At 46.4% G+C, this 234,701-nt stretch overlaps 7 protein-coding genes and 1 long non-coding RNA gene across 15 annotated transcripts; 4 read left to right on the plus strand and 4 right to left on the minus strand.

The window, feature by feature from the left end:
- Positions 1-15,248: 15,248 nt before the first annotated feature.
- On the plus strand, positions 15,249-18,416 carry APOBEC4 (apolipoprotein B mRNA editing enzyme catalytic polypeptide like 4). The gene is made up of 2 exons (XM_032118233.1): positions 15,249-16,190; positions 18,299-18,416. The coding sequence occupies exons 1-2, from the start codon at positions 15,256-15,258 to the stop codon at positions 18,414-18,416; spliced, it is 1,053 nt and encodes a 350-aa protein (XP_031974124.1). The 5' UTR covers positions 15,249-15,255.
- A 12,522-nt stretch (positions 18,417-30,938) lies between these two features.
- Positions 30,939-35,905, plus strand: ARPC5 (actin related protein 2/3 complex subunit 5). Its single transcript, XM_032117841.1, has 4 exons — positions 30,939-31,133; positions 31,915-31,987; positions 33,686-33,862; positions 34,677-35,905. Exons 1-4 carry the CDS (start codon positions 30,991-30,993, stop codon positions 34,737-34,739), a joined length of 456 nt encoding a protein of 151 aa, XP_031973732.1. The 5' UTR covers positions 30,939-30,990; the 3' UTR covers positions 34,740-35,905.
- Positions 35,906-38,619: 2,714 nt separating this feature from the next.
- On the plus strand, positions 38,620-47,990 carry NCF2 (neutrophil cytosolic factor 2). Of its 4 annotated transcripts, none has more exons than XM_032117831.1 (16): positions 38,620-38,930; positions 39,127-39,258; positions 39,337-39,419; positions 39,727-39,835; positions 40,045-40,182; positions 40,483-40,590; positions 41,518-41,577; positions 42,418-42,461; positions 42,664-42,805; positions 43,099-43,161; positions 43,460-43,538; positions 45,313-45,356; positions 45,859-46,010; positions 46,085-46,196; positions 46,404-46,566; positions 47,753-47,990. In XM_032117831.1, the coding sequence occupies exons 1-16, from the start codon at positions 38,757-38,759 to the stop codon at positions 47,848-47,850; spliced, it is 1,701 nt and encodes a 566-aa protein (XP_031973722.1). In that variant the 5' UTR covers positions 38,620-38,756; the 3' UTR covers positions 47,851-47,990. The 4 variants fall into 4 exon arrangements, with proteins under 4 accessions (XP_031973722.1, XP_031973723.1, XP_031973724.1 ...); XM_032117832.1 differs by having other exon boundaries at positions 40,048-40,182; XM_032117833.1 differs by lacking the exon at positions 39,127-39,258 and having other exon boundaries at positions 40,048-40,182.
- A 796-nt stretch (positions 47,991-48,786) lies between these two features.
- On the minus strand, positions 48,787-102,009 carry SMG7 (SMG7 nonsense mediated mRNA decay factor). Of its 4 annotated transcripts, XM_032117807.1 has the most exons (24): positions 101,677-102,009; positions 79,887-79,918; positions 78,512-78,629; positions 77,366-77,498; positions 74,437-74,608; positions 73,534-73,605; positions 72,348-72,498; positions 71,878-72,013; positions 69,656-69,818; positions 68,414-68,570; positions 66,075-66,145; positions 65,700-65,760; positions 65,183-65,302; positions 64,514-64,949; positions 60,776-60,920; positions 59,410-59,550; positions 59,162-59,292; positions 58,046-58,411; positions 56,431-56,580; positions 53,940-54,020; positions 53,213-53,372; positions 51,776-51,946; positions 51,512-51,663; positions 48,787-51,010 (listed from the first exon to the last, which is right to left on the minus strand). In XM_032117807.1, exons 1-24 carry the CDS (start codon positions 101,703-101,705, stop codon positions 50,897-50,899), a joined length of 3,462 nt encoding a protein of 1,153 aa, XP_031973698.1. In that variant the 5' UTR covers positions 101,706-102,009; the 3' UTR covers positions 48,787-50,896. The 4 variants fall into 4 exon arrangements, with proteins under 4 accessions (XP_031973698.1, XP_031973697.1, XP_031973696.1 ...); XM_032117806.1 differs by having other exon boundaries at positions 59,162-59,550; positions 68,417-68,570; XM_032117805.1 differs by having other exon boundaries at positions 59,162-59,550.
- Positions 102,010-105,370: 3,361 nt separating this feature from the next.
- On the minus strand, positions 105,371-113,655 carry LOC116447979. Its single transcript, XR_004241770.1, has 3 exons — positions 113,502-113,655; positions 113,237-113,387; positions 105,371-109,292 (listed from the first exon to the last, which is right to left on the minus strand). It is a non-coding gene; the product is annotated as an uncharacterized LOC116447979 (long non-coding RNA).
- Positions 112,770-144,326, plus strand: NMNAT2 (nicotinamide nucleotide adenylyltransferase 2). Its single transcript, XM_032117836.1, is given in 12 exon segments — positions 112,770-112,945; positions 135,069-135,157; positions 135,847-135,914; positions 136,618-136,696; positions 137,714-137,843; positions 138,484-138,564; positions 138,676-138,720; positions 139,520-139,548; positions 139,550-139,597; positions 140,865-140,966; positions 141,198-141,265; positions 141,395-144,326. Coding segments are annotated over 12 exon segments (927 nt in total). The 5' UTR covers positions 112,770-112,860; the 3' UTR covers positions 141,498-144,326.
- A 140-nt stretch (positions 144,327-144,466) lies between these two features.
- Positions 144,467-161,058, minus strand: LAMC2 (laminin subunit gamma 2). 2 transcript variants are annotated; one of them, XM_032117809.1, is made up of 23 exons: positions 160,647-161,058; positions 156,590-156,778; positions 156,265-156,394; positions 155,318-155,416; positions 154,717-154,853; positions 154,159-154,281; positions 153,879-154,068; positions 153,412-153,524; positions 152,903-153,121; positions 151,928-152,107; positions 151,257-151,490; positions 150,909-151,045; positions 150,466-150,619; positions 150,138-150,343; positions 149,788-149,867; positions 149,188-149,322; positions 148,289-148,433; positions 147,927-148,076; positions 147,364-147,478; positions 147,077-147,276; positions 146,382-146,540; positions 146,194-146,293; positions 144,467-145,985 (listed from the first exon to the last, which is right to left on the minus strand). In XM_032117809.1, exons 1-23 carry the CDS (start codon positions 160,726-160,728, stop codon positions 145,735-145,737), a joined length of 3,528 nt encoding a protein of 1,175 aa, XP_031973700.1. In that variant the 5' UTR covers positions 160,729-161,058; the 3' UTR covers positions 144,467-145,734. The 2 variants fall into 2 exon arrangements, with proteins under 2 accessions (XP_031973700.1, XP_031973701.1); XM_032117810.1 differs by lacking the exon at positions 152,903-153,121.
- Positions 161,059-165,548: 4,490 nt separating this feature from the next.
- Positions 165,549-231,274, minus strand: LAMC1 (laminin subunit gamma 1). Its single transcript, XM_032117790.1, has 28 exons — positions 230,797-231,274; positions 189,712-190,016; positions 187,623-187,753; positions 186,037-186,203; positions 184,906-185,094; positions 182,802-182,919; positions 182,604-182,702; positions 182,362-182,498; positions 181,395-181,517; positions 181,118-181,307; positions 180,812-180,924; positions 179,299-179,520; positions 179,030-179,218; positions 177,439-177,684; positions 176,995-177,148; positions 176,414-176,556; positions 175,529-175,707; positions 175,218-175,374; positions 172,725-172,930; positions 172,260-172,339; positions 171,768-171,905; positions 171,436-171,580; positions 170,948-171,097; positions 170,432-170,546; positions 169,883-170,082; positions 169,503-169,661; positions 168,912-169,011; positions 165,549-168,518 (listed from the first exon to the last, which is right to left on the minus strand). The coding sequence occupies exons 1-28, from the start codon at positions 231,185-231,187 to the stop codon at positions 168,262-168,264; spliced, it is 4,803 nt and encodes a 1,600-aa protein (XP_031973681.1). The 5' UTR covers positions 231,188-231,274; the 3' UTR covers positions 165,549-168,261.
- Between the last annotated feature and the right edge of the window lie 3,427 nt (positions 231,275-234,701).

Raw genomic sequence — 234,701 nt, forward strand, 5'->3', positions numbered from 1 at the left:
GCAATGCCACTTCAAGGGCATTACCTAACTGTTAATTGAAAAAGAGGATTCCAGGAGACACTCTGTTCATTCCATAAGAAATACAAGAATCCATCATATAGAATAAAGCCTGTCCAAAGAAACACCCCTTCAATGGATGATGCCTTTGAAGTCAGTGCCTACAAAAGAAAATAAATAAATAAATGTTTCTATTAAGACTATCTCATTAATTGTTATTCATCTGGTTTCTTTAAACCATACTTAGTTCTTGCTTTCTGTTTATGGCACATGCCCTCAATTTGATAACTAACAGGTGCCATGGGCTACAGTTCTGGAGATTGAAACTAAAAAAAAAAATCACATGCAGGTGAGCCACAAAAGCTACATAATGGAGACACTATAGAAATCCAAACACAAATCAGTTTTATACTGTGTTTCTTTGACAGCCCACTCTGACACATAGCTTGGCTGCAGAGAGCTCTTCACCATAGACACCACAGGAGATTCACCTGGGAGTGTTCCTTTACATTGTGCACACCTGAGTTCCAGCTTCCCACTCCATTACACAGTTAGTTTGTCATGGGCTGTTTTAGAGCTTCTTAATATTCAATGCACTGCAATCTCCTGAAGGTCCTTTATGCCACAAAGCACCTCACAGGCTCATATTTCCATCAGCACGGGCAATGCTCTGCACATGCTGTGAGCTAATGTAGAAGGGAGCAGAGGTGAGCCAGGTCTTCCATCTGCCTCATCTGGGATTAATTAACTTGGTTATATACATTCTTTAAATGACTGAGATGTATTATCATTACACATCAGCCACTAAGAAAAGTTGTTGGAATCAAACATTAAATTTCAATTACAAACTACTAACTAATCAAAGCAAACAAAATGCTACATTACACACTGTGTGTCTGCTTTTCGACTGTCTGCAACCTTTGCAAGCCTCACTCCTGTGCAAAAGGGTAAACACTGCTCCCCCCTCACTCTGAAAGATGTGACAATGCAGTTACAGCTCAGTAAAGAACCAGACACACAAGTCCATCATAATCTGTCTTTCTGGACACCAGAACTAAACAGAAGCCTTCAAGTAATTGCAAATATTAACCAGCTTCATTGTAAAATGCCAGAGGAAATGTACCAGAGCTCCCATACATAAAACTAAATTAATGATTCATAAGGCTGCATAATTAACTATACTAAGTCAAAAAATTATGTAGTTAAGGAAGCACATCCAGCCGTCCCTGGCCCTCTGATTTCACATGTGATTGCAATTAGATAGCCATGCACTGTTTCACAGGCTGTGCTGTCCAAAGGGACATCATCTCGGATCTGGGAGGCATATCTCCTTCAGGAACAGCGAGTCCCTGGACTCCCATTGGGAAAGCCTTCAAAGCAATCCTGTGTGTAAAACCAGGGGCACGTTGCTGGGAAAGTGCACCCCTGCTATGTCATGGGGAGAAACAACAGTGGATTGTACTCCCTGAGCCTCTGCCTCCAGAGGTGTGCAAGTAGTGCCTGTGTGCCTCAGAGTCTTAGCCCTACCCCTAGTCACCCACACCTTATCCCTACTCACTCTCGTGTGGTCCTTGGAAATGACCTACAGGAGCAGAGACTGCAGGTCCTAGAACTCGAGTTTCAGTTTCACAGATCACAAAACACCCAGAAACTTCTCTTAAACCGTAAGTGCTTTGAGAGGTCTCCTGTTCCTGTTCCATGCCCACATGTCCCTGCAGCTTCAGAGCAATATCTTTCTCTAATTTCGTGCTGCAGAGCTCCTCAGTTGCTCACAGTAAATCCTCTCTGCTGCACATTTCAGCAGCTTTGAAGGAAGAAACAACACCCTGGAGTGCATGCTGAGAATATGGTTTTCAGAGGCTCACAACTCAGTCAAATCAAAGCCAAAACTAAGGCACTTCACAGTTATGGCTATTTCAATGCCAAATTTTAGCCCACAGGCCTCAGCTACTCACACTGCAGAGCTGTTCAAAAGAAGACAGCAAAAACTCTTTATGGAGGGGAAAAATAGTTTTCCACTCTCCTCATATTCACACATGGATGAAATGTTTTTGCTCAAACTTTCCAAAAAATTCACCTTTGAGCAGAGGCCAAGGGCCTTATTTGAACAATTTAAAAACTCTCTGCAAAGAATAAATACTTTAATCATCTAAAAAGGCACTGCTCAATTACAAATTTGACTGTGGGTAACTCTCCTGACATCAATTCCATTGTCATGGGACCAGAATCAACCTCAGTGCTTATGCAGAACTAATAAAAATTATCCCTGCCTTCTCCAACAAAAAGTTATGGAAGACTGAGAACAGAAAGCTAATATATCCAGTAAGCATTTTATCTCTACAGGAAGACAACAGTGCCATAACAGAAAACACCAAAATGCCTAAGCCAAAATCTTCATGTCACATATAAAATAAATCAAATGGCTCTCATATTGTTACCCAAAAGATTGTCTTCACTGTGTTTCAGATCTCTTTTTCTGCACCTAAGTTAGGTTTAATAATTAAATTGGCCATGGCACAAACATGTATTGGGTTGATTTAGCACAGTGCTGATTTTCCCTAATTGCTCTCTTGTCTCCATACACAGGCTGATTCTCCATAGGAAGTTTCTTACTTTCAATAAATTTACAAATTTATCATTTATATTATTGGCTAGTTAGTACTCGATCCTCCCCCTCATTCCCAAATTACTTGCCATGGTTCTTTTCGAGCAAGCTTCAGTTTCCAGAATAATTTAACTATTTGATTAAATGAGTTCTCAAAACTTCCCATTTACAAAAATAACTTGCTTTTTCCCTTCTGCCTTGTTTCATTTTGCTTTGGTTACAGATATACTGCACATATGCCTTTTATGGCCCTGTTACAGTATGCTGAAACAGGATAAATCTCTGTTGGCTATAAGGGTTTTCATCTCCTAATTCTGGCACAGAGTCTTTTTCATTTTTCTTCTTAAAAAATAAATATTTCCTCCCCTAGAAGCCTGTATCACTCCAGTATCCTTTAGTCCAAGCACTCCCCAGAGAACTCTGGGCTTAATAATTATATTAGAGCGTCTGTTATTTAGGATACTGGGCGTACTTTCCCTTCTGTCTGGGGCCTGCTGTCCCTCTGAGTAGACCTTTGCCAGTGAGCTCTGTATTTATATCTAACTAGTTCAAAGCCCAAGGACTTTGTCCCTCCCACCCATTGGGTTATAATCAGATGGCAGCATGTCTTAGGTTTGACTCATTCCCTTCACACACACACTTAGTTTCCACAATGGGTAAATGAAGAGTTTGAATTTATGTGCTGTTCCTACAACAAATCCTAGTGCTCATGTTTTCTTCACCTCTAAGGTTAAAATAACAGGGATAAATTAATCATAAATCTTTGTATTCTTATCATAGTTTATGTTATTTGCTTTTTTAGTCTAAATGATCCATATTAAACTTAAAAACTCTGTCCCCCCTTTACTGTGGGACATGTTTCAGGATACTCAGAAGTTCCTAGACCCTGATTTAAGAAGCCTGCTGAATGTCATATCAGAGAGATCTTCTGGATGCTTGAGACTGGTGCACACCATGGACAGTTTTCTCAGCCAGATTTAAAACAAAGTCTTGCAAGGTTTCTACTGACCCAGGTTTTTTCCCAGCACTCAGGCAACAGTAAGCCAGAGCTGTCATCATTTTTTCTCTTCTTCATTGGGCTAAAAGGGAAATAATTGAGGGGAAGCAACAATTCATCTTATCTGCAGGTCTCTTGGTTTTTTTAATGCTACATTCATTCTATCTGACTTCACCAAATCCTACAAAAATTTTATAACCCTTCTGCAGAGCCCAGGAGGCCCTATTAAATCAGACTACTCCTATTAAATCAAAAAGTTTCTCCACAGATTTCTTTTGAGCAGGGAGGAGCCACAAACAAGAGAATTGTAAACAAATATGTAACAGATAACTCTAGAAATAGATATAGTGGACCCTCTGCAACCACATAATGTTTTTTCATCATGCATATTCCTCAAACAATTAAAATTTTGGGGCTTTACTAACTACCGTGGCCTTGAACACAGGAATCTCTAAATTATAAATTATATCTTCTGAGTGCAGTGCAATAAAATCCAGGTTTGGGGAGACTGGGGTTTGGGGGTTTTGAGTTATTTTTCCTTTGATTGTTTTTACCTCCTCCATCTCTAAAATATCCTACAGTCACATACAACAGTCTGTACAACTGTGACTTGCCTTCTTCAGCTTCCATGAATCTTACTCAGGGGAGTTGCTCTTTCATCATCTAAAAACTCTCCAGCAAGTTCCACCCTTGGAGAAGAAATTCTGTAACTGCTGGAAAACGAGACAAAAGCAGTTTGGAATGGCGGACAGCAACACATTTGCTTTTAATGTCCATTATGTTCTCTCTCTCATGAAATACAACAATTGAGTAAAGTCACGACACAGATAAGGAAGAGGCTCAGTCATGTCCATCAGATGCAGTGCCAGCTACACACACAGTGGCATCATTATATCCACTCTGATTTAACAAATGAGTGCTAAACATGTTTCTTGAAGTGGCCTATTTTGCTTGGGGAGGCAAAAATGCTTTTATCAGCATAAGTCAACTCCAACTTTTTCCCTTTCTGCTGCTGTGACTCTTGTCTTCCACTTACTGCAGACTCTGAGCTTTCCAAAGCCCACATTCCTACCCACCAAATCAGTAAAAATGCAGCATTAAGACTTTCTTTTCCATTCAGTTATTTAATACTCACTTTTAAGACTCCTCAAAACTCAATCTCACTTTTTGACTCTCCTTAGTTTCATTTTAGAAGCTTTTCATCTCTACTGGTGCTTCTTCTCACAGATCAATGGCTACCAGAAGCTCCCCAAGGATAAAGGTCTTGTCTTTAATATACTTCCACTATACCCTTGGTAACCCATTTCAAAATGATACACCCAGCTTTGAGATGCACCTTTATCCTGATGCCAGAAATGCATCTGTAGTTCATAACAATGGGACAGAAGCAATATTTCCTTGACTAACAGATGCTAAAAAATGCACAGCCCTTTTTGAGGCGTAACCCTAGTGAGCTATAAATACTTGCTTTTGTTGGTATTTACCTTCATACTTTGCCCTACATCCTTCCCCTTGTTTGTTCTCCCTCTGTTCTGCCCGTTGATTTTCATGCTGTGCTCTGAGACAGACTCCTGCCCACTTGCAGATGTCCTAGGACAGGGCATAAACCCTTGCTATGACCTTTACGCACTGTTACAGTGCAAGGACAGATTTTAGGATGGATTCCTTGAGTCCAACATCCAACACTCCTGGCACTGGTGCCACTGGGATGTAGAGTAATAGAGCACAACTCACTTGAACAAATTATCAACACCTATTAAAAATGCTGTGAATTTTTGGGAGCAGCACACTCCAGCTAAAAAGAAATCTCCCTTGCTACTTGGCTGCTGCTGTCATCCATCTGTCACTTCCTTGAAGTGCTGCTGGTGACTTCAGCAGATTCACTTGCAAGGGAAAGGTGACAGGATTAGATCCACAGGCTGTAAACACTTCACTCCCCTCTGGGATGACCTGGCTTTATTGTTATTGGCACATTGTGCTCAGACAGCAAAGACATTCATTTAAGGATACTAGTTTCTATTTCCAGCTCTATTACATCTAATTTTGTTTGAACTTATTTAAAGACAACATTATCAACCCAGGAACAAAAGGCAGGAAGGAGATGGAAGCCCACAATGCTCTAGACAATGACAGGAAACAACCTGTGTTTTGACAGTTCCCCCAGTTCTCTTCCAGATGATCTTTACCAAAGAATTAGATAAAGTCCAAAAAGCAAAATAAAAGCCAAAGCCCTGTGAAGAGGAAATCCTCTTGTATAGGTGCTAAAAGAGCGGAAAATTTTAGAGAAAATTCAGGTCTAGCATCTAGCCTACTGACAACTTACTTAGCAGACTCAAACCCCATCCATTGTATTGGGATGACATACTAAAATGTATTTTCAAGGTTTTACAGAAAGACTTCCTCAACACCACCCAAGACCTTCGAAATTGGCCAAAGTTGAACACTGTTATGCAAAATTGTAACAAAAGTTGGCACAGAAGCCACTGTTTTATTCTGCGGAGATCAGCTGGAAACACGGTAATAAACAGGATGGAAGAGCCTCTTTTCAGGGGCATATTATAAACAGTAAATTAATTGTGCAATGTGTTACTATGCTCAGGGAGATGAGCTAGATTGGAAATGAGAACCTAGAGTAGATAATTATAAAATATGCAGTTGTATTAAAAACCATTACACCACACACCAAAAAGTAAAAGGAGTATTAAATTCTTTCCTTTGCATTATAAGATGAACACTGAGAGATCCATGGAGGAAAAGTTACTCCATACTTGTCCACAACTGAATTGTCAGGACATATATATGCACTAGATAGGCAATTTTTCAATCCTTGTATTGCCACATCTGCCTTCTGCATTACAAGGATTTTGCAACATCCTCAAAAATAATGAGCTTAAACATACAATCCTTCATCCACAAATCAGTTCTGATCTGAAGCCACCTTGCTAGAGAGGCCTATTCAAACTGCAAGGCAAATCTTTGGTAATACTGTCAGCAAGAACACCAGAAATAGTCAAATATTACAAAATAATACAAAAATACAAATAAAGTGGTCACCAGTGCACTGAGGAATGCAATAAACTACCCAATGCATTCCTCATCCAGCACCAGACAGCATCAGGTCCCTGTATGCTTCAGTTTTTACAGATTTATCCTGGATTAAACCCTCAACAAGAAATGAAATGGCTCCGTATCTTCCTCTTCCCCCAAATACATGTCAATTATTCTTTATGGATTGTTTTCTAAACTTTTCCTTTGCAAAGCAAAAAGAAAGCAAAGAAGCCACAACCTTTTTTTAAGAAAAAAATGGAGAATTTAAGCGCCAGCCATGCAAGCAGCCAGCCGTGCATTCATCAACACAACGTGGCATGATGTGTCACTTGAGAATTTGGCACCCACTTAAGAAAAGGAATTCTGCTTATTTTTTGTTCCACTGGCTAGTCCAAAACCAAGTGCAAAGTTGCATAATCCCTCCAATTCTGTTGGAGAAATAACAGTCAGAACCAAGATCCACGGAAGAGGGAAGGGAAAAAAAATCCCAGCCCTCTTTTCTGGATAAGGTGTTATAAATTAAGAAACAAGAGTTCTGTAGAGAAAGCACTGCTCTTACTCTCCCAGACAGGCTTCTTGCTCTTCCAAGTGGACTCCAGACTTCATGTATTTCTTTTCCTCCCTCCCTCCCTTCCTCCCCCAACCCTTGATGACAGTATTTGGCAGGAACTTCTAATTTAAAAAAAAAAATCCAGACTGCCTTTGTGCTACTCCAGCAAACCTCTCTGGGGAAAGGATGTTCTTTGCTCAGCAATTCCTGTTTGGCACAGAATGCCAGCATGAGGAAAGCAGCTGGAGTGACTTCCTACTCTCCATTCAAGCCTGGCAGCCTCGGAACAAAGCCTTACAAAAAGAAAGAGTGGCTGAAACCAACAGAGAATCACTGACAAAGAAGTGCACAAGGACTCTGGTAAGATGTTATTTCCAGCACTCTCACAACACAGGACTCAGTAAAAACCTGAGCCACCAGAGGCCTGGAAAAGCCAGTAGATGGTTGTGGATGGTTGTGGATAATTCTGTGGCTGCAATCCCAACAGTTGCCATGAAGATACATAAGGATATTGTCCAGTTTAATCCGAATACCAAGAGATTTACTGCAAATGCCTTTCCACAAGCAATTCTAACAGTGCAGCTATCACCGTATCTCCCCAGCCTTCAAGATTATTTTGATGGACATTACATTTTTTCCTGAGAAGCACAATGTCTATTTACAAGTGCAAGGAAAGCTGAAGTTTAATCCAAGGATTACAGCCATGAGGTCCTCCTAATCTCAATCAGACTGCTCCTAGATCTTTAATTTTAAAATCCATATATTACTTGTTAATTTCCTTATAATTAAATGCCAAAATCCAAAGCATCTGAGATCATACCTGAGTTCTGGAAGAGACCCAAGACTTAAATCTCCAGGGAAGTCAGGCAAGGCTGATAATTGGGTTCAGACAGGGATATACATTTGGGTTTTTAAGACAGTGATGCTGGATAACACTCCAGCCTTGCATTTTCCCCTCTTTTTCGGATTTACTCATTTCTTCCTTCTAAGGAAAGGTGACCTTTTTACTTGCCTCTCATCACCAATCACATCTAGATAACACTAAGTCTTTACAATAGCCTGGCTACTGAACGTTTAGTGAGGGGGGGGAAGGACAAGATGAAGGAACAGCGTTGCCCCTCCAAGGCAATTTAACTCCAATTTGAAGGTCTGGCCTTTTCCTGAAGCTGCATCACCACAACACTCACACCGATTGTATCCCCATAACAGGATGGGTCTCCTTCCTCCTCTCCCACCTCCTTTTCTTTAATTGCCATGGATTTCCTTCCTTGTAACCTTGTTGCCAGCTCTCAGCCTACTCAGGGGACAAATGACAAATTCCTCTGGTTCAGTCTGCAGTTGAGGGACGAGGAAAGCAGTTCCTCCAACAGTATTTAGACAAGAAGAATGGAAAAGAAATATTCCAAAGGAATATTCAACTTTATGTTGATTAACATAAAAATACATTAAAGGAATGCCCTGCACATAACATACAGGACATTAATGAACTTGTTCCTACATGTTTAATCAAAAATCTTAAGAAAATATGTGTATCACGTCCATGTTATGACTAGTTCCAGCATCAGCCCTCTCCCTGTACAATCCTATGGCAGCAAATCCTCTGCCTGTGCTAACTTGTCCTCCCTAATCTTTGTTGGTCTCTGCTCATACAAGAACAGAATACACCCTGGAGTATGGAACCCCTTCTCAGGACATTATTGTGCTTATTGTGCTGCTGGAGATGTATCTTATCTAGGTCACTGTTTTGCCTTTTCCCACTCAAGTATTTGAGGAATTGCTTTACAGTCTCCTTTGATGTAGGTATTCAGGCCAGCAACAGTGCAGAGAGGGGAGAAGGGTATCTTCAAAAATGTTTAATGAAGACCAAAAGGGATTTTTTCCAGTTTATCATGTTTCCACCGCAAACAAAGGTGCCATTACAGCTGAGAGAGGGCCTACACAATGACAGCTCAAAAAGGCCATTATGGCTCTCCAATAATGGATTATGAACATACTTTTGTTTTAATCCTCCATATTTCAGCCATAAACCCAGAGCAGTAAGCCCATGGCAGGCAGTTGGAACTACATGACTTTTAAAGGTCCCTTCCAACCCAAACCATTCTGTGACTCCCTGACAGTCTATTTACCTCCTGCAATTAATTTGTCACCCTTAAGCCAATTTCCAGAAGAAAAATGCCAGCAATCCCCAAGCTACAACCACAGTTACAGCTGGACTGCAGCTTCCCAAGCTGAGACAACTTTGGTGGAACACGTGACATATCATAAATTCCTCCTCTGTCAAGAAGGTGGTCCTGCAGGTAGGGCTGATACAGGAATAAATTTCCCCACCAGCTGTTTTCTTCATAATAAGGGGAGAGAGGTGGGGGGGTGGTGGGTGTAATATATATACATATTTGTGTGTGTGTATTTTTTTTCCAGGGCTGTTGTTTTCTATTAAGAAGAACCTCACAAAGATGTGTCATTTCCTAATTAATAATAGGATAATTATTATCTACACAGTCCAAGCGTAACTTTAAAAAAATTATACTTTCGAGCAGTGTTTTCACTCTGTGATTCAATATCATTGTTAATATACAAAAGGTCATGTAGAATGGGGCAAGTGAAGTATAGAACATTGTTGCCCAGCAAACAGGGGTTCTTTCATGGAATCATGAAATGGGTTGGAAGGGACATTAAAGATCATCTCATTCCACCCCTGCAGGGACACCTTCCACTATCCCAGGTTGCTCCAAGCCCCATCCAACCTGGCCTTGGACAATTCCAGGGATGAAAGGGATGCAGGAAGGGGATATAATCACTGAGAGTCACTTGGAAAGGGGAATGTGTGCAGCAAAGAAATACCTGCAAAGCATTGGCCTGTTATTTGGTACGTAAGCAGCAAGGCAAAATGAAAACCCCAAAATATTCAAATTTACTAAACTGTCTGAAGAAACACTTTCATTAAATCAAACACACAGCAAGTACAACATATATATAGGAAAAGAAATACATCTTGCCTTCACCTGTGCCGTCTGACTCCATTTAGAGACAAAGCTGCCAGAAGCAGCTTAAACCCAAATTCCATATTGATGTAAATAAGGATCATACCTGCATCACCCATAGAACAGCCAGAGAGGCTACGAGACCCTCAGCTCCTGGGCAGGACTTGCCCACCATGGGTGCTGCATAACTCAGGCAGGTCTGGGAGTCTCCAAATGCCTGAAAATGGGCACATAGAGTTGCCCTACACATATCACAGGAGTTGGAGTGAATTCCCCTCCTCCATACTGGATACATCACTGCATTCAACCGTGACATAAAAAAAAAGTTGGCTTTCCTTCCTCTTAAAAAGGGAAATAGCAATACTCTGAAATCACATGGCTTCCAGGCAGGTTCCCAAGCATACTTTTTTCGTTGACTAAAGTAATGCCCAACAATGGCAATTGAAAGCAGGTTTTCCTACACTATAAAAAGTCTTATTCTATTAGAAAATAGCAGGTCTTAAATTGTGTTATTTAGCCAACACTCATCCCTGCATAGTGAAAGAATATGGGGTATCCAGATAGAGAAGTATGAGTTGTTTGGGATGCCCAGGCTCACAGCCTATGGTTAAAGCATCCCCAGCAACTCTGGGTGTTCCCAAAGAACACCCAACTCTGTCTTCTCTTTTTCCCTGACATACAGCCAGTGTTTTTCAGTTTGATAGGAATTGCCAGGCAGCTGCTTTGGAAGGAGGAGATGGTAGGTGTAATCACTGCCCTGGTAATCAGGATTTGCATGGTTTACTCTGTGAACAGAGTCACAACTCCAGTGGGTTTTCTGCCAGCACAGCTCCCCTCATTCCTAGGGAAGGGCCCGAAAGGAGACAGGTGGAAATGAGATCAGATTTGGACTGAACATTGGTGCAATATTCTACATGTACAAGGCTCATATATCCTACCAAAATTAAGATGACCATTACTGTCTGTCTCATAGCCACCACTTTCCCTGGTCCTGTGCTTCTGGAAACCATCTGAGCTCCACTGATCAACATGGAAGCAAATCTGTGTGCACAGATCATTTAATCGTTTGACCTCAAATCTTAAATTATGTTCTGAACTGGTATTTTCTAAGAATGAAATATGCTTTTTGAGTCCCAAGAATCATCTTCATTTTAAAAGGAAAGAAGATGAAGCAGATTATATATATATAACATATATATATATGTGTGTGTGTTATAAATATATATATGTGTGTGTGTGAAATACATAATATATGTTATGTGCAATACATGAAAGGTCTCTTCTCCATCCATCGCTAAACTTTAATTTTGTTCCTCTATATTTTCTATCTGTAAACACAGGCCCTTGGCAAGTTCCCTGGCTCTTTCATAGGGCAAGAGGAAATCTGTCCAATTGTTTGACAAACAAAGCATCCCGATAACAGTTTATAATTAATATAGAAGAATTTCTCCACCTATAATCTCTGGTGTGGCCACACTCAGTATTTTTTTAAAATAATAAAAATCCTGGGTTATTTCCTGTAATTTTTCCTTATGATCTTTGCTGTCCTAAAATTTAACCTGGTTACCCTGTCTGTGGCATGTAAATGTCCTTATTTGTCATTCCCCTTACAGACTGCTTGCTGCTCTGTAGGTTTCAATTCTACTCTTAATAGACAGAAAAGGGGAAAATAATTATTTTTAGGCATAGAGAAAGGGAAAGAACCAAGATAATGAAGCCCTGGAAAAATCTCTGGAAGTGAGGTGATAATTCCAATCACTTTGAGACTAAACAAGCCAGATGAGGCAGATTTGGTGGAATAGTTTTGTGAAGGTCAGACTTTCAGATGAACCCATGCAGGAAATATTCCCAGCTCAGGACCTAAATCCTGGCTAATCTTTATGGCCCCTTGGCAGAGTGCAGAGCACCAGGGCTCCACTCTGGAGCCAGGAGCAGCGCTCCTGTGGCACGAGATATCCCACAGTCTCATGTTCAATGAGCTGGAGACTGGGCAGTGTGGAGGCAGGTTATGCCACCACAGCATGGGTTCAAATTGTCTGGATGTGGTTATGAGCAACTGTGGACGGATCTTGCTTCTTCCCTCATATGCTTTGTTTCTTATTTTTAAAACCTTAGGGCTGCACAGGAACGTCGAGTCTCCAGCTGATTATGGTACCATGTGACTGCTCTGGACTTTGAATTCAGATAAACTCCCTACTGAATGAAGATGTGTAAAATGCTTTCAGCAGAGATTATTTTGCACCAGGCTGTACTAAGAAATGCAACAGAATTTCAACACTTGCATTTCAGAGGCACAAAAGAGAGGAACCATCCTTGTCCTGAGTGTAGCGTTTCAGGGGAAGCTCCAGAGCCCTTTCCCCATACACACAGCAACATTTATACCAGCCTATGGAAGCAGACCATGGTTTAGTTTGGGGAATTAAACATCCTGATTCCATGTAATGATGCATCAGTTTCTGTCTAATCAATGCACACAACTTTGCTTCCAAAAGACATCTTCAGAAATCCCAAAATCACATATTTAAATCAGTAAGATCAGGTCCAAACTGGCCACGCTGGGATGGATCAGAATTTCTGCATGCTTTTTAGCCTAAAGAGATATCAGGATTTGTCTAATATTTGGATACAGAAAATCCCAGCCCTGATCATTAGGGTGTTTTTCCATAGGTGCAGAACATATGGCTTGGACCCTGGCTCACTTCCAGATGGAGTCATTAGGGACTGTTTTCCCTGTGGTTTTCACTGGATAAAGCATTCCTCTCCACTTCCTCCTGTGAACATTTGTATCTTGTTGTGGGGCACTAATCAGTACCTCCTGCCTGCTGCCCCAGAGAGGCATTTTAGCAAGAAGTGAAATATTTCTTAAAGTTATAATTATATCCCTGTCCCCTCCAAATATAGTTGGGAGGGGCAAAGATAGAATTATAATTTTAAATATCATTTGAGAGAGATAGAGATAGAGACAGAGATATACACGGATATGTTAACATCATTTTGGGTTCCTAGGGATCTATCAGACACTATCTCCTGTATCAGAATGGTGGCTCATGGAGAGGGACAGCACTGGCAAAGGAGCCAAAGGCCAATGTTGCACGTCCAGAAATGCGCTTGGGTAGTGGGAACACTCTTCCAATTAATCCATCCAATAGGGTAGTTTGGGATTTGACTCCCATCCTCTAAGGATGTAATGCTGTTGACTGAGGAGATTGAAAATTTGATGGGTTTTGATCAGGGAGAAGCACCAACCAAAGGAAAAGTGCCAAGTTTCAGGGGGAGATGTAAAATTTCCAGTGCCTCTGGTGGAAAACCTCTAGAGACACTTAAACGGAGCTCGAGAAGCAATCGTCTCCATCCAGCAGAAAACGACACACATCCCTGAGGTACGACATTGCCATCATGTGGCCATCACAACTCTGCAGGAGCATCAGCAGGGACGGGAGGAATCGGAACTTTAAAAAAAAAAAGATTAGCAGCTTTTTCAATAGTCTTTAGCACTGACAGCCTACAGGAGAAGTGGCGAGGGAGTGACACCCTCTCCTGACATCCCTCTCCAAAGAAAAACACTCGTTTCTTCAGACCTCCCCTCCTTTATGCCGGGGAGCAGAGGCATCTTCCACTTCCTGAGGCACAGCACTGCCAGGGTGATGTTGCACTGCACAGAATAGAGCACAACTGACCACTCAAAATGTACAGAAACACCAGAAATGACAAATGGAACATTCCTGATGTCAGGAAGCCAATCTTTAGGAGATATCTGAATGAGAACAGCACAATGGCCTGGATCACGAAGGAACTACAGCACATAAATATGTGAAAATATATGAGGAAAATATACAGAAGTTAGTGTAGAGTCAGGAGTGGAAAGCAAAGCAAATTAATGAAATGAGGAATTTAAGGGAAAAATTAAATACTAACAGAGGGAATGCAGAAGTGAGCTGTAATAAAATATGCAGATGGCAAAGTTTTACAGTGGAGCAGCAACAGAATTAAACAGGATCCAGGAATGATGAGGGGCAATGAGAGCAGCAGTGAAGACAACTTCCTGCTTGAGCCAAAAGCTGTTCAACCCCGCAAAATTTGTGTTTGCCCTCCTCTGGCACCCTGGCACAAAGCATGATTGAGCTTACTCATAGAATGGCCCACTGCTCCCTGGAATTATAGCCTCAGGGAGGGGGGCACAAACTTCCTAAGAAAGGGAAAGCCTTGGTGCAGAAGTACAATATGAGTTTTCTGTTCAGCTGGCACATCAGGCAGATAAACACACAAATCATTTGAAAAGAAACTCAGTTGGACATTGCTTAGAACACCCAGATTTCATCTATAACAATCTTGTAGCAAAACTTCACTACTAAAAAAGGGCAATAGTATCACTTGAGAAATGAAAAAAAAAATTATTGACAGGCACAGAACAGTAGCTCAACTCCCACAGTTTGCAAAGGTAAATTCTGTTTGTGTTCCTGTCTCCCAGCACCTGGCACCTGGAAACACCTGCTGTCACCATCTCAACCGGGGCCAAGCCCCTGCACTGGGAAAGATCCTTCTGCACTGAACTGCCCAGACCAGGGAGGAACCTTCTTCTGCATCACAGAAGAAAGATTGCAAGAGCCCTAAAGTGGAAACTTAAAAACCCACTGAAGGAAATCAGATAAATATTTGCTATTACCCTGAGCTGGACCTGCTGACATGGTAATTACACCATTTTAATTTCTTTATTTGTTGGTGTTTGCATGTTTGTTTTGCCAGATTGAATCATGGAATCACCTGTAACAATCTTGAAAAGGGTGGCAGTTTCTATTGTGCAGTTTCTCCTCTCTAGGGTAAAAGAGAAATTTTTACTCTTTTTTAAGCAAAACCGCTGATTTGTGAATAATACCCCCAGGCTCCAAGACTTTTTTTCCTCTGTGTCATCAAGTTACCATATGCTGCTACAAGTTCCAGTAGCTTTATGAAGAGACTGTACACTATTATTTATGTAGTTTAACTGCAAAACAAATTGAAGGTTTGAATTAAAATATTACTTTTTCATTTAGGACTGTGAGCTCTATAGCACATAAACTGGGAGGTTTTTCGATACAACATGAATACAGGAGAGAAAACAGTTTTCCAAGAATTTCTGACACACCAGGGCACTGTGGTAAAGACCTGCTGCTGGCCGAGGCAGACCCATGTGTGTGCCAAGTGTCCCTACCACATACGGACAGGGGAAGAAGCCAGAGTCCTATACAAAGAATTCCACAGGGTCTTTGGCTTCCCGCACAGACCCCCAGTGACTCCCCAAAACAGGCACCTTCTCTTCTATGAGCTGAGGAGCTTCTCGGGCAGAGTCCTCCAAAAAGGCCACGCCACAAACTGCAGTGCCCAAGGCAAGCACCCTGAGGCTGTGTTGTTCGAGGCTGGCGCTTACCTGGATGCAGTCACAGCTGCCTGTGCAAGCATCAGCTGCATCACCCTCTACTCCAATTTCTCACCCTGCAACGAGGCTCAGCACTGCTGCGTGAAGAAAATGTTCAGCTTCCTGCTGAGGCACCCCCACATTTTGCTCTGCATCTACTTCTCTCAGCCCTATCCCTGCAGGGACAGTCTTCCCGGGGCTCTGCGGGACCTCTGCAGCCTCTGGCCCCGGGTGACCCTGCAGAGGCTTCCAGGAGGGGCATGGCCATACCTGCTCTACCACTTTGTATGTGGCATCACGGGGGCAACCCCTTGTCACCCAGCTCTGCCAGCAGGTGCACAAAACCCACATCAAATTAACCTGACAGCAACTAAAACATATTTTAGGACAGCTTTTCCCCAGGGAATGCAGGGGAACCCAGCTGGACAGCAGAATTTAAAGGCCTTTTCCCCTCTCAGACTGGCCTCCCAGCAGCCTTTCCCAGCCATGAAAGGCAGTCTGTTTCCTCTGATGTCTCCAAGCCAAGGAGGGCTTTTCCCAGGTGTATTTCTGCCCTCTCAGAGGGAACAGCTATACCCCAGACCCAGAAATGTTGTAAGGCATTTAAAAATGCCAAAGGAGTGTGAAAAACGAGGTTCACTCTCCTGTTAGAATTTAAAGAGTTTAATATAAAGACAATAAGAGACACATAAAATAAAGCAAAGGGATAACGGCCGGGTGCCTTGGCGCTCTGCCAAGAGCACACTTGATGCTTGAGGTGAGTCCTTTTTATACCATTTTTACTGTCTGTTCTCTATTCATATTAAAACTTTTCCAGGAACTGTTCTGCATGGCCACTCCTTGGGTCCGCCTTTTTAGAGCATGCGTAGTCTTCGGCCTTGTGGTTTTATTTCTTTTGATTCTTGGGGTTGGGCCCGCTAGGTAAGAGTCGATGGTAGGGTGGATCTCTTAATTCTCCAGACAGTCAGGGCTGATTGCAGCTTTGGGCCTCTTTGCCCCCCGGGCAGAGCGGTGATAAGGGCTCTCGGACCCTCCTGGCCGCCCGTTCTCCCGGCAGAGTAGCCTTTGGGCCCTTTTGTTCTCTGGACAAAGTGTTGATTAGCAGCTTCTCGGGCCTCATCCTCTGCTCGCTTGGAGGTTATCTTACTTGCTCACACTTGCTAACATTCTTGCTAAAACGAGAGAAAACTACATCCACACAGCAAAAAGCATTTCTAACATTATATAATATCTACTTTAATACTTTGCGAGAAGCCAATACTATAATATATGTTTATAACAGGAGTAATTCAGTGGAAGTCCTCATTCTGAAGTGTTTCCCCATGGCACACACCTGCTCTGAGTATAGCACAGATCCATCCACTTTTTGGTGTGAAACTGAGATCACAGATAGCAAAAAACACCAATAAAGTCCCCTCCTGCCAAATCTAACCCATGGAATAACTCTGGGTTTCAAATAACTGATTAGGAACATATTTTTGTTTTAATCCTCTACCTTAAAAGCCAGAGCAGTAAGCCCCAAACCCCAAGTGCTCCCTGCCCATGGCAGGCAGTTGGAACTACATGACCTTTAAAGGTCCCTTCCTACCCAAACCATTCTGTGACTCCCTGACAGTCTATTTACCTCCTGCAATTAATTTGTCACCCTTAAGCCAATTTCCAGAAGAAAAATGCCAGCAATCCCCAAGCTACAACCACAGTTACAGCTGGACTGCAGCTTCCCAAGCTGAGACAACTTTGGTGGAACACGTGACATATCATAAATTCCTCCTCTGTCAAGAAGGTGGTCCTGCAGGTAGGGCTGATACAGGAATAAATTTCCCCACCAGCTGTTTTCTTCATAATAAGGGGGGAGAGGTGGGGGGGTGGTGGGTGTAATATATGCATATATATGAAAGGAATGAGAAGGAGGTGTCTTTACAAACAAACTGTGGGCCTGCTGGTAGATAAAGCCAGATACTGAAAGGTGAAAGAAGAAATGGGAGGAACCATAAATTCCATAGGAATTCCACTAATTGACACAGTCGGTTACTCACTCAAGGCCTTGCAAAATCCCTGGACTTGTAGAAAAAGAACAGAGACACAAAGAAGAAGAAAAGGGGGGCGGGGGGAGGGGTACACATTAGGAGGGGGTCTGTATTAGGCGATTTGGGAAGTCTGTACCTCTCAAGTACTTCAGCCAGTGGGGAAAGAGAGTGTCATGGTTTGATGCTGGCCAAAGACCAGGCACCTACAAAAGCTGTTTGCTCACTTTCTCTTTCTCTCAGCTTGGTAGAGGAGAGGGGAAAAAAATTAACAAAAGGCTCATGAGTTGAGATGAGGATTGGGAGAAAACACTCTAAGGGCAAAACAGATTCCAATTTAAAGGTATAAAGTAAATTTATTATTAACAGAGTCAGAGGAGGACAATGAGAAGTAAAATAAGCTTTAAAACACCTTTTCCCCCCCAGCCCCTCCCTCCTTCCCACCGACAGTGCAGGGAGACAGGGCACGGAGGTTTGGTCAGTTCGTTACTTGGGATCTTCTGTTCGCTCAGGGAGAGGACTCTTTCCTCTGCTATGCCATAGGGTCTCTCCCATGAGCAGTCTTCCCAAAACTGCTGTGGTGTGGGTCACTCATCCACAGTGTGCAGTCTTTTAAGGAAAGACTGCTCTAGTTTGGAAGCAGGGGCTTTCTCTCTCTCTTCGGGTCTCCCACTGGATCACCCTCTGGTATCCATCTGCTCCAGCGTGAGCACTTCTCCCACGGGCTGCAAGTGGATCTCTGCATCCCCCGTGGACTTCCTGGATTACAGGGGGACAGTTTGTTTCACCATCATCCTCACCATGGCTTGCAGAGGAATTTAGATTCTGATGTTTGGAGCACCTCTTTCCCCTCTTTTCACTGACCTTGGTGCCACCATGTTGTTCTCCTTCACATGTCCTCACTTCCTTCTCTTTCTCTGACTAGAAGAAAAATTTCTGCTTGTAGGTATCACTGTCAACAAGTTTCACTAATTCAAAGATTCTTGCAGCATCTCGCAGTGCCAAGAGGTTGATCTCATCTAGGTTCTGCGTCGGGGAACCGCTTGCCGTGTTTCTGCTGCTGGCCACGTGGCCCCACTGCCACCGCACAGACAGTGGCGGCCGCTGCAGTGCTGGTGCTGTTTAACGCCTCTCTTCATGTGGGGCGCTGGGAAGGAGAAGACGCCAATGCCGCCCCTGCCTTTCTGCCCGCAGCACAGCTGGCTAGGGACGGCCAGACAGGCAAGGCTCTCTGTGGGCCATGCTGAGATGGAGGTGGCCACGGTGGTGCATCACACCACACTGCCTGGGATGGGCCCAACAGCAGCATCTTGCCACCCCTGGAAAAAACTGCATGTGCACTCTTTTGATTTTCTTCTTGAATATGTCATCTCAGAGGCATTATCAACCTCTCTAACTGGACCAGCAGCAAGTCCATCTTCAGAGCCATCAGAGATTGTCTCTGTCGGACATGGTGGAAGCTTCCAGCAGCTTCTCACAGAAGCCACCTCTGTGGCCCTCCCCCGCTACCAAAAAATCAGGCCATGCCAAATCAACACAGAGAGAGGGAAATGTGGCCGGGAAATTAGGATAAAAAGGAGGCTGCCTCTTCCAACAACTTGAGAGACCCCATGGGAAATGCCCCATGGCCTCTCCTTTATTCAAATAAAGTTATAGTGCTCCTCTGTCTCCTCTTTGCACATAAACCTCTGGTGTTTGTGGATTAGTTTTCCTAACAAATATGGGTGCTTTTGTCCGGGATCCTTCCACCATTCAGGGCAGAAGGCAGTGAGCGGAGCTGAAGGTGCCCCTCACCCAGTTTCAGTGATCAGCTCCCCTTGGTGGCAGCTGGCATGGGGTGATTGATTGGGTTCCTGAGACTGTCTGGGAGACAGATGAGTGGTGGAGCAGGGGGGTCCATGAAGAGTCCACAGGGAAGGACCACTGAAAATCTCACCAGTGAGTACAATGGGATCTTCAGAGAGTAAACCTGAGAGGGCACTCATGGAGGTTAGCACAGGTAAACCTGAGAGAGCACCCATGGAGGGTAGCACAGGTAAACCTGAGATGGCACCCATGGAGGGTAGCAAAGGTAAAGCTCGGAAGGGGCCCTGGCAAAAGAGGTGATGATCCCAAAATATCTCCAAAGAATCCCTTGGAAGAATGTTGAGTTGGTTTACACATTCTTCCACAGGTAATTAAGGACATGGATGCCCAAAGGGGGCAATAAGGGAAAGTTGAGAAAGGGTCTCGACAATCCATGCCCAGGGGGGCAATAAGGGGAGTTGAGGAAGGGTCTTGACAACAGGGGATGGACGGATGGTGTTGGTATGTTGGGAAGGGATTGGTTGAAGGCTAGTGTGGAGAAATATGGTTGAGGCAAGGAGTGGCAGGACTCGGTGCAGAGGTATGAGACTGGGAGCACAGGCTGGGGGCCTGTGGGGAGGTGCGGGGTTGGGCCAGGGCTGTGGGGCAGCCAGGGCTCAGTGCTGGGTGGTTCCTGACCCTGCTGCCCCCCCCCAGGCAGGGCCAGCAGTGGCCCCTGGCCTCCATGAGGCTGTGGGACACCCCAGCCACCAGTGGTGCTGCCGGCCATGCCCGTTGGTTGTGCCGGGGGGGTGGCAGGACAGGGACTGGCTTTAGTATACAGTGTATGGTGAGGAGGGTGAGCACAAGGAGGAGGAGGAGGAAGCAGTATCTGGGAAATGCAAATTGTACGTGGAAGGATTTTCTTTTAAAGATTTTGTTTGGTTCACTGGAGAAATGAATGATTTTGAGCTGTGGAGAATAAGCACCCACAGGCAGTAGCAGGGGGGACTACAGGAAGGGCAGAATAAACCCCTAGATTAACTGGTTAGAAAGATACAGCAAGTGTATGTAAGAAGGGATGAGGAAAAGGTGAAGGCAAAGGCAAAGGCAAAGGTGATGGCAGAGTTTTTACAGCCCCAGAGGGATAAACTGCAGGGCCCAAGGGGTCCCCCAGGACAGAAGGGATGGAGTCGGCCACAAGTGACTGGCAGAAGCATTCTCTCCTCATCAGAGGAGAGCCAACCCAAACAGTGGTTGGGAAGGAATCAGTGTGCTATCTGCAGGGCAGAGGGACATTGGAAGCAGCAATGTCCATAGAGAGCTGGATCCTCATGAGGAAGAAGCCCAGAGATTAATGGAGATTAATTGCTAGGGGTGTTAGGGGCTCCCATTATACCAGGGACCCACCACACTGGAGGCCTCGATAACTTTTAAGGTGGGTCCGGACTGAGAGGAGCCTGGTAGATACAGGGGCCTCTCGATCCACTTTGAATTTTATCCCTAAGGGGGGAGAATTGTCAAAAAGATCTTTGATTATTCAAGGGGTGAGTGGAAAGGATAAGCAGATGCATTTAATTCAACTATTAGTAGATGTGAGGAATAGGTTTGAAATGCAGGAATTTCTGTTTGTTCCTCATTGTGATTGTAATTTACTGGGAAGAGATTTGATGGCTAAAGTAGGAATGCAAATTAATATTGTGAAAAATGATACAGAAGCTAACGCTGTGGTAACTTTGTGTAAAATGTCTGAGAAGGCTTGTGCTGAAATACACCCAGAAGTGTGGGCAGTCGCAGGGAAATATGGAAAATTAGATATAGAGCCTCTCCAAATTCCTTTGAAGCAACCAGGACAAGTGGTGTCTAAAAGCAGTACCCTCTTTCAAGGTAGGGAAGGAAGGGGTTACATCCTGTCATTGAGTCCCCCTGCTAAAGGCAGGGCTTTTGGAGCCAGGTATATTTCCCTATAACACTCCTATATCCTGCCAGTTAAGAAACCAGATGGAACCTTGTCTTGGTTTGAAAGACAGGTGTCTGCTAAGGGAGGCAGAAGCCTCCCTTGGAACGGCAGATGTAACCCCTTTCCCTCCGAGTTATTATAATTTTGAAATCAAGGGGCTTTTAGGCAAAGATGTGGGAAATAGGAATAACAGTTCTTTACTATTATATATCTGTATGTGTATAAACAGTCAAACAAGCAACAATAACTATGGCAGTAACAGCAAACAATCACAAACCCAGTGCCAGCCTTCTCGGCTGTCAGGCCCTTTCCCCTCGGGTGCAGTTCCGCTCGCAGCCGGCAGGGGCGCTGGCGGCTCCCGGTGAGCAGGGCAGGTGCGATGGTTCCCCCGCGGCTGCAGGGGGCGCTCCGGAGCGAGCTCGGGGAGCACGCGGCAGTGGTGGCCTGGGATCCCGGGAAGGGATGGAACAAAAAAGCTTCACAAACTCCTGGGCAGCCGATCCCGGTGTCCAGCCGGACCCTCGGGAACAGCAGGCTGGAGCGGCAGGGACAAGCACAAATCCCGGGTGGCAGACGCGATGTATCCAAGCGGGGAACCCCCCGGAGGTCTGGTCAGGCAGGGCGAGCAGGGCTACAACACAGCGAAGGCTCAAAGCAGCGGCGGGGCAGGGCGGCCACAGCCCGGCTCCTGGCGGGGCAGGGAAGGTGGCTTTGGGATCCCGGTGTTGTTTCCAGCAGAAGGAAAAGCGGCCGAAAAGAACCAGCAGCTCCTCTCTCTCCGAATGCCAAGACCGAACTGACCCCACACCCAGGTGAAACAAAAGAGTAGCCAGGCACACCCCACCTCCAGTGGGTAGCTCTTTGTTTTCTTAAGTAACCAGCAATTTGTTGTCTTAGTAACAGTATGGGGGAAAATTCCTTTAACAGAAAAAAAACCTAGAACTCCTAAAAAACCCCAACAAACCTACAGAATGGTGCAGGATTTAAGAATAATAAATGAAATTGTCAGACCAAGGCATCTCACAGTTCCAGATCCCTACACCATCCTGAATCAAATCCCTTCTTCACATGAGTATTATTCAGTACTGAACTTGAAGGATGCTTTCTGGGGGTGTCTGATTACAGAGGACAGTAAACAGTATTTTGCCTTTGAGTGGGAACAGGAGGAAGGAGGGAAAATGATAAAACAACAATTGACATGGACAGTCCTACTGCAGGGATATAGAGAGTCACCAGTTTTGTTTGGGCAAGCCTTGCAGAAAATATTAAGAGAGTTTACTCCACCCTCGGGAGTTAGGCTGTTGCAGTGGGTGGATGATTTGCTTTTATCAGGGGAACAGGAAAAGGTGGTTGAAGAAGCTACTGTGAAGCTGCTTAATTTTCTTGCTAAAAAGGATCTTAGAGTGTTTGAAAAGAAAGTGCAATTGGTAGAAAAACAAATGTTTGGGGCACATTTTGACTGCAGGTCTACAGTGTATTGATCCAGAACGAATACAAGGAATTTTACAAGTACCATTACCCTCGACTAAAAAAAGAGTTATGGCAGTTTTTCAGGGTTGGTAGAGTACTGCAGAGCATGAATTGAGGATTTTTCTGTTTTAGCCAGACCTTTATATGACTTTTAAACCCAAAACAGTCCTAATGTTGTGGCATGGACACTCGAAGGAGAGAAAGCTTTAGAAAATTGAAAGACAAATTGATTAATTCCCCAGTCTTATCTCTTCCAGACTCAGAAAAGGAATTTGAGTTATATGCGGATGTTAAACAGGGCCATGCTAAAGGAATTTTGGTACAAGAGCACGGGGGAACACGGCAGCCTGTTGGTTTTTTTTCTAGGTTGTTAGACCCAGTGACCAGAGGCTGGCCTCATTATCTGCAGAATTGTGCATCCACAACTTTAATGGTAACTGAGGCCCAAAAACTGACAATAGGAGGATATCTGATTGTTAAAGTTTCACATCAAGTTAAAGCTTTGTTAACCGAAAGTGGATGACCAGCGCTCAGTTATTACAGTATGAATCTTGTTTAATGGAACAAGAGGACTTATAACTGGGAAGCAGTGAAGGGTTTAACCCAGTCTCCTGTCTGAACTGCCCTGAAGAGGGGAGCCAAGAAAAAACCCATGACTGCATTCAAGTGATAGATCTCCAGACCCAGACTACGGAAGACTTAGAAGACACTCCATGGCCTGAGGGAGAAAATGTGTTTATTGATGGGCCTTCAAGAGTGATAGAAAGAAAGTGAGTTACAGGATACACTATCATTAAGGGAAGGGAGTTAGAGGAAGGGAAGAGATTATCCCCACGTGGTCAGCTCAGACAGCGGAGCTGTGTGCGCCTGTAAGAGCCTGTGAATTATATCAGGACAAGATAGTGAATATTTTTACTGATTCTAAATATGCATATGGGGTGATACATGCATATAGGAAATCATAAGAAAAAATAGGTTTATTAACCTGCAGGGAAAAAACATTAGCTCGTGAGAGCTTAATTTCTCACCTATTGGAGGTGATGAATTTATCAAAAGGCGTAGCAATAATGTACATTAGGGGACACCAGGCAGCATGCTCAGAGGAGGCAATAGGTAACCAGCCTGCTGATGAAGAGGCTCAGAAAGCTGCAATGTTGCCAGAAATCTCTAAGATCCTCCCCTCACTCCCAGTAGCCCCGTCGCTGCCAGAGGAACTGTCTTTTCCACCAGAGGAACTTGAGGTAATTAAAAAGAGTGGGGCAGAGGAAAGAGGGGATAATTGGTTTACAAGGGGTGGTAAGCAGTGCATTCCAAAAGCTCTGGTCTTACAAGTATTAAAATAACTCCATGAAGGGAGTCATTGGGGCTCCTGAGGACTGGCAGAAGCCTTCCTCAAAATGTATGCTACTGTGGGTTTTTTTACTCTGGCAAAGCAAGCTATTGAAAGTTGCTTGATTTGTGCTAAAACCAATAACAGGGTGTCATAGGTTAGCAAGCATAGTCCCGGAAGGGACGTCCTTGCTAAGGGGTGCTTACAGTTTCCTCTGGGAACTGATAGAACCTATCAGCTGGCCAGTTTGAATATGGACGATTCTCTAAGCCACTTAAAGTTGTGACCACCTCTGTGATCCACATTTAAGAATAGGCAAACTCCCCCTCCAAGCTCTCTCTCGTTTCCGGCGCTGGGACAGGTGGCTGCGGGGCCCGTGTGGGGGCCAGCGGGCCCGGCCAGGCCCTGCTTGGGCCAGGCCGGGCCGGGCCACGGCCGTCCTGAAGCCATGGACCTGTTCCAGCCATGGAACCCCCCCCACTGCCTTGCCGTGGGCAGCCGGAGCGGCTCGGCTCTCCCCCCTCTCCACTGCGATAAGAAAAATTCAACATTCCAGCTGCAAAGCTGCAAGGCCGAGGTGAGAGTAACCCTTTTATTGCTGTGAAGAGCTGAAAACCTGAGGGAAGAGAGAGAGGAGATGCTTAAAGCTGAAATTCTGTTGTGAAGCTATGATATATCAGAGTATCCTGTTGTAATTTCATGAAGATATGGGGGGTGGAGTGTTCAACTCGTAAGCAAAAGCACCTGCGCTGAGATAGGCAGATGCTGACGCAGCTGTAATTTCATGAGAAGTTTGGACAGGGAGAGATGAACCAGATGAGGACTTTTGCTCCAAACGGGAAAGGAGAAAACCTCAGTCCGTAGAGATGAACCAGATGAGGACTTTTGCTCCAGATGGGAAAGGAGAAAACCTCAGTTCCTAGAGATGCTCCCAGAGATAGTCCTAAAGATGAAGATGATGAAGACCCTTTGCTCCCAGGGAAGGAGAAGGGCCTCTGTTTTTGTTTCTGAACGGCTCAACCTTAAAATTGTACCCCAAAAAACTTCAAGAGTGGACCCTCGAAAGCAGTTGCGGGAAAAGCTGCAAGTCGGGGGGAAAGGACTCACACGCAGGCAGAGAGACTCCTCTTCCTAAATGGACTGAACAATATTTGGAAGTGGGCGGCTGTCTTGTTGTGATAATGTTTTCATAGCATGAGCAAGAAGAGACTTCTCTTTCTAAATGGACTGAACAAGGTTATTATGGAAGTGGTAAACAGACTGAACATCTTAAGGGTTGTCTTTTCACATTGTCAGTGGGAGAAGGGAGGAAGGTGGGGGGAGGAGGAGAGTTCTGAAGGTGGTATAATTTTTTTCCCCTCTTTTAGGTCTGTTAATAAACTTCTTTATATTCTTTCAAGTTTGGTGCCTGTTTTGCATTTCTCCTAATTCTTATCTCACAGCAGATAAACAGTAATGAGTATTTTGGACCAAACCACTACACAGGGTTACAAAGAAAACTGCCAGGGGAGGGAGGCCTTGGGCTGTACGTCCCTTCCAGAGATGCCAGGTGGATTTTACTGAAATGCCCCGAGTGGGAAGGTTTAAATATCTTCCGATAATAGTATATCAGCTAACAGGCTGGCCAGAAGCATTTCCAACTGCTTCAGCAACTACAAGATCAGTTATTAAAGTATTTTTGGAACAAATATTTCCAACATATGGGATTGTAGAAACAATAGACTCAAACAGGGGAACTCATTTTACAGGGAAAATTCTTCAAGGGGCTATGACTGCTTTAGGAATACAATGGGACCTCCAAAGCCCCTGGTATCCAGAGCTTGGGCTAGGTAGAAAGAAGAATGGAGAAATAAAGAAACACCTTTTGAAGCTGGTCATAGAAACTAAGATGCCACGGGTACAGCTTTTGCCACTGGCTTTAGCAAGAATAACAGCCAGACCCAGAGGAGATATTCAATGATCTCCCTTGGAATTGATGTTTGGAATTAGTTACTGTTGTAATTCTCAGTCTAGTGGGGCAGTGAAGATAAGTGATGTATATTTAAAACAATATGTGGTCAGGATACTGTCTCTTGTGAAATCTCTGCAATAGGAAGCTCGGCTGGCACAGACCCTGCCTTTGGACTTTGCTGTTTGTAAGATCCAACCAGGACACTGGGTCCTAGTTAATGAGTAGAAAGAAGCACCACTGGTGGTGAAGTGCCATGGCCCATTCCAAGTGTCACGGAACACAGACACGGCCATCGAGACAGCTGAACACAGGTAGACCAATCACACTCGAGTCAAGGTCTCTGAAGCCCCGGAGACCTGGACATCTCAGCTGGAGGAGAAGGATGGGAGTCTGTGATTGACACTCTGCAGGAGTGGGTCAGAGCAGTAGCCAGTGTGTCCACATTGGGGGAAGCCGTGTGTGCCTACCCACAGACCATCTGCTGAAAGCGTCTGTATGGGCATCCCTCCTTTTGGATCTCCAGCCATTGGGGGGCTAATACTTGCTGTCATTGTTTTCTTTATGTTAAGCTGTTTCTGTGCCTTCACTCACCAGAGGTGGTGCAGACAACAACGTGAGAATTAGATTAGGAGATTAGATTACACCATTAGAATGTTTTTCTTAATAATCTTACTTTTTTATTGTCAGTTAGGTTTGGGCCAGAGGTGGGAGAATTGTTTTTTAGTCCTAGGAGAAGAAGTAGCAAAAACCTTTAACCTTAGCCATTGTTGGGTCTGTGGAGGGCCAGGAGGATCTGAAGATTGGCCATGGGTGGCCAGCCCAGTCGAACCTAAATGGTGAGTCAGCTCCCTGAGTGAGGTCCATAACGGAACAGGATTCTGGGATGAAGAAGGAAGTCCATGGTGACTTCATTCCTCTGAAGGAAGCATCTATTGTCGAAATAGAACAGGACGCATATACGTGGGAAAAAGTGTCTGTGACTGGACTTTATCTTTGAGTTTAGATTGTTGGACCCCTGACTGCCCTCTTCATGATTGTTCCAAATATCGAGGCAGATGGAATCAAGTGCACATTAAGCTCACTAATGGTAGCTGAGTAAAGTGTTCCTACCATAATTACTTGTCAGGATTTCTGGGGTTGTCCTGGGATTTGAGTAACAGTGAGATGTCACTGAGATGATTTATTGCTCAATCAGTCTCATATGTATTGAAGGGTGAGACAGAAGAGGTTGCGAACAGCATCTCTCATATCAGAGGCAGTAGTTACAGTAACAATAGCAGAAGTGGTAGGTCTGGCAGCTGCGGCAGGTACAGGCGCCAGATAGCAGGAACTCAGTGAGGTAGCAGCAGCTTGCTGGAATAGCAGCAGCTACAGTCTTTTTCTACAAGGCCTTATATACTTTTTTAAGCCAATAAGCAAATGCCACAAAAATTGCTAACACATTGGTACCAATCAATACTGTATGATTTTGCCACAATGCATACTTTCTTATCCAATGAACATATTGCTATTATGGTCTATTGCACAGGCTTATGTTAATACATCTTAACTTTCCAAGAAGCTCTATTATAAAGTTTACTGTTAAACTCTAAATTCTTTACTCTTTTACTTATCACTATTATTTCTTGCATAAAATATGTTTTTACTTGTTAAAATACATTTCTACTCTTATAAAGCACATTTATTTCAAAACTACAAAACTGCGTTTGCTTTAAATTTGCAAAAGCTCATTACTCTGTCAGGCAGTCTTTGCCAAGGCCACAAATCAAAACATGTATCCATTTCTATCTGTTCAAGCACAATGTCCTTTATGTATTCTGTCAGCACCTGTGGATTCTCTGTGAGTTCTCTGTAACTTCATTTCCCACAATTACCAAAGGGATTTTGAAGGCTGTCAAGCAGTGGGGAGGGACAGGTTTTTTGACCACTTATTTTTAAGCTGCCCACAAGATAATCCCACAAGTAGGACACATGTTGTCCGTGACTACCAGTGGAAATGGCAACAGTGGAACAGAACTCAAATCTTTTTTAATAAGTTCTGGTCCAGATCTAACAAAAAAGATCTGGGATGTAACTGTAGGTGGAAATCTCATGTGGGAGCTTAGAAATGCAAATATTGTGATTTTTATGGTGGGGCAACTATTGTTGGAGGACCATTAGGCCCAGAAAGCAAGCTCTATTTTGACCCACCAATTGATGATGAAAATTGGGAAGACCCCTTTGCTAACAGAACATGGGCTTTTAAAGGACATTATTGGATTTGTGGCCAACATTCTTATCTTAGGTTACCTCCAAACTGGTCAGGGTTATGTTATGGGGCGTATATTAGACGGTTGTTCTTTTTGCTACCACAAGTTCAGGGAAATCAGTTAGGAATCAAGGTATACAATGATCTAATTAGAGAAAAGCAGTCAATTGATGCATTCCTGGCTGGAGAAGGGGAAAAATGGGGGAAAGATGAATGGCCACCTGAGCAAATCATACAACACTATGGACCAGCCACTTGGAATCCAAATGAATTAATCTCAGGTGCCAGAGAGCCCATTTATAATTTGAATCGGATAATTAGGTTACAAGCTGTCTTTGAAATAATAACCAACCAGACGGCTACAGCTCTTGACCTTCTTGCCGACCAATCCACTCAGATGAGGAATGCGATAATTCAACATCGGACGGTATTAGATTATCTATTAGCAGAAGAAGGGGGAGTGTGTGGAAAATTAAATGACTCAAACTGCTGTTTGCAAATGGATGACAATGGAAAAGTGGTGAAACAAGTAACAAAGGGAATAACAAAGTTAGCACATGTACAGGTCCAAACATGGAAAGGATGGGAATGGGACATATTTTCGTGGTTACCTGGTGGACTATGGGTTAAATGAATGCTTTCTTCCTCTTATGTGCTATAGCAACTCTCATCTTTTTACCATACATGACGCCTTGCTGAGCGCAGTTCATTCAGCAATTCAGTGATCAACGGGATGCAGGCAGAAGCCATGTCTACTGATCCAGAGATGGCTACAAAAGGACAGAAAATGATGTCACTGCAAATAATCGCAAAACCAAAAAAAAACCCGGGAACAGAAAATTAAGTCAATGGTAACTAAAGTTTGTAAAGACAACTATTGAGAAAATAAGAAGAGGAAGGATTGAAAGGAATTAGAAAGAGGTATCTTTACAAACAAACTGTGGGCCTGCTGGTAGATAAAGCCAGATACTGAGAGGTGAAAGAAGCAATGGGAGGAACCATAAATTCCATAGAAATTCCATAGGAATTCCACTAATTGACACAGACGGTTACTCACTCAAGGCCATGCTAAATCTCTGGACTTCTAGAAAAAGAACAGAGACACAAAGGAGAAGAAAAGGGGGGAGGGGATATACATTAGAAGGGGTTCTATATTAAGCAATTCGGGAAGTCTGTACCTCTCAAGTACCTCAGCCAATGGGGAAAGAGAGAGGGAAATGCGGTCGGGAAATTAGAATAAAAACGAGGCTTCGTCCTCCAACAACTTGAGAGACACCATGGGAAATGCCCATGGCCTCTCCCTTTATTTGAATAAAGTTACAGGACTCCTCTGTCTCCTTTTTGGACATAAACATCTGGTGTTTGTGGATTAATTTTCCTGACATATTTGTGTGTGTCTATTTTTTTTTTCCAGGGCTGCTGTTTTCTATTAAGAGGAACCTCGCAAAGCTGTGCCATTTCCTAATTATTAATAGGATAAATATTATCTACACAGTCCAAGTGTAACTTAAAAAAATACTAATCAGGCTGTGGCTATTTTTTAACTCTCAGGGTCACCAGGTACTGTTGGAGTAGGGGCTGTCCAAGCAGGGCAGCTCTGGACTCACTTGGACCTCACAGGGTCCTGCGCAGCCTGGAGCTGTCCTGGGGGTGGACAGAGGGACCCAGACAAGCTCGGGAAGTGGCTCATGGGAATCTTAAAAGATTTAACAAGACCAAGTGATGGTGCTGCACCTGGGTCAGGGCAGCCCCTGGGGTCAATCCAGGCTGGGGATGAGCAGATGGAGCAGCCTTGGGAGAAGGACTTGAAGGTGCTGGTGGGTGAGAGCTGGACCTGCCCCATGCCAGAACCCCCTGTGGCCTGGGCTGAGCCCCCAGCGTGGGCAGCAGGTAAGGGATGGGGATTCTGCCCTGCTCAGGTGAGACCTCACCTGCAGAGCTGCCCCAGCCCTGGGGCCCAGCACAGGAAGGACCTGGAGCTGCTGGAAAGAGTCCAGAGGAGGCACCAGGATGATCATAGGGATGGAGCAGCTCTGCTGGGAGGAAAGGCTGGGAGAGCTGGGGATGTTCAGCCTGGGCAAAGGAAGCTTTGGGGTGACCTCATTGTGGCCTTGCAATACGTGAAGGAGCTGATGGGAAACATGGGGACACAGTATTTACAAGGGCCTGGAATGACAGGACAAGCATGAATGGCTTCAAAGTCAGTCAGAGCATGGTGACAATAACACCGAGGTTGTGACTTCAATCCTGGTATGGGCCATTTACTTAAGAATTGGACTCGACGATCCTTGTGGGTGCCTTCCAACTCAGAATATACTGTGAATCTGTGAAACTACAAATTGAAAGAGCGTAGGTTTAGATGGGATATTGGGAAGAAGTTGTTCCCTGTGAGGGAAGGCCCTGGCACAGGTTGTCCAGAGAAGCTGTGGCTGCCCCATCCCTGGAAGTGTCCGACAGGCTGGATGAGGCTTGAAGCAACCTGGGATAGTGGAAGGTGTCCCTGCCTGTGGCAAGGGTGGGATGAGACGGGCTCTAAGGTCCCTTCCAGCGCACGCTGTTCCAGGATGCACTGACAGCGCTCCCGCTGCGCCGGCGCCGCTTGGGGCGGGGCTGGGCCCGGGCCGGCGGCGGCTGCGCGGGGTGGGCACGGCCATGGCGAAGCACACGGTATCCTCGGCGCGGTTTCGCCGGGTGGACGTGGACGAGTACGACGAGAACAAGTTCGTGGATGAGGAGGACGGGGGTGACGGGCAAGCGGGGCCCGATGAAGGCGAGGTGGACTCGTGCCTGCGGCAATATCCTGAAGGGAGCGGTGGGGGCGGAGCGGGCGCGACCGCCGCCGGGGCGGCCTCATAGGGGAACATCCGAGAGCGGGCACCGCGGCGGAGGGGAAGCGCTGGAAGGGGTTGGAGGGGAAGGGATTGGCGGGGGAAGGGGCTGGTAGGACAAGGGAAGAGGCTGAAGGGGGAAGGGGCTGGCAGCAGAAAGGGGCTGAAGGGGGAAGGGGCTGGCAGCAGGAAGAGGCTGAAGGGGGAAGGGGCTGGCAGCAGGAAGGCGACCCAGCTTCCTCCCCTGCCTGCAGCAGCAGCAGTCCCCCAGGGCTGCGCTCAGGGAGGTGTCCCGGGGGGATGCAGACAGGGGGTTTCCTGTGCCCAGAGAGCTCCCCGTGTCCGCTTCCAGGGCTGCCTCGCCCAGCTGGCCCTTGGTCACTCTTCCCAAGGGCTGCTGCCGGGCTGCTGTCCCGGTGGCTGCTGGGGCTGGATGTGCCAAGCTGAGGCCTGTTCTCAAGGGCTGCAGATTACAGAAATGATGGAGAATGGTTTCTTTTACTTGCATCCTTATTCAAGGAAAGGCCTAGGAAGTATTCTCCAGTCCTGGAACTATACAGCTGCTTGTTGATGCTGCTCCTGCCTCAAATGGCCTGAAAATTGCAGCCTTAGGTTGTAATCTCTTTTTAGCTGGTGAGGGAATCATTGCATCAGAGTGTTTTCAGTCATGCACAAGCCAGCTACAAGTATGGCTGTCCTGGTACGTGATGTTCATGTACTTGGTGTCTGGTCCTTAACCATCTGGCACAGGGAACATGATGGCTGCACTGCAGGCGGCTCTGAAGAACCCTCCCATCAACACAAAGAACCAGGCAGTGAAGGTGAAATAGCACCTGACTCTCTTATGGGTTACTCCCTAAAAATTCTTTCCTGTCTGTTACCTCTGTGCCATCAGTTGTACCTTGAGGAGGCCAGAGAAGCAGGGTTTAGGGTATTCCCTGATGTTGAAACATCTGTGACCACAAGTGTTTTAATCTTATTCAAAATACTGTAGCTCAGATGTTGCCTGTCCAGGTACCTTTACCTTGATGCTGGATCATGTGTGGTTCTCCCACCACTGCTGGTTGTGTTTTATGTGCCCAGGTGTCACCAGGTGCGCATGTCTGACTCAGACCATATGTGGCAGCTCAGAGATGTAATTGTTGTGTGCTCAGGGAACCAGGGTTGCAGTTGTCACCTCTGACTAATGAAACCACCAGCAGTGAGCCTACAAAAAAGGAAGAATTGGTTTTTATCACATCCAATCAAAATGAAGCTGTTAAAACCTCAGGAAAAGCAAGCCCTCCCCGTGTGACAGAGTGTGGGAGTCTGCTGGGTGCATGCATTTCTGAATCTCCCCAGGATGAGTCCTGAATGGCTCATGATTGCAGTGGTGGGAGGAACAGGCTGATAAGATGTGGCACTGCCCAGCTGGTGAGTGCCTGCAGTCATTTCTCCCTGCCCAAGGAGAGGCCCAGGGGCACGGTTCCCTGCTGCTCCCATGGCAGAGCTGTTCCTGCAGCCCCAGCCCTTTCCCGAAGGGTTTCACAGGGCTCTGAGAACTAGCTGTTATAAATAGGGCTATATAGCTTTGTCCTCACATTAATGACTTGTTTCCATTAGCCCTCTGTTGAGGGATTTAAGAATACGCTTGGTGGTGGAATTGAAGAGAGCAGAATGACTGAACGTTAATATCTGCCTTAATTTTTAGTTATCTTTGGAACTTTTATATTTTTACTTACAGTCATGTGAGAAGTCTTGCTAAGCCAAGTGATTATGGGATATTGAATTGGGCAGGAAAACTGACATCCGCAGTTTCTGTAGGGGGAAGCTGCCTGAAGTGTTTGTGTGATGAAATTATTCAAAAGTCCAGCAACCCTGAGACTTTTTTTCTCATCCCGCCTCAGTTAGTGATGGATGAACAGGAAGAGCTGCTCTTTGCTGATTACATGGATAATTGCTGCTATAAGCACGCCACACACATTCCCAGGTCTGAAATGACATCCAGATCAATGGTTATTAATGCACAATATTAATACTGCCAGTCTGCATCCAGTGTGTCTGGGACAGCAGTTGACTGCTTGGAAAACACATGGCTTCCAGCAGTCACCTCTTCCAGGCTGCCAGTGGCATTTACCTAGATTATAATGGTTGTGTCACATTAAACACTACGGGAAAAGGCGCTGGTGGGAAGGGGGGCCAGACAAGCACTTGATTGTTATAATTATTTTGGAACTTGATAGATCTTGAGCTTCCATAGGAACATTTACTATTTAGCCATAACTTAATTTAAGGGGTAGAGAATTGCAAACACTAACAGAGGCAGAAAAATTAAAGCAGGGCAAATGTGTTAAACTCTTTTACATTGTTTATCCTTGGGAGGATGTGTCTGTTGTATCTTACTATGACAAGCTCTTCACACATGTCCTCTTCAGCGTTGTTAAAGAGAAAAATGCTCTAATTCAGTTTGTTTGAGAGGGGAGGAGTGTTTGGCTGCACCTCACACAAGGACGGCTGTGTCTGTGCTTGCCTGTTGACAGGACCGTGCTGAGAGCATCGTGCTGAAGGTGCTCATCTCCTTCAAAGCCAATGACATTGAGAAGGCAGTGCAGTCCCTGGACAAGAACGGGGTGGACCTGCTCATGAAGTACATCTACAAGGGCTTTGAGAGCCCCTCCGACAACAGCAGTGCTGTGCTGCTGCAGTGGCACGAGAAGGTGCGTGCATGGGGACAGCTCCTGCCAGAGCGCCCAGGCCCTGAGCCTGGCAAGAGCCCCCTTCCTGTCTGGTGAGGCTCAAGTGCCAGATTCAGGCTGTGACGAGAGTATGGCTCAGAGCTCACAGCTGAGCTAAATCTCCTGCCCACTGCTGCTTCCTTGGGTAAACACCCAACAGTTAAAATTTGGGTTTCCCTTAGACTGAGGCAAACAAAATGGTTTCATTCTGTGATTCAAGTAGGCAGGAGAATTTCCTTCCTGGAGGGAAGCAAAATTTGTAGCTTGGTTATGCAGGGCAATGAAAGCTTAATTAAAGTTAAATAGCTTTCTTGAAATTGAGTGTGATTATCATACCCTGGCACCCTGACTACTGGTGTTTTGTGGAGGGCAGGCAGATGCTCATTTGCAATATAAATGTGATCCAGGTAATTTCATAGACTCCCAGAATGGTTTGGGTTGAAAGGGACCTTAGAGCTCATCCCATCCCACTCCTGCCATGGGCAGGGACACCTTCCACTAGCCCAGCTTGCTCCAAGCCCCATCCAACCTGGCCTTGGACACTTCCAGGGATGGGACAACCACAAGTTCTCTGGACAACCTGTGCCAGGGCCTCACCACCCTCACAGAGAAGAATTTCTTCCTGATACCTAACCCTACACCCTGTCAGTTTGAAGCCCTTCCCCCTTGTCCTGTCACTACAGGCCATGTCCAAAGTCCCACTCCATCATTCTTGTCGGCCTGTTCAGGTCCTGGAAGGGAGCTCCAGGCTGTAGCTGCCCTGGCCTGGTGTTCATTGCCATGTTTCCCTTCCCAGGCGCTGGCTGCCGGAGGAGTTGGGTCCATTGTGCGCGTTCTGACTGCCAGGAAGACAGTGTAACTCCAGCAGGGAGTGACGGTGTAAATCCAGCAGGGTGCTGCTGGTACAACCCCTGATCCCCTCCCGGCAGGGCCGCCCCTGGGCAGCCCTGTCCCCAAGCTTTGCCTTCGCCCTGCTGCTTCTGTCGTACCCCACCAATGATGCGCATTGTGATCTCTTCTATGGTTAAATTCTGGAAAATTAGGAAGGTGGAATTTTACTTCTAACAGGAATATTTGGTACTCGGCAGCCTTTCAGTGATATGTTCAGTGATGTAAACAATTCGGTGTTTAGGGTGATTTGCATTTGTGTGTAATCATGGCAGATTTGGACCTGACTCTGAGCAAATGCTGAGGGACACAGGACAATGTCTTAATTTTTTTTGATAGCAAAGCAGTGTTTTGAGAAGTGGGGCAGCTATTATTAACACAGGTAACTGGACTGTGTTGCCTTTGGTCAACCTCTGACCCTACACCCATGAGTAGGAGAGAAAAAAAAGCTCTTTTCCAACTCTAATTATCATTCCAGAGAACTGAGTATTTTCCTTAACCTGCTCAGGTTCCTTGCAATCAGTCTGATGCTGAGTCCACAGCAGGAAGGTCACAGTGGGATGGAGTTGTCCATCATGCAGTTTGGAAAGTGGAATTTAAAAGGTTAATGGTCCATCTACACTGGAGCCCAGCCTAGTGAACTATTCTTATTTTGATCCTGAGGAGAAGAAGAAAAAGCAGCTTTTACACACCAAATCACTTTTCAGCAACTGGAAAGTGATTTGGTTTTGTCAAGCACAACTAAATGGCTGCCTGGGGTCGTCTGAGAAATGTATCCTGGTATCCATCCTTGCAGAGCTCCCCTGTTTTGTTTTCTGGTTGTGTAGGGTCTGTAAGGATACCAGACAGCTCACATTGCTGTTGCATTGTGCCTCATCATGTTAACTAGTGGGCCAGTCAGGTTCCCAAATAAACAGGAGTATTTTAAAGAATTAGGAAAGCCCAGGGCATCCCAGACGACGGATCACCATAGAAGGTTTAGAGCCAGGACTGAAATACATGTGTTTTAATTTCACTATTTTACTACAGTTCAGTAGTGTAAAACTGTTGGGGACCTTGTGAAATCTTTGCTGTTTTTTGATACCTGCTTTGTTTTTGTAATAATAATAAAGACAATAAATCATCACTGAATATTTACTCAGTGTCTGACATGCCTCAATGCAGACAGAAACCAGCATGGTTACCCGTAAACCATACAGTGCCTCCCTAATTCTCTTCATAGGATGCTTCTCCTTGGTCACCTCCTCCAGAAGAAAACAGGCACAACCACAGGAAGCACTGAGATCGCCAAGTGGGAGACCCAGCCTTGCTACAGAAGGCACAGAAAGCATTCAGGTTTCACCCGTAGATCTGTACAGAAATTCTCCTGGATGTGCAGCAAGGGTTCCATCTTTACAGCTCTGCCAGGGACTGTGATTGGCTTCTCTGGTTCTTTCCACTTGCCCAGATTTGGGTTAAGACACCAATGAACCTCATTTAAAATAATATAAACTGTAATCCCAGAGAAGTGGAAAGTATTTTCCAAAGCAATTGATGCCAAAACAATCACCTGCCTCTAGACTGCATTAGATAAATGAAGTGAATAAAAAGAGTGGTCTTAAGGTTCTGCAGATCCCCTTGGGTGAGGCAATGATGGATTTAGGAACATTTACAGAGCACATACATCTGTGTTTCTGTTCAGGGATGTGCTAAAACACGCATTGATGTGGGGATAGGGCGGGATTTGCAGGGGCAGCTCTGCTGGTAATGAGTGACAGGAAGGGAAAAAGTTTTAAAAAACAACCTATTTCCTCCAAATTCTGCCTGACTTGTATTGGTGGATCGTATGGATACCACCACAGGGGGTCAGATTCCTGTTAGGAGAAGGAAGCCTTCAATGGAGAACCACATGCAGGTCAGACTGGGAAGGGTGACAGGGTTTGCAGAGCTCTGCTGCTTCAGCTTTGGCTGGAGTGTGTGGTAATGGCACCTTATCAGTCACATCCTGCTTTTGTGCCAGCTGAGAGCCACTGCTGTCCTCACTTCCACCTCACTGTCTGCCACCATTTGGGAAAAGAGCCAAAACCTCTGGGTCCTGTGCAGAGCTCCGACCTGCCTTCTGGGAATGAGGTGGACATGGTCCTCTGCTCCTCCTGCTCAATAAAACTCCTCACAAAAAGGTCTTCCCTTGGGCATAATGGGGTTTTTTTTCTGCCTGAATCAGTCTTTTCTTGACTCTCCAGAAATTAAAAACTTGTACATATTGTCACTATACAAACTCAAAACACATGCACTGCACCCCAGCTGGATTTTGGACATTCCTTTGTATTTCTGACCCATCTATTGGCAATCTGGGTTTGCTGGATTCCAAGGGTCTTTCACAGGAAATGTCACCATCTCTGTTACTCACTTCCTGTTGGATGTTATCGTAGAAGAAACGAGTTTACCTACTGAGTAATCTTTGGGCAGAGAAAGCGGAACGAAAGACTCACTCTTGCTGAAAGGACTGTGTTTATCACAGCTCTGAAATCTCACTGTTACATTACAAATACTCAGGCGGAAGGAGAGCTCCTGTGAGCATTCCAATGGGGATGATCTCTCATACTCATCCAGCTCCCCTTGTACTGGTTTTGGGATAAACCTGACCCAGCAGTGCACCAATTCAGATAATTAAATGAGCAGAAAATTATGCCTCCAATAAGGTGAACCCTTTGCTGCTCCATGGGGTCTCCCATTCCTCTCAGGAATCAGAAGAGGCACCTACAGGGGTGTTTTCACACTCACCATGTTGTTACTCCTACCCTTTTACCTGAGCATCACTTCAGCTGGCTGCATCTCCCTCTGCCTTCCTGGAGGTCAGAGAGTCTTCCATGCTCCCGTGGGAAGCCCATAGGAGCCAGCTGAGATGCTAAGGGCAGACATACAGCTGGAGAACCAGAGAGCCCCAGGCTCAGGGTTGTGTTTGGTCCTACTTTGGATCAAAACCCCAGCCTTTGCTGCTCAGGAGCTCAGGTTCCTCCATCAGCAGGACTCAGAAGTCTCCTCCCCAGCCTCCCTCCCACTGCTGGAGTTACGTAATTTGCTGGGGAAGTCTTAGTAAAGGCACAAGGGCTTAGTCTTGCTGACATATTTTAAGGTCTTACAAAATACACATCACGTTGGTAGATGGGGCAGAGGCAAAGTACTTCCAAAAATGCTTAAAAACCATGTGTGGAGCAGCCATCTCTAAACCTGTGAGTCAGCAGCAGGTCAGAGTCCTGCTGTCACCGTGTGCCCCATGCTCATCTTGGCCCTGTGCTCCCACCAGTGCTCCAGAGCCAGTTATGCTTCGTTGGCCCTAAAATGCCTGGACAGAAGTGATGTTACACTGAGCCCTCGGGATATGGTGCAGCATGGCCACTGCCCCAGGAACCCCATCCATGGGCAGCTCCACATGCCCTTAGCAGTGGAACTCCACACTGGGACAACACGGTGGGGTCGGGAAGGACCAAGGGTTTCCCAGGCAGTGCCTTGGGCCTTACTTCACCTCCCCACTTGGGCAGACAGGGAAGCCCCAGCCCAGCTGTACCTGCCAGAAATTGTCTGCAGGAATCGCTTAGCAACGATGGGACTGCGCTTTGCAGGGCACCCAAGGGCTCAGCCCAGCACTCATCCTGGGGTTCTGCAACTTGAAATTTGACCAGATGAACCACCCAGCTGACAAAATCCATGGCCTTTAATGTAAAAAACGGAGGAGCAAAACCCGAGTAGGCAAGGGGTGGCTGCCCGAGAGGAGCAGGGATGCAACCCATGGAAACCCGCTGTGTCAGAGGCAGCCTCTGCCGCACTTCCCCATCCGGAGGCTGATGCGAGTGAGGCCACTTCCTGCCAGGTTTGTGACGGGGGTGGGGGGAAGGCAGAAGGACCGGCAGAAGGGAGCCAGAGAGGCCGAGCTGCGCCTCAAGGAAGGAGAGGGAGAGGGGCGAGACCCACGAGACAGGGGGATCCCACATCCCACTCCCACCACGCCATGTCCCTGGTGGAGACGATCCGGCTGTGGCAAGAAGGGGTGTGTGCAGCGGACAGGAAGGAGTGGAGTGCTGCCCTGGATGCCTTCACGGCCGTCCAGAATCCCCCTGCCAAAATCTGCTTTAACATCGGCTGCATCCACCTTGTCCTGGGGAAGCTGGTGGAGGCAGAGGAGGTAAGGTACAGCCCCTAGGGCCGCTCATCCTCTCACCTCTGGGGGCTGCCCAGATAGGTGGACATGGTGGGGAAGGAAGGAATTAAGGATCATGGTCTAAGGGATGGATTCAGGGCCTTTTAAAGCTCTGAGGAAGGGGGACAGCACTGGGCTGCCAAATGATGCACAGCCCACTGTTCACCCTCCCTCTCTCCAGGAGGTGCCCATGCTGGCAGATGGCTCCAGCTCAGAAAAACCCAGGAGCCTGGTACAGGCTCTCCCCACCCAGTGCTGCAGGGAGACACAGCCTGCAGAGCCCAGCTCACGCCACTTGGCTAAAGCAGGACAGGTACAACTGCTCTACACCCTCAGGTTTTTAAAGGTGTCCCCTTTTTACCCCCTTTTTGCCCCTCTCCTACCTCTGCAGGCATTCACCCGGAGCATCAGCTGTGACAAGCACCTGGCAGTGGCTTATTTCCAGCGGGGGACCGTGTTTTACCAGAGGCAGAAGTGAGTGGAAGGGTTTCGAGTTTCATTTTTGCTGATTACAGAGATGTCAGCCTTCAGATGAGGATGGCCCCAGGCAGGTTGGTGCCCCAGAGCCCAAACAGAAACCCCTCGAGGTTAAACAGGCTCCTACTCTTCAGCACTGCAGTCCTGGGATTAACATGAGCCTCAGAACCTCTCTCCTCCCGTGGGGTGTCTGAAACACTGCAAGGATAGAGGGGAGACCCGACTGAACTAAGTCTGAATACAAGCTTAGAGGCAAGGAGGTTGCCACCATGAACTGGTGACACCTTCATCCTCTGCTCCACAGCCATGGAAAGGCCATTGAGGATTTCAAAGAGGCGCTGGCCCAGCTGCGAGGCAACCAACTCATTGACTACAAGATCCTGGGGCTGCGCTACCGGCTCTTTGCCTGCGAGGTGAGACACACCTGGCCACCAGTCTTGATCCCAAAGGTCTGTTCTCCAGCATGAGAAATCTAAAGAGGAGACAGCCAGCCTCTCTTTGTACCTTGCAAAAACCAAGCAAGCGGGTGCAGCGCGACTGCCCCACTGCCCTTTCCTTTCCTGCCCTCCTGGCAGCGGTCTGGCTGCTCCAAGAACTTGTTCCTTTGCTCCCATTCCTCCAGCAGATTCTCTACAACATTGCACTGGTGTATGCCACAACAGAGAACTGGGAGAAGGCTGAGGAGCACCTGACCCTGGCAATGAGCATGAAGAGTGAGCCCCAGCATAACAAGATCGACAGGGCAATGGAAGCCATCCTGGTACGGAGGAGCAGGTCTCACAGCCCCACAGGGAGAGGGAGGGAAATCCCACTGACAGCACATCCACCTTTTAGCAGGATTAAAATGCAGTGGCAATGGATATTGTAGTGGGACACAAGTCCATGGGAAGAGCTTTGGGTCACTGGGGAGGCAGGGATGGGAAGACAGGACCAGGGCTGGGATTGGGCTGTCATGGTGGTGGTTTGGCTTTATGGAGCAGACCCCAAGCCCAGAGCAGAAAGGACATTCATCAGTCCCTGCTCTCACCTCCAAAAGCTCCATGACTTCTCTGTGCTACAGAAGCAGAAGCTCTGTGAGCTGGTGGCCATTCCTGCAGGGAAGCTGTTCAGGCCAAATGAGAAGCAAGTGGCTCAGCTGGAGAAGAAGGACTACCTGGGAAAGGCAATGGTAAGAAGGCTCTATATTATTAATTCAGGCCAAGCCTGTGGACTGAGAAGAGCTGTTGACTGCCTTCTCATCACCCCTCTGAGCTGCTGCCTGGTAGGCAGCCAGAGACAGGGAGCTGGTCAGGGATCCTCCAGACATGGAGAGAGGGATGGCACACAGGGATCTTGCGGGGAACAGGGAGTCTGCAAGAATACAGGAGCTAAAAGCATGTTTCTGCTAAGCATGGCCTATTTCTAGTTTGTCTCCTTAGTGAGACATGAGGGACATGAGCTGGAAAGAGCTTCAGCTCGTGCCAAGACATTTTCAGGGGTGGGGGAAAGGAGCTATATAACATTTGACACCCACAAACAACCTCCAGTTCTTCCACCACTCTGTTTGAAAAGGGCTTTTCAGCTCAGATAAGCAAGCAAGCTTCTCTCCTGTGAATGTGCAAAATTCAGTCACTGGGATACCACCCTTGGGCTCAGGTCCTGGGAGGCAGCACTCCTCCAGAAAAGGAACCAGGCACTGGGGAGTCAGACAGCCAAGAGCCAGGCAGTTCCTTGAGTGCCAGAAACATGCAAAAACATATATCAACTTTCTAAATTACGTTTAAGGTCACCTGTAGGAAGTATGGGCTTGAGCTGGACACTTTGGCTCCCTTCAACATTTGTGATTAAAACAGAAAGGGAAACTTCTAGGTTATAATGCTTCAAGCCACAGAAACAGCCAGGCTAAGAGCAGAAAATTTACCACAGCTGAGAGGGAAGCTTTGGTGCCAGAGGCACTCAGTCTGTAGTCTAAGATGCTTAGCCTAAAATCACAGCCCCTCCTGAGCTTGAAGCATCCTGAGGAGCTTGGCTTGGCCAACAGCAAAGGAGGAGGGTGGACATCAGAGGTCTGAGAGAGGTCTACAGGCACCAAGTCACTATCTGTCTTTGGCTGTAGGTGGTGGCATCTGTGGTGGACAAGGACAATTTTTCAGGATTCGCTCCCCTACAGCCACAGGTGAGATTCTGTGAGTGACCAGCATGCTCAGTGCAGGATGACATAGGGTGGCTGTCATCCCACACCTTGCTGAGGGCTCTGACCTGCAGTAGGGACAAAACAGCACCCTTACCATCCTGAATTCTGTGCCACCTGCTGTGGGGAGGAGGCAGGCACTGCTTCCACGGATCAGCTGCTACTTCCAGCACCAGGAAGTTCATTCCAAACCTACCCACAGCTGTGGCTGAGGTTAAGCTGGTTTCCTGTATGGGGAAGTAGTGGGTGGGGTGATGGCTCTGTGCAGGGGGCTGCCTCTGACCCTCCACAAAGGATTCATTAGGGATCATCTGCCTAACCCTGAGTGGAGAAACAATGACAGTTCTGTTCTCACTTTGCATCCTCTTGTCTATTCCTGAACTCCTTTGCATTTCCCATGCCATTTTCCAGATGACATAGTGGCATCTTCCCATTCCTAAAGGTGGCAAGAGTTTTTCCAGGAGCTTTTTGGGAGGCTATGGGAAAGCACAGCACAGCACCACACCATTGCACAAGATAAATTACACCCGTCTCAATGCAGACAGGTGTTGACAATCTCAATCCCTCTGTGAACTGAAACTAAAATCAGGAGTGAAAAGAGGTTTTTGCCTCTGAAAACCAACTGTATGTTGAAGAATTTGGAAACTGTTCCTTAGAAGGAGCAAAGCCAGTGATATTCCTCATGGCACTTAAGGCACCTGCATGTGGAGGAAGGAACAGTGTTGGGGTGAGGGTAGGCATGGTAAAAGGCTTCAGGACATTTCTGCAAAGCAAACAAAATCCTCTGGATTACTGGTATTTTCCTTTTTGTCTTCCTTTTGGCAGGCCTCTGGTCCTCCACCCAGGCCCAAGACCCCAGAAATCCTCAGGTAAGTTGGATGAAGGATGGATAACCCACGCAACCATGCACAACCCCATCCTGCACTCTGGCAGCCGAGCATCCAGTTGGCCCCCAGAACTCAGGGGGAATGGGGAAGGTAGAAACAAGGAGGCAGAGGTCTGGATTCTCCCTATGATGTAAAACAAAAGCATTGCCAACCTTCCTGACCTGTGCACTGCTCCCACACCCAGGGCCCTCAGAGGGCAACCACACCGTGTCATGTACGAGTTCATTCCTGAGACCGCCGAGGAGCTGCAGGTCCTGCCCGGAAACATTGTCTTTGTCCTGAAGAAAGAGAAGGACAATTGGGCTACAGTGATGTTCAATGGAAAGGTATACCAGGAGTGTGCTGGACAGGAGGGGTAGACAGCAGATTGTAGTTGAGGTTCTGCAGAGGCAGAGCTTTGCCAACAGTAATTAAATAAGTTTCTGACTGAAGTCTCTTATGCCCACCCTAGGTTAGGCCACAGGGTTCAGTGAAATCCACCCAACTTGCAGAAACTAAAATTCAAGCCTCAGGAACCCTCCTGGATGCAGGGGAGGGTGAGGACACATCCAGTTGTGTCCTCCGGTAGTGGGTTGCCTTCTTGCCAAGTAATCACTACTCATCTCTCCTTCCCCTGCAGAAAGGGATCGTCCCCTGCAACTTCCTTGAGCCTGTGGAGCTCCAGAATAAGCTGCATATCCAGGTGAGGAGGCCCACGCCCACCTGCCAGTAGGACCCATGTGTGACTCCCTCCCCCTCATGATGCTGGGGTTGGTTCTTCTGGCTTATGGTCACCTTATCTGCAAAATCTGTGTTGGTGGCACCCTGGTGGGGGTTGGCAATGCTGGGGAGATAATGGATAGCGAAGTCACCCCTCGCCAGTTCAAAACCCCAAACAGACTGGGAAAATAACAGGTTGGAGGGGGGCTGCACAAGGCAGCAGCACCCCGGCCCCTCATGAAGGGTGGGATTGACAGCACTGCCTTCTTCCCATGGCACAGGAGGAAACACTTGTAGAAGATGAGATTTCTGAGTCACCCACCTTCACTGTGCTGGACAAGCCACGGCGGCCGGCGCCAGGTCAGTGTGGGGAGCTGAAGGGATGGGGGCACAGGGTGATCCCACCAGCAGCAGGTTGAGATGCCGTATTCTCACTCTTTGAGACCAGGACTAGGGTTCATCTCCATCTCATTCCTGGCCCCATTTGCAGTCAAGGACTGGGAGATATTAGAGCAGGAGGCAGAGACAGCAACTGCAATGCTGAGGATGGAGTATAATAGTGTCTGTGGGGTCCCTGAGGAAAGCAAGTCCCTCTGTGCTCTTAATTAGCACAGCAACTAATGAGAAAAAGGGCCTGGAGGTAGGAATGGGGCAAGAACCAGCTTGGAGTAAAAGATTCCTTACAGACTTCTCCTTCCAGCAGGGCATCCGTGATAGTTTCAGTGCTGCTGTCAGCTGGGCTAGGCTTGAAGGAGCTGTATAAAGGGGATTCCTGGCTGGTGCTACCCAGTGTCCCACATCCCAGGCCTGGGGCAGAGATGGTGACACCAGGGCCACCACACTACCCCCAGCACAGATGGTTCAGGATGCTGGGAAGCTGAAACAGGGCTCTGCCAATGGTATCCACGCTGCTGCAGAAAAAACCTTTTGGGGTAGAAAATACCACTGTGCAGAGACAGTACTGCCCAGGTGTTGATGTGCTGCAGTCTAGTCTGGCTATCAATGACCAACGTGCAAAAAAAAAGGAGTATGTGGAAAAGACATGGCTGAGAGGGGCCCTCATCCCTGTCTGTCCCTGTCTGCAGGGAAGGCTCAGAACAAGGACCAGGCTCTGCTCCCTGGGGCCCAGCAATGGGACAAGAGACCATGGGCAGAAATGGATGCCCAGGAAGTTCTACCTGAACATGACAAAGAATTTCTTTCCTGTGCAGTGACCAAGCACTGGAACAGACACCAGAGAGGGTGTGGAGTCTCTCTCACTGGGGATACTCCAGACCCATCTGGACACAGTCCTGTGCCTTGTGCTCTCTGATGACCTTGCTTGAGCAGGGAGGTGGGACCCGATGACCCACTGTGGTCCCTTCTAACCTGATCTGTTGTGTGAGAACCAATTGCCTACCCCCACTCTGGGGAGGGCCTGAGCCAGGTGGTGGGGAAAGGCGGACCAAAAGATGATGAACAGCAGGACAGGGAGGGCTCGTGTCCCTGTCAGGGCAGCCTCATATGCGTCCAGGGGTAGAGCTGGCTCTGGCTTATGGAATTAAGGACAAACACCTTATGGACACAGCAACCCCAGTGACCATCTTTATAGCATCAAAAGCCATCTTGGATCTATTAGTGGGACCATGTTCAACACTGTAGCTCGGGATCTTCCTGGAATGAGCACAGTTGTGCCAAAGCACTGCCAAAATGTAAATCAGATTCTCATGAAAAGGCTTCCACAAACCTGTGTGAAATCACCCTGCCTGAAAGCCTGAGTTTAGCTTTACAGCCCCATTGAAGGACAGGGATTGCCTTTGGTTTTCAGGTGGATGTAGGGAGATCAGAAGAGCAAAGACACTAAAACCAGCAGCTACATGTTTATCTTTCTTGAATCTACCCACGAAAGACATCCCACCCCTCATGTTCCCATCCCTGCAAGAGGGAAGGCACAGAGTGAAAACCTCTGCTCAGTGGTTGTATATAGATCTTACAGATGAACCTCTGGCAGATGCTGTATCCATTCGAGGGACCACCGCTGGCCCCAGGGTTGGTTGGTGTTGCTGGAGATCATGATGGACTGCAGGAGGTCTGGCTATATGTTTAGATGTTTACCCCATCCCACCTGCTAAGCCACCTTTTTCCTCCTCCCCAGACTACATTCCTGCTACCGTGGCGCAGCCAAGAGACACAGCAAAGGTAATGTCCTGCGAGCGCAGACCTTGAGGTCCTACAAATCTGCATTTACCAGGTGACTTAAGGCTGCTTTTTGGGAGTTCTCCTCCAGGCCCCAGATGGACCCAGGGCAGTGACCAGAGCCACTGTATGACTCTCAGTCAACCTGAGGCACTTGAGAAGGGAGAGAGCTTGGCTGGAATGCACATGCTCCTGGGAATGGTCAGCGTGTCAGAAGGTCGCACTGAGAAGAGAGATGGGAAAATACAGCAATTCCAACTCAAAAAAAAAAAAGAATGAGGGGCTTGGAGGGTGGACACAGCTCTAATTCGATCACCCTAAAGCCACAATTTGGTGCAAAGTCCCTAACCTATTACTGGGCTCTCTCCTGGGATAGGCCTGGGGCTGCCGACCAGCCAATGTCCAAGCACAGCTTGGGAGGCACAATCTAACTCAAGCAACCACAGTTTCCACATCCCTGTGCTTGCCAAGCCACACACGGCGACATCCCGTTTCCTACCCACAGGAGGCTGAACCAACTGTCTCCAGCCCCGACATCGTCAAGGTGCATTACAAATTCACAGTTGCCCTGAGAGTCGATCGAGGCCTCTCCTACAGGGAACTCCTGGAGCTGGTTTGCAAGAAGCTGGAGCTGCAGCCTGAGCACACGGAGCTGAGGTGAGGCACTGCCGGCCCCAGCAAGCCAGGGCCATGTTCCAGGGCTCCTCACCTGCATCCCCTGCACACACCAGGTACAAGCCTGTGGAGGGCCAGGAGCTGGTGACTCTGAGTGCAGAGAATGTGGAGGCAGCCTGGAGCCAGAGCAAGGACAACTGCCTGACAGTCTGGTGCAATGGCACAGAGGTCAGTGACAGCTACAGGGGGCAGCCACCTTCTCTTCCCTCCTGCCTTTGCTCTCCTTGCCACAAGCACAGATTTGTGGCCAGCGACCTCATGAAAGGATGGGAGCAAAGAGTGGGTGGAGAGGAGAAGCAGAGCTCGTCTCTCTTGCCCTAGTACAGAGAAGGAAGCCAAGAGGTCATGCCCTCACCAGCTTGTTTCCTGCCCTAGGGAGAGGGGTTTGTACCAGACAGCAAACCAGAGGAGTCACTGCAGGAGGCAATGCCAGGGGAGACAGGACCAACCCATGTTGTAGCTCAGTACAGTTATGAAGCCACCCAACCTGAAGACCTGGAGTTTCAGGCAGGAGACATGATCCTTGTTTTATCCAAAGGTAATTGTGCTCCTCCTGGGACAGGAGAGGGGAGGGGAGGGACCCCTCAGCTCTGGTGAGAGGGAGGGTGGTGTGGCAGCAGCAGAGCCCCTCCAGCTCTGCCACGGGATTCCCATCCACATGTCCCTGTTACACACACTTCTTCCAACATGTTTTCATCACTCCCACTTCCACCGCACCCCACCCAAACATTTAAGACAGGAGTTACACTAGGGCTGTGTTTAAGCTTACTGATCACAGTGGATTCTTCCAAGGAGACACCTCATTTTAGCTGCCATCCCCACAATGGGAGCACGCTCTCTCTCCCATTCCTTTCACCTGGAACCTTTTTTCATCTATTTTGTTGTTAATGGTACAATCTTCCATTAGTCATCAATATTAGTCCTTAGTGTTTCTGTGGGAATTGAGGCTTAAATACAGACTAAATCTCAGGAAGATCAATGAGGAACTATATACACAGGGCACGTTCCCCTCCTCATTTGAGCCTCTGAGTGAAATCAAGACATCAGGAATAGGTTTTAAAGGCAAAAACCCCCTTATATTTTGCTATCTGTAGTTCTGTCACTAATCTGTGGTGGCTGGCAGGCTTTAGTAGCAGTACACCATCGGTCCCCCCCCCTAACGTTTGACTGGTTAGTTTTTGCACCATGCAATACTGATGGCCCCCTCCACCCCAAAATCCTACCTTCCCCTTCATTGCTAAGTATTTCCCAATTCAAAGCTGGTTCTTGCCTCATTTGGTTCCCCCACAGCAAAACTGTCAGAGCTCGTAGGCTTTACTTAACCCAAGGTACTAGAGGTTTTAGCAGTTTGTTTTAGGGTTTTTAGATGAACATGGGAAACAGGTGACAGTATACTTCAGATGTATCCTGAAGAGGACAGACCAAGGTCTCAGATGATTTCGTCGCTCTCTACACTCACTTTGTTTCCACTCAAGGCAGTTTCCAAGCCCCCTGGTCTCTATTTTGATCCAATTTCCCACCCCCATTTGACATTCCTTCTTACCTTACCACTTTCCTCTCTTCCTCATTCCTCCCTTTCCTCCACATTCCACTCCCTGCTGGGTCTAGCACTGCTCAAAGGGTTATCAGCAGACACACCTTAAAATGGTGATCTCAGGCCTGTCTGCAGCACATGATGCTCCTGTGCATCCCTAGGGTCACAAGAACTGTGTTTTCCCTTCCAGTGAATGAAGACTGGTTCGAAGGCCAGTGCAAGGGGAGGACTGGCATCTTCCCATCTGCATTCATTCAACAGCCCAACACTGAACACCCAGAAAAGTGATTTCGGAAGAGCTTGAAGTTGTGGAGAGAAATTAAGAATTCAACTGTTGCCATTATGTAGTCTGCATATTAATCCCTGCATCTGAAATGAAATTTAAATGTTATTGCTACTTGTATTAAAAACTTTATATTTTACCTTTTGCATTGTTCTCTAAAACAGGAACTTGTTAAGAAGTTGCTAATTCCTGTTAGGAATACATTCATTCCTAAATCCTGTGCTTGCCAAGAGACTTGCCCTGTTCCCCTATCCTTAAAAAAGCTTTTATACAGATATGCCAGCAGCTGGGAACACCCACAAGAGGGTGGTGCAACCTGCATTTACAGCCCTGCCGGCAGATCCCGAAGGGGAAGTGAGTTCAGGAAGCTACAGACCAGGAAAGCATTTGCTTCCTCAAAGCATTACTGCCAACCCCAAGATCTTAAGAGCAACCACACAGCCTCACCCTGCTCCAACTCACAATTCAAATTCGCAGGGACTTTAAAATTCCCACCAATAAAAGCAGACACATTTTACATTTTCTTCAGCGTTGGGAGCCGTACTTCAAAGCTGTTCCTGATCAGTCAGAATTCTAAGACAGTACCTTAGAAAGACACAGCCTGGAATCCCAGAGCTTTGCTCCAAAGGTGCTAAGGACATTTATTTTTAAAGGAACTTATTCTGGAGACAATAAACACCTGTCATTTCAAAACCAGAACATCTCTGGAGTGTTCTGTGACAAACCTGGAAGCATGGAAACAGTGAACATCCTCATCTGCAGGCAGGTCATTGGCAGAAGGCTCTCTGTCCTCCTCCCCCTGCACATGCTGGACCAGGATGATTCTGCAACTAGGGAGGAGCTTTTCAAGCTGCCCCATCCTACATTTTTAGTTCAGTATGTAAAACACACTACACAGGCAGCACAAAACCACAACTGAATTATCCATACCAAGCCCAAGCCAGAACCACTGTGATTTATTTAGGTCTCTTCCAAATTTAAAAAAAAAAAAAAAAAAGGGAAAAAAAACCAACTTCAAACCTTTTTCTGGCTTCTACAGAAAAGTAATGCATTTTTAACTGCATGAAGCCAAGTCACACAGGAAATAAATGCTACACACAGACACGGATGGAGAGAACATGGTTTAATTAAAGGCAAAGCTGATTTCAGCAGCTGCAGTTCTTGCACGGACAGACAGAAAACACAAAAAAAGCTTACAACACAAACCAGTTTCTGTTGGGGGCCCCTTCCCCTGCTCCCCCCAGGTGCTGGAGGGCAGGTGGGGTCAGATGCATTCCCGAGGCCGGGCGCTCATGCACAAGTGGAACGGTGCAGCTGGGACCTGGCACAGCCGGGAGTGAGATGGTGTTCCTGGTTAGCTCGTCGGGGGTGCAAGAGTCAGTGACGGCGCAAACACGGGAATGTCGCAGCTGCCTGGGCGCACAGCTTGGACACACACCAGGAGGGCTGGAGGGGACACACAGGGTGGGCTGGATTACCATCAGATGAGAACTTCACTTTTTGGACTTGTTAAAGGAAATACAGCTTTGAAATGCAACACAGAACAGTGATGTTGCTAAGGTGGAGCTTGTGGGGAGCTGCTCGTACCCCTGAGGGTACTGGGTGTCCTCCACCTTCCCTTTTTGTATTCTCTGGGTCTGCCCAGACTCCAGTGTCACTTCGGCTCCTGCATGTGCTTTGCTCTGCAGCTGAATTCCAGCCCAGAGATCCTGAATCATCACACAAACCCCTACTGCTAAAAACAGCAAATGGACATTGAGACTGCTTCTGTAACTTCCCTGGGAAACCTAACAAAAACGCTGTCCTTTTCTTTAACAAAGCTTCCAGTCTTCAATCCCCCTAATAAATAGCAAATAAAACGTTTTTTCCTTTTCCCTTCTGCACCTTTTCATCTATAAACAGCACTGTGCTGTTTCTGTGTGTCCATGGGTGCCTTAGATTTGTTTCTGGCACTGAAAGCCTGGGGCTGCAGCTGGGACAGGTTTCTGCAGAGCTGACCTGTGCCTCACTGGGCATGCGGATGCCCCACGCTGTCCAGGCTGGCTGTCGGATTCACCCAGCCCTGCTGGACCCCTGATTATTTTCTGCCATGGTAATGAAACTACGAGCGTTCAGCGAAGATGGGAAGATGGAAAGAAAACCAAAAGCAAAACAAAAAAAATAACCCCATTGAAAGCTTTCTACCTACCTATTAAAATGAGTCAGGCTGTGAATGCACAGACTAGCCTGCCCTTTGTGGGGCTAGCCACTATGCTACAGTAAAATGTACAGGAATCACACGTTAATTTAAAACCCCATAGCAGTTAACTTGCTTTTCAGCAGTGCTGCGATGCCCCATATCACCCCTTACAGCTCAAACACCTACGGAGAGAAGGGCATTTCATGCTGGAGTCTCTAGTCCACCCTCTGGGTGAAGTGGTGCTAAGTGCCAGACTCTCTTTCATGAAACTCCTTTGCTAGTCCAGGACACAAGAGCCCCACCTCGCCACCACCCACTGTGACTAGAGCAGCAACTGGGGCTCTCATTGCTACACACTGACTATGAAGCACATCTGTGTATGGAAGAATTCAGTGTGATCTTACTACTGAGACAGTAATAAAGATGTTTAGGAGTAATTTCAACTACATTCTCAGTCAGCGAAGCAATCATTAATGGATTCCTATTGTATCTCCCCCAAAGAGAGGAAAAGGATTGAGAAGTTCTCATTGGCTTCTCCCATCTGCCCTTTGCTCTCAGCTTTTACTTCCCATGTGGCTGGGGACATGCACGATGGAGAAGGTGAGAGGCGGTGATATCGGGTTACTGAGTGAGCCAAACAGCAGTTCCTCTCTCCCTCCAAAGGGCCCGGGGATGGGAGAGTTCCTGATGTTGTTTGCTTGCACTGCAGACGTTTTGTGCACACTCAGTGGGTTGGTGGAGCTCTTACGCCCTCCTGACAGCAAGGAACAGAAAAGAGGGCTGCCACCTGCACAGGACTGTGTGTGCCAGTCCCGCAGACCCAACATGCCATGGTTTATGGAGCCTTCGTAGTAAGGGTTGCTTCCTCTGTCTCAATGCGGCGGGTTCATGGTGCCTTGTCCGCGCTGCTGCTTCTGCTTCTGCTGCATCAACAGCTGCTCCAGGGCCGAGGGGCCAGGGTGCATCATAGAACTGGACCAGATGGACTAAAAACAAACAGCCAACATTAGCACCTCTTTGCATTACACAGCCCCTCTGCCAGATGGGAAAGCGACACCATGTTCTAATATTCTCCCTCTTTATCACTCATACCTGGCTTATCACAAAAGTTAACCAGGCTTCAAAGAAGACCTTCTAAAAAGAGACTCCCTGGAAGAAACTTATCCTCCTCCAGAACCTTCATTACTACAAAAATTCATACCACATTAACTATTACTAATTTTAGACTAGTCAAAGCTAATGCTAGAATTTCTTCCAGTTCTGCCAGCCTGGGCTTGTTCCACAAAATACTCAAAACCAGCAAGAACTGGAAATTTGTGACATCTTCCTGCACTGGTGACACCTCCCACACTGCCTGTGTAAGTGAATCTGCAGGAAAAACTTCGGGCTTCTGGCACTGAACTCTGACACTTCCAACAAGCTAACACCCATCAGTTGATCATCCAGCCTGCAGACTCGTCCCTGAGCACAGCCCCAGCCAAACCCACCTTCAGGCTCTCCATAAGCACAGCTGAGGAGTCCTCCATGGCAGGAGGGCCTTGGGCTGTCCAGGTACCACTAGGAGCGCTGGACTGGTGCCAGCTGCTCTCTGAAGAGGACGACGTTGCTGGGAGATAGTCCAGACCAAACCCTCCCATTGCTAAAATGGCAGAAAGACAAGTTCAAAGCAACATGGCAAAACCAGTGCAAAACAAACATCATCAGATGATGGTGTCTGACACCTCCGTGCTAACCTGGAGCCCAGCACTTGCCTGGCTTATCTGTTTTCCAGCGGTCTGTGACTCTCCGGTCTCTGCTGTCTGGAGTCCCAATGGGTCCAAAGTTGGAGAAAGGAACAGAATTGTGGTTATGGGTTGGAGGGGAGCTTGGCAAGCTGCTGGGGTTGGAGGAGTGAGGAGACTGGCTGGCTGGTGTTGAATGATCTAGGGATTATAAGGCAAGAGGGAAAAAAGGTCAGCAGAGACAGCAGGAGCCTCCCAGTTTTGAATTTCTTAGTGCTGCTGTGAATTCTGCCATCACCCAGTTTGCTACAATGCTGAAGGTCAGTTTTTATTCCCTCCATTACATGACTGTAATGTGAATGCCTAAATTCTGAGCGAAAAATTTACAAGAACAGAATGACTGTGTTTAATGCTTACCAGAAAAACAAAAACCAGGAAACCTCATGAGGGCTGGCTAGGCAAAGCCAGTTTTCCCCATGTCTCTTGAAGAACTTGTCTCAAACTAAATGAGTAATCATCTCGAAGCTTGACAAACCAATTGAAAAACTAGATTAGACCTTGAGGAGTTTGCAAGTTTACAACTTCAATTCCCAAGTCTGGGAATGTTTCACACTTATGTGAGTCTTAAAGCAATTCAGACCAGAACCCAAGAGTGAGCAAAAGAGGAGAGGGAGCATGAAGCAGCCTGTCCACAGGTAGGACGAAACAAATGATGAGGTGAAGGGAGAGGAAATTGAAGCCATGTGAGCCAAAAATCCTGCTAGAATAAAAGCACTTTGCAACTCCCTCCATTTCACCCACAACAGCTTTTCCTGGCTGGTTGCAGAAGTTCTACCAAACATCTCATCCAGCCCAGATATTACTTCAAATCCACTCATTTCTCAACTAATTCCTCTCTCATACTCTTCTGGATTTTTAGTGAAATTAAAATCATGACATAACAATTATGGTTTATGCCTTTAAGATAATTACTAACGAAGAAGCTGGTTTGCCTTATGGGCTGCTTAACAGTAAAAAACCAAACCCAACAAAACCCACTACTGTTGTATTTTCCTCCACTCTTCACTCACACAGTTTCTTTTTCAAATATTTACATTATGAAGTCCAGCTCCTCCTGCTTTTTCCAAAAAAAGCAACACACAAAGTATACGGACATCTGAGTTAAAGCACTACTCCCAAATGGCTGTCCAGGAAACCGAGTTAAAGAGATTTCAGGATTTAACACCTCTTACAATATTTATCCTGCTCAACTACTTAAATTAAAATCCAGGTTCTTACAATATATTAATTACAGAATCCCCTCGTATTTCTGAGGATATATAAAGTAAAACAGAAACCTTCAGAGACCTTGTCAAGCAAGTTTGGGGGTTTTATTTAATTTCCAGTTACATACAACTTGCAGTTGGTTTAGAATTAACTCAAATCCTCTTACATCACTAGATACAAGAAATGCCATACCAGGATTACCTGAGCTGGCTGGAAGGGATGGAGACCACGGAGTCCCTTCAAAGAGAGAATAGAGTGAAGTCTCCTGATGGGCAGCTGAAGGGGTGACTTCTGTTTTTGTGCTGGTATTCATGTTTTTTCCATATACCTCATTGAACATGCTGTTGTTCGGGTATCTTTCCTGAAAGAAACCAAACAATATAAGAGCTTAGGTGTTAGATTTATTTCAAACACTGAGACTGTACAAAGGAAACAACTGTAGTTCAAAATATTTTCTTATTCCTTTTTCACTTCCCAGCCCCATCTTTTCTGACCATTTAACATTAAGTCCATCACATTCTGAATCAGGACAGATTTCTCCCGGCTGGACTGCAAAGTTTTCACAAAATCTTCAGATTCACAGTACTCAGAAAAGTTGTATAAAGACCCTGCTCAATTCTCTGGAAGAGAACAGGTAATTCATTGCTCTGGAAATAAAAACCTACACACCACAGTACCCTGAGATGCACCTTTTCAGTCAATTCCATGAATTCACTGAGAGCAAAGGGCCCGTGAATGCAGCAAGACTCAAGAGTACATCTGTAGTGATACAGCCAAGATTAATTTGGGAAGAAAATTGATAAAGGCAAAGATTAAGGTTGATACAGACTGAAATTATGCATCCATGTGGATTTCTTTCAGGTTTTCTGCTGGCTTAACCACAACAAGCTGAAACAGCAAAAGGTATTGGACTCTGGTTCTCACTTACCTGATTTAGAGAAAAGCCACTGAGGGACAGGAAAGATGATGACTGAGACATCAATTCTGATGGTTTTTCCAGCAGGGACTTCTTCAGAAACCAAAAAGGGGAAAAGAGCAATTAGTGCTCAGTGTAGGGACCATGAGGAAAAGTATGTTAACAGAAACTGCCAAAGAGGTTTTGGTCACATTTACAACTTGTCTTGCATTTTAGCTCCAGCATCTTGGAGGACAGGAGAGGCAAGCTAACAAGTGCAAAAAATCAGTAGTTTTCCTACTACCTGTAATTAATAACCTATAAATCAGCAAACATGACAGCTGAGAGTCTCGAGACAAACCCCACTGCCAGAACAGGTTTTCAAATGCAAAGTCTAATATTCTGATACATCTAAAGGGGAGACTCCTGCCAAAAATACCTTATGGTTGTGTAAAACCTCGTACAAGTGAGAAAAGCTTGTACAAGTGAGACAGGATCCCTCCCAGTGACCAGAAGACTCCTTCAGACAAGGTTAGACTCTTGTATGTGGCTTCTGACAGAATATTTTTTCAGTTCTGAGAGCATCCCTGCTGTAGAGATGCTCTTAGACAGCAAGAGCAGCTAAGTGCTTTTTAAATTAGGTGTAATAGTCCAAGCGTCATTTAGCACTCTCTCACTTCCATTATAAATTACGTGTAGAGAGGAAGGAAAAAAACCCCAACCCAAACGCTTAAAAGAAAGCTTTCAAAACTCCCCATGACTTTTTACTTCCATGTAAAGATATTATGGACCATGACCTTTTTTCCATCACCTATGCCACCTCCCTCTCACACAGCTGTTATTTCCAGCATGAAATATTTCTTGTCTTTCTGTTCGGTTCTTACTATGATTAAGGAGTGAAAAACTCTCTCTGAAACGAGCCTTTTCAGAGAAGAAATAGCTAACACTGACACAGAAACCAAAGAAAAAATATCAAGCTTGGCTGGTAGACAATGACCATCACCAAATTTAGGATGTGGATCACCAAGCCATAGAATTAGTAAAACCATAAGTAAAAACGTGTGTGAACCAAAATAAAAGCTGTAGTCTTGTTACAAATAAACCCCTTCTTGCACTCTCACCAGCTCAGCATGTCAGGTGTTTTAAAATTTATTTTTCAAACAAGAAAAACCTGAACTAGCATCCCTCTGTTTTTAACACAGTCACATTATGTGGAGTATCTCTGCTTTCATCCTGTAAACTTAAGACAAACAGCCTTATTTTCTTGGCAAGTGGTCCCTAGCTTGTTAGATTTTCAAAGTGACAGCTCATTACTTTGAAAGCATGTTTTAAAACACAGACAAAATTCCCACTCTGCATATTTACACGGCTCGCACAGCAAAGGATCTCCTTCCATTTGTCAGCAGACACAACAGTAGGAGCTTCAAAGGAAGCTGCTGAAGCAGCAATTAATTTCTTAGCAAAGTTATCTAATGAGAGAGAAATGAGTGTCTATTTTGCAACTGGCTCCTTGGAATGGCAGGTAAAATAACTGAGGAAGAGACTTAATCAGAGATTTTGAGTAGTCACAAATAATTCTTTGTTACGGCTACTAATCTGAATGAGTATGATTTAATGACTGTGTTTGTAGCCATAATAGAAAGGCACGCTGCACTTTCAGAGGCAATTTAAAAACTCAACAGCTCTGAGACCCCCCCCAGCTAGTGAACTAGGACAGTTTTAATATAAAAAATATAGGAAAAAAAAAAAACCCTGTCAAAAATGACTATATTTCTGTATGAGTTACTGTGTATTTATCCAGTTAATTGCTATTTTCTTCCAAAGCCATCTTTCTCTTTTTTCAATCTCTTCTACATTGAATAGGGGAGCATCCCCCTGCCTCTATGGAATTTTTATATGCAGATTATAATCACAGAATCATGTCACAGAACTGTGGAATAGCCTAGGTTGGAAGGGATATTAAAACTCATCTCATTCCACCCCACTGCCCACGGACACCTTCCACTATCCCAGGTTGCTCCAAGCTCGATTCAACCTGGCCTTGGACACTTCCCAGGGATGGGGCAGCCACAGTTTCTCACCATCCTCACAGGGAAGAATTTCTTCCTAGTATCTCATCTAAACCTATTCTCTGTCAGTTTGAAGCCATTCCCCCTTGTCCTGTCACTACACCCTTGTTTTGATGACCCCCACAGCCCAATCAGTGCACCCTCTGCCCTTTAGTACTAAGCCCATAAAACTGCAGAAGAGCTAGTGCATTAAAATGATGCATCATGATGCATCAACACCTCTCCTGTGGACTGTACTTACAAAAATCCCAGTTCTTCTGATTCCTGAACAAATTAGCAGGCTTGGATGAGGCAAGTCATATCATAGGCCTCAGTGAAAACTAGCTCAAAGGTGAGGCAGGGAAGTGGACAGGAGGGATGGGGGAGAGAAAGGAATTTCACATTTCTTATAATTTCACAGAAGAAAGAGATGCCAGTTAAGAGTGAGAAGCAGCAGTATTACATCAAATACATACAAAGAGGCTTCGTCCAGGAAGAGAGGCGAGAGGCCCCAGCAGAGCTGGGTAAAGATCAGGAGGATTAGAGAAAATCAGCTCTTCCTCCTCCTCCAAGGCAGCCAGACTCTTTAACAGGTCCGGAGGAAGCAGAGGGGAGCTCTTGGGGTCCTAGTGACAGAAATGAGCACAGTGAGACAACAGAAGGCAGAAAGAACAGCCAGAGACAGTGAGGCTAAGCCAGAGCAGGAGAGAGAACAGCAAGAGGAAGGCAGAAGGCAGCATGCAGAGGGTGAGGTGAGAATGGTGCTGAGACACACAGAGAGAACTCTGAGCAGAAACGACCACCAGCCATATGGCCAAATGCGCACAGGGAGAGCAGCACGCATCAAAGTGACAGCAGAGAGCTTTAATAAGTGGAGCGTATGCTTCCCCTTGCATCCATGCTACATACTGAACCTGTTTCCACGTGCAAGAACAGCAAACAATCATTCTTCTACAGCTGATCTCTGAGTAATTTAGGTTTCAAGTAGAATTATGTTTGCATCTTCTTCTTTTTCCTACTTGTGGAGTTTCAATCCCATGAGACTTATTTCCACTGGTGATGGCTGCTATGCCAATGCACAGCTTACCAGCCCCCTGGGCCAGTAAAATCTGCAAAGTGCTTGTCAGACTGGGCATCTTGACTTACGTGAGGGATGCTTAAAGCACAAGCATCACAGGGCACAGCTTCTCTCTGTAGCTCAATGTGCTGGCACTTCGGCAAGGTTTCCATTTTAGGAATGAGGATGAGGCTTTGACCCTGTCTCCATCTAAAAACCACAACCTGACATCAGGGTAGGGGCAGACTCCTGTACATTGCCTGGCTTTTCTCTCGGAAGGATGAGCCAAGTGACCTCAGCTGACCATCACCATGTCCTGAGTGCATTTACAGAGGCACACCCCACCAAAGGTTTAAAAGGCCTCTGTTTAAGCCTCCTTATAAACATCACCGAAAGCACTCACAGACAACTCCAGGGCTGTTAATAAATAGCAGATGTTGGTGGGTTTATAAACAGCAACATGAAGCACGACCGCATGAATAGAAGTAAAGTATTCCATTACTGCAACTGGGAGCTCCGTCAGCGTCATGGGATTTTCAGGAAGAACAAACAAACAAAAAATCCAAGACAAGACTGCTGCTACCATCCTTGATTGCTCAACCTATTGCAGCCTCAGCCATTGAATTCACTATAGCAGTGTTAGGAGTTCACCTAAAGCGTAATAATTCAACTGCAATTATTTGGGTGGCTTTTATGGTTTTCATCAGTTGCCAGACAAGAATTTTCTCCAAAACTATCAGCTGCCACGTTTCTTGACCTGGCAGACACAGTGCAGAGATGGATGTCACATCCACACTGAACAAGACGTACATCTACTTGAAACCAAATCTTCGAGACTGATCCCACACACAGCCTACTGAAATGGGGGATTCATCCCTTTGTGCTGGAACCCCAGGCACTGACACTCAGGTCTCTTCTAAACAAGCTCACATTGACCTACTTGGGACCACAGGGCATTCTTGAAACAGGGAAACACCAAGAGTTGCCGGCAATACCAGAGCTTTGGTTTTCCCCACTTGCAGCACAGATCTTACCTCAAAGGTCATCCTGGAGACAGCATCCTGCTCAGAGCAGAAGACTCCCTGCCGCTTCCCCCTGCGGTCCATGTTTGACTGCTGGGTCATCACCCTGTTGTCAGTCATGCCGTAGGAAGAGTCCCAGTAATATTCTGGCACCTTGACTTCTGAGGGGTTCTGGTTATATGGCTCCATTGGGAAAGGCTTCATTTTTTTCTCCAGCGGTTGCTGTTGCATCACAGGAGGCTGTAATGACTGTTCAAAGAGCTTGAGAGGGTCCTGGGCCTGCAGGTAATAGGGCTGCTTTACAGGCATGATCTTCCCCAGGGAGCCTTGGACTTGAGGGGGGTTCCAGAGCTGCTTCGATGAGTCTGTCTGTGGATACTGAGGCAGAGACACAGGACTTCACCAGTGGGGAGGAACAATTCATGTTACCTGAATGCCTAACTCCATCCAAGCTGTCAGCCTGGCTCATGGGTGACAGCAAATCTGAATGTTTGTGGAATGTCTGTGTTAGTGACAAAAGCAATTTCCATAGGCATCTAATACTCTTTAGTCAAGCTTTAAACCAACAGCCAAGTATAATCCTTACTCTAATCCAGTACCTTACAACCCAAAAGCCTACAAACTAAACCTTTAGTAAGGTACTGAGCCAGCATTTTGCTGCCCAGAACACCAGGAAGGTCTCACTATTGGGTCCAGATTTGCCAGAAGGGAGATTTTCTCCAGCACAAGGTGATCAAAGAACTAAGAGACGTAAGGGAACTGACACTGCAACCAGTTAGCCAAAAGGAGAGTGCAGGTGGAGGTTCACACTCAGTCCTCATCACTCACACAAGAAAACTGGAAAGGCCTGAGACAGACATACCAACTCCATACCTTGTCTGTATCAGAAACACACAGCAAACAGATGACAGAAAAGACATTCCATTCCAGTACATACCTTCCTTTCAGTTACAGCATCATATGTTCACACCCACCAAACTTCAGCTCATTTTCAAATTTGCCCAGAAGTTCACAATCAAAAAATAAAGTCTTTAACGACAATTTTGAAAGGTAATCCAGGAAGACAGTCTTGAATGTTGGCCATTTATTTTTAAATAAAGCCCAGCATGTAGCACAGGCCAAGTTTACCTGCTGGAATCCGGAGTGGTGTGGCGGGCTCTTCCCCAGGCCTTGCACAGCTTTCGTGGGGGACTGGTGCTGCTGCTGCTGGGCCAGAGCTTGGACCTGTAACTGGCTTGTGGACTGTGCTGTTGCCTGAGCTGGTAAAGATGAGAGGGGTTGCTGGGAAGGAGGTGGTGTTTGCTGAGGTCCCTGGGTCATTGGCCCTGGTCCAGAGGGCCGCTGCTGGCTGTAAGGAATGTGGGACTGTTTCCCACCTTGCACCTGGTTTCCTGCAGGCGAATGAGCTGTGGGCTGGAGGAAGGTTCCTGGGACAGAAACACCACCCGGGAAGGTATACCCCGTGCTCATGGAGAAAGCCACAGGAGGGGGGACAACATAGGTTGGAGGAGGAAATCCTGGAAAAGATAAAAAATTCACCTTTAATCACAGTTTGGCAGAGCAGATAGCTCCCTCCAGAAAACTTACAGTGGGGTTTCTCTTCCTATGCTGTTCATTTAGAAAGGAGGCACCAGTTTGCACACATGCACCATAATGTCCTTCCTCACCTTGGCATGTGCATGGCTGTGATCACACAGGGATTCAGAGTTTGTTCTGAATCTGGAGTTTTCTTGCAATATTCCAGGCACTGATAGTGGTTAGCCATGGCAGTATCTGAGGGTCATATGTTTCCACGTCCCTGTGTCCCCTGTCCCCCAATCTCCCTGCTTTTTTTGACCCTCACTACCTTTTTCCTTCCTTGCTCTGGGGTTTTTGATGCTTTACCCCCAAAGTTTCCTCCCCTTCAAACACATTTTCAGGGACTGAACTTCTGCAAGAACAAACAGAAGCAATCAATACAGTAAGTGTACTGCCTCCTCCCAGAGGACCACCAGTCTCTGGATCAATTTAGAGAGAGACAGATGGTAACCAAACAAATCCTCATATCCGTAAGATCAATTCCTTCCCTGTAATTCACACCGACAAGCCAGGTTTGGAAGGCAAGCTTTAATTCTGTGTCTCACAGGCCAGATTTTATGCTGACTTTGAGACAGGGAAGATGCCCCTCTGTCTTATATTGAGAGTTCCATGTAACAGGTGCAGGGAAGATACCAGCTTCCAGTTATTCCATGAGCAAACATGGATAGCAAGGTATGACAGGCAGACTCCACAGCAAAATGGGACATGCAGTGCAGCAACAGAAGCAAGTAAGACCACACAAATTACAGCTTCAAACATGAGCACCACTACAAAAAGTGAGTTTTAAAGCAAGCATTGTGATTGATCTTTTGCAATGGAGTCTGAAGCACCGGGAATGCTTCAGAAGCAGTGCTAGCAGAAAGCTTTGTTATGTTCAGACTACCTACAGGAAGAGCCTAGTGTGAAGTTCCTTGATCTCACAACCACTAAACCAGAAGGCAGGTGGCAGATTTCATGACAGACCTCAATTCCAAAGCATAAGGAATCTTACTTATCTCGTTTCACTTCTGCTATGTCCCTTCTTTACTACTTGATAATATGTTCAACAGGAAAATCCATGTTCATTAACGGAGCCCCTGCCTTCAGAGGCTGCACCAACCACTATTACAGGATTTTCTTCACAGTCAACAATAAATGACACTTCAAATGAACGATGCAAATTACCTGGCCGGCTAGGAAGGGGAGGGAAAGCTCCTGGGTGATGAATAGGGATGAACTGGGAACTGCTGGCCTGACTTGGAGTCTGAGTTACAGGTGTTTTCCTGGCTTCTGACACCGGAGTCTTCCTCATCTCCGTCTGGGATTTCACCTGATGCAAAAGAAAGTATGAAGAAATTAAATAACTTTTCCTAAATTTCCACATTAACCATATCATGTCTCAAGCCAAAAATTAAGCTCTCAGATTGTCTGAGTGGTTATTTTCTTTTCCCTAAGTAACTGGGAGAAGTTTGGAACACAGGAACCCTCCTCAGTGACCTCAGGCAGGTTACCCTGCATGTCCTCAGGCACGTCTCGCCTCACAAAAGCACTCAAGGATATTTACTCAGAGATGCAAGAAGCTCCTTCTCTAGCATGAGAGTGAGAAGCAGACATAGTATCTCACCATTCAAGGAACTTACCATGCCGCTCACCTGCAGTGTTTAAAAACGGAAAGTGCAGATGCTACTATGCTTCTCCTAGGGCACTGCTTCAACCTAAGTCATGCTACTTACCTGCACCACCTTAAAATCAAACACTGCCACATTCTTCCTGGGGAGTTCTCTCAGCCTAATCCATATGGTGATGTATATGCACAAACTCCTCCACACTAGGGAATTCTTTTGACCCAGAGCATATAAGACAAACAGCAGAAGTGCTTCACCTCATTCAGTTTACTGTGTAACTGCGAGGTGTTCTGTTAAAAGAGCTGCACCAGTTAAAGGCAGAGAGAAGAATGTAATGTAATGTTTACCTGATTCTGAGTCTGCCGCGGTCTGGGTCTTCCTGGGGAGGAAGACAGAGGGGAAGACTACTTTCCCTTTCTGTTCAGCTCGGCAGAACTGCCTGGAATGCAAGATGGAGCAGGCAGGAAAAAGACAGCAAGCAAGGAACCTGGGCAATACAGAAAGGGCCTAGGAGCAGACCTGACACCAAGCCTCAAAGGTGAGTGAAAGAAAGGGTTGTATTAGGGACCAAATTAAAAAAAAATCCAAACCAAACAAACCAAAACAGTGGGGGGTTTATTTAGACATTTAGTGCTGCTGAGTTGAAAGGAGTTACAGTTGTTTTCTGCCAAATTACAATAGTAAAGGGATAGATGCATTCAAATCCTTTCTTAAGTTCTTTTTCAAATTTAATTTCCCCATATAGAAATTATGGGACGGTAGGGTTCTTTCTGCATTTGTAAACTGGGAGGTTTGGGCGGATTTTTCATTTCCCACTAGAAAAAGTCTGGAGGGAACTCCACCTTAAGGTTCTGGCTGATGCTAAACACCACGAATAATGCGGGCCCTTGCTCATGCCACATCTTTTTGCCCTCCATCACATTCAGCATATTTAACTTACATTGTGCTGTCCCTTTTTCCTCCACAATAAGCCAAACATTTTTATAACCCATATCAAGAACTGTGCATTCTTTTACAGAAATTCTGGAGGATTGAAAGACACTCTTCCTGCCACGGTATTTTAAAACTCGAGCTCTGTTCATCAAAAACTCAAGGATGCTATAACACATTTCCAGAGGACGGCTTCCAAAGGCACCCTGCATGTTTTACAGTTAACTTTGTAAAAACCTAAATCACTGAAACTGATTAATCAAGACAAATTTCAGTTTCTTCCTTGCTTCTACTTGATATCACCTCAGAAGTGTCAATGCTACCAAATATTTACCTCCACAACAGCCCTAAGTGTTCCTACACACTACTTGAGAGAGGCACCATTTTATCACAGGGACCTTGTAAGAGTATGCTACACTTTGAATGAGTCTTCATTGAACTTCCTTGGCACCTAACATTATCTTCCCTGGAGAGCAGAGCTTCAACCCAGATCACATCCTGCCTGAGCATGCAAGTTTCCCATGCAAAGCAGGACTTATCACTTCTTTACCACATTCTTCACATTTTTGTCAAGTAGGAACTACAGTATTTAAGCTTTTGAAGGCAACGAACTATGTAGGAGATAAAGCCTGAAACTGCCAGGAGTGCCAAAGCAGAACACAGTCCACCAACTTCTATGAAACCTACACTGGTTTCTCAGTGTGGGGGGAAGCAAGCACTCCCTCTATTCTGGAGCAGGTCTGGATAAGCAAGTCCACCAAATTATACAAAACAAAAGGCATTTCACTGGACTTGTTGCCATAAATACAGCTGATAGAGTTAAAAAGTCAAAATTAATTTCTATTCAAGAAGAGACAAACAATGACCAACATCATCAGAGAAGATTCCGCTACAGCTGGGTTTGTTGCATCTTAAGACTAAGTCAAGCAAATTTCTGATAAATAAGCTATCGTCCCTATTCAAAAAGCTACACACAATACTGAGATCTGCTAGGTTTTTATCCACCTGAAGTCCTTATTTTGCAAGACAGGGGCACAAAGATCAAATGCTCAGTTATGCTCAGACCCGCAACCGCATTCCAGATGTATTTGATAAATAAATAAAACTTACTATTCTAACACACCTATGCTGGTTTTCAGATACCAGAATCGTGTTCTACAACTCAGAAATGATTGTCCCCTGGTTTCTGTAGCCTTTACAGAAACCCTTTGTATCTCATGGTATGGCTCCCCTGCAAAACCAACTGAATAATGCTGCCAGTTCAGACATTCCATTTCATAACCATGATGTTTAACAACAAGTCATCAGGAAGAAAACAAGGAGAATAATCCAAGGCTCCTAAATAACACAAGCTGGAAAGACTGAAAGAGATAGTTAGTCTAGCCTAAGGAAAGGACCTCAATTGCACAGGCCTTTGGAACAGCTGCAAAGAGGAAGAGTTATTCTGCAGATCTGTCCTGGGCAGCAGTAATGGGCTTATACAGAGGCAAGGGACACAGAGTGTATTAGGAAATAATTTCCACTTGCAAGACCAGTGAAGAACTAACACACTTTCTCTAGGGAAATAATAGAAATCTCCATCACTATCATTGAACGGTTCCAGTCATCATCAGGGAAGAACTGAGATTGTCTAGGTACAGATCAGATCAGCCCTGAAACTCTACCCCTCATTTACTATGACTCAGTGGAAGTCAGACCAGCAAATTCATTGTTTACTTGATATATTTTGTACATAATGCTCAAAGAAATAGATAAAAAAGCATGCCCCTAAAAAATAAAACCAGTAAAAGAGAAGCTGATGTGAAAACAAACCATTTTGAGCAAGTGCCTGAACACATATCAACGATTTAAGAGCAGAGTGGCTTTCCTTCCTTTACAAAGAGACGCCTGACTGCACCCACAGTACAGAGGATCCTACTCCACATATATACAATCTGATACTTTTGTGACATGTTCAGTTTGTTGAATGTGCACGAGTCAACTGAACTGAAAATGCAGAGTTCTTTCACAACAGACCCCAGAATGGAGAGAGCATGACTACGACCTGGCCACATGAACTGCCTTGGTGGCCTGAATAATTTGTGAAATTGGTAGAGATCTGTTTTTTAAGACAGTTACAGCAAAATCACCTTTCATTACACTCTCTTTTCCCCCTCCCTCTCTTTTTGGGATAGCATCAAGGAAAAGCAAAGAGATCCAAAGATCACCATCGCCTGGTCTTTGAGGTAGAATTGTTTTATATTTTTGAGCATTAGCTGTAGGGTCCACAGTGAGACCTCAGCTCTGCCACACTCTACACAAGCAGTGACTGCCCTGACACAACATGGCACAGTCTCAGACAGAGTGTCCCTCTGAGCTAAAGGCTTACCTGAACTGCCACATTCTGCTTTCCTGCTTCCTGCATCTTATCCAAGCCACATTTCTTAGTCTCATTCTTTCTTTTATTGTTTTCTTTCTTCCCATCATTCTTATTTGCTACTATTCCTTTGCTAAAGTCCCGTCTCTCCCTCGCTAAGTCCTTTGGGGGGTAGATGCGCCCTTGTTCTCTGTTCATCTCCCGGGGCTTGATGTTCTCTTTGAAGGTGACCATCGGTTTTTCTCCTGCATCACAGCTGTTGTTCAGACTTCTGCCAGAGGACAGCACTGATTTGAGTCCAGGGCTCCCATCAGCACACAGCGGCTCTGCCATGGATGTCTCCTGTAAGGCGAGACTCTCTTTGGCTTCACTAGGGTCCTCCAGTAGGAGCTCCGGGATTTCCGTCACAAACAACAGCTTTCCTACCTCATTCTCACATTGAATCAACCTGAAAAAGACAGGAAAGAATTGAAAAACAAGTACATAAACTACATTACTTATAATCAGTCTGTGAAGGAATGGCTTGCTGACCCACAGAACATGTTATTAGTGCTGTCAGCATCTTGTGCTCACATTACAGCTAATTGCTGTGTTGAACAGAGAGAAAAATAACATTCCACACTGGCACCTGTGTCACCTCAGCTTCCAGCAGCATGGGATACACAAAGTACCTGCAATTACCTTGGCTGGTTATCAGCAATCCATTTGCCTGTGAAGATCAGGCGCTGCTGCCGTATCCGACGTTGCTGCCCTTCTTTATCCCCTGTAATTGCCTGGTGGCCTTTGGAAAAATCCAAGTTCCTAGTATTGACACAGAAGAGCGAGTATTAATTACACAATTACCCTCTGCAATATCCTATTTCTCTAGCAATACAACGTGTCAGCATTGCTCTACTAAAACCTGTGAACTTTCACCAGATATTATTCAAAACGTGGCTCTTAAGAGATATCTGATTTACAGATGTAATTCTCATCTGGTAAGATGCACCTACATTAAAGAGGTTCAGTGGGGTCATGAGTAGTATTATAACCTCAAGAATTTCTTAGGGCTACACTGTCCATTGCAGTTGTTTTGAAGAGACCAACATCAATCTATACAGCAGTAAATATTCATAAATAAGATATTGTAGGGAACGGGCCAATGTCTGTCAAAGTCGTGACGTCAGCAAGGGTGCAAGATCCTTCAGCTGTCACCCACCTGAACGAGGGCCTCAGAGCCAGGAATCCTTGCAACTCAAATTCTTCTGGAAGGGGGGTTGCTGACAAACAGACAGTAAAAAGCATAAGGAAAGCATGAAAGCACTGAGCACAGTATCACAGCAGATACCTAAGCATGGTCTCTACACATACTAAAGCCTTCTATTAACTGGTCCACCCCGCAATCTGAGGAATTCAGGAATGATAGAGCAAAGTCTGCTCAGCACAAGAAAGCAACATTTGCAAAGTACTCACATGAACTAATACAAGAAGACAACTTGCTTCCTTATTTGCTCTTCAACTGTATTTCCCCACATCAGCAGGAAAAACATTGTTTTTCCCAGTTCTTTACAGCACAGACTACAAGTGTCCTTACCATTATTACTGGATAGATCTTCTTCATGAGGCTGGAAACTATTTAGAAGAGAGATCAGCCAGGGCCATATGCTACAAATTAGAAAACAGGCAAACCCTAAGTGAAAACTGCAAAACATGGGATGCGTTTGCTTTACCAAAAAACCACTGAATGCTGTTACCATCACAGTTTACATTAATCCTCTGATTCCCAAGAAAAGTTTCTCGCAAAGTGTCAGTGAAAAGACCACTTTCTTGAAAAAATAACTATTACTAAAAAGCCAACCTAAAGTTCCCAAGGAACCCAGGCTCTCGCAGCACAGTGTTCATTATCCAGCAGGCCAGAGAGCTCACTGTGAATTTAACCAGATAAACCTACAGCATGAGCAAGTGCTGTGAGCACCTGTCTGCAACTCATGCTTTCCAGTCCACAGGTGATGGCTCCCAAGGCACAGTCAATGAATCAGTTTAGACAGCAAAGTAATTTGTCAAGACAGCTGTGCAGAAGTACTTCTGCTCTGTGAACAAGAACACTGTACTGTAGTGCTGGAGCATTCACCACCAAGGGAAGAGACTCTAAGTAAGGGTTACACCAAGTAAGACCATTAAACTAGAGGTGAACTTGCAGTCCCCTGCCTTGCCCTCACAATACCAGTACAAGAAATGACTGGCAATTCTTTCCAAAGGTCCTGGAGCAAATAATTTTAAAACCACACTGATCACTGCAGAGGTGGTTAACACGTAACTGCTACCACCAGGCTGCTTCCTCCTGTTTGTTAAAAGCTCCCACTTAAAAGTCCAAAAATCCTTCTTCTTTACTGATGGGTACCACGGAATCAAGAGAAAACTATTTCAGGATGCCCACTGTGCTCAGCGTTGGAGAAATGAATGTGTCCTCCTCAGCAAGGCTTTCAGCCATCATCCAGTGTGTGGCCTGGAGAATGCACCATGTCCCCAACAGCACTGTACACCCTCAGCTGCTTTCCTGCACAGCTGCGGGCACTGGCAGCATGATCTTCATAATTATTCTCTACACGATACTAAGCAACAGCTCCATCCCATGACTGACAAGGGACAAAAGAAGGAAAAAACACCCCAGAGGTCTTCAATGAGGCAAGTAAAGTCAGTAATATGTTGTCCAGAAAATGCGTTCCTTCAGAGAATCCCAGAATGGTTTGGGCTGGAAGGGACATTCCACACTCTGTGCCATGGGCAGGGACACCTTCCACTACCCCAGGTTGCTCCAAGCTCTGTCCAATCTGGCATTGGACACTTTTAGGGATGGGGCAGCCACATCTTCTCTGGGCAGCCTGTGCCAGGGCCTCCCACCCTCACAGCGAAGGATTTCTTTCTAGCATCCAATCTAAATATGCCCTTTTCAGCCTAAAGCCATTTACTCCATGAATTACTACCTGGATGTCCTCTCTGCAGGGACTACTTGCTATCAATTAGGTATCTTGCCTATTAAAATACAGGCATAAGTCTTCCTTTAGGATGTGCACAGGGCAATAGTTACCACCATCTTAAAACCATTTCTGAGCCCTTTTCCTTAATCTTGTCTTTAGGAATTCTGTGGTTTAAGCTCCCAAAACTCCGAGGGGTTTTTTGGGATTTTTTATGTTTTCCTCAACAAACCGAAGTTATAGGCCCCCTGTTCCCCACACATCACACTGCTTTCCCTGGAGTGCCCATCTTGGGAACAATACTCATCCACCTGCGTCAGTAACAGTCACTCTGATCCTAAGAATCACCTTACAGAAACACTTTATTGAATCGTGGTAATTCATGAAAAGTTAACAGACTATTAAAAAAATTGCTGAGTTTTGAAAAATTTAAGTCTTAATTTATGAGATTAGTGGCAGAAGTGAAAAATCAGAGCAACAGTGCAGAAGTTATGCATGCACTGACATTTAAAGAGCCCCTTTACTAAATTGAATTTAATTCCTGGGTGACTACCAGCACTGCCCAAGTGATGGTTTAGTGCACGAAATTAAGGCAAGTATTCTCCTGCCATTTCCTCAGTAATCTGAGAAATTGTTATACTAGATTAGGCTACGGGAACACTCACTAGTTATGCTCAAACTGGACATTATAAAATAGATCCCCCGATCTTAAAAAAGTGACAACAAACCTAAAGCAAAAGTGACAACAAACCTAAAGCAAATTAAATGAGTCAATTTGCTCATGTAACCAACAAGTCTCATGTTTTGCTTTATGAACTTTTTAGCACATACACCTTCTATCATTTCGGTATCTGTAATGATGAGTTATATGATCACTTTTCACATGACTAATTTGTGGATCAACAGTAATTAGGACCTTCATGCAACAAAATGTATCAAGAGAAAGATTAACACTCACTACCGTCTTTCGTCAACCACTGCCTCCTGGAAAACACTGGGCCTAAGTTTCAGCCAGTCCATCGAAACCTTCACAGCTGGAAGAGGATATGCAGCCCCAGAGTCCTCCTGGTAGTCGTTTTGTAAAGGACACTTGCACAGAACTCCAAGAAACGACACTAGAAACAGAGTAAGAGGAAAAAGTAAAAGAAAAACACTCCATGATGTGGGAATGACACTTCAAAGTTGACCAAATAACCTAATCAAACATATCCCCGCCCCATAAACCCCTATTCTAAGAGCTAGTTCTTTAGAATAAGGCAGCCCAACTACCTCATATTAAACAATCCACCAACAGATCACAACATAGGGCTTTTTAATAGCTTTGTACTATGCAGCAGAATCTTGGCATCTTATATCCCTTCAACTGTCATGGCAAGTCATTTTGGTAAGTTAAAAAAAACAGATGAGACAAGCCCGGTGCAGAAATATTCACTCACCTATTTATTAGAAATTATCAACTCAACTACCTACCTGCACTTTATTCACTTCAATCAGCAGGCACACAAATGCACTGGAACTCTGCAGGCAGGCACCCAGCCCAGACCCTTTAGGGCACACAAGCTGAGAAAGAGTAACCACACCAGTGTGACCATGCTGCCTTCAGAATCAACTCCAGGCTGGAATTTGGAGAAATCCAGCTATTCAGAAATTTAGGTGTTGACTAACAAGGCCAAGCTGACAACAGGCTCAATCACGTTAAGCAAATCAGCATTATGTGGCTAGAGTCTACAATGCTCTGCACTCCCAGTTATCTCCTGGTTGATATTACCAAAGGCACAGAAGTAGCTGAGGTCCTAGTTGACTCAACTTCAGTCCTGTTGAATCAGAACCAGTTTCATTCAAAGCAACTCCAACTGTATGCAGCCAACTGGGGAGCAGCCCCCCAAGAGGGGTACTACTCACCACCAAGTTGGATCCCGTTTTGCACCCAAGTTAAAATGTTCTTTCAGAACCAGGAAAATGATGCAGAGTTCTGTAAAGCTTCAAACAGAGTAAGTCCGGACACAGAAATCTAGTGTTAAGTCAGCACTGCTGACATAAATGATCCTGTGTGACCATCATCTCTTTCAACTTTCTCCCTAATGTCTATTCTTGGCACTTACCTCACACAGCCATTAAGCTAGACCCTGAGAGGAAATTACTAATGGATTCCACGTTAAAATCAAGAGAACTACAAAAACCAATTAGCTCCCACACTTACTGAAGAGAGCCAGGAGCTGTGTCCAGCAGAGCTGCTCATCCTGGCTGTAGTTGTGCTGCTCCGTTTCATTGCTGAAGTCTCGCAGGTGGTGCAGTTGGAACAGGTTGATCACAGTAATATGGACTAACTGCTGAGAGTTGAAGGCCTTCTGGAACAACAACCTCTGCAACAAAGACACAGGGTATATGCATTTTTAGATGGCAAAGCACGTGCTTGAAAGGATTGTAGTTGCTCCTTCACTGCTCGACTAATGCTTCTGCCCTTAGGCAACATTCATTCTGGATTTATTTTCAGGTCATCCCTCCCAGCACAGCACTGGGCTTCCCAGGAGGACTTGGGCAGGTGCCCACTGTTAAGCACAAGGTTTTTGCTTGTACACCAGCTCAGACACACAACAAATCAACATCCCCTTTGCATATGGTTCCCTTCCAGAGCAAGTGCAATTTTGAATGCATAGTAACAGCACTGCAAAGGCCCATAGACCCACTGGGTTTGTCTGCCTGTCAAAGAACCAGTATGGAGAAGGTGACATTTTAAAAAAACACCCCAGGAAAATTTAACTACTGCATGGTTATGCATTAAAGACTAATTCCACACCTGACTTCATGGGTCACGGAATGCCTTGGCAGACTAAAACAGCGAGAGCTATTTACAGATGCCTTTCAGTAACTATGCTGGAAAATACACCTTTCTCAGGACAGGAAAAGAGACTTCAAGGCTTTTTGTGGGGAAAAAAAAGGAGGTATCCTAAATCTCAGCCAACGTCTCTTCAGACACAACAATCAGGGAAGCAGGTAGATTAACTAGTGTTAAAGGTTTAAGCTCCACATTCACCCTTGACTCTCTCAACTAGGGCATGAAGAAGCACCGTACAGCTGACAACTGAGATTGGCAGACCTGCCAGCAGCAGCACCCAGGGCCTGACTGAACACTCCCAACCCTGCAACTGCTCTCCTCAGAGTTAAGATCAGCCACAAAGTTAAACTGATTCACTACCATACAGCCAACTTCACATCCACATTCAACTCGTTGAGGCCAAAAGAGTTGCGCTCTCATAAATTAGGCCTTATGTTGCATAATATAAACCAAGAAAGGTAATCTAAGCAACAAATCTGGGCTCAATTAGCTGCTTTAACACCCTGTATCAGTTCAGAAAATGAAGAATGTTCCACATGCCTGAGCAATGCTCATAATTATTGATTATAAGCACAGTGGGAAAAGCAGTACTTGCTCAACAGCCAGCAACACACACAGAGAGATACAATTACTACATTTTGAAACAACATTACCTGCCAGGGTGGGAGTAGCCCACATTGCAAGTTAATTCACAGCAAATTCTGTGGTTTTATAAATTTATTTTAAAGACAGTGTGAACGTGGCTGTAGCAGCACAATTCAAGACAAAAATATGGAAAAGGACACTGTAAAGAATATTTGTGATATTTTTATATTGCTCAGACCATGTTCCCCTTTCCTATTTTTGAAAAGCATCCACTCTTCTGCTGAACATATCCATCCTCCCTGCTTCTTTTCCACAAATTAGGAAGTTGAGGCAGATCAGTTTCCAAAAGGCATTTACCAGTTAACACAATGTCCTCTCTGAAATGCTACTACTTTGCATAAATACCTTCCAAAATTCTTTTGTTTCAATCATTGCTGTATTGTCCAACATAATGAGCTGAGTATGTAATCAATGGGACTCCTGGATTTTCCATGGGAAACGTGTTCCACATAGTTCTAGTCTGCACACACTAAGGTTGTATGGGACACTTTTTAAGGGCAAATTGCTAACAGGAGAGGCAAGTTTTCTGAGGCAGATTAAAAGCAGCCTTAATAACCACTGGGAGTGAATGAAAGCCATCCAAAAAATGAAGCTCTCAAAATTCCTCAGGCCACCAAGCCAAGACTTTACAGATGAATCAAGAGCTTTTCACAGGTATCCAAGAATCATCCAGGTTAAAGAGCAGAGAATCAAGAGTGGTCACTGATTTCTCCTGTATCTCCACCAACAATGGACCACGTGCAAAATGGGAAAAAGCCCTAATCTTGGCAGAAGTTACTAGAACTATCCAGTGTTAGCTGCAATGCAAACCTTCCCTAACTAGATACTTGAGTTTCCTGTATTTTACCATGTGAAAGAATTATTACTGGACTGTAATTTCAGAACTCAGCTGCTAAAAATATTTTCCTCAATATACTAATTAATATGTTGTTAGAACTAACCTTGAACTGTTCTTCCAGCTTTTCTCGAAGAGGGTTCAGCTTCTCCAAGCTCTTACTCAGGTACACATGGCCATGAAATTTAATAAATGCCTTGATGAAGTCAGACACACTCCATCGAGTCTTCACCTCATCACGACTGCATTTAGAATAGAAATACCTGATTCAGTCTTTGGAATTACACACAGCTGCACATAACATTACAGAATTATTCCAAAATGAAGGAGGAATGTCCATGCAAAGCTATTTTTCATGTTGGCACAATATGCTTATTTCCTGTATTCACTAATCACAGTCAGGAGCCTCACAAACTATTCTTTGTTGCATACACCTGTGAGGATGCTCTGACTGGCCAACGGTTGAGGGATTTCTGTTTCCACTGTCAAATATGAATAACTTCTGGCAAGGCAGGTACTTTTAGAAGAAGTCTCTTCCAGCTTATCTGAGTGGCAATAATTTACTCTTAGTCTCACCTTTCCAGTGCTTTAGAAAGTGCTTTTTGTAGGTTAGTGGAGGCAGCTGGGAAAGGAAATTTCACAGCAATGCTTCTGCAGTAGTAGAAAATTGTGGTCAAGTGGTCTCCTTTGGAAGAAGCTAGGATAGCCAACTGATTATAAGGCTGACCTAAGGGAGAAAAAGACAAGTTGTCCTGGAGGGAAATATGCTAGATTTCAGAGTCCATGTGGTCACTTGGAAAGGGAGCATAAAGTTCTCAGTTCTTCAACAGACAAGGCTCAGATCCATCTGCTGACCCTTTTGCCCCAGCCTCAGATCTGTACCACTTCAGTCAAAAAGCTTCTGAGCTTCTGAATTTGTGGTGCAGCAGCTGTTTGGATTTTCTTTTTTGTTTTGTTTTTTGGGTTTTTGGGGTTTTTTTTACTTTGTATGGGGAAGGATTGGGTATGGGGGTTTCTGTTTGGTTTTATTTGCTTGTTCGTTTCTAGGGTTTGAGTTTTTGTTTGGTTGTATTTTGTCTAAATAATAAAATACTGTCAGAACCAAGCTTTCATCACCAATGATTTATCTTCGTCTATTGGACAAAAGCTAGCCCAATTTTACTTCCTTTTCAACATTTCATATTTTTTTGCCTAGGGAGTTTAAAATACAGAGAATTCTGCAGTTAGAATGCAACTGGTTAAAAAAATTGAATTACTGGTTTCAGCAGCCTAGCTCAAAAGCAATTTACCCTTCTCTCACTATCCCTACATTTTGGGCCACTGGAAGACAATAGCTAAAAAGCTAGATCCCTGAACCAACTCACATCAGCAACTTGAAAAATACAATTTTAGCTACTAAACTTTATAAATTGACATGGGCATAAATAATAAAAGAAAAAAACATTGGTGGTGTAAAGCAAGTTTTCATTAATTGTACTTTATAACGTATGAATGTAACAGAGTACAGTAGTAGCGAAGCCTTGGAGTAAAGCTGTGAATTACCTTCCTTGTTTCTACATCTGCACAAAAAGGAAGCAACACAGATCATGCAAATAACCATTATCTAAATGATTTACTGATGGGTCAGGCTTTGTTGTATGGTTGGTTGGAGAATTTGGGGAGGGGTATTTATGTAAAAGCCCAGGTTTTTGACTGCCACAGAAGAAAACAATATCCCAAATCTTCCTTTGGAATATGAACTGAAAAGTTATCCCAGACTCACCATTAGAAGGGACAAGCTGAGCTGCATGTCTATAGTAAGACTCTGCCTGGCTGGTCTGATTCCTATAGCGAGCTAAGAAAACAGCAAAAAAACCCAAGTTGAGGCACAAAATTCCACTCCCCTGCAGTTACTTTCACAAAATGCAACTTACCCGAAGAGTATTTCATTAGTATTTCAGAAATACGCATCAGAAGAATGTACAGTTACACCAAACAGCACCCAGATTTGACACAATCAATTCTGCGGTGGCTGTTTTGTCTCGGACCTAAGACTGTCTTAGGGACAACAGTGCCAAGAACACCGCATACAGAGAACTAAAAATATTTTTCATCCCTCTTTGCATGATCACCAACTAGATCTATTTTTAGGTTGCTCCAAAAGCAACTGCAGATTCTTGTGAAAAGAGAACTTTCTACAACACAAAGTTTTACTCAGATCAAGAAAGAAATAAACCTGTGAACTTAATGTAAAAAAGAAACCCCATTTATGAAAGGCTGGATTTCTAACTGGTGCCCTTGTACACTGGATGTTAAGTGTTCTGGGATGGAGAAGTGTGCTAGCCCGCTGCAAAAAGCTTTTGTAATAGTTACCAGTTTCAGCATTTCCCTGTGCCTACCAGCTAGAACATGATTAGAATGCTACAAGACAAGACTCTAGCAGATCACTAGAAAGCCAGTGATTAACTGTCTCCATGTTTTAACGTGTAACATACACTAGAAAAGTCTGAACAGCATTTCTTCCCAGATCTTTCCCCCTGCAGCAACCACCAAAGGCACAATCAGCAACTAGCAACTAAAGTGGAGCACACTTGCTCCAGCAGTTGCCACGGTGTGTGCAGATCCCTCTCTGGAAGCCAAACACAGACAGAACTCCATGTCCCAGCCTTTTCCTTCTGAAACTCACCGATATCTCCCAGGTGGACAAGGCAGTGCTGGCAGATGTAGGAGCAGGAGCTGGACTGTGGCTTCACAATAGTGCTGGTGTGCGTCTGTTTATTGCTAATGATCCCCAGCTGGGAAGACTTCACACGGCACGGCAGGTCTACGTTAAAAACTGTGCACAGTTCCTGTAATAGCTGCAAAAACAGGGCTGGGTCAGTAGCAGCTCAAGACAAGCATTGGAAAGGCATCAAAACAAGTCACAAAACTAACAGAGCACCACTCGGAGGTGAGCTCACCACAGATGACCCAAATATATTTGAGGTGAACAAGCTCAAGTTATTGAAAATGAGACTTTAAAATACATTCTCCATATGGAATTCACTGAGTTCCATTGTGTCCACTGTGTTCATCTGCCCAGTAAGAAAAAGCTCTGCATCCCAAACCAGTAAGCAACTCAATCCTCATGATATTTAAATCACCAAGGATTTATCAGTGGAGATTGACTATGGGAAGTCTACAGATATTGTTGGGTTTTATGGTTTTGCTTTCTCTTTTTGTTTTGTTTTTTCAGTGGGACACTGAAGAGGAACACAGTGGGTTTTATACCTTGAAGTGACACTGTTCTCTGAAAATAATAGAAAGGAATATCCCTCTCCCTCCAAAGCAGCTTGTTCCAACTTCCAACTGCACTATCCCAACTTAAACTTTAGAAAGAAGCTGAAACATAACCAAGTTTGTAAGCAACGCAAGGCAGTACAAATGTTCAGTGGTTGAGCTGTCAATAAATATTTGTGCTAAGCCAACAGGGAGACTCTTTCAAGGAACAAGGCATCAGCTACTTGATCAAATATTTCAAAAGCTGATTGAAGGAAAACCTCAACTCTGTCATTCTACTCAGTGCTTTTGAAGTTTTTCCTAACAGACTCCAACAGACTCCTAACAGACTCTGCAAAGTAACAGTAACCAGAGTGAAGAGTGTTTGTTGGACAGAGTTAAAGGGTTAAAAATGCAGGTAAGAAATGACAGACTTTCTCCCACCTGGAAACATGCTCAGTCTCCAAATAAAACAGACCTGCAGCAGGGTTGCACTTCCACATAAAGGCACAGAGAAACCCCACGGCTGACAGAGACACACAGTCTGTCAACAGCTAAACATGTGACGCGATGCTTTTGTTTGCTGCAGAAAGAGGTTTGTGTTACATCTCCCTCCCCTCTGGCTCTGTCTTTATACAGTAAACAAAAATCCCCAAATAAGAGGATCTCACAGATGAAATCTGGATAAAAGAGACCAACTTGACATCTTCAAAGACACCAAATTAAGAAAATTCATACTCTCTTTCAAAGATGTCACTTGTGGAGGCCTCACAGCTGGAGAACAGGTACCCTGGCTCAGCGAAGGCTTTAGACTGAAAATGTGATTAACATCAGTGTCAAACTCAGAAAAACTCCCTGATCCACTGTAGGAAAGAACAAGGCTTTTGCAAGACAAACAATGTAGATGGTAGAAAGCCCTTGGCAACCATGACAGCCTGTCAAACTGGCTGCTTCCAATAAGCAGCTTTCCAAAAAGCAATGCTGAAGTGGAAAAAAGGATAGCCACATGGGCAGCCTGGGGCTGGCCTTGCAGATGTCTGCAATCCAACTAGGAATTGATACAGCACAAATATACTACTCAGTACAACTGTGAGTACTGTAAGATGAAGACACTGTAAATTAGTCATGACGAAGTTTACTCTGAACACTGCGAGAGGATTCAGCAACCACAATGCTGTTGAAGCAGACACCAAATGAGGGCAAAAAAGGAAAGAAAGGCAAGTTTTCTTTGTTAAGGGCATTATCATACACTGAGTCTTATTCTCCATAATTTAAAGCTGAAATCTAATGAAAGCTAACATAGGAAAGAGTGTGGGCAAAAATATGTCAGTAAGAAATAAGTATATGAATACATATCACACTCCTTTGGCAACTAACTGAAAACCTTGCAAAAGATTCTTAGCCCAAGAGCAGTCAACAATATAGTTTTACTTTAGGGGAAGAAAAGTTCCTAGAAGTGAATTAATTGTTCTAATTGTTGTTGAAAATAAAGACTTACGCTTCAGTGCTTATCATCAGTGTTAGGAGTCACAAGGAAGGGGCAAAGAACAAAACATTACGCCATCGCACGCATCCTGTGCATCTGCGTTTTCTGCACATATTTCTGTTCCTGAGTAACTTAATCCAAGAACAAACTGACTATCCTTGCTTATCCTTCCCTATACAGCGAATGAAAAGGAATTAAGGCAATGGTCCACAAACACATACACTGGAATGAGAAGCCAAATGGGAATTATTACAGAAATGGCAGAAAAAAAGAACCAAGAGTACAATGAAATCATCAACTAACTCATCTGCTGGGCTCGAGGTTTTTTGTGTCATCATTTCTGTAAGACATTACAATTAAAAGACACCACAGGTCACTGTGGAGACAGAGTAAAGGACTTTAAGAGGGGACTGGAGAGCCAGTAAACACTAGACCTAATAGTTAGAGGATTCACACAGGAAGTAGTTCAAGAAGGCAACAGATGCACAGCCATAAAGCAAGAAACAGCACAAAGAAGTATCATTCTACCCTTTCTTGCTGCTTTGTAATTGCTCTGAGCAGTCACAGCAGAACACAGTAAGAAATGGACATTTGACCCAAAACAGTGGGGTTTAGACTTTAAAGCAGATTCTATTAGATAGGAACTTAAATTGCACCAAAACAACAACCAGATGCACAGAAGTTTCAGCTCAAGACTGATCAAAAGAAAACCCATCACCAGCTCTGCAGGTGTCTCCTGCTTAGAGCACCAGGGTTAGCAAGGTGCACTGCTCAATCCAATACAGCAGCAGTTTCCTAAGCTAAGGGCAAAGAACAGATTTTACCCACTTAAAACTGATCCTCCACCCATCCTCTACTTTGTGCAACTCACCTGTGTGTAGAAGCCACTAGCTGCCTCTAAAAAGAGAGAAAGGTTTGCCTGAACTTCGCTCCGATTCGGATTTGCTCTGTTTTTTGCCTGACCCTGGAGCGTCGTGATCTGATTTTTAAAGGCATGATTCCAACTGAAAATAAAAGAAGCATTTACCTTTTTACTTTGGAAGTGTCTTATGCAGATGCATAAGTAACAGGAAAGAACTGTTTAATTACATAGCATCAGACATGAAGAATATTCAAATTCAGGCGACATTCAGATGAGAACAAATGTTACACATGGAATAACCACCTTTCCTCACCTCTCGTATCTAGGGAAACAGATCCTGATATATATAGCTAACATATACATGTATATATATGTATATGACTAACACTAACATCATTAATATTTGCTTGCAATTATTCTTTTTTAGGCAGCATAGAAGTCCCTCCCTAAAACAAGATGTCTGGTACAGAAATGAGGGTTAAAAACCATTCAGTAACTGGAAGCATGGACAGGACAACTCAGCCAGCCTACTCATCTGGCTTTCCTCAGTGCTGAAAGAACCGCATGCTTCTGTTAACTAAACTTATTACAACCCATGTCTGCACCTTAAATAACAGGGAATGGATTCAGGGCATGGAGAAAACCCAGCTGGATCTTCCCCTGATTCTTAAGGTGTCATTAGCAACCCATGAAGTTCTCCCCTGATTATTCCCCTCCCTCTGCCCAGCTCTACCTCACAGGGCTTAAAAGGTGGCTCTTCAGCAACTACTCAGCTCCTGTTAGACTTTGCTCAAAGCTCCAAGTGATTACATCAGGCAAATTTCCTCCTTTCTGGAAAATGCAGACTTCAGCCCTTCCCTGACAGCAGAGCAGACTGGTGCTCCTTAGCTTCTCCACGTCCATCTGGCCCTCCAAAACCCAATCCTGTATGACATGGCTGCTTCTGAATTGCCAGAGGTAAAACACTAACCACCTACTGAATACTCTGCATCAGCTCTGCAGTGTATTCTCATGCTTCACCCACAGCACAGTTCCTATTTTAAAGGAAGTAAGACAACCATTCCATAGGATACAATTGCTTTTCTGGAAGTCTCAACGTTTCCTGCTCCCCAACCCAGATTACATACATACACACAAATTCAGTGAGGTACTTACAGGTCCTGCTCCACTTTTTTATCTAAAGCATATTCCAAATCAGTCACTAGCATTTTTTGATATAAGTCCTGTAGAGCCTGTCTGGATGTCCAGACTTCTGCTGGACCCAGCTTCGAATCTGAACAAGAAAGAAAAAAAACCAAAGACACAACGGTTTTTGTAACACACAAATTTATGGAGTTACTCTGATTTTTCACTCATTTACCAAATGAAAGAATAGAGCTCAGTGTAAGATACACACCACCAAACACCTGCTTTTATCAATTTCCTCAGAGTAGTGAAATACAAGAACTACAAATGGGTTGAAGGTTGAGTGCTCACTGATTACAACTGATTACTCCTACAACATTAGAACTAGATGTGAACAAAGTTAGCAGCTGGCAAGTTAAAAAGCAAAACCAATAGGAGGACGTGGTTCTCCGTAAGTTATTAAACTGCAGAATTTCTTGCTACTGGATGAATTTAGAAAAATTTCCAGTGCAGCCTGAAAATAATTAGCAGACAATAAATCCATGGAGGGATGCTAAATACAACAGTGCACGGACACACGCTGTTGGTATTTACAGAACACCGTGGGCAAGTACTGCTGCATGCTTGCCATTTTCTAATTCTTCAGTAGCCATCTGTTCTCCATTCCAGACGGTGAGTGCAAACACTGCTCCCTGCTATTGAGTTACACAGTCCAATTTCCCATGGCTTCTACAATCACCTTTGGGCCTCACCCCAGGGAAACAATCCTGATGCTGATGGTGGAGCCACTCCTGCTGGCTTAGGTGGATCCAGGTGGTTTTAATATTCCTATGGGGACTACAGCAGCCTGCTACTTTCACTACAACAAGGTGGCAAGCACAGCTGAACAAAGGTTCATGAGGGAAGCTAGTACTGCAGGGCTGGATGCATTAATATAAACCATTCCCTTTTCCCACTAATACGTACAGCTTAAATCACAGCTCATAGCATTTCACTGCATCCAGGGCTGCACTTTCACATCACATGGTAGTGCTCAGATCAGCATTTCCATCACCTCCGTCCTTGAAACCACCCAGTTTTTTTTCCTGGCTAATCCAAAGTACAGCAGTTTCTGTGCTAGTCTGGGCAGGAGTCTCCGAGAGAAGCAGAGATACGACCTTCATCTCCAAATGCTTAGAACATCCAAAGTCAACTTCAAAAATATGTATTAGGTACAGGCAAAAGGGGCACAGTAGTTAAAATACTATTTATTAATTTATATACAGAGGACAAGCCTTTAACATAAGGTCACACACTTTCCAGAAAATTCTTAGGAATGATAAGCAAAAGGACCACAAAAGGAAAACAAAACCAGGAATCAAATATTATTAATAAGCTAGATCAACTGTATAATAAAGGCAATTACCTGTCATGTCAGCCTTCAGGACTTCTGCCTGCCTGTAAGAAATCAGTAAGACAAATTAGAAACAGATCAAAATAATTGAATTATGCCAAAGCACATTCATGAAATGGTGAATCTGCTTACAACTCACTCTGCTCTAGTTCATCCCATGCAGGATTTGAATTACTGTTGTTCAACAGCATGACTGCTTTTAGCTCATCCCATAACAGCGGTCAACTGTTCACTTTTCCCTGCTTATGCCTCTTTCTGAACAATTACAAACTAAAAACGCTTGCATTATGGTTTACATTTTAAGCTTTACGTGCCTGCAGTGTCCTGCCAACATTAGTGATACCGCTTACCTGGGAATTTGGTATCAACTCTTAGTTGTCACACGTGAAATGCAGGAGCCAACAGTCAGAGCAACACAAACTCCTGTCAGTGTCTGTCAGCACACTGGCACAGCCCTCCTGCCCCCCATGCTGCACAAGTTTTCGTTGGGAGAAGGGATAAAGACTTCCCCAATTACCTCTCTTCCTCGAACTGCTTCCCTGAAGTAATGCTTTGATCAGGTTTTCAAGGAAAAAAACCACACAGTACACACAGAAAGAATGACAGTGACTATCTGCAACTCCTGCACTGAGCATCCACTGCAAATCCCCACTGCTGGTGGAGGTTGGCAAATAGCTTCCCAAAAAGAGGAACACTGGGGCAGCCTTCAATAAATAAATATTTCTGAATGGTCAGTGTCCGGCAGGAGCAGGAAACGGAGGTACTACAGTTAAATACTGTCAGCAGTACATAAAGCTTCAAGGAGCAGCACTGCTGGCCTGACGGACACAACCCAGGGCTGGCAAAGGGAAGACAAGACTGCCTGGTTTGGCTGGGTTTGGGTGGGACATTTCCCTCTGCTCTCGCTACACTCAAGTGGTGACACAGATTTGGATCATGCAAGCTTTCCACACCAGACATGGAATCCTCCCAGCATATGAAATGCTCCCTTCACCTGCCTCAGCAAAAAAAACCAAACCAAACCAAAAAAAAAAAAGATGGAAGACATGCTGTGCCTAACATGAATATCAGATGCCAGCTTGGAAAAGAATGGAGAGCCAGCAGAAAGCACCACCTAATCCCTACAGAGGCTGCAGAAACCAGCATATACTTTCTCTTGGCAATGTGAAGTTGTAATGACTGTAAACAGTTTTTCAGTTTGTTCTGGGATCTACCTATGGGCCACAAATTATAGGGAAGGTTTTGAGGTCCACATGAGAATTAAAAAGGTATCAGAATAGGATATACATCACTAGGAAGATGTATATTGGTAAGTCCCCTCACAAAATTTATTTATTAAATGCAAGCATTATCTATAGCAGCTCACCATAGCCACCACAGTGTACCATCCAAGAAGCAATGGGATGCCCTAAGAGCTTTAATTGTCAAGAACAAAAGTCAAAGACAAAAGGCAAGAACATCTAACTGGTATCAAAAGTGAATCTGTATGTTCCTCACCTGATCCAAATTTAATGCCTTTAAGACAACTTCTTTCAGTTTACTTATTTCAAGAAGGTGTGAATATGGTTTTTTAACTCCGAAAAGCAGGGAACACTGGAAGAAGAGATACCGGAGACAAGCAATGCAAATTTCAGCTATTGTGTCAGGAGAAAGCTGATAGCCTAAGAAACATTTCTTCCTCATCCACACAGAGGTAGCAAACGGCACCTAAGTGGTGGCTCTCTGTGGCTGCAGCAAGCAGGATGGGAATGAGCAGATCCTGTCCCCCACGGAACCAAGAAGAGCCGAGGAGGGACAGGAATCTCCTCTGCATGCTGTGCCTTGGCAGCCCGTGCGCTGCTCACCTGCAAATCCAGTCAGGCACAGAGGTGAGCCAAATCCCTGGTGCTGGGACTTGGCAGCCAGCAATGCCACTGCTCCCAAGGAAAAGCTGACTTGCTCAGGTGCTGGAATCTCACTTTTTTTGAACAGCCACCAAGTTCCTACAGTCTGGCTTATGCTTCAAACATCTTCCAGTGCTGTGAACTCTGAGCTGAGAACATGATCTGTGCTGCCAAAGCCAAGAATGCTGAGAGGTTCAGCCCCAGCAGGACACACAGCACTGCGCCCACAAACACAAGCCCAGAATTCTCCTCCAGGCACAAAGAAAGCCTCTTCCCTTTAAAAGCCAAGAACTACTCCTCTGGAAATTACTTGTACAGAACTACCTTTCACTAAGTATAATCTTTAAAAGGGGAAATATAAAGGTGCTTTTTTCCCCCCAAAAGCTTGCCCTCACTGTTGCCTAGAGAATTCAGATGAAGAGAGCCTCAGTCTCTACATCAGTGTGACTGCTGACAGATTCTCTGTAAATGCACAGACCTAATAATATGGCTAGACCTGTGCTTCTACCAAAAAAGACTTATTTAAAACACTTTTTTTTGGACGAGAAGATTCATGGGCTGACAGAACAAGAGACTTTAGCACCAAGCCCTTCACCAGCCATAACACAGACTGCCTTTTATATTTTATAAAACTGCAGCAAGCTACACTGAAGGGATTGTTGCTGTAATTTTTAATAAAATTAATTTAATAAAATGTATAGAAATTATTTCAATACTTCCTAGAGGCCAAAGGAATTAGGAGAGTAGGTCTAACATTAGCATGCTGCTTCTCATTTCCACCTAGAAACAATTTATTTCAAATAGCTGCATTCTAAGCCAGGATAAGAGGGGGCAGCCTCTGCTGAGAGGGGTACAAAATTTGTTCTGCATCAGTGGCAAAATAATAGCATCGAGAGAGAGAAGATGCACTGCCCTTTACTTAAACAAGCTTCACAATGAGCCCTTGCTGGTGCTCAGGGACTCCTAGTGGGCACCGAATGGAGTTCACAGGTAACGACTGATAAAGAGTTTCTCACAGTGCCAATGGCACCTTCTAGCACCCATTTTTAACAAGCTTTTTTTGGCCATAAATTTTATTGTGCCACCTCATACTGAATTTACATTAGACTGACTCATTCTGGGGCAAAAAAGGTTGCCTGCTAGAAAACCTGGTAGGGCTTGTTTACACACTGTATCATTTCAAGAATATTCTCAAGTACCTCCTTGCCCAGCTGGACTCAGCAGTTCAGTCAAGTCAAGCTTCCCTAAGTTTTTTTTGCTCCAAAACCAAATAAGGACAAACCATAATTCAAAAATTATATTTCAATTATTTCCACATACTGCCTTGATATTGATATATCATAATAGCTACTCTTCATAATTTCCTAACCAAATATGTAGATTCATCTCTGTGCTTTAGCCAAACTTTAAACTGAAATAAAACAGTGTCCCATCCAATTCAGTAAAAAAGTTTAATAGCTAAAGGAATTTTCATTTTATTCGTAAAATTGAAAAGCTTCAAAACTTTAAAACACAGTAGTCAGGACCATCTCTTGAGGCTCTACAGGTATAAGATATATAAAAATTTAGGTCCCCACAGAAGACAAAATAAACTTTCCTTCTCTTAAGAACCTGAGAGTATATAAAATTCTGTTTTGCTGGAACTCAGAGGCTACATTTAGTCTGGAATGAACCATTGGACTTAGCAAAGGAAGACAAGAAAGACACATTTCATTTTCCCTCTTTCAAGTTTTTACCATTCTTGATCAATTAAGTTTTCCCAAAGCAGAAAAAGAAAACAAGTTGTTTCCCTTAAGCAGTTAAACACTACAGAAAGAAAATCCCACAAATATTGGGATGTCTCTCCCATACATATTTTGAAGTGCTTAACCCATCGCACCGACAGGTACATCAAAGATCATGTAGTCCACTTACTCTTTAACACTAGAGCAAGTTTGCTTAAATTAATGTTAAATTCATAAGAATAAATCATACAACTTCTTCGGTTAACTATTCTATTCAAGTTTTCCTCTTGTTGCCATCTGACTTCCAACTCCATTTGTGTATCATTAAACAAATGGATCTATCTTGCCATTGTCCCCACTGGAACCCATTTCTGTTCCAACATCAATCTTCAGTTCTGCTATAATTCAAAGCACTCAATCACAAATTTTCAGTTCTGCGTACACCACCCCGCATCTCTAATAGGGCTATATTCATTCCACAGAAGCAGGGGTTTGCTAACAAGCTTCATTATCAAGCACAGGTAAGCAAATAAAATCAAGTCCAAGTTCTCAAAGCAGCAGTTTTGTGTTATCCAGCTACCATCCTCTATTTCTGAAAGTCCAAGAGGGCAAAGTCAAGCCTCACACCACACCTCTCTCATTTTCACAGTGAGGATGCACCAGGCATGATCTGCTATGGCATGACAAGTTCTACAAAAACCATGGAAAACCCCAGACCTCACAAAGCCAACATGGAACACAACACTTTGCTTTCACCCTGCCTGAAGGGGAACTCCACACGGTTTTCCCCTGGCAGCCCTAAGCATCAGCAGCTGTATCAGTTCCCTCATCAAATCTCAGTAACACAACCCCCCCCCCCCCCCCCCCCGAATAAGTAATTGAGGATTTACAGGACTAAAATGGGCAATGAATCCAGGCAACTGGGCTTATAAAAGCCATCAGAATCCAATCATATGTTCTGTGATTCTACATACTAAAAAACATTAAATGGTCAGGAGTTTCACTCCAAGCAGGAATTCATACTCATGCAGTTCTCTTTCCTGGAGGTGTGTGCATAAACTGTACCACAATGAAAAGCACCTGAAGCCTAATGTGCCTTAGCAGGAGGTGACTGATCCCAAGGCTCATTCAGGGCACTGCCAGAAAGTTTTCATTCTTCTGAAAGGGAATAGAAAAATACAGAGAATATACAGAATAAATGTGGGAAATATTACATTTTGGATAGAAAAGGTAAATTTTCTACGCTAGCATATTAAAAGTCAAGCACACTTAAATTAATATTTTAATTTCATAATTTCAATATTTGGCAAGTCTCAGACCCAGACAGAGCTTCAACGCAACACCCTGCAACTATATTAGATTCTCCTCAAAGTAACAGTTATCTTCAACAAAAATTTATAATGGTTTTAATACTCTGTGGGTTTTTTCCTTTATTTGCCTGTATTTAAGCATACCCATGCTGATTCAGGGCACCTGGAAGCAGTTGGAAACACTAACAGCATGGACACTGAATATTCCACAGCATTTTTAGGGGAAATTGGCTGTTTAGGGAGTTTAGAGACTCTCTGGCTACTAATCCTTTACAGCTAAAGGTTGGGTTCTGAAAGATAACTCTGACTTCCCTGAACTGTTTTGTAGACCATAACTGTATCTCTATGACCTGTCAAAGGGAAATATTTTTATAGCAATCTTACGATTGTGCATAAACCCAGATGGTTATGCCTGAATAACAGTAGTAGGGAATTTGTGTATAAACTTCATCTTTGATTTTTCCTTCACCCATTAATTCAACATCACCTGAATACAACAGGCTTCAGACAACAGCTCCAGTTAACAGCCTCACACACCTTTTCCTGAAAGGACAAATGGATGGAATCAGGATTTTGCAGGGGTGTATCGCATCCAATGAAGATTTTACTTACTAATTAGTGTATAGACTCTACCTACTCATGCATCAGACATGTACTGTTTAACAACTTTAACAGCTTTACCTCTATAGAACAAGTTCTTAATTTTCCAAAATTTCAAGTGTTGCCACCTAATTTAAATGACTATAGTTTGCACAAAATTTTGGAATTGCTTGCATTGGGTACCGGCAGTCATCGGGTGATGTCAACTCTTACCAAGGTAGCAAGAGATCTTCAGGCTGTGGGTCATGGAATTAAATGTTCCATGTGCCTTGAAAGGACACTCCTCACACATGCCAATGAAAAACACCTTTAACAGAACCATCTTATTGTCAATTTTATGTGCTAATTTAAATCTTATTATTCCTCTCACAGGCAGCTGAAGTCAAGCTAATTTCCTTGACCTGCAGTTTAATCAGATTACAGCTGTAGATCAAAGCCATAGAAACAAGTATTTCATCACCAGTAAAAAAAAAAAACCTAACCAAACTACACTTCTGCAAGTAGGTATTAAAGCAAAGCAGTCACCACCTGAATATGAATGCCCTCCACAAGGAATCCTGCTCTATTCCTTTTCTGTTCTCACCTTAGCCAAGAAGGATGTTGAGAAATGGGGACACAGAACAGAGTTCTTATTAATCCCATCTTCCCTCCTTCTCCTCTATTAGAAGCAAGTCATAATAATCATCCTCAAAATGTAACTACCAAAAGCAACTCTTTCCAAGTTTGATCAGAGCTGACAATCCTCCTCCTTGGATAAGGGTAGAAGTACCCTTGCAGTCAGCTTCATTCAAACTCATTTTCTTCCTCCAGTTTCATGGAGGTCAGTTTCTTTGTCCCAAAATTTTGAAACTATGTGCCCCAAAGGTAAAAGCTCTCCTAAGGGAAGTTTTTATGTTCTTATGTTCTTAATGTCTGATTTAATCTACAGAGAGGGAAGTACAAATCTCCTACACTGCTCAGGCTTCCGGCATTCCACTGCCTCCACCAGTCTCCACTCTCCCTCTCCTTAACAACCTGGAGTCAGAACATGAGCTAAATGCCTCAGAAATGGGGTCCAGTCGTTCAGGATCAGCAATATGCCTGGATCTGTGCCATAGAACTCCAAAATTTAAGCCAGGAGAGTAACCTGAAAACTATGTACCCAACAACCTATATTTTCCAATTCAAGCAAGAATAGCTGGCAATAAATACACAGCATTGGGACAAGCTCAGGAAAGCTCAGCTGTGTTTTCCATAGTCATTTTTTAAAAATACTGACTGTGCTGTTCTTTAACTCGTCATCTTGACCTACTAGTTATCTGGAATTTTACTAAAGACAACAGACTAAATGGATGCTGCCCAACAAAGAAAAGCACAAAAACTCCAGTCATCTTTACCTTGTTTACCTTACAGGAGCTGACAATGCAGCTCCATAGATAACCCTGACACTATTTTCAGTATAAAAAAATCTGGTTTAGTAATAGTAATAAGTATTAGCTATAAAAAAGGCATGCTAAGGAAATAATAAATGGATACTTAATATGTGTGGCGTTTCAAGATTCAATAACAAACAGTAAAAAAAGTAGTACTTCTATGGAACACCCTGGCACATCCATACAGTACCGCATTTACTGCGCTGGCTGACAATATGTCAGCTTTGCAGCTGACCTGAGAACAAGTGAAAGGGAAAAACATTTAAGATCAAATGCATCATCCACCTGTGTATCTCCTCCAATCTTTATACCATCCCTCGGACAAGCAGATTTTTCAAAACTAAGGCAATCTTAAAGGTACAAGTGCACAAAAACTCCAAGATTGCCCTCCAATCCTCTCAGCCACTGACAGCCCTCTCCCTTAAAGAAAGACACCAAAACATAGAGCTCTGCTCCCTCACTACCCACAAAAAGGAACTTTGGGGAAGCACACAGAAGGGTTACCAGTTCTTAGGACTATGGCCCTAAGAAGGATGTGACAGGTTTGCAACTGAACTTGCCACAGTTATTCCCACAACGTTCTGAGACTGAGCAAGGAGAAGCAACAGAATTATTTTCTGAACAACAACAAAACCCCCCTGAACTATGCCCTTTTTTCTCTTTCAAATCCACCCTGATGAGAGTGCACACTATCAGGTCTCAGTGGTGATAAATGTATAGTAACACCAGCAGTAATTTGCTATATTACAGTTCCTGACTTGGTAAAACCTTCACTTGTGTTAAGGGGCTGGAAACTGAAGACAATACATGTTAAAATAAGTGAACATTATTTTACTTAACAGCTTTTGCACTATGAAAACCATTTCCAGAATTATGGAAAACGCAAAAATCTAAGCATTGAGATCAGCTTCAGATGGGTATCATCAAATCAGTTTCAGAAAGTTCTGCTCTTCAAGCCAGCCCTGCAGAAGCCCGATCAGGTCAGGCAGCAGATACCAGCCCTCCCTGGATGCTGCATGGGATCTCCCAGACAAGCGTAGAAAATCCAATTCAAAGGAAGGAAATTACAATCAGTCCAGTGCCACACTTGCAATGCATATAAAATGTGCCCTCTTGCCTGCCCGCAGAGCAGGAGAACAGTGACACACATTTCCCTCTGGAAAGGCCACTCCACTTTGCATCAAGAGGGCAACAACTGCGGCATCTAAACTCTGACTTTCAGCTCTACAAGTTTCCTGCTGTCTCCAACCTTCACTAATATATGGGATATAAAACTCAGATATTTTGCTCATTTTTGGTGTTCCCTACAGAACCCCTTCCTCTCAATCCCTGCCTCAAACTACCCCTTACACAGTGGCAAATGCTGAGCTTTATGCTCAGTAAGGGTGGAATGACTGACACAGAGGAAATGATCATTAAAGAAGAGTCAGTTACTGGGATTTTGAGATACCATCTTCATTGCTAAGCAGCAGCTGGATAAAGAGCAAATCCATTAGATGGTACGGTACCATCAGAGGTGGCAGAAATAAAGCACAAGTAATCCCTCATACCGTTTTTGTAGCAAGTTATGACAGATACAGTGGAGTTTAGCATTTTCAACATGTGCTCTCCAAGTCCTAATACTAAGATCTATGCCCAGACAGCCAAGGCCTTCCAAAACATAAGCCTTAAAGCAAAATTATCGATATTTAAATTATTGTGGTCATTCAGTAATTGTAAACTGGTTTTTGCCAATCCCATTCGTTTTATAAACTCCCAATGATGTCAACATCACACACACATCTATGCACAAACATGACATACCCAAAAGTTTTAAACAGCTTTTCATAATGTTGGGGTTTTAGGAGTTCTCCTGGGTTTTTTTTCTGTTAAAGGAATTTTCCCCATACATGTTGCCAGGGGGACAAATTGCTGGTTAGTTAAGAAAAACAAAGACCTAGCCACTAGGGGAGGGATGCATCTGGCTACCCTTTTGTTTCACCTGGGTGTGTGGGCAGTCGTTCTCCTGCATTTGGACAGAGAGGGAGGCTGCTTCTTCGGCTGTTTTTCCTTCTGCCAGAGAAATCCCGGGATCCCAAAGCCCGCCTTCCCTGCCCCGCCAGGAGCCGGGCTGTGGCTGCCCTGCCTCGCCATTGCTTCGAGCCTTCACTATGTTGTAGCCCTGCTAGCCCTGCCTGACCAGACCTCCGGGGGGTTCCCACTGCAGCTCCGCAGTTTGGATACATCGCGTCTGCCACCCGGGATTTGTGCTCATCCCTGCTGTTCCAGCCTGCCGTTCCCGAGGGTCCGGCCGGACACCAGGATCAGCTGCCCAGGGGTTTGTGGAGCTTTTTTGTTCCATCCCTTCCCGGGATCCCAGGCCACCACTGCCGCGTGCTCCCCGAGCTCGCTCCGGAGCGCCCCCTGCAGCCGCGGGGGAACCATCGCACCTGCCCTGCTCACCGGGAGCCGCCAGCGCCCCTGCCGGCTGCGAGCGGAACTGCACCCGAGGGGAAAGGGCCTGACAGCCGAGAAGGCTGGGACTGAGTTTGTGATTGTTTGCTGTTACTGCCATAGTTATTGTTGCTTGTTTGACTGTTTATACACATACAGATATATAATAGTAAAGAACTGTTACTCCTGTTTCCCACATCTTTGCCTAAAAGTCCCTTGATTTCAAAATTATAATAACTCGGAGGGAAAGGGGTTGCATCTGCCATTCCAAGGGAGCCTCTGCCTTCCTTAGCAGACACCTGTCTTTCAAACCAAGACAGATAATTAAGAGGTTTGAAAGGACACCACATGGTACAGACAAGCTTTGATAAAAACACTCAGATTACAGCTGGGTATGATCCTAATTGCAAGCTGCATCTTAGAAATTATTTTCAATTCTCCATCTTGAAATTAAATGCAAACCACACACTGAAAGCACAGTATCAGCAGAAGGCTGAATACCAGTCAGGGAGAATTATATCCTCAATTTATGATAATTAAATGGGTACTCAGTGCATCACTGCCAATCGTTTACAGAAGTCTTATTAGCTGCTCCCCATTCTCTATCAGAAACACACAGGCAATGCCATTCTGAGATAAACTTACTTTTCAACTAGAGAATATTCTAATAATTTCTGGCTTAGCAACACACGACTCTCCTGCAGTCCTCTGCTGTTGGTTCTCCTCAGTTCAGGAGTGGCTCATCCAGATGGGCTGTTAGCTACAATACCTGAGTCCACCACCAAAACACATGGTACTCCTGGAATATGGGAAGTTACTCTGTTCTGTGTTCAGGGGAAGGAGAAACCTATGACCAATCCAACCAGCCCAGATCTAGAAAATGTTATTAGTACAGAAGAAGGGAAGCAGATGGATACACTGCTGCAGAAACTGTCCTCTCTGGGAAAGGTACAGCTTGAAGCTTTTGAGCCCCGTCGAACACCAACGGTTTTGGAGGAAATCCAGCCTGGCTGAAGAGATGCAGCTTCCTGGCCCAAGTCCAGCTGACCTGTGTAGCTCTGTTCCAGCAGGCCCAAACTGCCTCTGAACAGATCCAGTGCCACCATTGTCCCACTGAGCACTCCCAGGTACTCCCAGTTAACCAGTAACCTCCCTTCCCGTTTTAAAAAATAATAGATTGGTTAGGAGGAAGCATCTGAGCAAATTTGTAACTTCCAAGGTTAAATCTGCTTGTGAGGCCTAAATATTTTTATAAAAACAAAAAACCAATTTGATTTCAAATTTCAATCTCAGTATCTAAAGACAGAGTCCTTTCTAGTTCTGTGTCAGAAAAGTACACGATGTTCAGCTGACTACAAATCAGTGTCTGCTTGAATCATATATGGAAAAATTTGGGGATTTAGCAGACCTTTACTAAACATAAACTGTAGAAAAGAATAATGTGAATGCAGTTTTCTAGACCGCAGTCTCCCTTTCAGCAGTCAGACCAGACCTCATTACACCCTCACTACCTTCTGGAATGGCTGAGGACAAGGTTCCGTAGCAACAGATTAACACATCCCACCTGAAGATCAAATCGTAAGGCTAGAAAGGACCTCAAAAGGTTATGTAGCCCATTCCATCAGCCTGATGTTATTGCTGACAAACATTTAGTTGCTTGTTTTTGAAGTCCGACCAAGTCACCTTGATGCCTTGGGGTGGCCAAGGCATCAAGGCATCTAAAAATAGAGGCTAGACAAAAAAAAAGAGAATAAAAGGAGGTATTTATTTGAAGGACCTTCAAAGGTATGCTCCGGGCAGTCAAAAGGCTACACCCAAGATGGACACTGGGTCACGGGTTCTTCATACTTTTTTAAGTTTGGTCCATTCGCACATCAGGGTTAATTCTCCAATTATAATTTCAGTTAATTATGTAATTACCCCAAGTTTGCCCCCCCCCCCTTCCCCCCCCCCACTTTAGTTTACACAAGGTGTCCTTGAAAAGCAAACCTAGAGAGGCTTTGTTCTGTCTAACCAGCATGAGAGAACAGTAGTTAACAGGCCACATGAAACTTCAGTTACACATTAGGCAATACAGGATTTGAAAAATATAAAAGTTAAAACCTAAGGCATCAACCTCCATAGCCCAAAGCAACATCCCAGACACTCTGCTAAACCATTCCCACATGGCATTATGTCTTGCCTTTGGGAATTGCCATGTGCCTTGGGTTCACCCAATCCAGCTCCTTCTTCCTACCAAATCCCGCAGCAAACATCAGCAGCCTTGCTCAACTCACTGCTTCTTTTGGAAGGTGGGGAAGGGTAGGGACTGTCCTCACTCAGAGAAGACATTTTCTGAATCTTTGAGGCATATTATGCAAGAAGAGACAATGCCATCAAAAGATATGCCATGTGACTACATAGTTACCAGTTATTAACTCAACACTTGTGTGTTACTCAGGCTGCACAAGCCAACACAGCCCCGGCATTCCACTTTGCAACCACTATAGATTGGACTTCATCGTCACTTGTTTCGTGTAGTATACCAGCGTGTCCCAAAGAAGTTTGAAAATAGAATAATTTTGGCACTGTGCTTCAGCATTTGACAATAAAGCAGGGAAACCAGGTGAATCATGCTGCTTTAATACCGAAATCTGAAATCCGTATGTTCAACGGCATTTCCAATTAGACACAAAAAGTTTCCTGCAGCTGAGTCCCTAAAGGCCCAAAGATCTTCTTATCTTTTGGATCTGTCCTTCCTGAAGACAAAACACTCTTGACCCACATCACCTAATGCTCCAGCATAGCAGTTCTCAAAGAATTATTACCAGAATCTGTTATACAGGACAGAAGATACATTTTTGTAACCATCTTCAATCAAAAAGTACAGAATTTTAACTGATCTTGAATAAGTATCCCCAAATTCTGACCACGCAATGCAATGTTACAGGCAGACCCAGCACTTTTTTTAGTACTGACTTCTGACTGGCCACCTATGATGGAAGCTACCAAAATTGTCTGTAGTTGCACAAGCAGCATCACCAAGCACTTGATATCTTCATTAGAAACACACTGGAAATATTTTTCTTGGTACTTTCAAGAGTTAGAGATTATTTTAGTCTTTGATATCAAAACCAGAAAACGAGCACTTCAGCTGAAGTCAGAGCAAGCCTCAACCCCTACAGCTGTCTTTGCCCCGAGCCCCATTTATCTCCTACCGTTTACCTCAAAACAAAATAAATCTCTAAATTAAATAATCAGGGTGTGTTCAAGCTGGGTGGAAAACCTGCCAGATGTTCATGCCTTGGCATAATCCATGTGATATGCTCCTAAATTAAGGCCTGCTGCAATAATTCAAATGCATGTTGACAACGCATATTAAGGATTTTATCACTTTTTTTCTAGTTAAAGATTTCACATATATGTTCAACATTACACCTATCTGTATTAAGACAAACTGAAACACAATCTAGATTTTTATTGCAAGTTTACTCTGCATATTTTAATAATTTAATTTACAATCATTAATTTAGAAATCTCACCTTTTTCTTAAAATTGAAATAATATTTCCTTTCTTTTACTAGTAGCTGAAGCAGCATGTTTGAGCTCTAAAGAGCTGCTACAGTTTTCACGGTTTTATACACTTTTGGTGGGTCTGGATCTTTCTTTAATACTTATAAATGTGGCTTAAATCCTTTGGACACTATTCTTACCAATAGATTGGCTTTTTCCTAGGAATATCTGGCTCGATCAAGTCTCTCTGCTCAGAAGTTTGGTCATGGCATTGTCATCGACAAGTATTTGCACTACTTCAAGACAGACAACTTCAACAGCCAGAAGTCTCGTCCCATCCTTCCTTCTCTCCCTCTCCATAGGTACAGAGGATTACGATTTCCACTTTCAGTCATTATTAGGCTAGTTTGGAAAATCTGCCCTAAAGACCCCTCGTAACAGCTCAAGTGTACCTTGAATTAAGAGCACAAATACCTAAAGGCCCTGCCAAAACCAGTATTGCCAGGAACCAAAGCTGTCAAAGGTTGTTTGGGCTAAAAAAAGATTATCACAGTCACAGCTGTTTGACACACAGCAATATCCACATGCTTTCTTCACATCATGGCGAGACCAACACAGGATACGGCAAATCAAATACCAGAATTTCACGGCAACAGACAGTAGCACAATTTACAGGACTATCATAAAACAAAGGGAGAAAATGGTCTTCCCAACAGATTTATCAAAAATTCATTTATTCTTCATGTGTAGAGAAGTTAAGATGTGGTAAATAACACAGCACAGACTATCAGGGGGTCCAGGAGGCCCAGAACAGGCTGGCTCCAACAAACTGTCCTTTGCTGTAGCCTGATCAAATACAAACTACTCTCAAGGCCTCATTAAATCAAGGCATCATGAAACACCGCAGTCTGAAATAAAGACGTTTGATGTCCAAAAGGTCTGTTTTACAGTTTTACAAACAAAAAGTCTAATCCCTGCCGGAGGTTCCTTTACGTAGTTCAAGAAATATTCCCCACACTACTTTGGCAGAATCAGTCTTAAAGGTTCCACACTCAGAATTAATTTCTCATTTTCTAACAGATAGAGAGTAGCTCTGAGATAATTCAGCTGTACCACAAGCAGGGCCCACAGACTCAAAACAGATAATGCTTCAGAGGAGAGGACAGGAGGAAATAAAATAAAAATCAGCTTTATGCATACCACCATTAGACGAAGCAGAGAACTGTTCAATCAGGCTGAGCACTAGAGGACACTTTCAGCACCAAAACCAATGAAATTAAAAGATGAGAAATAGACTGCTGATGTATTATGGACATCATAAGTACTGTTAGAAACACTATCTTCCTTTTCCCTGAAGGTGGAAGAGAATATTAACTCTAGCAGGACTCCTAAGTACCTCAAGGGTATCTCTGATTTGAGTCCCATCAGCGACATTCAGCTCTGTAACAATCCCAAGAGATTCAGAGACTCCTCAGCCTTCTGGTTCCTTATGATAATCCCTTGAGTGTAGATGACAATGTGAATAATCCAAGAAAAGTCCTACTGGAATACAGGAAGGAGAGAAAGAAGGCCTAATGTTACTCAAAAAAGTTTATTCCACCCCAACTGACAACATTACATTGATCTGAACAAGTGCTGATTTAACTCAGAGGACTTTAAATACTCAGCTTCAGAACACTGTTTAAGCCATTTCTCCCTCATTTGGTCACCTGGGAAGTCCTCAAGTTTACAATCAAAAATTCGTCTTACATTCAAATGGGAAGAGCAGCAGTGGGCAGACAAGTCTAGAAACATGGCCCAAAGGCAGGACTCAGAGCAGGGCTGCACAAGTGGCAGCTGGTGATGACTCCAGTACAGCTGTAATGCTTCCTGCAATACCTTGTCCAGTGTAACAACACAAGTGCTCAGCAGGCACACACAAACAAAGCCACCAGTCCTCCATCTTGTATGGAATCACAAGAAATGATGGCCCAGAGTCCTCATGTCACTTCACAACAAACAATTCGTTATTCCTCTATTCGGTCCACAGCAGTAAGATGGAACAATAAGATACCATATCCCTCCCTGAGCACAGGAAAACCTATGTTTTCCCAAACACCACTGAAATCTATGACCTCCCTCTTAATACATTAAAAAGTACAGGACCAAAGTATGCATCTCTGCTAATGATATCAAGAAAAAAATCTGTGCGTTTATTCCCCTCCTGCCTGACAGCAGCTGTGCAGTTTTTCCAGTAAGATGAGGACAATCCTCAAGTTCAAAGTAATGAAAGCAACAACTAATGTCCTCCCACATATGCTCCTTACAAATTATAGCTGCACTCTTTAACTGCTCTTCTACCAGCCCGTTCCTCCGAGTGCATCTCTGCTGCTGTTGTGAAGATCTAACAGCAGTGATGAAGAGCCCTTAAACCTCTACAACCCCCAGCAGCTCTTCATCCAACAAAATCAAATGCTACAGCAAATTATCCTCTCTTCCGTCCCCAGCCACCATGCACTTGAACTGCAATTACTCCTCTTCTATACTCATTTTTCCTGGTTGAGCAGGGCAGGGAAGATGCCAAGGCATGTATCCATCAAGTCACTGTCTTCTCCCATCAACCCAACCTTTCTTTCTCCAGTAGGAAGCACCAAGATATCTTAAAATGCCCACAACAGTCAGTGTGGCAAACTAAAAAGCAGGGCAGCTTCAGTTTCCATATAGATTGATTTAAACAGAGCTTTAAATTGCTTAAGTTAAAAGTTTGTGATAGAATTCACTGCCCAGATCAGTTTATTTAGAGACAAAAATCATCTCACTGGATCAAGCTATGGTTACGTGTTAGGACTTCCTAGGACAGAAGAAACAGATTTTACAAGTAGCCAGGATATCACAGTATACTTAACACTGAATACTTAAATAAAAGGACCTAATTCACCAAGAAAATGTACCTTCATACCATGCACTAAAATGAAGAAACTGAGGACAAAAAACCCTCCAACCCCCTATACTCAGGGATGGGGGCAGCCTTCTCAAAATGCTTTGGTGCACTCCCTCAACAACACTTCAGACAAGCATCATCTGGTTTTACTGCCACAACAGAACTTTCTCTTTTCCGATAAAGATCAAACTACATAGGAATATGCAGGTTAGAACAAAAACTAATTGCTACAGGAATCATCCCTGCCATCAAAAATAAATAAATAAATAAATAAATAAATAAATAAATACAGCTGTAACTTTACTTACACTAACCTGCACTTCTAGGTCACTGGAACACTGTTGTGCAAGTAACCTCATACCAGAGCACAAAGAAAGTGCAGTAACAGCATCCACAATAAGCTGTGTTCTGCAGCAAGGTGAGACTCTCAGGCAGACTGGAAAGAGGGGTACAGTTTGTTGACAGTGATACCAGGTACATTCTATGAGGATGATATTCTACATATAGCTACAGCCATATTCTAGGAAACAGGACACTATTTACTAGGGCTCTGGGTCAGTGAGCACTTTAATGATAACGAGCACTATCACTCCAAGCAGCAGTCCCACCCTGCTCTTAACCATTAGCACTCCAATTCTGTTGCACACCACTTCACCCTTTTTGTCAGCACATCTGTAGTAACACGATGAATGGGATCAAGAAACCAACTCGGACCAAACCCCGTGGGTAGAAAACAAAACTAAAGCAGTTTTAACTTAGTGTGGTTCCCCAGTTCAGCTTACTTTACACTTGGTTATAAACTTATGCCATCAAATCAGAGCTGAGGGTGAGGGAGAGTGAGAAACTTCCATCAAGACCTGTTCAAGTTTAAAACCCACCCTTGGTCTGTATGGCCAAGCTTTTGCCAAGTGCTAAGCAAGCCAGGTTCTCTGGTTACTGCAGCCCTCTTCTCTCTGGCACACATTCACCTTCCCTCCAGCAGGAAAACATGCCCAGCACCTGCTAACCTGCACAGGCACTCCCATCCCTGCTGTTACCTCCCTACAGAGGAGCACGCTCAAACCCCAGCACAGAAACAAGCACACCACAGCTGAGGGAAAGTTCTGGAAGTGCTGCTTTACCCCAGCAGGGCACTGCCTGCTTCTCTTGCAACAGGCACACTCATTTGGATCACCCAAACATGATCACCATACCAGCTAACTTTCACGAAGTTATAATGGCATCAACCAACTTCAGCACATTTGAACAAGCCTTGTTTCCTTAAGAATTTAGGTTTGAAAAACAAAAAATTATCACAGGTACACCCAGACTTCAGCACAGATTGACCCCGGGTGGCAGGAGGATGCTCAATAATTCGGATGCCCATGATAGGAAAAAGGGAGCAAGTAATAGCTGCCCAGATACCTTAGGAGTATGGTGTATGTCTTGGGGCTCTCAGCAAGAATGATCTCCTTCAGCAGAAAGCTCAGTGGGGAATTGCTTGACACTTTTTTTATTGTGAGTCTTTTTACTTCATAGGTCATCACAAAAAGCTGGTTGATCCTAAGTAAATAGCAGCCATCATCAATCTTTGCCTTTTTAAATCATTACCCTCACCCTCAAAGAAGAATAAGAAGTGTTGCTCATATCAAATATTGGCAGAAATTCTAGTTATCAAGTGAGACATCTTGTATAGAGAAAACAAGAGACAAAACTACACAGGAGACTTTATGTTCCCCCAAAGAAAATATCATGTTACGAGGTTCCAAAGGTTCCCCCAAAGAAAACATCGTGTTATGAGGTGCCAAAGCTGGCCCCACTACACCTCCCCTGTCTAAAATTCGGGAATAAACAGTGTATGAAAGTAGCATTAATCATTTCAGAAAACAAAAAAGCTGGAGGGAATACTTTCCAAGACTGACTGGTTTTGTTTGGATACCAAGACAAATCAAGAAAGCTGTGGAACAGCTGGAGCAAGGCTTCCAGGGCAGTCAGGGCTGGAGCACTTGCATTTGGGACTGGAGGAGAGGCTGTGGGAGCCAGGTTTGGTCAGCCTGAGGTAGGGAAGGCTCCAGGGCACCCACAGCTACCACATACCTCCAGGGAGGGGATTGAGAAGATGAATCCAGGCTCTTCGTGTGGTGGGAGGACAAGAGAATGGGCAAAAGTTAAAAAAGGAGAGGTTCAGACTGGATGTACAGAAAATCTTTTCCACCACGAGAACATTCAAGCAGTAGCATGGGCTGCCCCAAAAGGCTAAGATGTCTCCATCCCTGGAGGTTTTCAAGCTCTGGGCACTTGGTCTGACCCCAGAGCTGTCCCTGCTGTGAGCAGGAGGCTGGACAGGGACCTCCTGAGGTCTCCTCCAGCCCAAGTCACCTTGTGATCCTGCCAACTTCAGGAAGCCCGTTGCAGGGACACAGGGTTCTCTATTAAGAGGTTAAATTTACTAATTTTTTCCTTCATATACTCTCAAGATAATTAAATAACTGGCTTCGTCTTGCTGAGACTCATTCAAACAGTATTCTGGTTGGTGCCTTTCCAGGACAGACAAGCATCACCTCTACATCATCCTGACCAGGAATCAGTACCAGAACATGCTCACACAAAGACTGCAATTACCTCTGCTCTACCCTCCTCCTTCAACAGTGAAGAAACACTGCAAGAGGTGCATCTTGGGTCAGCAGACAGCAAAGGAGCAACCATGAAGACACACAACAGATGCAGAAGTTAATGGAGCTACTGATGAGTCTTTGAAAAGAGACCCACAATTTGAATTATTAAACCAGTAAAACCTTTAATGAAGTTGGTTATAGCCTCATCATAAGGCTACAGGAAAACTACCTACTGGTTCATCAGCACTGGAATTTCTAAGCAGTGTTCAAGCCCTGTAATTCAAGCACTTTTTATTCTACATTTGTGCTTGTGCTAAAAGCCACAATTTACCAGGGCAATGCCAAATTTAACTGGTAACTGAGCTCACATCTTTTTAAAATGCAATTGAGACAGTCATCTATCAAACTGCTAAACTTCTGAATCCTAGCTAACCCCATTTTGAACATTAACATATAAAATTGGCATTGAAGATCATTTCTCTAAAGTGAACAAACACGGACTAAAGCTCAACACTGGCTTATAAAATGGATGTGCTCGGAAGTTTCTGTGCTATTGTGTCAGAAATCCTATCAGTGATGTTTTGCTTAAAAGTGACTTATTTTACATCTAGCAGGATACATGAAACATTTACTGTAAGACAAGTGCCGCATGAGATTAATTTGATTTATGGGGAGTACTTGTAGATTCCCCAAGCAGCACAAATAGCATGGATACAAATTTTCAGTCAGATGAGATGAACAAGTTCACCTGAACAGGGAGACTTGAACTGTGCACGCTTCCTAAAATATCTTTTAGGTTCTTATCTCCTAAAAGAACCCTCTGAAAGGTCTACTCACCTTACCAGATGCAATGCAAATCTTTGTGAAGCAAGTCAAAGAATGACTCCAGAGAAGTATGTAGGAAACTAGATGGGAGAGAACACACTCCAATATTCTTGACAGGTGACCTTGAAAAGGATAAGACTGGGAAAGCAAAAATCCCAAAAATCTGTTGCAACATAGGAAGATGACTTAAAAACAGACTCTCCTGCAACTTTTCAAAAGACTCAGTACATGTAACCTTATTTGCTTTTCCTGGAAGACTTCTGTAGGAGGCTCATGTGTTCCTCAGTTCTCACAGGTTGACTGAAGGGGCACAATCCCTTCAAGAACAGCATTTTAAAGGACAGCTGATTCACACACATGCAGAAAGCAAGAAACTAGAAGTGGAAGAGTTAAGGTAATCCAGCTAAAAGTCCCTTTCTTCCCTGCTCATCTTTTCAGCAGCTCGATTCTTGCAGAGTCATTAGTTCACTAGTTATTCAACCATTATATTTTCACCTTAGAAATCTGGCTCACTTCTGTCTAAAATTCAAATACACAGAAGAATGATTTCTAACAGAAATTTTTCTGTCCCTCCTTAGTGTTAAGACAACGAAGACAGCAGAGACTAATTGCTCCATGTCTTCATTTGGCACAATGATTTGTTAAGCTGCCCTCTCCCATTGTTACACTTTGGTCTATTCCTTCTTCATTACAGTTGGACTGAGCCTGTCCTGCCACAGTAAAAAGGAGGATGTCCTCCTCTTTAAGACAGGGGACTAACAGACCTGGCTCCGAGTGTCTGAGGCTCTATTCCCAGTTCCCTTTATGAGCTTGGGCTGCAGTAATCTGCAGCTGCATTTCTGCCCTATGCAAATCAAACAATTTAAATGTACACTCTGTGGATGTAAGAAGCATTTCACAGCTTTTGAAGGAAACCTCCCCAAGCATACCTTCTACACAGAGAACAAACCCCAGTGGTCTTTAGAGGCAGAAGGAAGGTGATGGACTACAGAGTGCTTGAAAAGTTTGGAAGGGGGACTGTCCTGTTGTTTTAGGAAGAGATAAGATTCTTGATGACAGAGTCACTGCCTGTAACACATTAGTGCCCACATGCTTCAGTGCTGTTGCTTTGGCACAATACAAACAAAGCAGTCAGGAAAAAGCAAGAACAACCCAGGATGAGCTGAAGTGTGGGAGGAACAAAGAGAGGAGAAACAGGTGATTCCTGCCCACAGCTTGCAGGTAGGATCTCCAGCTTGGCGCAGCAGAACGCTAAGGAAGAGCCTGGTGGTTCAGGAAGGCGACAGGGGCAGGGACATGTGTGACTTCAGTGGTAGGGCCTCCCAAAACACAAAGCAGCCAAAGGACACGTGCAGTCACAGGAAGGAACAGGGAGCCAGAGGTTACAATACTATTAAGACACATCTTACAATAAAAAAGCAAGACTTTTACTGGTAGAAGATTGCTAATAATAAGGCATTTAAGAGCATTTTCATAATGTAAGAGGAAAGAAAGAATGAAGAAGTTTTGTGACAGCATAGGTGTACTCACCTGGAAGAAAAAAAGGTTCATAAACTCACTATTAGATAAAAAGATTACGTTTTTTTTCTTTTTTGAATAAATAAATTTGAGGTAGGATCTGGACTAACAGAAGGAAGCAGAGATAAAAGACAAGATGAGGAGGAAGGGAAGGATTTTGAGAACCAGCAAGGAGAGGCCGCTGAAGTGTTCCAGAACTTTGGATAGAAAATGCTTTCAAAATGTAAAATCCTCATCGAATTCACTCCTTCTAAATCCTTCCCAAGCCCTCAACTCCTCAGAAGGAATGTGCATGCCCTTTTGGCATACCTGCTCCTTTTCCGTGAGGTGTTCTGGAAAGGTCAGGGGTGACACAACACGATCAACCTGGACATTTAGTACTTTACAGCTACTGAAAAGCCATTTGTAGCACACGACGCTGCTTTCCAAAACCACTAGAGAACGAGGATCTGAGCATAAGTTCACCCCAAAGCCTATCAAAGTTCAATGAAGAGTGAACGTATCAACGTGAGGTATCTCGTGCTGTCGACTTGAGGGACTCGGGAACGGTTCTGTTTCAAAGCACAGCCCTGGCAGCCTCACTCCTCTCCCAACCGCTCAGCTGACCGTCCCCAGCACCGACCGGCTGTGTCAGCCGTGACGGAGAGCTTCCAGCCGATGGCGAGGGCTGAGACACTACTCCTGCTACTCCCGTTCTCCCAGAGCACCTCCCAGGGCTGCGAGCACTGGTCCCGCTCCACCGCCGGGGTCAAACTTCGCGGTCGCTCCGTAACGGCGGGTTACCCCGCCACCTCCTTGGGAAGCGATAGAGAATTGCGGCAGGGAAGCCGGTGGACTCTCCTACCCTACCCGCGGCTCTAAGGCACCGGCGTGACCTTGCTGAGGAGCCCCTAGGCCATGCGGCAACCAAGCCCGCCCGCGCGCGGGGCTCGGGAGAGCGGCGACTGGGTCCGCCGCACCGCCCCGGGCACGTCCCGCTCACCGCCCAGCGCCTCTGCGAGGCCTGAGGGCTCCACGTCCGCTCGCTCCCCGCTGTCCCCGGGCCGCCCGGCCGCGGCCTCGTCTCCCCGCCGTGCTCCGGAGATACTCACCGGAGATACTGCGCACACAGCAGGCTCATCCTCCGCCGCTCGCCGCCCGTCCCACCGCGGCTCTCACAGCCCGGGCCGGCCCGCCGCCCCCGCGCCGCCGCCGCCGCCGCCTCCCGCCGCCGCCATCTTCCCGTGCAGGGCCCGCGGGGAGGAAGGGGCGGGGTATCCCCGCTCTGCACTCCAGTCAGGCAGGACTGCTCACGCCCCGCCGGCCCCGCCGCTCCGGCCCCTCGGCGGCCCGGGTAGCCCCGGCTTCGCCGCTCCGACACCGGCAGCGTCTGCTCGCCACCCGTCTACCCCGCTGAGGCGCCGCGGCCCTCCCGCCGCGCAGACTGCGCTTCCGAGCCAGACCCCGCCCCCGCCGGCACTTCCGGCGGCGCCATCGGCAAACTCTTCCCCCGCCCGCTGCCTTGGCAACCGAGGGGGTGGCGGGGCGTCGCCATGGCAACCGCAGCGCATCCCGAGGCCTGCATCTGCGGCCTAGCCCGAGCAGCGACAGCCGGCTTTGTCACATCTCCCCTCTCGTCCCTCGGAGGGGTGGCTTGCCGAGAGGCCCATGGCGCTGGCGGGAGCCGCAATCGCAGAATCATAGAAACAGAGAACGGGGCAGGTTGGAAGAGACCACAGGGGGTCATCCGGTCCCACCTCCCTGCTCAAGTAAGGTCATCGGAGAGCACAAGGCACAGGACTGTGTCCAGACAGGTCTGGAATATCCCCAGTGAGGGAGACTCCACACCCTCTCTGGTGTCTGTTCCAGTGCTTGGTCACTGCACAGGAAAGAAATTCTTCCTTGTGTTCAGGTGGAACTTCCTGGACATCCATTTCTACCCGTGGTCTCTTGTCCCATTGCTGGGTCCCAGGACGCAGAGTCTGATCCTTGTTCTGAGCCTTCCCTGCAGACAGGGACAGACAGGGATGAGGTCCCCTCTCAGCTGGGTCTCCTCAAGGCTGAACAGCCCCAGGTCCCTCAGCCTGTCCTTGTGAGAGAGCTGCTCCATGCCCTTCCTCATCTCTGCAGCCTCCGCGGGACCTGCTCCAGGAGCTCCAGGTCTCTCCTGTCCTGAGGAGCCCAGACCTGGACACAGCACTCCAGATGTGCCTCACTAGGGCTGAGCAGAGGGGTAGGATCACCTCCTTGACCACTGGGAATGCTCTTCCTGATGCATCCCAGGGTTGTGTTGGCCTTCTTGGCCACAAGGGAACACTGCTCGCTCAGACCCTCAGCACAAAGGTGGTAGTGGCCTTACACTTTTGTGACAAGAAAAGTTTCAGCGGGAACAGCACATGTAGGCTTGGACTTCCCACAGAGAATCGTAGCTCTATCAGTCTTGGAAGAGACCTTTAAGGTCATCAAGTCCAGCCATCAACATTGTTGCTGAAGCACACACCAAATGAAGGGGAAAAAGGAAACTTATTTTTATTGAGGCCATTATCACTCACTGACTCTTATTCTTCATAATTTACAAGCTGAAGTTAACATTGGAAAGAGACTGGGGGCAAAAATATGTCAGTAAGGAATAAAATGCACGAATAGGAATCACACCCATTTTGCAATTATAGAATAGAATTGTGAAGGTTGGAAGAGACCTTTAGGATCATCAAGTCCAACCATCAACCCAGCACTGCCATACTGCCATGGTAACTCCTAAACCACTAAACACGTCACCCAGTGCCACATCCAGATGCCTCTTGAACACCTCCAGAGATGGTGCCTCCATCACCTCCCTGGGCAAGATAGGAAGATAAGAGGGAGTCACAAACCAGACCTCCTGTTCCCTGCCTACTTGCCACACGGGGGATTTCCAGGGTTTGGCAGCTTGGATGTCTGGCCCGAAGGATCACTCCAAAATGTCCCAAATGTGACTCATCTAAATTACCCAAAGCCCCTGATGCTACCAGCCCCACTGCCTGGGAGGCAGCAAGGTCAGGCATGGGATGGGTTCCGCACCAGGGCTATGGCCCAGGGATATGGCCCATGGCTGAGGAGTTGGCACATAGAATCCCAGCATGGTTTGGGTGGGAACAGACATTGAAGATCACTTCATTCTAACCCTCCTGACATGGGCAGGGACACCTGCCACTTAACCAGGTTGCTCTGAGCCCTGTGCAACCTGGCCTGGAATACCTCCAAGGATGGGGCAGCCACAGCTGCTCTGGGCAACCTGTGCCAGGGCCTCACCACCTCACAGGGAGGAATTTCTGCTCAACATCCCATCCAACCCTGCCCTCTGGCAGTGGGAAACCATTCTCCCTTGTCCTGTCACTCCATCCCTTTTAAACTGTCTCTCTCCATCTTTGCTGTAGGCTTCCCTCAGGTACTGCAAAGCCACAGTTAGGTCACATTGAAGCTTCTTTTCTCCAGGCTGAATGACCCCAATTCTCTCAGCCTTTCCTCTTAACAAAGCTGCTCCATCCTTCTGATCATCTTGGTAGCCTTGTCTGGACTCTCTCCAACAGCTCCATGTCCTTCCTGTGCTGGGGACTCTGGAGCTGGACATAGTGCTCCAGAGGGTCATCTCAGCACAGAGCCGGGACATGAGCACATCAGGCAGTAACCTTGCACCTGGGTACAACATTCTGTCACAGTTCAATTTTTACAATTTTCCTACTATTTATACCATATGGTCCCACCTCCCATGCTGACTTGGTGATTTGTTTTGTGCTCCAACTTGTCTTTTTATGGCAGGAAAAATCCCACTGAGTTCAGTGTCCATTTGAGCACATGGGCCAGCCTGAAGAAGTGAAGCAGAGGACAATTTGGGATCAGATGAGCACAAGGTGGCTGGCTAATGCAAGCTGTGTTATTTGAGTCTGTAAGTGACCCTGAGGACAAAATGAAAGATCAGGTTTCTAAAATAAATCCCCCACATTTTTTCAGGTTGGAAAAAGAACTTTTTTAAGGAAATGATTTTCAGGGCCCCACATGTTCAAAGAGGACCCTTGCAAGGCTGCAGAATGGTTTTCCTGGTTTCAGTGTAACCAGGGCTGGGTGAGCTGTGGCCAAACCTCCCATGGAATCCTGTGCAGCACCTCAGGCAGGCACTGCAGCAGGGCCTGGGGCTTGGCTCCATCCCTCCAACCTCTCGACTGCAGAGCAGGAGCAAACTGGTTCAGCGCTGGGCAAACTGGGGCTGCTCCTGCCTGCCTGGAGCCTGTCCTGTGATAAACCAGGCTGAGTTTGTACTCTGAGATTTTATCTCCTGGATCAATGCACAAATGCAGCTCTTAGAAGCTGCATCTCTCAGGGCACATTGTCCAGGACTCTCCCTGGACCCTTCACACTGTCTACATGATTGGGAGCCTTATCCTTCTACTCCTGAGGCAGCATGCTCAGGGCATCCTGCACCTGATTGTGGCCTTCCAGTACCTGAAGGGGCCAACAAGAAAGATGGAGAGGGGCTTTGGACAAGGGCCTGGAGTGACAGGACAAAGGGGAATGGCTTCAATCTGCTAGAGCTCACCTCATTCCACCCCCTCTGCCATGGGCAGGGAGACCTTCCACTATCCCAGGTTGCTCTAAGCCCCATCCAGTGTGGCCTGGAACACTTCCAGGGATGGGGCAGCCACAGCTTCTCTGGGCCAGGGCCTCACCACCCTCACAGGAAAGAATTTCTTCCCAATATCCCATCTAACCCTGCCCTCTGTCAGTATAAATAAAGGCATCCCCTCTTGTCCTGTCACTCCAGGCCCCTGTCCAAAGTCTCTCTCCATCTTTCCAGTCCGTTCCCTTCAGGTACTGGGAGGTCACAATTAGAACACCCCTAAACCTTCTCTTCTCCAGGTGAACAATCCCAGTTCCTGTATCCTTTCTTGATGAGCACAGTTCTCATCCAGGAGACCACAAAGTGCTCCCTGGAGGCATCACACTTGCACTGCATCAGACACAAGGAGAGGCAGCATCAACTCAGAGACTGTCTTGTTTAGTCTTGTCTGAGTACAAACCACTTCCAGAGCCATCCTGAAAGACCAGAGAGGTTCCCATGGGGCAGAACTGACTTCTAAGTCTTGGGCAGTAAGGAATAGGCAGCCCTGGGTATTTTCAAGAGAATCTGTTGGGTGTCCCTGGCAGTTTTATTTAACCTGCTTAATACCAATATAAATTGCCAAGCAGAGCCACACCTAAGGGCAGCTGCATGAGGAAACCTGTGGTCCATCAGAAAAACCTGCCCCATCACAAGGTCTCCGTTCTCCTTTTCTCGCTCCTCTTTAATATCTACCAGTCGAAGACGCAAAAAAAGTCACAATCTTTGCAGGCTTTTCCTTGATTTTCAGGGCTTTTCCTCTGAATTGGGAGATCTTTTTCTTCCCTCTGAATTTCGAGATCTTTTTCTTCCCTCTGAATTTCTGCACTGTTGAAATAGATCTGTCCATTAGGACAGCCCATACAAGAGTTTCTCTCCCACACCTTCTCTTCTTGACTCTCAGAAGGCTCTTTCACAACTCCAGATTTGTCATCAGATTGTCCCACATAACATTTTTGAGGGCTTGACATTGCTGCTGATTGCTTTGCTCTATTTCTTACGAAATTCTAATGCAAACCTTTTGTTGCACACAGCAACGGGGTAATTTCCTTCTATTTAAGGGGGACCCCCTAGTCAATCTCCCCTTAGTTTTGTTCCAAGAGATTTGTGATAAAATAAGCAGATTTCTCATAGAGGTCAACTTGTATTATCTTCTTTGCTTTTTATGGGTCAATAACTAGCCTACCATTTTATTAATATCACAGCATGGGAAAGGATTTGGTCCCCAGCGAAGGAGGGTAGACCAGAGACCCTGTGAACCCATTGAATAACCCCAGCCCTCAGCCACAATGCAGCCAAAATACCCAGGAGTGAAGCTGCTCTGCTCTCCAGAGGGAAAGTCGTGTAATCCCAGATGTGAATCCATTTTACATCCTTCGACTGCATCTGTCACCATACGAGCTCAGCATTTCACAGACCTTGTATGTGGTTATTCTCAAACCACTGATTTAGCACATCCAAGAGGAAAGCAAGGACCATCCCCCCTTAACAGATAGTCAGGGGAACAGAAGAGATTTCTTCAAGGTCATTTAAGACAACAATGGAGAGGTGGACCACGTGGAGCCTGCTTCCATCTTTCTTCATTAACGCTAACATCTTTAATTGTCCAGGGATATCCTGTGAGGCTTACTGAATCCAAGGTCTTCCCTTTGTGTGTGGATATTCTGCCCCTGTTTTCACGCACAGATGTCACACTGGACAGCCCTCTGTCTCTGAGCCAAACATTGGCTTTTATGTCTTTGAGACATCACATTCTCCTGCTGCTCGGGATGAAAATCTGGGACCAAGGAAAGATGAGTGTACAGCTCAACAGCTGAATAATGAAACATCAAATTCTTTGCAGGTTTGGTGATTGTTTCAATCTAAATGTTGTGAATGTGGGAAATTAGCACTCGACAGCATCTGAAGGAAGAAACAAAGCATGAAGATACCTAAACAACCCTAATTTTGTCCTCTCTTCTTCCTGATCAGTAATTATCTTACCATGATTAAAATGTATTTGCTATCATCCCAGATTATCCTACTTAGATCTTGAATTGTTAGTCACAAAAGCCTCATCTTACCCTAATAATAACCTCTTTTCCCCAAATATAGTCTGTATGCAAAACTTCAGGAATTTCAGCTGTGTAGAGATTTGTTAAGCCTTCATTATTCCCTTGCACAGATCACCCAGAAGAGAGAAAAAATTTTAAAATAGGCCGTAGTTCTTAGAGAAATTCCTTCCAATCCTTATAATTCGTAAAGTAACAGATTTCCTTTTAATTTTTCAAGAATAAGTGCTGCACGTTCTGGGCAGAAGTACCCTTTCACACTAACTAAAAGCTAACTCACATTTGGAAGGGAGAGAGCAAGCAGCCATACCCAGGCATCCATGCTGAGTGCCTTGGCCTCACTCCCCATCCCAGGAACCCAGCTCCGATCCCACCTGTGCAGATTGATCCAAGCTGTAACCTCAGAAACAGAGACATTAAAAGGACTGCCAAGCTAATTGCATCTGTGGCCAGTGTTCAGCTGGTGTTGCTGAATGTGGGCAAGAGGGAAATCAGTTCCCAGGCTGACCTTCCCCAGGAGATACCCTCAAATGTCAGTCCAGCATCCCAGAAACACTGCACAGCACTTGGAGTCAGTTTGCAGAGGCCACAACCAGGGTGTTAGGTCCTCAACCTCGATAGATCTCTGGAAGCTTTATCTCATGGCACCTTTTGGCATTTTCTTCCAGTGTATGATGAACCAAGCCCTGAGAAGAGCTCCCCGTGCTACTCATAAATTTTCAGACCTCAGTTTTAAGTCATGTCTTTCACTGACTGCTCTTCAGCCTTGCTTACTCCTTCCTTGTTTGAATGTCTACTTCTACCATGGGTCTTCCAAAATGGAAGGTTTTACCCTTTGGGCCAGGCTGTCCCATCACATGTGGCCTCAGACCTGGTCACCATGGGTTTGGCAGCTCCCTTCATCTCAACCAGGCTCCCACCATAGCAGCTACCCCCGAGTGCTTTGATTTACTGTCCTGTGCCAATGTTCCGTGAGCCACTGGTTCAGCTTGGCCTGTCCAGCCTGGCCATATCTGCCAGTTCAGTCTCGCTTCCTTATATTTGCAAATCCTTTCCCTCCCATGGGCTGGGTTTGCAAGCCTGAGTTTTGGGTAGATACATTCAGATTATATCTCAAAAGTGGGTGTAAATTAAAAACCTTTTGTGGGAACCAGGGGTTTTATTCCAACTGGGCCACCAAGTGAGCAACTCCCTTATTCAAGATCTTTTGCTCCTTAATTCTCAATGAAAAGCCTTTTTCTTTTTTTTTTTTTCTTTTTTTTTTTTTCTTTTGAAGTGCATTGTTGCATCACAAAAAATTCTTCAAGTCACAGGGCTGGCATGTGGGGAGCAGAACTGAATCTGCTTCTTAGCCCTGGTCAGAAAAGGCTCCAAAATGCCTTTGGATGTGTGCCAGGATGTGCCAGGATGGGTTCACAGATGGTTTAAGCCCCTCTAATTGTCCTTTTCTCTGATATATTTGGGTTCTTTTGAAGAGTTTGCAGACTGTCAGTTTAAAAGCCCTAAACTGGAAGGTTTCCCTCCCTCCCCCCGAGTCCAAGACAAGGGACAAGGTACTGTGAGAACTGAGGGGTCCCCATCCCACACCCCAGTGAACACAGCCATGATCTTCCTGCCTTCTGCATGGCCCTCTGATCTTGGGGCCTGGCTGTGCAGACAGTGAAGGGCTGGACAAATCCATGTACAGAATACCCTTGGTGTGAGCCACAGGCCATGTTTCAGGTGTGCTTAACAGGTCTCAAGTCCCACAGGCAATGATTTTGCAGCGCTGATATGAGCTCCCCATGTAGGCAGGTCCCTGTGGTTCTCCATGCTGTTTTCTTCCCCAGAGAGTAAACCCCAGCTAATCATCCTTCTGCCCTCTCTGTTCCTGCTGTACCAGCTCTGCAGATGGCAGATGGCCGCTTGCCACCGTGGGCTGGGTTGGAGTCCAAATCCGCTGGGGGTCTCGGGGTGCTCTAGCGCTGCACTACAATCACAGGGAGGGCTGGCAGGGAACATCTGGCTCCTGCGGCAGGGGCTGTTGTCTTCAGCCGTGGGAAATCTGTACCCACGTGTTCAGGGAAAGCAGCAAGAAAAAGAAAATACATGCTGGGTTGGAAAACATTGAGGGGGGAAAAAGGTGAAATAACCACTGCACTGCCTTGCAGGCGTCGCTCCCCCACCAAAATCTGCCGCTGCTCCCCAGCCGGCAGCGTTGCTAAGTGACAGCTGATTTACTACATCACTCACCACCCGGCAGGCAGCAGGAAAGCAGAAGAGCTACCAACAGGGCTGCCCAGACCTCATCCTCACCATGGCCAGGTGGTGCTGGCCAGACCTTGTCCCCACCATGGCCAGGCAGTGCATAACCCACGTGTGGGCAGGTGATCTTGACCTTTCAGTGGTGTTTAAGGTCAAACCCCCATGTGAAATGGAAGCAGGCAGAGAGATTCAGATGCATGGCAGGAGCTGTCAGGACCAGTGGGATGTGTTTGGCATCACCAGGCAGTGGGAGAACTTGGCCACAGGCAGTTTTGTCCATTTTTGCCTTCTGCAACAGCAGCATTTTATGCTCCTACAGCTGCAGATTGTATAAGCTACAGAAGGGAAAACATGCTCCCCTGCAAAATTTCCTATGCAAAATTAGCAGGGAATGGAGTTAGGATTAACAAAAAATGCAACTGTCTCACTTCAGTTTCAGCCTCTTCTATATAAAAGGAATCAGTGAAGAAACTTCTCATAAAGGGCACCCCCCCAATATTTCATATCAGTGCAGTTGTACTATCCCCAAGGGAAGGGGGTAGGACACCATCCTTGCTCGGTATATGCAGGAGAGGAGCACTCTTTTCCCGGCTGACAAGACCTGTGGTTTTAAAGGCAGAGTTATGCTGAGTGCACCACCAGTGGTAAACTGCAGAGACACTTCTTTTCCTAAGGTCACGAGTCTCTCCTTTTCAGGGTAAGCTTGGAGGAGCAGCACCGGAAAAATCCCAACACAACCCCAAAATCTAATCCCGTTGAATGGAATTATATGTCCATACAGATCTAGTCAGAAGGTGGAACACTGTCCCCTTACTGACTTGATGGGTTTTCTTCATTTATTTATTACCCTTTCCCCATGCAGCCAATGAAAGGGATGAATGTGCCTCCCATGGCCTTTCTTGCAGCTGAGCCCAACAAGCAAAGGTGACACTGATGCTTTTAGGACACCTCATCCCCCCATCTTCCAGCAGTTCTGCCACATCTGTGCCACCTACTAGCCCACTGTCATGGGAGTTGAGAGCAAAACTCTAAGAACCTAAGAATTTTCTGTTTGCAGCAGCAAGCTCCCCACCTGACCTTCTGCTGGTAAGAAAACAAGATTCCTTGAAGGATTTTTGCCTGTAGACAGACATTTACACCCTTAACAACATTTGTTTTCTCCTACTTGAGAATATTTTCCTAGTATTTTTATTGTTATTTCTTTTCCTATGAGAACCTCTGGCCAATCTTGTAAATTGCTTTCTCCATTCCACACTGCATGTGCTATATGTGTGGAGTTTTTAATGGCTTGTTTAAATTCTGGCATCTCTGTCTGCTTCCTTACTTATCCCCAACCTGCAAAGCTTATTCAAAGGGAGCTATCAGCTCTCAAACTCTCCCTGGAAGTGTCCAAGGCCAGGTTGGATGGGGCTTGGAGCAAAGGTGTCCCTGTCCATGACACAGGGTTGGAATGAGATGATCTTTCAGGTCTCTTCCAATCCAAACCATTTGATGATTCCATGATTCTGTGAAACACCAGTGGGTTTTGAGCCAGCTTGATCCCAAAAAAGATCACCCTGTTAATATATCCCACATCTCCCTGGGGATCAGGATGAAGTCGAAGTGGAAAAACAGGGAACAAGAGGCAGAACACACCAGCTGTCTCAGCATCTCTCTCCCTCAACACCAGCTTAGTCTGAATTAAAAATCAGGATAAAAATATAACCCCAGAGGTGTTACCACACCCCTGTGCAGTGAGAAACCCCCCCTTGTTATCAATGTATGCTTCTGAGAGTGTGAGTGCAGCCAGGGCCTCCACAACAAAGATTTAACAAACAGATTCAGCATCATCTTGGGTTCATTCCCTTGTGGTCGTGCTCCTTCATATCGTTCAGGGTGATGAGTATCCCAGTACCTGGTTGAGCTGGGAGGGAAAAAGTTTCCAAGCAAAGGACTGGGAATAATTATTCTTAACAGGACAAGGAGAAGCACAGCCCACTGCTGTGCATAGGGCTAGAAGCCTCTGCGATGAGAAGGCAGAAATGAGTGTCTGGGGAGTGTCTTCTTAAGGAGGAGGAAGACAGATGAAGGTAGAAAGGGAGACCTGTTGGTGGCAAATAACTCACTGCTGAGAGGAAAATCTGTGTGTAGGAGCCAGAGATAAGGCCAGGACAGCCTTCGGGAAGCGGCTGAAGGCAGCTGCCTGCAGCTCTCCTTCAGTGGCTGTAAGCAGAGAGAGCTCTGCTGACCCTTGCTCAGGGCAAGGAGCTTCTTTAGTGGAGAACAGCAATGCTGCAGTCCTAAAAATGACAATTTTAGAGAATTAGACTGTTGGATAGTCTAGGACTAGTTTACCTTGCCGTAAAGACTGTTTTTTGGTGAATGCATAGCATCTATTTGATGTTGGTCTCTTTCGGGCAATGAAATGCATGTGTTGGGTGAGGCTGAAGCCCCCCAAGTTGTTTTCCCCATAGAAGCCCAGAAAAGGGTGCTGCAGCAATGTTGTGCTGGGACTGAAGCAGCTGGGAGGCCTATGCAGGTCCCAGGCTGGGAAGACCTGAGCAGGACAGGGGGAACACACATAGCTGCTCATGAGCCCCGAGTTGTGCAGATCACAGAATCAGTTAGGCTGGAAAAGACCTCTGAGGTCATCAAGTTCAATCTATGACTGATAACCACCTCATCAACTACGTTATGGCACTAAGCGCCACGTCCAGTCTTTCGTTAAACACCTCCTGTGGTACTGTGACTCCACTGCCTCTCTGGGCAGCCCATTCCAATGTCTGATCACCCTTTCTGTGAAGAAATTCCTCCTGATGTCTGTCAGCCTAAGACTTTGTCTCCTTGTCTTGTTGCTGGTTGCCTGGGAGAAAATACTGACCCCCAACACACCTGCTTTCACCCTCCTTTCAGGGAGTTGTAGGGTGTGATAAGGTCACCTTTCAGCCTCCTCATCTGCAAGCTAAACCTCTTATTACATCTCCTCAGTCCTGGAGATGCCAGTGTGTCCCTGCTGCACCTCTGTGTGTATGTGTGTGTGTGTGTGTGTATAGAGCGGATGCGGATGTGTGCCCATCTGTGTGTGTGTGCGTGGGCACATCTGCGCCGGGGCGTGTGCCCATCTGTGCCGGGGCGTGTGCCCCTCTCCCTGCCGCGGGGATGGATGTGTGCCCATGGGGTGTGCACATGAGTGTACACGCACACAAGCGCGTGTACGACCCCGCGGGGGGCACGCCCCGGGCCGTGCTGACGAGGGGCGGCCCCGGCCCCGCTCCCGCAGCCGTGGCGCCGCCCCCGCTCCCTCCCGCCCCCGCTCCATCCCTCCGCCCTCCTCCCTCCCGCAGCCGCACCGAGCAACAGACCGCGGCGGGGCCGGGCTAGGCCGCATCATGACCGAGACCACCAAGACCCACGTCATCCTGCTGGCCTGCGGCAGCTTCAACCCCATCACCAAGGGGCACATCCAGATGTTCGGTCAGTGCCCGCGGCGGCGGGGCGGGCCGGGAGGGGGAGGAGGTGCCTGGGGGCTGCACCCCGGAGTGGGAATGGGGGCGCTGGGGGGAGGTGGTCGGGGCGCGTTTTGGGGCGCAGCTCCGCTCCAGGGGACCGCGGCGGGGCCGGGCGCTGTCCGCGGCTGGTGGTGCTGAAGGCGCCGCGGGCGGGAACCGCCCGGGCCTCCCGAACCTGCCATCCATCCCTGGCAGCTGTCCCCAGACCCTTGGGGCTGTTCCTCTCGGATGGCCGGGTTCCCCGCTCTGCACTCACCTTTTCACTGTCCCTCCCCCGCAGCCCCCGGCGTCGGTCCTGGCGCTGTTTGTCCGCTGCTACTCGCCCTCGGGTCTGCGAGTCTGCAGCCGCTGCAGCACTTCCATTTCCTCTGACCAAGGAGGAGATAGAGCCAAGCAGCCACAGCCAGCTACAAAAGTCAACAAAAATGCAGGCACTTAATGGAGATACTGGAGTACCCAACCATTAGATTGATACTAGGTCGAAGGAACAGGAAATGTTCGTGTGAGATAATGGATATTACCGAGCATCCTTTTGATGATACAAATGATGGGGATGCTAGAATTACTGCTACAGCCTGCTTAGGCAAGACAAGAGGGAGGGAAGGAGGAAGAGAAGGAGGGAGGGAGAAAGGGCAGTCTCCATCAAAGGCAGTCTGACATGCCATAAATACTGATGGTTTGGTTAAAGCTCAAAATCCCTATGCAAACAGCAGCTCACTGGGCTGGGGAGGAGTCCTGTGAGAGTGAAGTGTCCACTGCAGACCACTGAAAAAATGGGAGTACAAAGATCAGCTCTTCTAATATCCCTTCTTGGAGTGCAGAGACAGGATTCGTCCTCTATGTCTGATAGGAGATTAAGGCTTGGAAGCAGATACAGAAGGTCTTGTGCTACCAGTGGAGAAGCATTCCTGGGGTTTCTAAAAGCTGTATATAAGTTTCTAAGTATATAAACTACAAAAAAATAACTGAAATCAGCTTGGGGTATTTCTGCATCAGACCTTGTTTTTCTAGAACATAATGAGTTGGGCATCAGGTTAGAAAATGATGGTTTTCTAGATGCAAAGGATCACATTGTTACTCCATTTCATAAGTGCCAGCAAAATTGGGCACCAATATGCTTGAAATTTAAAAAAAAATCCTGTTCCCTAAGCAAAAAGAAATTGCCAACAAGGATCAAGAGGAACTATTTAAAAACAAAAACAATATTAAATCAAATTACAGGGAGTAGGTTGATGGAAACAACCATTGATGAAAAAGATTTCTGTAATTCACATTTAGTCTTATTTTGATTAAGTAATACTAAAGATATCTGTGTGGCCCTTATTCAGTGGACTAACAACAAGTAACAAAATGTATTTTAGAAAATAAGGATCAGTGACATTTTAGTATGCACTGTGTGTTCTTATAGGCTCGCAATGAGATTTTCTTTTTGCTCAGTACTGTTCAATATCTTTACCAAAGAGGTGAAAGAAAATATATAATCCCTGATAGTAAAAAGTGGCCATGACCCCAAAGTGGACAGAATAGCAATTCCTGCTGGTAATGAGTCAGTTGTGCTGCCTGACTCAGGTTGTCTGATAAAAAGGGCTTGTTCAACAGTGAAGTCAAAGGCAAAGTCATATGTCCAATGAGGAAGAATGCACGTCAAATATAAACAATAGGCAAATGTCTTCTGCCAAACAGTGGCAGTGTCAAGGACTGAGGGGGGATTGTGCACAACCTGCTGAATGCAAACTCTGTGTGGTGCTGTAAATAAAGCAGCAAATGTGATCCTTGTAGATATGAGCAGTGGAATATCAAGCAGAAGAAGAAAGGTTGCATCCTTTTCATGTACAGCATTAGCAAAACCCTTCTTTGTGGAACAGTGACAAGAATTACATTAGTTTCGGAAGCCAGGCTTTGTGGCGGGAGACTAGGGAGGCTCAGTCTAAGCTCATCCTTAAAGATGTTAAGGAGTGTCTTGATCTGCTTGGGGGACGAATATGTGATATGTGATGAAAGTGGGCAACTTTATTCAGAAGAATAAGGACTGGTGAGATGCTAAGAGTGGATCCCACACCACTTCAAACTACAAATATGTTGTGTGGGTTCAAGTGAAGGTAATCAAGTAATAGGAGAAAGTGCCTGGTTACCTGATGGATTCTCTGTCACATGAAGGCAGTAAATGAACACTCAGACATCTTTCAGGAAGACAGGTTTTAGCTCAGAAAGGGTGGCTTGATGTGGAAATTTTCTATGCATGCATCCTGTAGAGCTCCTGTAATACAATACTTGAGATAGGGACATTGAGATACTGATAGTGACAAATGAAACTTCCATGAGGAAAGGACACAGAATTTAGCTTCTAAATCCCTGATCATTTTTGTTTGAGGAACACTTCTCCCCAAGTCTGAAAGTATAATCCTGTGAATCCATAGGAATCTCAACCAAAATCTATGTTACTCTTCTAGCTCTGCGCTATAGAGTCCAACCAAAACAGTGCTCTACCCTGTAAATGATGTATTTCAAACAGCTGAATTCGTGCAAAAATATTGTCTTCATCATTCAGACAAATATTTGTGCTTTGAGAACCTAATAGCAGGATTTTTTGCTTAACATAGAGAGAGACAATTTATCTCTTTAACAAATGGCACTAATTAAGCCAAAAGGAAGTACAATATTTGCATGGATATGTCACTGTAGACACACCACTGTATGTCAACCATCATTTTTCCCAGTGTGGATTTTACCATGTTTTATTCAGACCAAAAGCCAACCTTTTCCCATAGGATTTTTGCCTGAATAGGAGATTAGTTAATTATGTGGAAGTGTCTTCTAGTGGGGGAAAGATTCCCATTGGGTTATTCTTTCCATCAGTCATATGGATTTAAGACTCAACATTATCCTTGGGATTCCAGAAAGCTGGGATTCTTCTTACAACCCCAAATCTGCAACTGCATCCCACCGCTGAACCTTGTGAGGAGCTGCACTTACCGCAACAGAGCTCCCTGCTTCATCTGCCAGTAAAAATCCTGGATCACTGGGGCTCCCCAAGTGAGGCTGAATTGTGTCTGTGTATCCAAATTTAATATCATACATATAAATTAATACTTTGCCCAAGATATATAACATTTAACAAAAAAGTAGGTGAGACACAGTGATGTACAGCCATCCCAACCAAGGGGTTGAGACAAACACCCACATAGTCCTGAAAACACTCAGAGTTATTTGTAATATCAGCTGCACTTTGAGAGGTGCTCTGAGTCACAAATTTAAGTTGTATTTTCTAGCTTTATGTGGCTATGAAAAAAAGTTTGGGATGGTACTGTGGAGGGGAGGAAAGACAGAAGAATAGAGAGGGCAGAGGTTGTTTCTAAAGTTTGACACAAACACTGGTGGCCTTTAACCCAAAATGAAACTCCATTTATATCCTAAGGAGGTATGGAGGAGAAAAAACAGGGCCCATGCAAAAAATCTTAATAATTGAATAAAGATAAGACTCAGAACAAAGTCCTGCATCAAAGCCACATGAAATCCCCACCGCTGTTCAATGCAGAGAACCCACTTGCTCACCTTGGCAAGCACACCAAACTCCAACCAGCCCACTTTCATTTCCCACTGCCACTAAGAGGAGCACTGAGCATGGGCCACTGTTTAACCCTCCTGCCCTGCAGCCAGCTCAGGAGGGGAACCTCTGAGACATCCCCGCACTGGCTTTGGACGTCAGTGCGAAGTGCTGGGACACACTGAGCAGCATGGACACCCAGCAGTGGGATCTGCTGCTTAAAGTGCATCTCTTCCATCTTGGCCTCCTCACAGTTTCCCTCCTCCTTCCTTCCCATGCAAGCGATGCCACCCAAAGGACAAGAGCCAAGGCACCAATGTCAAAAACAAAACCTAATCCATGCAGCTTTGCTAACACGCCAAAGCCCATGCTGGCACTCTACCAGACAATGAGCTTTTACTTGCTTTGACTATTAAATCACTTCCCCGTGTGGCCCCAGCTCAGGGAGCCCTAATACAACTGTGTCCAGAGCTTGCAAACCAAAAGGCAGCTCTGTAGAGCAAGGTAGAAAGCAATTTTTTTCAATCAAAAAAATACAGTTCATTTTGAAGATGGTCTTGGATAAAATACTGGGATTAAAGGTATCACCAGACAAGGTCAGAGGCTCCAGGTTCTCTGTCATGGTGTTTCAGAGTTGGAGACGGAGCCAACAAATATCTGGATTTGAAAGGAAGGTGCTGAGATTCGCTTCTTTGTAGGTTCTACAGAGGAAATGGCTTGTACTGTCCTGTGGATATGTGAGAATTAGAGGATTGTTCTGATGATTTCTTCAAACTGAAATGAGGGGTTTGGTGGGGTAAAATGGTATCTGGTTGATTAATGTGCTGTATTTTGATACTGATTTTTTTTTTCTCTATTTTCTTTTATTAATTTTTCTTCAATTGTAGAAGAAAAGACCCCTCTGGAATTGCCCACATCCCCTATTTTGGCACTTTAGACACTTTTTTTCCTGCCTTTTTAAGGTTCTGAATTTCTCCACAATCCATTCTTTTCATGTGCAAACTTCTATCTTCAATCACAAAGCCTTGCTCATCAGCCACAGTTTTATTTCTGCCCAGCTCTACAAACAGCTTCATCTCCAGGGTTGGATGACCCCTCAATTCCCCTTTCACCCTCTGCTTATCAGCCTGCAAGTAGCAGAGCTTCATTGGGGCCTTCCTGCTCTTGCAGAAGAAGATTTCAGCCTTCCTTCCCCCTTCTGGATGCACGGTGCCCAAAAGGTCCAGCAATGTGGAGTCTGGGGTCCATGGGGATGTTCAGAGTGGGGCTCAGAGGCAGCAAGTTGGGTAACCGCCCCCCCCCCATCCCCAAACACAGGACTTTGTCTGACTCAGTCACAGGTACTTGGCTCTTTTTACAGCTATTTTTTGGGTACTGTCAAATAGATGGTCCTAATCAAATCTATATCATCCACCTGTATCCAGACTGCCTCCTCTCCTGCACATGGATTTATGGGTGATGGTTTGCTCCAGGTCCACTTCTACTTTCTTTGGGAGGAAGAGATTTGTGAGATGTCATTCAGATGTGGCCCTCTCATAGGGAGTTCTGGTACTTCAGATATTTTAAACCTGTTTGGCCATGGAGTTTCCCCACCCACCTCATGTCAAACAGTGCCCAGGACCTGGACTTGCACAGAAAAACAGTGCTCCTGTTTTTCCTGACAGCCTGAATCCTGAAAATCAGCAAATGCCCACTATTCTTCCCTTTTGTCTAATTAAATTTTCCTTAGACCCTATGTGCATCTGTTATTGAAGAGAGTTAATATCCCAACCAACAGCTGGGTAAAAACCATTTCTGGTGGAAAACAATGAAAATGGACTCCTGCTATCAAACATAAAACTCTCTTGCTTAGTTCTTAAGAAAACTTGAGCAATTAAAAATCTCAGCAGGCTGCTCTTTGATTATCCACTGCAGTCCTTGTAGAGGAGCAGCACTGAGGGCTACTGCATCCCATAGCAAGGGATTTGAGATGAAAGGATGGAGTTTTCTAAGTAAAGAGGGATGAAGAGGCAGGAGCTGAGGCTTTTGTTAATGACAGGTTGTTCTTATATCCTGAATTTCAAGAATCACTTTTTCTTATTTGATTGACATGACTAAACTGCGGAACAGTTTAATGAGAGTGTCACTGCCTGGGACAGAGCTGGGAGAAATGCCTGAGTGGAATGACAGCTCACCCTTTCCCCTTTGCTTGAATGGGAATACATCGGCAAATGTCCAGAAGCAAAATTCCTTCCCCCTCCATCTAACAAAAGCTGGTCAGGAGCTTGAGAGAGACTTTGCTCTGCTGTCTGCAACATGAGTAAGAAGTGCGGGTCCCTGCAAGGCTGCCTCCTGGTTCCATTTCATCCCCGGCTGAAATCTGAATGCGCAATTAGCTGGAGGGATCGATCGATGGAGTAGGAGGTGTAATGGGGCTCTGGGAGGACATGACGGACAGGGAGAGGCTGACTGAGCTCCGGCTTGGCTCCGCACGGCACTGGAGCTCAGCAGCACTGGCAGAGCGCAGCGGGAACGACTTCACCGGGGCAGAGCCAGGACAGATCTCACTTAAAATACCCGGGGTGGTGTATCTGACACGGGGAGCTGCGGCATCCCTGCTCACCCCTCTGTAACACAGCGGAGGAGCTTCCACTGATATCCAAGCCGCTAAAATCACAGCAAACAGCCGAAACCTTTCTTCGGTGCGAGGGGTCTAGGAGGGCAAGTTGTGCCTAGCGCCAAGTGCCCGTGGCTCACCGTGGCAGCGACAGCAACTCCCGCCAGCCCAGCCCTGTGCCGCGGTGGCTGAGTGACCGACACAACTCCACGCCCCGCACTTGCCCGAAACACACTGAAAAACTGCAGATTCTTGGCTGCTGTGCTGGGAGGACAAAGCGGCACCGGCAGGACTGCAGCACCCATGGTTCTTCTGGGGGCCGCTATATATCAGTAGATGTCACATTCCCATCACTGCACCCCATACAGACTCGTTTTTCACAGCCTTTTTCATTAGCTTCCTGCATCTCAAGCATCTCCTCTTCATGACCCAAAGTGAGAAGTTTTCCTGAGCACGAGATTAAACTCCATCAATAACTTCTCAGGGATTCTTTTAAAACATTTATTAGCTCTTAAATATTTAGCAGTATTTATTATGGTCTCTGAGACATCACATTGTCTTTATGATAATGCCACCTCCCAAAATGTGCCACATACCTTATTTTACTTCCACTGACTATAAAGAAACCTGGCAGTGAGAAATCCAGTCCTACAACCTCATTCTAGAAGGAAACAGGGGCTTTGCTTCTATTTAAAAACCATTTGCACTCACTGTGATGCTTTCACCTCCTGCACTGTCGTCTCTGATGGTTTTTAGCACCAACCTTTGCAATGCCAAGGGTATCAATTAACTGCATGCTGAACACCAGCAGGGGCAGCCCACATCTCTCATGTGACCTTGGGCAGCTCATTTAACTGCTTGACTGGTGCAATGGGGAGAGCCACATCCTTTCCCTGCCAGGCTGCTGCGGGTCGGGTACCACAGTGATGGGGGCCAGAGGTAGGAGTAGGTCATGACTGTACTGATCTTTGTGCATCTGAGCGGCAACTGGCCCAAAATGGGCATCCTCACGTCTGCACACTTGGGCTTCCAAAATCCCTTCTGGCAGCAAGTCTGGGGCACTGCAAGAGGTCCTCTGAGCCAAGGAAGTCCAGCTGTGTTGAATGTTTAGCACAAGTAACTCCAATCTTAACCCTAACCCTAACCCTAACCTGAACCTCCACCTGGGACTAGAGAGCCCAAAGCAGCTTTCTCTAAAGACTGAAAAATCAGCCTAAGATAGAGATAAAGCCAGGGCACCTCTGGATTTTGACATGAGCATGCCCTCTCTGGTATTTATAACCCCTCAATCCAAGCACTTCCATGATGCCACCAGTGCCCAGCCAAGCAGGGCTAGATTTTCAGGATGCCCTGTGTGGAGAAAGTCAGTAGTGCCCATCACAACCCTGAAATAAACCAGGGCCAAAGCACAAGCTCTCATTGCACTGAAGCACCATTGTTGCTGGAAAAGGCAACCTGGGTCAGAAACACTTTATTTTCCTCTCCCTTTTCAGCATCAACTAGTTTTCTTCAGTAAGCCTGAGCCACTGGATGTATCTCGGTCATACCAGCAGAAATTTGCTAAATCAATATTTGGGTACAGAAAAGCCTAGATTCTTCAGAAATGTGCATTTTCAAAAGCCACTGTAGGGCTTGCCCCAAGAGAAGATTAATTGAGATAAGTCTGTTTCAAGGCTGGAATAGGAAGCACAGGCAGAGGTGCTCCCCATGGGATGGGTGGAGAACCCATCTCTGAGCCAGGCAAGGAAGAACTTGCTCAGTCCCTGCTCCACAAAGGTTTCTATTTTCACTGAAAATCCATCGGCCCCTAATTGAGCTTAAGCCTTCCCTGAGGAGATGATGTTTCTCTGTGTTTCATTGTCAAGGAAAAGCAGAAAATCCAGTCTTCCCAACACAAGCTGGTTTGGAGATGCTTAAACACTTAACTTTGCTTCTGGCACCTTTGCCTTGTGCAAAGATATGGTTGATGTTTCTTTTTGGGGAAAATGGGGGAATGGGTCTGCAAAGAGACAGGGTTTCGCTGATATACTGCTGCAGTAACTGGAATGTGACATCCCTTTGGTGTCACCTTGAGCCTGAAATCCTACCGTGGCTCTGTTGGCCCACGCCCTCACCAGCCTCCCCTCAGCCTTTCTGCCTCTCTGTAGGTGGGATGTTTTCTGCCTGCACAGTCCTGGTTCAGCCAACACAGATCCCAGACAAGGTCAGTATCTTCACATGCTTTGCCCTGGGTCAGACACACAGGGGTCAGCCCCATGTGGAGGCAGCCCAAGACCAGCGACGAACTGCTGGGCAAAGGCTCTTCATCTCCGCTCCATGGGGAACTGAGAACCATAAATCCTCTGCTCCTGGTAGGGTTGTGATCCTGCCACATGTCAGCCCAAAGGAGCAGCACGACACATGCCAGGACATAAAAAGCACTGCCTTTGATGCACTACAACAGCTTGGAAATGAAAACAAACAGAATGCTTCCACAGGGAAATCAGGGCACTGGAAAACAAGTGTGGAAATCTGCTGGGGTTTTATTTCCCCTTCATTTTTTTTTAAAGGCACTGAGTGACACCAATTTCCCTGACTGAGATGGGGACTGGGACCTCTCCAGGGATGTACCTGTCCTATTTTGGATGAAAGCGATGTATAAAACCATGGCAGAATAATGAAAATATTGCCTTTTTCTGCTACCCTTTTGCTGTGTGACTCTATCCATGGGCCCAGGATAACAAAAATCACTTCAAAGTGGAGCAGTTGGGACTATCTGGAATACCTTCCTGTTTGCTTGCCAAACAGTTTTCTCTCCTGATATTTAGACTCTCATCGAAGTTGGTATACAACCACAAAATGCCAGCTCTGGGCCAGATTCGCACCATAAATTGATGTTGCTTTCTGTGGGTGGCATGTTACATCATCTTACACCAGCTGGAGAGCCATTAGCCTCAAAAATCCTGGAGGAGAGACAGATTTCAGCTGAAGTAGCTCTGACTGCTTTCTCCCAGCCAGCCACAGGGATCTTAACTCCCCTAGTTTGTGCTTACATAAATGCTGGCATTTTATGTAAATGCAGGGGCATTTTACACTGACCACTGGCAAATCCACATTTTGACACATTTCGACACATTTCTTCCTAAAAAGAAGGAAAACACTACACCGGAAGAGGAAAACTCTCTCCCCTCAACCACGCTACACCATATACAGCTCTTGCTGATTTGTGGGGTGGTAGCTGCTGCATCAGACAAGGAAAGGTACATGACTTTTCACTTTCCACTTCAATATCACACATACAGAAAATCTTCTTAACTAGAGATGCTTATCCTTCTCTTAGGGCTTCTAAGCAAGCTGTTTCAGTGCTGCCCTGCAGAATAGAGTTCAAAAAACCTACTTTAGGTGAAGCCCTCTTCTTCATCCATTTTTAGAATCACAGAATTATTTGGAAGAGACCTTAAAGATCATCTTGTTACAACACCCTGCCATGGACAGGGACACCGTTCCCTAGACCAGGTTGCTCAAAGCCCCATCCAACAATCTGCTAAGAGTTGCTTTTACTTCATTAGATGCTTTCCCTTATTTCATTAGCCCCAAGACCTCTAAGATACTCAGGTAGCAGCCCTGGGTGTTGAACACCTCATGGAGGTATTTAACATGTCCACCCACTCAGCTGCGCACCCCTCAGGTGAGATCCAGCATGGTTTTGAGAACGTTCCTGCTCTCCCTGCGATACCAGAGTGGAGATTTCCAAGCAATAAGTTATATTACTTCTCTGTAGAAGTAGAGAGAGTGGCAGCACTGTGCTGATCACCTGTCTGACAGAAAAGTAGGTCCAGTCCCTGCCTGGAGGAGCTGGTGGCACTTCAACTCAAGAAGCAGCTCCCTGTACTTTTCCTCGTGTTGCTCACCTGATGGGCACTGTCTGCTCCCTTCTGCTCCATTGCAGCAGGATTAGCAGCTACAGGAGGGAAAAGCATCTTGGCCAGGCTCTTCCTCAAATGCTCCTTCTCAAGCTCTAGGACCTGAGAACTCTTCTTCCTGGGCTCCTGTGTAACTTCTCAGACACACTGACCCTTGCAATACTTCACTTCTAATAAAAGAGGGAAAAATAAGATATCTTCACTTTCAATTTTGATGATATCAAATAGGTTGTCCCTCTACAGCTTCATAGGCGAAACCCAGATTCCCTGGGACCAGCCAGGACCCCTGCCCAGGCCCACCTAGCTGGGGCTCCAGGAATGCTCTGCTATTTCTAGGTCAGCTTACGGTGACTCAGTCTCCTACTTTTATTATTTTAGTTAGTTAGTTAGTTTGTTTGTTTTCTGCTTGAAGCCAGGAGTGGTCAGGAGATGGTGATAGAAGGAGTCACATTAGTTATCACTTGTGTGGCTCTTAGTTGGACACTGGTGGGGACCTGGGTGGGCTGGGAGGGTCAGGTGCTCCAGCATCACCTCTCAGGGCCTTTCACTGCCTCCGCTTCCACCACAGATGTTGAGGCATTTGGCGGCCAGTGCTTTTTTTGTGCTTATGAAAAGCTGATTAAAACAAATGTGCATCAACACCTGAAGCCCTCCCCAAATTTGTTATTTCTGCAGTGCCTGGGTACAGCTATGGGCTAATGGAGTGGGGGAAAGTGTAACAGAGCAATTAACTCAGAGATGAAAATCATTAAGCATTAGGGGGCTTAATGGGATTTTTCTACCAACTACAAGTCTCCTGGGAATCTGACTGAGATTGTCTAAGAGGCACTGAGCATGAGGCAGGACAGGCTATTTGGGTCAGTGGGACACTGGGATCTCTGAGCCAGGCTTGCCGTGGTCAATCCCATTGTGAAGAATCACTCTCCTGCTTCTTCCCAAAGGAGGAACCTTCCTTGAAGAGCAGCCAGGGCTTGCTCTAGTAGAAATGTCTCTTCTGGGAGCCCAGGGAAGGGAGATGTCAACAGTTTCCCCAGCTCTAACCAAGATCTGACTGTGGATGAAGACACTGGTTGGGACAAAGAACAAGGCTCTGGGGAAGGCAGGAGAGCTGGGCTCTGGGAGAAGGACACCTCTGATGAATACATCCCTGATTTAGCATTCAGAGGGCTTTTATAAATATACACATTCATATATATACATGTACATATACATATATATATATATACACATATACATATATATATATGTATACATACATGCACCATTCAGTTAGACTGAGAGTAACTGCTGGCTCCTTGCCCACACTGAGCTCTGGAAGCACCATTTAGATCCTGCAAGTGCTGCTAGCTTGAGAATAAAACAAAGTGTGCTGGTGTATCTGGGTCACTCTCTCCTGCAGGAGAAGGGATTTTAGACAGTGGGAAAGTGCCTCCCTTGCCCTTGGCACCTCATGGCCATGTCCCACCTCCTGTCCAAGGATGTCAGAGGCCAAATTGCTCAAAATAAAAATGAGACACTTGCGAAATGGTTTTGCCTTCTCATCACCTGTAGCTGCACACCTTCTTGTACCAACTCTCAGGGAACTGCAATGAAGGCTGTTGCAAAGCTTTCTTTCCTACCTGCTACCTTGTGTGTGTTTTCAGAGAGCTGGCACAGTGTGAGCAAGCTGCAGCTTCAATCCCCTGTGGGGAGAAGGGCATAAATCAGAGCTGGCCTGTGGCTTTACTCTGAAAAAAAAAAGAAAAAACAGAAAAAAGGAAGTCTTAGGGGTGCAGATGAACCAGGTACAAAGGCAAAGCAAATACAATTTGAAATTACACCTTGAAAAGTTGAACATGAGGAATATTTGATTTCATTAACGTCAATTTAGATGATGGAGCAGCACCAGGGGAGCCAAAACATTGCGAATAAATATACTCAGTGAGAACCTCCAAAAAGAAACATCTCTTAAATAAAGACTGGTTTCCTATTGGGGAAGTAGGATGCTATTTTTTCATTCAAACTGGACAAAACCATCACTTTTTTGTTTTGTAGCCCTGGAGCATATCCTCTGATTGGTCTTTCCCTACCATCATCTCTCAGGAAAGCAGCAGAGATGAAAATACTTGAAGTGCATTTGCAGAGCAGATGAGCAAAGCTGGGCTGGGAAAGTGGGAAAGTGTCACCAGTGCTCGGGATGGGTCCAAGTGTCACCCCTGTCCCTTCCCTCCCCAACACAGCAAAGCTAAGGTCATCTAGCAGCTGGCAGGCACGGAGCATGGCTGAAAGCTTCCCATCCCACAAGCAGGCTGCTGGGGGGCTAATGCATATCTTGGCAGGGCCATCACCCTGAGGTTATTTGTGTCAACAATGTTTAAAAGCCATTGAGGCTGCCTGGAGCATTACAGATGATTTACACCAGAAAAGGAATGAGCTCTTCGCTTACAAGCTGACATCCTTGCATTGGTGTGGCAGGATATAAAGTGCTCGTAGAAAATGAAAATACGGGAGGGGATTTTCTGGGGTCTGGCACAATCTGTGGATATCACAGGTATTCAACAGGCAAGAAATGGGCTGGGAAAGGGCTGGGAAGCCATGACAGAGGGCTTAGCTCAAGGACAACAAATGGGCCAGAAACCCAACTAATTGTCAGAGAAGTGGAATTAAGATGCCAAAGACTTAGGACTTTTCAGACCAAAATCTACTTTTGCCAAGCAAAAATCTTTGCACAAGCAGGGAGGGAAGGTTGGGAGCTGCAGACAACTGATGAAAAGGAATACAGCTGGGGATAGGAATACAAAACTACTGCAATGTCTTTGGCATTAGCCATGTCTGCAAGGAGACCATTGTCTTGGTTTGAAAGACAGGTGTCTGCTAAGGAAGGCAGGAGCCCCCCTTGGAATGGCAGATGTAACCCCCCTTCCCTCCGAGTTATTATAATTTGAATCAAGGGCTTTTAGGCAAAGATGTGGGAAATAGGAATAACCAGTTCTTTACTATTATATATCTGTATGTGTATAAACAGTCAAACAAGCAACAATAAACTATGGCAGTAACAGCAAACAATCACAAACTCAGTCCCAGCCTTCTCGGCTGTCAGGCTATTTCCCCTCGGGTGCAGTTCCGCTCGCAGCCGGCAGGGGGTGCGGGTGGCGGCTCCCGGAGAAGCAGGGCAGGTGCGAGGTTTCCCCCGCGGCTGCAGGGGGCGCTCCGGAGCAAGTCGGGGAGCATCGGCAGTGGTGGCCTGGGATCCCGGGAAGGGATGGAACAAAAAAGCTTCACAAACTCCTGGGCAGCTGATCCGGTGTCTGGCTGGACCCCCGGGAACGGCAGGCTGGAACAGCAGGCTGGAACGGCAGGGACACGCACAAATCCGGGTGGCAGACGCAGAATATCCAAATGGGGAACCCTCCAGAGGTATGGGCGGGCAAGGGCGAGCAGGTCTACAACATAGTGAAGGCTCGAAGCAACGGTGAGGCAGGGCGGCCACAGCCTGGCTCCTAGCGGGGCAGGGAAGGTGGGCTTTGGGGTCCCGGGGCTTCTCCAGCAGAAGGAAAGCAGCCAAAGAATAGCTAGCCTCCCCTCCTCTGTCCAAACACGGGACCGGAGAGACCAACTGCCCACACACCCAGGTGAAACAAAAAAGCTAGCCAGCTCTTTTGTTTTTCTGAAGTACCCAGGTATTGTTCCACTTAGCAACATGTTTGGGGAATTCCTTTAACAGAAAAAAAAAACAAACCAGGAGAGCTCCTAAAACCCCAACATTATCCACCCCAAATTTTTCCATACTTACAGGTTCCATGGAAACTTAACCCTTTTAACCATATAAATATGTATATCACCCGAATTATATGCATATATACATGCTGATACAAGTACAGAGCCATGGGTAGTTCACCCTAAAACAAGGTCCCCTTGAGGTATGCATCGGGTCTCTCCATCCTTTTGCATCACCCACCAGCTGCAACGTGGTCCCTGAGCGAAGACAACCCCACGGATGGGGTCTGTCTTGCTCGAGGGCAGAATTAACCCCAAAACAGTTTTTCCAAGCATACCTCTCATGTGCACCACTGGAACCTTATCCCCCGTCTGTTGTTTGTAGGGGTTTGGATTGGGCAGGGCCTACTCGGCTGGTGGAGCCTCAGGTGTTAACTAACCAGGTGGCTCTTGCTAAATGCAACCTCCCAGTTTTTGAAAGTCCCCCCACCCAGTGCCTTCAAGGTGGTTTTAAGCAGTCCATTACACCGCTCAACCTTCCCAGCTGCTGGTGCATGGTAAGGGATGTGGTACACCCACTCAATGCCATGTTCTCTAGCCCAGGTGTTTATAAGGCTGTTCTTGAATGAGTCCCATTGTCAGACTCGATTCTCTCAGGGGTACCATGCCTCCAAAGCACTTGCTTTTCCAGGCCCAGGGTGGTGTTCCGGGCAGTAGCATGAGGCACAGGATAGGTCTCCAGCCACCCAGTGGTGGCTTCTACCATTGTGAGCACATAGCGCTTGCCTTGGCAGGTTTTGAGGCAGTGTGATGTAATCAATCTGCCAGGCCTCCCCATGCTTGTATTTGGACCATCGCCCACCATACCACAGGGGCTTCACCCGCTTGGCCTGCTTGATCGCAGCGCATGTCTCACAATCATGGGATAATCCTGGGAGATACTGTCCATGGTTAGATCCATCCCTCGATCTCGTGCCCACTTATAGGTGGCATCTCTGCCATGATGGCCTGAGGCATCATGGGCCTATCGAGCTAGGAACAACTCCCCTTTATGTTGCCAAGCCAAGTCTATCTGGGACACCTCTATTTTCACAGCCTGATCTACCTGTTTGCTGTTACAATGTTCTTCATTAGCCCATCTCTTGGGGATGTGAGCATCTACATGACGGACCTTCACAGATAGCTGCTCTACCCGAGTGGCAATGCCCTTCTACTCCTCAGCAGCCCAGATTGGTTTTCCTCTGTGTTGCCAGTTTGCCTTCTTCCACCTTTCCAGACAACCCCACAGAGCATGGCTACCAGTCCATGAATCAGTGTAGAGGTAGAGCTTTGGCCACTTCTCTCTTTCATCTATGTCCAGAGCTAATTGGACGGCTTTGAGTTTAGCAAATTGGCTCGATCCACCTTCTCCTTCAGTAGCCTGTGCAACTTGTCGTGTGGGGCTCTATACAGAGGCTTTCCATCTCTGGCTAGTGCCCACAATTCGGTAGGAACCATCAGTGAAGAGGGCGTATTGTCTTTCACTCTCTGGTAGCTCATTATATGGTGGGGCTTCTTCGACATGTGTCACCTGCTCCTCTTCTTCTTCAGAAGATAACCCAAAAGTCTCACCTTCCGGCCAGTTCGTAATTATTTCCAAGATCCCAGGGCGACTTGGGTTTCCAATTCGGGCGCGCTGCATGATGAGGGCGATCCATTTGCTCCAAGTAGCGTCAGTGGCGTGATGCGTGGAAGGAACCTTTCCCTTGAACATCCACCCCAGCACGGTAGTCGGGTGCCAGGAGGAGTTGTGCCTCTGTGCCGATTACTTCTGAGGCAGCCTGGACTCCTTCATAAGCTGCCAAGATTTCTTTCTCTGTGGGAGTGTAGTTGGCTTCAGATCCTCTGTAGCTTCGGCTCCAGAATCCCAGTGGTCGGCCCCAAGTCTCACCAGGCACCTTCTACCAGAGGCTCCAGGACAGACCATTGTTCCCGGCTGCAGAGTAGAGCACGTTCTTCACCTCTGGTTCCTGTCCTGGACTGGGCCAAGGGCTACGGCGTGAGCAATTTCCTGCTTGGTCTGGGCGAAGGCTTGCTGCTGTTCAGGACTGAACCCCAGTGGAAATCGTTCTTTTTTCAGGTAACCAGGTAGAGAGGGCTCACGATCTGGCTGTACTTGGGAATGTGCATTCTCCAGAAACTTATGGCACCTAGGAAAGCTTGTGTTTCCTTCTTGTTGGTTGGTGGAGACATTGCTGTGATCTTATTGATGACCTCAGTGGGAATCTGATGTCATCCATCTTGCCACTTTACTCCCAGGAACTGGATCTCTCGGGCAGGTCCCTTGACTTTGCTCTTCTTGATGGCGAATCCAGCTTCCAGGCGGATTTGGATGATTCTCTCTCCTTTCTCAAATACCTCTCATGCCGTGTTCCCCCACACAATGATGTCATCTATGTACTGCAGATGTTCTGGGGCCTCACCCTCTTCCAGTGCAGCCTGGATCAGTCCATGGCAGATGGTGGGACTGTGCTTCCACCCCTGGGGCAGTCGGTTCCAGGTGTATTGCACGCCCCTCCAGGGGAAGGCAAACTGAGGCCTGCACTCCGCTGCCAGAGGAATGGAGAAAAATGCATTGGCAATGTCAATAGTGGCGTACCACTTCGCTGCTTTGGACTCCAGCTCGTACTGGAGCTCCAACATGTCCGGCACGGCAGCGCTCAGCGGTGGAGTCACTTCATTCAAGGCACAATAGTCCACAGTCAATCTCCATTCCCCGTCAGACTTGCGCACAGGCCAGATGGGGCTGTTGAAGGGTGAGTGGGTCTTGCTGACCACCCCTTGGCTCTCCAGCTCACGGATCATCTTGTGGATGGGGATCACAGCATCTCGATTTGTCCGATACTGCTGGTGGTGCACTGTTGAGGTGGCAATTGGCACTTGTTGCTCTTCCACTTTCAGGAGCCCAACTGCAGAAGGATTCTCAGATAGTCCAGGCAGGGTGTTCAATTGCCTAATGCCCTCTGCCTCCACAGCAGCAATCCCAAATGCCCACCTGAGTCCTTTTGGGTCTTTGTAATAGCCATTCCGGAGGAAGTTAAAAGCCCATGAATTCCTCACTTTCTCGACCCATAGTGCAAACTGGATAACAGCAATGGTAGCCTTAGTCAGAGGACCCATGTTTAGGTAAGGAGCTGCAAAGGGGAAGAATATAGCCATGACCACCTGCCACCTGAACCAGGGTAAACTAGACCACATAGTGCTGCCTAACAAGGTTCCAATATCCAGCACACAAAATGAAGTTATCCAGGAACTGTTATTCCTTTTTCACCTCTCTCTCTTAATGCCCTCAGGCCCCACATTGGGCTCCAAGCTCTGTCTTGGTTTGAAAGACAGGTGTCTGCTAAGGAAGGCAGAGGCTCCCTTGGAATGGCAGATGTAACCCCCCTTCCCTCCGAGTTATTATAATTTTGAAATCAAGGGGCTTTTAGGCAAAAATGTGGGAAATAGGAATAACAGTTCTTTACTATTATATATCTGTATGTGTATAAACAGTCAAACAAACAACAATAACTATGGCAGTAACAGCAAACAATCACAAACCCAGTCCCAGCCTTCTCGGCTGTCAGGCCCTTTCCCCTCGGGTGCAGTTCCGCTCGCAGCCGGCAGGGGCGCTGGCGGCTCCCGGAGAGCAGGGCAGGTGCGATGGTTCCCCCGCGGCTGCAGGGGGCGCTCCGGAGCGAGCTCGGGGAGCATGCGGCAGTGGTGGCCTGGGATCCCGGGAAGGGATGGAACAAAGGCTTCACAAACCCCTGGGCAGCCGATCCCGGTGTCCGGCCGGACCCTCGGGAACAGCAGGCTGGAACAGCAGGCTGGAACAGCAGGCTGGAACGGCAGGGACAAGCACAAATCCCGGGTGGCAGACGAGATATATCCAAACGGGGAACCCCCCGGAGGTCTGGTCAGGCAGGGCTAGCAGGCTACAACATAGTGAAGGCTCGAAGCAACGGTGAGGCAGGGCGGCCACAGCCCGGCTCCTAGCGGGGCAGGGAAGGTGGGCTTTGGGATCCCGGGGCTTCAGCAGAAGGAAAAGCAGCCAAAGAAAGCAGCCTCCCTCTCTGTCCAAACGCTGAGACCCTGAGACCGACTGCCCACACACCCAGGTGAAACAAAAAAGCTAGCCAGCTCTTTTGTTTTTCTGAAGTACCCAGCCATTTGCTCCCCTAGCAACATGTTTGGGGGAAATTCCTTTAACAGAAAAAAAAAAAACCAAACCAGGAGAGCTCCTAAAACCCCCAACAACCCATGAACCTGATCCTCACAAGCAGCATATTTCACATGAAAGGCATAACAAATTTTGTGAAAGGAAAAGGTCTTTTCTGAGAACATGGACCTGGGGGCTTGGAGGAAGCACTGCAAGACCAAAGCAGCCACAGTGTTTGAAGCAATGACCCCCCAAATCCAGCGTCCTGTTTCCAGAAACCCAGAGGAATGACTGCTGCTGGGATCCACACCTCCAGCTTGTGCCGGGGCACACACCATGGCAGGAGGCACTGCACCCTCAGCCCAGGGTGGGCCATGAGCCACCAACATCCCCAAGTTCTCTTACAAGAGCTAAAATAGTTTTGTCTGGCCTTGTGCGGAGGGGAGTACTCAAGGCCTGATGAACTAATGGGTCAGGACACACTTGGCCATGAGGGCCTATTGCCCTCTCCATTTAGCCACTGAAGAGTGTGTCAGTCTAAGGAGATTCAAACTGTAAAAAAATAAAAATAAGCTATAAACACAGCAGCATGATTGCAGTGAGGACACATGTAGATGCTGCAAACTAACACTGCAATTTTAGAATCACAAAATCATGTCATCATCTAGGTTGGAAAATACCCTTTAGATTGAGTGCCAAGGCCCCCACTAAGCCCTGTCCCCAGGTGCCACATCCACACGGCTTTTAAATCCCCCAGGGGTGGGGACTCCACCACTGCTCTGGGCAGTTTGAGCTGTGCCAGGGCTTGACAACCATTTACATGAAGAAAGTTTTCCCCAATATCCAAAACCCATTATTCCTCTTTTCCTGTCCCCTTGTTCCCTGTGAGCGAGCCCTGACCCCCACCTGGCTCCACCCCCAGGGAATTGGGGAGACCCAGAAAGTCCCCCATGACCCTTCTTTTTCTCCAGCTTGAGCTTCTCCACCAGTTGGCCTCAGCCACTCTTGGTGCTCCAGACCCTTCCCCAGCTCTGTTCCCTTCTCTGGGACATGCTATAGCATCTCAGTGTCTTTCTTGTGTCACCCTGAAGTCATGGTGCGAACCTGCCCTGAATCCTCTGCCCAGCAGTAAGGGCAATGCTCCTGACACCATGCAGCCCTACCAGTGGCACAGCTCCTCTCCCAAACAGGATTTGATGTGTAATTTAAGAAAAATGTGATCTTTTTAAGGCTTTTGCTTTGAAGTGGATAACTGTGAAGGGCTGGCTCAGCTGATGGTTGCATAAACAAGCAAGACAGCAGAGTCTCCTGACAGACACAGCCCTGCAAGCAATGTGCTCTACCCCAAAACCAAGTGAGAACTGTCCAGTTTGTGATGTGAAAGGGTGCTCTGCAAGTTGTGGGCAAGGCAGAACCAGAAGGCAGGTCTTCCCATTCCTACACCGTACTGCTGCTTCTTAGCCCACATTGCCCAATACCTCCTTGCAGGGATCTGTCAATAAATGTGTTATTTTCTCCATGCATATTTAAATTATATGTGGTGTTTCTGAGGTAGACAACAAGCTCTTGAAAATGCAGATCTCAACGTAGGAAGCAGCCTCATTTTTACAGGTTTCTCTAAAAATTGTTCAGGTTAAAACCCAAATGAACAGTTTTGATGGTGATACAGGGTAGCAGCACCCTTCTCCTGCCAGCAGCAGAGCCCTCCCTGAGTGTTGTGAGGCCATCAGCATCCCCTCAGATCCATGCCATGGGCAGCGACACCTTCCACTAGACCAGGTTGCTCCAAGTCCCAGCCTACCTGGCCTTAGACACTCCCAAGGATGGGGTATCCAAAACTTCTCTGGGCACCCTGTGCCAGTGCCTATTTTCTGCAGAAGTGTTTTTTTAAGGCAGAAGGTGGTGGTGGATATTTGGTGTGAGCTCCTAGAAGCTGGAGCTGAGACGACAGGCTAGCAGCATGGGTCACAGTGCCTGAAGATGTGGAGATGGTTGCCAGGCTGTTTAAATACAGACTTTTGAGATATTGGTAGCCAGGAAAAAACTTTGGCTTTTGCCATCAAGAATTCAAGGCAAATTAATACCATCAGCACCTTTGAGAGCTTGAAGCAGAGAGTTCAGCTCCTCTGAAAAATGAACTTTTTTAAAGAGGCCATATGTGAAGATGAACAGATCAGTGTTTTTAAATCTTCTTTTGGCAGGGAAAATCACGTGAGGGCAAACCAGGAAATAATGAAAGGATATGTTAATTTAAAACTCAATGGCATCTTTTTTGTTAGGGAATTTCCTTTTTATTTTGATTTGCATTTAAAATTGCATTGTGATAAAAAGGTAAACGCTGATTCATCAATCTTGGTCTCCCCGCCCGTGCAAAAAAAAAAAAACCAAACGCAAGCATACTGTGCTTTTTGCATGTGCTCTCACAGGATTTTGAGGGCAGGGAAAGATAATTTTGGTGGATCCAATTCAGGCAATCAAATTTTACTCCCTGCACCGATCAAATTATTTAAGCCCACTTTTCCCTCTCTGGAGGCTGGTGTGTCCAGGGCACAAGAGCTGGGAAGGCAGCCAGAGTGAGGATTTCGGGTGAGTCTGAGGAAGAGGCTGTATTGAGGCTGGTAAATTTTCTACAGGCTGTCACAGAGGCCTGAGGCTACTCAATGCCCTTGAGGGGGAAAAAAAGGTCCATGGCAATTATATTTCCGTAATTGACTTTTAACTGACACAGTAACTGAACAATATTCCCAAGCAGAAATTTCAAAATTTGGAGGAAATTTCAAAATTTTGCCCAAGTGACTTAGAATCCTGGAATGGTTTGGGTTGAAAGGGACCTTAAAGCTCATCCCATTCCAACCCCTGCCATAGGCAGGGACACCTTCCACTGGCTGGGGTTGCTTCAAGTCCCACCCAACCTGGCCTTGGACACTTCCAGGGATGTGGCAGCCACTGCCATAGTGAGAGCACCCGCCCTTCCTGAAGGACCTCTCCCCATCCTCCAGGGCAACACCAGCCGCTGAGTTCAGTGTCTGAAGGATATGATGCACAGTGACATCTTGGGATGGCTGATGTATCCCAAAATCACCACCTCGGTTTCAGAAATGCTCCTTTCATTTGCAAATCCAAAATACTTTATAGACCTTCCACTTGAAGAAAAAATGCTCTTTCTAATGGCTTATTGTGCTGGTTTGGGCAAATTTGGAAATATATCCTCTGAGAGAAGGCAGGTTACAACCATCCCTCCCCCACCAGGTTCAGGAAAAAATAAATTTTCCTCGAAGGAAAGTGAAAGAGATGAAAGCTATTTATTTAACAAAGACACAGGAAAAGGATAATGATGCTAAATAATAAAACCTCTCACTCTGCTGAGAGAAAACCTGGGAAAATTTCAGAGTCCTTCCATAGATCTCTCTCCCCCTTCTTGAAGCTGGGTCACGGTGGTGGGCCCACCTCCAGGGCCAAGGTCTCGGTGGAAAGTCCTCCCAATATATTCTGATGTTGAAACCATCCAGCAGAGAAGAAGGGAAAAATCAGAGTCCCAGGAAAACAAAGTTCAACTCTCCGGAGGAAAAGGAGCTGAAAAACTGGCCAAAAGCTGGCTGAAAAAAACAAGCCGGGTGCTTCCTCCCGCTCCTGTCACTGCTGTTGGAAGCAAGAGGAGTCTGTGTATATCTGTGTGTCCTTGAAACACTGCTTTGAAAGTTCTCTCAGTTTTTTTCCTCTCCCCCCTCTCAGGCTCAGTTTAAAGGAACAGAGAAGGCAAAAAATTAATTTCTGGGCATAGAACAGTGATATGGAATATAACATCATAAAGTCACCCAAAGACACTCATCAATCTTATCTCCCTTTTTGCTTTTAGCTTCCCTATCTTCTTTTCCCTTGCTACTACCTCAGTAGATGGGGTAGATATGTAGGAGACCAGGTGAGTTTGGCAATTTGTTGCCAGCATTTTTATCCTCAAATGCCACCTTTAGGAAACTGAAACTGGACATCTCTTAGCATAGTGGGACATGGGCAGCACATGATATTGACACAGGCAGGGAGGGGTGTAACAGCTGTGCAGCTGCAGAGGGACTGGCTGGGCCATGGCTGGTGGGTGCTGTGGTGTTGCAGGGCTCAGTGGGTCCTGCTAAATCCCCCTGCACCCTTTTCCTTGTCGTCTCTCTCCAGAGCGAGCCCGGGATTACCTGCACAAGACCGGACGCTTCATTGTCATTGGTGGCATTGTCTCGCCGGTGCACGACTCCTATGGGAAAACGGTGGGTTGTCCCTATTTCCTCTTACTGCCTCCTGTGTGAGGTGGTGTCTCTGAAGTCAGGGGTGAGCGCTGGGCAGCGCTACCTGACCTGTGGTCCCTTCACGGCCCTCCTCTGCCCAGGGCAGCTCCTGACCTTGGGAAAGTCGCAGGGAGGAAGGAGAGGATGAAACCTCTCAGTCTTTAGATTAAAACTGCAGATAAAATGAGCCAAAGTACTAGACAGCAAAAAGAAACATCCCCACCCAAAACAGCAGTGGTAGGTTGGTGGGGTTTTTTTGTTTGAATTATTTCAAAGCCGATTTTTTTTGGTGTGTGGGGACTGAAATGATGCAAACAAGTGACCTTTAGAAGCACTTGACAAATTAGGAGTGGGGAGCTCACTTGTCTCCTGAAAGCTGGAGGAATATCGTCAAGAAACCACACCCTTGGGTTGGCCCTGTTACAGGACAGGGCTGGGAGTGGTAGTGCTGAGCATATCTCAGCACCCAAGCACGTAGGCAGGGTTGAGCCCAGCAGGGACTCCTCCCCTCCGGCAAAGAGGATCTTAAATAAACCTCTGTGGGCAGGAAGGAATCCTTCTGGTCTGTCTCACATGAGTGAGCCTAATGTTCTGCCCCAGAAAGGTTTGCAAGCCCAGGCTGGCCAGAGCACAAGGCTTTGTAACTGTTCTTCCTTCACCCTCTCATGCAGGGGCTAGTCTCGAGCCGGCACCGCTTGACCATGTGCCAGCTGGCTGTGCAGTCCTCCGACTGGATCAGGTGGGTGGCAGAGTGGGCACCTGCCATGGCACCAGCAGCCCTTGCCCCTTCTCTGCACCGTGGGGGCAAAGTCCTGCATGCAAAGTGGAGATGCCACCAACTGGTAGAGCTCCAGGATGAACTTTCTCTCTCCCAGCCCAAGCTTAATTAAAAATCAGAGACCTTCCCCTCCCAGTCCAGCAGAGAACAGACAAGGAGGGTTACACCACCCTTCAAGGGAGCCCTCAGGATTCAGGGAGTCATTCAAGCCCCTCACTGAGCCTGCAGTGTCTGGGTTAGACCCAAAGTCATTCAGGTCACTCCAGCCTTGTGCTGTGGCACCTTCCCTTTCCACACATGTAGCACCAGCCTGCAGACTTTCACCTTCCCAGCACTGCCATGTGGCATCTGGTGGCTGAAGTGACACCAGAAGTATCTTGGGCTGCCCTCAGAAAGAGAGCTATGACACACATAGTCACATCCAAGCCAAACAAAAGCTGGTTAGTTGGGTACCAAGCATGGAAAGATGCCCAGGCACACATTCAGGTCACCAGAGCTCTTAGGGATCACTGCGTGGGAGGGCTGGAGGAAGGATATGGTCCATGGCAGGGCTGAGGGAGCAATGATGGCTGCTCATGGCCAGCCCAGTGGGGAGGAGGTGGCATGGGCAGGAGGTCCAGGCAGTGGCCATGAGTGACGCTATTGTTTTGTTGGGCTCCCACAGGGTTGACCCCTGGGAGTGCTACCAGGACACCTGGCAGACCACCTGCAGTGTGCTGGAGCACCACCGCGACCTGATGAAGGTGAGGCAGCCCCTACGCCATGGGTGCAGGAGGGTGAGGGCATGGGGAGAGTGCAGGGGTGGGGTGCTCTTCCACCAGCTCATGCGCATCAACAACCAAAATATACCAGAGATTAACAGAGAGAAGACTTTCAGGAACACAGTGAGACCCTGACCTAGAAGGGGTGAGACCTTGTCACAGCTGCTTTGAGGTCTGGGCCCTGATGGTGGAAGGAAATGGAGCCCTCCAGCTGGACCCAGCAGCCATCTTGGACCCAGGAACACCAGGAGGGCAACAGGGCTTAAGGCAGAGTCAAAGCAGGAGTGGGCATAAACCATATCCTTAGTTTCACCCTGCTTGCTCCTCCCTGAGGGGAGGGAGGGGTGGATGGGCCTCCTCGCTTACCAGCTGAGCCAGATTTACTGTATGAACCTGACAGAGAGATTTAACAGGAAAATTCAGCACCTGGGAAGTCCCCAGGGAGCACAGCACCAAGAGGAGAAGTTCCAGGCAGGCCTGAAAGCCAAGGAGGAAGGTGACTGCCCCTGGGTGACCAAGGGAACAGGGGTAGCAGAGCTGCTGGTATACTCGGATATAGGAAGAAAACCAAAGATAGGAAACGGATGAAAGAGCATTGTACAAACTCACAAGCAGCCCAGACAGGAGGCACAGGAGAAGCGTTAGCCAGCCCAGCAGAATGTCCATTGCATCCAGGGACCGTGATGTTGAAGCCAAGGAGTTGCAAGGAGATGCCTTCCTTCTCCTGCAGGTGGAGGAGAAGAGGACATGTTTGCTCCTTGCTAGCCCACACAAAAAAGTTGATACCTTAAACACAAGTCATTATCCACAGGGTCCTGATAGCCCCAGGCCCATTTGGTGAGGTCAGATGGGACTGGGGACCCTAAAGTGAGCTTGGATGTACCTATCACAAAAGATGACCTTCAACCAGGGGTGCAGAGGCTTGTTATAGGGTCAGAAAGGTTTTGGGAGGGTGCTGGGTGAAGACACTGTTCCAACTACATCCTTCCCTGATTGCAGAGAGTGACTGGCTGCATCCTCTCCAATGTCAACACACCCTCCATCACTCCTGTTATCGGCCAGCCCCAGAACGAGTCCTCACAGAACATCTACCAGAACAACGACAACATCTCCAGCAAGCCCACCGCAGGTAGGTGTCAGCGGCGTAGAGAAGAGAGGGATGACTACTTACCCCGCATCTCCCAGCCAGGGCTGCCAAATATTAGAACTGTGCTCCATCACCTTATTTTTGGATGGGCGTCTCACCAGTCTTGGTGCACCAAGTCCAAGGTGGGGCAGGAGTGTGATGCAGGAGTCAGCATCCAGCACAGCAAGGGCAGAAGCCAAGAACAGCTTAAAATGGCTGTGAAATCTGCCTGGACTTCTGCTGGATGTTGCCTAGGCAGTGAGACCAGCAAAAGGAAAGACTACCTAGTACCCACAGGGTGCATGCAAGGGATGAACTGGCAGGAGAGATGATGTAGTGGGATCCCCTACGAGACAGTGGGATGTGGATCATAAAGGTATTAGCTGAGAAGAGGGAACATTACTTAAATCCCATTAAAATGGGCATCTTACGATTTCTTCATGATTTTAGCTGTCTAGCTGGTCCCTTCAAGGCACAGTGGAGCACTCTCGGGAGCTAAGACCATGAGAGGAGGTGTTGGGAGATACAGGGAGTAGTTCCACACCCAGGCACAGGAGCATTTTGCAGAACCAGGGCAGCTGAGGCGCTTGGACGGGTTAATTGCACAGCCTCTCTCCCATTAATTTTCTTTCTTCCCCTTTAGCAAAGATCTTGGGGAAGGTGGGAGAAAGCCTGAGCCGGATTTGCTGTGTTCGCCCACCCATGGAGCGCTTCACCTTTGTGGGTATGTAGAGGAAAGGTCCAGCATCACCTCTAGAGATGCAGCTCCCAGCCTTCCTCCCAACCCCTCTTCGAGGCTGGGCACCAGCACCTCTCTTTTGCTTCCCTTTCTTAGATGAAAATGCCAACTTGGGGACAGTGATGAGATACGAGGAGATCGGTAAGTACACAGCCCCTCTCCACATTGCTCCCACTCCTCTGGGCCAGCGCTGCATGCCTTGGGAACATCTGCATGACAGCTCTGGCAGATACAGGATCATTTCACCCTGGTGCCAGCTACTGGGGCTCAGGGATGCAACGGAAACAGCTCTTAATTGGGCTGAGCCTGGTTCTGTTGACAGACAGCAGCCTGAAATAAGAGAGTGTGCAGTGGGGACACAGCTCCCAGAACTGGCACAAACCTGCCATGGCATCCTGTCCCTGAGAGTCCACCCTCAAGTGCCATCAAACTTGGGCTCCCATGGTGGTGTCACCCCATCCCCATATTGCCTGCAGCCTTGCAGAGCCTCACACAGCAGCAGGAGAGATTTTGGCTGCCTGACCAGCCATGGTGCCTCCTGCTCCAAAGACTTTTAGGGGTTTTAGCATCACCCAGACATCACACAGAGCTCTGCATGGGGACCTTGCTGGTGGTTTTGAGACTCATTTCAAGCACAGCCTGGCACTACAGCCATGCTAGCACTAGCACCACGCAGAGCCCAAAGACTTTGGCCACCTGGGAATGCCAAACAGGGAGGCATCTTCCATGTAGCCTCTTCCACCCCTGGGGGTGGGGTTTATGGCTTTTCTCTGGCAGTTGTGCAAATTAATTAATCTTTATGGGCCTGTCAGAGCAGAAAACTCCTTCCCGCAGCACCATTTTCTTGCTGAGCTGCAAAGCCAGCCCTCAAAGTGGGGGGGACTGGTGCCTGTTCAGCCCCATGTGCTCCCACCTCTGAGCTTCTCTCCTCTCTTTCCAGAGCTTCGCATCTTGCTGCTCTGTGGCAGCGTACCTGCTGGAGTCCTTCTGCATCCCTGGCCTCTGGAACGAGGCGGATGTGAGTCACCACTGCTGGGCACTCCTCCATGCTCCTCCTCCTTCCCACAGCTGGTGCTTGTGGGAGCCATTAGGTCCCTTGGGATGACAGGAGCTGTGCCCACCATCTCCACTGCCTCCTCCATCCCAACCCTGACTGTCATCTCCCCTACACATTTCCGCAGGGCTTCCATGGTCCCAAGTCCCATTCCCACTCACTGTTCATGCAGAGGATGTCACCTGGGGTGGCAGGATAAGCCCATCCCAAGGCATTTCCAAAGGCTGTGCTCCTACTCCTTGTCCCTTGGAAGGAGCCAGCATCAAGTAGATGCCAATCTACTTGATGCTGAGTGAGGCGTGCAGGTAGGAAATAAGGTATTTACAGGAGTGGTCCAGATGTTAGGAATTAAACACATTTAGAGTCAAATCAACAGCTTTCATTGTTGGTCCTTGCTGGAAGAAGCCATATTTTCATGGGAGAACACCAGCCCTGGAGACAGGCTGGGCTACCAACCCACTAGCTGCTCCTGGCAGTCAGAGCCATGCTGGCTATGGGGGCTCCCCTGTTCTCCTCACTGAAATTGGTCAGTCAGCACAAACCTCCCTCCTTGAACTTCTCAACCCTTCAAAAATCAGTTACCCACATCTTCAGTCCTAAGTTTTAAAGCATTTAGGCAGCAGGCATCTCCTTTGATGGGCTGGAAGCCCTGGAGCCCAGCACAAAGGATGCAGAAATGACATCAAAGCACAGGCAGAAAAGGCATTCTGCAGCAGCACCTCCTCATAGGCTCCTGCTGCCTGAATTTGCTGACTCAAAGCTGTTTTGGATGAGCCTGATTTGTCTCACCTGAGAAGGATGTGAGCAATATGAGCTGTCCCCAGCAGTGGCATATTTGGCCAAACAATCTTGGAAGAACAATCCTCCCAGACCTCTGTCAGGACCAATACATCCATCCTGTTCATGAACCCCTCCAGTGAGGCAGAGGCCACATTCACCTCAGGCAACCTCTTCTGCTGTCACCTCCTTCTACCACAAGTTCTCCTCAAAGCCTGACCTCAATATATTCTAATAGGATTTAACCCTGTGCCTTCTATTTCATCTACTGCCAACCACTTGCCCAGATAATTCCATGTTTCTGCCAAAGGCTGTTGACATAGCCTCAAAATCACTCTCCATCTCCCTCCAGACCATGGTCCAGCTTTCACAGGGCAGAGTGGGGTTGGCAGACAGTGGCAGGTTTTGTCACTATGGTGGCTGTAAAGCTCTCCACACTTTGTGTTGCTCCCAGATGGAGGTGATCGTTGGGGAGTTTGGGATCGTGGTGGTGCCCCGGGATGGAGCAGACCCCGAGCGAATCATGAACCACTCTTCCATACTCCGCAAGTACAAAGTGAGTGAATGGGTGCACATGTGGCCAGGGAAGGCTGTGAGAAGATCCACAGTCTCTCTTCACCCATGGGGACACTTCTGTCATGAGACACAAAGTATCTCAGGGTTAGGTGCTCTCAGCTGCTGGGTAGGATGACCAATGGGTCACCATGCAGCAGGGTGGAGAGGCCGGCAGGGCAGGTATCTGCTTTCAAGCCATCCCTTCACTCCTGTTTTCCTCTTTCCCCTGCAGAACAACATCCTGGTGGTGAAGGACGACTCAAACCACCCCATGTCGGTTGTCAGCTCCACTAAAAGCAGGTGGGTTGAAGCAGGGCTACTCCCACTACAGAGCAGGAGCAGGGTGTCCCCAGCCAGCCCCTCCAGCTGCAGGAGCACCTGACCAATACAAGTGGGTTCTGACATCTTTCTCTCTCCCCATGCCCCCAGACTGGCCCTGCAGCATGGGGATGGACATGTTGTGGATTACCTCTGCCAGCCTGTCATTGACTACATCCTCAAGAGCCAGCTGTACATCAATGCCTCTGGCTAAGTGCCTGAGGTCTTGCACCGAGACAGTCCTCATGTCATGCCTGCCTACAGCTCTCCATCACCTTTTTTTCTCTCAGTCAGTGTCTCCATCTCTCTCCCTATCCCATGGCCTCCTGTCTGTGTCTGCCTCTCATCCCAGGCACCAACGCTCTGTTGTGCAGCCATGTCCAGGAAACGGTTTGGTCTCTTTTTCTGTGGTACTGCCCTGCCCTGCATGCATGGGGAGAGAGGAGGGGCTGGTCAGGGAGTGACATGCTCTGTGTGCTCCCAGCATGTCCCTGGGAAATGGTCCCCCCCAGTCCATCCTCTCGGCATGCTCAGAGCAGGGGCTGCCTCTTCTTCATCTTACACAACTTAGGCTCAATAAATCTGGTTGGGTTTTATTTATTATTAAGTAGCTTTAGTGTGAGGCCTTTGGGCCTCTCAACACAGTGACCAGCCAAACCCTGGTTGGTAGTGGGCAGTTGTAACCCAACCAGCTCGGTGCCCCACAGCAGGGGAACCGCCTCAGGCCGGCCATGAGACAACCCAGCTAACAAAATCCTCCTCCTGCCCCTGAAAAGTCATGGAGAGGGCATTTCTAAAGGGAACAGAGGCCTTGGCAAGCACTGCTACCAAAGCATTTTGGGGGAGAATGTCATGTCTCACCTTCCCTTGGCTGCAAGAACTCAAACTACTCCCTAGGTATGTGAAGTTGGGGTGATGTTCTACTCTTACTCAGTGTCAGAGGGGGCATCCCACAGCACCTAGAAAGGGATCTGCCATTTATGGGGCCAAGAAATGACGTAGAAAGAAGTAGGTGGTGAGCCAAAGCCTCTGGTGAGAATTTGCCCCAAACCTGGCTGTGTCCATCCCCATCCTCTAGCCTCCAGATCTCCATTTCTGCTCAGTCCGTCTTCTGTTGCCACTCCTACTCTCCTCCTCTCCTTGAAGAGTTCATTAAATGCATGATAACCTCCCCTTCCCAAACCAGCTTTGGCTACTTTGCACATCCCTTGAGACAAGCCAGGGTCCTGCTCCTGCCTGTGATATGCTCCCCAATGCCAGGGATGGACCCTACTGGAGATGCTCACAGTAAAAGCAGGACAGGTAACATGGTGCAGTTACTCTTGTGGAGAGGAGGGTTGCTGGAGCAGGGCCTTGTCCTGCTGATTATCCCTAGGGCACAAGCACCCTGAACAGCTCCTGAGGAAGGTCACAGCCATGAGGAAGGTTTAGCCCTCACTTTCTCCTCTCCCTTTACTCCCTGGAGACTTGTATCACTTTGGGTAGAGTCCCGCAGCCTGTGGCTGAGAGTTTTCCAGCGTGTTGTTTCAAGGAAAGATACGAGGTTTTGGTTTCTTTTTTTTTTTTTGGTCCCTTAAAAGTCCACAAAGGGTCACAAGTAGCTCTCAGGCAAACTCCAAAGGTGGGACTTTGTGCTAAATTTGGTGACCTGCTGGGTGCTGCTGGCATCCTGGGAACAGCAAGCAGCTTTGGACAAACAAGGAAATCCACAGCCACAGGGTCCTTGCAGCAGACAGGATTTTAGGAGCAGTAGCTGACAACTTCTCAGGAGGGAACAGCCCTTCTCAGAAGGACAGAAGTGATGTGACTCACCCAAAGGCCGGAAGAGGTCTTTCCTTGTCAGGGATTTCTCTCTGCACAGAGAGATTTGTTTGGGAACTCTTCTAAATTTGGCAGCTGAATCCCTCAGTGCCAGCTCTGGTATCTCCAGGCAGTTGCGTACGTATCCCATAGGATGAGGAGATACGGAGATGCCAAAGCAGAGAGGGTAGCAGGTGTGTGGGGGACTCTGCTTCAGCGAGGCCTTCAGCCAGTCTGAGCTGGTCACCACCACCACCCCACCGAGCTCCCTTAGTGGTGACACCTCATCCTGAGACACCCAGCGTATGTCAGCCACTCACTGGACTCCTCTCCACCCGCTGTTCTCACACATTCTGTTTGTCAGCCTCCTCTCCCTCTGCACTCCAACACTCAAGTTATCCCAGACAGCAGCCTCTCCTCGCCAGATGTCCCGTGTTTCTTAGCTCCAAGCCGAAGAAGCAGCAACGGTGGCAAGCAGACCCCAAAACACACAAAGGGACTGAACCTCCTAGGGAGCAAACACCTCTGAAGGGGGAGCAAAGACAGTGGGTTTTCCCCGAGGAAAGACACAGAAAATTAAACAAAGGAAAGGGAAGGGAGGAAGGAAGGGAGGGAGGGAGGGAGGAAGGGAGGAAGAAAGGATCACATCTGAGAGCCCTCTCTGATCCTCCCTCCCTCCCTCCAGTACATGGGAGAGGACATGGGGATGCCATGGCCTCCTGATCCACGTGGTTGGGATGGCGTGGCTTAGTTGTGGGGATGATGAGTTTGTTCTGTCCTACTGCTCTTACCTTCATGTATCTGCTCAGTAAAACTCACAGGACGGGGGGAGGCACAGGGGATTTGTAACAGGGCCTTCAGCTCTGGGACTGGTTTGGAAAAATGTCTTTGGGTGGGCATGGCAAGAAAATAATCATCTGTGACCTCTGGGGAGGTGAGGATTGGGGTTTCCGGGTGCAGGGGAGGTGTGGGAAGAAGCTCGTGGGTTTTGGTCTTTGAACCTCCCCTTTTAAACAGTGCAATTTGCTGAAAGTGAAATGAACTTCAAACGTCTTTTGGGGAAAGAAAATAAATAAAGGGGGGAGGGAAAGGGGTTGAAGTTGCCATGCCACCAATTTCACCTTTGTCAAAAGTTTTGGAGCCTTTTTTTCTTTTTTTCCTGTTGCTATATAAAAAAAGGTCATTGACAAAAAAATACTTTATCAGCAAAATGTTTAAATTATGTAATAAACAAAACAAAACAGAGATGTTACTGGTGTGATTTTAAAACAGCCCCAAGACCAAGTCAGCACAAAAAGAGCAAATGCCTGCACTGCTGGCATAACCCATGGCCAAATCCCCCCAAATGAGGGAGCCTGAAAAAATAAAGCAGTAGGCAAGATCTACCCAAGAGTATTTATCATTTATTGACCTCCTACCTTTCAAAAAACCCAACTCATAGAAAAATAGTCAGGCCCATAATAGCTGTCCCTATGCTGTACAATAGGAGAAGGGACACATGCCAGGGGCTAAAATACATCTCACTTAAAGTGTAAAGCAGACATGATACTCGGTACATCACAAAGCAAAAGCATAGATGCTGCTTTATCAAAGACTTGAGAGATACGAAGGGATGAGTGAGTCCTTCTGCATCTGGGACCTCCTCTTTCACCATCATGCAGGGGAGGGGCTCCAGTAGAGCTTCAGCTTCCAGCATCTGGTAGCACTTACTTCCCCTGAAACTTTTTTCCCCTGCACGGCATCTGAAGGAAGGTGGGAGCAGTGTCAGAATGCAGCTGGACCCACATGAAAGCTGCAGTGAAGGGTGAAGGGAGCACTGTGGTCTTTGGCTCCTCTGAGCTCTGCTGAGATGAACAGCGGGACACCACTGCGGAGAACTACCATAGTGGTGATGGTGGCCTCTGAGAAACATACAGCACCATGAGGGAGGGAGGACAGGCAGCACCAAACCAGAGGTGGAGACACATTCAGGACATTTTCAATATTTTTAAACTAATGAAATCAGGTTACAGCAGGATGGGACGGGGTTCTCAGGTTCAAGAGCCACAGCATGCCAGCACCACTCCCAGCAAGGGGAGGACTACCAGCCTGGGAGGAGATACCACATGAAGCATCACCAGTGCCACAACTCAGAACCCATCTCCCCCAGCAGCCTCTCATGCTGCTTGCTCCCTGCCTCCTGAGCTCCCGAAGGTGAGGAAAACCCCATGGAGAACAGGAGGAGGAGCTGGTGGTGGCAGTGTCAAAAGTATGGACAGAGACTCTAGTCCTTCTGTGTGTGCCAGATCAGGACAGGGTATCCACAGGTGATGGAGAACCTCTTGGTCATGAACTTCAGGCTCTGAACTGTGCAAACTCACAAGGTTGACACCTAACTCTGCACCTCAGAGAAACATGGTAGGAATGGGCTGTTCTTCAGACAGTAGCACCTTCACAAACCAGGAGTCTCCTTCTTCCCACGAGCGAGGGACGGAGCACTTTGAAAAATTAGGCACTCTCCAGGGCCAGCGGGACACTGTGAACTTCATCTGCCACACTGATCTTGAGTGTAAGGATCAGTTTAACACAACCATATGCAGCCAGTTCTGCCAGATTTGGGGAGGCCCTCCTGCCTTCAGCCTGGCAGGTGCTGCAGCCTTTCCAGAGCTCGCTCATGGCAATTCAATGGCTTTTGTGTTGTAGCAGCCTGGAGGAAGACTCTTCTGGATATCCTCCAGGTTCTTAATATCAGCCAGGATGTCATCAATGCTGCTCTCCAGCGTGCGCACCCGGACCTTCTGCAGCACAGCCATCTGCTCCAGCTCCGACATCTCTGCCTTCAGCTGCTTGCTTCTGCTTTTGGCTTTGCTGAAGTTCGCCTCAAGCTGCCTCAGGCCATACTCATCCACAGCGCCAGGCTGGTCTTTTGCACAAAAGGAAAACAAGGAATAGGAAAGCATGGATGGAGGCTGAGGACTAGATCTTTCTAGATACTTCATCTCCACCCTGCTGCCCAGCCTGTTCACAGGCATCATGTAATTCAGCTTCCCACTCAATTCCCAGAAGCCCTGCTTCGACCCCAGTGGGGACCTGTCTCCATCCACATCCCACAGTGGCATCGCAAAACCTACTCATCAGACGCAGCAGCTCTTCCAGGGCACTCAGCATCTGCTGCACAGCTGCCCCTGCCTGGCCAGCCTTGTCATGGACCCTCTGAGCTTCCTGAGCTGTCTGAAGGAGGAAAGGCAGCAGCTGTAAGGTGAAATCAAGCCCACAAGTCAACAGGGAAGGGGACAAGGCAAAGGAGGTAGGAACGCACCTTCTCTATCGCAGCAGCATCCACCTCAACCTCTGAGAGTTTCCTCTCAAATTCATCATCTACTTCCTTGGCCTCATGTCGCAGGGTGGCCACTGCCTTCTCCAGGGCAAGGACGCCATCAGCCGTCTTGTTGGCTTCCACCTTCAGCTCGGCAATCTCCTAGGGAAGGAAAAGGCACTTTCAGAGGGGCAGAGCACAGCCAAAATCATTTTGGGTGCACCGGAATAGGGAGGTGGTAGAAACTGGTTCCTTCTACAAGGGACCTAAAAGTATCACAAGCTGTCCTCATGTTCTCCCACCAGTTGCTCCAGAGTTGTTGTATGTCCATGGCTCAATCCCTCCCTCACACATCAGCAAATCCCTGGGGAATGACAACACACATCTGGGAGGTGAACCCACAAACACCAGTTTTGGGACCTCATAAGCCTGCCAGTGACTCTGGCTGCAGGAGTGGAAAAATCCCCTTGGTCCCGGAAAGGCGGCTACAGTGAGATGCCACAGAGATCCTCATGGAAGAAATGTGCAGAGATCATCTACAGACAAACTGGTATCTGCAGGACCCACTGTAGAGAAACTTCAGCTCTAAAATCAACCCATCAGGTCCACCATGAAGTTGCCAACTATCTCCTCTTGTTCCATGTTTTTCCCCTTCCAAATCCTTTTCTGACAGCAACAGCACCAGAGCCTGTCCTCACCTCTTGGATCGCCATGGTGATTTCCTTCACCTCTCCCACCACGCTGCTGGCTGCCTTGGACTCGGAAGCGGCGCTGCCCAGGATCCCTACGGCTCGGTCTGTCTTTTCCCTGGCACTGGTGACTATACTGCTGATAATGGGCAGCCTCCTCATGGCGTCTTTGGCTTCCCTCCTCTTGTCACCTGCTTGCAGGTTGAACTCTGGAAGAAACGCATGTGGAAATGAAGCCATGCTACCTTTGTGAGATCCCACACGGAAAAGAAAAGGAAGGGTTTCTAGGATGTTACCCTTGAGGCTCTTGAGGATCTGTTCCACCTCGTAGAAGGTGGCGTTGCCAGCGCTCACAGCTTGCAGGGCTGTGCTTCTGGCTAGGGTGGCTTGGGACAGCAGCTGTGTCAGCTTCTGTAACATATCAAGGGACACAAAGGGTGGGTGAAGAACATGGTGTGGGAGCTGGGAGGAGCTGGGCTGGAAGAGACCCATCAGTCTGTTCCCAAATGCTTGCTCTTGCCCCTTAATCAAGACTACAACAGCCTGATCTGCCATCAGAAGCTTGTGCCGGTGCTCCTCAACCAGCTCCAGCCATCCCGAGTCATCTTAGCTCTAATCTTTGCAGGAGCAAGCCTTCGACCTGCCTTACATCGAGGAGACGTGTAGGTGAGACCCTGCACCATCAGCTCCCTGCACACACTGAGGTCTGAAGACGAGCCCCAAGGAAGGGTCCAATCCTGCACCAGGCAGGCAAAGCTGCCTTTGACAGCTGAGCAAGGACAGTGCGGGGGGAGCCACAGGCATCCTCCCAAGGCTGCAGCTTCTGCTGGGGATGACCTCTCGCCAGCCAACCTCTTACCGCTCTCTCGCCCTCTTGCCCTCGTAGCAGCTGCTTGGCTTCGTCCTCCCAGTGCCCCATGCGGCTCTGCAGCCCTCGGTACTGGGCCAGGGAGGTGTCCACCAGGACCAACAGGGCACTTGCGTCCTGCTTCAGCCTCGAGGCTTCCTCCTGAAACAGAGACACAGTGGGGTCCCCAGCATCTCCACAGTGCCCACCAGGAACCATGGGCAAAAGGGGGAAAAGGGTAGGAAGATGCCTATCTAGTGGCTCTCCAACAGGGATGGAACCCTGGGAAGGGCTGAGCTGGTGGTAGGATAGCAGGGAGGGCATCAGGAAGAGCAAAAGGGGATCTCCTGGTCTGACAGGCACAAAACCCTCACCTTAAAGGACCCGATGTCGGTCTCTATCAGGTGGGACAGGGAGCTGAGGAGCACCAGGCTGCCCTGATAAGCTGTGTCTGCCTCGGAGGCTATTCCATCAGCATCAGCCTTCAGGCCTCCAGCCAGTGACTTGAGCTCCTCATATCTGTACAGATGTGAGGTTGGAGAGCCTGGTACCAGCCAAGCTACCAGCCTCCCACCCCAGCATTAATACTACCATCTACATTGACTCGTTCACATTCTCCAAGGCCCCATGAAGATTTATCACACAGAAAAAGCCAGTTGCAAACATTCCCTGCATCCCAGTCCCTCCAATGAGCAGGGCATCAGCTGGCTCCTTACTCCCACTCCAAAACCAAAGGTTGTTTCACATAGCTGAACCCTCACAGGCTCCAGGGTGGCTCTGCTAATCCCTGCCTGTATGTTTTCTCCTGCACATCCCTGTTCAACTTCTTAACTTCCCTCAAGGCAGTTGCTCACATCCCATCCATGGTGTGCTAAGTCCCAGCACCACTGTGGTGGGCTCTGGAGAGGCCAAGTCTGACCAAAAGAGCCACCATGGGCTTAAATTCACCCTCAGGCTAAACCCAGCCCAGATTTTCAACCACACATGGAATTCACCCCCAGAAGCCTGTCCACACATGTGGTGTTAAACCCCTTCCCCCAGCTGCAGGCAGGATACCAGGAGCATTGAGGGCTGTGAGGTGGGAAGCAAATGCTCCACAGAGCTGCCAACCATCCACCTCCACTCCTCAGATGTGCCAGCGAATTCCCTGCCTCCAACTGCACATTTCTGCAGCTCAGATGCGGAGGCAGGAAAGGGGCCCAGATTCTTGACCCTCCCCCTCCTCCCTTCCATGTCCACACATGACATTCAGGCTGAGGCAGCCCATGCTCACCTCTCGAGCAGCCCTGGCTGGGAACCCGAGGCGGCCTCTCCACCAGTGGCCGCGCGCAGCAGCTCCAGTGCCTGCCACGCATCCTCCCGCGCCACCTTTGCAGCTTGGTCAATGGCATTGGCTGCTTGTATGTGGCTGCAGAGCAGAGGGGGCTTGTCAGAAAGGGTTTCCACCCAGGTTTTCTCCATCACCTTCCTTTACTGTTGCATTCACTGATGCTGGATCGCACCTCCTTGGGAAACACAGCATGTCTGCAAAGGGGACCTGTATTTTGCTTGTTCCTCCTGCATCTCCCAAGGATAGAGGAACATTGGGGATGGCAGAAGCTCCCTGTTCCAACTGGACATCCAAGGGCCAAACTCTGATCCCAAAGATGCTTCTAAATCACATCCAATTCCAACCTTTAAAGACAGCTGAGGACAACTCTATAGGGCAGCAAAGACCGCCCAGCAGCTCCATCTTCCCCTGCTCCAGGGCTGGCACAGAGGCTGTGGCAGATGTCAACCAGAACCTAGGCAAGGACCCTCCAAAAAAGCACCTTCTGGGCACCTAGCAGGATCTCAGCTCCCCTCCTCTCGCCTAACAGTGGGAGCAACTCACCTGTTGGCCAGTCTCAGAGCCTCCTGGGCCAGCAGCAAGAACTGATTTGAGCTTCCAGGAAAGCTTGAAACAGGAATGGTCTGAGGAGGGAGGAAGGAAGAGAGGTGTGAGTGCTCTTCCCTGCTCTCCATACAATGTGGCAGTGAAAGAGGCAACTACAGCCTGTTAAACCTCCACCTCCCCCAAAGACCCCTGCCAGCTCCTCTCAAGGTTCCAACCCCTAAGAAAGGACCACCAGAACACCCACATTCACAAAACAACATGTAATTCTTTAAATCCTTAGTTTCTCTGCTGATTTTTTTTCCAGCCCTGAGCTCGACTAGGAGCGTGTCACACGAGGATGTTCTTACCACCTGATGGAGAGTGGCTCCGCTGCGATCCAGGTCCAGCCTGGCTCTCTCCAGCAGCTGACGGGTCTCCTGCACCTGCCTCTCATACTGGCTCCCCAGAGACCTCAGTCTCTGCACTGTTGCCTTGGTCTCATCCAAGTGACTCTGGGAGCTGGACCCTTGCCCCTTCATCCTGGCCACACGGCCTTCCAGAGACCTGTCAGAGGCTGGTGAGAAGGAATGAGAAAGGCTGAAGAGAAACTTATTGCTGAGCAAAAATGCCCAGGCAGCAAAACCCTCCCTGAGACAGCCCAAATGGCCCCATCCAAGGGTGGTGGGCGGGTGGTACCTTGCAGGCTCACAGCTTCCCTGAGGATGGTCCGCAGCATCTCCTCGGCCACCAGCATCCTCCCCTCCAGCTCCTGGTTCTCAGTCCCACCACCAGCTCGCACCTCTGAGAAGAGCAGCTCCAGCTCCGCCAGCTGCTGCAGGTACAGCTCCACCTGCAACCACAGACCAGGCCATCAGCCAGCGGGACACTAAACCCATGGGGGAAAGACCAGGGTGGGAACCAGGGCCACAGTCAGGCCCGAGGACAGAGACCGAAATGAAGGCTCATTTTAGGATGGGGCACAAAGGATTGGTTGAATCAGATACAAAGCCAAGGTTTGAATTCACATTTCACTTGTACCAGGAGAAGATGCTTGAGGAGCACAGTAGGAGACACTCAGGGTGAGCGAATCCCTGCACTCCCTGCTGCTCAGTGGCCCTGAGGCTGGCACAGATGCTCACCTGCACTTTCACCTGGCCATAGCAAGCTGGGCACTCCCTCTCTTCACAGCGAGGACCCTCAAAGCCAGGTTTGCAGATGCAGCTCCCATCACTCCTGCACTTCAGGGGCTCAGCACCAATTGAGTCGCAGGCACAGGCTGCAGGTTGGAGCAACACAGGTTCAGGGGGGCTGGGACCCACCTCAAGCCTCAGCACATCCCTCCCTACTTCCCTCCCACCATTTAGCCCTGTGCTTTGGTTCCTGCTCACCATTCCCACTTTCCAGCATCCTCCTTCCCATCAAACCACTCCATAGCTGGTCATGGAGCTTCTTACTCATCCCCAGCTCAGACTGTGCCTGGGTCTCACCTCTGCACTTGTCGGCAGGGTCGGGGGCCAGGGGGTTCCCAAAGAAGCCATCCTTGCAGTGGTCGCAGTAGAAGCCAGCAGTGTTGTAGATGCACTTGAGGCACTCGCCAGTCCGGCGGTCGCAGTTGCCCACGGCATTGGGCTCCACGTTGCCATTGCACTGGCACAGCTGGCAGGGCTGGGAAGCCGCTGGATCTCCAAAATAACCATCAGCACAGTATTCACAATTGGCACCTGGGAAAGGAGAGATGAGCAGAAGTTAATGCTTGTTCCCGGGGACAGAGGCTGGCAGAAATGGGGGCGTTCAACCCCATCAGGGGTGGCACAACAGCTGCTCCGCTATCATCACCACCACGGTCAACACATGACGCTCTCGAAAGTTGGGTGCCACAAATGACCTTGTACAAGTCATTTCCTATTTGGTTTTTTCTTTATTTTTTGTTCCACTCCCTCTCCCACCCATCCTTTCCCCATCCATGTTACATTTAGATGAGAACTTTGCCCAGAGCAGGACAAGGTATGTTTACCCAGCCCTTGGGGCTCAAAAACCCCACCACAGGCAGGAGTGGCAGTGTCGTAGGCAAGCTCAGCTGAGAGGATAGTGTGGATCTGCCCAGCTCCAAGCAGCCCTGTAGAAAAAGGCAGAGCAGAAGCAAGGAGAAGGGCATTACCAGCAGCTCCAGGAGGGCAGTGGTCACAGACGACCTCCTCGTTGCCTGGCCCCACAGAGCAGCCCTGGCCAAGCCCACAGGGGCAGGTCCTGCAGCTGTGCGGCTGCTGGGGGTCTCGGTAGGAGCCAAAGGGGCAGCTGACACCATTGCCCACGTTTTCATCTCCCGAGTAACACTCACCTGGAGGAGCAAGGAAAGGGCTTAGGGCAGTTTACTCACATTCCTGGTGGGACATTCTCTACCACTCCAGCCACAGCAACACAAGGACGCATGGTCCAGCAACCTCCATGAGATCTCTTGAGATCCCCACCATGCCCAAACCATGCAGCACATAAAATCATGAAGTAGTTAGCATTGGAAGAGACCTTTAAAGGTCATCTAGTCCAATTCCCCTGTGATAGGCAAGGACTTCTTCAACTAAACCAGGTTACTCAAGCTCTGTCCAACCTAAGGCCATGCTTAACTTTCAAATAAGAAGTCAGAAGTGAAGAAATATTGCTATCTGGGCAGCAGGAGATGTTTTCTCTCTCTCCAACATGCATCATCTAAATTCAGTTTGATCCAAATGCATCTGACTGCAGTGCTTCTAGGCTCTGGGGAGTTTTGTCTCAGATGGTCCCCACATTTCAGACCCAAGCCACAGAATCATGATCACAGACAGAGTCACAGAATCACAGAATGATTAAGGTTGGAAAAGCCCTCCAAGATCATTGACTCCAACCTGTGGCAGATCCCCATCTTGTCAACCGGCCCAGAGCACTGAGTGACACGTACAGTCCTTCCCTGGACACTCCAGGGATGATGACTTCACCACCTCCCTAGGCAGCCCCTTACAATATCTAATGACCCCTACCGCGAAGAAATTTCTATGAAGTTAGTAGTCTCGACTCCCCACAGCTCTATTCTCGGGACACAGGCAGCTTCCCTGCGTGCCCATACAGCCTACAAGCACAGTGTGGTGCTGGCTTCTCTTACCGGTGTCAGGATCACAAATTCCTCCCCCCTGGCAATTGCAGGGCACGCAGATGCCGAAGGGCCCCTGGCCGGGGGCGTCCCTGCGGTAGCCAGGGGCACAGCTCTCACAGAACTGCCCCCTGTACGCCGCCGGGCACTGGCAGCGCTCCACCCACGGGGCGGGGACACCGGGGACGGGCTGTGCCGACACCAGGGTGACGTTGTCGATGTAGCCGGTGCCTGGACGGAAGTACAGCCAGTCACCCGCGGGGAACAGCAGCTCCAGCTGCACAACCCCCACAGCCAGGACCTGCACAGGTCGTACATTCTATTGCAATGCCCATGGGCAAATGGAGCAACCAAATCAGTTGCCATCCTGTTCAATCTCTTTGCTATTTAATTTTGCCCCCTTGGAGCACTTACTATTATCTTTTAATAAATTTTAGCAAAGATGTATCCATCCAGAGACTTCTTGTCTCCAACAACGAGGAGAAGCCAAGCTCGTGCTTGCAAGCGCTCTCTGTACTTACTGTACTCCCCAAAAGTGGCTCGGATCCAGAGGGCTGTCAGGTTTCCCAGCAGCCTGCGAAATTCAAAGTGATTCAGTCTTGGGCTCCACTTGCCGCTTGGGTGCTCGTCCAGCCTGCCGCGGAAGAGGGGGGAAATGAAACTGGTTTCAAAATAATGAGATGCCTCCTCCAAAAAAACACAGCAGCCCTTGCCCATCTTCCTCTTGGGAGCTCAAGGCTTTGGGCAACAACCTCCATGCATGCAACTGATCTCGAGCCAAGAACCCAACCCAGCCTCAAGCCACATTTTCTGTTGCTCCTCTCACAAAGTAACCTCCTTATGCAGGACAGAAGCACCTGAGATGCATCCAACCCAAACCAGGCAGCCATCTGCCACCTCCAAGGGATCGCAGCTGAACCCAGGAGCTCCTTGAAGCCACAACCATTCTTGCTCCCCCTGCCCCAAACACCCCAGCTTCCCACTTTACCTGATTGTGTATGTCTGGCTGACGCCGCAGGGCAGGACCCTTCCCTGGGGCAAGAAGGGAGAAGTGACTCTCAGGCCATGTCCTTCCAGGACCACGTCATATGGAGATGGCTGACGTCCCCCTCGGTCCAGGCGGTAATCGAAGGAGAGCACCTGGCCATAGCTCAGCTGCTGGTTCCCAAGGAATTTTGCTGCAAAAGGAAAATCAAAGGCTTAAAATCTTCCTCCTAAAGGCTCAGTTCATGGGATCAGACCATGCCCACCACTGATCCCACACCTACCAGGCGCCACAAAGTATATTGGCTCTGATCTCCTTGCCGCTATGAAGGCATCCTGGTGGCGTGGGGACCACTGGAGCTGGGCTGGGGAGCCACTTTCATGGACACCTCGCCAGCCCTCAGTACCTGGAGCACCAACAAGGAGCAGTCAGCATGGACAGGGAAGGTGTTTCTAGGATTCCAGCAACTTTCTTGAGCTGTCTTATCAAAATTCTCCAGCTTCCTACCCCTGACCTCTGAGGGGGTAGCACAGGTATCCCTGTGCCCACACCTCTGTAAATCAGCCAGGCTGAGCACTTCCAAGTGGCAGGAAAGACATAATGAAGGAACCCTATGCTCCCTGCAACACTTGGACCCTACTTCTGCCTATGACCAAGCCATCCCATCAAAGCAGGGTTGCTGCAGCCACCGGCAGGCAGGTTGGATGAGCACCCAAGGAGCAAGCGTAGCCCAAGGCTGACTTCCAGCAGGGCTGTGAACCACGTGGTTCCTCCAGCCCATTGAAGAGAAGGGATGGCAAACATGCCCAGGAGCCATAGGAATGTCCTGCTTGGGCTTCACCTTGCTGGAAGGTAGAGGTGATGTTGTGGACACTGTGGTTGTCCGCACTGATACACGTGACCGAGTGCCCATAGCAGAAGCAGGGGGAACATCCTGCAGGGTTTCTGGCATCCAGGTTATAGAAGTGTCTCTTGCACCTGGGAAAATGCAAGAAGGTGACAGTGTTCAAATAATTTTCTCCTTCTACTGGCCCACACAACCATTCCTCTGATGCAATACAGCCATTGGCAGGGTTCAAGGTCATCGCCAGGCTGGGATGGCGAGATGGGTGTGTGCAATGGTTTCAACCTGACAGAGGGCAAGGCTAGATTGGATACTGGGAAGAAACTGGTGAGGGTGGGCAGGCCCTGCCACAGGTTGCCCAGAGAAGCTGTGGCTGCCCCTGGATCCCTGGAAGTGTCCCAGGCCAGGCTGGATGGGCCTTGGAGCAGCCTGGGATAGTGGAAGGTGTCCCTGCCCATGGCAGGGGGTGGAATGAGATGAGCTCTAACATCCTTTCCAACCCAAACCATTCTAAGACTTGGTGAACTGCCAGGGAGGCAACTGCGGAGAGAAGGAGGCTTGTGTCAGGCAGTGTCCAGCACATCCTCCTGACACCCACCTCTGGCACCGCTCTCCAGTGGCGCTCTCCTTGCAGACACAGCGGCCGGAGTGACAGTCTCCTGTGCTGCCCGCCGGGTCACACTCACACTGCAGGCTCCTGCAAAGGTACAGTGGGAACCTCTACCTGAATTTCCAGCTTGGCCTGGGAGCTCAGTGCTTCCTGCTACTACACAAGACAGTGGAGAACCCTCCCAGCTACCATTCCCATGCAAGAAGTGGGGAAATAAGCAGCAGAGCCACCTCTTTATGGAATCTTCAGCACTGTGGGTGCCAGGTTGAGCCAGTGCCCATTACTGCTACTGCTCCAGGGCATCCCAGAGCATCAGACCTGCCTACAAGAGCAAAGTGAAGCTCTGCTGAGCTTAATAAACCCTGGCTGAATTTAACAGACCTTGGCTGAGCTCCACCAAGCAGCAGCACCTGGGGAACAGGCAGCCCTCTCTCGCCAACACCCTTTGCCTGCCAGCAACCCGAAAGGAGCAATGGCAGGGTGAGGTGAGGAAGAAGAAGACACAGCTGAGGAAGATCAGAAACATTTCTAAAGATACTTAAACAGGGCTTCATGCAAAGGAAGGAGTTGATTTTTGCATGCACATCTCCTTGTGAGTGGCACCAACACGAGACAACCCCACAGTGGGCAGGTTTTGTTTTACATGGCTGTCGACTGTTGGGCATTATCTGGGTAATAAAACCATCACCTCAGAGAGTGGCTAAGTTCAGATTTGGATAGTGTTGCAGGACACCAATCCCTGCACGTTGGCACGGAGGTCCAGCCTCACTCAGGCCCACTCTCTCCTAGCATGGTTGGCTTAAGGTTGTCCATGAGCTGCCATGAAAACAACTCTGCCTTTGCAGGGGGTGTTTTCAGCCAGCACAGGCCCCAGGAGAACTCTGGAGGTTGGCCCTCCCGCTGGCCCCATGCCACCGATGGTGGCCAGCACTCACTGCCCGCTCCTCCAGCACCCAGCCTTGGACAGGGACTCGAAGCCCGGCTGGCACCGGTCACACTTGTCCCCCATCACTCCAGGTTTGCAGCTGCACCGGCCATCACTGTCACACTGTGGGCTGAGGGAACCTGCAGAAAGACAGGAGGGACAGGTTAGGATGGGCACCTTCCAACCCAAACCATTCTGTGAGTTTGTGATTATTTCAGAGGGCAAGTGGGTCTTGAAACCCATGGTCTGGTATGTAAAGAGCCAGAGCCTGACCTGCCCAAGTGCTCAGCAGGTGCCTTAAGCCCCCTTACCCCACCCAGCAGCTGTGCACGTACCCCAGGTGTGGCAGAGGCAAGGCAGGCAGCACTGCTCCCCCCACCGTCGGAAGAAGCCGTCCTTGCAGCGCTCACAGTGGGCACCCTCTGTGTTGCCCAGGCAGCCAAGGCAGCGGTACCCATTTCCCGTCTCCCTCAGGAGCTGCCAGTCAAAGATACACTGCCTGGACATCCCATTGCAGTCACACACTGGGGAGAGGAGAGCAGAGAGACATCTCAGATGATGCCTAGAGATGAAGGCACCAGCAGCAATCCCACCCTGAGGGGCAAGGAACAAGTGCAGGCAGTGCAAACTTCCCCTTCCCGCTCTGCTAATAGTGAGCTGCTTCCCCACACCTCTGTGTTTGTCACCATGTCTGTGTCCATCAGCCATCCCAGTGCCCACACCATGCTCTGCATCCCCACACTGGGGAGGAATGCCCCATTTCACTGCTCAGGATGGACAGACCTAAGCCCAGTAGCCACAATCCACACAACAGCATGGCCAGGGCTGTTCTCCATCCTTTCACGGGACTTGCAACACAACCAGGACATTGAATAAGCAGAGGTGTTTTTTAAAAAACCCCAGTCTTGTCCTGAGAAAAGCATGGGTTACCTTCTGGGGAAAAGGGAAAGATTCCTGAGGTTATCCTTTGTTTCACCCAGCCTCTGACCAGGAGTGTGTTGAGTAGGAAAAGCTCAGCCAACTTCCACCCGGTCTCCCCACCCAGCTCTGCAGTGCAGGGTGGTGAGGAGAGGTCTGTGATCCAAGGAGTTTGGCAGAAGCATGCCAGCCAAGAGGGAGATTAACAAGGAAGGTTTGGGCGGGATTGGACAGGTCACCTCACCCCACCCTCCCTCAGCATGAAGAAAAACTGCAGCTGCCCACACTGCTCCATGAGGATGGCAGGAAGAACAGGCATGAGATTCTACATTCCTCTACAGCCAGGACAGATGATCCCCCTGGACGTCAGACTCAGGCATCTCACCAGATGTGCCCGTTCCAGCACAACACTGCCTTGTCCAGCTGCTCTCTTGAAGCAACCTCTCCCCTACTTGGCAATCCCTCAGTGGCCAGTGCTGGAGCATTTAATCTCGAGGACCTTTACTCCAGACATGCTCCTCAGGATCACTGAGGAGAGCAGGCACAGCTGAGAGAATAGTTGGCAAAGACAGGCAGGAGAAAGAAACATCCCAAGGGAAAAACCCAGGTCCTCAGGGCACAGAGCCTGCTGAGGAACTGCTCCAAACCACCCTGATGGTGGCTGCCATGGGAGCCTCGACCTCCCTCTGAGGAGCTCTGCTCACTGCTGGCCTTCTTGGGACAGGAAAGGCCATCCCCCAGCTACCCAAACCCTGTTCAGGTCACCTTTGAGGGCACAGAAGGTGGAGGGAGTCCAAAAATGGGCAGAAACCTGCTGCATGGATGCAGACAGTACCTTGTACTCATACACACCAAGCCTCCTCCTTCCCCTCTCTTCTGGCACAGCTCAGCCCCAGGGTACAACGTCCCTGTCCTCTGCATCATCTGTGATTCCTGGGACCAGGCAAAGCCTTCTGCTCTCAGTGCTCACACCTGGGCACCACCCTCCCACACACCCATCGGCACCCACATTCCAGAGGGAGGCACTCAGCAGAGCCTCTGCCAAGAGGAGAGATGACCTCATGCACCAGCAAACGGGGAGAGAGATTTTTCCAACTTTGGCAAACACAGCTCTTCTCTTGCAGTCTGGCTGCCAGGAGACCGAGACCAAGCTCAGGAGATCTTCTGCCACCCTAGCCTGCTGGGGGGGGACCTGTGGGCACAGAATTCCTCTAGAATGCCTCTAGGGTGTGGGAAAGCAACTCCAGCCTCAGAGAGCATTACCAGTGACCAAAGGGCATGGACAACACAAAGGACCCATGGAGAGCAGCAGTGTGAGACTTTCTTCAAGTATTTGTGCTCACCTTCACAGCAGAAAGATCTCACTTGGGTTGATCCCACTCCCCATCCCTCCACACTCCAGCTAGATTTCAAGTTGAAAGGGACCCATAAGGTTCTTTGAGTTGAATTCCAGCCATGCATCACCCTATGTCTACGCAGTCCAGAGGATTTACTAGGTTCCTAAATTACAGGCATGAACACCATTCCCCCAGGGAATGAAAACAACCAGTGTTGCTCTACTGCTGCAGCACATTAGGAACCAGCTCTCCAGCCCTGGAACAAATTCCTGTCTCGATGATTCAAAGCCATTTAAGATGCTGTGGCAGGTTAGTGCCGCCACCGCACTGGTCTGTCTGCTCCTGGTCATCTCCCAGAAACCCAGGAGCTCAGGCAGACTAATCCATACCTAGAGCAAGGCACTGGAATTGATAATGAGATGGAGCAGGAAGGAGCTGCTGGAGGATGAGGACCAACTGAGGACAGGATCACTTCTGTATCCAGGTGCCCTGAGGCTCTGCTCTGAGATTATCCCTGGGAAAGAGCATGTTCAATTGAGAAGCTTTGCAGCTGGGTTTCTTCAGCACTATGTCAGGATGCAGGAGATCCATGGCACACATCCAAGAAGATGTCATTCCCCCAGCTCCCACCCGCAGAATAAAGCATGAAAAATGCTTGATGGCTGTGCTGAGGTGAATTCTCACATCAGAAAGGCTTGGAGAAGGAGACAGGCAGCTTCAGGCCTCTTAAGGAGTCTCCTTAAATTCACAAAACCAGACAATGAGGGTGGCCCTGGGTCTGTCAGGATCCAACATCTCTATACACATGAGCCAACCTGCAAAGATCCTTTGTTCCATCAGGAGAACAACACAGATTTGCATGCAATGAAGTCTCCATGTCAATACAAGCCATTCCCTGCTCTGTGCTCTTGGGGCAGCCACAAGGCTGCCCCATCTGCTGCCTCAAGGCTGGGTGTCCCCATTGCCCGACTTCACAACTTTCTCATTGCAGGAAGACCTGCCTGGCGCTTCTGGGCTCCCTCAGCAGACTAAGTTACACCACCTAACCCACTCAAAGTCTGCTGCAGCATAAAAACATGGCTGGTGTCGACCGTCAGCTTCACACACACAGAGAAATGGGTTCAAGAGTCGCTGGGAAAGCAGCAGTTTCCTACACACTGCCAGGAAAGAACAGGGGAAGAATTTATACCAGTATTTTAAAACTTGCATGTAATTAAGGCTGATGTAATAATTAACCCAATTAGCATGTAAAACAAAGCAGGTCTTTTTGTTTCTTTTGAAAAAAACCCAAACCAAAACACTTATTCAGCACTTATTTCCCATTGCATCACACTTAGAACTGATAAAATTCAACTTCAAGCCCAGGAAGCTTATTTCAGAACATCAGTACTGGAGACCAAAAAAACATTAAATCTCTCAGTATTTACAAAATACATGCAAAAATCTGATTTTGGCCAAACATACCCATCTCCAGACTACAGGCCAATGAAACTGAAATTCTGATTGCTGAATTACACTGGGCTGAACATGTTTAAATCTCCCTCCATGACACTCCACTATGTGAGATTTGCATGTGCGAGAGGATCTGCTGGATTTTTAAAGCTCACCATCAGTCTGTGGGCCACAGGAGACTCCTGTCTCTCATGAGATGCAGGAGGGCTGTGGCACCTTGTGAGCCCCACAGACTTGCACAAAATCCAAACATCACCATGTTATTAGAGCAAACTGGATCCTGGATGCTTCCAGCTCTTCTTCAGGCTCAGGGAAGGTTTTGGTTCCAGCAATGATGGGCAGATCAGCCACTGCCTGGGCCATGCTCGTGCTCATACCTGCATCCTACCCTGGGAGCAAAGCTCTATACCGACAGCAATAAGGTAATTGCATATAAATAAGTTATTGAAAGGGGATGCCAGTGACAAAACAAAGACCAACTGCCCGTGGGATATTTTACCTCGGAGGAAAATTAAGAAGCTCCTGCGGATCCACTATCAATCCCGAAGGCAAGAGGGGAAGAGTGCCCTAGCAGGGTGCCACGCACCCAAACCCGCGCCCGGCACTCTCCAGCACGGGGAGAGAGCTGCGACCCAATCTGCCGGCGGGATCAGAGCAGGAAGAGCCGCCCTTCCCGAAGCCTCACCTTCTCCGCTGCGTGTGCTCAGGGCTGCGGGCCGGAGGGACGCGGCGAGGCAGGCGAGGGACAGGAGCCAGCACGCGGCCATTTCTTGTGCCGGGGAGCACCAGGCGCCCGTTCCGACGGGGCTCCACACCAGCTACCTGGGGCCTTTTTTTCGTGCGTTTTTTATCGGCTGCTCCACCTGAGTCACTCCCAACAGGAAGAGCGCGTGTGCCGTGAGCTGACTCACAGCAAGAGCCCAGCCCAGGGAGCGCAGACAGGCGCCTGCCCCATCGAGAGAGACGCACTGACGGGGCACAGCACCCCGAGGACCTCCTGCATGCACCGTCCTAGGAAAATAAAATACAGCTGCAGCTCCTGAAGACACTCTTCCTGCCCGTCCCGCTCGCTCAGCTCCATCCCCCGGCCGCCGCTGCCTCCACAGGCAGGACAGCGGTGCTGGCTGGGGAGAGCCGGGCTGTCCCGGCACGCCGGAGGCTTGCACGGAACAAAATGAAAAAGGATGAGCTCACAGAAAGCTTGGGGAGGGTGGATGGGAGCTGTCTGCTCGCAAGCCAGGTCCAGCCAGCCAACCTGCAAGAGCAGGGATCATTTCAGGTGCCTTGCAGGACTGGGGATGCAAAGAAACCCAAGGTCAGCTTGGATAAATGCCAGAAAGCAGATCGATTTACCAGATAAGCATCAAGTTCAAGAAATCCCCAGACCTAGAAATGAGGTGGAGGTGGGAATCATCACACATATTTGTCTGCTTTTGCTCCTGAGATGGAAAATGAGGTTAGATGGGTCCTTGGCCTCACCTACTACATCATTTTTATGCTAGAAGAAGGATGAGGAGTGGAGACAAAGAGGGGAAAAATGCTTGTCTGAGGCTGCTGACAGAGCCAGGAAGATGCCAGGCTCCACAGCCCCAGGTCTATTAGCACCTTGTTCTCAAGGGTAGCTGACAAGCCACATAAGGCATGAAGGGCCAGTTCCATCTTGCTCCTTGCCTTTGCCTTGCAGGAGGACATGACCACTTCTACAGGGAAATAGAGAAATCTGGAGGCAGAGGTTCTCCACATCCTGCACACATCAGGACAAGCAGGATTCCAGCATATCCATCTGCCCTGCAAAAGCAGCCCACCAGAGGGGCACAGTGAAGGATGGGCCCTCTTGCTGCATCACAGCAGCTTCCCTGCCTAATGCCATGGGACTCCTACTGTCACAAGTGACTGTGAATGGTCCAGGAGCACCTTTAAATAGAATGAAAACACCTAAAAAGTCCGTACCCAAAGATACAAATTGCCTTTTAGTTCCCCTTCTGCATTAAGGATTCAAACTCAACCCAAAGCATGACACCCTGCTCACTTTAGGCCTGACAGACCAGGGTGATTAACACTGAGCTCCTTGTCTGAGCCTCCAGACACTCCAGACCACCTGGAGATGACTCACAGGGCTTTCCTCTTTCCTGGTGATCTCATGGGCACAGCCAGCCTGAACTCACCACATCTCTGCACCTCCCTTTGCCAACCCTACCTGCTGCTGCTGATTGAGTCAACTCACTTTTATAAAACAGGTTTCTTTCCATTTCACTTGCTGGATCTTAACACAGCTCACAACAAGGAACACAGCTTCCTGAACATGATAGTGGCATGGTGGGTTTTGGCATCCGAGGTTGTTTTATCTGGTTTTCATTACTGTTTTTTTAAGTGGGATAAAATTATTTATGGTGTTCCCACCAATTCAGCAGTTCTCAGGATCCACTCATACCTCTAAGGAGACAAAATCCCTTCTGCTCCTAAGTACATCACTTGCCCAAAATATCTCTGCTGTGTCCTTCCTACCTCCTGACACCCCTCTGCTTGGGAAGCTCATATCCAGCAACATGGTCCATATAGCAGTTCCCTTAGACCTCACCCAGACCACATCCTTGGCTGACTTACCTCTTGGAAAACCAGCCCTCCCCATCAGGAAGCTTTTCCCTTATCTATCTCCTCCATGTTATCCATTTTATCTCACCATTACCACCCCACCTCTCACTCCACTTGTGCAAACAAGGCCCTGAAAGCTCGCTCCTCAGTCATCTCTGCTTATTGACTCAGGTTACTCTCACCTTGTCATCCACCACTATGCTTCAAGATGACCTCTGAAAACCACATGCCATGAGACTACCAAAAATGTATTTCCTGGGGCCCTGATTTTCTAAACACACCCGATCTGGAATGAGCAGCTGCCCACCACCCTCCACAGAGCAAATGTCCCACTGCAACCCATTGCTATGGCAGCACCCTTTAGAAAAGGTCTCACACCAACATGGTTAACAAAAATGTTTTACCTTTTAGAGTAAGCAAAAGTGAAAGCAGAGGGAGGCATAAAGAACAGCTGTGCTTATCAGACACTGCAATGAAACAGTTTTTATGTTCATTCACAACAGAGCCAAAAAAGCTGCTACTGCAGGCCGACCACCGTGGATCACAAGTACATCAGTCCTTGAGGATGTGCCTGTGGCAGAATCAACCTCTCCAAAATCAGTCTGAAACAGCATAATAATCTAAATTTTGCTGGTGGTTGCTGGTGAAAAGTGATGGATGTGTAAAAACTCTGAAGTGATGGTTCTATTAATGTAACCAAAGGAGAAAACCCATCTTGGTGACTTATGCCAGATGAACACCATGATGCTGTGAGTCCTTGCAGCCCAGGTCAACCCTCCCATCCCCAAGCCTCCTTCTGCAAGGGACCATCTGATTTGCCATGTCCTCCAGGAGGAAATTCTCTGGGATTTCCTCTGTGGAAAATCAGTGATCATGATGTGCTGATATCACCAAACACCAGTGCAGCAATGGAGACTGGACTTCAGTCTCTCCTCTGACAGTTGGGTGCCCTGGGAAAAAGTCCTCATGACAGCCAGAGCCACCTGGAGCAGAGGAGATCATTCAGGCAGCAGCTCCACTGGGATGGGCAGAGGCAGGCAGGGAGCAGGCCGGTAGTGAGGAAGCAAGGCAGGGCAGGGCAGTAGCAGTAGCACAGCAAGGAAGTGCTGTCGTGTCTGGCCTTGCCTTGCCTGTGCTCTGCCCAGACCAGAGAGGGATGAGACAGACAGGGACAGAGGAAGAAGGCATTGCTATCCAACCGCATTCCCCTCTCTGTCCCCATGCCCAGCCTCTGTGGGATAACTTTTATGTGACATTCCTGATATTTCTGGGATGGGGGCACAATGAAGGCATCAGGCCAGCAGCCAACTAGAAAAAATAACTAACCAGAATGTGGTCCAACATGGCATGGCTGGAGATAGGAGCACAGAACACTGCCAGCTCAATTTGACAGCTGTATGACCTCCTCTACTTCCTCAGATCCACACAAACACACTTGAGACATCTCCTCCAGGCAGCTGTTCCCAGGACTTTTTAACTTGTAACAATGTCTTGTCCTCCCCAGAAGTGAGAGGGAACCCAGCTCAGGTCTGTCCAAGCCCTCCCCACTGCCACCTTCTCACCAGGCCCCTTGTCGCCTGGCAGCCTCCTGCTTCTCCAGAGAGCACATGAGAGATGATGGAGCTTGAACTTGGGCATTGAGAAGAAACACAGGGAACTGAAGAATAAAGGCTACCAGAGCATGGCTTGGTCACTGCTCAGCAAGGTGCCTCCTCACCCACCTTGATATCAGGTACAGGCTACACTGAGCAGAGAGTATCTGAGGAGGGCATCTCTACATGGGCTTCAAAATATTGGTAAAACAGTTTGGCAACCTGTAAGCCATGACCATGGTCCCTTGGAGCTGGGTCTGCTCCTCCCTGTAACAGATTTCTGAGTATCTACTTAGGTTACTCTTACCTCATCACCCTCCACCATCCTCGAGCATTACCTCTGAAAACTGCATGAACACGAGGCTCATGGTCCTTCAAGATCACCTCTGACATACATTTGCACAATGCCCACAAAAAACTTCCGGAGATAAAAGTCCTGAAGATAAAATAAAGGACACAGACTTGCTTCCTAAACTAAGCATTTTAGCCTCAAAATGCTAAGAGGCTCCATGTCAACCTACAGCCCATGCAAAGTCAGAACCATCCCACCATCCAATTCTCTGCTCCCTGACTGCTCACCACACTCCAGCTGAAACCTCAGCCAATTTTACCAGCTGGGATTTGCTCCACAAAAACATTGGCAAGAAAAACAAAGAGGTACTTTAGAAAACAAATTCATTAGTGACTACTGAAGAATGAAAGGTTGAAAGTACACAAACTGAGATGCAAAAATAATAAGAATTTACCAGCTGAGATGGGATTAGCTCTGATGCAAGTTAATAAGACCTGTGCGTTTTCCTCTGCTGAGAAAAATAACAAATCCAGCTGGAGCTGTAAGACAAGTGTGAATGCAGAACCGCCTAGTCTCTTATCACTGCAATCTGTCCTTAAAAATTTGCTTAATTCAGGAATAAGATTTATCCCAGGCTCTGGGAGACAGGACCCAAGAACAACACAGCACACCCAGATTTGTGGCAGTTCTCAGTAATTTCAGCTTCTTTATTCAGGGTTTTTGTTTTCTTTTCCCAGGACCCCCATCCTTTTCCACCTGTTTACTAAAAAGGAGTTTACCCTTACTGTAAATAAACTCCCCCCAGTTCCTCAGGGCTTTCCAGGAAAACAGTGCCACTCCAATAGTATCAGCACCAACAACATAGTATGTTTTTAAGTCCTGGAAAACCAGCAGCTTAAAATCCATCATGGCAGTGGAGCAGTGGACACAAGGAAAAACCATCATCCTTGTCATCTGTATCCCACCACATGCATTTCTGAGTTTCTTCTTCATTTTTCCCATACCAAACCAGGTTGTCTAAGGAGCAATAGGTGAATCTTGCAACTGAGACACATCCCCATCAATACCTCACCACCAAAAATAAAGTAGTACTCAAAAGAATGCTCAGGTGTAGAGGGTTACAAATATTCAGACTTTATTATAAATAAGAAATACTGTTTTATACATAAAAACTGCAAGTGTTGCATTTTGTTCACCGGCCCAGACAGCAAGACCACAGATTAAGGCAAAAAAAGCTGGAGTGAAGGCACATACTGAGGGGACCACAGTCAGGAATACGGTGATGAAGGAATGTCACGTATCATCCGTGACACCCAGCACTCCACCAGCAGCTGTCACATCATCACATTACGTAAAGAAATAACTGGACATTATACAATGAATAATGGCTGTAATGCAGTACTGATTAAGAGATCGTTTATAAAGATTTTTTTTTATTTAAAAATAAAATTCTGTTAAAAACAGCTTAAGAGGAAAAAAAAAAAGAAAAAAACAAAAACCCAGGAGAAGAAAGAAGGAAACCTTAGGCCTGAGGTCAGCCAGGGCATGCGCACATCTTCACATCTGCTCTTCTCACAGCCTTGGCAGAGGTGACATGGTCACAGCCATCTTCCCAGAGCGACCCAATGTCCCTATGTGTGCAGGCACAGGGAGCTCTCCTCCAGGGGGGTTTCCAGGCAGGAAGGAAATCCCACAATCATTAAGGGAAGGGATACAAGAGCAACGCAGAGTCTGCTGGGAACACCCCCTACCCAGCAGCACTGTCTGCACCGAGCCTCCTGCCTTGCACAGTGGTATCAAGATGTCCCCAAATGCAGCTCTCTGACCATCTCAGTGCTGGGTCCGGTCTCCCAACAGTGCTACAGCTCCTCACAGCCCAGCTGCAAAGACACAGCCCCTGTCCCACTCCTGGCACAGCACGGCAGGGGACAAGGGACACAGAACAGGGCACTGCAGGCACCATGGGGCAGGGCTGCCTTTGGAGGCAGGGCTGGAAAACATCCACCCAACAGGCAAAGTGGTTATGGATGGGTGCTGGGGATACAGTAGAGGGAAGCAAGCACGAGCCCAGCGAGGAGAAATCCCAAGTTTTAAGGGAATAATATGGAGAGAAGGGATACACGGTGTATATGCCCCGATGGCTACAGGGGAAAGCACACAGAGGAGACCAGGCTGTGCCACTCTGGAAATATGGCTGAGTATATTTACACACACATACACACACACAGGAGACTTCCTCACACTATAATCATGATTTTTAAAAATGGAAAAAAAAAATCACATTCACACAAAAAATATAAATTTGAAATAATTAATAGCACCAGTGTGTGTCAGATAATAATTTCTTCCCCGCTACGCAAACGTACAAAGTTGCATAGTATTTAAGGATAGATATATACTGGATCTCAGGGAAAGGAGGGAGAGATGCCAGGCTGGAGGCAAGGAGGAAGCTGCAGAGGATGCTCTTGTCTCGGAGCAAAGGGCTCCCCGCCACTCCCACCCAGCACCAGTGAGCACTGCCTGGGGAGGGAGCCTGTGCGGAGGAGGTGGGAGTGATGTGAAAGGCAGAGCTGCCACCTGAGCCTGGCCTGAGGTCCCTGTGCTGTGGTAGCTTTACGGTGACAGGGAGATCTGGAGGCAAAAAGAAAGGAGGGCACCAGGAAATTCCAGCTCTTCCTGCCAGCTTTAAAACAGGCAAAATGCCAGAGCAATGGCAGGAGAGATAAAAATGTCGCTGTCCTCCTTCAGGAAAAAGATGGGGAGAAAGAAAGACCTTTCCATTTCCACTCATGTGCCCCCTTCCTTCCCCCACCTACAGACATTCAGCAGGGGGGGCAGTGCAGCTGTTGGAGCTCTCCGGATGGCAGCTCTCCTCTTCAGCAAGACTTGTCCTGCTTCAACAAGCTCATCTGTCAGCCAGACATTCCGAGCCCAGAAAACCAGATCCTCTGCAAATTCAGTAGCAACAGATGGGAATGCAGCTCATAACTTCCACACTCTGGCAGTCTGGACTACCCAGCAGGTAGTAGCTTTCAGACTGGACCCAAAACTTCTCCACAGAACAGGAGTGGGGCTGGCAAGACCCACTACTCCACCAGTATCCCATCTTCCCAAAGAGCTCCAGTCAGAGGCTGCCCTTTTCTCAGAGCAATGCATCATCACAGAAAGCATTTCAGAAAGAGGCTTCAGCTATTTTGTCAAAGGCTACCAACACTGTTGGATTGGCCACTAGGTAATGATGAAAAAAATAAACTCACAGGGTTAGAAGTTGGGAAGAACAATGTGAATCGAGTGCAGCTATACTGGCCATCACAGTAATACTTTGGTAGCCATCCCCTTCCTTCATAGGGACAAAGAGCTCCAGGACTGAGATTTTACAGTTAAAGGGAGAAGACAGGAGAGGAAGTTGGGTTAGTTTTGCCTTGCTGTATACAGCTCACATGGTTATTTCTGAACCACAGTATAAAGAGTCCAGAGCATCTCTCATCCTTGCACTAATCAAAAGGAAACTGTGTCTGAGGAAGGGGCAAAGGTGGAGTGCTCAGGAAAACCATCTATATAAAAAAAAACCCCTTTGATGCCCAAAGACGGATATTTAATTTGCTTCTAAAAAAAAAAAAAAAAAAAACAACAAAACAAAACAAACAAAAAAAACAAAAAAAAAAAAAAACCAAAAAAAACCTTTCAACTTATCCTGATTTGAAAAGAAAACAGTGGCTGCAAGCAGCGAAGAGTTGGGGATTTGGAGAAGGTAATGTGTGTTAAGGCACTCCATGGCCGAACCACCGCTCACCAGGGCAATTCCCCCCACCCCTGGTGCACCCTTAGGGTTTCTCAATGGACGGGGTGTTGAAACAGCCAGATGGCAAGGTCTTCCTGATGTCTTCCAGGTTGCTAATGTCCTTCAGGATCTCTTCAATGTCCCTGTTGTAGGCCTGTATCGCATCATCTTGCTTCTTGGCTTCTCTCTCAAGGAAAGACACTTTCTGGTCCAGGTCACTATCTTTCATCTGATCTTTGGCACTGTTCAGGATACCTTCAATTTCATTCAGTTTGTTCAAATCCACCGTCTCCAGTTGCCCTGAAAAGCCAGAAGCAAATAGTGAGGTGCATTAAAACGCCTTTGACACCCCTAGGTGCTCACATGGCTGAGGCCACAGCTCCATAGACCCACAGACCTCCATCGGGCCATCTCTGTATTTAGAGACAGCATCTAAAACAGGACCAACCATATGGGTGACATCTCCACTGCCTCAAGAAGTCTTCAGTTTGCAGAAAACCAACAATGAACATTGCACAACAAGCTCTGAGGCTGCTCGGGAAAGAAAAAAACTCAAAGTCCTTGCCAAAACCACACAAACCCCATTTCAAGAGGTCTACAGATCCATCTGGTTTCTCACGCAACACTGGCAGGAAAGCCAGCACACATCAGGAAAACACTCAAAGGCATAGAGCACATTAAAGACAGTCCTACCTAGTTGATCCAACAGCTCATTAATGACAATGAGTAGGCTGTTCACAGAGTTCTTAGCTTTTCTTGCATTGTCTTCTGCCTCCTGGGCAGCCTGTGAGGCCTGCAGGATATAAAAAAAATAAGTGAGAGCACAAAAAAGGTGTAGGGATTACAAAACTGTTGCCTCTCCTCTGCAGTTAGTCACCGCATCACTGCCTCCTCACTCCAGGGTAACAATCCTGCACAAAGATCTTCATCACAGGGCTGGGGAGAAGACTGACAATCTTCGAGTAATCGGTTTTCTGAGTATTTCAGGATGGGGATCCCTGAACACCAACCAGGATTTTGCAATAAAAGCCAGGATAGAATCAATAGGGATACAGTCAAGTTTTAGTTAAAGGAAAAGTAGCTCTCAAATTCCAGCAGGGAGCCTATGCTAATGCACCAGAACTTGTCTCCTTTTCAGTCCCACTTAAAACTTGGAAGAGTCAGAATACTGGCTGGACCCAGCACCATCTTTGCAAGCAGAGAGCAGGAGGAAAGCCTTCATTGACAGGACAGCAGGGAGAAGGCAGTTCATAGCCACTGCTGTCACCTGCCAGCAGTACTTACCTCGCCTGCCATCTTCATATCCTGCTCAGCATCTGCCTGCTTCCGCTTCAGCTCTTTTTCTGCATCCTGCAGCTGCTTCATCATGTCATCCACTTCTCTGACCAGTCCCGTCACATCAGCAAAGGTCTTGTCAGCTTCGGCTCTGGTAGCAGCAGCACTCTGCAGCCAACAGGTGGGAGAGAATGGAAAAAGGTGGTGAAAGTGCAGAACTTCCTTCAATCCTTCTCATCAAAATGCACTGATTTCCTATCTTGCCACATTTTGCATTCACAGTGGAGAATACAGCAGAGAGCACACGGGGCTCACCAGGAAATACTGGAACAGGAGTTTATGCAATCACACAACAGTATCTCAGAGGGAGTGAGCTGCAGCAGACTCACCTTCTGAACGGAGCTGGCGATTTTCTCAGCATCATCTGCTCTGGTCTTGGCCTCGCGGGCGTCAGCAGCAGCATTGCCCAGCGCCAGCTCTGCTTGGCGTGTCTTATTGTTGGCCTCTGCAATGGTCTGGCTGATGGCAGGGATCTTCTTCAGTGCCTCCTCAGCCGCCGTCTTGTTATCGTTTACCCGCTTGTCAAAGTCTAAGGGGGAAAAGCAGATCCTTATCACGTGCTCCAGAAGAGCCTTGAGATGCTCCTTTGACCAAGCTACCCAAGGCTTTGCTACCCGCACACTGGAGGGATCAAGAGCAAACTGGGGTCAGCTCTCCCTATTGCACATCTTCTGATGCTAAATAAGGAAGTTAAAAGGAAATTTCCAGTCCCTGAAAACACTTATATTTTTTCTTTAAAGAAAAACAAACCAAAAGAACACACCCAATACTCAGGGTAAGGGCAATAGCAGGGCCTCTTTAACCAGAATATCCTACTGCCAAGTGACTTGTCACACCGGAATTGAAGGATTCACTCCAAGTGCTTCCTCTCTCTTTACCTTTCAGGTTGCTGAGAATGGTATTGGCCTCCTGTAGTGTGCCATTGCCCTTCCGAGCAGCTTCTTCCGCCAGGGCTTTTGCTGCATCTGCTCGAGCCAAGAGCTGGTCTGCAGTCTGAGGAGACATGACATGTATCAATGTATTCTCACTTTCTGAAGAACAATTCTGTTCATGTATGAAAAAGTACTGCTCAGCTTCAAACACCAATGCCATCCAGAAGAGCAGTGCTTCCTCTGAGACCAGGTGAGTGTATGTACTTTGGGAATACTGTTCTGAATACAAAGTTGACACCACATCTGACAAATATCTCCTATTTTCCCATACAGCCTCAAAGCCGTTGCTTTTAACAGCTTTCTGCATCTCCTTTCTGGGGCCATTCTTCAGCATTCTCATAATCAATAAGTAATACTAAGACTGAATGAGATGAGATCTTTCACATCTGGCCAGTTACTTGTCTTCCTTGTTTTTTTTTTTTTTTTCCTGGGAAACAAAAGCCTGCACAAAGTGGAACTGACCTGCTGCTCTGTCTTCCCTTTCTCCAAGAGGTTCTTTACTTCTAGCTCCTTTCCCTTCATGTCTTCTCTCAAGTCCTCATAATCTTTTAGCTTCCTGGCAATTAGTTGATCCAGTTCCTCTGCTTCCTTCTTGATCTTATTTGCTTCATTCTGCAGGTGGAAATCACACACACAGATTCCTGAATGTTAAAGAATTCCTGAGCAGGTGGTAAATTTTTGCACTTCTACATTCAAGCCAAGATGTTTGGCAAACATTTCACTCAGATTTTTGTCCTTCAGAGACTGAGGGAGGTGGGGTTTATGTAGGTGGTTTTCTGCATTTAAATCTCCTGCATAAATGTTGGAATTGCATAAAAGCTGGATTATGCCTGGATGGACAAAAAACTCACAAACCATTCTTATGCAGACAACATTAGCAGAGCACATGTAAGGCATGCCAGCAAACCAGCAATCTTCAGGAAGTACTGCACAATGGTGCCCACATGTACCTCTAGCCCTGTGGAATCCACATTAGGCAGGCTGGTGAGATTAGCGTAGATCTGCAGGGCTCTGTTTCCAGCTTCCTCTGCCTCCACAAGCACCTTGTTGGCCTGTTTCTCTAGGTCTTGAGAAATATTCCTTGCTTGATTGTACCTAAAAAATCCCCAAGGATCCAGTTATGTTACAGTATTTTTTGTAGAACTGAACTTAGTAAGAGAGTAGTGAGGCTAAGAAATTGAAAATCACCTCCTGTAAAATCCAAAGCATACAGAGGGTTGTCTTAGTTTTAAGCACTGCTCTAAAGTCAGGAAATAAAAACAATTTTCTGTTACTGACTCACTTCTGGTTGAGCTCATCAATATCAATTGCAGTTTGGTTTTCTCCAGCCAGGGTCTTCAGCAGCAGTTGATATGCTTTCGTGGAAGTATCATTTGCAGCCTTAGCTGTGCGAACAATCTCATCAGCTTCCTTTTTGTGCCTGGACAAGATGACAGAAGAAAAATAATGCCATTAGATTTGTCAGCCAACAGTTTTTATCCTCATTTCTCGATTATATTCTCTCTTACTTTTCCTTCCTTCCTTCCCCCCTCACCCCCCAGATTTACATATGGGAGATGCTGAAACACTTGCAATGGAAGATGGTTGCCATTTCTGTCATCCACATGCTTAATCTTTGCCATCAGTGCTACACAGCCATCATCCCACAGCACCAGTCTCTTACACTGCAAAGGGTGTGTGTCTGATATCCAGCAAACTGAATTCTGCTTCCCCCTTGTAGGGAAGAGCAGGGCCCCGACCTAGGCCACACTGAGTGTGTCTTGCCACAGCCTACCTTTCTGCCAGCTTACGGGCCTCTTCTGCCAACAGAGTCATGTTGTTGGGGTCCCTGCTTTGCTCTGGAGGTGTAATGGACTGGAAAAGAAAGAAAGAACAAACCCTTAAGGCTCTTTTTTCATCTTTTCTTCATCTTTGCTTTAAATAGTTATTGTCATGATCTAAATGCTTAGAGATGTATCTAACCTACTTCTCATTCTGTTTTTCTTAAGCCCATGCAGTTTCCACCACTGGTTATCCCTTGAAAAACAACAGTGCTAATATTTATTTAGGACTTTTTATGTTGGTTTGGGCTGAGATACAATCTGTGGCAGACAGTGGCAAACTTTCTTCACTGATTTCCCATGATCTTGATGCAAATTTGCTGTATAAGGGAGCGAGCAAGTGGAGAAACACACCAGAGGCACCAAAGGAAAGGCCCTCACCCTCTCCCAGCTGTGTGGGATCTCAGCAGCACACTCACCACGTTGTCAGCTGCCACCTTGGCCTTCTCCAGCATATCAGAAGCCAAGCTGATCAGGTCCTCAGTGTCCTCCACCCGCACCCGGGCCTGCTCCGCCAGGTTCTCCATGTCCCGCACTGTGCTCTGGATGATCCTCAGCCTGTTGAGCTGACTCACTAAGGTGCTGTTGATGTCTTTCAGATGATCCATGAGGCCCTGATCTACATCTGAAACACACAACAGAACAGAGAGGAAGGAAAAATTAATCAGAGCAGGAAGAGAAGCTGGAGCAGCAGCTTACCACTGCAGGCACTGTGTTGGTAGGTTAATCCCCTACTGAAAGGGAACCAGCAAGCCATTTCACAAGTTACTTCGCTTGAGATCAAAGTCATAATCAGAATGTGCACCAAACAGGAGAAATGAAAAGCCATTAACTAGTAATAAGACAATCCCACTGGGTGTTGGAACTGACTCTGATGGGGGATTTTGTGTTCAGAATCATGCTTTTTACCTGTCTCACTGACTTAAAATGACTATGGAGCTGCTCCTCAATGAGTTTTGTGAATTCTCTTTAGCTTAACTCCTAGAAATTAAGCAGAAACTGAGGAATAGTGCAGATGTACATTTTTCCACACTCAGAGCAACAATGGCTACTCTGAAGAAAGGCACAGGGAACTCCATAGGGAACACCTAGGAGCTGTGTGGAATAGAAAACCCACTCCAAACTCCCCCCAAACCAAAGGGCTGACAAAAGCCAGCAGGATAGAGCCTTGGTTCTTTCATATGTAGGACTTATAAGGCACCCAAACTTCCTCTAATTTTTGGACCACCAGGTAATTCCCCACAACAGCATCTTAATAATGGAGGCATCACAGCACAGGTATGCGCCTCACAATCAAGGCAGTTCCTTTTGAAAAGCTGAGAGTGTTACCAAGAATTAAAGTGCAAGCAGAAGCCTGCAGAACTCCAAAATTAAGCTTTTTCCCAAATACCTTGCAGCACATCTTAAGTATTGAACATGAACATTTGACACATTTCAAAAACATACTACCACAGAAAACCAGAAATAACTCCTAGAGATGTGCACAGATTTTTGCAAGGGTAGATTTTTTTGTATTTACCTTGCCCTCTTAGTAAGAGAAGAACCTGGAGCTGGGGAAGGGTCTGGAGCACAAGTCTGGTGAGGAGCAGCTGAAGGAGCTAGGAGGGGTTGAGCCTGGAGAAAAGGAGGCTCAGGAGGGACCTTCTGGTTCTCCACAACTCCCTGACAGGACAGTGCTCCCAGGGGGATCAGGCTCTGCTCCCAGGGAACAGGGACGGGATGAGACGAAACAACCTCAAGCTGTGCCTGGGAAAGTTTTGGGAAAAAATTCTTCACTGAAAGGGCTGTCCAGCCCTGGCACAGGCTGCCCAGGGAAATGATGAAATCACCACCCCTGGAGGGATCCTAAAAGCTGTGTGGATGTGGCGCTTGGGGACATGGGTTAGTGGTGGCCTTGGCAGTGCTGGGAGGTAGGGAACAGTTGGACTTGATCTTAACGGTCTTTCCAAATTAAATGATTCTATGATTCGAGACATGGAAAGAGAGATCAAAAATTCCACCACAAAACTGAATCCATTCCCTCATCTTTCTCCAATCCCCACCCTTACGTAGGACTGTTATCTAGGCACAGATGCCAAGCAGGCAGTGTAAATCAACCTCAGCTAAAGCTGAGAAAAGCTTAAGCGACCATTCTCACTGGCAGGAATCTTCCCAAGCAAATGCCAGCATTAGATGCATGTTAGCCTTCTCCCAGCTTCACACAAAGGGGACAAATTTTCCCAAAGTGGTCTGAAATCACTGAACCAGCTCCCAGGGGAACATATTTTACTGCAAAGACAATAGTCTTCTTCAAGATTCTCTTTGCGAAAACATGCATCATCTTATACATTAAAGAGACCCTAAGGACAAACCACTGTCACAGTCATGAGAAACATCCTTCTCACAGACATCCTGTGGTAGGGGTGACAATACAAGAATCAATTTGAAGCAGAGTTTAACAGGAAAAACGGCACTCTTCAGAACATTCTACACTTTATGGTGGGATAATTATGTTTGCCATCAGGATTTTGAAGCCTTCATTCTGATTGCTGATGATATCCCAACAAGAACAATTTGATCCCAAGATGTCTGAGCAAATTTAAAGCATAATAAGTATACCTGAAAGTTTTCTGCTTGTTTAACAAATAAAACCCTCCTTTCCATCCAGAGAAGAGGGTAATGTAAAACACTTGCATCCATACACAGCTAGAGGCAGATCTTCACTTCCATGTACAACAGAGACCACTGGTAGAACAGCATGGGTAAAAGCACAGGCACTGTTGTTTTGATAATAGTATTCAGTGCTGCCTGAAATAGGTGTCAATCCTGGAGCACAGCACTGGCTTGAAATAAAACACGCTGTCTCCAAAGGGAACAGGAACATCAGGCAAAGAACTCATTTAGTTAGTCCATATCTGATCAGGTCAACTCACCTTTGCTCTTTTGTGCTTCATGGAGCAACTCCATAACTTCTCTTTCTGCCTGCTTCAATCTCTCTTCAAAGGCTTCATCAGTTACAGTTTCTTCTCTGGTACCCAGATTTGCTATAAGATTTTCCAGCTCCCACAGCCTTTGACGTTGCTCCACCACCTACAGGAGAGGGACAGAGCACAGCTATGACACAGCAAAGCACCTTGAGCCTCTCTGCTTTCAGCAACCACCAACAGCCACGGGCCAGAATGCTGCACAAGTGGACACATGCCACCGTCTCCAGTGCTGCCAACAGCAGTGTTTGTGGCCTTACCTTATCTTTCACTAATCTGTAACAGGCTGGACACTCCTGACAGCCCGGCCATGAGCGGTTGTAGAAATAGTTCTCCTCACACTGGTCGCAGCGGCTCCCCACAAAGCCTTCCTTGCACTCACAGTGGCCGTTCTCCTGGCACTGCAGGGACCGTGAGCCCTCAGGATCACAGTCACAGGCTGCAGGGAAGTTAAACCTCAATCAGACTGCAGAGGAGGCAGAAATACCCTAAAACTCACAGGATAAGAGGATATCCTTAATACCCTAAAACATGTGCAAGAGCTGTGGGGCACAAACCCACAGCTGGACCTCACTTCTGATTGCAGTGCTTCTACTCACAAGCAGGATCCAACATTCACTGTGTGCACTCAGTGTTGCTATTACCTCTCCTACAAAAAAGCATCATTCTACCCCATTTCATTGTAACCAACTGCAGTTAGTTCTCCTGCTCTTTACAGGCAGGGATATCAACGAGCAAAGTTTGGATCATCCTTCTTTGCAATCATGTTTACAAGATCAGCTGCTCCTCAAGAAAGAATCTGTATACTGAGGCCATCTACAGAGTAGCTGTGCAGGAACACATTAAGAAACAGGGTTGTTGGAGGCCAAGATGTGGAGAATGTATTTACACCAAGGAGAAGTAGGTATCTATTAGGTTGGATATCTAGTAAGTCAGACAAGAAAAAGGTAACAAAAGAAGAAGGGGATAAGCTATAGTACAGAAATCAAATTTCATCACACACAGTGTGGACATAAAGTGCCAACTTCTGCTGTGATGAGGAGCAAGATGACAAAATACCTTCCCAGAGGGAGAAGGAAAGCAAAGGCAAGGCTGGGTGTGCAACATTCTTCCCATCTGCCTTGCTCTCACCCCTCAAGACTTACGTTTACAGCCTTCGGAGCCAAAGCCAAAGTGGTTGCCCTCACATCTGTCACAGTGCTGACCGGTGACGCCTGGCTGGCACTCGCACTGCCCTGTTCGGATGTCACACTGCCCGTTGGTGGAGCCCAGCGCGTGGCAGTTGCACCTGGGGGAAGCACACACACATCAGATGTGACACAGAAGGGACACATCGGGCAAGTCCCTCTCTGAAGAGCGCAGCTCAACATTTCCCAAAGTCGCTTTTCTTGCTGTGCAGATGCAGCAGGCAAGGCACTGAGCTTTTGAACCATGCAAGGTCACTTGCTGCCTGCACTAAAAAAGGAACCCACACTCCCCTGCTACAGTCACAAAGTCATGCAGCAGTTTTCTATTTAAAACCCTGATTTAGAGCTCTTTATAAAGCTATTTATAAGTCAGGCTTTTTGTACAGCCTTAGTAGCTGCTCCCTGACTACTGCTCTTCCCCACCCACAGCAGCACTGAGGCATACCTGTCACTTGTGACAAACATCACACTCCTGCACAGTGTAAGCACAGAGCCTCCAAAACCAGGGTCTCTCTGCCCCAAGCCAAGGCAAGCCTCACCTCTCACAGCCACGTCCACTCTGGAGGTTGAAGAATCCAGGCTCACAAGCACTGCAGTCCCTCCCACTGACGTGAGACAAGCACTCACACTGCCCAGTCACTTGATTGCAGATCGTCTGCTGATTCATGGTGCCGTAAGGATTGCAGTGACAAGCTGCAAAAATAAAAAGGTATGGAGAGACATGCACAAAGTTAGAAATCCCTTGTGGTGTTGGTACTTACCCTAATGGGCCTAGATCCAAACCACATGGCCACCCAGCCCCTGCATCACACAATGCTTTTGCTTTGATGGCACTAAGCGCCCACAAACACAAGGATTTTAGCAAACTAGAACCACCAAACCAGGCTAAAGCCACACATTGCTGCTGACGGGCACAAGCAACAGCCTGACAGAAGCTCTTGGGGACAAAACCATTTTTAAATGCAAGAAGAAGCAAGTCTCACCTCTGCACTTGTCGGCAGGGTCGGGGGCCAAGGGGTTCCCAAAGAAGCCATCCTTGCAGCGGTCACAGTAGAAGCCAGCGGTGTTGTAGATGCACTTGAGGCACTCGCCAGTCTGGCGGTCGCAGTTGCCCACGGCGTTGGGGTCGATGTTGTCGTTGCACTGGCACAGGCGGCAGGGCCTCACAGCACCATTTTTGCCCAGTGGGTCTCCGAAATAGGCATCATCACACAGCTCACACCTCTTTCCTGGGACACAACACAGACATGAGTGCTGCAGCAAGAAGCCCTTTGCTGCCATCTCACATGGATCCCCTTTGCAGTCCCTTCTGAAAAGTAAACCCTTCAGCTCCTTCCCTTTCATCCTTCTGTTGGGGCCAGACACAAATCCCTCCTCATCTCTATATTCAAGCTGTTTATTCACTGGAACTTTGCATTATGAATTATTTCCACTCTTCCTTCCTCTCCTATCCCTTTAAACCAAGCCTATTTGCTGCAATTTGTTGTTAATTTAAGAATCCAAATAGGTAGAGCTCTGTGGGGCATCACTGCTCCAGGAAGCTCCACTGCCAATGAGACCTGCCAAACCTCCACAGGCAGCCACTGAAGAATCTGATTCAGCAGCTTCCTATACTTATTGCAGATCTGACCTCCCCAGCCAGTTATGAGCTCCATTTCTTAGGCAGTTCTTCCACATAAAAACCTCCTTTTTCCTCACATCCCAAAAAGGTGGTGGGAGAAAGGAGGAACTCTTCTGCAATCACATAGCTACAAGAAAGCTCAGCTGCTACAGACACCTGAGCTGAAGGGAACCTGGGCCCTGGACTCTGCTTTGGTTCCCAACACAGTGGCACCCACAGGAATCCCCACAAGCTGCTTCTGTGCTTGGTCAGAGGCTTTCATAAGCACAAGAATTTACAGGTGTTCTGTACTTTGGATTCTGCCATGCAAAGCATAAAACCAGCAGAGAAGCATGAAGGTGGCCAACCATCCTATGGCTTCCTTGCTGTTTGCAAACAGAACAAAAGCTTCTGCTTAACAACTCAGCTACATACTTGGACTTCACCACTTATTGCTAAGATAAAAAGATCTGTATCTGTTCACATATTTCTCCTTAACATTGCTGAGCACTAGTATGATCTTGTATTTTTTTTGGGCAGTGTTTGTGAGTCACTGCAGCCTTCCTGCTCTTCCTAGGAAGCATCCTGTAGTGCCTCACTTGCTGGCAAACTGCACCTTTTAATTTTATTTCAGTCTGACCTGCCTTCCTGGCTCTTTCAAATCTACTTTCTGCCCAACACCATGCCATCATCAGAGCTCTATTAGAAGGCAGCATGGCTCTCCCATACAGCACAGAAATGGTCAGAATTTGCAGATCAAGCCTTTTGCTCTCAAGAAACAGGCATGAAATACATGTGAAGCCCCAAGCCTCACACAGGAGAGAAAACAGGGCTGAGGAAGGGAGAAGGATTTGAACCAGAAGACACAGCAGCTTTCAGACCTATTCATTGTGGATCAGAGAACAAGAACTAGCAGAAGACACATTTCCACAACCATGTGCATGTAGAAAAAGATGTTTTCTGTAGGAACACACCTGTAGTGCCAGCCTGGCAGCTGGTGCACACAACCTCCTTGGTGCGGGGCACAATGGCACAGCTCGAGATGCCTGGGCATGGGCAGGGCTGGCAGTCCGAGGCTGTGCCAGCCGTGGCATCACCGTAATACCCATCACTGCACTTCTCACAGTGAGTCCCTGCCGTGTTATCCCTGCAATTGCACATGCCTGGAATAGAGAGGGATATGAGTTTTGCTTCATTGTCCAACCCAGAAAGGAAGAACCACCCTCCTGTTGCTCCCTCTTACCCGTCTCGGGATCACATGTCTCGCTGTGCCCATTGCACGTGCAAGGCACGCAGGGGCTGTAGGGTCCGAGGCTTGGGGTCTCTCGCCAGTACCCAGAGGTGCAGCGCTCACAGAACTGTCCCTCATATCCCACTGGACATGAGCAGCTCTCCACCCAGGCCACGGGCACACCAGGTCCAGGACGAGCACTTGTGATAGTGACATCATCCAGGTGACCAGCACCTAGAAAGCACCAAGAGGCAAACCCTTTGTAACCACAAAGGCTATCATCACTGCCTCCCCAAACACAGCTGAACGGTACAAGGGACAGACAGGTGGGTGCTTGCAGCTGGTAAGGTGAATCAAGATGCAAAACCCTCCAGGAAGGTTTAGAGAGATGAGAAAAGATGCACTAGAGCTCACCAAGGGAACAAGCAGGGCAGGAAAGATGAGAATGACAATACAGAGGAGAATCTGAGAACAGCAGGTGAGCACGTACAGTCAATTAAAATTAAGTTCTATTTTACATGTTTCCATTTTCAAATCAAATACCAAAACCAATTCCTGGCTTTCAAGACAGAACAGACCATGTCTCCAGCAATTTTAATATACCATCTGCAAACCACACCTCAGGACAAACTCTTCAACTATTCCTCCAAAGCCATTCCTTCCTCTGTCATTTCAGCACTTCCCTCCTGTAGTCCCAGCCCCTTCCCTGGAGTGAAACAGAGCCCAGACACAACATAACTGGCTTTTAACTTATGTGTTTGTACCACTGCAGCAGCTCCAGTGCACTGAGCAGAGCCCCAACTCCCACACACTAGCAGTGGTTACAGCACTCAGGGATGGTTTGCTCCACACCTTTCTTCCCTTTATTTTCACAACCCCACATTCCTCATTATGGGCCACCCCTCTAAAAACACTTGCAGTTTTCCCACCTTTCCCAAATGCAAATCCATCCTTTGCATCTTTCTGCAAAAATTCTTCATCACAGAAATACCTAAGGACATATTCTAATTCATGCCCATTTTTATAAATCTTCATTATGAGGAACTTTCACTCAGGTTCTGCACAGGCAGAACTTTAGGGACCTTGTCCTTCCCATTTGCATGTCAAGGCAAGACACAGAAAGAGTAGGGATGTAACCATTCCTAATGTAGTGAAACTTAAAAGCCAAGTGTTGTAAACTTCCTACATCCTACTGTGTCCTTCAGGACTCTGCACTATGCATTTTTACCAATTGGAGGACAGTGGCTATACAACAAAGCAAAATTCCCATGTTTAGAGCAAGGAATCAGCAGCTGATAAGCGTTCAGCTTCCAGACATTCAAAGACAACATTTTTCTTTCCCATATCCTCTTCAGGAGGCCTGGGAGAAGATGCTACACAGGAAGGCCAGATGAAAAGCCATTGGCACAAGCTTTGCCAAATAAGCTGCCACAGCTATTTATGGCTGGGCCCTACAATGAAGCAACCCAAGCACTAGACAAATGACTTTGCCCCCTCTTCTGCGACGTTCTGCTCAGTGACTTACTTCTCTCACTGTATGTCCCACGGATCTTGATGGAAGTCAAGTTGTGGAGAAGCTTTTGGAACTCAAATGCTGTAAGAGCAGGCCTCCACGGGTAATCTGCAGCCTCATGGAGCCTGGGGAGAAGAGCCATGCATCATTAGCACAGCTTTCAGCTGCTAACAGCTGCAACCTCTCAAAGCTCCCTTCACAACAGCACCGTGCTATTGCAACATCATCCACATCAGCTTAAACTTAATGATCTCTGTTTTCACAAGAGCTCAGAGGCCAAAGGCAGCCCAGGCCAGGTGCCAGCTGCTCCCACCATACCTGAAGGTGTAGGCCTGCATATTCTCACTGGGGTAGGAGTTGCCCTGGGCAATGAGTGGCACCGACACTCTCAGCCCAGCCCCTTCCAGCACCAGGTCCTCTGCAGAGAGGCGCGTATCCCGCCTGTCCACGTGGAAGGAGAAGGTCAGGTTTTGCCCGTAACTCAAAACCTGGTTGCCCAAGAACTTGCCTGAAAGGGGAAGAAATCCTTACAGTTAGAGGACAGAACACAAAGGGCACAAACAGCACAGAAAGCCATGATTTTAGAATGACCTACGTGGTGCAACAAAGTACATGGGGAAGTAGGTGTCCGAGATAACAGAGATATCCTGGGTCTCGGCACTCCACTGGAGCATGATTTCTGAGCCATCACGCTGCTCAGCACGCCACTCGTCCTCTCCTGAAGAATTAGACAGGCAAGAATCAACACCCTTGGAATATGGAGATTTGCACACACTTCTCATGTCACACTGTTCATGTCTTAGTTAATCTAATGTGCACGGGCACTGACAGGCTGCAGAAAGCAGCTGTGCAGAGAATTCAGATAGTAAACACCATCTTTCCAATTTAAGCCCCTAACTCAAGTGCTGATTGAACTTTGAACTCTATGACGACTACTTGTCCAAAACCTTCTTTTCTAAAGAGCTTAAGCAGAGACAGGAAAACCTGCAGTCCCCTATGACTTAAGAGTTGCAGCCTTTGTACGAACTGTTCTCCAGCGGAATTTTAATTTACAAGATGTTCTTTTCAGAGTACGCAGCATGAAAACATGCATACACGGGAAACTGACTGCATGAATAAAACAGGTTTTTCCTGGGCTTACAGACTCACTGGAAACACAACTGTGTTTTATTCAGAGCCATGTAAACCCCAAATCTAAAGTGATTTTGATCCTCTCAATCAGAAGGTCCTGATTTGGTTCTAGAACTGAGGAAATTCTGCTTTGTCAGCACACCTCTCAGGCTAGAAAAGGTTTCTATTTGCAATTCCCACTTGCACCTGCACAGTGTACAATAACTGCGTGCCCGAGGCCAGAGCTGTGAATTCCTTCCCCCCCAATCTGAACAAACAAGCTGCAGACATGGAAGCTCCACGTAGCTTCAGCATTTCCAAAAGAGGGATCCTAGACCTGCCTGCCCAAGGTTTGTGGTCTTGCACAGAAAGGAAGGAATTTGGTTTTTTTGAATCGCTTCTGACTTGAGTCTACAGCCCAACCTGAGATACAAAAGAAAGCTCAATTTTACCAAACTCGAAGTTGGAGGTGATGCTATGGATACTGTAGCCCACAGCACTGGTGCAGACTGAAGAGTGTCCAAAACAGAAGCAGGGGGTACAGCCTCTTGGATTAGAAGAATCCAGATGGAAAAATCCAGGTTTGCATCTGAAGATGTGAAGGAAAGAGAATTAATTTCCCTGATGCTTAACCCCAGATCCTCACTCGAATGTCTTTCATTCTTGAAACAAAGCCACGGGAAGAAAAACTCACCTCTCACAGTGGAATCCTTCCACGTTGTCCTTGCACGCACACCGCCCTGTCTCAACGTTGCATTCCCCTGTGCTGCCAGCAGCATTGCAAGAACAGGACCTGGGAGAATCAGGAGAGAGGGTAGTTCAGTAAGAGCCACATAGAGAAAGCTTTACAGAAAGTCTAGTTTTCCTTTTAGAGAGCTGCAATCCTCCTTACCTGCACCCAGCTTCGGAGAGGGAGTGGAACCCTGGCTGGCACCGGTCACACTTTTCCCCCATCACGCCGGCTTTGCAGCTGCACTGGCCGTAGCTGTCGCACTGAGTGCTGAGGGAGCCTGTGGGGACAGCAGGGACAGGCACCTCAGCACACACATATGGTTCCATCATCTATTCAAACTTTACAACACAGGCAAGAAATAAGGAAGAAGAAAGCAGGAAGCACAGCCTCAAGCTGATGAGTGACAGCTTATCTAAAGACTGCCTCTAGTTCACAGGGATTTTTCCCCTGGCAGGTCTAGACAGATGACTTGTTATCTAGTCTTCCCAAACTATATTCAGCCTTTTATTACTACCAACCAACCTTTTTATATATAAAATATATTTTAACTTCAAATTGCCTTCTCCTGCTTCATATCCTCAGTGTTACATTTGCATGCCTCCAATTCCATATCTGTTTTACTCTGCAATATGTAATTTCCAAGATTTTATTCCCTGAATCCCTTGTGTTCCCCCTAATTGCCATCTCCCCTTTCCCTGACCTCTCCTTCTCACACTCCAGCTTCCTTCCTTGATTCCTAAGTTGCATTTCAAGACTAAACTGCCTCCTTGGAGCAAGGCTGCACGTGCCGCTATGAATCCTAGTAAACTCTTGAGCAAAACCCCCATTTTTGGAAAGACACCTTCCTCAGTACTGCTCCGTTCAAGTGGTCTTGCACAAAAAGCAGTAATGAGTATTTTGGACCAAACCACTACAAGCAGTAACAGGTTTCTTTTAATCCATAGTTGGACCAAAATGCATTCCACAAACATCCATGTGGCTGGCAGCCTCAGAGCTGCAAGCACTGTAAGAGTTAACTAGAGAAGAAAAAATATTTTAATATACAGAAATAGTTGCTTGTTTCCACTTCAATCCACACCAGAAGATTATAGCAAAGTGAAGAGTAAAGATGATTAGGCTGGATGGGACCAGAAGAACCTCACAAAACCTTTACCATATACAGCCAAAGTTCAAATCCCCTTTTGCAGTCCCACTTAGGATTACTTAGGAAAAAAGAGTACTTGGACAAAAAATAACAATCCAAACATATCCAGGAGATTCAAATACACCAGTGTGTCATGGCATACAAGTTAATGGCTAAGTTGTTAAAAGCCTTTTGAAAGCCGTTTTTAAAAGACCTGAGAAGTCACCTCCCTGGATCTTCTCGACTGTCTCAGCAGACACCAACCCTCACCCCCTCTTAACAATAAGGTCTGACACAAGGACCCAGGAGAGCAGTCAGAAGAAGAAGGTCCTTTATTGGTCAAAAACTTCACAATTGAATGACTCCCTGACCAAATTAGATAGGAGATGCACCCTGGCAGACTTCTCCCTGGCTGCTTTTAGGGCATGCTACAAGCAATGACTTATTCCAGTTACTCTTTTGAAACCTCATGTCATATCTTACTATGTGTTAACCCTTTTCACTCCTTCTCCCTTACTTGCTGTGAGCTGGTGTAGTTATGGGACCACTCCTTACAGGTTAAGTGGTTCCCTTCACGACAAAAGATTTATTCTCCTGCCAGAATTACCCCCCTCCCCGTTTTTTAAAAAGGAATTTAACTACATATTTTGAGTTTACTTTATCTCACCCCACCCCCTTTTGTGTTTAATGTTTCACTGGTTTCTATTTATAGTGCTTGGATACTTGGTAGGAGAAACTGATGCAACAGCTAAAGTTCACTACAATTTCTCAGCATGAACAACTTCCAGAAATACCTACTCACATCATCTTCATTATTAACAATTCAAATGAGTCCTTTAGTACTGGGAGCATCCAGGGTAACACATACACAGTGGGGAAAAAAAAATCTATTTCAGAATACATTTGAAGGAGTAAGTGCTGCAGAGGTGACGCATCTGCCCCTGCCAACCCCATTTAGATCCAAGGATAACTTAAACCAAAATACAACCCAATAAACATTTACTACATGGGGGGAGGGGGGGGAAATCCAAACAACCCCCCCTCTTTATCCCAGAGTTTGCAATGAGCTGCATGACCCAAAGAAGAGGTGGGTTTTGTGCATGGATGTTTGCAAGCAGCCATGTTTGCAGCACTGCTCACCGACTGGGTTGCAGCTGCAGGGCAGGCAGGCCTTGTCGCTGGCCAGGCGATAGAAGCTGTCCCGGCAGCGCTCGCAGTGGGGCCCATCTGTGTTGCCGGCGCAAGCAGTGCAGTGGCCGCCATGGCCTGTGGCGCGGTACAGCTCGGGGTCAAAGTAGCACTCCTGGGACCACCCGCTGCAGTCGCATGCTGCAAAGACAGGGCACCATCAGTGACCAGCCTGACCTCACAGCACAAAACCCACCCTGCACAGTTCAGCTGTAGAGAAGCTGCAGTAGGAGCTTTTAACCACTCCCAAGACCTGAAACAAACTCAAGACCATTCTCATCAATGCCCAAAAGAAAACCAGCATTTTCTACCCCACTTCTTTCGACATCAGACTGCCACTTGCAGCCAAAACGCTGTCCTCCCACACACCAACACCGATCTATGTCATTCAAACAAGCATGAGAACATAACATGAGGCTACTACATGCTGTAATGAGAGCTTCTCCCCTGGATTGCAAATCCCTAGACAACAGGACACCCCAATTTCACCAGCCCATTGAGGGAAGCCACAGACAGCTGGGACCTATCTAGACACACAGAGGTCAGACAGCAAGAAAGCTTTTCTGTCTGAAAAAGCTTCCCCATAAAGTAAACTACCAGGAGCTGTGGTCTGGGACAAAACATCAAGGAAACTGGTGCTCCGTGACAGAGAGCTGCATTTGCAGTCCAGAAATTAGATTAAATAATCAACAAGTAACTGTAAAAACCAATAACCCAAACACAAAAATCAGCTGATGCTAAACGAGGAGCTTTTGAAAGGGCAATTACACTGCAGCACAGTAAACAGATTTTTTTTCCCCATGGGTCCCATAAAGTACAAGCCTGTACATTTTTGCAGGACACCTCTTTCCTGCAGGTGGCTCCCATCCTTCTCCAGGAAGCAGATACCCATTCCTAGGGATCTACCAGAAAGCTCCTACAGGATAGGAGTGGAATGCCCAATAGTCCCATGAACTGTGCTTAATGCAGGCTAACTGCAATTGAGACAAGTTAAAACGAGGCAGGGCCAACTTGTGGCTGCCAGCAGAGGCAGGGGGACAACCCTGCTCTGGACAGGCTGTCCCTGGGTGCAGCCACACATACGCAGGCACTCATTGGCGCTCTCTGCGGTCGCTCTCCTCCACGGGCGGTCATTGAAGAAAGGAAGGCACTTTTCACAGTCCACCCCAAAGGTGTTGTGCTTGCAGTTGCAGACCAGCTTCCCAAGCTCATTCTTCACACATTCACTCGCATGCCCGTTGCATTTGCACCTGGTTCAGGAGAAGCAAGGAAAAGGTATTAAAATTCCAGGGCTCCAAGTCACTCACAAAGCAACCCCAAAAAACAGGGACTCTCAAAATGTGAGATGAGAGAAATTGAAGGTAGATGATCACAACAAAATCATCCATTCAGCCTGGAGGAGGCTTCAGGGATATCTTATGGAGGCCTTCTAATATCTAAAAGGGGTTTACAAATGGAGAGAAACTTTTTATCAGGGCCTGTAGTGATGGGACAAGTGGCAGTAATTTTAAACATCTTTCAATTTTTAAATTTGAAATTTTTCAAATTTTAATTTGAAAGATGGTGGGGTTAGATTGGACATAACGAATCAATGTTCTGTAATGAGGGTGGTGGGACACTGGCACAGGTTGCCCAGAGAAGCTGTGGCTGTCCCATCCCTGGAAGTGTTCAAGGCCAGACTGGATGGGGCTTGGAGCAACCTGGGATAGTGGAAGGTGTCCCTGTCCACAACGGGGGTTGGATGATCTTTGAAGGTCCCTTCCAAACCAAACCATTCCATGAAACAGAGGCGCAGCCTGCTCCAGGTAGGCATTTAGAAAGGGAAGAAAGTTAACTAACTCCTTTGCAGTCTTCAGACTAAGCTGAGTAGGAGAAGCAAAGATTTAGTTGGCTTTAGGTTAGTAAATTTCCCAGAACTTCTCTCTTGTGAGAGCCTAGAACACAGTATGTTCACTGGGTGTGGGCTATTGTGGTATCAGTAGGAAGTTAAATAGCACAAAGGTGACTAATACAGAAGCCCAGGACCTCCAGACTGGTGGTGCAGGCAATACAAATCCCCATGTGGCCAAATCCCAGTCTCAGGACTGCCATCGGCAAACAGCCTAAAACTGCAGTGGTCTCATCTCTGTTTATTAAAACATTTTATCATCAAGTACTTAAGGTTTAAACATTCTACAATAGACTTTTGCAAAAGGAACAGACAACCACAACCGTGTTGTACCATGTTCCGGACCTCCAAAGGAGATAGCTTCCTCAATATATGTGAAGTAGAGACACCGAGATTTTCTACTTACTGTTATTCTAGAGAACAGATACAGGCAGAGAACAATTTTAAAATACATTAAAAACCACACAAACCACAGAGCAGAAAATTTTTTTCTTTTGTTTTCCATTTTAGTTACTCTTTTTACCATTTATCCAAATCACTTAATATTTCATCTAATCAAGGAAAAAAAATTGATCTCTGTCAGCCCTGAAGTTATAGCCACAAAAGCTTATACACAATATTTGCAAATTATGTAAAATTCATTCTAACATATTTTTGATTTAGGACAGTCAGTAAAGACCAGAGCCTAATGATATCATGTGAATACAATCAGTATCTTTAAAGCAGTCTAGTATACCTAACCAAAAACTTTAGTAAGCACAGAGTTTTATTGTCTACTCACCTACCACCCACAGCAAAATCAGAAATTGCATAGTAGTAAGACTTAAGAACTTTTGGGTCATTGAAAACTTCATCTCCAAATGTGTTCAGACGGTTGAGAGTCACTCTAATATCTGTAGCTGTCACCCATTCCTAGAGCAGACAGAAATCCCATCAGATGAAACACCAAAGATACCCCTTGAGAGAGCACCAGTCATTAACAGTTCTATTAACGAAGTCATTCAGCAGCAGCAGGTTCCTTCCTCATTGTTTTCCCCTCTGCACCTCAGGAGCTCACACATTCCTGCTCCAGAAGCCTTATGCCACCTCCTCTTGGTTCAAATGGGTTTTCCTGACCCTGCTCCTCTCTGGAGACCCTTTCCAATGCCTCTTTGCATCCTGACTGCTCTCAACTGGGAAGCACTGAGTAACCTCTCCAGCAAAAAGTTCAGGGCAGGCAATTGCTTGCTAATTGTATGTATCTGCCTGGCTGTAGTTGTCCTGCAAAGCTATGCAGCACCAGTGGGAAAAGCTTTAGGGTACATTTGTCTGCAGACATATTGCACCAGAGTAAAAGACACAGACAGACAAATGAGTGAGGCTGGGGGAGGCTGAGGAAGACAAACAGACAGATCTGACTTGCAACATAGGAGTTTTTCATAGTATTTACACAGCATCTTCAACACACTGCCCTGCCCTCCTTCAGCAGCAGCCAGCAAATGCAGCCTATTGCCAAATTTTGTATCACCTTCTGACAGCCACTGATGTTGGCACCTCCTTGGTTTTATTATACCTTTTACAATGCTATTTTCCTTCAAACACCATAAAAAGAACACAAAGAAACATTCCTGTATGTACAACTGTGCTGCACCTGTGTCACTGCTCAGCCAGAAACATAGTATTTATTTACTGAATTACAAACACTGACAAACACATGGAAATGCTAACCACAACACACACATTTACTTCAGTTCTGGAAAGCAACACCAGGGGTTGGTACAGATTTTAGGAAAGTGGTGGTCAGGTCACTATTCCTTACATAGATAAGTTTATCAGAAAATTATACACATTGCTAACTTGAAATCTCCCTATTCATCTTAATGATAAGACACGGTTTTCTGCTCAAGGGTTGGCTACACCAACAAGGTGGCCAAACTGGTTCTTTTCCACTTCAGAAGTTCTTCGTCCTTTCCCATTAATCTTTATTTTTCATTTCACTTTTGTTTGCAGAAGCAACCCCACCAGATTCTGCTCTCCTGCCTGGGAATTGGTGACAGGCGAGCCCTGACCCTGCTGGGTGCTCATCTCAGTCTGTTACTGCTGCTCTAAGAGCAAAGGTAGGTGATGGCAATTACAGCTCTGAAAGGAAGACAACGAGCACCAGTAAGGCAAACCCCACAGCTTTAGCTCCTTGTTGCAATATAAACTGAAGACGTCATCAAGCAGGACACAGAAACTGGCAAGTAAATCAGATAAACTGGTACTCCTAGTATGCTCCTGACCACTGCCCAACCACTCCTGTGAATGCAAAAAAACATTCAAAAATGTTCAATAACAAAAAAACCCTGCCAAAACCCCCTTGCCAAGCCACTTGTAAGAGAAAAATACCAAGGATAAAATCAAACTCCTCTGCTTCAACACACATGTAAGAGAACAGGGTAGGGACTCCTGTAATGCTTTATGTATTTAGAAGAATCTTACATTTCTTACTTTTTTTTCCTTGAAATACATATGCAGATGCCTCAAATATTACCTGGACTGAGACTTTACCTTCCTCTGTCCTTGTATCTGAAACAACAGCAGAATGTCCACAGCTGCTTTCTAAACAGGCAGAGATTTATTTACATTCATCCTCTGGACTTCCATGATACCTACTGACAAATCACCCTTAATACCACTTAGTTTGCTTTTTTGTACCATAAACTTACTATCAATAGACTCAAGAGTTCAACTCTTCCTTCAAAAGAGTCTCTGTGGATTGTCCATCCCAACTTAGCTGTGCAAGGACCTTTCACTGTGAGTAAGGGCTGTAGTGCAAGCCCAGTAGGCACAAAGCCACCATCCACAGACACAACTCAGACCACCTGACTGAGATAGTCCTGTTCACATACCTGCAGCACAGGGCTGTTGTCAAAGTTGTAGGCACTGGGACGCCCCTCTAGCGTTGAGAAGGCCACATTGCCCCCAGTGAGAGGAGAGATGTCGCTGAACTCATCAGTGCAGAGTGCCTGCTGCTCGTCCTCCCCAGTGCGAATGAAGCCACGGTTGATTTTGTGGTAGGTGCTCTCACAGGATCCGCTGTAGTACTGGTAGGGCACCCAGGGGCCGTCCTCCTGCGTGCGTTTGTAGATGGCAAAGCTCTCGGGCCGGCTGGTGTGGAACTTCAGGCGCACATACGTGATGTCAAAGGCTTTTCCTGGGGGGGGGGAGAGGAGACACATGAGAAAGACTCGAAACAGAGAGGAATGGAAAGAGCTGCACTGCAATTCTCTCTCTGGAGAAACATCTCCTAGCACTATCCAGAAGGATGAGCATGTCCAGCAATACCAGAAGTATCTCTTCCAGTCCAGTACTGTATCTCCAAGCAAAGACAAAGGGAAAGAACCAAAAGCAGAAGTTGAAAGCAGGCTGAGTAGATAAATAAAGAGACCTACAAGTTTCTGTGCAACCAAACACATTTCAAAAGCTGCAATTCTCTTCCACATACATCCCTAACACATGACAGACTGCATCAGACCCATGAGTAGTTTGTGTGTATTTAAGGCCAGGCCCAAGTCAATCATGATATTTGATGATATTTCTCCCAAATATATGTGTGGGAGAAACAGTATTAACCAGAGAGGTACAAGTCACACTGTAGAGCCTGGTTTGTACCTGTGCTTCCTCCCTAAATAGACAATACCTCAATCTCTTTCTACAGCTCACAAAGCTTTTCCTCCAGCACTGAACTACCAACTACAGCCCTCTTCTACTCATTCCCCAGGAAAAACAAAACGAGGTTTAAGTTTCCCACACCTGAAGTCACCAAGGCACTTTTCAGATCAGAGTGCAATGATTTACAAGCTCTCCATCTCCTAGAAGGATGAAAGAAAATCCACCTTCTTGCCCTCTGTTCCCCTCCTAACTGGTCTGTGGCAGTCAGCACATCATCCGCCATAATGACTCTTCTCCAGTGACTTGAGCATCTACCCCATTCAAGAGGACCACAACACTCTTCAGCCACCTTCATCTGCTATCCATGCTGGCCAAGGGGATGGCCAAGGGTTCCCAGGAGGAGGTATACAGCTGTGTGCCAGCTGTTCTTGCTCCACTCCAGCAAACAGACTGTGTACGATCAGGACACCCTGGAGCATGTAGGGAGCTTACTAAAACAACTTGGAGTTTGTTTGGAATAAAACCTTGGGTGTTTAGTCCCTGCCATGCTCTTTTATGCTCCCACAACTTCCAAGAAAAACAGTGCTCTAAGCAGAACTTGCAGCCACCACTGGTTCTTTCGTTGATCAAAAAAAACCCCACTACTAGAAGAGTTTCAGCTGATTCAGAAAGGGGTTTTCTCAGCCTGCAGAAGTCACACAGATTTAACCTTAACTTGTAAAATGAATGAACTGTACCATGTTAAATTTTAACACGGGAGCTTGCACTTGCTGAAGTGTTTCACCTCCTTCACAAGTGAGAGCAGACCCAGACGGCACCAGGCACCAAGATACAGAGTGCGCTCAAAAGGACACACGCACAACCTGACAGCCATGAATTAGGTCACAAAACCACAGTTCTGCTCCTGCAGGCCCCACTGTGATTAGGGGCGGGGGCCAGCCTTGCATTTAGGCATGTCACACCCAAAGTCTGTCTGGCATGAGGAAGGAAACCAAAGCAGCAGGAGAAGCACAGCAAAGGTCCAGAAAGTCAACATACCCGAAAAAAATAAAGTAAAAATCAAGATACACAGCACCTGAAAAATTATGTGTCCCAAGAATAGAAAAAGACCAGCCAAGTGTTTAAACCACCCACCACGTAGTGTTGTCTGTGTGTGACATGCAGGACAGCTGGGGCACTGCACAAATACAAGCCCACCAATACTTCCCACTAAATACCCTTTCCTATTTATATCATGTGTGCAGTTATGGATGACCTAAGCACAAGACTGGAAGCTAGACATTCACAATCATGGTTCTTGCTCAGTACCAGCTCTCTGTTAGTTTGGGGTTGATTATTTAATGAGATTTTCTTACAGAAGGTGAGTGAGAAGGAAGCACCACCATTAATGCCAAACTGCTTTCTCCCAAAGGATCAACACTCAGCACTAACTTAGCTTATGCATTCCCTCCTCTTGCTACCCAGTACAAGAAATGAATCCTGTTTCCATGTATTTGGGAGTGTTTTTCTCACGAATCACAATGAAGGCAAGAAGCAGGCATCCTGTGTACAAATCAGACCCTCACAGCTTTCCTTTTCTCTTGCTACATGGGCTCTTCTCAAAGAGAGCTCCTCACTGAAGGCAAAATATGCTTGAGGTAGGAACAACATGCACACACAGGAACTCAAGACAGACACAAGACGATAGGCTGGACACGCACAAATATCTTTTTCAAGTCCATGGTAAACAAACCCAGGACAGACTTCACATCTTTTTCAGGTAAAGGCAAGGGGCCCAGGAAGCAAATACTTCCTCCTCCTTCTGCAGGAATACCCCAGTGTGTTGACCTGCAACTTGGCAGCCTATCCCAGAACTTCACCAACATCTTGGATGGAGAGCAACTAAAAACCACAACTACTATCATAGTTTTATCACTAGTAAAAGTGTCATCAGCTTAATGAGAAAGTTTTCTTTGAGCTCACATGGTAAGATAAAGCAAAATCTAAGGCTGAAAGTCAGCCCTGGTGGGATTTCTTTGGGCAACTTTAATGACAAATGAAAATAGGAAAACATCAGGCAAGAGCAGCCATTCCCTGAGTCAAGAGGGGATAAAAAATAAACCAGAGACAACAATGAAGATCACGTCATTAAACTGTGTCAGCTGAATTGTCAGGAATACCCTGCTCTTTTGAATTGGGGTGGTTAGTTTTCTTCTTCTGCATTTCTCTGATGTGAAGCAAAACCCCTGTGTTTAGGCTTCATCAAGATGGTTTTGGGGAGCAAATGCTTCAAAAGAATCCTGGGAATGATGAGGGGGCCAAGCATGTGCTTTCACGCACACACAACTTTCTGCTCTAGATGAAAGGCCGGGTCACAGGCTGCTTGCCCTGGAAAAGAACTACTTTTTTCGCTCTCCACTATAACTGAATTATGATCCCTGTTTCCCAACAAGGTCTCCCACAGCTCCTTGTGAAAGCCCCAGCTCAGCTAAAGGCACAGCACATGCCAACTGCACTCTGGGCAGCATGAGAACATTTTCCATGGGAACCCCCTCTGCTAAACGGCAAGGACCCTTCCCTTTTTCATCTCCAGTTTTACATGGCAGGCCAAGAAAATGCATCCAAACCCCTCCCAACTGAGAAACCCACGTGAAAAAGACATTTATGGCAGCTGGCTGCATAACTCCTTGAGCAGTGCAGTTAATGGCATTAAAGAGGAATGCAGTTAATGCACAGAGAGCAGCTGTGTGGTGCCTTGCCGGGTAAATACTGCTGGAACAATGGAGTTTACCCAAGACCAGCTGACACAGTGCGGAAATGTGTTTCCCCACTGTTCACGCTGAACATAAATGCTGTGCTTAGCAACCTGGCAGCTCTTTGAGGTTGCAGAGCCTTTTTCTAGAAAAGATAAGCAGCCCAGGTTGCTTTCATGCCTTGCCAGGCTGAATAAATATATACAGTTATTACGCTAAGAAATGGTGACAGCAATAACCAGGTGAAAGGCAGTTTTAAACATTACATTTAGAAGACAAAAAGACATTGTTCTTCTGTTCCTGGAAGCCAGTACTGACTGGATCTCAGTTTGGCTTAGAAGTGCCTCATAGTGTGAGGTGTAAGGTAGCATTTCCCTGTGCGTATTGAGAAGTGGCAGATCTGTTTTGCAGGAGGAACTCCAGATGCTGGAACCAGTGACCATGAGCTCAGCGCTTAACAAGTGCAACCCGTTGTGTTTTAAAGCATCCAGAGCTCAAAATCGTGAGCCACACCTTTTAAAACTGCATCCATCTTTTCCGAAGCATGGAGCTGTTCACCAGCAAGTGACAAGGTGACACAATAACCAGCCCCCTCTGAAAATTCAGGATGATGCAGAAAACCTTTAATACCTTTCTCTACTATAAGCAAGCACACATATAAGCCTTCAAGACAATATTGCAATTACAGATTCAAAGGACCAAACAAGTCCTGGGTGCCTGGAGAGGCAGCAGAAGTGGCTGCTTGCTGTGGAAAAGAACTACTTTTTTCTGGCTACTGCCAGAGCCCTTTATTTTTGAAAATGCTCAACATTGTTTGATTCAGGGGATACTGCCCCAAACGACCTGCTCACATTGTTGGACTTGGCCAGCTGTCATCAGCAATTACAGCCCTCCCTCAGCTGGGTCATCACCAAATTCAGTATACCAAGGTCCACCAGGAAATTGTATGCAAATGCCATTTAGATCTTTAGAAACTCCTCCCTTTTCCCTGAAGTTAGGAATTCATTCTACAAACAAAAGGCCTCCTTGTATTCAGGCCCCTCAGAATGGATGGATAATTTACATCAGGAAAACTGTCCCAACAGCTGGCATGATGACTACAAGTATTGAATTGTGAGCAGATGCATGGGTGAGATAAGCCCAGAGGACACTCAGCCTCCTTCATTATCTGTCCACTCAAATCCCCTGCACACAGGAAGAGTCGATGCTACCTCTCCTGCATACAGCCACTGAGTTTTGCTGCCCAGGGAAAAAATAATCCACCTGAGAAGATGCATTGGGCAAAGAAGGAAATCTTTGCAGATTTGTTTTCCACAAAATCCACTGGGCAGTAATGAAATGGTTAAATTTTACTGTTTTTCCTTTGGTTAGCTCCTGTTTCAAGGCAGCTTTTCTCACACAGGTACTTGCTGACAACCTATGTCTTAGTAAAGGTTAAAAAAAATGAAAACAAACCCAGTAACAAATAGAGCCTACTTAGTACTTTTTGACTGGATTTCATTTCCATTTTGCAGTGACAGGGCAGAGAGAAATCAGTTACAACTGATATTTCATTTTGCTTTATAATTCTGACCTGTTTACCCATCATTCCCAGGAAGAGATGCCAGCTTTCCCAAGTTACTAGACCGAAATGCGCCCCATGCCATTCACCCTTACTCCTGCCTCTACTCTGCCCTTCTTGAACCATCAGCTCTCCCAGCACCCAGCACAATGCCAGACCAGCCATGAGCAAAACAGACAGGCTCTGATGCTTCCAGACACACAGATCCCAGAACCTCACACGAGCAGTATGTAGCTTGCAGGGGACAGAAACTTGGATGTCAGCAGACAGAGGCCAGCAAGCTCACAAGATCTTGTTCAAGACCAATTGCTGCACCTTGAGCCAACTGACCACTCCAAGTTCTCATACCACAGTATTTTGTTCAGCCTCTCAGGCTAGAAAACCCGCCAGAGCCTTCCCTCCTGGATCACAGGGGCAGTAAATGAGAGGGCAATATTTAAGGAGAATGAGTTATCCCATCTAATGGAATGGGATAGGATTTTTCAGCATGCAGATGGGCAACAAGAGCAGGACAAACCTTATAAGGAGGGGAGGAGAGTGAGGAACACCCTGAGTCACTTGTTCTTTAGGAGTAAAGTACTTTCATGAAACAGCCCAACACCTGCAAGACACGTAAGTGCTAAGTTATGTCACTTGCATCACATGTGCATGAAAAAGCCAAACTTCTGACCAAAACTAAGAAACTTCTGTAGTTCTAGAGAAAATATCCTTTAGAACTACACCCTAGCTTTTCTGAGAAAATTTGTAGAGGAGGAGGAAGATATCCAGCATCTGAAAAAAGAAAATGAAGGATTTCCGCTTTCTGAGGAATGCCACTAGGGAAATAACCCCATGCAGAAGCACAGACAACAGTTCTCAAATGCCTAGTTGTGGCCTTTATAGGAACACAAACTGGCAATAATAAATCTTAAGTTTATTTTCTTGTCCTCACCTGAAGAGTCTTAAGATTTATGTGCATATATCATGAACAAAAAAGGCCTGAAGGATTTTAACCAGTCCTTTTCTTAAGCTATGCCCCACCAAACCAAATATTCTGGCATGTGGATCTCTATCACAGACGGGTGCTGGGGTTTTAAAAAAGCCTGACAGAGACACAAACATGGATTGCTTTTTCTGGGAGCCCATTCTAAGATGGGGACACAGGAAGGAAATGTGTTTGGGCACTGGGGGAATGAGCACAGCCTGGACGCGGCTGGAAAAAAGGCGAACTCCCACCCACCCCATTAGATCATGCATTCTTCCAGTGCTCCCGAACAAAAGGCACCATTGACTCCTGCGCGTGGGTGGCTCCGGACAGCAAAAGGCTGCCTAGTAAATTATTTGCATGGTAATCCAACATCGGTAAGTCATTGAGGCTGCTTGTTTTAGTCATGTTTCCAAAGAGGGGAGGCTTATTTCCCCTGCTCTGGGCTGAAGGCAGCCTTGCAAAAAATGCATTTTTTCATTGATCACTTCTAAGTCAGTGTAAAAGTCAGAAAAACCTTACCCATTAATTTGGTACAGCTTGATGCCTTATTTGTACAGCTTTGATGCAAAGATGTTAAGTTCATTTCCCAAAACAGCCAGCTGTGTTTATTCACTGGGGACTGGAAAGATCTCATGTCCAACACAAAAGTCCTAACTGCACAGGAAGCCTCAAAGTCCTTTTTCAGCACAAACGATAAAAGCTCATTTTAAAAAGGCACTCACACTTAGCAAGCACAGCAGATCACAGATGATCAAGGATGCCATGGGCCATATTTGGGGAGGGCTCCATCTCATTCACGTACCTGGATTCTGGACTGCAAAGCTACCTCCTGCACCAGTATCAGCACCAAGACAAGCCAGAATTGGGGTTACTGTGGGTCGCGATCCTTGTAAAGTTCATTTGCTTGTATCAAGTTTCCAGAAGCTCCTTCATGACCCATACACAAGAGGTATGGGTGAAACAGGTCACTCCCACAAACAAAGGAACACAAGAAAGTGGGAGTTTACCCTCAGAAAACAGGAGTTTTACCCAAGAAGCAAGAAAAAAGGAAAAAAAAAAATTTATGTATGCAGAAAAGACAAAAAAGTTGTCTTTTGCCTTTTATTCTTGGCAGAAGACTGCACAGTTATTACCATCCCTTCATTACTGACAGTCCAATGACAACACCAACAGTGCATGCAGTAGTAACAACCCTTGAAAAGTGACAATTCCCACCCATTCCAAGTCACTGTGGGACCTTGGGGTCCAAGCAAGATTACATTTTCCTAAGAGTTTTTTTCAAGTTGGAGATACAAATACCATCCAGTAAAATCTGAAGCAAGCAACCACCACCACAGCTCCATGAAGATCAGAGCTGGTGGCAGCAGCAGGCCAGAGAAGATGCCCCAAAAAGCTTTCCATCAAATTGGACACTTTCCATCCTTGATTCCTGGCAACATGGAAAAGCATCTCTCATGAATGTGTCTTGTGTAAGAACACATCCTCCAGTAGCAATCACAAGAAATCAATGAATCTTACCTACTTTCAAGTCATTCTCATAGTATTCAACTTAAAGAGCAAATCCCACTTCAATAATTTACCCTCAGAGATTTTAATTTGACAGTAGAAGGTGTTGAGGGGAGATTCCTGATGTTCAGCTCCAACGGTACCTTTTCAGAGGTGGAGATGTGGGGCTGGAAGAATGACTGAGAAGAAAGACTAAAAACTACTTTTAAACTCCAAAAGTTTAAATAGCTGAAGAAAACTGAGGTCACAGCTTCTTTAAATATGGTATTTAGCCAATTGGCAGAAACATGATTTCTTGTAAAAAGAAAATAAATTTATTGGACTGTAGTGCAGTACCTTGCAAGAAATGTAATACCAGGTAATCTGGTGAGAATTGTGAAACCGTTTCTTTAAAGAACAACTAGATCTTATTGACTTTTGAGGGGAAAAAGGTCAAATAAAAAGCATTTTGTGAATGTTGTTAGTGCAGGAATTTCAGCAGGTTTTCCTGAGGCCTGTTTTCCTTCTGCATGCCCTCCCAGGAGCCTCACCCTCCAGCAGCTCAATGTCCTCTCCCTGCTCTTTCAACCAGCACACTCAAAGAATGTGTGATGCTTCAGTTTCAGAAGTTCAGCAAACCCAGATGACCAGAGCCAAAGATGTCCTGACCAAAGGCAGCATGAAAATTATTCTGGATGGCGCCCATATGTGTGGGTGAGATGCCCCCTGCTCCAGGCCCTGAACTCCTGGAGGTGGGCACACCAGCTCCCACTGGAGCGCTGCCACTCCACCCAGTTCAATGGCTTCATCACTTATAATAATCAGCCACTAATTTCTATGAAATAACATTTTGAACCTTTCTCCCCTGTCAAAAGGCAGCACTTTCCCCACTCATTCCTGATCCACATATGCGCACAACCTGCAACAGCTCTAACACCTGGCTTTGCTCCTATCTGAATTAGATATCAAAAACACACAGCTTGTACTGTTGAGCTTAATTAAGAACAAATTAAGTGATATGTCTATATACAACGAGTGCTCTAAGCAGCAGCAAGTTCAGCAGCTCTGGGAATAACACGACCCTCCAGACTGACTCACACACTGCTGGCAGTACAGCCACAGGAAGGCCAGAAATGTTCCCTGCACAGAATGCTGAATTCTCTGGAATTTTGGTATTTTACTCTCCCTCCAGCCTTTCCAACTCCCACTCACCAGCTCCAGACTTTTTTCAGACAGGTCATAATTAACAGCACTGTTGTTTGGGAATAATACTGTTGCTGCGAGCATCCATCACCTGGCCTGATGCAGACTCAACAGCTTTATTTTCTCAAGCATTTAAGTTTTGCCCTCTTCAGTAAACATTTAAGAAAACTAACTCTGAGCACATTTGAATCGTGCTATTTAACTCTGCACGGTTTGCACATCTCCTGTCTCTCCATCCTGCCCTCCTCCCAAGAGACTCCAGCGATGGATTTTAAGCAGAAGTTGACCTGCCATCATGCTAACTTGTAATGCATTTTCAGTCAATTACAGGCTTATGCACAAGCTACCATTATTTATGGAACACAAATTGCAGCAATATCCATAGAGCCCATTTTCAACCACCCACATGCACAATGGTTTTACTTTCTCAGCCTATTAAGCTGGGGAAGAAATTGGGATAAACAGACTCGACAAAACCATTGCTGGAGCAAGGCCATTTCCAAAACAAAGCTTGCTACTGAGTTATGTTTCAAATATGTTTTGGAAAGTCAAAAGCAAAGCTCTTCCAAATTTTTACTGAAGCAGAGAAGAACTGCACTCCAGTTCCCAACTCACACGTAACAGCCAGCATATGCCTTCAACTTTGCCTCTGGAGAACAACCTGTACACACTGCCAGTGCTTGTGGAAGTTGCAAAGGTGTGGTAACACGCAAGTGGTGTGAGTTCATGTTCACCCACATATCCCATCTGGAGACACATGAAGGACAAAGTACTACTAAATGCAGTGACTATTTCTAAGAAAAGAGTTTAGCCAAAAAACACAAGTACTCGAGAAGGTAGCATGGCTTAGCATGAATGGACAGAAGCAATTCTGTTAGATTATTTTGGAACACTATGAATAAAGAAAATAAAATTGGATGCTTCCTGCTGACCCTTCAGAGGTAATGCTAAGTCCAGGCTTCTTGATACTTCCAACTGCAAAATCTGCAGCTCTTGATTTAATGGACAGATTAGAACAGAGCCAGATCTGCTTCACATCAGGCTCCAAAACACCTAAATGTATCCATACGAGACCTTGATCTGGAAAGCTACATGTAGATCAAAATTCATTCCACAGGCTAAAGGCTGCTCATCCAGGAACAGAGAAAACTGTGAAAAAGAAAAAGAATGGGTACATGAACAGTCCGTCCTTACTGTTTTGTATGAGGGGGACTTCCAGACTGAGATATTACTTTTCTGCTTTTTAAATGAAGGATTGAGAAGAAGGTAACAACAGAGTTGCTGAAGTGGGACCAAACACCTCCTGGGATACTGCTGAGACAGTATGATGTCAAATGAGTTTCCTGGAAAAAGTGCTTTCCTACAACAGCCCCAGCTGTTGCATTTAAAAAACCTTCTGTGGGAACTTCTAATTTGCTGAGCTTATGTAGTGGTGTTGAAACTTGGGCCATACAGTGTGATATGAAGCTAAATGTTAGCGCCTGGTTCCCAGTGGCAGGAATGCAATGGAACCCTGGGAATTCCAGATGCGCAATTAATTCACCTTGTTAGCAGCAGAGCAGAGAGGCAGCTGTGCTGCAAAGCCTGAGCAGCCTGGTGGAACCTATGCAAAGAAATGCATTTCATTCCCAGATGGTTCAGAGCCTCCCAACAAATGCCAAGGACCACCGTGCACACAGGAGGACAAACCTCCCATGCCCTAGCCCTGTGTTGAGAGGTACATGCCACAGCTTGTTAGATCACACCACACCCTCCCCAATCCTGCACACATTCTTCAAGGAGAACATCTTGGGATTTCCTTAGGTAACAGCATTGCCCAAAAGAGGGTGATTGCACAGAAAATGAGTTTAACCATCTGCACTGAATGCCAAGTGATGAGATTTTCTTCAGGCACACTACACTGCTGTGAAGCCTAAAGGAATTCTACCAGAAAGAAGATATTTTTCCCAGGAGAAAAACTTAAAAATTCGTTTTCTAATTAGTACTACTAAGGCAGTTACATTCATTTAAAAAATGCTGAATCCTTTTGTAATGAAAAAGCTCTTTTTGAAGTTAGATATCAACTCTCATAACTCTGTTAGTAATGTAAAATACCATGCATTAAAACTTCAAGTAATTTGTTGGCCATCAGTAGAAGCCCACGAAATAGAGGTCGAGAGAATTCTTTTTCCCTCTCCTTTCAGGGTCCTTAGTTTGCATGCTGACACTTTTTGACAGTATTTTTTAGGGTAGGGAAGAAACAGCCACTTAGGCCCATCTGTAAAGCCTCTGCCTCTGGGAAGTCTCAAAGAATACAGTGCTGTCAAGGCTTTGTTTTCACTAAATTCTTAAATTTAGTGACAAATCAAACCCAAACCAACCTGCTTGTGGTCCCCTTCAATCTACAGAAACCCCAAGAAAGCTGAAGAGCATCACGCTCTTCAATCTATTTCTGAGGCCTCAGCAACCAAGGGTTTGGCCTCTCCAAAATCCCAGACTTCCAAGGCTCCACAGTATTGATTCCATGTCTCTGTTCCCATATACCTGCATAGACAGGTACCTCACTCAGGAGTCACAGAAGCTACCACCACACAACCCCAAATGCTAATCTTCACAGTATCACTTCAAAAAAAGATCTATACAACCGTGCAATAGAAATGGAGCAAAATCCAAAAGATACCAAATGGTACAAATTCTAGAAGCTTGTTTCCTTGATGGTCTGATCAGATAATTATTTTTTAAAGTTCACCACTTCCCAGTAAACTTCTGATATCAAATGAATATCAGTCCTTATCCTTAAAAGAATTAATAGGGCAAAATTTGCACTCATAGGCAAAAAACCCCAAAACCTAATTTTAAACCCTCGACAGCAGCATACATCAGCCATAGTAAGATAGCTGTCTTCTTCTGGTACAATGCATTTCATGATGGGTCTCTACTTCAATGACATAAAATTTAGAGACAAAAAAGGAGATTCAGCAGTTGCAAGAGCCTCTGAAAGGAGAAAATGAGTCAAACCCAGGGTCTGTCCATGTTAAGGCAATGTTGTAAATGCAGTTGACCAGCGGGGGAAGGATCTTGGTTCATCACAAACACATGCAACACTGACACTGCCTTCTACCCTCAAACTTCTCCTTATAGAACTTCACACTAAATTAAAAGTGAAAAGCCTTGCTCTACAATGTTTTCAGTTTGCAAAGAAGAGTTGATAGAGATTAAAAGCTTATGAAGGACTCCATCTTAAATGCAAAGCAGCAGATGGACACAAGCAGAAGAAATACTAATGATTGCCAATATCCAAGTGGGTAAAGTGAGACATTTGCAGCCAATCACCCAAAATAACATTCAATTTCTGGTTTTGCTAAAACACGAGGGGTGGGCGAGAAGGAGCCCTAGAAGCAGAGGAATTAACAACATAGGTATCCTACATACAGCTTCTGGGTTGAGTTTTTATGAGGGAAGCCTTTATGGATACTGGATATCTACATGGATATCTTCAGAGTCACATCTGACTGCAGAAGTCAAAAGCTGTGAGAGATGCATGTTTGAATCCCAGTTCCCTCTTAGGCTGATTTTCTTCCCTAACACTAAAAAGAACTGTCATTATTGTGGAGAGCTTCTTCATTCTACCCATTCAAGCAGAAGAGCAAAGGGTTCAGAAGCTATGTAAGACATGACAGGGCACAGACCAAACTCTAGGTAAGTGTTACTTCCATAGGGCAATGCATTCCAGCAAGAGGAGCAACTGCCTCCTGTTTGCAGAGAGTCAGCTAACAGCCATGCTTGCCTGAGTCACTGCAAATAACTCCATATGCCTCTCAGGGGCACTGTCATGAAAAAAGCTTTAACATAAAAAGTTATGCAGCAATTTCAGATAAAACAGCCTCCCTCTGGATGAGTAAATGGACAGTGATAACTTTCTTGGATGTCTCACTCCTCTGAAGAATTGGAGAGCAGTTTTAGTTTCCAAAAAAGAGCACTTCAAGTAGTTCAAATGCGTGGACAAGTTGCATGCTCAGATTTCCTTCCACCAAGGTGTGATGACCCTATATTTGCTGTAGATGATTTGTATTACTACCAAAAAAAAGTAGTCTTTTACCTCAACGAGCCTTTTTATGAAATAAATATTCTATTTTCTTTTATAAGTCAGGAAAAAAAGTAATTTTTAAGCTCATTCAACAATTCCACTACCAGCACGTAGTACCACCCTGATACTTGCTGGATTTTCTTAATACACAAAAAAAGGCTCAAGTACAGTCTAGTTTAATTTCAGGTCTCCCTATACAAGCCAATGCAAAGAAAAGCATTGCTATTAAAAAAAAAAAAAAAAAAAAAAAGAAGAAATCCATGGGCCCATGATTAGATCTAGATTTCACACAGATGACAAGAAGAAAGTCTTAAATCAATACCAGCAATGATCTAATAGCTTTCAGATCACATTGGGGTACTTTTACAAGAAGTTATCTGAACTTTTATCTCAATTACCTTTTGCCAGTCTAAGGCTAGCAGTAAGAAGTTAATTTTCAGTCCATTAAAACCCAGCAATTTACATTTCTTTTAGCAAGTGTATAAAGAAATCCAGATATGCGCTGCTGATTTCTGAAGGACAGTGATGATGGTGGAGATGAGGGATAAGAAGTTGGCAGTGTTGACAATTTAGCAGGGAGCATTTTCCTGGAATAGCTGATTTTGCTGAGGAAAAGGGAACAGCTTTCCCTATACTCACAGTGCAGTATCACTGTGGTAAAATACTGCTAGACTAAGCAGAGTTTACTCTGAATAACATGTAGGAAGAGACCTTCAGGGAGTTTCAGGATGCATTCATGCTTAGCCTCCTACCTCTCACTTCAGCTCCAAGAGTGGAATTTCCTTCCTCTTCTCAATCATCTTTTACCTAGACCCCTAAGTACTGAAGGTAAGTAATATGACCGGGGGAAAAAAAGAATCAAAAAAAACCCCCAAATAATATGAAAGTCAGAGAGAATGCAGCTAAAAATTTGTACACAAAGTATTTTTCATCCATGTCAAGGTCACTGATACTGAAGCAAGTCACTATGCTGATCACACACTGCTTCGTTTCCTCAGGTATTACTGAGCTGGTCACCTAACTAGGTCTGGTACCTTTATGTTTATTTATGTTGCAGAAAGACAGGGCGGTTGGACAGATTGGCTTTTTAAGGACATTCCAATCTCCCAGGAACATTAAGTACACAAATTATTCACTGCTTCGTTAACCAAGAGACTAGATAGTAATAGCTTGCAAATTTAAACCACATTGCCCAACACGAGCATATCCTCTGCCACACTTGCTGGTTGAAGAGTAATCTATGTTCCCCATCTCAGTCTCCCACAGCTCCTGAGAAAACACAGCCAGGCTGTTCCCAGTTTCAGTGACATACCAATAAGCTTTGGAAATAAGATGAACTTCAACAGGTAAATCTGTGAGCATGAAGATGCAGAAGAAAATTATTGTGCTGTCTAGCAGCAGTCATATATATTACAGTGCAATTCAGAAAATAATTGGGTTTTTGTAATCAGCTCTTCTCAAGATTCAACCCCTTCCTTCCAAAACATACCAAGCTTTCAAGGTCCCTCTGACACAGACAGAAAAGGTGGATTTGCTAAGCAAAGTTTTCCTAATCATTTCTATCTCTATAGCAAACCAACACAGAGCTGTGCCAAGTCTCTGTGTATAGGATAGTTTCCACATAGTGTTTAAATGAGCATTAAACTAAACTAAAAAAAAGAATCAGTGAGTCCTGGTTATGAGCTCTCTGAGCTTGTTCTCCAGGCCCGGGTGGATGCTGAGTGTCAGCACAGAGAAAACTCAAAGCTCCCCCTTTTCCCACACTGCTATTAAATCCTTTTATAAGCAACTAATTCTCCCGGTTCCCACTTCCGAGTCTAACAATGAAGTGCTCTAACAGCTCTTTGGATAATCTCTCAAGCCTAATACCCACCACTAGCCACAGATCTTAAAAATGTACTCAACCAGAACATCATTCAGGAGGGGAAAAAGAAGTACCTTCAAACCTATGCAAAAGGCAATTTTAAAACAGTGAAAGCTTGATAAGGAACTTGCAGGCAAAGAGCTGGTTTAATCATTAGTCTGCTCAGACAAATCACCACCACTCCTCAAGACAGTCACCATTCTCCCAAAGGGAAAGTATTAAAAAATTAAGAAGAAATGAATACAATTCAGGTTTGCAGTGTGGTTCAAAGGCAGAAGCTTAATGTCCTGCATCCAGCTGAGTGTGCAAGCCCAAGAAGGGCTGTGGTCCATGACCAGGGCTGCCAAATCCGCTCAGACACACCGCATCTGGTCCCTTTTGATCACTCACAGTCTGGACAGCCCAATCCAGCACAAACTGTACTAACATTTTTTGTTTTCCTCCTGTTTACCCCTTAAACTTGCAGCTGCAGTGGGAAGTCTCTCCTCCTCCTCACAGCAGCCCCACTGGGCCACAAGTTGCAGAACAGCACGTAGAGCAAATCCGCTCCCATGTGTCAGCTCCAAATCCACAGCTCACCCCACCCCACTAAGCACAAGATCCAGAGCTCCCCAGCCAAGGGTCCAGAACCCATCCTTACAGCAGGACCACATTACACAGGGCAACTGCTAAGTGCCATGAGCAACAGATAAATCACTTGTGCTTCAAATTTGAGGATTAAATGAAAGGGGTGTCACCATAAAGGACAGGCCCCATCCCTCTTCTGCACATGAGAAGCACTTGCTTCTTCCCTTTTCCTCTTGCTTCAGCTTGCAGGCCTTTACCAAACAGCCGGGGAGCTGAAGCCAATTCTGGCTACAGATCAGGGACAGGAAATCAGCCAGTGCTGTAGTCAGTGTGCTCCAGTGTGCTTGCACATTCCCCACAAGGAGTGGCAGGACAGCCAAGAGAATTTCTGTCCTTGATCTCATGGCCATCTCCTTTGAGGAGAAGTGTTTGTAGGGGTAGTAGTGTTCACTTTTTTTACTCCCAGAACATCAACAGAAGACTTTGTATCCATTCAAGCACCTTCTGTTTAACATTAGGGCATTATCCAGCAAATCAGAGCGTCATGCTGCTATCAGTTGGAGCTCTTCAGTGTTTCAAGATGTTTTGCTCCTTTCAGTAAGTTACCATTCACTCCATCCCAATTTCAGAAGAAGGTAGGAAGGAGTTTTGAGACTGTATAGGCACATACTCTCTCAAAAAAGATCAGTCCTAAGAGCTTAACTGATATTCCACATAAAGTCAGCAGAGTTTAAATGATCTACAGCAGTGGTCCATGGGGAAAAAGGTATTCTGCACCAGGTACTCTGCCAAATGCTACTAGAGCCCAGTAACCTCAGCAGCAAGACTCCAGTGACATTCAGCCTCACTGTGGTATTCCCAAAAACATCCAAGGTGCCCCTTCCTACATAAACTTTTCCATCTCAGGCCTTCCCATCTCTCTAATTTTCCCCCGCTTTTTTCAACTTCAAGTTTAATCCATGCTGTCAACTCCTCACTTCCCCAAATACCTTCTTAAACTCAATCACCAAATCCAAACAGCAGTGAGCTCTTGAGAGTTATGCCAAATAGTGCATGGCTGAGTGTTTCTCCCAGAGTTAATTTGGATCTCATCAATGGAAGTGAATAACTCCAATGTTTCCCTCCCAGCACGCCACACAAAACACACCCACGGGGTATTTTTATCTGCTGAGGTGCTACTGAACAATCCAATCTTGCTGCAGCCTTTTGTGTTCCTCAGAAACCACATAATCAACTTCATTAGCAGCAACTTCAGTAACTACATTATCGGAAAATATTACCTCTTGACTTTCTAAAGAGATTAAAAACCACAGATGCCAGCAGAGGTTCTTGAGAAACCTATTTCTAACCTCTAATGAAAAAGTGACGGCACCGGTTTTTCCCTCCTCATCACAAGCAAAACCTGGAGTGTAAAAGCTTTCCAAGCCTACCCCATGCTCTAGCAAGTGATCTCCTAATTTTTTTTTTAATCCAGAACACACCTTAAACAACTTCTTAGTTTATTAATTTCCCTGAAAAGGGGCAAGTTAAGTTTAGAAGCATCACTGCCCTGATCTGCCCTATACCATATTCCCAGCCCAACTTGGCTGATCACCAAAATACCCTCCTGGCTGCAGCTAAGATTAGGAAGGAGCTGGGCTTTCTTTTCTTTCATTTTAAAAATCCTTAAGATCACTGCAACAACAGCTTTGAGGTGATACTACTGCTGTCCCAGGATGGATAACTGCACCCAAACCCTGTTAAACTCATTAGGACAGTGAGTGCCCTCCCTAGGTAACAGTGGCATCTGGCAGAATTTACCACCTGAGGCTCAGCAACAAAGAGCAGAAAACAGCTTTTGCATCACTTGCTCTACACCAAGTCAAGCCTCCAACTAGATGGTCATCAAAGTGACTAAGCATCTGCCCAGTGGGGGTCCTCCCAACATCTGCAGTGTTGAGTGACACAAACCCATTTAACTGATGACATCCACTCTTCAGGAGCTCAGCATCACCAGCTATAATCAAAACATCAGCAAAAACAAGGATGGTGACCTGGAAAGGGAGACTAGCACATGTTGATCTGTCCCAAGGATGCTAAGAAGGCAGATGAAACTATGACCAAGGTTCATTCCCAGTCCATCACAACAGACCATTTTTGTTCCAAGCTTCAAAAGGACAGATGGGCTTTAAGCCTCCCAGCCCAGCTGAAACAGCTGAGGTGACCCTGCCCTGGGTGGCAAGGGCTGCCATACCAAACCAGCTTAGAGGGCTGCTTTAGAGGAGGTGGACTTGAACAAAGATAAGCCTAAGCTCCTTCTCCCACTCCTCCTCCTCCTCTGCCTGGAGGTTGGGAGCAAAGTTTTGTAAAACACTGCTCCTAGACATGCAAACCAGAGCAGATCAAGCAGATGTTTATATGTATTTACACATTATGTTTACAAAAGTCTCTGGAATTAATAACGTAAGTCATTTCATATGTCCGCAGGGGGTGGGGGCAGAGGAGGAAACACTGTAAATTCAGAAATGAGCACCATCTGTTCTTTTGGGCTGCTTGGCTCTCCCTTCCAGCTTGGGTGAGCTCTTTGAACCAGGCCTCTAGTGATTGTGGAGTGGAGAGGTGCCTTCTGCATCACCCTCACCCTTCACACACACACACAAAGTATCAGCTTGTTCAGCCAACACTCAATACACACCTCCTACTTTTCTGAGCTGTTACTTCTACTGCAGTTTTCTGCTTTCCAACACTAGTAGAAAAACTCAAATTCTCAAATTCAGAGATAAGCTTGCTACTAACAGTAGTAGAAATCAGCCCAGGGAGATGTGATGTGGAGAGGGCTTCTAAACTGCCTGAAGGGGAAATCTCATTCCAGTTTTTTTTTAGCCACCTCTTTTTACTTTCAAACATCTTAAAACTTCCAAGCTCTAAAGACTCAGAATAAAGGCTTTTTAGGCACCTCAGAACAGCTCAGGGTCTTTCCGAGCTCCAGTAACACGATGCAATAGCTGCTCCATCACACTCACCTACAAGAAGGGTCAACTCCATCTACTCTTTCTTAACACTCAGTTGTGCAACACTCACATGCATGCTAGTCTCTGCCACATCAGAAGCAGTCCCTTGCTCCAGGGCTCAAATACCACTGTTGTCTTTCAGATGTTTCAGATATTTAATAACTCTTTCAGGAGAACAGGACAATTCATACCTTTCATTCACTGCTACAGTTACTGCAACTGAGGTTCAGGTTCAGGGAACACCTAAAGAGAAGAACACTTCTCATTTCTTAATGTGAAGTTGGAAACTCATCACTTTGGTGTTTGCTCCTTGAAAGAATGCACAAAGCTCTGCAGAAAATATAAATTGACAACAAAATCTTCAAGTAGGGAAACATCAGGTCCAGAGACCTTCAAAGCAAGCACATCCCACCAAGGGGACCAGCAGGGGCAACAAACCATCCCTCAACCCTGCCTAGCACATGCTTTGTGCAACCACTGAATGAGATGTTCCCAAGCAGTCAGTTACAGAAATAAGTGACCCAGCAGAGAGGTCACCAATTCAACTTCTCCTTCTTCTTTCCAGTCACTTAAGTGTTTTTTCTTAAGGCAGTATCTCTGTGGTACATGGATGTAAGCACCCAAACCAACCTAATCTGAAAAGTCGCCTTATAATTGATGCTTAACAAGCAGGGGTTCAGCAGTCTGCTTTTGTGACTGCTACCGGGAAAATCATGATTGTCGTGAACAAGAAATTGTACAAATCCAAAGAGGCACAACTACACAGGGAGATGCCCTTGACATCAACACCAATTTGAGTTACTGTATCACTGCATGAACAAACATCAGGAAGAGGACGTGAAAGTTTTCAGAATGAGATTGGACAAATCCCTGGGTAACCTGGCCTGAATTCAACATTGGTTCTCCTACCCCTGACCAAAAGGACACCCACCCCTGGGAGAGGATCCAGCCCAAGTAACATAGCCAGAGCACATTACAGCTGCAGGCCCACGTGCTTCACTGCCATAGCCCTCCACGCAGAGGACAAACATTTGGGTATACACAAGGATCCAAAAGGCCTTATCAGCACAGAGAGAGGTTTCCTCATTAGGGCTGTTGTCCTTCAGAGAATAGATTGCTCAGGTCTGATTTTTACACAAATTATGCAAAACGAACAGAAGTGCTGCTGAACACTGCAGATGGAAACAGATTCTGCATCCTCTCTGCTGGCTCCACAACCCTCAGCTCACCTCTGCTCCGCAAACCCAAACCTGCCCCTGCAGGAAGTCTGCATGCAGCAGATGCAAAGGCAGTGCCAGACGTTGGGTCTTGCAGCGAGTACACAGGCAGTGTCTGTGGTACATGGTCCTTCCTGCAAACTGCATCAAGCTTTCCACAGGTAAGTCACTAAGAAATCAGAAACCCTTTTAAAGAAACCATGAAAGCTGTAGAGAAGAAAAAAAAATAACCAGAAGTGTTATGTGCAGGAAAGTTGAATTTTCTAAAATAAGTATATTTTCAAAAATTTTTGAAGTATTAAAAGATCAAAATTATTTTCCTCCACCTGCACAAAAGAGGAGCAGAAAAGCACCCTCCTCTGTACCAGTACTACAGGACAGGCAACACACAGGACCCTAATTCTGCCTGAAGTAGTTCAGTGAATCCACAACCAAGGACATGTTTGGTGACAAGAGAAGATACGTACTTACCAGCCATACATGACACTGTACCCCACTAGCAATGGCATGGGAACTCAGCATTGAGTATATTTAAAGGCTTTCTAAATAGAGCCAAGGGGAAGACACTTCTGTTTCATAGCAACCTCCAAGGTTTTGAAGTTTGTTTCTGTTCTTTTCCTGGGACAGAAACAGAATGTCCCTGACATTTTTCAGGAACGAAACTGTAATGAGTTATCACAGTTGTAGATCAGCACCTTGCTCCTTCCAGGGGCATCACCCCCTGAGTAGGCTGGGTAGAGGTACAAAACATTTCTCACTCCAGAAAAATAATCTGGCATTTTCCCTATCAGTTCATTTCAGATCAATAACTTGAAACCCTGTCGCTGCAACCCAGAGATTGTGCTTTAAAAAACTAAGTGCATAGAAATGTTACCGTGCTAGTGTCCATACCAACTTCTCTTCCTAAGGCTTTAAAGTCAGAATCAATCCTGGTGATATACTGCTCTTAAGTAGGAATGCTTATCTTGGCAAAACTTCATTTAACTGAGAATGCTCTGCTGAAGAGGTTAGGAAGGAAGGATCTAGCTGAGAGCCCCGAGCTATCTCGGCTTGCTGACAAAACTCTCAATTTCAGAGCTGCCTGCCACTCCCCGATCCCAAGAAATCACAACCTTCTCATCCACATAGACCAAGTGGATCAGAGGGGCAAAGGCTATTTTGATGGTCAGTTACTAGACAGCCCTAAAGGACATTCAATCTGTCCATTTAATCTTCTACTTCTCCATCATCCATGGAACTTTTTTAGAGCAGGGTCAGGCAATGAATCTGTATGTCAATTCCCAATACATACATATATAGAAGACTTTATAACTATATAATTAAATTTTTTAAACATTTTAATTCACCTCAAAGGCAGCAAGTCTCCAGCAGAAAAGCACAGTAACAATCAGCACCTGGCAATTTCTACCTCTGCAAAGCCTCCTTTCAAGGGGCTGTGCTGTCCCTAGAATACAAAGAAAAACAGAAGGAACTAAATACTGGTTTGGGTTGCGCTTTACTTCTACAGAGCAGAACAAAAATTTGAAAGCCTGGCTGAGGAAACAGGAAAACTGCAGATCCCAGAAACAATAGGATAGCCAGGTTCCTTTCCTAGGTTTTACCCCTAATTGTTTCCCCATGCTTTTAGAGAGAATTTTAATGCCTACGTGTTTAAGAAATCTTCATGAAAAGCCTATTAGCTTCCAACAGCGTGCTGGAGTGTCACAGGGCAGCTGGGCTGGAGAGCAGACCCTTGGAACATACCCTACAAGCCTCTGAGGGCCATGATGAACCTGGGAAGGGGTATTCCAGCTATCAGGGACAGCACTTATGTCACTATGGATAAAGTGAACCTAGTCTGTGTGGGGTTGAGTGCTTTTTTGTTCAGATGTCCAACCTGGTGCTGGCAGCAGCCAAATGATGACACCTTGGGAAAGCCCAGGAATAGGTAAAGTGTATAAAGGACTTTTTGCAGCACACTTGAATTTCCAACACCATGCAATTTGGGCACCAAGCCAGAGATGGTGGTTTTCCACCCACCATCTACTTGTAGCATGGACCTGGCCTTGAGGTTTCAGGCTGGTCCAGTACCATTTCTACTCTTTTCACTAGAGAAGTACCCTTGAATAGATTTCATGCTTGAGCATCCCAGGTCGCTTGTGCTTGGACCACGTGTCACCTCCAACATGCCCCCGCTGGAAGTTGCAGCCCAGCCAACCACTGGTCATTCAGTGTCCTGCAGTGCCTCGGCCTGAAGGGCAGATAACCTAAAGACCCAGTGGGACATATACTTCGATGTGTTGAGCAATCCCTTTTGCCAGCAGCATTTAATTTTGGGAAATTCACCAGTAAACAAAAGAGGAAGGCATGAAAAGCAGCTTGGCTTTTTACTGCACTTTTGCAGGAGAAGCCATATAATTCTTGGCAGCTGTTGAAGTGCAGGCACTCAAAGCCAGGTGAAGAGCACTGATCTCTGGTCTGCCTTTCTTAGTTTTATTTCTTTTAAAAAACTTTGACTAGCTATAATACCATAGGGAGAAAAAAAATAAAATAGTGTTATCTGTTGGGTTTTAAATGCAAAATAATCATATGCAAAAAGCTGGAAAGAAGCACGGAAAACCCCTGGATCTCTTTCACAGATTTTCATTGCTGTCTACACTTTCACCTCCTGCACAGTTTTGCTTCTATCACACACTAAAAGCAAAGAACAATTATGTGGAGATTCCCAGGCTGGTACAAAGCAACAACCAGGAATCAGCTCTGAAATACAGGGGTTTGGCAAAACACAACAAGAAACCACAAAGAAGAAAGGAAGTCTTGGACACAAGAGGCAAGACAAACACTAAAACCAAGTGGCTACAACAGTCCTACCACTTCGAGTCTCAGTGTGTTCCACAGCTATGGTAGTGGAATAGAAATGCACTGGAAGCAAAAAGAAAAAGGAATGAAATGAAGAAACCTCTTTCCCCCTAAAAGCTAAGGAGCTAAAGCTTGCTGTACCAACCTGACAACAAAGTTCCCAGGGAAAAAGCAAGCTGCCAGTTATATTCCCAAATTTAGCACAGAAATATTGTGACCTATGACAGTGACTATTTCATAACTTACAACCACAAGGACAGATAGAAGCTTTAAAAAAAAGCTTACAGAAGCATGCTACTCATTTGAACTTCAAAAAAAGCCTCAGCATAACAGCACTTTCTCATTAAAAAAAATCTATAGTCCCCACTATTTTTTTAAAGGAAGTCGAATGCTCTTCTGTGGGAACCCAGAAGGCAGAGAATATTTCTCTGCCTGTTTTGAAGGGTTCTACCCCCCTGGACAGCACTGTTTTTGACCTTCATCCATGGAGAAAATTGCCTACCCTCTGCGAAGAATTAGAATCTACACTGGTGTGAACTAGGTTATAGAATACTAGGTAAGATTGTCGCACAGTGAAAAATTTAGAGGTTTTGGTTTTACTAATATAGTAAGTAGATAAAAGCAAAGAAACATCAAAATGGAGGATTGTTGTTGTTCTCCAGACCTTCTTCTTCTACTACTCTATATTCTGTAGTAGAAGTAGTTTGGGATGATTGGATAAAGAATTCCGCAGTTCCTGTCTGTGTGACCAGACAATTTATTAGACATTGGTAGAAAAGTGAAAATATCTTTCGTTTTAAGTTTTCATTGGGTGATTTACCTTTAAAAGGCTGTGTAATCTTGATAATTTGGCTTTTCTTGCATTCTCTACTTCATGCTATGTCTGGGTCACATTAGTGGCTCATATTTCGCTGATAACACTTAATAAACAACTACAGAAGAAAGAGAAGGCTCAAAGTCCCGTTCATCTCTGACTCCTGGCAAAGACTCTAAAAAGCCTCCCCCATCAGGGGAGACACAATTAAGGCGCTGGACTGCATCACTCTTCCACTAAAAATCTCCAGATAAATTTAAATCATTTTACAATTAACTTCTGAAGATGGAAAGTACATCTATACACTAACTCTGAAAACATTTAGCTGTGCTCCATGTGAAGTCAGGGAGCAGTGCATCAGCTCGAGCCCCAGCACTGCCACACACCAATCACGGCCAAGAAAGCAACAAACTTTAGCACTTTTGGAACAAAGGCACAACCAGTAAGCGATAGGAAGTAACCCAGTTCTTTTTATCAAGTTTTTTCACATTCAGTTTTTAAGACCATCTGATGCACAGGTTTCAAAGCTGCATGGAAAGGAGCATCCTCCTGATGAAGTATTATCTGATTTTGGGATTGTTCCGAGTCTGGATGAGGAAGCACCATTAATTGCTCCTTATCAAAATACACACTTCTCTGCTGAGCTGGGAGTTGGAAGATTAGATGATCCTACTAAATCAGGGGGAATCCTCATCACATGAGGAGGCAAAAAAGACAGCTGTGCAGTGCAATGGAAGGCAGAAGGGAGCAATCACTATGTTGCCAAAACCTGAACTTCAGAAAACCTCCCCTTATGCCTACCATTTTAGGAAGACTAACAAAAAAACCCAACCAAACAAACAAAAAACCACGCAACCCCACAGCTTGTTACCTTTCCCTTTTGTTTGTTCCACATCCCAGTTTTCCACAGAATTGCAATTCCACACAAGTTACGGGTAACTTTCACAGCTGCACAAGAGACAGACAGATGGATACAGGACAATACCTGGCAAGTGCCCTTACAAGCCTGACATAAGCCTGTGTATCTGCTCACACCATCAGATACAGCACAATAAAAGCTGTGTGGTCACTGTTAAGATTTCCACAATGACAAAATGCAGATACCAACAGCTGACAGCTGCTGTAAAGGAAACAGCTTGAGATGGGAGGCTCAGGAAATTGCTTTCCATCATTCCATGCACTATTTACATCTGGAATCTTGTCTCTGCAACCACAATGGCCAGAGATACTTGTGGTTCAGGTTTATGTTTGGGGACACAGCTTCATAGTTAAAGAATCCCACCAAATAAAGGTCCTGCCTGCCTTTACCTTCTCATCTGAAAAGCATGACTTTAGTTTGGGGCAAGCTCAGCAAAGTTAGGGGTCCTGAAAACAAAGAATTTGGTTTTTACAGCAGTTACAACTACTGGGGAAAAGGAAATTGCAGAAACTTATTTTCTGTATGGTACAGATCAGTACACTGTCATTTTTTCTCTGTATCATCACCTGTGCCTTGTTCCCTTATATATGCCTGCACAGCAATCAACAAGAAAAAAACCCCAATTCTTCAGAAATCCCAAGCTCAGTCCATTACTTACAATAATCACACAACCTAGTGAATGGTAGCACACTAAACCCCAATTTATCCAAGAGACAGTCTCTTCTTCGCTCAGAAAAGCAGCTCCTTAGTATGGGGTCAAGAGGACATCAGCGAGCACAACTCCTTCCAAAACCTGGTGCTTTTTAAAATACAAGACATGCTTCAGCTTTCAGTGAACCTGTCAACACCAACACAATAGCCCTGCCTTGAGCACTCTATTTTTAACATTTTCCATCCATGCAAAAGACAACTAATTAATAAATCTAACGGAAGTATAACTAAATGAGAGAGAGAGTTGAACAAAACTTTTTTCAGGGCCAGCCCAAATAACACGAGCACAAGCCACAACCGTAGGCAGACCAAATGTGTTGCAGGGATTACTGAATTACAAACATATATTGGCCTCAAAGACAGAAGAGATGCCAAAAACTGATGCCTGGTCACCTGGCAGCACATGGTGGAATTGAATCCAATGCAGAGGTCAGTGCACTGTATGCTTATATAATGCAGTAAGCGTCATCTGGTATGGCTACCATGGAGAATAGGTGCTGTAAAGGATAAAGCTGACCTTAAATAGCTCTTTATTTATTGGATGCATCTGGTTCCTTTAATTTTCCTGAGGATGTCTAGGATGACTGTAAATCAGAGTGCTTGCAGAGCTCTTTAACGCCCCTGGCCTGTGTACATGTGTGCACACTATCTTTAGCCAACAAGCCCTTGCTTGCCTTGCTGGCAGGATTCAGCTTGTGCTGCAGCTGGAGGACACCCTGCTCCAGAGCAGTCACAAACTCACTGCCTTGGGATGGTGAACGCTTGCATTCAGCATCAAAAATAAAAAGAACCAGAGGATTTTCAGTCTCTCCTAGGAGGAAGGAAGGGCTCAGCACTCCAAAAGCCCCAGCAAGACTCTGCAGCTTACGTATCACAGTGACTTCACATTGCTTTTGAAACTAAGCCCACTCTGGACAGCTTTCAAGCATTATCTGGGGAGGAGGGAGCTGACCCTTCACCACCTTTCCCCCAAATGTGAGCAAGAGGGAAACATGAAGTTGCACTACAATGCTGTGCCTGGCCTTGCAAAGGAGCTTTCTCTGATCTGATGAAAGAGCATCTGTCCACATGCTCTGCTTCCAAGCAGAAATAAACCAGAAATGTCCTTGGTGCACATGCTACACAAGCACCCCCACAACCTGAACACCCCATCAGTGATCCCAGTACCTCTTCCCAGCACATCAGAGGCAGCTCCAGGTCAGCAGATGGACTGAATCTTTCCAGCAAGAGTTGACTGGGCAGGAACTGTTGCATACCCATGGAAAAATGCATTGCTCTGGGGTTCTTGCTCATCTTAGCTCTGTGTGGGCAGGACATGCACTAAAGGGAGACCTCAGTAAGAAAAGCCCTCAAGTACGCTAAATTTGTTTTTCCATTCCTCCAGGCACCCAGAAGATTACGCAAGTAGGTGAAAGTTTGCATAAAAAACCTCAAACCCTCTCCCTAGGACCAATAAATACAGTTCATTTGCAGGATTAAAGAATAGTCTTTTTGTCCTCAAAATCAGAAGGGCATACCATTTTTATAACTATTAACTGCAAAGATCTATCACCATTCATTGGTTGTCTCTGTTTGCTTGAAGAGCAGCACTGTACAGGTGGCAGCTTACTTGCAAGGATAATCTCCTCCTAGGAGACCACATATGCCGACTCTTTTGTTAAAAAGCTTCCTAAGAGATGAAAAGAAAGACACACTGATGCAACAGCAAGAGCCTGCTTTAGCAATTAACCAAATCACTTCAGCCTCCTCTCTCCCTTACTGTTTAACTCTTAGATATGCAATGGAATATCAGAGGCACAAAACTCCTTCATGACTTTATCTCATCCATCACTATGAGAACTTTGAACCCAACAAACAGAAAAGCAAGTTATTACGGTTGTTACTAATTCTAAAATGAGTAAGCCTATAATTTTAATTGCATTGGAATCACACTATCTCCATCTTCAGCATCATTTATGGGAATATTTACTTTCACATTATTTTTTTAATAGCTCTTTGTGATGAAAGCTTTAAAAAGACAAACAAGTGGACCATCTATCAAGTCATTTTTCTAGTCTAGGTCAATCTGTTGCCCTTCAATCCACTTCCAGGCTAGTCAAGCAAATGCATAAAGATCACTTTGCCCATTTAGTGGGTTATTATTTAAAAAAACCATACCTCATTATTACTCCTTATACAAAGTCAGCTTAAAACAAGCTAGGACAGCTCAATCTCCAAATAAAGAGGTTTTGCATAAAGTAAAATTCTACAAGAATTCAGTTTTTTAACTTAAACACAGATATTAATGTCTTTTCTATGAAAGCCCTCCCTCAGAAATGTTACCTGATCTCTCTCAACCTTTTTCTCTTCTTTCTTGCTTTCACCTAATGAGCTGCTTCCATGTGCAAGCCATAAAGTGGAAATTTCAAATTGCTTGTTTCCTTCCTTTTACAGAAGTCTGAGTTTTGAAAGCTCACAGTAGCTTCTCATAATCCAAAGTCCACACTTTTGAGTTTTGTCGCAACATCAGAGAATCTCAGAATTGTTTCAGTTGGAAGGGACCTTAAAGCTTGTTCCACCCTCTGCCATGGGCAGGAACATTTCCACTATCCCAGCTTGCCTCCCAAGCCTCGTCCAACCTGGCCCTGGACACTTCCAGGGAGGGCAGCCACAGCTTCTCAGGGCGGCCTGTGCCAGGGCCACACCACCATCACAGAGAGGAATTTCTTCCTAATTTTCATCACAAGGGTCCTTCTAAAGAAAGTTTTAGGATGTTTTCAGAATTGGCTGCCAACTAGTGTAAGTCTGTCCCCTGTCCCTGGGCTGTGCATCCTGGTGCCTCTTTCCCACCAGCCAGCGCTTACATGGCCCCAGGCACACCTCAGTATCACCAAGGCCACCAAAAGGTTATCTTTCCATCAAATTAACTGCTGGCACTTAAGCATGCAAACTGATCCAACCAGCCAAGGGCTTCGTGGTTCCTTGCCCCCAGCTGCAATAAGTGGGCAGGGCTGAGAGACAGCAGTATACCTTGAGGGGATGTGAGGCCACACCTTCATTCCCTGCTGCCCAGATTTCAAGCACCCCACTGAGCCCCAGAACAGCTATTCTGCACGATTCATGCACACAAAATGCTTCTGGCTTGCACTCCGTTGTCACAGCAACTGAACACAAAGCATGAATGTCAGCATGAAAGCCTTGGGTGGTGAAAGAAGAGAGGGGAAGCAGGAGATGTGTAGGACAAAAATGGTCTGGAGATACAGTACAGAGTTACATGGCAAGTCTTGGAGCAGCTCCTGACAGAAAACTCAAGTTTCCACCAGCTCATCCTTATGGCTTATACTTCATTCTGGAGAATTATAGAATGGTTTGGGTTGGAAGAGATCTTTAAAGGCCACCCAGTCCAACCCCCTTCAACAAGCAGGGACATCTGCAACTAGAGCACATGGCTCAGAGCCCCATCCAACCTGGCCTTGAATGTTTCCAAGGATAGGGCATCCACCACCTCTCTGGGTAACCTGTTCCACTGGTTTACCACCCTCATTTAATCCTTATACCTAGTCTGAATCAACCCTATTTTAGTTTAAAAACATCACCCTTTGTCCTATCACTGTAGGCCTTGTTAAAAGGTCTGTCCCCACCTTTCTTATTAGTTCCCACTAAGTATTGAAATGAAGAAGTTTAATGATGATTTGATTGTTTTACCTTGGTAACATACATCAAAAAAAGTAGTGTGTGTTCTTTAGGCACAGTAATGATGTTCCAGGAATCCCTTACCAATTATTTATTAATCCTTTTTTAATTACTGATTCAGAATGACCAGTAATCTTTTCCAATAGGATAAGAATCTTCCCCTTTGAAATCTTTAAACACGCCTTTCTAAAGGATGCAAACAAAGCACACAGACCTAGGAGTTATGAACTCCTTTAACTACCAGTGCTTGTTTACACTTCAAAACAAACCTCCACTATTATAACTTCATTAATTAACCATTACCTCTATGACAAAAAGCATATGATGTTCCACTCCACAAACCATCACTTGTCCTAAAGGCTTTCTTCTCTGCAGGGAGACGCAAGAATAAGGAAGTGGTTTCATTATCTACCTCAGGAAGCAGGACAGGCAGAAAGCCACCACAGATTTTTTTACTTACTTGGTTTTGAGGCTGCTCTTTTTTCACCCGACAAGATACCTCGTAGTACCACTAAAGCAACCGCCACTTCTTTCCCAAGGGCAGACAAACATCATGTACGTTGATGAGGAACTGCTACACATAAGACACCTTTAACAGGCTCCATGCCTACTTTCCAGCCAAAACCTTTTGCCATCCATTACCATTTCTGGAGAGTTACCTCTGCTGAAAGTCAGCTTTAAGACATCAGCAGGAGAAAAGCAAAAGTTGATAGATTTCAACTGTATGCTTTAAAATAAGCTTCCCTTGAGCACAGGTACCTGAACAAAGCAAGACCAGAGACTGCTACAGGAACACACACTCAATTTCTCCATTCACATTTCAGACTCATTTCAGACCAGCAAATTTTTCAAGCAAGCCAGCACCTGTGTCACTCCTCAGAGGGGCATGACAGAGAACGTTTTACCCTGTTACACTAATCACACACAGAGAGTAGAGGTGTGAATAAAACTCTCCATGCTTTCACATCCTCCATGGGTCCAGTGGCAACACCAACTCATTTCCTTGAGGTTTCTTCCCACTGGTCTCCTGCGGTTTCCCCAAAACCAAGAGCAGCTTTCTTCAGAGGGCCTCAGGAAGCAGTGGGGTGCTGAGCACTGGGAATGCCTGGTCCAAGCAGCTGTTTGTTTGCAAGAAGGACAAACACCAGCGGGGCTGCCAGCACTGCTGTGAATTTCAAAGCCTCATACGATTTAGCCAGGCACAATTCAAACTTTCTGGTACACAGCACTAATGACACAGATTAGCAACTCCAAATTCTATCCCTTTGGCTGAACCACCTCTCTTCCCACAACAGCTCTCTGTACCCCGGCATTCAATACCACTCCCATCCATGGGACCATCCTTTCAAAACACTTCATTCCCTCCCACTGTTTTCAAGTCAACTTTGACTTTTTCTGAGTGATAGCAATAAAGAAAATCAGGATTTGTAGGACAGAAAGGCTGGAAAACAGGGTCTCTCCCACCCACGCAAGCAGCATGTTAATGTTCTAACATGCTGTTCACAAAAGAACATACCACAGCCCTGAAGTTACAAAACAGACTGAATGGCTGACATGAAAAAGGTGATAAATTCACAGGCAAATTAACGAGGAGACATATTCAGTCCAAGGTTTCACAACAGGAAGAACTGAGATTCTTATGAACATTTTTAACCTTTTCCACATAATAGTTAGTGACACTGTCCAGGCAGAGATCGGTGTCAGACCACAGCACTGTTCTAACTGCATATCCAAATCCTTGATTAATTAACCATTAAATTGCTGAGTAACTACAACAAAACCAGAGCAAACTGCTTCAAGTGCACCAGAAAACTAGCCCAGTGCCTCCCCTGACACAAGAGTTTTTACAAAGTCTGTACCCAAAGTTCTCAGTCTCTGCTGGTGACTGCGGTGCTCATGAGCTGCCAGTGCCACAACTGCACCATAGCTGCCCCAAGCAATTTTCAACACCATGGTACTATGAATTATAAGTAAAACATGACTTTGTCATTAAAAAACATGTTACTACCACGTTTTTGCTTGAACTTGCAAAAAATCAAAGCACAGAAAGGCAACAAACCTGGCTTTGGGAGTCTTGTGATATTCTTTCCCAGGGCTACCCACGTACTTTCAGAGCCACAGACAAATGCATTTTCCTAGAAAGCTCTAAATGTATCACTGGATATCAAATTAAAGATCTTCTAAGAGTGCCTCCTGGATTATTTTTTTATGAAACTGTGTTCTCCGTACTCAAAAACTGGTGGCAGTCTGCCAGGGAACTGAGAAAACCAACCCGGGGTGCAAAGGGGTGCCCCAAGTTCATGATTCACAGCCTTTCCAGCATCTCCCAAAAAAGCTGTTGGCTTCTCCTGACACACCTCCTACATCTTACAAGGAACAGAAGTACAGGAAAATACAGCTACAAGGAAATCTGTGGCAGAGAAAATACATCTTAAGTTGCTAGCAGTAAAAAAGGCCCTTATTTCCTAGAAGTGCTACGAAGCATTTGGAAAAGCTCATCTCTCTATCATTACTTCCAAAATAACCCGTACTTTGTTCCATAAGGAAACGGGGTTTAGCTGCCCCAGGACCGGCCCAGCTCACCCCCCCTGCAATGTGGGCCGGCCCTTGGAGGGAGGGTGTGAGGAAGGGGCAGTGCACACACAGATGCATGCAGAGTCACTCTGCTTATAAAGCAGAAGGGCGTTGACTCGTGTAATGCCGGTAATCAGTGAACTCATGCCTGCAGAACACGGATGGAAGGCACGGAAGAGCCATCCCAGTGCCCAGCAACCCTCCCAGCTCCACCTGCAACCCCAGAAGAGCAAGGCAGGGACAGGGAGGGCAAGTAGGGCAAAAACTAGATTTCATTAAGTAGACATTGCACGATGATAGTGGGTCCTTGCTTTATTCAGAGTTCACATTTCACTCTGGCAGCGGCACTGGCTCTGCAGCAGCTGCCCCATCCCTGCAGCCCCAAATCTCTTTACTCCAACCTTTCAATATCTTCTTCACAACCCTGCTGGGAATGAACAGTGTCAAACACTTGGTTTTATGACAAAAAAATTGCTTCAATTGAGGAAAACTTGTAACTGCCCTTTGATGAGGGGCTCCCATCCCCCCCAATCCCTAACACATGCAAGATGAAAAACTACGGAATAATACCGAGCATTTAAGGATTTTGAACTTGCATTGTATTTCTGAGTCTGACCAAAATGAAGCCACTAGCACCTTGTCTGTACACATGTATAAAGCAGTGAGTGTACAAGGGCAGTGGCAATGCTACCCAGGCAGGCCAAGGCTGCTGCCAGGACTAGAACTGTGGGAGATCTCAGCTAAATAACCTCATCCCAGGAAGGGGGTAACCTTCCCAAACTGCACAGCTCAGGAACATCTCAGTACCAGGAAAACAGGAGTGGGAGGGAGGGGAAGCCCGAGAAGACTGCAAGGAGCTTCAGGAAGAAGAAAGGGAGAAGGGGGACAGAAAACACAAGTAAATCAAGTAGGAGGATCTGCAAGCTTTGAAGGACCACAGACTTCAGCAACAGCTTCTTAACAAGTTCATCAAGTAGATTCAGTGTTGAGAAATCCCTTGTGCTATGTAACTTCAGCCAGGATAGCAGGAGCCATGAGACCCAGGAAGGCAGCCAGCAAAAGCAGAGGAAGCAGCAGCTGGAAGGGAAGCATCAGCTGCTGTCACACAGTAAAAGGAGGTTGCCGGGCCAAGCCCAGCACCTCAACAGCCACAGCCAGGAGCAGGACAGAGGGAGACATGCTGGATCCCCACAAATAACCCACATTTTTTCAGAAGCTGAGAGGCAAGGGCAGCAGGCAGGGCAGCCTCACCAGGGCTGCTCCCCAGGGGCCAGCCCGGCAAGCTGCTGGGAAGAAAATCCCATTGCAGTATCCCACCAGATGGGAGCATGCAAAGGACTGCAGATGAAAGGACTATAAATAATCATCATAATCAGAGCTGACCACACAGGCCCCAGGACAAAAACATTTTCTTTTCTCTCAGTCAAACAGTCACACTTAAAACTGACATCAAGAAGCATTATAGTACTTTTTCCAGAAGGGACTGATTTTTCATTCCACTAAACTCAGTAAGAGATATGCCCAACACAAACTGAGCCTTTCAAAGCACGTGACTTATAGTCCACAACACTGTAAATACAGTATAAGAAAGCACCAAGCAAACAGCCCCTTTATCCCTCTTGAAGAGGTTCAACGCAACCATTTCAGTAAAAAGACTCCAAGACACGTTATCTTTTAATTCAAAGATAAGAAGGATTCACCTTCCTGAAACAAAGTATACAGGGAAGGGAAAGAATATATTTTTTTAAAAGTTAAAAAACAACCTGTTGAGCAACCCTGCTATTTTCCCCCCACCAAAATAAACCAAACCGGCCCAAGTGCAACATGCTGCACAAGTAGCTGTTCACTGAGGTAGGAACAAGGTCTTTTCTGATACCAAGTAAGTTGAGCTACAAAGCAGACTTTGAAAAAAAACTTGCAAGAAGAAAGCAGAGTGCTTAGAACTGGGCTGGTGCCAAGCCCAAACTCCACAGCGCTCCCTCAGCCTTGGAGCACCCAAAAGAATGAGCATTGCAGGCAACTCACGGGGAATCCAAGGGCTACCATGTGCAGCCAGTGCCTACTTGAACACACATGTGCTGAATGATCTCTGTTATCAAGCAGGTTTTAGTATTTGGTAGGTTTAAAGGACTTTGGGGTGGTTTTTTTAAGAGGTGATCATTCCATTACAGAGAGTTAAGAGCAATGTAAGGGTCAGGTCTGCTTCCTTTCCATTTCAGGCCAGGTGCCACTCCTGAAGCCATTCAACAATTCTGCACCCTGGCCTTCCCACAGGAGCATCTCAAGCCCCTGAGGATGAAATAGCCTTTTACCTTGTTCTCCTATAAAACACAGGATCCACTACAAAGCCAAGTCAGATAAACAGTTCTTCAAGCACACCAAAGTCTATAGCAGAAATGAGAACACTGCAGAAAGCTGAGCCAAGAACCCACAAACCCTGGGTCTTTTCAAGTTCTCAATCTCCACAAACACCTTAGAAGTCTTCCCCTTCCCCCACAAAAACACCAAACCCCCAGGCAACTGTACAAATAAGCCCTCAAGCTCCCTGGAAATGTACCTCCCATGTACAAGATGGTACTAGCTTACCTACCAGTGGAAAAAAAAAAAAGTCCAATAATAGGTTTTGGATACTATTTCTAAAAGAGGAAATTCTGAAATTCTCCATTGCCGAACACAGCTGTGTTGTGTCAGAACTGCAGGAATGATTACCACTGGAAACAGCTCTTTGATGACTATCACACTGGAATATCTAAAACAAGTAGAAGCATGGAAACAAAAAGTGCTTTGCCACCCAGCTGCAAAACAGAATGCTGAAGACCACTGAATAATAGATGAGGGAGTTGGTGGGGATTTGGGGTTTTTTGATGAAAGATGTCTCAAATAGGGCTGGTAGAAAAAAAAGACTGAGGCTTTCTTTAAATTTAAATAAAATTACCTTATTATTTCAGATCCTTTTACAGCTGATGAGTTTTCACCATTTTCCAAGCTCCTACATGAGAGAAATTCCTAGAAATGATCGTGTTTTACCTCAAAATACCTAAAAGCCCACCAAGGCTACCAGCAGCTTTCACCTTTAGTCTGGCAGGCTACAAAAGGCAGCTTCTGCTCTCAGTATTCCTTGTCCTGTTTGACAAGTGCACATGTCTACTAGCAACAGCTCTCTAATCTCATGGCGTAGCTGGTTTGTCAGCAGCTGTCATGAAGCTCTCATCAATGCTGATGTGACAACCAACATCACCAGCACACTGCTAAAAACCTGATGTTACCAATGGAATATTGTGGACAACGAGAGCAATCCCTAGTACATCCTTTGGAAATGGCTAAGAGATCATCCTAATATTACAAAGAGTTTCAAACACAGTTAGTGATGTCCTCAACACAAGCAGCCACAATCATCCTTGACTTAAAGGCTGTAAAGCTTGATTAGAGACACACAGGGCTATGCTGTATCTGGAGGGGGAAAAACATATTCCTTTCTGTGTGGTGGGACAACAGACCCAGCAAGATTTCTGCAATTTATTGGAAAACTATGAAACTCATGTTATTTTCCGATCAAAACATACCATAGTAGCCACCAATAAGCAAGATCTTATGGTTAAGAGATGTGTAACGGCAGGCTGGAATGGTTCTTCGCAGGCTGGAGCTTACATGGGGGACAGCAGCTGAGGCTGAGCCTCCAACGGTTATTACGGACCAGAGATGGTGACTTTAGATGTGATGTTTAACATGCCAGACCCCATATCCCAGTTAATCTATGGGAAGAACATGGAGCCAGACAGTAAAATCACTCAGCATGGCCTCACCAGTGACGGTGAGCATTGAATTAGGGTCCCAGGACACAAGTAGGAGGTCTCAGCCAAACAAAGGTGGTAAGATTAAGGATAGTGCTCACAGTCCAGTTTTTAAGAATTATACTGAACCCAAGATCCAAGTTTCCCATCCCATCCATCTGCACTGGAAATTCTCTAAGTGTTTGCAGAGCAATCCCATTTTTCATTTCCATGGGAAGTGGCAGCCTGGGATTTTCACTTGCAGACTCAGAGAGGCCACAAGAGCCTTCCAAAGCCTTGGGCTGCAAGAGAAATGCCACCTAATAAGCCAGAAGCTTTTCACCATGCTAACAATTCTGAGCAGCAGTTTCAAAGGTTTAAACCTACAAAAGGAACTGTTTAAGTGTGTGAAAACCTGCGATTAATTCTTCTACCAACTCAGGGCAAGAACCACAAATAGCAGTTGGTTTTGCAGCAAAATATCACACAGTTCCAGCTCTCCCCACCCTCCAAAATAAGTGCTCTGCCATGTACAGTATTCCCAAAGGCATCATACCGTGGCATCAGCATCCCAAGACAGAGTAGGAGAAAAAACTAGGAATTTAAAGTGTACACAGGAAGTGATACCTTTATATAACTGCATGGAACAACTGCTGGCCATTAAAAGCCCTGATCTCTTCAGTACTCGTGTTGAAACCTGCAAAATGTAAATCAAGCCTTTGTGAGACCAACTAAAATAACATCTCCCCCAGGGCTCCACAAATACCGCAGCAAAGCCCAGGCTCCCGACACACCCTGAACACTGGCCTTGGAGCCGGAAATGCTCTCCCAAAGCCTTAATTACCACTCTCTGAGTTTTTAAATTGCAGCTATGCTAGGCAAAGCTTCATGTGCATACACCCTGCTTGCTTGCATTTGGTTTTACCACAGTGGTTCCCTAAGGAAAGCAGCAAACCGCAGCCTCATAAAGTTTTAATGGGATAACTGGCAAACTGAGGGCATCACTGCACTGAATAAAACAGAGCAACTGCATCCCAGTGGTATAGACTACCTACTTGATTTAAGTCACATTTTATAGCTCTCCCTTCTGAAAAAAAGCCACTGGTTTTCTGTACTAACTCAAAAAAACCTTGTCTGCTAAAAACAACAGGCTAATGAAGCCAGGGCTGAGCACAAGAACTGGCAACTCGCCTGGGTTTCCTTGTAAATGCCTTCAAATGGCAGTGATGCCCCAAACCATGCTTTGCCAACAAAGTATATATAACCAAGCATCATCGCTCTCCTCAGAGCCAAATAAAGGACTGAGTGGGTAGAAAAGGGGGAGGTGAGGGAGAAGGGCAATTAATTTCTTCAGCAACCAACAGCTTTTGCAAGTTTTTCTTTATTTTATATACACAAGACACCATCCAGCTTGGTGACATGAGTTTCCAGGCCCATCTATAGCAAGGGTTTCAGGAGCCAACATGTTTTTAACCAAGGCAACCAGCAATTTTATCTCTCGCTGAAAGGCAGCCTACAAGAGGGCTGCTTCCAGTACTGAACACCGCCTCCTCTTCTGAGGCAATGACAGAAGAGGGAGGAATTGGTCTTTTCTGCCTTCCAGATAGTCCTAAATTCATAGCTGAGGCCACCAGCATCATCGGTCAAGCACATCTGGACACCATCCCTGCTGAGATGCAGCGGACAGTCTCCCACTCCAGGAACGCCAGACTGGACTGCTCTGAGCTCACAGGCTGCTGATAGAAGTACAGCTGCTCTCACTGGAGATGGAGTCACCCCACCACAGAACAGCCACCAGCATGCTGAGGAGGCTGCCTCTTTGTCTCAGGAACAAAACACTGGGATCATAATAGCTGAAATCAAGCAGATCTGACCAGAAAGTAAAAGTGGTGGGGAAAAATGAGAGGTGGCTCTATCAAAGCTGCTTGGGAAGGGAATGCAAAGGCACACGTAGAAGTGGATAAAAAAGGTGTAGAAACAACAGAAAGCACAAGGAAATTAGAGCTGCAGAAGAAAAGGTGAGAGTCTGCTTTGAAAAATTATATGACATCTGAAAAAATGCAAACCTTTGCCCCAGCAAGAGCACCCAGCACCAAAAATACTCCATGTACCTCCATGCTGTCTCTTTTCCCCTTCTTCCAGTGTCCAAGGGAGCATCTTTAACACACAGCGTTGTTTCTGTGTGTCAGGGGTGTGAACAGCAATGCTGTGCTCAAGCGTATGTACACAAAGCACTGGGGAGATGCCAGAACTATCCCAATGCTCCCAGGACAAGCAAACAGCACAGTAAAAATACTGTACAACACTGTAAAAATAATGTGACACCCTAGCTTCAAAAAACAACACACTGCAAGGCCTTGGCTTCCATCTTCTATTTGAAAGCTGGCACCGCTGCCCCAAAGTTCCTTATTTTGGGAATATATGGGAACATAGCGGGAGAGAAGTGTTGGAAGAAAAAAAAGAAGACTGGCTGGGTCAAGTCTAAATCAGTAATAATTCTGAGGAAATGGAAAATGGGGGAAGCCAAGTGATACTTCTAAGAAAAGTGGCAGAAAGGACACAGCAGTGCTCTCCCCTCCTCTCACTCACTAACCTAACTATCCAGACACCACCCTGTGAACAGGTTCAGCTCCCCCTTCTCCTGATTTACAGCTGCAAATTAATGTCTCCAAGCCTCTTACTTAGGGGGTCTTAATACCTGCTCATACAAAGAAAAATAGCCTCCAGACGTTCCTGGTGCAGGGAGTGGTAATTACCCCAATACCCCTCTCTGCAGGGAGCACCCTAACTTCTGGACACAGATCTCATCTCCAAACACTCCCAGGATCTGAGCCCTTAACTCAGTAGTAGAGATCTCTGCTGTATTTTTCTGTATCAGGCTTTGTGCCAGCACCTAGTCCCAAAACTAAAGGTTTTTAAACTTGTTTCGAACCGCAAATTGTAAGAAAATTCAAAGAAATCCACATTCACATGTTGGCAACAGACCTGCAGTTCTTATTGACCTTTTGCAGGCCCTTCTGAAATGTTAATGCTGTTCTACATGGACTGAACATCGCTGGATGTTAATCAAGACATCTCAAATTGCCAAAAAACTCAGCACAGGGCAGCATGTGCATGAAACCCGGAGTTGATGCAGCTGGTCCTGACCAGGTGCAAAGCAGCACCAACCATTCAGGACACCAGTGCTTTCAGAAATGAAGGCAATTGCAGCATCAAATAAAGATACGGGTGTGAGCACAGAGCTTAATCCTCAAAGACCACACAGAACTAACTGCATGAAATGGCTTTGTGACCCAGAATGCCTTTATGTCCTACCGAGTACATAAATATTTGTCAAGCTCTTTGCCTCTTTCTCTTAGTGATGTCAATAATTAAGCGTCCCACAGACCATAGTGCCTGCAGGCACACAGAACCCAAACGCAGCACCCAGCAGCTCACTCAAAGATAGTTTGAAGACCTCACAAAAGTAGGGAAGAGCAATGCTGCAGAGTAATTTGGGGCATTTCAGGCTAAAAAGGCATTGTCAGAATTCAACAGCTCTTCCACCTGCCATGAACTCAGCAACACAGAGAGTCACACAGCAGACATGCAGAGAGCTTAATGCTTCGCTGTTGGTCATCTTAAAACCAACTTCTCCACCACCACCATGCCCAGAACAAGCTTCTGATAGGCTTTATACTAAAAATACCCCACCCAAAAACCTAACTAGGCAAAATCAGACCAAAAAACCCCCTCAAATATATCAAATTCTGCCAGGCAGCTTCTGCTTTCAAGTTGTACTCTACTCAAAAACCATGGCAAAGCAAATTCCCAAAGCTCCAAGAGCCTGCAAACAAACCCAGAACACAAGTGAAAGTGTTGCAATGCTACAGTATTTCAAAGATGCCGTTGTTTTCAGCAAAGAAATGTGTGCATTTCTTCAAAACCCAGGACACAGCACACTGCTCCCAGTTACTTCAGAAATACAGTTTTTCAAAGAACAGCCATATACATATGAGTGTGCAAAGCCAAGGATAGCAGTAATACAGATGGGTCTATAAGTTTTGCCTTGATAATGAGAATTACAATGATTCTTATTAAAAAAGAAGTTGAGATCAAACCTTAGCTTTCCAGGAGCCCTGTATAAAAATTCCAAATGTACAAAGAAAAGAAGATAAAGAGGCCTTAGTAACTACCTCTCTTTATTGGGACAATTAGATACACTTATGTGATATATTTATGTTGAAGCTTCAAACACAAAGAAACACTTCAGGGCAGAGAGGCACTCCAGGCTTCTGGGGCACATGGATGTGCTCATCAGGTGACCACTGGCACAGGACTCCATGCCATCAACACCATCTCACCAATGCAGGTGGGAGCTCTCATAAGATCCAGCTCTCCAAGCCCTGACAATTTTTCCACTGAATTACACTGTTATTGATGCTAAACAGCTGCTCTTGATTAGAAGCTGTGAATGGCTGAAATGGGGCTTTCTTTAATATTTACTTGATTTAATGACATGAGGATATAAATTGTGTTTTCAACTTTCTGTTGGCTGGCTTGTCTTCCAGTTCTAAATGATTACCCTTCCTCCATGTCATGACAGCTTGAATAAGTGAATGAACAGAAAAGAAAAGCTTGTCCACAAACCAAAGTGAAGGCTAAAATACTTTATACCAAAGGAACCTCTAGAACTGACAACTAATCAGAAAATTCCCCTTCTTTTTTTGACTGGCTGTTACAGTTCAGCAGCAACGCTGGCTGTGGACACACCTAACCCACCCAGCAATTAAAGGACAACGCTGCCCCGGGGGTAAGAGGATACACAGCAGATGTGCCCTTGCACACCGTGATTTCCCAGCGTGCCTGCCACTTTTCAAACCAACATCTCCCACCTGGATCCCAAGCTTGTTATCTGGAAAACTCCACAATCCAATCCTGAGCTTGGCTGTGTTGGGTTACCGCTTGGACTTGATCTTAAAGGTCTTTTCACAGAATCATAGAATGGCTTGAGTTGGAAGGGACTTCAGGCTCATCTCATTCCATGCCCTGCCATGGGCAGGGACACCTTCCTACCTATCCCAGGTTGCTCCAAGCCCCGTCCAACCTGGTCTTGGACACTTTCAGGGATGAGGCATCCACACCTTCTCTGGGCAGCCTGTGCCAGTGCCTCACCACCCTCACAGAGAAGAATTTCTTCCTAGTACTTTTCCAGTCTAAATGACTCTATTATTGCTGGTGCACAGGGTGGGACATGATCACTGCAACCTGCTCCACTTCCGGCTGCCTCTGGCAGCACAGCTTCTCCTCTCGCAAACCAACAGCACCACCAATGCAGACTGCAATGGAGCAACCCCTGCAATATTCACTGGAGAATGCTGAAAATCAAGTATACCAAGCACTATTGGGCAGATGTGAGTAAACCATCACCTGAGGGGTGAAGAACCAGAGCAGGGCCAGACCCCTGGCTGAGGACATCCCAACACAACCGAGGGGTGCAGCCAGCATTGATTTAGACCTGGTGAACATGGCTGGGGACCTGCAGAGCAGGGATTTGCTGACACCCCCTGAACACCAGACCACCTGGGGCCTATTTATTGGCACTCACCCAGGCAAGGCCCCACAACGCCGGTGTGCAGGCAGCCTGCAGAATCACAGAATAGGGCAGGTTGGAAGAGACCATAGTGGGTCATCAGGTTCCACCTCCCTGCTCAAGCAGGGTCATCCCAGATCACATGGCACAGGACTGTGTCCAGACAGGTCTGGAATATCTCCAGTGAAGGAGACTCCACGCCCTCTCTGGTCTCTGTTCCAGTACTTGGTCACTGCACAGGAAAGTAGTTCTTTGTAATGTTCGAGTGGAACTTCCTGGGCATCCGTTTCTGCCCGTGGTCTCTTGTCCCATTGCTGGATCTCAGGGAGCAGAGCCTCGTCCAGCCTCTGAGCCCTACCTGCAGACAGGGACAGACAGGGATGAGGGCCCCTCTCAGCCATCTCCTCTCTAAGCTGAACAGTCCAACCTCCTTCAGCCTTTCCTTGTGAGAGAGATGCTCAAATCCCTCCATCATCTCCACAGCCTCCGCTGGACCTGCTTCAGGAGCTCCACATCTCTCTTTTCCTGAGGAGCCCAGACCTGGACACAGCATTCCTGATGTGCCTCACTAGGCCTGAGGACAGGGGCGGGATCAGCCCTGGAAGAGGTGACAATATTTGTCCTAATGCACCCGAGGACACCAGTGCGCCCCGGGCATGCTCCTGGCTCATGGACAGCTCGTTGACACCAGGACCCCCAGCTCTTCTCTGCAGAGCTGCTCTCCAGCAGGTCACCCCCAGCCTGGGCTGGTGCCCGGGCTTACTCATCCCCTGGGGCCCTCGTCCCCTCCCCACCCTTACCCAGGTGCAGGGTGAGGTTGACGGCGGTGGGGTGCTGCACGCCGGCCAGCATGGTGCGGCTCTGCCACCAGGTCGCGTCAGCCGGGCTGTTGTAGTCGGTGAGGAAGGCGGCACCGTGGCTCAGGTGCGGCTGGGCGGCGTCGCAGAGGTGGCAGGACTGGGTGACACCGGTGACCCCGGTCTGCACGCAGTACTCCTCGGCCGGCGTCCCGCACGTGTGCGTGGCCAGCACCGTAGCGTTGAATGCCGCGTTCACGAACTCGGGCATGCAGCGCTGCGCCCGCCCGCTCCGCTCCTCCGCGCACTCGTCCATGGCGCCGCCGCACCGCGCGGGCACCCACAGCCACAGTACCAAGAGCCACAGCGCCCGGCGCTCGCCGCCGCCCCCCATGGCGGGGCTGCGGGGACACGGGGGACGTCGCTCGCTAGCCAGGTGCCGCCGCTCCGCGCCGGCCGCGGGCTTGGACGGGCGAGGCCCGGCGAGGCGAGGCGAGGCGAGGCGGGGCGAGGCAGGGCGGCGTGAGCGCGGAGCAGGCCGGGAGCGGAGTCCCACAACGGAGCGGAGCTGAAGCCGCCCCCGCCTCGCGGAATGTGCCGGCTTAAAGCGGCGATGACAGCTGTGGGGCCGCTCCTAGCGGATGGGCAGGTTTCTTGCCGTTAGCCTCAGGGCAGTGTAGGAATCGCCACGGGAGTGACCACGGCAGAGCGCCGGGCTTATCAGCGCCTCCGCACTGGCACAACCGGCAAAGCTGCCCCTTTCACACAATCACAGAATCATTCAGGTTGGAAAAGACCTCCAGGGTCATCGAGTGCAACCGATCCCTGCCTTGTCAACCAGACCAGAAGCCTGAGTGCCACGTCGAGTTGTTGCTTGGACGCCTTGAGGGAGGGGGACTCCAACACCTCCCTGGGCAGCCCCTTCCACTGTCTTATCACCCTTTCTATGAAGAAATTCTTCCTAACGTTCAACCTAGACCTCCCCTGCTCAGCTTGTCCTCTTGTCCTGTCACTTTTTCACTGGCATAAGACGCCGATTCCCCCGGCTGCCCCTCCTGTCAGGGAGTTGAGGAGAGCTAGAAGGTCCCCCCTGAGCCTCCTTTTCTCCAGGTTGAGCCCCACCAGCTCCCTCAGCTGCTCCTAATGCTCCAGACTCTTCCCCAGCTCTGTTGCCTTCTTTGGACACACTCCAGCCCCTCAATGTCCTTCCTGAATTGAGGGGCCCAGAACTGGACACAGCACTCAAGGTACCTCAGCAGTGCCGGGTATAGGAGAAGAATCACTTCCCTGGTTCTGCTGGTCACACTATTTCTGATTGCAGGTGCCACTAGCCTTCTTGCCCACCTAGGCACACACTGGCTCATGTTCAGCTGGCTGTCGACCACCACCACCAGGTCCTTTTTTCATTTAAAGGCTTTTCATAGGGGGAAAAAAAAATAGTTCCTCGAGAAATGCGAGAAAATTGGTTGCAGGTTGCCAGCTAGGCTATACCAAACCTGGATGGTTTGTGCCATCCAAGGGCATGATCCTAAGCAGATCTGAGGGGACCCACCTCAGCTACTGTAATTTCTAATGAACTTTTGGTTATTTCCCTACCTTAACCCAGATCTCTCTGTTGCTTAGAGGCATCAGCTCCATCAGACCTGGCCATAGACTGCATGACAGCTTTTAGCTATCCTAAGATCTCTCTGTGACTTTTCAGGTTGAGGAATTGTGTAAAGATTGTGTAAAATCCAGGAATCCTGTAAAGCCAAAATGTCTCTGCCCATGGCAGGAAGTTGGACTTGATGACCCTTAAAAGTCCCTTCCAAACCAAACCATTCTATGAATCTCTAAAACTCCTTTTACAGGAGAAAGTGCCTCCATAAGCCTTCTCAGTAGGAAACTACTCCTCAAGACAAAATTGATAGGGAAGTCAAGGAAAGGCTTTGTAAACTTGGTTATATCCCGAGAAAGCCTGAATGCAGCCTGTGGCTGAAAGAACTGAAAAAATACAGTCTGTTCTGGGAAAAAAAATGCACATTGTTGTTTTAAAGTAAACACATGTATCCTACAGAAGTCCTTGCATTTAAGAGCCTGAGCCAGACTGTTCACAAGGTCTGCACAGCACATACTGGTCAGCAAGCCCAGAAATTATCCTGCTGCTGGGAGATGCTGTTATTACATTTGTGGTTGTTACTAAACATCAGTGTGGTGATTCCTCTTTTTGCCTCCCCACAGAGCATTAAGCTGGCCATGGTGAGAATGTCTGCGCCGAGGGTTCTCCAAGCACCCCCAGCGCCAGCAGAAGGGATGCCAGCAGAAGGACAGAGTCACCGCTGCCTCACTATTGTTCAGGCTGGGATGACGCATCTCCAGAGGAAAGTTGGATTTCCGCTGCTTCCCCCACTTTTCCTCCTTTTCTGAAAACAAGCCATCTGTTGTGAAAGCAGTGCTGAGCTGATGCCATCAGGGCAGAAGCTCTGAAAACAGCATGCTGTTGGAGCTTCTTAGGTTCAGCAGCAGCCCTGGTGCCTGCAGCTGAGAGTGGACATGGCAGGACAGGCAGCAAGGAAGGCACATGGAACAGCTCGATGTGAAGAAGGTGAGGATCGGTATAGAGGTGAGAAGGGGGCAGGGACTCCAAGCAGGATCAAAGGGTGTTGCCACAAATCCCTATCAGTGACGCAATGAGATCATCTGTCCATATGTGGGAGGTATCCATACATAATGGAAAAAATTCAGCTTCATGCAACATTCTTGGGTTAAAAGACAGTCTTAGTACCTAATCCAAATAATTTACTTGAGTTTTGTAACTATTCAGTTTCCAACATTTTAAAGTACCTATATAGGACCATGCTCCACAGTTTATTTAAAGTCCTCCCTGACATTTTCATGGTACTGATTCTAATAAATCCTAACAAAGATATATTTGCTGATGTTTACTATTTGCTATCAAAATCCACTCCCTACTCTAAATGCAATTTCACCTTAACATACATATTTAAAACACTGACAAATCAAGTGATGCAGTTATATTTCATTCAGTAAACCTACACTCATTTAACTGAAACCAGAATTAAATCTCATATCCCTGTGAAGACATGATTTGTGCTTTCCTTTTCCTTTTTTACCTACTGAAATAATCTATCAAAGCATTAACACATACTCCCCTTAAACCCATTTTCTTCCCAACACAGAAAAAAGTATCCTTGTGTAAAATAACCGTGCCTTAAAAGCACAGAACCTGGAGAACTTCTCTGACTTTGCAATGCTTACAGGGGGAATAACAATAAAAATACATTGGTAAATAGTTACAACTGGTAACTCCCCTGATGCAGAATGAGTCATCCTGTGTGGCAGGAGTGCCCTGAAAGGAAGGACAGGCTATTTGATAGGATGGACACCTACAGTTAACCAGCTGTAAAATAAGGGTATTTGTGGATAAGGTTCATGACTGTGCTGGGCTCAGACACACATATTGACTGTAAGTTAATTGTTACTGTAAGTTTGCTGTTGGGATGGGTATGTTCTTACTTCAGTTTTTTTTGACATACACAGATTGGGTTAAATGATTGAGAACAAGTAGGGAGAGACTAAGAACAAAGAGAAGAATTGCAAAAAAGGAAAAACAACATAAAAACCTGATAGGAAACAGCTTTTATAAAAGCAACTCTTACAGGAAATTCTGTCAGCTCTCAGAAGGCCAGAACTCCCAAGGCTGGCAGTCTCACTCTTAGAATAGACCTCTTTTAGGGAAAAAAAAAAATTTAATAACCTATGACAACAACAATGCTGTGTGTGCCCACAAGCAAGTTGAAATAATTCATTAGGAGCACTGTTGGCCTCTGTCCTTCTACAGCAGCTCAAAACAAGTGCTAGCACACCTATGTACCAAGATATTTGGCCCATTTGGGGCTTAGGAGGTC

Source organism: Corvus moneduloides, chromosome 9 (assembly GCF_009650955.1).
Source record: "Corvus moneduloides isolate bCorMon1 chromosome 9, bCorMon1.pri, whole genome shotgun sequence".
NCBI classification, from domain to species: Eukaryota; Metazoa; Chordata; class Aves; order Passeriformes; family Corvidae; genus Corvus; species Corvus moneduloides.

Coding starts and splice junctions, on each gene's coding strand:
- NCF2 (XM_032117831.1), top strand. CDS start 38,757: ATGTCCCTGGTGGAGACGATCCGGCTGTGGCAAGAAGGGGTGTGTGCA. Junction 39,836..40,044: donor ACCGGCTCTTTGCCTGCGAG/GTGAGACACACC, acceptor CCATTCCTCCAG/CAGATTCTCTACAACATTGC. Junction 40,591..41,517: donor ACTACCTGGGAAAGGCAATG/GTAAGAAGGCTC, acceptor CTTTGGCTGTAG/GTGGTGGCATCTGTGGTGGA.
- ARPC5 (XM_032117841.1), top strand. CDS start 30,991: ATGGCGAAGCACACGGTATCCTCGGCGCGGTTTCGCCGGGTGGACGTG. Junction 31,988..33,685: donor CAAAGAACCAGGCAGTGAAG/GTGAAATAGCAC, acceptor GCCTGTTGACAG/GACCGTGCTGAGAGCATCGT. Junction 33,863..34,676: donor TGCTGCAGTGGCACGAGAAG/GTGCGTGCATGG, acceptor TTCCCTTCCCAG/GCGCTGGCTGCCGGAGGAGT.
- SMG7 (XM_032117805.1), bottom strand. CDS start 101,705: ATGAGCCTGCTGTGTGCGCAGTATCTCCG. Junction 78,630..79,886: donor CCTGAAGGCTGACATGACAG/GTAATTGCCTTT, acceptor TTTCTTGTTCAG/ATTCGAAGCTGGGTCCAGCA. Junction 64,950..65,182: donor ATTGCTGATAACCAGCCAAG/GTAATTGCAGGT, acceptor TGTCTTTTTCAG/GTTGATTCAATGTGAGAATG.
- LAMC1 (XM_032117790.1), bottom strand. CDS start 231,187: ATGGGGGGCGGCGGCGAGCGCCGGGCGCTGTGGCTCTTGGTACTGTGG. Junction 182,499..182,603: donor GAAGGATTCCACTGTGAGAG/GTGAGTTTTTCT, acceptor TCACATCTTCAG/ATGCAAACCTGGATTTTTCC. Junction 175,375..175,528: donor ACAGATTAGTGAAAGATAAG/GTAAGGCCACAA, acceptor CCTCTCCTGTAG/GTGGTGGAGCAACGTCAAAG.
- APOBEC4 (XM_032118233.1), top strand. CDS start 15,256: ATGAATACAGGAGAGAAAACAGTTTTCCAAGAATTTCTGACACACCAG. Junction 16,191..18,298: donor CATTTAAAAATGCCAAAGGA/GTGTGAAAAACG, acceptor CATCTGCTCCAG/CGTGAGCACTTCTCCCACGG.
- LAMC2 (XM_032117809.1), bottom strand. CDS start 160,728: ATGGCCGCGTGCTGGCTCCTGTCCCTCGCCTGCCTCGCCGCGTCCCTC. Junction 146,294..146,381: donor ATGCTGCTGCGATAGAGAAG/GTGCGTTCCTAC, acceptor TTCCTCCTTCAG/ACAGCTCAGGAAGCTCAGAG. Junction 145,986..146,193: donor AGAGCTGCTGCGTCTGATGA/GTAGGTTTTGCG, acceptor TTTGTGCAAAAG/ACCAGCCTGGCGCTGTGGAT.